We start from the raw sequence: 288,358 nt of genomic DNA, 5'->3' as shown, positions 1-288,358 counted from the left end.
TGGTGGTGGTATTGTGAAAGTCAGTCAAAAATATTTATTGAATAATTAATTAAAATTATTACAATTTACACATGGTAAAATATGAATACGAAATTTGATACATTTTACTAAAATTGTTTCTCCTCCACAGTTAGAACATAGTGTAAAATGATATTTAAAAACTTTCTTCCAGAGATACTCCCCCTATCTACGGTTCTCAGATTGATTTTGCAAGTTTGTGCGATCTTTTACAGTCCCTAGCGTTAAGGTGGTCAAATTTCCCGCCTCTTGACCAACTCCTGTTCAGCTTGACTCAACCGTTTTTTCACCTCTGCCATAAATTTAGTTCCCTGGCACGCCATGATAATAGAACTCTCTCCCAACCAACATGTTACACCTTGTCTGCAGGAATGGATCTTTAGCTCATTAAAGGTGGGTTTCAGAAGTCGTTGCCTTCGTGCCATCAGTGCCGGGCAGACACACAGAAAATGGGCCAAAGATTCAGATTTGTACCCACATAGTCGACATTGCTCAGTCTGGTGGGCTCCTTTCCAGGAAGGTTGTAGGTCCTTCGAGATGTGCATACCCATTCTATAGTCCATAACAGCTTTTTTTAGATGCTCGTTAAAATGGGAAGGTAAGTAAGCATGTGGTTTTCCTGCCATGTAGGAATTTATAATGGACCAGCCATGTCGCCGTTTTATAAATGTACCTTTATCTTCTTGAAAAGATTTCTTTTTTGCTGCCATATTGGCCGATCTACTTAAGCCTGCTTTGTCAATCCTGGCTTCCCAAGCTGCTTCCAACTCCAGCTCTTTCACACATACTTTCAAGTACTTTCCCCAGGTGCACGGGGTTCCGGACTCCCCTTGGTTTTTTATTTCTTCCCAGCTTAGCCAGTCCATGGAATCTGGATCTGCAGATCTAAGTTTGTAGCACAGTTTTACAAAGCTGCTCATGCTCCTGTATTTCTGGTTTTGCAGACCAAATTCAAGCCTGACTTGCGAAGCTGAGGCACATTTTGGGAGATTAAAAACAGCTTTATAGATTTTGGTTTGTAGATCATTTAGTGCGTCGGCTTCCTTGCCACACCAGGTGACCAGACCATAGGACAGGGTGGGCCAAATTTGGGCCGACATGACTTTTAACAGGTGCTTGTAATTTGGACAGTCCATTTTTGCTTTAAGTAAGCGGTAAGCGAAAATTAGGGTATGAGCTTTTGCATGTAATGCTGTTGTGTGCTCCGTTAGTTTTGCTCCCTGAGATATTGTAATTCCGAGGTACTTATAAGACCCTTGTTCTTCCACCTTTGCCCCGTTGCCATCCATGTATACCTGGGTTTTTTAGGGTCTACTAGGCGGACCACTTTTTTTTTTTTTTGTTTTGGTCCAGACCTTCCTGTTTCAAGTATGCTGCTAATTTATTTAGTGCTCTTTGTAATCCTATTGGCGTTTTACTCAGCAGTACTATATCATCTGCGTATTGCAGGCAAGGAATTCGATGATTAGACAATGTTGGTGGGTGAACTTCATCCGACTCCAGCACGGGTGAGAGGTCGGAGAGGAAAAGATTAAAAAGAGTGGGAGCTAAAACACAGCCTTGTTTTAGGCCTTGGTTTGTTGGTATACTCCTTGTTGTATAGGCTCTGTTGCCCAATTTCACTCTTGCCCAGGTATTTTGATATAGAACTTTTATTGCCTTTAAAAGATTGGTCGGCACACCCCAGGTCTTTAGTTTTCCCCATAATCGCTCTCTGTTAACCCGGTCGAATGCCGATTTGATGTCGACAAAGCAGGCATACAGCCGTGTTCCCTTTGCTACCGCTCTGTCCTTTAATAATGAAAGGCAGGTCAAGTTGGTCATTGTCCCCATTTTCCGCCTGAAGCCTGTTTGGGACTGGGGGATTCTGTTTGTTTCTTCAATCCAATCTTGCAGGTTTAAAAGAATGCAAGAGACATAGAGCTTTGCCTCCACATCTATTAAAGATATAAGCCTGTAGTTTGTTGGTTTGCGGTGGTCACCATGTTTAAATATTGGGTGAATGACACTGCCCTTCCAGGATGCATGGACCTGGTCTTCTTTATAAATATGGTTGAAAAGTGATGTTAGTGTTTCTGCTCAGAAGGCTGGGTCATGTTTGAAGATGGCGTTTGGCAGCCCTTTCGGTCCAGCTGCCCCTTCTGCCTTTAGTCTTGATATTATTTTACACAGTTCCCCTCTGTTGGTTAATTCCGGAAATAAGAACGCTTCTTTTAAAACCTCCTCCGTCTCTAAGCCTTTGATATCTATGTTTTTTATTACGATTGATTCTTCCTCATTTGTATTTATTGCCCTTAAATCATTCATGAGTCCTGCAGCTGATGTGCAATATAGGGTTTGTACGTGCAGGGACCAAGAATCAGCTCCCACTCCTGCTTCCTGGTGAAGTTTTGATCCTTTATTTAGATAATTTATAATGCCCCAAAAGTCCCGACTGTTAGAGTGTTTTCCTGCACTTAGGAGTTTATACCACAACATTTCCTTGTAGGAGGACTTTGCAACACTCACTGACTTTCTGTAAGAGCTTCTGGCTTCAATCAGGTTTCCCTTGTTTGTCTGTAACCCCAGTTTTTTTTGGCGGGCTAGTGCTCGGACCTCTTTAGCTACCCTTCTTTTTTTTGTTCTTAATTCCATATTAAACCAAGGCTCCTTCTTGGAGATACACTTGCTCTGTTTCCCTGATGTTACTTGAAACTTGTGAAGCAAGCCCGAAATCAATTGCTCCCAATTTCTTATGAGGTCTTCATCTTTTTGGGACCCCAGGTCGAATATTCGAGCTTTTGCGGCGGACTGAATTTTTTCCAACCTTTCTCCTCGCCATTTTAATTTCTTTAAGTTAAAGTTTGAAGCATGATGTAAAAGACTGGGCATAATCGGAGCCAGGGTGGGCACGGTGTTCAAACTAGTTATTTAGGGGAAATGATCCCTTTCTGGCCGTTGAGTGATTTGAAATACCTCAATATATGGGATTAGCTCATCACTTACTATGGTGTAATCAATTGTGGAGTTGACCGTTCCATTCAGGTATGTAATTCCTGCCGGCCTGTCCCCCCTTGTGTTTCCGTTCAAAATCGTCAGACCTAGTTCTTTTAAGTTGGTTGCTAGCCTTGGACCGCCACTGGACGATGGCACGTTTCCTTTTGCCCTCTTTTTGCCAATTAGATCGCAGTTGAAATCCCCTGAGATGAACATTGGACATCCTGAGTATGTTCTTTGCATCAATTTTATCAGTGAAGTTAAACTTGCATGTTTTTCTTGATGTAACTTCCTGTCTGGGTGGATATAAACATTGATAATTAAGATTTGCCACTGTTCGGGCCCAACTGTCAGGGTTTCAGAGATTGTAATCACTTGTACCCAATTAAATCCCACGTCCAGTACTTCTGCTTCCTAGTTGTATTTTTGGGTTATGTAGGTTGATAAACCCTCCCGCGGGTGCCCGAAGTTTGAGAGTCTTTCTGCCAAGATATGGTGGTCCTTAAATCCTGATATTACTGTGGGTGATAGTTTCCATGACTCCTGAATCAAGATTAAATCTTTTTGATAGAAGAAGGCTTGTGTGTCATGGTCCAGCTCCATTTCTTGGAAGCCATGTACGTTCCATGTACAAAGTGAGAGGCTTGTTGGTTTGTTAACACTCTGCATGTCCTTCCTCGTGCAGGATGTCGTAGAAGATTTTTGCTCCGGGTTAGGTAGCCTTTTTGCCCAGGACCGTGGGTGGTATTGGTTGGAGGTGGTAGTGGTGGTGGTGGTAGTGGTAGTGGTATTGGTGGCGGTGGTATTGATGGTGGTGGTATTTGGGATGGTGATGGTGGTGATGGTGGCGGTGGGAATGGGGTGGTGGTGATGTTTTGGTGGTGGTATTGATGGTATTGGTGATGGTGTTGGTGGTGATATTGGTGGTGGTGGTTGTATTGGTGGTGGTGGTAGTGGTGTTGGGATTGGTGGTGGTGGTGGTGTTGTTGATGGTATTGGTGATGGTGTTGGTGGTGATATTGGTGGTGGTGGTATTGGTGGTGGCGGTTTTTTCGGTGGTGGTGGTGGTGGTGGTATTGGTGTTAGTGGTGGTATTGGTGGTGGTGGTGGTGGTATTGGTGGTAGAGGTGGTGGTATTGATGTTGGTGGTGGAGGTGGTGGTATTGACGGTGGTTGTATTTGTGGTATGGGTGGTGGTGTATTGATGGGGGTGCCGCTAGGGTCGACCTAAAGAGGGACAGGTAGAAAATGGTGGTATTGGTGGTGGTGGTAGTATTGGTGGTGGTGGTGGTGGTAGTATTGGTGGGGGTATTGCTGATGGTGGTGGGGGTGGGGGTGGAGGTGGTGGTGGTGGTGGTATTGATGGTGGCGGTGGTATTGGTGGTACTTGTGGTGGTACTTGTGGTGGTGTTTGTGGTAGTATTTGCATTGGTGGTGATATTTGCAGTGGTGGTGGTATTGGTTGTGGTGGTATTGGTGGTGGTGGTGGTTTCTTAATATGCAAAAGAAACACTTGATGGACGGAATGCTGGACAATACAAACATTCACCCCCCCCAGTCACAAGGATCTGGGTTTAATCCATCATTCTTTTGCTCACCACACCACCTGAGTTTGGACCCAGCCATATGCAAAGCAGTCTTGACCCTGTTCCTTGTGGGAACAGTCCAGCCCGAACTGCCAAGCCAGGTCCTCCCTGGACCGAAAACAAGCATCCTGGGACTGGTTTCTGGGCATCACCCTTCATCAGCCAGCCTAGCTTGAATCCAATGGTGTAGTGAGCATGGGACCCACACCTGTGCAAAATCTTTCCACTTTGGGTGACATATGCAAAAGAAACAATTGATGGTTGGAATGCTGGACAATGCAAACATTCACTCCCAGTCACAAGGATCTGGGTTTAATCCATCATTCTTTTGCTCAACACACCACCCCAGTTTGAACCCAGCCATATGCAAATCAGCCTTGACCCTGTTCCTTGTGGGAACAGCCCGAACTGCCAAGCCTGGTCCTCCCTGGACTCAAAACAAGCATCCTGGGACAGGTTGTTCTTAATAAAGCAGGCATTTGAAAATAATCTGTCAGGTGGCAGATGACCTGTAACACAGATGTGCTTTTGTCAGCTTCAGCCCATTAGCACAGGATTATGTGCTACCTGGAATTCTCATGACTTAATTCGCTAATCATTTCTAAATCCATTTTACTTTGTGGTGGTGGTGGTATTGGTAGTGTTGTGGTGGTATTGATGTTGGTTGTGGGATTGGTGGTAGTGGTGTTTTTGGTGGTGGTGGTATTGGTGGCACTGTTGGAACTAATACTTTTATTCCCCTTTTTTCAAGTTGTGTTTTATTCCTTCTTCTTAGGTCATTTACTGGCACGGGTTGGTGAAGATAATTTCAGTGCGCATGTTTGACTCTCCAGTTTTTGGGGGAAGGAAGGCCACTCCATCAATTTCAGCAGAGGTGAACCTTCCCAGTCCTGGTATGTTGGCACAGAGTTTCACGATGTTCCCCTTGTTGAGAATGTCCCATTTCCCTCTAGAGGCATCTCAGGTATAATATGATTTCAAGGTCGGAGACTTTTTCAGATGCTGGACCATTGCACAACCCCATGTCCTTCCATTCTGCTGGTTCATGGGCAAGCCTGGTGTCTCCCTCGCTACACTTAGCCTTTTGGGTTTCTGGGCTGGTACTTTAGTAAGGCCGCCTTGTGGCGATGACGCCATAGGGTTGCCCATGTTCCTTGATGTAAAGCTAGGGCTTTCTGTTGATCTCCTGTGCTCCGTGTGATGCAGTTTATTTCACCTGCTCCTCTCGGTCCTTCAGGGATTGCCGTTGTTTGTGTCCATACAGAGAAGTTATCGGGAGGTTTTGCTGTATTTTCCCTTAGTATAATAGCGTTTGCAGGTGGCGTATGCATCTGACTACAGGCCACCTGTTTGTGAGTGCGGTCTCAATTATGCGCTGAGCACTTGGTTCGAAGCATGTTTTCTGGAGGCTTCCGCCGGGTAGATTCTTTGTGGCTGCAGGTGGGAGACTTAATAGAATCTGTTTTGAGTGGGTCAGTTGTTTCCATAGGATCTTAGTTATCATGCTGAAGCCAGTCCAAAAGTTTCAAGTTACTGGTTTTCTGCTATTGTTCAGTTTTTTTAGTCTTTTTTTATTTTTCCTTGACCGATGGGTACCAGCAGCAGCCAGTACGTTGGGGTAATTGTTCAGGGGGTTGGATTCAATAGTGGTGGCCTCTTGTTCTTGCTTATGTTCCCTCTGGTACACATTCTGGGCATTGCTGATGGTAGCCGACTTTATTATTTGCTTCATTTGGTCCGGGTCTGCTCGACTTTTGACTATCCCACTAGTTTTGGTAACCCCGGAGATGGGGCTGGTGGTGAAGCCAGCCTGCTCTCTGGTGCACAAGGAGTTTCAAGAGCTTTGTGGCTTTGCTGCAGGGGCGGTGTGCTATCAACAGCTGGGGCCCTGGGTTTGGCACTTTTAACCGCAACGGCAATTCCGCCGCGATTCAGCAGTTTAGCGGAGTGGGTGGGTCCACGTCAGCCAAAGGGCGTGCGCAGCACTACAGAGGTAGTGCTCTCAACTGCCGTTGGCCGACAAACGCATGGAAGGGGTTAAGTGATAGGGTGTGGAGTGCATTTTGTAAGTTCTTAGGTGGTAGGGTGCAGTATACCAGATAATGCTGATGGTTTGGGTCTTGGAGTCTGCACCGCCTCTCCCCTCTCTGAGAAAATTTTCAAATAGCGATTGTGTGGGGTGCACGAGCACACAGTAATGGCTGGTCGCCAAACTGAGGCCCATTGTTTGAGTGCTGTAGGCATGCTATGCTGAAGACTAATATGTGCTGGAATAGAGTTGCTGAACTTAAAAATTGCTGTGAGCAGTGGGCCGCTTCCCATCCACAAGGTGCCGCAACAGCCCCCCCCCCCCCCCCCCCCCTTGCCTGGTTTGGCGCATGAGAGGGGCACAGGCACGTAGTGGCATTGAAATGGCACAGCCTTAAAAGTCCTTAGTGGGCCTTGGGTGCCTTGAGGTGGTTTTGACGAATTTGGCGGCAGTGGGGCTCAGTGGACTCTCCAGATACGGCTGAGGGGGTCACAGGCAAAAAGCCTGGAACGAGGGGGGGGGGGGTGAACTCGCCCATGACACAAGCCGCATCCAATTTTCGTCAGGCTGATTCTGCGAATCTGAAACCCGACCTAATTCAGGGCCTAGGCCTGTATCCCTTGCTCTGTGATGGACCCTATTGCCTTTGACGTTTGGAGGAGGCCTAGAGCAAGGGATATAGAATTGCTGTATTATGCAGGGCCCCACATGAAGTATCCAAGTGGACTCCACACTTTGTCTGGTGCTTAGAGGTTTAGTTGATCTTTGGTTGATCTATAAACTTTAGAGGCTAGAGCATCATTTGATAGCCTTTGACAGTCCGTGATAATCATCGTGCCTGGGTGTAATATTATTAAGGCTTCCAGTTTTACATTTTTACAGATAAATACAGACAGAAAACAATATGTTTCCTGTCTGTATTTCTTTTTAAAGCGGAAACACGCTGAAAATTGTGCTTCTAATGATTGATTTTCCATGCTGTCTGCTGGGAATTCCAGGACAAAAGATGAGCAATGAGACAGGATAGGGAGTTAAAAAACGAGTTAAATTATCTTTAAATACAGGCATATGCTAAAATGTATTTGTAGTAAATTGTGAATATTTACCGGTGGTTGTAGTGTTTTGCTATATTTGCCTGCTGAATTTGCTAAAACACGACGTGCATCACAGCATGAGTGCAAGTTTTATCAGTTAAATAAATGTGGAAAAGTACCATTTTATACTACATTTATTCACAAACTAAATATAAATAAATACCAATAAATTGGCCAAAAAATAGATATGGATAAATACAGACGGAAATGTTAAAAGCATAAATACCATAAAACCGGAAGCCATAAATATGATGCTATTATGCTGCTGGTTACAGTATTTGGTAGAATTTAGACAGAATTTGGCAGAGTTCAGGGTACCACAGGACCTTTACTACTGGGCTTGTGTGTGAAAAAGAGGCTGATTGGGAGACTAGGCAAGTTGGCAGCTGTGTCGGGCTGTATACCCCATTTTCCCTGAATTCCTGCAGGTCTCACGCTTCCAATCGCACGGCCAAGTCAGCCCACCCCAATATATTGGGGTGGGGGGGCAGCAAAGGCAGCAAGAGCAGCAGCAGGCAGTAGTCACAGGAAGCAGTGCAAGAGAGAGACAGCAGTGTCAGCAAGGTGGCGGCTTGAGTGAAGGACACACCCTGCCAGCCTGCTTCTCCCACTGCGCGCTCCCGTAGCAACTACAGCCTGCAACAGCCCAACCTTTATCGGTGTATCCCGCTACCCAGATCCTCTCCTCTCTGCTTTTCTCTGCCCCCTCGCGCCCATTCTACATCGACGATCAGAACTTGCCTGCTTGCTTGTGCTGCTCCGTCTCCTTGCCTTAAACAGCAACGTCAGCAACACAGTCCTTCACCAACCCAGCACCAGCATCTGTAGGTATGGATGAGAAAGGTCATTGTCTAGATGAACTGCACAAAAAATAATGTGTCAGAGATAGTTATAGATAGAAAAATGGGTTTTCTCCTTCTACTCCGCCTACGTAATGTTGGTGGTAAGAGGATTGAGCCTGTGCTTGTGCTATGAGTAGGAGAGTTGGTAATGGTTGAGTTGGTGGTGTTGGAGGTTGAGGTTGTGCAGTTGAAGGTGATGCAGCTGGAGTTGGCATAAGTGTTTTGTCTCTCCCATGTTCAGGGTCTCCTGTAGAATGTCCTCCATGCATTGGCTCTGTTGCCTCTATCATCTTCTTGGCCAAAGCACGGTGTCTTGTGCTGTCTTCTCTAAAAGTCTAAAGATGTTCTTGGTGCATCATTGCCATATCTTAGTAACATTTTGCAATGTTATACAAAATAATAATAAAAATAATAATAAAGAAGACATTTATAGAGCGCATGGAAAATAGTACGCCATCTCGGCGTGTCCCCGCGCTAAAAAGAAGAGGCGAGAAACTCATAAGGGGGAGAAGACAGTACGAGGCAAGGGGCAATTAAATAGGCTATAGGGAGAACAGATGAGTTTCAAGTTGCCGTCGGAAAATGGTTTCTGAAGGCTCCAGGCGGAGATGGCTGGGAAGTTTATTCCATGCTATTGCAGCCGCCACTCTGAAAGACCGACCTCCCATTTTTTCTCTCCTATAGCGGTAGGTCATAAGCGTGCCCATACCGCTAGATCTAAGTGATCTGCGTGGTTCATACCTGGTAACCAGATCTGTCAGATAGCTGGGGGCTTTATTCCAGATGATCTGATGACATATTAGGACTGCTTTGTACTGTATTCTTTTTTTCACTGGAAGCCAGTGGAGGGCATCCAGGGTGGTTTTAGAGTTGGCTCTTCGAGGGAGTCTAAGCACTAGGCGGGCTGCAGCATTTTGCAATATCTGGAGTCTTCCAATGCTTTTACAAGAAGCTCCCAGGAAAAGAACATTTCCATAATAGAAACATGACGTTATCAGTGCCTGGGTCATAGTGCGCCGGGCCTCCAAAGGAAGGAGATCTAGGGTTTTGTTGAGAGTCTTTAGGACTCCAAAGCACTTGCCTACTAGACGGTTGATGTGTGTCTCATAAGAGAGTGTGGGATCCATCCATATCCCTAAATTTTTGGCTTCAGTACATGGTGTAGGCATATCGCCTAAACAGCTTGGCCACCAATCACATGTCCAAAGCCGTTGATCACCACCAACCACCAGGACTTCTGTCTTGGATCCGTTTAGTTTAAGGCAGTGCGAGTCCATCCAAGTGGCCAGTGCTTGCATAGAGGCTCTGAAGTTATTAGCTTCAGCAGCCGGCGTTTGAGTGAGGGTGAGTAAGAGCTGTGTATCGTCGGCGTAGGATACAATCTCTATGCTGAACGATTGAACTAACTCAGCCAGGGGGGCCATATATAGGTTAAAAAGGGTAGGACTTAAGGCAGAGCCCTGTGGCACCCCCTGTTCCAATACCCACTCTTCAGACTGGAAAGAGCCACGTTGAACCTGAAAGCTTCTGCCTGTCAGAAACGATTTAAGCCAAGCGAGTGCTCTATCAGTCACACCTCCTCTGTTCAGACACTGTAGCAAGGTGATATGTGCTACAGTGTCGAACGCTGCGCTAAGGTCTAGCATGACCAGTGCCATGGTCAGGCCTGCGTCAGCTCCTTGACGTAGAGTTTTGGTGGCACTTAATAGGGCCGTCTTAGTAGAGAAGCCTCTTCGGAACCCCGATTGTGAGGGGTGTAGGAGATTGTTCTTCTCCGCAAATGCCATCAATTGCACATTTGCAATTTTCTCTGCAATTTTAGCTGTATAGGGTAGCAGAGAAATAGGTCGTAGGTTCTCCAGGACATTAAGACTAACATTGGGTTTTTTCCTGATAGGTAGTACAATTGCCTTTTTCCAGTTTCTTGGCAGGGTCTGGGAGTCAAAGGATGTTGCAAGGACATGGCGGATGTATGGTTCTACAGTAGCTATACTTGCGCCCAGGACCTTTGGAGGAGCGGGGTCACGTGGAGAGCCCGATTTTATGCTAGTACAGATGGTTGCAAGTTCTTTACTGGGTCGTATGGTAAAGCATTCTAACCTCGGTTTTGAATTTGCCAACTCTAGTTCCTTCAGTTCAGTGAAGGTTTCTCCAGCCACAGGATGTGTGGAGAAAGAGCTGTATATTTTCTTAACCTTGTTGGCAAAGTATTCTGCCACCTTGTTACATTCCATGACAGAATCAGCTTCCTGAGAATTGGAGAGTGAGACGACTGAGATTTCTTTATATATTTTGAAGAGTTCTCTAGATGACTAGTCTGCCTCGCTAATTCTGTTTCCATAGAAGGTTGCTTTAGCAGCTCTGACCTGTTTTTGATAACTTCTCTGGGCTGTTCTGTATTGAAGTTTAGTGCAGTCATTCTTATCCTTGCGCCACAATCTTTCTAGCTTTTTGCACTCTGATCTGACCGACTGCAGATCCATATTGTACCATGGTGCCGATCTCTAAGCACTATTTCCTTTTTTGGCCGTGGTTAAAGGGGCTACCTTATTCAGGGCGTCAAGGATTCGGGTATCTAGGTTTAGATTTGCACTTTCACTATCTGAGCCTCCCGGCATCCCACCTAAGCTTAGCGTCTCGTTAAAAATGTGTTGGGAATTTTTTTTCCATTTGCGGTAAGGGTAGCTATTATTGCCACTCAATTGGGGGGCACGCTTGGTTGCCGTGTTAATTTCAAAAGGGACTAGAAAGTGGTCTGTCCAGGGATGTGGATTAGGAGTATTCGTGGTTATGCCCTCCCAGTTGGCGAACACCGGGTCCAATAGATGGCCATGAATATGAGTGGGTGTTAGGTTTTTTAAAATCAGATTCGTATTTTGTAATTCCTGCTTCATATCGATGACTTCCTTTAACTGGATATCATCAAAGTGAATATTTAGATCGCCCAGGAGGAGGACCTTCCTGTGTCTCAGCGCTAAATGGGCAAGATATTCTTGTAGACTTGGTCTAAAATTTCCCAGGGTCCCAGGAGGTCTATAAAGGAGGACACCTGAGATATGATCCTGCGGGCCAAGTTTCAGTACAAATTTGCCCGCTTCACAGTTTTCTATACCAAGAGGTTCAAGGGAGCAAACCAGGGGGGCCTTGCTGATAATCGCGATGCCACCTCCTCGGCCTAACGGTCGATCTACCCTGGCTATGCTAAAGTCTGGTGGAAGGGATTCGATGATCTCAGGGTCAGAATCAACCCCTAACCATGTCTCCGTCAGAAAGAGTATATCGAGGTCCTCTTCTAGGAGCATGTTCCAAATTTGCAAGGCGTGTCTCGGGAGAGAACGACAGTTTAACAGACCTCCTCTGAGGCACTTGGTCCGTTCTTTGTCGCCTAACTGTATACGCGTTTGAAAAGGGCAGTGTTGGCATTTGATAGAGGAAATGGCCTCCATTTTGTGCCTGCAGCATTCGTTTATTGTCGGGCATAGGTTGCATAGGGCTTGTTTGTTGTAGGTTATGGGGTCATTGGGAGAACGGACAGGGGTTATGGCCCTGGACCGCACCCGGCCGCGGACGGGCGCAGACGGGCTTGCCTTAGGCGCGCCTTCGTCGCGCATTCGTCGCGCCCGCTGCGCTCGCCCGCAGAGCTCGCCCGCTGCACGATCGATATATGCACATCATTTATGCTGCTCTGGGCAGGGAATGGCGGGGGCGTGGCCTAAAAAGGGGGCGTGGCCTCCGCTCGTGGCGGGAGGGCGCGATGGGGAGTATGCGACCAGCGTGCAGCGTCAGCGCTGGCTCCGCTGCGTGCGCTGACAAAGCATGAGACTGCCTGTCAATCCTCCAAGGGAGTCCTTTGAGGGAGGTATATATCTCTCAGAGAGTGCTCGCCTTAAGATGAATAGCCTCTTGCACATTAGACTTTTGGTGAAACCGATCCTCCCATTGAGCAGCATTATTCCATGCCAACCCATACATGGTCATCTGGAATAGCCAGCAAGTAGTCCTGCATGGAGAGGGGTGGCATCTGGGTGGTTGTGGGTGGGAACCATGGATGGAAGATACCTGTTCCTCACCCAAGGTATACTCTTCCTTAGATGCGTGTGAGAAGATCAAAAATGCAGCTCAATGGGAGGAGTGTGCAATAGATTGTACAGGGATACCTATGAGTTGAGGACTGTGTGGAAGTGATTGTTTTATAGGCAGAGCTAGCATCCATGGTTGCTTAGCTAATGGTTGGGGATTGGTAATCCTCAGAATCGATTTAGGAGAAATACTGCTGTCCAGTGGTGAAGTGGCTTTCTCAAAGATGTTGTGTGTGGGGGGGAAATGGCCTCTTCATCCAGGTCCCCCTCCTCCTAATTGAACAGTTCCTGATCCTCCTTTTTCTCTTGTTGAGCAGTGCTGGCCACCAATATTGTAAATTTGAGGAGGATTGTATTCTACCCTCAATTTGCCCGCTGTCGTCCTCTTGTAGATATTGCAGCATCATTGACCTGCTCAATGTTTCTGGTAACTGGAAGAAGACGTTTTCAACAGATGGAATACGTCAAATCCAGTTTTGTGTCTAAATCTCAACACTGTACTTTAAGAAAAATTGTTATGCAAATAAATTATAAAGTAGGTATCATATGAGCACGAGTCAACATATGCAATTAAGTTTTCATCTATAAATTAAATTACTATTATATTTATATATAGATAGATAGATAATTTAATATTTGATAAAGTTACAAACTAGTGATAAATGAGTAAGTAAAAGGACTAATGATGAGAGGCAAAAGCTAAGATCATAGGTTTACAGACTTAACTATTGGACAGATGGTAAAGACCCTAATAGCAGCTGTCAGTACGTCGTCGTTATGGATGATCTTAAGGGGGACACCAGGGGCTGTTGTATGGCAGAAGCTGACAGAGAAGAGAGAGACAGACATAAGAAGTGAATTACATAATTTTCAATCATACAAGAAGATTCTAGGTACAAGGATCAATAGTCATTTTGAAAGCTGCAAAGATTAATATCCTACAAGTTAAAATAAGGTCTCCAACTGATATCTTATAGTACTACCCTTATGTTGCCAAATCTAAGGTCTATTTTTATAAGACAATGTAATGTCTGGAAAAGTAGGATTAAATATTCAGCATGTGCTAACAGGTAAGTGCATCAAAAACATAAACCTACCCTGTCAGTGATAAAGAGGTTAGATCCTTAAGCAAAAGAGCCATTATTTTACTTGCCAGGTGTACCATTCATCTGCTTTGTGGTGCCAGCCGGAGGTGCCTGCCACCAAGTTGAACAAGTTGGTATAGAAAAATATATATTTTTTAAAATGACTTAATTTGCTCCCGGACTGCCGCCTCATCTCACGCCGTCCTCTTCTGTTCCTGCTTAAAGCAGTAAACACAAATAGGCTCCCCCAACCAATCACAATGCTGCAATGAAGCATTGTGATTGGTCTAAGTGCCGTGGTTCGGTGCTCTGAGAGGCAGTGGGAGCCTGTGCTTGTTCCACACCAGGCTGTACAATACGGCCTGGTGAGGAACATGTAAAGTGTGCAGGACTGTTTGGCCGGGCCAAAATGTCCACCATCAAATACCGACCCCTCCTCCCCTTAATGGCAGTGACATAGCCAAGCCCCGCCCCCACCCCCCATAAACCAGGAAAATAAAATGATAAAAACATAGTGTTATTATCATTTCATTTTATTTTCCTGTTATCCATTGCTCAAAATGCAGTTGGACGCCGCCTTGCCGCCTTAGCGGAGGAGCCGCCACTGGTGCCAGCCCAGGTGTTGGTGCACTGCTAGGAGCAGAAGTTGATGTTGTGGTAGTGGTGGATGGGATAACAACACAGGGCCATATAAATAAACATGGTTATATTTGACTACAATTAAAAGACATTGAAAAAGACATAGTGAAATATAATGATAGGGGTTAACAAAACAAGTGATAAATATCCTCTATAATGTGTTAGTGAGATTGTTAGCATATGGCCATACCAGAGTGTATAGGTTGGTTGTGTTGAAAGACTGCCCCGAGTGTTGCTCTGCTGCAGTTTCAATGATTACTTTACCAGCAGAAGGAACCAACCTATTAGAAAGAGATGCTGTATGAAAGAGAATTAAAATCAACATTAACACCACATGTATGAATGTATAGGGCTCATGTTTCAGGGTATTTGGGAGGTTTAGAATATATGGAAGGTGAGACTACATTGTGAAGAGGACAGCCCTCTCAGTAGTAGGTAAGTTGGAGATAGGATGCCGTTGACACTCCAGGAATAACTTCATGCAGCATTTATAGTCTTGCAACTTCTATTTTATACCCCCAAGGAGCGGGCGGGCCTCCTAGCCCCAATGCATTCACAGAGTCTGTGACCTCCTGCCACAAAGCTGCCTTCTGAGTTCCACTGTCGGTTAAAGGAGTCAATCCATGTAGTTGTTTGTAGTATTTTACAGCAGAATTTACTACAAGGGCTGTCCCCCCTCCTCAGTGAAATGTGTCTTCCTCTTGAAATGAGTGGTGGTCTGCATGATTCTTCCTGAAGGTGTGGGCTGCAAGATCCAGACCATGAAGTGGAAAAAATCAGGTCCTATGATGTGGGCAATACTTATATTGTTGCAAGGGAATGTGTGTCAGGTGTGTCTGATTTCTTTTAGGTGTATATATAATTTTGCTATTGTCTTCCATGTGGTTGTCTCCTATTTAATACAATGAAGAGGTATCCGTCCCAATTGCAGAGGTTCCTTCCTGAGTGTGGAAGTCTAGTCAGTACCAAGCACAAATCACTGCCTCACTTGCGCAGGTCCTGACTTACATAAAATACTGTTGTATGCTGCTGGCATACACTACTCATAAGATATACATTCATAAATCATGATTATTCTAGCTCCACCTTCGAAACTGAGGGAGTGGAGGCATGTAAGTCTACACTTTTGAGTAACCTTAGACTCACTTTTGAGTAACTTTTGACTTGGAAATGGTGAGGAGCAAAAAGTACAAAAGTACTAAAGTTACTCAAATTATACGAGTAAACTTAAACAAGGAAATTACTAAAGGGTTAAATATACCTTTAGTAATTTCCACCAGGGTTAAATATACCTTTGTGCATAGCGCCTGGTGAGTCCGATTTATGATAGAAGATGTTTCTTATGCAACTCATAAATGACACATACTCCTTACTGTAACTACACTTAATTGGAGAAATCACAAAACTGTCCTTCTCAAGCAGATTTAACTTAAGCAACTCAAATGAATCATGCTTAAGTGCTTGATGTTCACAGATAAAGCGCATACGTTTGCGTTATGCAGTTTGGAAATTTGCAAAAACAAAATCATTTTCCTTTTGAACTCTTGTTCTCTTTTCGGTTCAATATATTTTCGATTTCATGTTTTTATTTCGGACCCCTTTGGGGTCAGGGTCGAACTGGGAACCAAAGCCGGCACTGGCAAAGTACTCCCCCCTTCACTCCCCCCCCCCCCCCTCCCCCCACCCCGGGGTTGGGGGTGCTGCTGAGCTCTTTGCAAGGGCCGGTTTTCGGCCAATATTGTTACAGGGCCGATTTTGCAACTATGCTGCAAAAACGGCCCTGTGACAAAAACGTCTCCCAGGGGCGCAAAACCAGCCCGCACCCGTGCGGCCCACCGGGGGATTGCCGGGTTCCTGCTAGGGCCAGTCCGGCCCTGTTTGGGGTGAGAAGTGAGGTAATTAGTGCACTTTCCCACGACTTTAGCAGAAATTGTATATGGGGTTTTCAGGTGGAACGTGTGGGAAATAAATGTGCATTTGCTTGTGAATTACAAGATTCTGCTCGACAGTAGCCGGAAGCATCTACAGTAAGCACCTCTTCCCCAGACGGACAGCAAGAGTTTCCATTTGCCCAGTTTACCAGATGTTATTATGAATAAAAGCACTCAGGCCAGTCCGGGTCACTCCTTCTGCTGCTTGTGTAGCTTGGAGTTCATATTTCTCTCTGCTGTTTCCCAAAACTCAAGGAGGGCTGGAAGCTTTCCAAGAACCAGACTCCTCAGGTCTTCGTACGTCATGATAATAAATAGAGCTGTCTTTGAATACTTAGTAAACGTTTTTCCGAGAGGCGGCCTCATTTATCCTGGAAAAATATATGCTGCCTAAACATGGTTCTATTTTTTCATTTTCACTGTCCTAATCTTCATTATTTGGGTTCCATTCGTGAATTAAGTGTTAGATGCTGTCCAGTGCTTAATGTGTAAAATAAGTGCCAGGGCCCTGACCAGGAGGCCACTTCAGCTTGCCCTGTCATCGCTGTCAAAACAGCTACTAACCACCTCTCTCACCTGCTAGTGCGACAGTTCAGATTATTCCAGGTTCCGAAAGGGAAAGTTATGGCTGGGGAGGCAGATATTAGCAATTTTTTATGTATATTGTATTGATAAACAACTGTTGTTCTGCTCACCTCAAAATTAGATAAGCAGCGCCACCATGTGTCAGACTGTCCTAAGTGAGGTGTTGACAGTTATGTGCTGGGCACCAGAAACCACCAGTTCAAAATAAGCACTTGTGTTGGAGATCACAGGCTGTGCCTCATTTAAGGTTGGGTGCAACGTTGTGTGATAAAGTACAACGTACCTGAGATTGCAGCACTTTTACCACCCAGTTTAGGGTATTTTGGGGCTAAAAAGCAGAAACATTTTGAAGTCATTATGCAATGCAGTATGTAATCCGTTTCAGAAGACTAACAGGACCACTTACACTATGAAGGGCATCTTGCCTGATTGGTCTCCATTCTCGAATGGAGGATTGCCTTCTGTAGCGAACGTTTCTGTCATGCGGTAGGGATCTATTATCTGCATCTGCCCTTAAGCAGAGCCTTCTTTTGCCCTGTCACACAAACAGACAATAAAAGCGTCTTTATTAAAGTGCCTCAAGGCCACTTAGTTTTTCTCTTCCCGGGATGTCCATGAAAGTTTTTGGAAGATGTCCGGCATCCATCAACCTCTAAATGACCTAATAACGGACTTAGATTTTGGCTGCCTAGTCACTGAACTAATTTTGGTAGAGGCATTGCCTTAGTGCCAAATATAAATATGTTCACCATAGTTGCTCACATTTTTCCTCCAAAACATCTCCCACATACATGATAGAAGCCATTTTGGGAGAAAAATGATCTGACAGCAAGTCAGCATGTATGACAGAATGATGGACTTGGTGTCACGCATGTGATTCATCAAAATAGACCCGCACAAAGGTGTTGTATGGTTCATACTTTTTCAGTAAAACTGTGCGTTTGTTGAACAACATAAAAATCAAACTGTGTGAGATTGAGTCCGTGCACACCATCAGTATATGTTGGCCTAAGTCCTGCTAGCTCACAGTGCACAATCTGTACACCTAACCTGGTAAGCTAACAGATGCAATGCGCAACCTCAGAACATGTCAAACCTGACTCCCCAAGGAAATTGTGGGAACAGATCGAGAATCCTTTCATTTGGCAACTCATGCATACCCAAAGAGCTCCACAGAAATACACAACATGGTGTTTCAATATTTATTGAAGCAGTATGATTCTTGTGTAAAATATGTGCACTGAAATTATTAATAGAAGGAAACAAAGCAAAGCAATCAGCTTCACGAGGATGGTGAAGAAAATGAACAATTCAACCACTGTGCTGTTACATAGATGGTATGTTTGCACATGCGTACTGTTACATTTTGTGCTCCTAGCTAGCGCTACCTATCCTATTGTGTCTAGGATGGGGGAATGTGCCAGAATTTTTGTTGGTTGATCTAACTCCCCGTTACCTGTGGGTATGTGTCATCAGGGACCCAGTCTTGCTGGAGAACTGTACATCATCCCTCGCAGGAGGTAAACATGAATCGGTTGGGCTGGAATTCTGGCATGCGGCAACCTTGACAGTGTCAGCAAAATGTTCCTCTCTTTAATAAAGGAGTGATGTTGTTTATATAATAAACTTCATTTGTGTAATCATGCGGAAGCCCCAGTCAGGCAGCTTGTATTGATTCATTTGTGATAGCTTTGTCACCGAATGGACAATAACAAACAATAGCATTTTGCGCAGTGAACTTAGCCCTCGTACAGGATGTTCAAGGCACTCAATAATATGCCTATGAAGAAGTGTAAATGTAAGCAAAGCCATTTCAGAGAATATTATCCTGCACAGGCATGCACGCAAATGTATGTCAAATGGCAGCGTTTAAGAAAGAAATGGTGGTGTACCTACTAAGGTGACCACATTACAAAGATGGAGTCTTTCTAAGTGTCTAATGTACCCTCTATGCTAGCAGTTTATTCCAAATGAGTGTGGACACTTCATTGTTGTTTCTCCCCTGCACTACCATGATGCACAAGTGGTCCTGGAAGGAGAAAACGTTGGAAGAAATTGCACCGGAGAGGTTGTCTTAAATTTGGTAAAACCTGTGATTCTACTTTGCCGGCGTTAGATTTACTGTAAAAGACTTACAAACAGCAGAGCTGGCAGCCACTCCATCATTTGCAACTACATCTTACACTACGCTCTAAATAAAAGAAGGAATGAAGAGGAGGATGGAGGGGACATTGGCCTTTTTTTCCAACTAGCCCTCTTACTATTCTACTTGAAACAAAAACATAGATCCAAGAGAAAGAGAGAGAGAGCGCAACCTTCGCTCAACTCATCATGGATGCATAATTAATTAAATGGGCAAAATACTGTAATTCACATGGAATGTATAGTCATTCATTTCTTTTGAGGATGGGTCTCACCTTCTTTTCTCACTTTTAGAATGTCATTTGCAAGCCCTTATGCTTTATATAGTTCATCACTTATGTGTACAGACAGTCTTCCACAAGTGGTTCCATAAGTCATTTGTATTTATTATTTCACTTAATAGTTCCTTTACTTAGATGGTAGTGTCAATCTACATCATTGTTAATCGTTTTTAAGTGCACTCTTGAATTAGTAGTCAATGTTGAAAGTCAGCTCTTAACATATTTCAATCAAATCAGCATCTACATTTTAATAATATGTTATTTAGTATCTTATTTAAATTATTTTAAAACCACTTCAAGTAACTTTCATCTCCAGATTTGCCCTAAAAGTATACCAAAAAATGGTTCAGTATATTATTACACCAGGGCAAAGCAATGGTATATACATATCATGCAGGAGCAAATGCAATGTGAAAGAATAGCAATATAACTTTATTTATTTTGCATACTTCATTTAGAAAATATAGCCCTGAACTTAAAGGTCATAATTCTAAATAAATAATAATAGATATATGTATATACGTTTTTCCTGGACTTTGCTAAAGTTGATAATTATGATAAAAGTTATTGTTTTTATTATGACACATCATGGAGGCCAAGTGCATTTCAGTATATTCCTTGATATATATATATAGTATATGTTTTGTAGTGGGGACATTCTTTCCTACTGTGTATGTTATATTTAATGCTGTACAAAATTATACTCTATTCATTCAATTATAGCAGTATTAGGAAAAATTGTATTTACAATCGTTTGTACCTTTGCAACTGAGTGCGGCATTCACAATTCAAAGAGAATTTAGGTTGAAGTTGGTGCAAAGAGAATTTATGTGCCCATTGCTTACTTTTAACATTGGAATTCAAAGAAAATATTAACCAAATCTTTTGTATAGTTCATGATGCCTATATTTACACATACGTTTCGACATAATTGTTAATCAAAAATGTTTTTCTAATTATTTGAATGCAAAAATCACGGAATATATTTGTTATGTAGAAAATAACTACCTGGAGGTAAACATGGCAAAAACCAAGACAATATTTAATGTATGACTCGAATCAAAATCTGCTCAGCTCAGGTCATGTGTACAACAACAATGACGTTGAGCTCTTTGCTATATGATTCCTCAATAAGGACAATCGTGGACTGTGATCGTTTTGTACATTTATACAGCTTCCTGAGCTTGACCTTTCAGGGGCACATCAATGCCATTTCAACTCAAAGTGTCTTAAATAAGTAGATAATTGATGACATGTTTTCTGGTGGCAGCACAGATGGGAGGAGGGTAGTCAATAACTAACTTGAATTTTTAGGTTTGGTGTTACAATCCATTCATAAGTCAGACCTATTGGCATTGCCAATGCATGTTCGATATTCCTGCCAGGAATGTCATGCTTCCATGATGGCCCCAAGCAGGAATAATTGGTGGTGGATGCCCACCCCAGAGAGGGCAGTGCATTCATCACTCTGACCCAGTGGTCTCATGATTGACGGGCCGGTAGGTTAAGGGTTTTCAATGGTGGAATATGCAAAGGTTTTGAGATCAGAAACCTGCCAATTCCTCCACCTTAAATGGGGCACAGTAACTGCAGATTTGCTGAAGGAAGAGCCCATCAAATTTATAGCAGAACTCTTGCTCTGTCAAATCCTAAATGATTCCGTCAATGCCTTGCAACAAATAATTCCCCAAAAGGCTGCTGCAAACAAAAAACTAAAGGGTGAACTATTGAATTTCATTCAACAATTTTAATCAACAATGGAAGTGTATAGGACTTTCATCCCCAGCATGGCTTCGTGGACATTTAATATGCTAAGAAATGGTAGCAAAGAAGAAAAACTTGGCTAGGGTGAATCAGGAACTTTGGTATTTTTGGGAGAAAAAAAACTGCATACTCTGGCGTTGCCGCAAAACTGTTTGATTGGCATAGATAGATCCAGTTTTGTTTTTGGAGTAAGAAACCTCAACAAATGAAGACATTGTCACTGTAAGACAATGGCCCTTTCTATTACAAACAAGGATGAGAGAAACCTCCTCCTACTGAACACCTAGAAAACAGAATCCCTCCTCCTCTCTACATCCCCAAGAAAAAATTGGGCTTTACACTTGGAATCTTTAAAATTAGAGAGTGTTACAGTCACACTAAGTTTTATCCTGGACTCAAACACCACATTAACCCTTTACTTCAACATTTTGGCCAAATATATCACCTTCCAGCTACAAACTTTGAAACAATTCTGACACCTCATTCCCTCCCTGTGATCATCTTAAAACTGCTGTTCCTTCTCATGTTATTTCAAGTATCCACTTCAGAAATGCCATCTTGGCAAGACTTCCACAAACATTCATCAATCCACTCAAAGGCATTCTAAACTTGTTCGCCAGACTGGTTCTTTGACAAGTAGATATGAACCGATTAATCCCATACTTAGAACCCTTAATTTGCTACCCATCACAGCCAGGATCATCTACAAAATTTGCTCTCACATGCATAAAGTTTTTCAATAAAATACCCCTTGATATTCATCCTTTCCACTCATCATCTCCAAGGGTTCAAGTGACTTTATAAGACAGAAAGCTTATGAACAGCTACAACACAGAAACAATCATTCTGTGGATCAGTCACTGTAGCCTGGAGCTCGCTGCCTTCCAACCTCAGAACACTGACCCTACTGCCAGTCTTCCACAAGACGTAGGATTTCCTTTCTACACTCCTTGTAGAAATCTTCGCTTTGCCTATCTGTTGCTGGCCAATGTCCCCTGTTTTAAAAAGTCCAGGCTGGGAGGTAAGTCTCTCTCTTTCCTGGGGACCTTCCACTGGAACAAAATGCCTCTTCATTTGAGAAGCATTGAATCCACACCTTTGTTCCGGAAAAAGTTGAAAACATAGCTTTTCTCTTGCCGCTAATCTTTTTGCTTCCATGCTACTACTTTTCAGCTTCAGCGCCAGGACACTCTTTGGAGTAACAGTGCATTCTACAAGTATCCCCACATAGACATAGACATAGACAAGAGGCTCAAGGCGCACCTATTCAAATCCCTAAATCTAAACCCACACTATATATTGTGACACTTATCATAACCATAAACTATCACTCGTCTAAGTTCCTCAAAGTTTCTTTGACCTCTTCTCATCTTTAAGTAATCTTAAATTGTTTTAACTTATTTTGCAATGTAAAACACACTCATACCGACCGGTCCAAGTGTTGCTATATAAATGGTCAAATAAATGAAATGGCAAAGTGATTTGTATTTTAAGCTCCTTGAAAGTACACATCTTCTATTAGAGACCAGTAGAAGATATTTTGCCTAGACTTGTAAAATTTGAAGAAAAGTTCGAAGAGTGTTGTTTTCTTTACTGACAAGGAGGCTCAGTGATGGATAAATGAACCAGTATTTGAAACTCGCAGACTTTTTGTGCACCTATGTTCAACTTAGGTGAGAAAAAATCATTTGAGGTTGCATATTCAAAAATCCGATTTGTAATATAATGGGAGGATTTACACTCTCAAATGGAGTTAGCCTATAAATAAAATCGGGCCTATATGGTGGAAAATGTGCATCTGAAATGTAGGGTTTATTGCCTTTCCAGGAAAGTCCTATATGTAAAAACAGTGAAAATCCATAAAACTTGCATGCCTTTCTAAGGTCAATTTCCACTTTAGAAAAACATGCAAATTCACTTGATCAGTGACAGGAGAAAGTGTCTTCCAAGGTGGAAAGGTGAAGAGAAGGCGCCAATATTTAACTAGGGTGAAGAGGAGAGTTTTCTACACAAGGGAAACAAGTTTCCTTGTGGAGAATTATAAAAAGATTTAAATGTGCAAATGCACATTTGCATCACATTCCATGTCAACAATTTTCCACTTAGTGGAAATTATCCATGCTGAAACATTAAGCATACTGATTTTCTTGGAAAACTACCACTGCTGAATTTTTCTAGAAATATCTGGAATATTTAAAAAAGAAAATACTGCTAGTTTAGGGGGCAGGGAAAGTGGGGGAGAAGAGGAGGGAGGAGAGAAAGAGAGAGAGAGAGAGAGAGAGAGAGAGAGAGAGAGAGAAAAAAAACTACACAACATGAGACAGGCAATCACTTGTTTAAATGATTTGTAAAAGGCAAGGGTTAGAAACATAGATCACTGCTGCCATTGCCATGCTCTACCATCAAGGCTTCTTGTAGCATAGACAAAGAAGAGTGCATGCAGTTAAAATACATTTAAAATAAGGGATCCCATGGCAAGGACTCCAGGCTGTTTGTTGTGCTATATGTGAACGTAGTCATGAGTTCTCAGGGAGAACTACCAAGCCCACCCGGGGCAGGCAGAGGCACAGCTTCATCAAGGGTGTTTGGGATGTGACACCCCTCAAAATACATTCTTGACTGGGAAGTTGGGTCTGGGAGGGCTGAGTCGGATCTGCTATGCCTGTGTGGATTTTTCTCTTCATTCTCATTTTACTAAGAGTTTTTAACTTGTTAATTTGTTTAGAACTAGATGCTAAATATATATAGTGATCGGTTTAACAAGAAAGCAGTAAATCTGAACCCCTAGAAATATTCGTTGAATGGGTGCAAATTTACTATTTTTATGGAATTCCCAAACATTGGTAATAGTAGTCTTGGAAAGCTGCGCCACTCCCGTGTTTTCAAACATGCTACTGGCAATCAAACCCTAAAGTTGATCGCATGAATGCTTGCAAGTAGGATAACCTGTGGCAATTGCTTTGAGTAACATTACAACCCATTGTTTCCCACCCACTGTGACCCTCTAGAAAGAGGACCCCACCTAATGCACATAAGTACTGCACTGTTCTTTATGGAAACATTCCATCCCAAACCTTGGTCATTTCACCAGGACATCCTGCAGCCAACAGTTTTTTTTTAATGAGGGTAATTTGAGATTCACACCCCCTGAATCGCTCTAAGTTACACCCAGGGCCGGCTTTAGGGCAGTGTGACTGGTGCGGCCGCACTGTGCGTTGACCTGTGGAGGGGGAGCCAACCTCAGTGGGGGGTGCTGTGTTTAGCAATATCTTATGATTGGAGAGATGAGGGGCACTTATGAAAGATGCTCTATGTTGTTGCAGAAAGACCATACGTGCTAGACACCATGTCAAACACTGTCCTCCTGGCAAGGAATGAAACTTACTTCCAAGAACTGGCTAAACTGCTGTGCTAAAACCACAGCTCTGCAGATTTTTGTTCCTTTCAGCAATTAGCACACCCGAAGGGGTAATTTCTGGGTAGAGGGAACAGTCACTGAAAGCACCCTCCTGCTTTCTGAGCTATTTCCCAAGCAGCCTGCTCGGGAGGTGACCTGCATGTGTACACCATGCATCCTAGGCGATTTTCCAGACTTTTGAGTTATTCTTTGTGCGTCATTCACAATAAAAGCGCCTTATGTTCACCCTCTCCTTAGAAGATGTTTTTGTGTCAGAAGATTTGGTAACAAGTCTTAAACCACACAGCATGAAACACATGGTCCTGAATGCGCTGCCACTTTCACGGACAAAGCACAACGAGATAGAAGTGAGTACCCACTCACTATGGGTCTCCGAGAGTTTCCTGAAAGTGTCATTTTCTTACAGATACAGTATCATCCAAATTGGAGCAAGAGTTTTGTGGCAGTGGGTTTCTTTGCCTTAGTTATTTTGTTTTCTGACCTTGTCAGTCGTCTGCAGGCAGACATTGCTGCTGGGACTCCTCTGTTGGCCTGTCTTGCTCGCTTTAGCATTACATTGTTTTCTGTGGAGAAGCCCGAACTAAGCTGATGCTCCTACCCTCACTTGCTCCGCGTTGGTGACGTAGGTGCTCTTAGTGTGTGGGCCTGAGAACCTGGGGCCTTTTATACGTCACTTTTATGAAAAGTGACGCATCACTGCGTGAAAACAGTGATGCGTCACTTTTCACTGCGACATTCCTGATGCGTCATATTTAATGTATGACGCATCAGGTCGCAAGGAGTTACAGATACGTCAGTATTTCTGACGTATCTGTAAGCGCAAAAGTGACGCATTGCTGGAGTGTGTCACAAAAGTGACGCAACTCCAGCAATGCGTCCTTTCACATGGGGAAAGCCCCATGTGAAAGGGCTTGCGTCAGTCTTACGCCTGCTGTGAGGCAGGCGCAAGATTTTGACGCAACAGCGTCCTAAAAGTGACGCAGTGAAATCTTATAGATTTCACTGCGTCACTATAACGAGGCTTTTTGCGGGGGAACGCCCCCTCTGCATACATTATACCTGACGCAGGTATAATGTGGCGCAGGGGTTTAAAAAGTGACGCATCTACCTAGATGCGTCACTTTTTAAATATGGCGCAACAGGGCGCATTTTTTACACCGCTGGTGCGTCACAAAAAGTGACGCACCGGCGGCGCAAAACTGACGCAAGGCCTTCATAAATAAGGCCCCTGGCTTTTGGACTACTGGTTCTACAGCCTCGTTTTCGGCAGGTCAGCCTTATGAGGCATTTAGCAAGTTGTATTTCCTGCTGCCGAGCGGTTTCTCTTTTGTCCCAGCAGTAGCAGAATGTCCCTTTTGGTGTCCGTCTTGTATCTTCTCTAACCAGTTGGTCTTTGGGGACTTGTCCCTTCATTATGCTAGCATCAACTTATTTTAAAGGGTGATTTGCAAATCACCTTCAATTTCTCACCATGATGGGTCTTAAGGTCTTAAGCCCCTTGGTTATCTTTCCTTCTGCTTCAGTAGTTTGGGATGTCCTGGGAGTCCTCTTGGGGGAAAAGATGGACTGGCAGGACCTTCTGACTGTCTCAGATTTCTCTGTTGTTCGTTGAATGAGTTCCCTTCCGTGATGGCTGTACCTACTCATCTCTTGGTTGGCCCTTGGTTCTTTTCAGAGGTGTTAGGACATGTCTTTTTCTGTCCCCTGCTTTTTCTGGCAAGATGCTCTCCTGCTCAGCAGGGAACACATGCCCCTTCAATGGTGTACTTTCCAGTGGCTCGCTGGGAGTGATGGGGACAGTTGTTAAATCTATGCCAAGGTCGACTGGAGTGTCTGTCCTTCACTAGGACATCTGTTGGCTTATAGGCCCTCTTTTTAAATGTCCCCTTGATGAGCTCACAGTGATGGAGTGTGGCACTATTCTCAATTGGTTAGAATGAGTCTGGGCCACCCTTTGGTGTGGTGTTATGCTCCATCTACTAAGCCCTGCTACCACCTTTGTCTGTTGGCCTGCACCAATTTTTTGTTCTGCAGTCCTCTTGGAGTTCTGTCTTCTGCCGGGGAGGTGGGAGAGTCCTGTGAGTGTGCCTCTTGTCCACATACTTTGAGGGGACTTACTTGATTTACATGAGTAGGGAATTGTTTCCACTCTGGCCTCCTCTGGTGGGATTTGGCATTGCCCTTGGGGTTTTTGGGTTCCTGTCCTCCTCCTTGCCGTCTGCAGTGATTGTTAGTTCTCCTTTGGGCCACACCTGCTGCACCAAGTCTGCTGTCTGGGGCATTCCAGCTGGGGAGATTTTGTTTCCTCCCTTGTAGGTTTTAATTGCCTCTTGGTCGTTAGGGTCTCTGGCGTTTAGGCTGTTGGTTAAGTGTTGAATTTATTCTATTCTACTGCTTCAAGTGGTTTTCCTGTCAGGTTGGTATGAATACATGCCTTTCTGTGGTTGACTTTAGTGCATCATATAATCAGTAGCAGCCACTACTAAGCATGGGTGGTGCGGCCGAGGGGAGGTGGGAATGGGTGAGTAATAAAAATACACTCACTTACCCGAATGCCGTTGAGTGCTGCCACCTCTGCTCTGTCTTCTTGGCGCCAACAGGAAGCACCTAGCCTCCCGGAAGCCCTTGTCCAATCATAACACTGCTTTAAGCAGCGTTGTAATTGATCTGAGCTCCGCGGTACAGCGCTCAGAAAGGGGCTTGCGGGCTTTGCATGTTTCTCACCAGGCTGTGCTATGCAGGCTGGTGGGGAAGTTGTGAAGTGTGCATGAGGGTTTGACCGACGCTTTTGGGCCGGTCAAACCGTCATGCGCACTTTAGAGTGTGCTTTACACTCGTCCCCTGCTCCCTGCACTGGCCAGCCCCTCCCATCCACCCTGCCCTTCACCCAAACAGGAAGGAAAACGAAAACAATAATAACATTAGTTATTATCGTTTTCTTTTTACTTTATACACTGCTTGCAGAGCTGTGGGGCAGCGCTTCTCCTCCTTAACGGAGGAGCCGCCACTGCATGTAATGCCTTTTCTCAGTTTCTTTTGACACTAATCTCTGGTGATCTTGTGACTCCTTGTGTGTCTTTTGATACGTCGCCTATTCTACCGGCTTGGTATTGAAAGGGCTTGGCCCCTAAGTTGTAGACTGTTCTAGAGTCACACTCTGATGGTTCTTTTTCCGCAGCACAAAAGCATAAAGGGGAAAGAAGTTGTCCTGGCTGAAGACGGCTGACAGCCAGAAACAGGTCCTAGGGTGCTTGATTCCATGTCTGAATTGGGGTGGTGTGGAGTGCAAAAAAGCGATGGATTTAGGCCCAGATCTCTGTACTGGGGTGAATGTATGACATTTTTCTGCATTCTGTCCATCAACTGTTGTTTTTGCATTTGTCACCCCTAGTGGGATGGGTATGCTCAGACGTGAGTCCCATGCTCTCCACACCACTGGAGTCAAGCTATCCTGGCTGAAGATGGCTGATAGCCAGAAACCGGTGTTAGGATGCTTGATTCCGGTCCAGGAAAGACATGGCTTGGCAGTTCGGGCTGGACTGTTCCCATGAGGCACAGGGTCAAGGCTGATTTGTATATGGCCATGTCTGAACTGGGGTGGTGTGGAGTGCAAAAAAATGATGGTTTTAGGCCCAGATCTCTGTACTGTGGTGAATGTATGACATTGTTCTGCATTCTGTCCATCAACTGTTGCTTTTGCAACTTTCTAAAAGTGGCATTTTCTGAATTGTAACATGAAATCCAACTTTACCATTAAATAGGATTTAGTATTATAATTCTTTAGACACCAAACTAATTGCTCCTAATGGAAAGTTATTACTTATTATATGTAATATGGTAAGCCAATGTTATCCCATGGACGAGGTAGGCCTTGCAGTTGTGAAAACTAACTTAAGAGGTTTTTACTACCAGGACATGTAAAACTTGAAAGTACATGTCTAACCTTTTAAATACACTGCACCCTGCACTTTGGGCTGCTTACAGCCTACCTTAGGGGTATCATATGTATTAAGAAGGAAAGGTTGGCCCTGGCAAGAGGTTTATTTTGCCAGGTTGAAATGGCAGTTTTAAACTAGAGGAATAAGGCAAAAGGTTTGGCGGTAAATCACCCTGAGGCTGATAGTCTAACAAGGTACATACAGTACTTTGAGGGCAAATTGTATTGTCAGTCTCGTGGATGAGGAGCACCCTCACACAATTTGGACTGTGACTAAAAAGACCTGGAATTTAGATAATGAAGATTATTGGTAATTAATTGAGGCATTTCCTTTCAGATGACAAAGTATGATTTTCTGCAGAAGAAGACAAGACTTGTGTGTGATATACATTTTTCACATAACCTGCTCAAACTGAAAGACTGAGAAACTGACGGTAAGCTGAAACCTTTTATTTTTAACATATACAATGGTTCATGTGGAGACAATTAAGTTTAACAACATACTGGAAGTATGTGTGCATTGACTCAATCTCAGTATTGTACATAAATTTGGCTGTTGAAAACAAGCAGTCATCTTGAGTTAATCAAATGACTAAATGATCTTGGATCAAGACTGTTGAGTGATAGTTTGTATTTTCTCCTACAGATTGAAAACATACGACTTGACAATAATTCATGGCACAATGCTCTTGTGCTGTCAAACATATAATTTAAAGTACATAGAGCTCTATACAAGCTGGCAGTGAGGTGGTGGACTTGTGCAGGAAATCTTTATTCTTTCTATTAGTCATGCTTAAACAGTCAGTTGCTCATATGTCTACTTGGAAAAAGTAAACGTTTCGGCCCCGAGGACTGTGCGTCCATGGGTCACCAGCAGGGCAACAAAAATTCTTAGTAAACACCTGAAATAAGTCAATTAAGTAGTACAAATATATTGTATGTTCTAGAATGGTGTGTCACTGCACAGTCAATCCAATTTCAAAAACGTAACGCTGCAGAAGGGATAAAGAGCTCCAGAAATATTTCTTCTGTGAATAATAAAAAATTAGGGAGAATTTTACATGAGGAACTGATATTTAATGCAAATGTAATTATTATGTCAGTAATGAATTCTTACCAACATAAATAGATGAAGACTGGTGAAAGGAAATAATCTCCAAATGTCCTTTGGCAGAGTCCAAATACCTACTACATCTGAAACATTAATATCAGTGTGTAGTGCGATTTAAACAATTGTTTTTAAAGTAATTAAAGAAACCGCTCAGCTTAATTTTTCAAGTGAACATGTCTCATTTAAGTTTCCGTGGGTTATCTTATCAATTTGTGTGAATGTGAGCAGACAGTATACCTAAAAGAGTCAAGGGCTAGAATTAAATGTGGTGGATACGAAAGGATGCATTCTTTTTTCTGGAAAGTATGAATTGATCAATCAGACCTACAAATAGGAAGTAATTCAGAACATAAGAAAAAGTTTAGATATATTGTGGTTCTCTGGGGATAAAATTGAACAGTGGGGCTGAAGTTAAAAGAACAAACTTGAATAGTACGTGTGGATGCACAAACCACTGGAAACTGATGGCAAAACAGTTCATGTCTTAGTCATGAGTGCACACAGGCAATTGTTGTGAGGCAAATAAAATGGTGTTGCCCATGTGGTGCATGCCAAAATCAACTTGAATCAGGATTGTTTCCAAGTTGAAATGTAAATGAAGGAAATAATTCTGAATGTAGCAATGTCACAATAAGAGAAATGATTGACATTCCTCATCTACACCAACTGTGGTTCAACCTAACAAAATCAAACATGTCACAATATTCATCCATGCTATTAAGTACCACCCTGATAGAAATGTACTTCAGTATACGGCTGATCATCTGTACTGAACATTCATTTTGTGCTTTGCTGCCTTTCGAATACAAAAACAAATAAAAATATAAAAAATAAGGAAGAAGGCTCTTCAGGCATGTGAGGTGTGGGTTGTGGATTGAAATAAACTCTCTAATTCCACTCTTTATTTATATATTTCATAGGATGGGTCCTAAGGAAAAAGAATAGAAAATATTTCCTCTTGTGAAAAAACAACTTCCCAAGTACTTGGCCCATGATATGGATCAAGTATCAGGCTCCCTGAATGGGCTTTCAGGTTGTGGACCCTCTAGTAGTGATCAAGTACTGATTGGCACACAACAGCCATGTCCTGAATCACTGGAGGTCAGATCAGTAATACAATACCAGGACCTCTTACTTTTCTTTTGCATAAGCTACAACTTTGGAATAGCTTTACAATGTGTGCTTTCCAACCCACAGGTGACACAGGTGAACTTGGCTCAATGCACCAACGATGAATGTGAAAGACATATTATTGTAGCCCTGAAAAACTCTACTCAATGCGTTATTGAAGACAGAGGTATTGCTTTTTAGTTACTAGCAATCCCTATGAAGGGATCAGGGGCACATGGTAACAGTACTTAATCTATTTCATCATTCACAGTATCACACACACACATTGCACTAAGAAGAATGAACACTTTTAGGTAAAAGTATTTACTACTACAGGAATAATCTGTTTCTTAGTACATATAAAAAACCAACTCAACAGAATAGTATAAAAACAGCAAAAAGCCAAGTCATAAGTAACAAAAATAAAATGAACATTTCTTTTTTTTGTGTTCAAATCATTTTTATTAAGCAAAAACAAAGATTAAATCAGCAATAAAGCATCATCATTATACAGACATAGTGGAATAGTGCCGAAATCAATCATGGGTAATAGAACATATAAAACAAAATATGAATAAGCAAATAGATGAATAATGAATAAGTGGATAAATGAATAAATAAATGGATAAACGAATAAATGAATAAATAAGACGTAAAACTAAAGTACAACATCATATCAAGTGAGTTAGTAATCACTGCGTCTTTTTCATAGATGAGGTGAACAAGATATAGGAATTTAGAAACAGTAATCAGTCAGTCAGCATCACATTATCATCAATGCATACAATTCCGTAGAAGTTTCTATCTATAGCCAGTCATGAAACTTCCTGTAGTTCCTCGTCGTCCTCCCTGCACATTACGACTCTGGTTATCAAGCTCAATCTGTGTAAGGTTTACCCCATGGAATAACTGAACATAAGCTCTCGGGCAGTACTCTACGGTGGGTCGAAGGTGAAAGAGGAGGAGGCCTGGTCCAGGGAGTACCACAACTTGTTGTTGCTGACCTGCCATGGCGATGTGTGTAGTGCAGGGTTGTCAATGCCCCTAATGCAGGACAGCCACTCTCTCCAAGCATTGAAAGAGACTTCTGTCGCTGATTTCCAATTGCATAGGACCACCTTGCATGCTAGTGTTAGTAAGAGATCTAGAAGCTGGCGGTCATGGTCACCCTTTATTCTCGGATCTATTGCTGCCAGAATAATATAAGAGAATTCCCTTGCGGGTTGTGTCCCAAGTACGTGACCAACATAATCAAAGATCTTGGACCAATATGTGTGGAGTAAGGGGCAGTTAAATAACATATGTGGGAGATCACCAACATCCAAAGAGCAGTTCCAGCACGTTGGTGTATCTCGTAGGCCAACCTTATGCAGTCTCTGTGGGGTCCAGAACGTCCTGTTGAGTATCATATACTTTGTTTGCGACAGTATTGGGGAAACCTTGTGTGTGAGCGCCGATGCATGTATCCTGTTCCAATCTATGTTTATACCAGTGTTGTTCGTTTCAGCTTCCCATTTGAGTTCATTACGCCTCATTGATTTGTTAGGTGAAGGTGCAAGTAGTTTGTATATTTTGGAGACAAAGTGTCCGGAGGATTGGAAGTGCGGAAGCATGGATGTTAGCCACAGTGTTGCTGGCTTGAAGGTACGTGTGGACAGAGCTGATTTTATCTTTAGGAGGGCGTAGAAGTCAATCGGAGATAGGGAGTGTTTAGCTTGTAGGGTAGAGAAGGGCAATGGCATATTGTTGTCATAGAGATCTGCAATTATGTTAATACCGTTATCAGACCAGTGGTCCCATATGGGGGGCGAGCCATTTATCTTAATCGATGGGTTGCGCCATAAGGATGCAGAGGTTGATTTATTGATTTGCAGACAATTCTTATGGAGCTGGTCCAATCTCAAAAGTGCTCTCTTGGTATTGAGCATGATGTATTTAGAGTGTGTGAGGTGTGAGAGGTCCATTGTGAGCACTGCGGAAAGTGGGGCCTTACCTATAATGGATTTCTCGATATTGATCCATAAAGGCGTATATGTAGGATCTGCAGCAAACCAGGAAGCACCTTGTCTGCAGAGGAAAGCGGTTTGGTAATTCCTGAAGTTGGGTAAACCTATACCACCTTTCAGTTTTGAAAGTTGCAATTTTTTCATGGCAATTATCGGTTTCTTCCCTTTCCACAGGAATTCCGTGAACGTCTTCTCTATTTTGTGCAGGAAATCCTCAGTGAAGGACATGGGAAGCATACATGCCATATAGTTAACCAGGGGGCTAATCATCATCTTTAGTGTCTCTGCTCTACCCCACCATGAGAGAAATTTCGGCGACCAACCATCTAACAGTTTTTGTATCTTCTTATATAATATATCTTCATTGATTTTCAAGGTGGTGATCAAATCCCTCTCAAATTCCATACCTAGATACTTAAAACTCTTCTGCTGCCATGTAAGTCCAGAGTCACCCAATATACTTTTGCTACCCAGGTTATTTAGTAATTTCACCTCTGTTTTATCTTTGTTTAGGGAGTATCCGGACACACTTGAGAATTCTTCAATTGTAGTGAGCAAGGCGGGTATAGCTTTATCAGCCTCCTCACTCAGGACCAGTACATCATCGGCGTAGGCCGTGAGTTTGATTGTGCAGTCTGTGAATGGAATCCCTTTAATCTCTGGGTTTTCCCGTATATAAAACAGGAAGGGTTCGATTGCCAGAAGGAACAAGGACGGGGACAGGGGGCATCCTTGCCTAGTACCTTGCTCCAGGTTGAAAGGGGGGGAAAAAGCGCCACCAGCTCTCACTCTAGCGGAGGGACAGGCATAGAGGGACATGACTAATTTAGTAAATAGGGGGCCTAGGTCAAATTTATGTAATACCGCACTCAGGTATGTCCAGTCCACTTTGTCGAATGCTTTCTCAGCGTCCAGTGTAATCGCTACGGTGGGCGTTGATAAAAGCCTCGCCTTTTCAATGACGTGAGCCAGAGTTCTGGTATTATCGCTCGACAACCTGTTTTTCAGGAATCCCGCTTGCGACGGATGTATTAAGGACGGCAAGACCTTCTGGATGCGTTTAGCTAGAATCGAGGCAAGGAGCTTGCAGTCTAAGTTTATCAGTGAAATGGGCCTGTAGTTTTTAGGGAGTTTAGCGTCCTTGCCTTCTTTGGGTATTACGGCAATTACTGCTTCAGCCATGGTGCCTTTAACCTCCCCCGTAGTACTTATTTCCTGGAAGACCTCTAGTAGCGGAGTGGCAAGAACATGAGCAAAAGTCTTCTGGGCCTGGGGCTTTCCCCTTTTTGAGGGATTTAATTGCGGTAACAACCTCATGTTCAGACAGGGGCACGTTTAAGGATTCCTTTTCTACTGGTGAAAGTTTTGGAAGTGTACAATTTGAGAGATACTTCTCCATTTTTTCTTTGTCAACGTGTATGTTTTTGGCGTAAAGCTTCTCATAGAAGCCCTTGAAGATGTTTGCGATTTTATTTGGATCAGAGCTAGGAGTGCCCTTTTCATCTATCAGAGAAGTAATTGCATTCTTTTGGATTTTAAATTTGAGATATGCCGCGAGCCCTTTCCCTGCTTTGTTAGATTCACAAATTTTAAAGCGTTTCCTCCTATCTAGCCAGATGCCTGCTTTCTCGCTTATAAGTTTGTTATAGGTGTATTTTCGGTTGGACAGTTCAGTCAGAGTTTCAGGGTTCCTATCATTCAGGTATCTGCGCTGCAGTTGTGAGATGTCTTTTTCTTATTGTAGTAGGGCTGCGGTGCGATTCTTGTTAATAGCAGAGGAAATTTTTATAATTAATCCCCGTATGGTGGATTTCAGCGCCTCCCACCGTATGGTGTCTGACGTGTCCCCTTTTTTGTTCGTCAATAAGAAATCTGTAATGGCGTTGTCAATGGTTTCTTTGTGTTTTGTGTCGTTGAGAATTGTGTCATTAAATCTCCACATGGACTGACGAGTAGTTGGCTTAACATTAGATAGTGTGAGAGAAATGCAGGAATGATCAGAGACTAATCTGGGAGCAATGTCAGAGTCCTCGACTCTGGCCACCGCGTTTTTAGATATGAGTATGTAGTCAATTCTCGAGAACGAGTCATGAGGCGGGGAATAAAAAGAATAGTCTCTACCATCAGGATGTAATAAGCGCCATGTATCTATCATATGAAACCTATTGCATAGTGTCATGAACGCTTTGTGGGCCTTACCTGGGCGAAAAATACATTTGGAGTCTCTATCTATTATGGGGTCAAACAGGAGATTGAAGTCACCTGCTAGTACATGCACTGCTGTGTCTGGAATGGAGTTGATTTGTTTCGTGAGGCCTAGCCAGAAGGAAGGGTCATGCACATTGGGGGCATGTATTGTTGTGATGAAGAATTCAGTGTCATCTTTAAGTAGTTTCGCCGAAACCCACCTGCCCTTCGTGTCTGATGTAGAGGAGATCACCTCAACATTTGCAGATTTTGCTATAAGCATCACCACCCCATTTTTCTTCGAGATTGCTTCCGAGCCTATTACCTCATTGTAGTATTTGTTGCGTAGAGTGTGAAATTGCTTCATGTCCAACTTAGTCTCCTGTAACAGGGCTATGTCTCCACGTTGCCTACGTAAATAATCAAGTATCTTCTGTCGTTTAACTGGTTGGTTAAGGCCTTTCACATTCAGTGACAGTATTTTCAGGTTGGTTATAGTGGTTGTTCCTATTGGAGTATCTATAGCAGAAGCCATCAATTTGCTGAGGTCTGATATTGTCTCATGACACATCTATATGCATGGGATTCAGACAGTAAAGAGAGCATTGGACATTTGTCAATATCTGCAGTAGCATAGTTTGTATTGATTGCAGGGTTAGAACTATATGCACAAAATGCAGGGATTTGAGCGATAGAGTGCAAACTTCGGAACGCAGTGTGATGCGATGGATGCAAAGTAGGATGCAAGATGTGATGCAAAGTAGAAAAAACAACAAAACAGAGCAAAAAACAAAAAATACAAAAAGTGAAATCAATCCCCCCCCCTCTCCCTACCAACCTCCCTCCACCCTCCTCCCTCTCCCACAGCCCACCCCTCCCTCCCCAGTAGTAGAAAAGAAACATGGCGACTCCGGAAAGACGACCTCGAGACCGCCTCCGTACAGCCTATCTATAATTATTAATCCTTGGGGCTGCAACCCCAGATTACTGAAACAGTGAAACATGAATGAAGGCATCGAGAAACAGCAACGCTTTAACATTGAACTCAGCAGAGAGCTATCACATTAATTGTGTATGCGTGAACAAAGCACACCAGAGTAACAGCAAAAGCCTCACTTACTAAGGCTTTAGCGTAGTACATTATTTAAGGCATTATTTAAGGCATCGGAGTGTTATTGTGGTATCCTAGATAAGAAGGTGCACAAGAACTCACAGAACAGAACAGAACATAGTATGCCATTGACTGGGCACATTCCAAACTATCAGTGAACAAATCTATTCGTGGCCAGCAGCCACGTGTCACATTCGTCCAGATCCAGTCTTACTCAGTTTCAGTCAGAGTAGGTGCATTATGCGGGGCTAGGAGCAGTAGAGTAACAGCACCGTCAGACACAAGAAACTCATCCCAGGCCGGATGATGAGGCCCCTTGTTGAGTTGAGGGGGAGACCTCCATGTTGCCATCTCCGTGGCTGGAGATGTGTTGTCTCAGTTTTCGCGGGTCAGAGAACACATGGGTCATGCCTTGTATTGTTACTTTAAACTTCGTCGGACCTATAAAGCCATACATGTAACCAAGTGTCTTCAGCTGTGGTCTTAATGCAAGGAACGCTTTCCTGATGTCCATAGTCTCTTTGCTAAAATCCTGTGAGATGAAGATTTTGTGGCCCTTCCATAGTACATGGTTATGCTTGCGGACGAAGGTGAGTATTTGCTCTGTGTGTTGGTATCTTAGTGGTTTGCATACAATCGCTCTCGGTCCCTTCTGTTCTTTGGTAATTCGTCCTGGAACTCTATGAGCTCTATCGAACTCCAGTGGCTGAGAGAAGGTTAGATTTGTGGCCTGCGTAAACCACTGTTCAAGGAACGGTATGCAAGAGCCATGGTACTCCTCTGATTTTTCTGGCATACCAAAAATTCTCAGGTTCCCCCTTCTATTTCTATCTTCCAACTCCGCAACCTTCCTTACAAGCTGCTCAGAACACAGGGAGAGATTCTTGATGGCTCCACATGTTTTGTTCTCAGAGTCTTCCAGTTTACTTATCCTGCTCTCTGATTCCGTTAGTCTTGTGTTAATGACTTTGATGTCCTGGCGGATTGCGACAACATCCTCTTTGGTGGATTTGGCTAAGTCTCTGACTTCTTCTAATCTACTCAGTATTGTTTCCATAGCATCTGCCATACCCTTATTTCCTTTGACCGGCGTCGGCGGGTCAGATTTCAGGCGCTTTGAATTTTTACCATTTTCTTTGTCTCCCATTGTTAATTTGTTTACTGCAATTCGGCTTTGTCTAGCTGTCTGCCGTCACTGTACGTCTCCGAGCTCACCTGTGACGCAGTTATCAAACTATTTCAATCTTGGCAATGATCTGGCGCTCACCAACCTCACTAGCCTCACAGTACCAGAACTGGGTTGAGTTATGACAACGCAGGGCAGCACCTTATATCAGCACCTTATATCTTATATCTACTCCTGCTTTTATCCTTCCATCCCTGTGGCTTGTGATTAGCGATTTGCCAATGAGGAACATGTACATATCACCAGCAGTATCACTGTAGCCGATCGCTCCATATGCATTCAATTACAATAGCTGCCATTTTACATCATACATTATATGTGTTTACTCCTTGTAAATATCGAGTTCAAATGGCTTCCACGTTGAATCAGTTAGCATTATTCACAGCATCACAGTGCTCATTACATATGGGTGTTGCAGAGTCATAGTGCCTTAGTTTGATGACACAATAGAGTCTCTTAACTGTCCCAGTAATGCCTCGAATTTTCCCCTGCCGGTTCAATACTAGCCAATGCCATGCAGTTCTGCCGTTCTACCAATGTGTTGTAGCTCAAATACTCAATACAAATACTCAATACATTCCGGTTTCTATGGGCGTTTGTACCATTGCACTCAAGTATAGATTTATACACAGGCAGTGAGCATGGGTACAGTGATCATGGCTTGAAGAGTTCGGACTGGTTCAGGCGCGGTTGAATACGTGCAGGGGAGCCGCCATTTTCGATAGCGTTTCTTCGCGCCTAATTTCAATTAAATGTCTTGCATAAGATCACATTTATCAGTACCTCATCTGCGAGGTCTGTCTACTCACGGCCCCGGTGTCACAGGTCGTCAGTCCGCCTCCGTGGATCCGTGCGTGTGGACAGTCCTGTCGGCTCGTCGCTGCCCAGTCGGAGCTCCGGGAGATCGCGTGGACGTTACCCGGAAACGGGCTCCGCAGTGCAGCTCAGGTTCCTCCGGTCAGGGGTAGAACAGCAAATTATGCTCGTTTCCTTCGGCGGATTTGCCTCAGATTTTCCCCATCTCTGGATACAATGCTCCGACAGGCAGGCCCTCGTTTTTGGTCGCAGGCGGAGTCGGGTTGCAGCTTTTTCGGCTCACTGAGTTACGGCTGCATGGAGGAGGAAAAAGTTACGCCGCCATTTCTCCGGCGTCCAAGCCACGCCCCAAAATGAACATTTCTAACATGGTTAACTCGTTCCATGCTGATGACGGAACTGCTCCGTCATCAGCGCTGTGCTGATGACGGAGCCGTTCCCTCATGGCCCGGCCGCCGCGCCTGCGCGGCGCTGATTTCGCGCCTGCGCGGCGCGTTCTATTGAGCGGGGTGGGCCATGACGGAACCGCTCCGTCATGAGCACAGCTCAACCGCGGCTGGTGACGGAGCGGTTCCATCACCAGCATGCGCCTGCCGCGCGGCCCCCGCCTCCTTAGCGCTGCGGCTGAATAGCCGCCGCAGCGAAGGGGTTAAAATGTAATCTAGAACCTAACACTCTAGTATCTACTTCTATGTGATACACTAAGAGAACATGAAAGCGAGAGCAACTTGCAGTCTAGAGTTTCTAGGGAGAACAGACACACTGCATACATTGTTCACAGCAAAGGCTGTCTTTATCAGTGGAGGTGTGAGGACAGTGTTCCCTGCGAAGGACAAACACAATCTGCAGTCTTTCTCCAGGATTCAACTTTATCGGCTTTAGGTTTCAGTTGAGCTGTGGCATCTGCAAAGCGTGCTGGCTGTAGGTGAAACCATCTCTGGCTGAATCTTGTGTGATAATCTGGGCAAAGAGACCTCTCCTACCAAATGGTCAAGTGGTAGTCCGTATACATTAAATCTTATCAGAATTTGGAATTTCTGACATAAGTTTAGGAATGTCTGACATAGATCATGTGCATAAAGATGTGTGTAACAAATTTTCCTTAGGACCATATAAGGTAAAAGGACATCCCTTCAGACTCCAATATTTTGGTTATACGTCTGTATGTGGTCTTATTTAACCTTGACATGGGGAAAAGTAGACATTTGACCCAGACGAATGTCGTACCAGGTGTTGCATCTTTGTCTTTAGTCAAATGATTTCACGCTTTCACAGTTCTTAGAAAGATATGGTCAGACGACTTCTGAGTCCAATGGCAGCTATGACAATGATTGTTTACAAATCGTGAAAGATGGCGAATTCCATGGTCTAAGACTGAGAAGATGGTGACTTCCATTATCCAAGATGGAGTCGGGCCTCCATAAAGTGAATTGGACCGTAGGGACTTTACATCACTCTATGAAGAGAGCGATAAAGACGCTGAACTGCTACTGTCTGCAAAGGTTATCTAACAAACAAAAAAGGCAACCCTACTCAATAAGAATCAGGGCACTTAACATTAGCAAAGAAATAATGGTTTCTATTGGAAAATATGTGTATATCTTATATATTAAATAGGCACAATGGCATGATGCGACTGTAGTATGACGCTGATAGAGATGACCAACAAAATGACAACACACTTAACGTACATATATCTAGTCTGTATTAATGCAAATAAATGCAGATGGTGTTAGGTGTCCCACATATACGGAACTGAAGAAAAAACAAAAATGACAATACAGTGAAATAAAAAATAATAAAGCAAGAAAGGTCTCCACAAATGATCAATTTACAGTAAATAACGTTTGATCACAAGCCCTCTTTAAAATCAAAGGTTCCGTTCACGTGGGACACCCTGCACCGTCTGCATTTATTTGCTTGAATACAGACTAGACATATATGTATGCTAAAACAAATGTGTTGTCATTTTGTTAGTCTTCTCTATCATTGCCCTACTACAGTTGTATCATGCCATTGTGCCTATTTAATATATGAGCTAGCCGTATGTTTTCTGATAGGAAACTTTATTTCTTTGATACTGACTGTGAAGCAGCAGAAGATTTAAGTGATGGTGATTAGAATAGAGGCAATGAGAAGAGGAACTCAGATGACCAGAGAGCGTATTTGAACTGTTGATGATTAAACAAAAAACTAGGAGCCAGATGTACTAAGGTTCCCGTTTGCATTTCTTAAATAGCAACTATGTAGGAATCGCTGTTTTAGATATGCAAAAGAATATGTACACAATTTGTGATTCCCTAATAGCGATTCATGCAGATTAAGAATCGCACATATGCCCTACGAGCATATGTGTGCTTCATGTCACAATAAAAAAATGCATGTTGCTCATTGTTACCATCGACTTGAAGTTGATCGTAATTGCATTTCCGAAATGGTAAAATCGCATTTAGGAAATGCTTTGTACCTGTGCTTTAGGAATCACAAAGAGGTAATCTCTATTTGCGATTCCTATATTGCGGTCGCAATTTGTGATTTCTACCGTGCAGAAATCACAAACTGAGACCTGTTATGGAACTTTGTACATCTGAAAAGGTTATTTAACATTTCTTAACGGGCCTAAATAGTGATTCAGCTTGTTAAGAAATCCTAAATGGCTTTGTACATCTGGGCCTTCAAGTTCTAAAAGTGGTCCCCTTCACTGTATGATTATTAGTGTATGAGTAGATTGTTTCTTTTTGTTTAAATGTTTTTGTACAATAAACTAGATGTAAATTTTAAATTAATTTGATATTTACAATTTTTGATATTAACTCATATATATATGTTTATATGTGTGAGTATGTAAGTGTATATATATATATATATATATATATATATATATATATATATATATATATATATATATATATATGTATGTATATATATATATATATATATTCACCAGTTATAATTATCTCAAGTAACTGTAACAAGTGCCCTAAATTAACTATAACTCTTGCACTCATCCTGCACTGCTAATTACATCCTATCTTTCCGATGACAACCTTGATAACATCAAGGCAACATTTGAAATTACATCATTGAGGACAACAATATGCATGGCGGGGGAGTATGTTATAGTTAAATTAGGACATGAGAAATAGTTACTTGAAATAACTATAACTGGTGAATTTCAGTGGTTTAGTTTATTCAAAACGGTATGTTTTAACTGACATTTCTACCTGACTATAGCGTCCTTTTAATCTTTAGTTGATTCAGTGAATTTCTAAGGTTTTTTCATGCAAATTAAGATATCATACCCAAATAGAACATCACGTTACAATTTACATTTTTAGGGTATTTTAACGTGAATTAACATTTTGTTACTATAAGGAAGGGTAAGCACACCCAGCCTGTGACCAGGCCCTCCGTCCTTTCCCCTGCAGGACACCAACCCCACGCCGCGCACTGACTTTGTGCGCATGGGGTGACGGGCCTGCATAGTACAGTGTAAGGAGGCACTGGCCTCTCCGCTCAGAACTCCCCCCAGGGACAAGGGTGTGCATATAAGTTTGTGAAAAGGAACTAGCCTCTCCACTGACAGCTCTCTCTCTAGGTTGACAGGCATGCATAGTAGAGTGTGGGAATGGACTGCCCTCCTCATTCAGACCTCTTTCCTAGATAAAGAGTGTGCGTAATAGAGTGCCAGAAGGGAATGAACTCTCTACTGAGACCTCTCCCCAGGGCCACGGGCATGTGTAAATGGGGGTGAAGAGGGCCTGTCCTCCTCACTGAGACATCTCCTCCGGTTGACAAGTGTGCATAGTAAGGTGTGTGGAGTAACTGGACTCTCTGCTGAGACCTCTCTCCAGCTCGATGGGCATGCATAGTAGGGTGTGGGAAGGGACTCTTCTCCTCACTAAGACCTCTCCCCAGGTTGGCAGGTGTGTGTAGTAGAGTGTGGGGAGGCACTGGCCTCTCTCCTGAGACTTTTCCCCACGGTGACAAGTGTTTATAGTAGGGCGTAGGGATGGACAGTCCTCTCCACTGACACCTCTCTAGTAGGCATGTGCTTAATAGGTAGTAGTGTGTAGGGAGGGACTGGTCTCCATTTTTTTCACAATCCTGCAAGAGTCTCGAGAGAGTTTCCCGTGAACTAATGCAGGATTTCAACATTTTTTTTAAAGAATTTACAGCTTGCTTCATCACACTAATGCCTCATAGACCTCCTCCTAGTTACTAGGGCCTTAGAAAGCATTTACCCTGCCCCTTTGTATAGCTTTTCTGATCATTAAAACACCACCAGGATTTTTCTTCAGATTCTGTAATAGCGGTCATTTCATTTCAGTTTCTCCAACAGTCAGCCAATCAGAGCACAAACTCCCATGGGGCTCGCGGTAGCCACTACCACCTGTGAGAGCAGGACAGCTGACGGAGGAAAAAATGCCATTTCGATCAATCAGATGGCTCTATTTCAGATTTTACCCAACCACAGGACTCTTAAACCCCAAAAAATTCTGCAACGGTGCATGCAGATCCTATTGGTGTGCCAATGTTGATCTTTATAAGTACATCTGCTAGATTTGGCTTTTTAGCACTTTATGCCATGGGGTTGTGGTTAGCAGTGAGGTAGTAGGACAACCACAAGCCCTTCACAGACTAATTTTAGAGCTGTACGAGCCACTAGGGAAAATTATGATGAACAAATATGTGAGTCTAGAGAGTCTCATTGGCCCTATGTGAGTCTTGGGAGAGTTTCATCGCATGAGTGTTAAAATACCTGGAGAAGCTTGACGTGAAGAAACTCACCCAAGATGAATCGGCCAAATAATGGTTACACTATCAATTATCCATTTTGTTCAATGAGCCTGGTGTGGTGCTGTAACCTGACAGTGCAACAAGTTCATTTATTTCTTAAAATGTCTTTATTAATGTACAGCACAAAGTAGAGGCAATTGTTTGGCCAGGTGCTCTCCAAGGGTAAAGACTGTCTAGAGATTTGGTGCCTGATTAGTGCAAGGTATCTGCACAGCTCACATTTGGGCACCTTTACCCATTAAAAAGGACTTTAGGTACATTGTCGAATAATTCTGGAGATTTTCATTAAGTGACTGAAAATTCTTTACTTGACATGCTGACTATAATGAAACCCACCAATTTTCCAGTAGATCATCTGCTTTTCAGGTTCCTTTTCGGCATGTTGCATCAGATTGTCAGCCATCACAATAAAGCTCATAAGTAATTTATAGATCTGGCTACACCCAAGGACTACTGTATCTATCTGGACGAACTAACTTTGTCAGTTCCTTAAACAAGTACAATAATAAATAGTTACAGGGAGAAAAGGAGCATTGGCTCAACTCCTTCAGCTATTAGCTCTCAGGTGTTTTTCATTGTTTGGCATTACTTGGATGGTATGTCTATGAAGGTCAGGTCAGCTTTAGAATGGTCACATTGTTTCATTTGTCTTCCTATTAGGTTTGGATGATTGTGAATAAAATTGTGCTATTTGTGTCCTTTGATGAATTTACTTTGCTCACAGAGGAATATTTTAGATACTGATTTATGGTTTTTTAACTTAGGAAGCATGGGGTCGTTGGCCTTTAGTCTGTCAAAAAGGTCCATTGCTGTAATCACCCTTGTATGCTCATTTGCTTTACTTTGTTGTTATGATATGTTGTTGAATTTGTCTTTTTTTCACAAAGTAAAGATATGCATGCTCGCATGCTTTTCTAAAGTTGTTATGACAATACTAGCCTTAGTCAAAAAATATCTACTTGTTGTTTATGCCTTTTACTTTCACCACTTAGAAAGCAAACTTCCTAACTTGGCTAATTTTCCTAACACTCTTCTGTAAAGGTTCAGTTTAACTCTGCTAATGCAGCCTATTGAGCTTCAATATAATATTGTAGCCAAAGATGTTGCTTCATTGTGGTATTTTCATAGTAGGACAGCTGGGAGCGACACACAGTTATGTACCTATTACAAAAGGATTCCCTAAACAAAAAGTAAGAGCTTTTAGCTTTGCCAACGCTTGTTTGAAAATGTAGCCTCTCCATCACACAGGAAGGTTTAGTAGACTCTTTATTTAAAACAAAAACGGTTTTCACTACTGCAAGGCCAACCTCTCCCATAGGATAACATTGGGGTTACCTTATTACCTTTAATGCGCTGTAGTTTTCAAATGGGAACAGTTACACAGTTCATGTTTGGTGTCTTTAGAATTGTAATGAAAAGTCCTAACTCATGGTGAAACCAGATTTTAAATTATAATTTGGAAAATGACACTTAGAAAAATGGTATTTTCCTGTCTTAGACATTCAGTTTCTATAGTCTGTCCTAGGTCACAAGACTGGGGGTAGCTGATAGTTAGGCTTTGAGGAGTCTTCCTAGACTCTCATACACAATAGAATGCTTAGGTGTACTGGGATGGGCAATCACTGGCAGGATGGGAGTGAGGAGCTGGACCCAGCCCTACTTACACTTGAATAGGCTGTGTCCTGCATCTACATAATGGATGGCATACCCCCTGTAGTTAGTTTGGAGCCAGGGCAGTGAAAGCAGGAGGCTGGGGACTTCAAACAGAAGCCTCTAAAAGCTTATTCCCCACTTCAAATGCACAACTGGATATAAATATTGGACCTCAGGCCCCTACTCTTCGGTACACTTAAGAACCTGTGGATACTCTGCCAGGAAAGACTGCTGTGCTGTTGAAAGTACTGTCACTCCACTGGACTGCTGCCCTCTTACCTTGGTGAGAAGGATTGGACCTGCATCTCTTGCACCAAGAACCCCAGAGTGACTCCAAGGGCTAGTTGGCTGTCCTCCTGAATTGAAGCCTCAAGGACACACCAGGCTTCCCAAAGACTTGCATATGCACCTGAACTCTGCCATCTGTGAAACTACCATGCCAAGTGGTGCCACCCCAGTCCTGGACCTTTGGAAGTGGGCTTAAGGTGCTCGGTCAGCCTCTGAGGATCCAGTGACATTGACGCATCTCCTCTGCTGTTAGACGCAACCCCGAGCAGAACTAACACATCGCTGATGCTGCATGACGAAACAGTCGCAGAAGGTTGCCGCATTGGAACCGCTGCTGTGTGATGCAACCGCAGTGCAGACCCTCTCATTCCCTCATCGACGTCAGCCTTTACAACGATGCCGTACCTACACATCACTCCAACTGTGCAATGTATCCTTGATGCCGGACTTTGCATCGCAAGCCATCCTCTTTGGGATCCTTGATGATGCCATAGGACCTCACACCACAGCATTGACACATCTCAGAACCAACACATCGCTTCTGCTGTGCAACGCATCTTTGATGCGGATCCCTGCAACACTCCACAAACCAGAATTCAAGATACTCTATTGTGGTGTCTTTTCACTGTATTACTGTAGGAAGTGCTGTGCAAATATTTACAGACTTCCTCTGAATTAAGCTTGACTGCTCTGTGCCAAGCTACCCGAGGGTTGAGTACAGGTTACTTTAGGGTTGCTCGTGACTTCATCCTGAGAGGAATCGTGGTTGCTGCTTGAGAAGAGCTTCATCCTCCTCAACCAGTAACCCAATTTCTTAAACAATGGCTTCCAAGGAATAGAAGATATGCTCCTTATAAGTCCAATCTAGTACGTTTGGAGTAGTGGTATGCTTGCATTGCAGTATTTTGATAGTGCGATATTGAAGGGGATGGAAAGATGGCCACTTGCTCATGTTGGCGGCAGACATTTAAAGGTGGTTGTGTTACCATTGGTGCCAAAATATTTACTGTTGTGTGACCAGCAGATTGTGCTGGATCAGTGATTAGTTGTGTGATCATAACTGCTTGAATTAAGGAAATTAGTTCTCTCATTGATGTTTGAAGCAATTTTTCAAGCACATGCGTGTCCACAGAATACTTTGAACTGGATGGCTTATACTCATAGAGATTACTGAGTCACATGATGTTGTCCTAATGTAGGTACATTGTGGGCGAGGATGGTAAATTCCTATGAAGGAAATTGTGTCAGACTAGGAGAGCTCTGCATTCTGTTGCTAAAAAGCTGTGCAGGCCCAAGGTGTGCAGTGACTCCTTTTGTATAATTGGAAATCCTCTGGCTTCTCATGATAATTCCATACATTCTGATGCTACTGCTTCATGTAGGATGGTGGATGGATCAGCAGATGGCAAATCCATTATTAGGCCACGTATATGTAGTTGTAAACGTGGTTGAATCTTTGCTCTTTTACCAGCAAAACAGTCAAGCGTCAGAAGTGTCTATTATACATATTTTTTGTTGTTCTAATTATGTGAATTGCAGTAGCATGGTGGCCTGGCCTGGCATGGATCAGGAGGGCAGGTGATAAAGAAAAATAAAACTACACTCACCTCCTCGCCGTGTCTCTCGTCGTCATCCTTCCGCTCAGGTCAGAAAAGGAAGCACCCATGCTCCCCTAAGCAATCACAACACTGCAATGCAATGATTGGTTTGAGCACCATGGTTCGGTGCTCAGATGGGGACTGGGAGCCTGGGCATGTCCTCCACCCAGGCTGTAATGCAGCCTGGGTGGGGAACATGCAAAGTGTGCATGACTCTTTGGCAGGCCCAAGACGGCTGGTCAGACATTCATGCGCACTTACAGAGTGCCCACCACTCCTACCCCTGCTGCTCTAGCAGCAAAGCCGGCCCACCCACAAAGCTGCCACAGCAGGAAAAAATGTAATGATAAAAACATTGAGTTATTATTTTTTTATTTTTCCTTTATTTACACTGCTAAAAGCAGTGGGGTGACGCTCCTCCGGCTAAGCAGAGGAGCACGCCACTGGTGACTTGAAATCTCAGGCTGCAGGGTCTTCAATTAGGAAAGTAGAGTTTGAACCCCCCTCAATGGTATTTTGTATAATCTAACAAATTTATAAAATATGAACGAACACAAGATTTTTAATTTTTATGGATAGGAATATAAAAAATAGGAAATTATTTATTTTGGTATTGTATTCATTTTGTAAGCTTTTCCTTATTTCGTAAATGTTATTTCTATTTGTGTGGGTTATTTTCCTATTCTTCAAACTATAAAACAAAACAAGTTCAGCTGTCCCTTACTACTCCTAATGCTGACGACAATCCTTCCTTCATATTCTTAGAGTTCTGTGCTCTCTTTTTCATCACTTACAACACTTACTTGGCTTTATTTAGTACCAGTTTTAATGCTCTTAGAAGCCGGACCTCCCACCAGTGGTGAGGGTCCGGCTTCTAAGTGCAGTACACAGTTTTTACAGACAAAATCCATCTCTTATAGGAGCAGGTCAAACATTGACAATAGTGAAAACTAAACGATATGAGCATCATTGGGGGGGGGGGATTAAGGAAGAGAGAATAGACAGGGAAGAGGTATACTGGGGCAGTGACTGGAGGAGGCGTCAAGACATGCAGACGTGCTGGAGAAGTGATTGTGAGTTACTCCTGATAAGTGGATGGTTAATAATTTGTCAAACCTACCAAAAAACGTTTGTAAACTTTCGGTGGCCCAGAATGTCATCATGCATGTCACTTTGGAATTCTTAAAACCAATATGCCTCATTAAGCTAGGCTGCACCGAAACAATTATGCAATTATGAATGTGATAAACCAGTCCCCTCTAAGAAACCCAAAGAGATGATCTCTGTGATGGTTACTACATTATAACCCACCCCCCCACTCAACCTATACCCGACTACTGCTCTTGATTTTATCAATAAGGATATCTACCTCCTCAATCTGCCGCATATTAAACATGTGGTTATTCCACATAATTCGGAGCGATGCCGGGAATCTTAGTTGTACCTTAGCCCCCAGTAAATTCAGGATTGTCATTCTTTTACCCAACTCCCACTGTTTAGTTGCAGAAATAAATATTATATCAGACCTGATAGAAAAAGAGAATGGGCTAGAATAGGAATTTCATTTAACCAAGCCTGCTCTCAGGGCCAGGGATAAGATTTTCTCCTTTAAGGAGTATGTAAGGAAGTTCACAAAAATTTTCCTTGGCTTTGATTTTGCAAGATTCCTCTTATATGGATCCCGATGTACTCTCTGAATGTCCTGAGACAGATCAAGTTCCGGGGAGTCTTTAAGGATTGTATCTTTTAGAAGAGAAATCATAACATTTTTAATATCTTCCCCCTCCAGATCCTCAGGAACATTAATTATTTTTAAGTTGTTTTTTCTAGCATGGTTCTCAAGATGCTCTATGTGGTCTTTCAGATCCCTATTTTGATGGGCTAGTTTGTCCATTTCCACTGATACAATGCTTCCTTTATTTTGGGGATTTCGAGTTCCAGAACATCAGTTCTTTGCAATACACGAGGATTGAATTGCGGCTTGGTTAGTTTCAGAAATGGTAAATCTTTTCCCGATATCCTCCCTTAGAGCCAGCAGAATGTCCACCAATGATCCAGCCCCCACGATATTAGAGGGTTCCTTTTTGGACAAATCTGGTGGATCTGGTGGACCAGGTAGATCAAGGACTGAAAACGATAGCATCCCATTCATCTGTTTTGGACCGCTCATATCTGTCATTGAGTAAAAGACAACCCCACATAGGTTAGATAAACCCCATTAACTGACGCCACTCTGAAGAACCACTTACAACTGATAAAGTTTTAAGAGTTTTATATAAAGTTATTTTGAATGCGGTACAATCCACTCAGGATAAAATCTCAAAGTATACAAAATACAAAATCAATTACAATATCAGCCGCTTAAGCTTCGGTGTAAAGTGGTTCCTTCTGCGTCATCTGCAGTAAGATAAAAATCATCAAGTTAATCTGTCCCTACTCTATGCTATGTGACAACCCTACTTCGCAAATTTCTTCCCTAAAAAGGTGTCAGCAGTTTGACTTCCAAAGAAGTTCAAACTCTCTTTAGCCTCTAAAGGAAATCTTAAGTTTCAGAAGCAGTACCCTATCTGCCTACCCATCCGCTCTCTCTAAGGGTCCTCGGCCTACTGCTCCCTTGCGCTTCTGATGTCTCAGCGCATCTGCTCAAGGCATCTACCCTTGCCTTTGCTCTGAGCAATTCGCCCTTCTCTAATTGCCCTCTCCTGATTGCCAATTGCTACCTCCTCCCCGGGGTGCTGTCCCTAAAATACACAATCACCGTGTGGGTGGAACGCCCCTTGACGCCCACCACGGACTTTCCCCGATGATGTCAACTTCCTGCTTCTTCCATTGGTCCACTCCTTGCGTCGTTCGTTAAGTTGACCCTTCTCCTTTGGATGTCATCTTCATCATCTCATCGTCGACTTTTATTGACTCTTTTCAGATCGAGTAACATATGAATTTAGACAAGGCTTTAACTCTATGTCTCTTAACTTGACCCTGCTAGGTCCTGTGAATGATCTTGTCAAAACATAGTCCACATTCAAAGTGTCTCTCCTCACGTTCGAGCAATAAGCTCCGTCCGGCATTGTCACCTTAAATCTAACAAGTGCTAGACTTCTTGGCTCTCACGTCCACATCAAGCTATTTACGACTTTCACAAGCCCTCTAAATTACATACATTTGACTATGCTCCTGCGAACTCTTGACCAGTTAGGTTACAAACACAAATGACCTAAACTCTTCCAGCATTCCTACAAAAGCCCTCTACACAGTATAACCTTTGGCATACATTTATATTCGTACTTCAGCAAAAGCCCTAGTTATACTTAAATACATTCTACATCAAATATGTGTAATACATAGAATACGACTGCATAGAATATAACTTATGCATTTTTCCTTGGTTACATCTTTATGTGAATTCTCTTATACATTTATCCACGTTTCTCCACTTAAAGTTACACATTTTAAAGTTACACACGTACACAAATTCTACTGTGCACGTTCGATATTTCCTAAGCATTTCTACATTACCCATCATGTATACGGGCCTTCTAAATCTAATGCATTTTAACATGTAAATACATTTACATTTCCTATACCATGTTATCACATTAGTTGGCCTTTATGCTATAATCGCCAACTTTACATTACAATATGCGTTTCATTCCTACGTTTATAACATATACGTCTAGATATGGCTACAATATACCTTGCATTCAAATTGCGCTCTCTCAGTTCCCCCCTTTGATGACTTTTAGGAGTCATCACTAAAAGCAATTTGAATACATCTCTTATACCGAACTAGTTACATCAGTTCCTCTTTTTATAGATTCAAGTGTTCTCAGACTTTTATACTGTTGATCTTGTAGAACAGCTAGTCTCCTTTCTTGGTCTCTCATCGATCTTTGTAACTGGTTCGACCTATACCATTTATACAATTTTACTAATCCTAATAATGCAATTATACAAATTAATACTATTAATACAGGCTTTAAAATATACCAAACTATACTTTTGCCTAGATTAGCAAACCAACTTCCAACCTTTCCCACTCCATTTCCTACTTTTTCCCAAACATTTATTTTTGATAAATCTTCAATTTCTTGATGAATCTGTGTAATGTTCTGTATGACTTTCTCAAGTGGTTTTGAATTATCAGGAATATAAGTACAACATTCCTGAACTTTCAAAGCTTTACAAACTCCGCCTTCTTTTGCTAATATCACATCTAAAGCAAGTCTGTTCTGTAAAACCATTGCTCTAATCGACTGCATCTCACCCTCTACTAACATTAATGATCTTGCAGTGCTGGCAGACAATCTATCCACGACTGTCGCTAACCTTCTAATCTTAACATCGTTAAGAATCAAACCTAACAATGGAAACATCGCTCCAAATACATCTCCCACTACTTCTGCATCTCCTACTTCCCTTTTCGTTCTCCTCGAAGCCTTTCCTTCTATGATCGCTAAATCCTTTGCATGATATATTTTGGGGAAGACAATTGCCAAGTAACACGAACCATACCAATTGTCTGGAAGTTTTACATAGGCATTTCTCCCACATACAAAATACACATTCGGAATAGCTTGCATCCCTTTCATAAAATCTTTCGTGTAGTACTCCAGTCTAAAAGAGTGCTCGCAACTAACTTCACCTACAAATTCACTCTCATAATACGTTTTGCTTCGAGCTAAACATAACTTTCCCTTCTGCGTTCTATCCAATGCTATTGGACCATTGCTACCTTTCTTTTTATGTGCCTTCTCTTCTTCGGTCCAATCAGTTTTCCATTGTCCTGACATTTTTAGAATCTTCTGCCGTCTGCATCGATCATCTACTTGTGCTATAAACCTTTTCTCTACCTCTGAAACTTTACAAGTCAGATTATTTCTACGTGCATACGATGTATCTAATGTATCCCAAGGAAGAAAGAATTTAGCCAGTCTATCTTCCTTTTTGTAGTAGTCCCACTTATTCATTTGCTTATAATTCGGAACTTCGGGCAGTACCGAATCATAATTTGAAAAGTAGTACTCAAATCCTTCTCTACCATAAAATATACTAAGCAGTAAACTACATGTTATCCCATAAGTCAATGGGAGATGGTGATATCTAATGCCTTCGTCTACAGAAGCCGGCAATTGCATACAAACGTAGCAATCTTTGGCCTCCATGGCATCGATATATTCGTACAATAATTTAGCATATGCATTTGACCTAAAGTTTCCCTGTGACTCGTCTATATGTAATCTGCGAGCTTCATCTGCAAGTAACGCCTTTTCACGTGTAACAGTGCTCTCCTCCTTCTTTCCCACAAGAGCAGGTTTCAAGGTCGTTACAATTTTTACATTTGCTATTCTTTTATCATTCTCATGTCCTGTCATGTAAGATATCGTTACTACTATGATTATGAGAAATATCACTATTGCTATCAGTGTACCTACTATACATCTAGCTTTTCGGTTTGGGTTGCCGTTCTCCATGTTATCAAAACAGCGTACCTCGTTCTCTAGCGAAAATTCTCTTTCCAGTCTTTGGTTGCTTGTTTGTTTTCACAGTCTTTAAAGTGCTTTTTTTATCAACAAGTATCTTTTTCACCACAATGTCTTTTTCTCTTCTTAGCAGCAGACAACCCTAGCCCTTCTCCGTCCTCTAAATGTAAGCCCTAAGTTTATTCTTCTTTCCACTCGGCGCTAGGTTATCTTCTTCTTTATAACATACGTACGAAAGTCTTTATGCATCAACAATTATTTTCGGACCTGCAGCTTTCACAACAATTATTAACAGTTCAAAGCGAATAACTTTTTCTTCTTCTTCTGACATTTGCTGACCAACCGTTGGAAATTGTAATCTTTTTAGCACTAAATCTTGGATTTTACTCAGACGTGGGGGTATGGGAAGTGTGAAAGTCAGTAACCCCTCAGTCTCGAGTCCAGGCGCCAACATCCATATCTCCACTGCCACAAATGGATCGAGATTGATTACTTTCACACTCTTCACTCTCCCAGATTTCTGTCCCCAATACATCTGCTAGATAAGTCCACTCTGGGGTGGCGTACCTTCTGCAGGGCACACGTACCCTTCTCGATCTTCGTGGACTCTCAGTTCCTGAATCTGTCGTCTCTTCCTCCTGATCCGATTCTTCAGCGATCGGGGCAAGAGTTCTTTCCTTTTTCCTTTCCGAACTTGGCCTTTTCCTTCTCTCCGGCCAACTGGCTTCGTTACTTTCCGTCTTTCCGCTCCTTGTTCCAGGACCCGTCTCTTGGTCACTCTCAGCTTGCTCGATATCTGTGTCGGACTCCCAATTACTTTCTTCTCCTGAGGCGACTTCGGTCCCACTAGTGTCCTGACCTTCGTCGTCCTGTTCCAACGCAGTTTCAGTTTCCTCGATCACCTCCACAGCTTGGCTTTCCCCCTCTATGGCTTCTCCGCTTCCCGCCGGATTCTCATCCGAGAGAGGAGCTGTTTCTTCTGGAGGTGTTGGCACTCTTCGGGTGTGTGAGGCATGTATCCAGTTTGGCAGACCTCCACACTTCACTGCGGTATTTGTTACAAGTATGACTTGAAATGGTCCTCTCCAACGCACGTCTAAGCAGTTCTTCCTGACATGCTTCTTCACCAGGACCCAGTCTCCTGGACTCAGGTCATGGCACAAGTCTTGTACTGATGGAACCTCTGCAGCCTGGACCTGGAGGGACACAGAATTAACTGCATCAGATAGTCCCTTGCAGTAGTCCAAGATCAAATCGTCTGTGATGTTCACTAGCGCTGCAGTCGGAACCGATGGCAATCTCATAGCTCTCCCCATTAGCACTTCATGTGGAGAGAGGCCTGTTCTTCTATCAGGTGTGCTACGTATGCTCATAAGAACTACTGGAAGTGCGTCTGGCCAACTCAGGGATGTCGATGAACAAACTTTAGCCAGTCTGGACTTGATAGTACTGTTAATTTGCTCTACGATCCCTGAAGCTTCTGGTCGATAGCTGCAGTGTAACTTCTGATCGATATTCAAAGCTGAACACAGCATCTTCACCACTTCGCTATTAAAATGAGTTCCTCTGTCCGATTCCAAAGAGGATGGCACCCCAAATCTCGGTATCAACTCTCTAAGTAACAATTTTGCTACTGTAAGCGTATCGCACCTACGTGTAGGGTAAGCCTCAACCCATCTAGAAAATATGCAGACAATCACTAACACGTATCTGAGTCTGTTGCATGGAGGCATTTCTATAAAGTCAATCTGCATCCTATTGAAAGGCCCCCCAGACCTTCCTATGTGACTCAAGGTAACTGGTGTTCTCTTTCCCACATTTAGTTGTTGACAGATCGCACATCGCTGACACACTGCTTCTGCCGCTACTCTAAATTTAGGATTGAACCACGTTTGTCTGAATACTCTCACCATAGCATCTCTCCCTATGTGTGCTGATCCATGCAATTTCCTTGCCATTGGACTAACAAGCTCATTTGGTAATACTGCCCTTCCATCGGCAGAAACCCAGAAATTCATCTCACTTTTTTCACACCCTGCTGTTTCCCAACTCTTTTTCTCATCATTTGGTGCATTTTCCTGTACAGCTCTCAATTCATCCCACGTATCCACTGTGTCTAACAACATGGTTAATTCAGTTCTCTCCTGGACTCCCCCCACTTTGGCATCAGTGTGAGAATATCCCTGCTCTGCGCAGTAACGCGCTACTTCATCTGCGTATCTGTTTCCTAGTGATACAAAGTCCGTATTTTTTGTATGTGCTACACATTTGACCACAGCTATGGCCATAGGTTTTTGCAAAGCCTCTAACAGTAGTTTCACGAATTCTCCATTCCTAATAGGAGAACCCGAGGAGGTCATGTAACCTCTTTGAGACCATAACTGCCCGTAATCATGAACTACGCCGAAACCATACTGGCTATCGGTGTATATAGTGACTCGAAGTCTGTCGCCTGCTAGGCAAGCACGAGTCAAAGCCACGATTTCAGCTACCTGTGCGGAGTGTACTCCTTCCAGGCAAGCGGCTTCTATAACTCTAGTAATCGTGCATACTGCATAAGCTGCTCTCAGCTGACCGACATCGTTTCTTACGCATGAACCATCAACGAAGAAAATTTCGTCTGGGTCTGTCAATGGCTCATCTACGATATCAGGTCTCGGTTTGGTACATAGTTCAGTCACATCGAGGCAGTCATGTTCTGTACAATTTTCGTCGTCCACTTCACTCGGAAGTGGCATCAAGGTTGCAGGATTCAAGACAGAGCATCTCTTTAGGGTCACATTCTCGGCAGCCAGTATGACCTGCTCGTAGCGTGTGAGCCTGCTATTCGTCAGATGCTGAGTCTTAGTCCTGGTCATTAACAGTTCTACAGAATGTGGTACATACACTTCTAACTGATGACCCATAACTACGCTTTCAGATCGTTCAATGCTGACACCCGTTGCAGCTACGGATTTGAGACATCCGGGCAACGCTGCGGCTACTGGATCTAATGTAGCCGAAAAGTACGCCACTGGCCTGCGCGCATCTCCATGGACCTGAGCTAATACCGCTAAGGCGCATCCCTCTCTCTCGCAGCAGTAAAGCAAAAAAGGTTTAGTGTAATCTGGCATTCCTAAAGCCGGGGCACGACATAAGTCCTCCCTCAGCTGCAAAAACGCCATCAAACAATCTTTGTCCCATGGTACCGGATCACTTACTCCTTTGTGCGTCAGTTGTAATAACGGTTTAGCCTTCAGTGAAAAGTTTGCTATCCACTGTCGACAATAACCGACCATGCCTAGAAACATCCTGACTTCTCTTTGTGTCGTAGGCGCGTTCATTTTCATAATCGCCTCTATTCTGTCTGGAGACACCTTCCGCTTTCCCTTTTCAATCCTGTGGCCCAAGTATTGCACCTCAGTCTTACAATATTGCAATTTACTTGGAGACACCTTGTGTCCGTTCTCGGCCAAGTGATTTAACAAGGTGATGGTGTCTTCTCTGCAAGCTTCCTCAGTTTCTGACGCAACTAGGAGGTCGTCTATGTACTGGACCAGAACTGAATTCTTGGGCAGTACTAGACTCTCAAGATTTTTCTTCAACAGCTGGTTAAAGATCGATGGGCTCTCTGTATACCCCTGAGGGATACGACACCATGTTAAAACGCGATCTTCCAGCTTGAAAGCGAAAAGATACTGGCTCTCTTCGTCTAACGGTATCGAAAAGAAAGCCTGGCACAAATCTATCACGGTAAACCATTCAGCTTGGAACGGTATCTGAAACAATATGACGGATGGATTCGGTACCACTGGACAACATGAGACAACAATGTTATTAATCTTTCGAAGATCCTGCACTATTCTGTATTTTCCACTAGGTTTCTGCAAACCCATGATCGGGGAGTTACATGGACTACCCACGATCTCCTTCAGTATTCCCTGCTTAATCATGGATTCGATCACAGGCTTTATTCCTGCAATCGTCTCTGTCGTTAGCTTATACTGTGGTGTTCTTGGATACTCAGCATGGGGTCTTACCAAGATTTTTACCGGTTCCACTCCTTTGATCAATCCTATTTCTTCTCCAGTAAAATCCCATACCTCAGCTGAGACTTTCTCTCTCAAGTCTTGCGGAAGCTCCTCCACTGTTAAGGTAGGATAGAGTTCCACACATTCCCTTGAGTTTACAACTTTAAAATCAGCGTCCTCATCATTGGTCTGCACTTCTACTCCCTCAGGTGTGCAATGTATCGTGCAATTCAGTTTGCACAGCAAATCTCTCCCTAATAAAGCACACAGGACTAGAGTCGCAGATCACAAACTGATGTTCGTCACTGTAATTCCCTATCCTTACTGACACTGGTTCGGTCAAGGGATTCGTCATCCTTTTGTTCGCAACTCCTACCACCTGAACCGTTTCTCCTGATATTGGCAGACCCGGGACTACTGCAGATCTTAACGTGGATCGAGTGGCCCCTGTATCCACCAAAAAGGTCGTAGGACATCCCGCTATTTCCGCCTCTACGTATGGTCCTCTCTGATCTACTTCCAAAGCGGCTCCTAGAGTACAATCTTCCTCCCTATTCGCCCGCTGCCCTGTAAGAGGATCAACGTAGTAGCATTCCTCTCCTCCTACAAACAATGGCATCTGTCTGTAGGTCTTCCCTCCGTTTGAGATGCGAGGTGGTTGAGGAAACGGGGCTCGAGGAGTCTGAGTCCCCCCTTTGACAAACCTGCCCTTCGGGACTGTGGCTCCCTTAACCACGTTGTTCTGGACCTCTTCCTCCTCCTGCTCTAATTCCCCTGACTCAACATTGTAAGGACACTCGCGTCGCCAGTGTCCCACCTCATTACACTGATGGCATCTCGTCGTCTTTTTCAGTGTCGCGATATCCATTCTCAGTCTCGGTCTTTCTTCCTCGTCTCTGCTCTGATTATTCTGTTTCTTTGCCTGCGTTCCTGTTCCCTGCTGCCGCGGTTTATCCTTTCCAGCAGCTTGCATTTGCACTAGCATTAACTTTTCTTTAAGCTTCTTTGCCTTAGAGTCTATCTCGTCACTACAGTACCTTGCATACCTCAGAATTTCATCTAAAGGTTTGTTCTGCCAACAGATCAGATGCTGTTGGATCATTAGGCATATTTCTGGTCTCAATCCTAAGACAAACTTTGAAACAAACTGTCCTATATCCTTGGGATCCATCACATCTAACCCGCTGTATTGCTTGAATGCTTTCAGCAATCGCTCGTAAAACTCATGAACTGTCTCTTTCGGCTCTTGGGTAGTCCGATCTATCTTTACCCAGTCTATGTCTTGCACTGGCACTTTCTCCTTTAGCCACGTTATTACTCTCTCATATTTTTCCATGACTCTGAGTGATGGACCATTCGTCCGAATATTTCTCGGTGGCTCGCAAGTAGGCCATTCGACACTAAGCTTGCACGCCGTCCACAAATCTCCGGGTACTACGATATCGAACAGTGTGTTCAAATCGATCCACAGTACCTTCGAGATCTTCACGAATCTCTCTACCTGCTTATACCACTCGACGGGATTATCCCTAAGCTTTGGGAAGGAATTGGTGAATGCCGCCAAATCCCCCCTACTCCAGGGCACATGAACGTAGCTTCCATTCGCGATTTCTCGCAAAGGGAAGGCTTCCATTCGCATCAAGCCTGCGTCCTGGGACTCCTCAAGCACACTCCGTCTGACAGAGCCCTTTCTGGACCATCTTTCCTCTCATCTATCTAGATCTCTCCATATTCTGATACTTACGATCAATTCCCTTATGTGTACTTTCAGCGCGATCGTTCTGCGATCATCCAAATCCTGATCCGTGCAAGTTAGCCTATGGTTACTCTGTAAAGCCTTAGTTCGTGACAGGTCTATCATGTACCTGTTTGCTAAATTAGATAAGTTCTCATGAGCTGACCTCGCCCTCCGAGTAATATCTTTGGATAGGAACAGTATCTCATCTGGTGTATACGAGGCTAATCTCTCTAATGGCACTGTACCATCAATCAATTCATCCAGATCTGCCTTCAAACTCATCACGTCAAGCCGTTTTGCTTTTATTTCAGCTTTCAGCATTTCAGTTCTATGTTCCTCTCTCATATCCCTCTCACCTCCACTATGCGCCCTACGCCTGAGCACAGGTGAGTTATGAGGAGTCTTCCTTCCATCTCTTCGTTCCCACCCTTCTAGATCCCAAGCCTTTCCATCTCCACGTGGGGTATGGTGGAATAATGCTCCGTCCCCCAACCCTATGTTCCGATTTTTAGGCTCGGTTTCTCCAGATGTGAGATAGGATCCACCGTTCGGTTCTAACCCATTATAACTTGCTTGTTGTCTGGTGTCGCTTAATAAAATGAAAGGCCCTCGCCGGTCTTCCGTGTTCCCGTGATCTCTTTCGTGATCACCGGATGCATGGCGAGACGTTTCGCGACTCCCTAAATTCTCATGACTCCTTCCACTATCTCCGGATGCATGTCGAGACGCTTCGCGACTCTCCATGTTTCCGTGACTCCAATGTCTCACATTCTCACCTGGGGCATGGTGTGTGCACCTAAAGGTATTCTGGTACTCCTGTGTCCTACGTTCCCCTTCACTGAAGGTGACGCGAGGCACTTCGCCACACCCTGCACTTCTGTCTTCGCACATTAGCCTGTTGCTGTTATCAGCAGGATAAGTATCCCTTCTGCTCTCTTGGCTTCCTCTCTCCCACTCGGGGCTGCTTTCGCCAGCTCCACAATGAGAGAGAATCCTGTTATCCTGCTCTCTCCACTCGGATCCCGTTTCTAAACTTTTATTCCGAGCCTCTTCGGCAGCGTCCCATTCTCTCAGGTATTCCCTTAATTCCTTATGGGTTTTTGGTTTAGGACCCCTCAAATCCATTGGTCCTCTTCGACCTCCCTGTTCTACCCTGGGACCCGTTGCGGAATCTAATGGGGTACTCCGACTTATTGGTGCTCGTATTTGCCTGTGGGGATTCATTGTGGCATTCCTATTCTCCTCTTCTGCTCTTTCATTGTCCCATCGTGCCTGTTCCTCCTGCTGGACCCCTTCTGGGTTATAGATTGACACAATAGGGCCTATGGTGACCGGGACCTGCAAAGCGTCCGGCATTTGGTATGACCTAGCGCATTGCGTCTCCGGCACCTTCTGGACCACAAATCTTCCCACTACTCTCTGTTCAGAACTGGTTTGGGGTATTTCCTCAGTCTTATTAGCGTCCCACTCTGTTACCGGGATCGACTTATACTCCCCCCACCTAGCTCCGTTCGTTTGCGGTAATATGGGACTCGCAAGTTCACCGCTGTATGGAGGTGGTCTATCTGTTAACAACCTTTCTATTAGATCCTCCTCCGACTCGCTTTCCTCATCATCTTGTTCTAGAGGTTTCCTTTCTCCCGTAGCCTCTATCATGGTGAACAGTTTGTCCGCTTCTATCTTTTGTACCCTCCATTTCTTAGCTTCATCGTCCCATTTAGCATCCTGCACTGCTTTTACCGATCTTCTCACTCTTTCTTGTCGCCTCTTTACGCCCCTCTCGTGTGCTGTTCTAAACCACACACCAAGAGCTTCAAATTGTGTTGGCCTCGGTAGAGGTCTCATTGAAAGCATCGTCGCCTTTAGTTGATTCAACACTTCTAATTTAAACGTTCCAAATCTTGGAAACGCTAGTTCTTTTTGCCCTTCAGTTAGCCTGTGCCACTCGGAAATCCATAATATCGAGTGTAAGCCTACATTTACTGCCATATGATATGCTGGTGTGCCTTCTGGTGGAGCTTCTTCTCCGGCATATAAATTTCTCCTTTTCTTTTTAAAGATTTTTCCTAAACCCTTAAAACACTTCATTTTGATAACGTACGATATTTCTTACTTATTTGCGTCTTGATAACAACCACCAATCCCTGTACGACTCTCGCTAATCAGCCTATCCCAGCACAGTTCTATGCTAACTGACCAATCTCAGCGCGGCTCTATGCTGACGTCACTTCTCTCTCCAGCAGCTTCTCTCGTACCTCAACTCGTCTCACGATTTCACATGCGTTTTCATTCATACATTGAAAAATGACTACTTCCGTCCAAGCGATCACTTTTCTCTGACTGTACGGCCACAGTCTAACTGTAATTGCTACCTCAACTGGCACAGCGTCTTTCCTCTTACGGTCGGACACTTACCTCAACTGATAGGTTACTTACACACAGTAAACGTACGACCAGCGTCCGCTACTCATTCACTCACACATACGCTCCCCCTATCATCGGTCTGTCGGGAAATCAATGGTACCTCATGACCCCCTTTCAATGGTAGTCAAATTACTCTGGGTGTTCGATACACCCGAACCACTTAAGTCCTCTGGACATAAGATTTCATCCGGTTGCGCGCGCTCACAACCTTCCCCCAATCACACTACAGGCATTCAACTCCGCTTGACATTACAACACAGGAACAACATAAAACACCGCAATCTTACAACGCATGACCCTTATACTCACTCTCGACCGACTCTGCTGCTTTTCTCTCGACGCACCGTCAGCACCGTCTCCGGCTGCAATTCTTCTTCTGGTCGACGATGACTAGGGACCTTGGGGTAAACTAACCTGGCCTAGGTCGTCTTCCTCAAGAAGATAACCATCATTTCTCTGCTACCAACTGCGGGGAATGAGATTTTGATATCAATTTAATAAAGAATCCCATTCATCTGTTTTGGACCGCTCATATCTGTCATTGAGTAAAAGACAACCCCACATAGGTTAGATAAACCCCATTAACTGACGCCACTCTGAAGAACCACTTACAACTGATAAAGTTTTAAGAGTTTTATATAAAGTTATTTTGAATGCGGTACAATCCACTCAGGATAAAATCTCAAAGTATACAAAATACAAAATCAATTACAATATCAGCCGCTTAAGCTTCGGTGTAAAGTGGTTCCTTCTGCGTCATCTGCAGTAAGATAAAAATCATCAAGTTAATCTGTCCCTACTCTATGCTATGTGACAACCCTACTTCGCAAATTTCTTCCCTAAAAAGGTGTCAGCAGTTTGACTTCCAAAGAAGTTCAAACTCTCTTTAGCCTCTAAAGGAAATCTTAAGTTTCAGAAGCAGTACCCTATCTGCCTACCCATCCGCTCTCTCTAAGGGTCCTCGGCCTACTGCTCCCTTGCGCTTCTGATGTCTCAGCGCATCTGCTCAAGGCATCTACCCTTGCCTTTGCTCTGAGCAATTCGCCCTTCTCTAATTGCCCTCTCCTGATTGCCAATTGCTACCTCCTCCCCGGGGTGCTGTCCCTAAAATACACAATCACCGTGTGGGTGGAACGCCCCTTGACGCCCACCACGGACTTTCCCCGATGATGTCAACTTCCTGCTTCTTCCATTGGTCCACTCCTTGCGTCGTTCGTTAAGTTGACCCTTCTCCTTTGGATGTCATCTTCATCATCTCATCGTCGACTTTTATTGACTCTTTTCAGATCGAGTAACATATGAATTTAGACAAGGCTTTAACTCTATGTCTCTTAACTTGACCCTGCTAGGTCCTGTGAATGATCTTGTCAAAACATAGTCCACATTCAAAGTGTCTCTCCTCACGTTCGAGCAATAAGCTCCGTCCGGCATTGTCACCTTAAATCTAACAAGTGCTAGACTTCTTGGCTCTCACGTCCACATCAAGCTATTTACGACTTTCACAAGCCCTCTAAATTACATACATTTGACTATGCTCCTGCGAACTCTTGACCAGTTAGGTTACAAACACAAATGACCTAAACTCTTCCAGCATTCCTACAAAAGCCCTCTACACAGTATAACCTTTGGCATACATTTATATTCGTACTTCAGCAAAAGCCCTAGTTATACTTAAATACATTCTACATCAAATATGTGTAATACATAGAATACGACTGCATAGAATATAACTTATGCATTTTTCCTTGGTTACATCTTTATGTGAATTCTCTTATACATTTATCCACGTTTCTCCACTTAAAGTTACACATTTTAAAGTTACACACGTACACGAATTCTACTGTGCACGTTCGATATTTCCTAAGCATTTCTACATTACCCATCATGTATACGGGCCTTCTAAATCTAATGCATTTTAACATGTAAATACATTTACATTTCCTATACCATGTTATCACATTAGTTGGCCTTTATGCTATAATCGCCAACTTTACATTACAATATGCGTTTCATTCCTACGTTTATAACATATACGTCTAGATATGGCTACAATATACCTTGCATTCAAATTGCGCTCTCTCAAGGCGTTTCCTGCCCGTTATCTTGATTCCCTTGATTTTCTAAGGCCGAGTACCTGTTAGATACATCGATGGAAGGGTGGATGGCCACCTGTTGCTCAACCAGTGCACATGCCCATTACCCCAGGTGGGGGCGGCGGCAGAGTGGAACACACAATGTTTTCTTGAGGTGGGGGAAGATTCTGCAGATGGGCTGTCTGTGTACTCAGAGACGCCATTATGATTTTTGTATTTAATCCCTTACCTGAAGGAGTGGATAGTACTTTGTAAAAAGTCTTCAGAGAAGGGGTTACTCTGACTTTAGAGGATAAGACTTTCTTAGCCCTTCCCTTCCCTATACTCCGTGGTGACTTTCCACTTCCCCTTCCTCGCAGGGGCTCTAACTTCTGCAACTGGAGGTGAAATGCGAGTGTAATTGATGGAGTTGATGGAATTAGTGCCTGTATCGAGTTTTGCAGCCCAATTGCGCAAAGTATACCGGCACACAGTTGGTTTGGAGCTCTGTTGAATGCTGGCACTGCAGGGGGCACTACATGGGAGACTGTTCTCCCTGTTATCCATACAGCTTTGAAAGCCCACCACCCGAGTAGTCCAAGCCGCCTTCACCAAACTCGCCTGGGCAGCACAGACTTCACCATAAGCCTTCAGGACAGTCCTAGCAGGTTCTGACAGACCTGACACACTCCCGTTCTGAAGAGGCTCCAAAGTCTTACCTCCACCTCTGTTTGGGGCAGTATCGAAGAGAAAACAGTCTCCTACCTCCCCTCGGCTACTAGTTGTTGCTCACTCTGCCACAGTGAGCCCGGAACTGCAGGAAGAGGATCCGCCGCCTCCACTCCCGCGCTGCACATACAACCCACAGCAGCGAGAGCTCCCGGGGCGGCATACTACCTTGGGCCTCAAACACCATTCTCGACTCCAAAAGACGACACCAAAGCCACCGCACAAAATAGAAGAAAGAGCAAAAAAGAAACGTGAGTAACTCCTTTTCTCGATCCCCGTCCAGGCAACAGTAAGGAGAAGGGGAAATCAATCGATGAGTGGCAGTGAGGCAATGAAAAGAGAAAAAAATAATTCGGGGGGGGGGGGTCCACCACCAATATATATTTTTAAAAATCATCTTCTAAGGCACTCGTAGGGTTCCATGAGGGGTCTGATAGCACGCGTCAGGGGAGCTCGTCCGTGGACGTTTAGCTTCTGGCCACCATGTTCCCCCGTTTTATTTAAAAAAAAGGCCACTGAAAATGCCCAGGATGCAGCAGATTCGCTATTTGGTGAGTTTGGCGTATTCTGCAGCCTTTGGGCAAAGGCTTCAATCTGAGCGCACAGGTACTGCAGTGATGTCTCAGTAACTAGCAGTCACAAGCAAGTCTTTGGTAAACTAAAAGTATGGCGTACAGGTGAAGTTAGTGGCAATTGGTATCCGAATACCCATCCACTCTTCACTCTATTGAGGGCCTGTTGGTCTGTCTGAAGCAAACACACAACAACCATGATTCAGTGGCCTGTGCAGGGAGCGGTAGAGGTCCAAACAGGACAGAAAAATACACCGGAACAGAGAGAGACTGCAACCTCAAGGCCTTTAGGGCCTAACATGGCAGTGCAACCTCTTGGTGATAGGTCTGAGACCCCCTACCTCCCAACCAGATGCACATGCCCCTCTCTTCCTGCATCAGGGAGAATCAAAGTTCCCAGTCACGTCAGACTTCACAAATACTTTTGTCTGTATGATTGATTGTCACATTTGTTGTGTCAGATCAAGAATGAAGGGCATTTGCAGTGACGTTGGGCACATGAAGTTCACTCTTTATTTAATGAGGGGTTTCCCTTTCAGTGGTCAATCAATCAATTTTATATATGATTACGGAACTCTGTGGAGGTCCACATAAACTGAGAAAACCAACAACAAGATAATAAAGATTCTATTTTAATAAGAAAATTCACACAGAAAATGTTCCTACCCGACAAGGCAACAGCGAGTCCTATGCGGAATCCAACAATATAAAAAATCTTCAGATTAAAACTTAGCAATATAATATACGGTACAAAATGATAAAAAACATATCCATTATGCCCTTAGTGCAAAAATGTAGGAGGTAAATGCCATAGGATAAAAAACAAGTATTGCTACCTACATACCTATGAGCATTAGTACATGTTTGGAAAACACTTAATAAAGTTTAAAATTCTATGGCAGAAAATTTCATTTGGAGGCTCATAAAGAGAATCGATTAGTGCTGAAGCCAAAAGAATAGATAGATGTAGACATATTGGTCTCATCCATTTTCGCCGACACAATAATAATGCTGGGCAGATAAATAATTGCAACAAGGGCCCTAGGTGGCTGGACGAGGTCGTATTAAAATAAGAGCAAGAAGTGTCCTAACCGTCACCTTTCTAATGCTGCTACATTAATTTAACAGACTATGAACCAACTATTCAATTGATATTGGCTTGAGGCATTTATTTGCTGCTCATTTCTATGTACTTTACTCTACATTTGAATCATGGGTCAGAGAAGTTAGATACGTTTCTGTCTAGAACAAATTACACTTATTTATGCTACAGATCAAACAAAAACATACAAACTTCGTGGTAAAGTAGTGTGATGTAAAAAACAATACATAAACAAGTGATACAAAACAACAAATTATACAAACATTATGTCACCAGTCTTAATCCACAAACAAAGCAGCAACTTGGAAATCCTTTAACATCCACATTGTATAACTGAGTTAAGTAGCTGCTATCACGGGGAACAAACCAATCAAACCAAGTAGTTAGACAATTCAAGAAGCATTTCCGCTGGGCGGAAAAATTCAATCAAATACAACAGTCCCCGTGTTGTGTAATGCCGACGCGTTTCGATTCTCAGGGTGGCTTATGGGATTCTCTTCAGGGCGTGGACTGGTTTATCTAAAAAACAAAGGGGGCACAATTTGAACCTGTGAAGGGGCTCTGCACTTCCAATTTACTCAAACTACAAAATAATGTTTTATAAGTACCTGATCGATTTGAGTAAGCAATTTGCATGTTGCAGGCTAAAAGATGCAAGTTAAAATGTAAGTATCACAACCTAAAATAAGAAGGGATCTATCATCAGTCAAATGTTGGGTTTTAGTGGTTTTCATTATTTTATGGCTGGAAGGAAAAAAGAAGTGCGATACTTCTACCAATGCAGTTGTTATGCTTGTTGGCGGTAAATGGAAGCATAGTTCAGCTTTCATGGGGCAATATATGAATGGCAATGAGCGCCACGTCATTGAACTGCACATACGGTAATATGGCACATTGTTGCTTTATAAGTTACAGGGGGCACTTACTTTGCATGCCGGTAATCTCGGATATTTTGTTTTGAGGCCGTTCCGCAGCTTGTTTTGTCAGCAGTGGCTCATATTGCTTTAAAGTTCACAAAAAAACTGATCGCATCGCATCTCTGTGTGCACAGCAAAAAACGAGATATCTGTTTGTGTCTTGTTCTATGTGGGAGTTTTTAAATGTCCCTAAGTTAAAAACATTTACATGGACTTATTTGTATTCAGCTAAGCAAGTCTTCTAGTGGTGCCTCACTAAAATCACTAATCACTTCCTGGTCACTACACTTTTTTTTAAATGTATTTTTTTTTTTTTAAAAAGGGCGATGACATACTTACATTGCATTATGGTTAAGTGAGTTTATAATGTATAAGGGAGGTACAATATGTGAACGGAGGGTAGAAACCCTACCAGTCTCTTTCAGAATCTTATGTATGCATTGATTTTAAGATCTATCTTTTGATTTCCTATGAACGTATGGCCAGGCCACCAACACCGATATACTCCTGGCGCTGCAGAAGAATCTGACGGGACACAGTATTGAATGCAGCGCTTAGATCCAGAAGGATCAGTGCTGAGGTACGCCCACATCTAGTGAGCTCCACAGATGTTCTGTCACAGCCAGAAGGGCAGTTTCAGTGCTGTAATGTAGGCGGAAGCCATTTCGAGAGGGGCCCAACAGGTTGTTAGCTGCGAGGAAAGTAGTAAGAATGGAATTAACATAGGCTTCAGTGATCTTAGATGTCAGAGGGAGAAGAGAGAAAGTACAAAAAGTCTCCGGCTTAGAATCATCCCGCGTAGGTTTTTTTTAGTAAAGGATCCACCTTGGTATGTTTCCAAGCGATGGGGACCACAGCAGAGGACATAGACAGATTAATGCGATCACAGAAATCGGAAAGAAGCTGAGGTGAAGTTTCTGAAATTGATCCGGTTTAAGGGGATCAGCAGGGGATCCTGATTTAAGTTTATTGTAAATGGTGCGCATAACTTCTTGGGAAAGTGTCGGGAAGGCAGAGAGTGTGGGAGAGCCACTGGACAAAACTGAAGAGCCTGTTTTAATCGCAGTGTGGGGAAAGGTTTTGTAAATATCCTTGGCCTTCTTAATGAAAAAAGTGGCAAGTACCTAATACTGCTGATTAGAGGAAAGAAGGGATGTTTTAGGTTGCCCTGAAGATTTTAGATCTTTAAGCAAGGCGAAAATACATTTTGTCAGGTTACTGCTGTTTCTGATTTATCTGCAATGTTGGCAGGTCTTTCCTTCTGGATGGACTTATGATCATTCTTGATGGCCACTCGATATTGTACTTTAAGAGTTTATCCACACCCGTTCCAGGGCTTTACAAGTTTTCCTAGCCAGGGCAAGATTGTCATTGCACCAAGGGCTCCAATGGGTTATACGACTCTGGGATCATCTGGCGGGGAGTATCTAAGGAGTACGTAAGCCAATTAGACAGGATGGTATCCGCCCTGTCAGGTGATTGGCTATGAAGAAGGGCACGGAAGTGGTCAGCATCAAGTTGGTTCCAGGGGCGTTTTAGGACAGATTTACTAGGGACATCCTGGAGAGGCACTACTCCCTGCAATCCCATGGATACCAGATAGTGGTCAGACCAACTCACAGGGAGAGGTGGACTGACTGTAAGTGCAGGTAGATTGGAGAAAATAGGGTCCAACAGATGCTCAGCTGAGTGTGTACAGCTTGGGACATGCTGCATGAGTTGGAATGCAGCAAGATCAGCTAGAACATTGCTAATCTCACTGTCTTGGTATGCTGCTAAATGCAGGTTGAGGTACATGGAGTGATCTACTCCCAAATCTTTTATAGCTGCAGGAAAGGTTACCAAGGAAGTTAGGGGTTGCTCATTCCAGGTAGGCTGGAATGATTCAAAGATTAAAAAGAGATGCCCAGGTGCATGGCTGGGCAAAGCCTTGTGAACAAGATATTTCCTTGATTGGAACCTATTTAGTGATTTGGGGTCTGGTGGTGTATGGTTTAGACACTCGTGTTCAATATGAGTTGGGCAACATGGTTCTGTGCTCCTTTGTGTTTGATGGGTCTTTGCTTGGGAGCCCATTGCAGGCTTCATAGCAATAATGTTGATTGGCGGACACCACCATCAGAACCAGCTCTATGTCTTGGAGGAGGATCAGCAGCTTAGGGGGGACACCACATACTTTGCAAAACATGCAATACCTGCATAGTGGCTGCCTTGAATGTTGCTCTCAAACAAAACGTATATGTTACAAGTCTTTACAAGTATGTTACAAGTCTTCTGTGCTGGCATTAGAAGAAGGCTAACTGTGAAGGATCCAATGGACACAGCAAAAGGATTAGGATTTTGGTCTTCTAACCAGTAAGGCAAAATGAGCTGAGCTTCAATGAGTGCGGGGTGCGTTATGGACCATTAGCGCCTCTGGAGAAGACCCTACACACTTCCAGAAATTTGAAGTCGATTTGGGTACAGCATGCATATATAGTGGGGTTGATGTGGTGGGTGTCCTAGAAAGGGGCAGCCAGAATCATGTTGATTTTTAAAAAGCCTCGATGAGGTGGATACTTGAGGTACTCCATAATCAGTAGTAGTGATGTGACAGAGATGCACACATTACTTGATTAGGTCTGATTATTCAAAAAGGATGTGAACCAGGAGTGAGTGGTAGATGTGTGCAGCTAGATGATCAATAATGTTGAAGGTCAAGATGATTGTCAAGAATCAAAGCACAAAACAGAACAAAGAAATGGGCAGTTAGGACTTTGTCTCTAATGTAGAGTATGGTTATTTCTGTACTATGGTGAGGCTATCAACGTTACTGCTGATTGCTGAATAGTTTGAATAGTCGCTAACGCAAGTTAAGTTGTGGACATACCAATGTCTACAAAGCCTTTGAGATACATGGTAAGACTGTGATGAGGCAAATGTTTGATGGGATTAATGGGATAGAAATGTGTGCATTATCAAGTGAACTAATGATTAAATATCTGTGTTTATAAATGACGTGGCAAGAGGATAGAGAGGCATGTATGAAGTTATTAAGGATGGGAGCAAGTGTAGTGACCTCGTGTTGCAGACATAGATAGATAGATGAGCCTTTTTGAAGGATGAGAGAAACTAGATGAGGCCTGGTTCTTGGATGAGGGTCTAGCCACAGAACGAGGGCTGACTAGATTGCTCTCTTGTTTTTCCTGAACTAGGATCATTAATGACTTGTATTGTTAGCTCTTGTAATGCTGACTTTTTTTTCGGAAGAAAGAGTTTTCTGAAGGTAATGTAGATATTTTAAGAAACTAGCTCACTTTCAATTCTAAAGTCTTCTTTCAAGGAATCCTGTGTGCCATGGATGCAGACTTGGTAGAGTACTTGTATTTATGGCTTTATATCCACTGTAGTGCATCTGGTAAAGCATGTGGTCAATTGGTAATCTAAACTTGATCCATCTCTGTTTGTTGTGTAATAAATGTACTAATTTTAGGCATACTGTACTGCCAGTGTGTGGTTTTAGATTAGTCGTATATAGGTGCTTAGATGGTACACCTCATATAAGGATTGCAATAAGAAAGAGAGAATGTCAGGGTAAAGTAAGCATAACAATGGTACTCACCATTACTACTAATCCTTTTCTTACTTATGTTTGACTCCCCTCCCAAGCGGAAAAGTGCCTCAGGCCTTTGGATCTTGTTCATTAGTAAGACAATTATAGGAGAAAGCGTGTGTTTCGGTCACTCTGTGAACTTGGTTGCAACACATCTTTAAATTCTAAGTGTTAGACCTGCCAACTTTAGGGTGCTATTCGTCCAATCTTTCTGCCTGCACATTTTGTGACAGCTTTTTATTGGCCTTCGGTCTCTGAGCACTTTACCACTACTAACCAGTGTTAAAATGCATTTGCTTCTCCAGTAAACATGGTGACATTAGTGTATATCTGATTGGCATATTTCAATGTCTAATAAGCAGTTTTTAAAGTGATATAACATATACCCAGGGCCTGTAAGTCAAATGCTAGCAGCGGGCCTGCAAAACTGATTGTGCCACCAAAATAAGTAGCCTTTCAAACCTGTCTCATGACTGCCATTGCAAGGCCTGCTGTGTGTGATGTTTACTGCAACCTCAACGTGGCATTTAAAATCACTTGTCAAGCCTTAAACTCCCCAATCATTACACCTACTTCACTCCTACGGTAGGCCTTAAGTAGCTCTAAGGGTGGGGTGTTGTGTAACTAAAAGGTAGTACATGTACTTTTAAGTTTTAAATGTCCTGGTAGTGACAAACAGCTAAATTTGCTTTTCACTACTATGAGGCCTACTCCTCTCAATGGCTAGCAGTGGGAATTCCTTAGTAGACTTTTAAGCTGCAGTTCCTAATCAGAGAGGAGTAGCTTTTTCATGCTTCATATCTTTGGAATGATAATGATAAATCCTCCTCATTGGTGAAGTTGGATTTAACATTACTTTTTTAGAAATGCTAGTTTTAGAGAGTGGACATTTCTCTGCACTTACTACTCTGTGTGCCTGACAGTCTGTCTCCAATACATGTCTGGGGTGGGTGACAGCTACACTTTGTGCATTTCCTCTAGACAGCCACAGCACAGGAAGGATAGGTATATCTGATACCCATCTACATACATCTACATTCTGATGGCTTTGCCTGGGCAGGATGGATGGGAGCGGATAACACTTCACTTGATAGGTTGTGTCCTGTCCCCACACAAAGATCTGATTACCCCCCACCCCCCCCCCCCCCCCCACAGACAGCCTGGCAGACAGGAAGGAGTTGAACGAGATCATTGTACACTTCAGCGAGTTGCTTTGAAGTCACTCCTGCATCAAAAACACGTTTGGGCCTCTAACCCCTTAAAATGAGATACTGCTCGACTTGTAACTGAATCTTTGCCAGAACTGCTATGCTGCTTAAAGGACTCAACTAGACTGCTAATCTAGACTGCCTGCTTTTTAGTTTGTTGCTCTGCTGCCTTCTGCTCTCTGATGATGGAGAGCTGGACTGTGCCTTCACTCCAAGTCATCTCCAAAGGCTTGTTGACTTGACTCATGTTGCCTGATACTCAGGGAAATCAAAGTATCTACTCCTACTCCTGTGCAAAGCTCACTGGAAGTGCCCCAGATACTTGCAACACAGATTTTTACCTATCTCCTGTCTGTGTGTAACAGAACCGGCGCATCAACCCAGTTGCGGGAGTAAAAATAGCACATCGCTCAACGCCTCTTGACTCCAGAACCAGTCTTTGGAACTGACGAATCTCCTTCACTGCATGAATAAAATCAATGCATCTCATTGGTTGCAACCAGGAAAGGAACTTTGTTCACAGGGGCCTGTGTGGGTCCTGAAGCCGGCCTGGGCTTCCACAAGGTCAGCCCGAACTTTGACTGTGCACAGGTCCAGTGCGACCTAAAGTAACCTTTTTAGCACTATTTGCTTCTAAGAGCGTTATTGCATTTATTCCTTTCAAATTAAATATCTCAAACTCTATACATTGGATTTTTATTATTTTGTTTTGTTTATAATAAGATATGCTTTTTTATAACGGGTGGAGTATTTTTGCAGTGTATTCTTTGTGTTACTGTGTGTGTGTGTTGCACAAATACTTTACACATTGCCTTTTTAGTTTAGCTTGACTGCTCTGTGCCACGCTACCAGAGGGTGAGCACAGGTAACTTTTAGTGTGGATCTTACTTACCGTGACTAGAGTGGTGGCTCCTGCCTGACCTGGTTGCATACCTCAGCCAACCAGGAATCCAATGTCTAACACTAAGTTAATAACGTTCCAGTTCATATTGTGTATCTACCTTATAGCAAGGTCTGTGACAAGGAATAGTTGAAATAGAAGTGGTTGGGATTACCAGAAAGTAATCTAGGTATTAGATCTCAAACCTCTGGCTCAGCAGTCACCAATTTCAGAACTAGACTACATCTGTTCCACGATATGTAACTAGGTCTTCCTGGTGATCATGGATCTTCTCTGTTATATACTCAATGTACTAAATGAGGAGCCAAGGCAGGCACATTTTAAAATTCTTTTTTTTATTTTTCAAATAATTCAGATGCGAAATAATCAAATATATATATAAATGTGCATAAAAATGTATTACGTAGAAACAACTTACAAAAGGTCCTAAAAAAAGATCATGCAAGGAAAAATATAACATTTACATGAACCATTTGTACACTTTGAAGAATTAAAATACATATTTTTTCATAGAAAAAAAGCCAACACAAACTGCAGGCTGAGGTAGCCAACAGAAGACGACCAGTGTTGGCTTAGCAGGAAGAGCAGAGGGGAGAAGATGCCATTAGCAGTGGGTTGGGAATGAAGAATGCTGAGCCGGCCTTGCTTCACTAAATTGCTGCTCCCATGTACATTGTTTGAGTGAGTAAAATGTCAGGATCTAAACCATTTTAGACATACATGTCATCTGTTCCATGTCACGCAGTTGACTGGCAGTCAGTCAGTCCTGATTCTTCAGTCACCAGCACCAAAAATGCTGGCACTTGTAAGTTCCTTTTTCCCATTCTTGGGATGAGTAAAAAAGTGGTATCCTTCTTACAACTGCTGGCTTACAAAGGCCTGACTGAGATGCACCTTCATGACATGAGGCCCATTCACTTCTATGCTTAATAAGGTTTAAGAAAGAGTTGATGCCAACCAAGTGCACTCCTACTTATAAAGCAAATGGGTGCATAGTTAAGGGGATCAGATACAAGGCAGAGGAGGTTGGGTGGGTTGAGGAAGTACTTTTAAAGATTGACTGCAGAAATGGGTACACATAGGATGGGGAAGAATGCAGGGTACAGGGCAGCAAAATGCAGGAAAGAGAAGCTAATGTTATATGGAGGGGTTCAAATAAACGGCTGGGGGCGAAAGAGGCTGAATGTGTAGAGGGGATGCGTATAATACTTTAAAAATACCTTTATGCAAAGTACCCCCAGATCATTGTTGGTGCTCGTTTCCGTTGATACCGTCTTTAAAAGCGTGCCTTTCTCAAAGAGAGCAGCCAGTGATGAGAGCTGCTCTCCAATGCTTGAAAGTACATCCCATTTAGTCTAACTATGCTTGACTGAGTGCAACCGTGCTACAATCCGTGAGGCTGTATTTTAGTGAGTAAGACTGCACTCCTATGAGAGAGGCCATGCTCCATTTGAGGGAGACCCTTCTCTATCTAGTGCGGCTGTTCTCCAATGCCTGCGCAAGACTGCGCTCTGTATGTGAAACATTTTGGTGCCACCTAAAGGTTAAGAGACCATGCCAAAATGTCAAACGCTGTTAATGTCGAAGACTCCATTTTGGAGGAGTAAGAGCGGGTCTCATTGCTATGCAGGAAGCCATTTTGAGAGCTTTGTGTGTGTATCAATCATGAACTGAAGAGTAGGCCCACCCATCGCTTTCCGAAGAGCTTGAGTTTATGTATCAGATTACAATATAGCAACAGTCAGTCCTTTTTCTCACTGAAATCCAATAAACAGACACTATTGCTAGAAAGTAGATGCATTTCTCTGACCAGTGGGGGTAAATGTTTCTTCATAGATGGCGGCAACGTACACGTGCAGATTTGCATCAAGCTCACAAGGTGCAGACATCTGTTTGGCCCTCTTTCAGCTGTGGAAAATCTAATTAATACCAATCTGTAGCAGATAAACAGACTGTGTGCATACTGTTCCTGCTCATGCACGGCTGCTTTGGATTTGACTTTACGACTCTGGCACAGGACCATGAAAATATTTCCAGAGTAACTAGAGGTGCACATTTTGTGACACTGTGTTGTCTAGGTTGCTCACAGAAAGTTACCATGACAGTGCCTTCTCATAAATGACAACTGGTCACTGAGAGTGTTCTATTGGACAGCATGCAGGCGTGTGTCCTGAAAACAGCTTGAAAGCTTATTGTGCTGGTATGTACCTGATGGTCTGTTTTATAAGATACAAGAGAGATGTTTGCATGTGTAGCATGTCTTGGGTCTGGTTTGAGCGGCCCTCCCTGATAAATAAAAATTTCCCTTGTCGGGGGACACGTTGGAATTGGCCCTTGTCCTGTGACACAACAGCCAGTTCCACTCTCATGCAACTTTTTTTTTACGTTTGAGCATCTTTAAGTAAAGGCTTAAAAATCCCAGTTGGCTTAGTTTTTCAGGCTTAAATGGCAGAATAGGTTGATTAACATGGGGCATTCAGCACCTTTTTTTGTACGCGGTCCTCATTGGACCAATGTACTTCATTGTTATAGAAAACAAATTAGTAGTACTTGGAGCCACTCTTGGCTCAAATTTCAACTTCACTGCCTTCCTCTGCCTCTCTGTCAAAACACCAAATAAACTGCATGCCAGTGGCTCTGAATAATACAACCAAGCCTGCAAAACCTTTCCTGTCACTCATACTGTGGCAGCACTCTACTGACTCAGAGTCAATGCCCACGTGACAATCAACATCCTCACCATCGCGGACTCCTAACAGGACTTAGTTCAAATAGTATTGGCAGCTACACAGACAGAGAATACTCTGATTATTAACAATCATCTATCTAAAGAATTTTACATAAGAAACTTTTTTTCTACAGACTAAGGGCCTGATTTAGATTTCGGCAGACGGGTTAATCCGACACAACGGTGACGGATATACCGTCCACCGAAATATAAATCCCATTAATCCTATTATTTTATTTTCATTTATATTACAGAGTTTTATATAGCACAAACTTGACCCGAATCGGGTATCAGAGCGCTTTACATAGCACCAGTTGCATTACATGAAGACACATTCCTTTTTTTGTTAGGCACGGGGAGATTAAGTGATTTGCCCAGAATCACAGGATGTTCAGTGTCATTGCCGAGACTCGAACCCAGTTCCCCGGATTCGAGGTCGACCGCCCTATCCATTAGGCCAACTCCTCTCCTCTATGATATCCTATGGGATTTATATTTCGGTGGACAGGATACCTATCACCGTTTTGATGCAGGAATCTGTCGACCAATTTAGAGCCTGATTTATATTTCGGCACTCGCTTTCCTAAAGATGGCGACTTTTCTGGGATTCAATCGTACAACTTGCAGATCACACACATATCTTAACAGAGAGTGCTCAGCTCGCTGAGTTGTTTTGCTGGCAGAATATCTCACCCTTCCCGCCCTTTCAAGAGGTTTTTCTCCAGTCGAGATGCAAAATTGTTTTCTTCCATTTTAACATCTGCAGACTTACATGGTTCAGCTGCTTTTCACATTAAGAAAAGCATAATATATAAATCAGCCCAATATTCCATGCTCATAAATTGCAGACTGAAGTAGCTTGGCATGGTGTTTTATGTTTCCAGTGAAGTGTTCTTTTTTAAACATATTGCCAACCAGTTGAGGTTTCAAAGGTAAAATATTGCCCATGGTTGATGGCATGACGAATCAGGAATGTTAAACTTGTTAAAGAAGAAACTAATCGAGCATTTTTAGCATGCCCGCTGGTTGGTTTGCATCTCAGCTGCTGGAGAGGAAATGCTATGCTACATTCTGTATATTAGAATAATAAAAATAGAGTTCACTTAGAAATATTATTACCAAGGAAACAAATCAGGGTTGAATTACATGAATTACACTGGTGCATTTTCAGTTTGGCATAATATTTGTACTCCCCAAAAAACACAAAATCAATATTTTGCACCAACACTTTGGTTAATTGATCCAAACATTGTTGCAAACTTTGCCTTCTAACAGTAATGGTTAGGTCTAAGAAGTCAGTTTTACCATCAATGAGGTGCGTTATTGAGCTTTTACTCCTGGCGCCACCTTTCTACCCTTTCTGAGAGAGACAGGGAGCAAGCGGGGCTCTAAAAACCCAGTTCATGTTCTGCAGTTTGCACACCTTGCACGCCCTCTAGACTCTCGGCATTAAGTAGGATGCCATTGAAGGACTAAGGGAAGAAGGGGGGAGGTCATCCCTGTGAGGTCATCAAGGGGTCCTTCTTTGGTCATTTAGGGTCAAAGGGTGCATGATGGCATTTTTTGCCAATAAAATTGCCACAATTGAAGTCACTTTTCCTGCTCAGCCACCATTATGGTCGCTACCCGCCTATCCATCTCTGATAAGGGCTCCTCTCTGTTCGTCAATACCCACCCCAAATATGATCACTTGTCTCCAGTTAAGTCGGGCCCCCCTCAAGGACCAGTGTCCCAGTCATATCCTTACTCAAGCATCCAATGTTGAGGGTCCTTCCTTAATGAATTTATGCAACTGCTTCCTTGAATCCGCCACCATTCTACTAACATTGAAGCAGGCTGTAGTCTTCACCTTTCTTAAGAAGCCCACTGCTGACCCAACACCCTTAGCAACTGTACTCCCATCTCACCTCTCCAGTACCCTGCCAAAATATTGGAGAAACATGTTAATGTCTAACTTGCACAACTTCCTGAGAAGTCATGATCTTCTGGACCATTCCCGATCTGATTTCCTCCCCACCTACAACACGGCCAACCCATAAGGGTCTCTGAAAACAGACAAAATCAGGGAAGTTGACAGCAGCGCTGCCTTGATCTTACTGGACTTGCCTGACGCTCCTGATAGAATGTACCATTCCACTCTGATTCAAATGCAGGCCTGTCATTTGCGTTTACTCTTTCTCAGTGATAGGCCCCAAATAGTCTCTCCCTCCCATTTTACATCCTCTCTCACAGCAGGGTTCTTGTTAAGCCACCACACTTTTTAACATTTATATATCCCCTCTTACCTCACTTCTTATCTCAATTACCCTATACCGATCATACACTGATCATCCTAAACATCTCGGCCAACCCTATCACCACTGGATCAGCCTTTAGATCTTACATAAATTCAGTGGTAGCCCAAACGGCCACTAACTGCTTTACGTAGAAATGCGAACACACTAAAATCTATCAGTTTCTCAAACAACCTTCTCTATGGTCTTCTACTGGTGGCCCTCGGTACCAGGACTTCCCCTTGCTTCGGTTTTTTGGGCCAGCAATCTATGCTTGGTCTTTGACCATAAATTGGCATTCACCGCCCAAATCAATCAGGTGGCAAGTGGCTGCTTCACACTCATCAGGATGTAAACAAAGAAAACGTTTGTTTTCTTCCTTTGGATGTGTGTAGGGCGGTCACCCACGCTTTAATAATCTCACACTTGGACTATCGCAACTCCTTATACATAGGATGGGGTATATTTTTTGATGCCTTCAAACAGTTTAAAATCCAGCAGTCCATGTCATATTACGACTACCACCTTGAGCCTCTGTATCCATCTCTCTTTACAAATTTCATTGGATCCCTGTGACTAAACGCCCTGTCTTTAACCTCATGCGCGCTAGCGGAATTCCGCTCGCACGCTGAGATTTTCAAAAACGCATGTTACGTGACGAGCTGGGCTCGTCATCAGCGTGCGAGGAGGCTACGCCATGACGAGCCCAGCTCGTCATCAGCGTGGAAGGGGTTAAATCACTCGGCCTAGTCAAAAACATGTGAACACATAACCAGCCTTCACGCTTTCTTTGCTCCTCGTTTTGCAACTTGCTGTTCCTGCCCTAGTGGGATGTGCTTCTCCAACCTGGCAGTCAAATCTTGGAAGTCTCTTCCTCTAGATATAAAAAATGCACCTGACTTGGCTAGCCTAAAAACCTGGCTCTTTGAACAAAACTGAGACCTTTTAGTGTGCACCTTCCTTAGTGTCAAGACGCCTGTCTTACTGGCAACAGCTGCACTTATAAACTTATTAACAACTTTTTCTGCCACTGGCATTTTATTGAATGCAAACTAACACATATTGACCGATATTGCTTAACAGCAAGAGAGTTAGGGAGAGAAATTAATGGGAACGTTTTTCTTATCTTAAAATCATTTGTGAAACACCTTCTGGCATCTCGGAAATAGAACAGTAATTCATCCTGATACTAGGTAAACGCTCGAATTCTGGTTGGTTCTGTTATATTAACTTTCTTTCTCTGCATGTGTCCCTGAATTGAACTGCTGCTTGACAGCAGATTTCTGGTTGATGTGGAGTTTACTGAAATTAATTACAACTGTCAATTTCAATTTTAAGGTCTTTGGAGTACTTTGGATTTTGAGTAGGCAGCATAACATTCATTCAGGTTGCCCTTCAGCAGTTTAAAGCCATGTTCATGAAAGCGGGGAATATAAAAGCACTAGCACAGCACTTACATTTTGAAATGTATAGAGACATACACTATCCTCCTACACATATTGAGCTTGGTCACACATGACTGCGTGGCTGCCAGCATCACTGAGCGTACGCCTTGCCCATCACAACTCATTGGCTAATGGGAAAGCAGCTAAGATAGGTAATGACTTAAAGGCATGTACTTCTGGGCTGACATGTTAAAAGAAAAGATATAACAAATTGTATTAAATATGAGAATTTGGGGTTCAAAGCTAATTATCGGACATGTTCCCTTCATGACATGTTGACATTGCGTCATCACATGCCAGGGTGTTTGCTAAAGCATGACGCTGTACTCTCAGGTTTTTTAGGAAGCTGTGACTTGCAGCAAACTATGGACTAGTGGAGTAGAATTTTACTGCTTATCATTTATGGATATTTGCCTTACATAGTATACCTTTTTTTTACATGGTTTCTGTGCACTGGAGGCATTGGGAATAGGGAAGACCACCTTTTGTGTAATTGCTTGGGGTCACGGGTGGAGGAGAGTGACATGAAAGCACAATCTCTATCCTGCTGGCCAACTGATGGGCAGGCTGTTGATAGTAAATTTCATTCATGGTGGCCAATGTGCAGTTTTTCCCACTGCAGCAGAACATTGCAATATACGGACTCTTCGTTTCTGGAACTAGGTTGTCTTGTGACGCTGGTGCGTGGCATTTCTGCTCATCGTTTGAGGCAGAAGCCATTAAATCTTCGGATGAAGGAAAGTTGAGAGAAAGTTAAGTTTAAAGTTGAGTTAAGTTTGGTTGAGGGTGCAAAGGAAGTTGTGGGATATGGTAGCTGTAATACACTGAACAGTCATACTAGTCAGAGCATCATTAGGCATAAGAGAGGAAGGTCTTTGGCCAAACATGGGTTGCGGAGGTCCAAAGAATAAACAAAACACTCAGTAGTCAGAGAAGTTAGCCAGGGGGTGGAGGTTTTAAGTCTACTTTGTGTGGGTTGATGTGTGTAGCGTGCAGCGAAAGCGTACTGAGATCACTGTGTTGGTCTCGGCTGAGACACTGCTGTACCAAATCTTTTTGCCAATTGCACACATGCATCAAGATGCGTGTGCATTCAGATTGGCAAACTCAACATAGGTTTTGCATTAAATAATACCCATTCCAAGGTGGCCTCCGAGGCACAAACTTTTATTGTGACTCATGTCCACATGTGCTCCATGACACGTGTGTGCGCATGACAGGTAGCCATTTTTAATTTACTGTTGTAACATGACAGATAGCCATGTTAGAGTGGTAAATGTAAAGAAAAAAGTGCAGTGAAGCACAAAAATAGATCAGAACGGCCTGGCATCCCTTTGCAGCTGCTGAGGCTTTGTAACAAAATAATGTATACAGAAATTATGTTCAACATGGGGAGGCACTGAGGAGAAGGTTAGCAGAGAATGAAGACAACACGTTGGAGAGACAGGAAAAATAAGGGGAGATAGCAAGGAAACATGCTTGCTGCCAATGGAGTGCTAGATGTAGAATTAAAAACAGAATCCTGTCAAGTAAGCAGTGGAAGGATACAACACATCCGGTTAGGACACTGTGAGATCGAGATGCTACCTAGTAGGACAAACAAAGCAATAGGGAGTAAAGCCATCGAATCAGAGGCACACAACTGAGATAGGCAACAGAACCCTCCAATCATAAACAAGGGGCGGACCAAAAGTTACTCTAAGTATATTGGATACAATAATGCAATACAATCCTGGGACCTGGGACCTGGGACCCTGGGACCCTAGGTTTCAGTTTGTTTGGTAGCAGGGATGAAATACTTGTTCCTGAAAGTGTCAGGGAGCCCCAGTTCCTCTTCCACCATGTACCCTGCCAAAGTAGGGTCCGAGATGCCACACTGAACCCCGCAACGCCGGACACTGTCACCATGAAGTATGTGATGGCACCAGCTCTGTGGTATAGATGGGCACATTACAGAGAGCATATAGGAGCTGTTCAAGGCCAACATTGGGAGGTCTTTTGGTGGAGAAGAGGTGACAAGCTGATTTCCTATCAATATAGATTTACTTATTAACATTAACCTAAGCACCTAGCCCAGCCCCCCTCCCCCAAACTGTGGTTAAACAGGCAGAGATAGAAATGTCCCACTGAAATGGCAGCACCACAAGGAAGTAACAAAGGAAGTAACAACGGTATATACAAACAATCTCAAACACCCCTGCACATCACATAAAACATTTCAATATACTGTACAAAAAGAACATGATGAATAGGGAACACAGACAAGCTTCAACCAACACTGCAACATATAACAAAATAAGATCTGCTTTTAATCACTGCTTAACTATAGATAAACCAGCACTGCTGTATAGAATAAGTTGTACAAACTGTAATAAAAATAATATAGCAACATAAATGTGAAGAATATAAAGTCGCCCCAGGGCAAGAAAAAGTTGCAGTTGAATTTAGATAAATACCCCTGCTCTGACAGTGGGTGTACAGAGCCAAGAGTCACCAGGCTCCGATCGCGGCTCTTAAGTGACTCTCCGTGTGTTTTTCTACAATCCATTTTTTCTTGCCCTGTTCCAATGGGATTCATTGTATTTGGTTAGCGCTAACAAACCGGCTCTGCCAGCATAAAGCACAACTTATTGGGTTGATCAAGTAATTGATCGGCTGTTTGGCATATTGGGGATGTCGGCAATACACCGAATGCCAAAATCCAAATCTAGGAAACTTGGCCTTGCAAGTGGGTCTCTTTTAGGAAAATACAATGGTAAAAACAGGAACATGTAGACGCTGCTATGTGTTTGCCACATTTGCCGCTGACCGCATACAAGTGGCCATGCGGTAGACCATGACAGTCATACCATCTCATTCAACAGAGGGTTGCCTTCCCTAACATGGTGACTGCAGACCGGCTCAAAGCCGACAAATGTCTAAAGTCATACACACACAGAAAGACTCACTCAACATCTCCACTAAAGAAGGCACTGTGTGGAGAAACAACTTGTTATACATTGCATGATGGCTTCCAAAAAACAAACACACCATTCAAATTGCTGAGGACCACAAGAAACGGCTCAGTGTCTCCAAAATATGAAGACAATCCCATCTCTTCCGCTCTACATGGGCACATCCAGCTTTGCAGAGACCCACCACTCCGCTGTCTTTCATCTCCTGTCTCTATTATATACAGAGTCCATGCATCGATTGTCAAATGCCCAGACACAAAAGCTGCAGCAGAGATCCTCAAGAGATGTGGACAGTTCAGTCCCAACATGGCTTGTTTGGCTGGAAAAAACAATAGTGATGAAACTGATGTTAAGGAGAAGATTAAGGCTGGTTGGCAAAGATGCAGCTCATAAAAAAGTCCTCCTCTCTGCATGTATGGTATGGAGCCCTTCTCTTCTATCTCAGGGTAAGCCGTGTCTTCTCCTGGTCAATCAGCTCTTACTGTTTCACGGCAAAGACTCTGAATGCTTTTCCCTCTGTGACTTTCTTTTTACTGTGGGGAAAAATTAAAGACAATTGAAATATTTGTAAGCAGGTACATCTGAAATGCAGATATTGTTGATTGCCTACAGTTTTTGAACGCATTTGTGACCAACTGATGGAAGTGCTTCCCCCATTTAGTGTTTGCAGCCCCCAATGCACCACCAGATTTCTAGAGCAAACCTTAGATGTAAAACTGCGCATGTCAACAGCAGCCTCCAAACCTCTTTTATTGGGTGATTTCAATGTATGGGCCAACAGCAACTATGACAAACCTGTAAGATTTCCTTCTCAGTCTAGACCAGCTACTTTATACATTTCCACAACCAGCAGGAAATTTAGAACTCTAAACAGACATCAGGTCTCCCCTTAGACGTCAATACACACTCACCATGCTGATAGAAAACATTTATAAGAAAGTTCTTAAAATGGACAAACTCGGCAGAAAATAAATTTAAGAACCTTTATGGGTAACGCTCATTACAAATCCATTAATTTATATGGAACAAAGAGAACCAAGGAAATAATTTACAATGTCTACAAAACTGCAAATTCTAATACAGTAACACAGAATGCCTCAGAAAAAGAGGATTTGGTATTGGCCATGGATTAGGATGAAAACATCAATTTAGAGAGAACACCAACTCTAAATAATAAACGAAATCCTAGACATCATCAAAAGGAGAAAACTCAGCCTGGAAGAAGGCTAACACTGTCTAAAAGATACCATGGAATGGTTAACAAGGGTAGACCTAATTACTGCATCAGCAAGATCATGGAACAAATAAGAAGTCAAACACATTGTTAATCCATTCTGAGAATCTGAGACTTTGATTCACTTGTGGGCGAGTTCCAGCTAGGAATGTGCAAAATATACTTTTGTGTAATTATGCAACGGTTTGGGAAAATTATGCATAATTCTGTGAAAGGCAAAACCAGCATGTGGCACTATATTTTAGCATGAAATACATCCTCACATCTAGTTTGGATACCAGGGCCCATTTCACTGTAAAGCAATAGGACAAAAAACCACAATTGTCGCAAACCGCAAGAAGCCACGTTCTGGTCATCTGAATTGGAACAGCGCATAATTACGAGGCATGGCATAATAGCATAATTTTATGTAACAAGAGTAAAGTGGAAATACCAAAACTATGAGAATTGTGCCCACATGACAGGAATTTCATTCCTGCCTAGTTCTAACTATTTGCAAGGATGTGTATTGGGATGAAACACAGAGGGCCCGATTCACAGAACTAACTTAAGACAAAATCCTAAACTTACTCCTTTCGGTATTCACAGAAGTTAGGATTTTGTCTTACGACAGACTTAAGACAGACTTAAGTTAGGATTCTGTCTTAAGTCTGTCTTGGATAGTAAATTAAACCATTCCCTATCCTACAGCGCCCCCAGCGCAAGTCGTTGTAACGACTTGCGTTGTAAAAGTTGCGTGGTAAAGGTAGTGCGTGGTAAAAGTTGCGTTGTAAACGCTGTTCCCCCACAATAAGTGACATCGCAGGACCTTAGACCAGGATTACAGTTGATAAGTGTATGAATGATTACAAATATTAGTAAAGTGTCAACTACTTCCAACCACTAACTGCACAAATATGTAGATAAAATACAGAAATAATATTGCTATTTACCATTTAACTTAAACACACCACAAGTGAGTTAACTCAGACATCTCAATTGTATGTATTATTATTAAAAAAGTAAATGATCCTCTAGGGCAGATTTATCATAAAGTAACGCAGTGCAACAAGGCAACTCCATGTTCTGTGTGACGGAGAGAGCAAGAATGCGTCAAACCTACTACGATGTGACATTATTGCTCTCTCCAGGCTGATGAAGACTGAAAGCCGGAAACCGGTCCTTGGATGCTTGATTCCGGTCTGGGAAAGACATGGCTTGGTAGTTCGGACTGGACTGTTCCCATGAGGCACAGGGTCAGAGCTGATTTGCATATAGCCAGTGTCTAACCCAGGGTGGTGTGGAGTGCAAAAAAACGATGGATTTAGGCCCAGATCCTTGTACTGGGGTGAATGTATGACATTGTTCTACATTCTGTCCATCAACTGTGTTTTTAGCAACTCTCCTTGCGCTGGCGCACAGAGTGCTGCCTAGTGCTAACGCAGTCAACCATATGTCATGGTGCACTTTTCTGTACAAAAACTGTCCTTTAAGGCATTTTCCCCTATCTATGTTTGCACAAGCAGAAAGTGGAAACAATGAGGAGAAATAAAGATTGTTCTCCTTGTTAAGCCTCTGTTGGGAAGGCATACCACTTAAACGCATTCATGGGTTTACAAGTCTCTGTAAATCTGGGAATTGTGCCAAAATCCATGGTTGGAAGCATGGGAACACCCATGCTTTACCCATGGAACTGCTTCCCAACATAGTAATGTAATGTAAGCCGGTCTTGTATAGCGCACTAGCACCCATCGGGTATCCTGAGGCTGAGATTACCATGCATACCACCGTGCACATAAACAACCACACCAGACGAAAGTAATCGGAGCTACGGCTGGGCTCCACTATACCCTGGGAAATAGCCACGTTTTAAGCATTTTTCCTAAAGTACAACAAATCTGTTATTTGAACCGGGAGTTCATTCCACAGCCGCGCAGCTGCAGAACTAAATGCCCTGCCTCAGATCCTGGTCTTTTTAAATCTGGGTGTGCCTACCAACTTTGCTGATGAAGAGCGGCGGTTTCTGGTTAGGATATACCAGGTAAATTTGCTCTGTAGTGGTCTAGGTCCCATTCCATGTACTGCCTTAAAGACAATGTAAAGTGACTTAAACTGTATTCTTTGCATTATCGGTAGCCAATGGAGATCTTACATGGATAGGGAGGCAGAAGACCTACGTTGTCTCTTTAAAGCTAACTTGGCAGCTATTGTTTGAATTCTCTGGAGCTTCTTTATCAGAGAGTTCGGTGCTCTAAGTAGCAGAGCCTTAATTTAGTCTAGCCGACTCAGGATAACAGCTCTCACCACCTGCGCCCTGGCGGAAGTTAGCAACAACGGAAGTATTTTCCGTAGAGCTCTGATCAAAGATAGACAAGTGCCAACTCTTTTGGTAACTTGGGAGTCTAACTGTAGTCTATCGTCAAACATCACCCCCTGGTTGCGCACTGGCTTGAATGGAATTAGAAGTTTTTCTGTAGGGGTGGGCCAGAAATCGGCTGGGAGTGGACAAGATATTTTCTTCGCTGTACAGTATACAATTTCCATCTTGTCTCCATTAAATTGTAGGGAGTTATCCTGTAGCCATTTTGCAGTTCTTCGCATACTCTCATGGAATCTGTCAAGCGATACTGCTTGATTCCCTTCCATCGAGAAAACAAGTTGTGTGTTATCTACATAGGTCACTAATTTAATTATGTTGGAATTAGGTAGCCTGGCCTAGGGCAAGACTAGCATCTCAGAGGCACAGTGTAAAGGTTGCAGACCACCCAAAAGTAACTTCACGCAATAGCACTCAAAAAGGAAAACACTACACCAAAATTATATGAAAATACGTGCTGCTTTATATAAAAATAATGTGCTCTGTGTTGTCAAGTCAGTAACTCACATATAAATAGTTCAAATCAGTTTAGATCACTTTCAGGGTTAGCGATTACACGTTTTAAATCATTAGCAGATAATCACTTTTTCTACATTACTAGCTGTCACTGTACTTCCGGATTCTGATCACGCTTTTTCCTTGGAATAACTGTACCTTAGAACTAATTAGGCTAGATACACTCCGCTAGAATCTTGGGAGAAAACTACACCTCACTATAAGCAAGAGCAAATATCATTACAGTAATAACATTTAATCTGCTAAGCAATCTAGGCAATCAGGTTCAACAGTACAGTTCATTTGTCATTAAACCAGTTTCAAAGAAAATCACAAGGCAGTTTCTCACAGTTGAACTAAGAAGGTTCAATTAGGTAATTACTGTGCTCAGCCTACTTAAATCAGGCCAGAGCCTCACTCTCAGTCACATGAAACACCTTTCAGTTAATCCATTCACCACAATGGCTAGATCTGGTTTCCTTATGTTACTCTCCAACCTGAGGATAGCAGGGCTTGACTGACCAGTAACTACTTTACTGCTTTGTAGGCACTAGCGCCACTCCCCCTGTGTTTCCACTCCTTACTTGTTTGTTTATGGCTGGGATCGCCTCGCACCAGACTTAGTAGGGGACAGCAGGCAAAGGGGGCGGGGAACCAAGGCAAGCGAGGCTCTCACGCCTCACGACGCTCCGAACAGGCTAACTTCCCTGCTCTTTCCTCCCCCCTCGGGCCAGCTCCTCTGCGTGGCGCTAGAGGGGAAGGGTTGCCAACTTCTCACTTGCCCCCAAGCCTCTAACGGGCCTTTCCGCTTCTCCCTCTGGGCTCGGCCAGCTCCTCTGGCGGTGCCCGAGCGGAGGAAGGACTCTGCCTACTTCTCCCCTCCCGCTCGCGCCGGCTCCTTTCTGAGGCGCTCGAGCGGGGAAAGGGAAAGACGATGCCTGACTCCTCACTCGCTCCTCAGCTCCCGGCGCCTCTCAGATGGATCCCGCCTCCGTCTTCCTGGAGAGGCGTGGCGCGGGCGGGCATGCGCGAGTGAGCAGTGGCTGACTCCGGAGTCTGCTCCACTCGGCTTCCTCCAGCCCCGCCCTCGAATGACCGGCAAACCTGCTCTGATCACCGGAACAGCGCTGGCAGGACACGGCGCTTTCAGCGCAGGGAATCGATCCGCTTCTCGATCAGCGCGGCAGGCGCCCCTGGGGTCCCGTTCACACAGGGAAGCCTCGCAAGGCTTCTCAGGCTCAGTGGAACCTGCGGGGGCGCTGCCACATAGCGCGATAAGTGCCCCAGGGGTCCCGCTATCGATGGCACGCAGGATGCAGGTTCCTCAGCTCTCTCTGCCGACCCACAGGTGAGGGAACTTGCTACACACCAGAGGTTCAGTTTTAGGAAAACGCAAATCTTGAGTTAGTCCAATGAAAGACCCTCTTTTCTTCACTATGACGAGGAGGGGGGTTACAAATGGAGAGGCTCCTTCAGAACAAGTCCACAGAGCACTTCCTCAGCACTAGACCCCTAACCCTCCTTACTGGACAGATTCAGGACACAGGGGAACTCTTAGGTCAATTCCCAGTGCAGGGTACTTCACAGCTCCCAAGGTTACTAAAGTTAACCCCTTAACCTTTCTATCCAGGGTCAGCAGGATGGGCTAACCTGGCTAGGACAACAGGACTAGGAGGTGGGAAAGTCTTGACAGGGGGCTACTCTTGTAGAGGGAACCACCCTTCAGAATCCTACCCCTACTAGACCTCAACCTTCACTCTAGCTGCTCCTCACTGACAGACAAAATGGCTGTCCAGCATTCCGCCTTATATAGGCTGCCCTTCAGTGGTCCAGAATGGACCAGAAGGTTCTGGAATGCCCTATGTTAGGCTATGGCCAGGTTCTGTTGGTGACAGTTGGGGCAGTTGGTGGCCACCATTTTAGGTGGTGCCAACTTTCCTGTCAGAACAGGCCTCTGGGCCTGAGGTAAAAGATTATGAGGGGGGAAGAAAACACCTATCCCCCTGACCAACACCTACAAAAAAGTCAGTAGACACAAAAATTAACAAGGGTATGAGGGGCAAAAAGGGGACAAAATAAATAAAAATTAGGAGGGACTTCGCCAAAAAGCCAGACAGGTCTAACACGCGTCCCCTCCAGCTGAAAGTGGGGAGAACTACCCAACCCCTTGGGAGTCCTCATCACTAAGGCGGAAATACCTGGAGAGACCGTCTGCATTGGCGTGGTCCACTCCAGGCCGATGTTCCACCCGGAAGTCCATTCCCTGTAGGGAGATGGACCACCTCAACAACTTGGGGTTTTCCCCCTTCATTTGCATCAGCCAACGAAGGGGTCGGTGGTCGGTCTGAACCAGGAAGTGCGAGCCAAAGAGGTATGGCCGCAGCTTCTTCAGAGCCCACACCACCGCAAAAGCTTCCCTCTCAATGGCACTCCACTTCTGTTCCCGGGGAAGCAGCCTCCTGGATAAGAAGACTACAGGTTGATCCAGGCCCTCTTCATTGAGTTGCGATAGCACTGCCCCAATGCCATGCTCTGATGCATCCGTTTGGACAATGAACTCCTTGGAGAAGTCTGGGGCCCTCAGGACCGGTGCCGCACACATTGCCTGTTTCAACTTTTCAAAGGCTTGCTGACAAGCCTTTGTCCAAACTACCCGTCGAGGTTGTTTCTTGGAGGTGAGCTCTGTGAGGGGCGCTACAATAGTGCCATACCCCTTCACAAAGCGACGGTAGTAACCTGTGAGGCCCAGGAAAGCTCGGACCTCAGTCTGTGTCTTGGGGGGTTCCCAGGCCATGATTGCCTCAATCTTCGCCTGCAGGGGCTGCACGGTCCCCCTACCCACCAAGTGTCCAAGGTACACAACCGACCCCTGCCCAATCTGGCATTTGCTGGCTTTGATGGTCAATCCAGCTTGTCTCAGGGCCTGGAGAACGGCCTGCAAATGCTGCAGATGGTCCTCCCAACTGCTACTGAAGACAGCAATGTCATCCAAGTAAGCAGCAGAGAAACTCTCCATTCCAGAGAGGACCTGGTTCACCAGCCGCTGAAATGTGGCAGGGGCGTTCTTGAGCCCAAAGGGCATCACACAGAACTGGTAGTGTCCCTCAGGCGTGGAGAAGGCTGACCTTTCCCTTGCTCCATCTGTCAAGGAGATCTGCCAGTACCCTGAAGTGAGGTCAAAGGTACTCAGATATTGGGCAGCTCCTAGCCGGTCAATCAATTCATCCGCCCTAGGGATCGGATGAGCATCAGTCCTTGTCACTGAATTCAGTCCTCGGTAATCCACACAGAACCTCAGTTCAGGTGTGGTGCCTGGTGGTGCGGCTTTTGGCACGAGCACCACCGGACTGGACCAAGGGCTGTTGGAAGGTTCAATTACTCCCAGCTCTAGCATCTTGGCAACTTCTCCATGTATGCTAGCCTTCACCTTGTCAGACAGCCGGTAGGTCTTGGACTTCACTGGTGGGCTGTCTCCTGTGTCCACATCATGGGTACACAGGTGGGTCCTTCCCGGGACAAGGGAGAACAACGAAGAGTACTGCTCCAGTATCTGGCGGCAGTCCTCCCGTTGCTCAGGAGTGAGAGTAGGAGAGAGATTCACTCCCTCCACTGACCCATCCTTCTCTTGGGATGAAAAGAGATCTGGGAGAGGTTCGCTTTCCGCCTCCTCTCCCCCGTCAGTCACCATCATCAGCATGACTTCGGGCCTCTCATGGTGGGGCTTGAGTCTGTTGGCGTGTAGCACCCGTAGGGGCTGTCGAGGGGTCTTAAGGTCCACCAGGTATGTGGCCTTACCCTTCTTTTCCAACACCTCAAAGGGGCCTGTCCAGCGATCCTGGAGGGCGCTAAGCTCTCCAGGTTCCATCATCCACACTTTCTGTCCAGGCTCCAGTTCCACCTGGTGAGCATTGTGGTCGTACCACTCCTTCATGACTGCCTGGCTGGCCTCCAAGTTGTCAGAAGCTTGCTTCCACAACTTCGCCATTTGGCTCCTGAAGGCCAGCATGTAGCTCACCACATCCTGGGGGGGTTTCCTGGGAGATTTCTCCCAACCATCCTTCACCAGGCTGAGAGGACCGCGTACAGGGTGCCCATACAGAAGCTCAAAGGGGCTGAAGCCCACTCCCTTCTGGGGCACTTCCCTGTAGGAAAAGAGTAAACAGGGTAGGAGGACATCCCATTTCCTCCGCAGGCTCTCGGGCAGACTTCTGATCATGCCCTTCAAGGTCTTGTTGAACCTCTCAACCAGTCCATTCGACTGGGGGTGGTAAGGAGTGGTGAACCGGTAGGTCACTCCACACTCCTTCCACATGGCCCGCATATAAGCTGACAGGAAGTTAGTCCCCCTGTCGGACACAACTTCCTTGGGAAATCCCACTCGGGTAAAGATTCCCATTAGGGCTCTTGCCACTACAGGTGCAGTGACTGTCCTCAGAGGTATTGCCTCTGGGTACCGTGTGGCATGATCCACCAGTACCAGGATAAACCTGTGACCAGCTGCTGTCGGTGGATCCAAAGGCCCTACAATGTCGATGCCCACCCTCTCAAAGGGGGTGCTAACGACTGGAAGTGGTTCCAGGGGAGCTTTTAGCTTCACCCCTGTTTTCCCACTGGCCTGGCAGGTTACACAAGTCCTACAGTATGTGTTGGACGCCGCTTTCATCTGAGGCCAGTAAAAGTGGAGAACAAGCCGTGCAAAGGTCTTGTCCTGGCCTAAGTGTCCTGCCAGGGGTATGGCATGAGCCAGTTCCAAAAGAAAGGCTCGGTACTGTTGCGGGACTACCAAGGCCCTCGATGAACCAGGCGAGGGTACCTTGGGTTCACTGTAGAGGAGTCCATCCTCCCAGTAAATATGGTAATGTCCCGTAACATCACCTGCTGCTTGGGCTTCAGCCTGTCGCCTCAGTCCCTCAAGGGAGGGGCACTCCCTCTGCCCCTTACAGAATTCCTCTCTGGTAGGACCTCCCTCCACATGCCACTCCGCCGGGATGGGCAAATCCTCCAGAGAGTCTACTTCCCCCTCCACGGACTCCTGGTCCACCACCGCAGGTGGCCGATCTGTCTCATGGGGTGTGGAAGCCGGAGCAGGCTTTCTCTGTCTCCGGGTCTGTCCCTTCTTAGCAGCGGGTTGGGCCATTGTTCCAGGCTCCAACCCAGGCGAACTCCCTCTCCGGGCAGTCGCAGACCGTGTGCTGACACAGGCCCAGTCAGGTGTACCCAGCATCGCAGAATGCGTCCGGTATTCCACCTCTCTCCAAGTGTTGTGTTCCATGTCATTCCCCAACAGACAATCGACTGGCACGGCAGGGCTTACGGCAACTCGAAGTGAACCTGCAACCCCCTCCCACTCAAAGGGAACCTCAGCCACTGGATAGTGGCCCATTCTGCCGTCAGCCATCGCGGCGGGGTGGAGTACATTTGGAACAACCTGCTCTGGGGACACCAGCTGACTTCTCACCATAGTCATGCTGGCTCCTGTATCCCTCAGAGCCTCCCCTCTCTGGCCATTGATGGTAACCCATTGCCCATACTTTGTAGTATTTGGGGGCACCTGGATCTTTGGCACCATCTCCCGTTCTCCCAGGGACACTAAGGTGACACCCGCCCACTCACCCCCCTTATCTAAGGGCAACTCCTCCCCGAGCGCTACACTAGCTACTCCCGGTGACTTTCCTCCGGTGGGAGGGGGTGGTCTCTTTGGGCATCTGACATCTCCCTTATAATGTCCAACGCCACCGCATTCAAAACAGTGGAGAACCCTGGGCTGCTGGCTCTGGCCAGGATGAGGGTTCCGGGGCGGGTTTGCCCTAGGGGTGAAACCTGCTCCCTTCCCTTGGAAGTTATTTTGGGGACCTTTAGAGAACTCTTTCTTTTTCTCCCCCCCCTCCTTCTTCTGGGGGGCGCCCTGTCCGGCTTTTTGAGATTCCCCTCCAGTCCCCTTGGTGGACACCCGGGTACTTGTCCAGATGTCCGCCTCCTCTGCAAGCTTCCGGGGATTGGTCAGCTTGCTGTCTACCAGGTGTTGGCGCAGCTCGGGATCTCGAGGAGGTGTTCTCTCAAAAACAGATCATACAGCCCCTCATAATCTTTTACCTCACTGCCCTTGACCCAACCCTCTAAAGCCTTTCTGGCGTAATCAAGGAAGTCCACCCAGTTCTGAGTTCCCATCTTGTGGCTCCCCCTAAACCTCTGTCGGTACCTTTCTGGGGTGAGCCCGAATTTCCTCAATAACGCCAGCTTCATGGTGGGGTAGTTTGTCTGTTCCTCTGGCTCCAGGGCCAACAAAGTGTCCCGACCAGCAGGAGGCATGTACTTGTACAAACTACCCCCCCAGTGCTTCTCCTGCACTCCATGAACCTTCAAAGAAACCTCATAAGCGGCCAGCCACTTAGCAACATCATCCCCCTGACTGAAGCTCGCTATCAGGTCCTTTGGGATATAGGGTTTGGTCTCCCTGGCTGACTCTTTCAGTTCGCTGCCACCATTCCTAACAGGAGAGGACCCCCGCTGTAGACTTTGGAGCTCCAGTTCCTTTAGCCTAAACTCGTGGACCATCCTCTTCTCCTCTTTCTCCAATTCCATCTTAGCCAACTCCCACTTTAGCTGTCTTTTCTCCCTCCTATCGGTGAGCTCAGCTTCTGTTAGGCTTCTCCCAGAAATGCTACTGCCCTTTCTGGAATAGGACACTGGTCCGGTGAGCAAGTTTTCCCCCTCATGGTGGAATAACTCCTCCACCCCCCCTTCTGTGCCCCGGTCAACCTCTTCATCCTCCTCCTTTGTCTCTTGGTGTGCCTCCACCCAGGCCCTAAGGCTAGTCTGGAGCTCCCCCTTCCTTGCACCATGTTTGAAGAAGACCCCCATCTGCTGGCAGAACATTCTCAATTGGGGCACGGAATAGACTTCCAGGTTTTCCACCACAAACTCCATTGTGAGTCTGGCAAACCTGGATACACACCAGAGATTTCAGTGGGGTGAGGGTAACCTAAAACCAACTCCACCCACCACCAGGAATAAATTTAGAAAAAACAAAAAGACTAATTGGGAGGGCCGCAAGGAGAAAACTCCTGGTGTAGGTTAGGTGTATTACGCCAAATTACTAGTAAGTAGCTGCAACCAAGTCCGCAATCCCACCGCTAGGCACCAATATGTTGGAATTAGGTAGCCTGGCCTAGGGCAAGACTAGCATCTCAGAGGCACAGTGTAAAGGTTGCAGACCACCCAAAAGTAACTTCACGCAATAGCACTCAAAAAGGAAAACACTACACCAAAATTATATGAAAATACGTGCTGCTTTATATAAAAATAATGTGCTCTGTGTTGTCAAGTCAGTAACTCACATATAAATAGTTCAAATCAGTTTAGATCACTTTCAGGGTTAGCGATTACACGTTTTAAATCATTAGCAGATAATCACTTTTTCTACATTACTAGCTGTCACTGTACTTCCGGATTCTGATCACGCTTTTTCCTTGGAATAACTGTACCTTAGAACTAATTAGGCTAGATACACTCCGCTAGAATCTTGGGAGAAAACTACACCTCACTATAAGCAAGAGCAAATATCATTACAGTAATAACATTTAATCTGCTAAGCAATCTAGGCAATCAGGTTCAACAGTACAGTTCATTTGTCATTAAACCAGTTTCAAAGAAAATCACAAGGCAGTTTCTCACAGTTGAACTAAGAAGGTTCAATTAGGTAATTACTGTGCTCAGCCTACTTAAATCAGGCCAGAGCCTCACTCTCAGTCACATGAAACACCTTTCAGTTAATCCATTCACCACAATGGCTAGATCTGGTTTCCTTATGTTACTCTCCAACCTGAGGATAGCAGGGCTTGACTGACCAGTAACTACTTTACTGCTTTGTAGGCACTAGCGCCACTCCCCCTGTGTTTCCACTCCTTACTTGTTTGTTTATGGCTGGGATCGCCTCGCACCAGACTTAGTAGGGGACAGCAGGCAAAGGGGGCGGGGAACCAAGGCAAGCGAGGCTCTCACGCCTCACGACGCTCCGAACAGGCTAACTTCCCTGCTCTTTCCTCCCCCCTCGGGCCAGCTCCTCTGCGTGGCGCTCGAGGGGAAGGGTTGCCAACTTCTCACTTGCCCCCAAGCCTCTAACGGGCCTTTCCGCTTCTCCCTCTGGGCTCGGCCAGCTCCTCTGGCGGTGCCCGAGCGGAGGAAGGACTCTGCCTACTTCTCCCCTCCCGCTCGCTCCTTTCTGAGGCGCTCGAGCGGGGAAAGGGAAAGACGATGCCTGACTCCTCACTCGCTCCTCAGCTCCCGGCGCCTCTCAGATGGATCCCGCCTCCGTCTTCCTGGAGAGGCGTGGCGCGGGCGGGCATGCGCGAGTGAGCAGTGGCTGACTCCGGAGTCTGCTCCACTCGGCTTCCTCCAGCCCCGCCCTCGAATGACCGGCAAACCTGCTCTGATCACCGGAACAGCGCTGGCAGGACACGGCGCTTTCAGCGCAGGGAATCGATCCGCTTCTCGATCAGCGCGGCAGGCGCCCCTGGGGTCCCGTTCACACAGGGAAGCCTCGCAAGGCTTCTCAGGCTCAGTGGAACCTGCGGGGGCGCTGCCACATAGCGCGATAAGTGCCCCAGGGGTCCCGCTATCGATGGCACGCAGGATGCAGGTTCCTCAGCTCTCTCTGCCGACCCACAGGTGAGGGAACTTGCTACACACCAGAGGTTCAGTTTTAGGAAAACGCAAATCTTGAGTTAGTCCAATGAAAGACCCTCTTTTCTTCACTATGACGAGGAGGGGGGTTACAAATGGAGAGGCTCCTTCAGAACAAGTCCACAGAGCACTTCCTCAGCACTAGACCCCTAACCCTCCTTACTGGACAGATTCAGGACACAGGGGAACTCTTAGGTCAATTCCCAGGGCAGGGTACTTCACAGCTCCCAAGGTTACTAAAGTTAACCCCTTAACCTTTCTATCCAGGGTCAGCAGGATGGGCTAACCTGGCTAGGACAACAGGACTAGGAGGTGGGAAAGTCTTGACAGGGGGCTACTCTTGTAGAGGGAACCACCCTTCAGAATCCTACCCCTACTAGACCTCAACCTTCACTCTAGCTGCTCCTCACTGACAGACAAAATGGCTGTCCAGCATTCCGCCTTATATAGGCTGCCCTTCAGTGGTCCAGAATGGACCAGAAGGTTCTGGAATGCCCTATGTTAGGCTATGGCCAGGTTCTGTTGGTGACAGTTGGGGCAGTTGGTGGCCACCATTTTAGGTGGTGCCAACTTTCCTGTCAGAACAGGCCTCTGGGCCTGAGGTAAAAGATTATGAGGGGGGAAGAAAACACCTATCCCCCTGACCAACACCTACAAAAAAGTCAGTAGACACAAAAATTAACAAGGGTATGAGGGGCAAAAAGGGGACAAAATAAATAAAAATTAGGAGGGACTTCGCCAAAAAGCCAGACAGGTCTAACAAATTCCATAAGATTTAATAATTGGAATGAGTGGGTGCAGGTATATATTGAACAAGATCGGACTGATTGTAGAACCCTGAGGAACACCATGCTGGATGAGACTATATTTAGATAGAAAGGGAGGTATGGCCACTGCCTGTTGTCTGCCTGATAAATATGATGTAAACCAATTCAGTGCCACTCCCTTAATTCCAACATCCATAAGTCTGCTTAGGAGTATGCTGTGGTTGACTGTTTCAAATGCGGCTGACATATCTAGTAGCACTAGTATAACGGATTGACCTGTGTCAGCTCGCATTCAAAGTTCGTCTAGCACTTTCACTAAGGCCGCTTCCGTTCCATGAACTGAACAAAATCTACATTTTTACCTCATCTAGCATGTGATTGTCTTCTAGAAATTGTGAGAGGGTCTTGCTAACTGACCGCTCCAAGATTTTTAACTGGATAGGGCAGCAGGGAAATGGGTCTGTAGTTGGATGGGCATAGGGGATCAAGAGTGGTTTTCTTCAATAAAGGTGTCACCATTGCCTGCTTCCAGCAGCCTGGGACTATTCCACTGCTCAATGATTGACAACAGATTAGGTGGAGCTGAGGAAATAGCTCTTCCTTAAATTCTCTCCATATGCTGTGCGGTAGAGGGTCCACACTGGCGACCCAGAGGAGACACTCAGAGCTAATTTATTAAAATCCTCCTCTGTAGGGATCTGGAAATGATCCAGAGTAGCCAGTTCATCTTTGTCTACTCCCTCTTCTTGCTTACCCGATGTCACAGGTTCAGGTGACCCATTTCCATCCTCCATCCCAGTCTCATTATTTACCTCCATACCACCAATAATTTTAGTGATCTTCTCTTCCAAAAATACTGCTAGGCCGTCACATAGATCTGGGTAGCAAAAATCTTATTTTTAACACAGTCCAGTTTGGCGAGATCGTTCATTAATTTTTATATAGTTCTGGCACTATTAGGCGCTTTCAGGAAAAATTTTGCGTAGTACTCGGCTTTTGCCTTGGCAATTGTACCTTTGTATATGCCCAGTGCTACATTCAAAGCAATTTTATCCTTATCCCCGTAGAGTTTCCTCCACTTTCTTTCTGCCTGTTTACAGCTTTTCTTATGCATCTTTAGAGTAAAGCAAGGCAGCGATTTGTGTTAACTTGCATTAATCTGGAGTTACTTAGCCACACAAGGTAACTCTAAGCTCCTGGAAGCCCAACAATCTATTTTACTACTGACTTGGTAAAAAAAGGTTTTGCAAAAGTTATAAGCCAGGCGTTTCTGTGATGCAAATGGGTCGTTCCTCTAACCGGCAACGATAGAAAAACAACCATTTGAGAGCCACTCAATTTGTTTGTTTTTCTATCAAGTGAACCTGTCTTGCAGTGGAAAAATAGCAAATGATTGTTTTATATAGACAATGCATTTATTAGTATACGAATTGAATGTGACTATCCCCCAGATTCATCATTGTCATGTTTTGCGAGTCCTTAATAGCGATTTTCGCTATTAAAGACTCGCAAAACTGGATTCATGTAGAAATCGCAATATTTATTGCGATTCCTACAGCTTCCTTATTTACGATTCGCTAATTGCGAATCGCAAATAAGGAATGACTCCCCATTCATTCCTAAGGCACATAGGAATGAATGGGGAGTCATTCCTTATTTGCGATTAGCAAATAGCGAGGCGCAAATAAGGATGCGATTTCAAGGGTGCCAGGTTGTCCAAAGGACACCCTGTAGCACCCCTGAAATGGTAATATACACTGGTGTTGCGCACACACATGTCCAAAGGACATGTGTGTGTGTAACATACAACTTAGAAAAATGCACTAAAGTGCATTTTTCTAAGTTTTCGCTATTTACCACGTAGTTAGACTTTGCGGTAAATAGCGGCCCCAGATTGCGAATTCGCAATTTTTAAATGGTTCATGAATTGCATTTAAGGAATCTCAAATTGAGATTCATTAAATGCAATTCATCGCAATTTAGCGATTTCTAGAATTGTGATTTTTGCATTTGCGATGATGAATCCCAAATGCAAAAATAGTGCTCGAGCCGAATTTCCTTTGATGAATCTGGCTGAAAGTGTGATGTCACTGTATATGATTGACTGTACACTGCAAAAGTAGAATAGCCCCTCATACATTTCAATTGAAGAACGTCCTAGGAAACTGAATAGCACACTGAAAATTCAATCGCATAAAGTAAGAGATGCATACTGGCTTGATCCAAGATGTGATTGATAAGGTCTGAAAGCAATAGCTGATGGGAGCTGAACCACATACGCCAATGGCTGTAGGTAACTGAGCTAAAACACTCAACATATACTGTCAAAAAACAAATGTTGCAGACAGATGCTCTGTCAAGCCAGACCTACAAATGGATTTCCAATAAAGCAGGAGCCCCTGAAGTGTCAAAATAATTTCTGTCACTTAATATATGTGAAATATGAATGTTAGCACTGGCCCAAATCAAGCCTTCGCTCACAGTCAAGCCCGGTCATTTCCTCAGGCACTCTACTTTACAATGGGCAACACTTCAAGATGTACCACAAGTTAGGAACATATTACATAGAAATTGAAATAAATGTATTCACCATGTAAATATTTCTACAATCGCGTGAAATGCACACTGTACGGCTGCACAGTGGGCACATGTGGTTTTGGAACTATATATCCGAGTCACGCATTGAATCAATTCCATGTTTTTTATTATGACAAATACATCAGTCAAGATGTAGCCTATTTTTGTAACAAAGGAATGATGAGTTGCCAGGGTTATTGCCCTGTGGGTTGAAGTATCTCTGCCAAGCTATGACTTGGTACTAGTGCATTAAATGTAAATAACCCATACACCTTGCAAAGAACAGAACCACCTCCTGCAGCAGGATTTGAGACATTATTTCCTCCCCATGCTTTCCAGAAGCTTGTCAAACACGAATGCACCTGCAGGTACATAGGATAAAGCATGATCTTTTTTTTAATAAACACTCATTTTTTGTGAAAAAAACGATTGCCCCACTTTGCACAGTTTTTTAAACACACCAGTGGCCCAAATGAGAGCTAGCTGAAGGAAGACTTGAGTGCATTTTTATCACGACACGTTTGAGTTTTTCAGATGGAATTATCTTTTATCATTGAGCCAATTTCCTGTACTTAAAAACGTGTTTTCATTCTTAAGTGCTTGGCCAGTGCTCACCAAATTACAGTAGCACATGTCATTTCCATGAGGCTTCTCGAAGTGTGATGGTCTTTTATCACAGTTTACCAAAGTTGAGGCAAAACACCCTTTTTCAGTTCAACGTAATGTTAAATTCTATCTGCTATGTTGATGTTGCTTAACTTACAACTGTCTGTCTAGTTTTGTAACGCTTGTAAAATGTGTTTCCAATAAAGTTTATTTGAATAGAGAGCAGAGTTGGCGGGAGCAACCTTTGAACAGTAACAAAGAGCAGTGTCCCAAAAAGCTAAGCTTGTTTCTGAGAAAACAAGGTCTCTTTACAAAATGGCCCCCCGTGCGGCAGATACACATTCCACAGACTGACCAATCAAACCATGCATTGTCCAGCACATTACAGATCAAACATTGCCTGGTATTGTTCTTTCGCTCCCTTTGAATTCCGAGGCTAGACTGGGGAGGTTCAGGAGTGTTGGCCAGGGCCTGCCTCGAGAGGCCAAGGCTGGCGAGTCTGCAGACACTTCACCTGACAGCAAGAAAATGAACACAAAACGGAATGCTGGGAGGTCTCTCATGCAGGGTCAGTGGCCTACAGGGCAACCAGGCAGTGCCCGACGGCCTGGGCTGACTGGTCAGTGCGTAGGCTGTTTCTTTAGCTGCCTGCGGACCTGTTTTAGGTTTTATTCAGGCGGTTTTTACTATTGCTGTAATAATAATAATAAATCCTATTTGTGAAGCGTGAACATATCACCCTTAAGGGTTTCACTTTCAAGGTGCTGGGGGTCATCAGGGAGGTTAAGTGAGAATGTGCCCAGAGTCACATAAAGCTGAGCTGGCGCCAGGAGTCAAACTATGAGACCCACGCTTTGGAGTCAGCCGCTCCGGTTGCTGCGCCACACCTCTTCCACCTGTAGTCCCTGATATTGAAACAAACTTTGCCTAAAGCAAGCTCAAATCGAAGCAAACGTCCTGACCCTGCAAATCATTTATACAGCGTTTCTTTACAAGTTTAAAACTGTCCTAATTTGCAAACATGGCCACTCTTTTAGCTTTCTAATTAACTAATGGAGGACCGGTCCAACCCTGCTCTCATTCCGTCTTGTCAGCATCCATGCACATGGTTTGTTGTTAGAAGATGCTGAGTATGTTGGCCCCTGTGAATAATGCCACTTCTAGGTGATCATTTGTATACCCAGCGCTATTACTACAGCCCTAATTATGGGGTGAAATCCCATGTGGAAGGTACCTGGCCAAGGTTGGAAGTGGGAGAAACGAGTTTGAACCCCTCTATTGACAGGAGCAAAGTAACAGCGGGTGCTTAGGACAGAACCCACTCCCCCCAAGCATTACACCTCCAATATGAAATCCATAGGGAGGTGATTTTTAATTTTGTGTGATGGTATTAAATGAAACAGTATGTATATCGGAATACAGTTAGGGCCCGATGTAGGTAAACGGGATTTTCCGATTTCAAAATACCGAGGCGGGCCGAATCGGTATTCTGAAATCGGAAAACGAGATGTAGGAAAAAAATACCGAATGAAAACCGATTCGGTCGGCATCGGTAATGAGATTCGGTACGTTCCGATTCAGCTAGGTCCGAATCGGAAATTACCGAATCGGCCAACAACGAATCGGAATATACCGAATCGGCTACCACCGAATCGGATATTTCCGATTCGGCGAATACCGAATCGGTAAATGCCGATTCGGTAAAAACCGATTCGGCAATCATAGACCCATGGCGAAAAAGCCCATAGGAATGCATTGCATGACCCGATTCGGCTTTTACCGAATCGGATAATACCGAATCGGATTTTACCGATTCGGATTTTACCGAATCGGTAAAAGCAGACTCGGCAATAGGCGATTCAGCCAATGAGGTGGCTCCCCCTCCCCCACCCAAACAGGGAGTGGCAACCCTGGCAGGTGCAGCCAATTAAGAAGTTTCTAGAAGTATCTGGAAAGCCTGCCTGAGCCCAACACACAGTTAGCAGCAGTGGGAGAAGGAGGTTGCAGACTGAGCAGGAGCAAGAGAACATGGCAGATCAGGCAGGAAGCCAGAAGTCCTCCCAAAAGAGGAAGCCAAAATTCACCACCACAGAACTACAGGTGCTGGTTGAGGAGGTGGTGAGGGTGCACCGCCAGCTCTTTGGCAAGCTGTCCCTCAACGTGCCAGACAGCACCAAGAGGCGATTGTGGGCAGACATCGCCCAGAAGGTCAATGCTGCTGGAGTCACCCCCAGGTCCATTGAGGAACTTAAGAAAAGGTTCTATGACCTCCGCAGCCTCACCAAGAGGAAGCTGGCCGACCTCCAAAGGCAGGCAGGACACACCGGAGGAGGCAAGAACCCGGCGCCACCCCTCACCGAGCTGGAGGAAATTGTCTCCAGCACCATCGAGAGGGAGAGCATTGTAGGGATCGGGACCCTGGACAGCACTGCGATGGCCACAGCTACAGGTAAGAAGCATGCGCATCATGACACACCCTACCAGACACCTCCCCATTAGACACAATGCATAGGCAAACACCAGCACTGTACTGTCACCAACATACAAGAGACAAGCATCATGGTACATGTAGTCAGCAGAAGTTAGCCAAATATGTCAGTGCAGAATCACAAGACAGGAAACAGTGTGACACGGTGTAAGGAGATGCAAGGACATGTGGAATGCCATAATTGTACTGACTGTAATACATCGGCACTCAGTTTACAAATGCTTCTTTGTACCTAGGGGCACCATCAGGCGGCACCACTGTGGCAGCAGAGGGAGCTTCCACATCACATACTGCAGTGGCAGGGCCGAGCACCAGCCAGCCTGGCCAGGAGGAGGAGGAAGAGGATGAGGAAGGAGACACCCCAGGGCTTGGAATGGAGGGAGTCCTGGTGATTGATTTCCAGGCAGTGCACTCCCCAGTACTGCCCAGCTCACCCCCCTTGCAATTTTCACCATGCAACTCCCCACCAAGGCAGACCATTCCGCCGACAACAGCTCCTGCCACAACCGTGGCCTTGCCACCCGTCCTACCTGTCCTGGGAGCAGGGGCTCCGGGACCGGCCAGCACCACACCACCACCAGTGGCACCCCAGCCCACTCAGCAGGCCGGAGGCAGCAGTGCCAGACGCCGTGCCACCACCACCACCACCACCACCACCACTGCTGCACCAGCACGGGAGGGCAGTGTGTTCCTGGGCCTGGAGGGCCAGATGGTCAAAATCCAGCGCCAACAGGCCAGATCCACCATGGCCTGCCAACGCCAGCTCCTGCAGCACAACCTGCAGATGGGGGAGTTGGTGAAGGGGTTCCAGGCTGTTGTGGACAGCAACAAGGAGGTGGCAGCAGGGTTGGGCAGGCTGACCACTGCCATCACCCACTCCTCTGCCAGGCAGGAGGACCATGAGGTTGCGCGCAGGAGGGATGCCCGGGTGCTCAACCGGGCCATGGCCCGCCTTGCAGCGGCGACTGCACAGCTGTGCCAGCGTAGCGCAAATCAGGAGTCGGTGCAGAGTCAGCATACTGCTGAGCTGACCAGGGGGATGGCCAGGATCACCACGGCCATGGAGGCCATGTTAATATCGAACGCCGCCTCCAATCCTGCCCTGGACCTGGGTGATGCTGGTGACAGCAGCAGCCGCAGCAGCCCGGCCAGCGCTGCATCAGAGCCAAGGAGGAGCACCAGGCGCTCCGCTGATGCTGCTGGCCATTCGGAGGGGGCCGAGGGACACCCCAGTGGATCTGGAAAGCGGGCCAAAAAATAGGCTGGCAAGGGGGGATGATCATACCAGAACCCTGGACTTTATTTGTTTTGACAGACTCCATTTTTTTATGCACTTCAGTGATGTAACTGTGGTGCATCACTATTAAAAAGTTTATTTTCCAAGCAACATTTAGCTGTCTTTGCATCTGTACTCAGTCAGAAATAGTTCTCAGTGATCTCCTCACGTCTGTATCTGCCATCACATGGCGTACACACCCCAGCTGGCTGTGTCAGTGGCACAGCTTCGTCGTCGTCATAGTCCTCGTAGTCAGACAACTCCACCTCAGTGCCCTTCTTCACCGCAAGGTTGTGTAACATTGCACATACAGCTATGATCTTGCAGCAGGTGATGGGGGTATACTGCCTTGCACCTCCACTCTTGTGCAGGCATCTGAATCTACTTTTCCAGATGCCAAAGGTCCGTTCGACAACATTCCTTGTGCGTATGTGGGCCCGGTTATACCTCCTTTGGCTGGGTGTGGAGGGGTTGAGGTAGGGGGTGAGTATGAATGAGCGGAGGGCATATGCACTGTCGCCTGGAAGAGAAAGGGGTCACATTAGACACATGCATACATGTATTACACCTACCTACTATGTGTTATGGGGGTCTGATGATGTGGCTCACCTAGGAGGTATCCTTCTCCAAAATCGCCAGCCATCAGCCGTGCATATATGCCGCTCTGTTGGAATATATATGAGTCATGGGTACTCCCTGGAAATTTTGCTACCAGGTCTGTGATGGTGTACTTGGCATTGCAGATCACCTGCACGTTGATGGTGTGTGTCGATTTCCGATTGCGGTATATGTATTCGGTGTCCGCTGGTGGGCAAATCGGAATATGCGTGCCATCTATGCAACCGATGACTTGGGGAAAGTGTGCCATCTGGTAGAAGTCCGCTTTGGTTTGTAGCAGTTCTGCGTGGGTTGCAGGGAATGAGATGTATTGGTCCATCCTGTCTATCATGGCGTCAAGGAATATGTGGAAGAACCTTGACAGGCTGCTCTGGCTCACCCCTCCTGCTGCTGCTACTCCACTTTGATAGCTGCCAGACGCTACCAGGTGTAGGCTGCATAGCACCTGGACGTGGGCAGGGATGGCGTGTGCCCTTGGGGTGTGGTGGTCCAAGTATGGCTTAAGGTCCCTGATGAGCTCAAGTATGGTGTCAGAGTCCAGCCTGTATCTCTGTAGGATCTCAGCCTCAGTGAGCATGAACAGGGTTATCCTCTGTCTGTAGACCTGTTCATTTCTTAGCCATTCCCTCAGTCCTTCCTGCTGTAGCCGTAGCCGCCTCGCAATGACATAGAAAGCTGCCATCCTGCAAGTTGCAATGCATTTTGGGACTGTTTATGTGGGTTGGAGTTGGTTACCACCTGATTGCAATCCATGGTAAATACCGAGTGAATTCTACCGATTTTGAGCCGATTTCGGTGTTTCTGTGCCTCCCTACATCTCCCCAACTGTCGGAATCGGGGAATTTCCCGATCGGAGAATCATACGAATCGGCATGTTTTCCGATTCGGAGCATGTCCGAATCGGTATTTTTTCCGATTCGGTAGTGGGACCGAATCGGTGATTTTCCGAATCGGTGTCACTAACGATTCGGTAGTGGGACCGAATCGGTGATTTTCCGAATCGGTGTCACTAACGAATCGGTACATGGACCGATTCGGTGATTTTCCGAATCGGTGTCACTAACGATTCGGTAGTGGGACCGAATCGGTGATTTTCCGAATCGGTGTCACTAACGAATCGGTACATGGACCGATTCGGTCTTTGTAACCGAATCGGTGTTTTTCCGATTCGTTACATATCCGATTTTCGGTATGTACGTATCGGATTCTTTCCCATTCGGTACACATTCCGATTCGGTTTTCTATCCGATTCGTTCTGTTTTTGCTTCCCTACATCTCGATGGCTGTTTACCGATCGGTAAGGGCCAAAAATCGGTATTTTCGGCCGATACCGATCGGTAAAGCCCTACCTACATCGGGCCCTTAATTTGTTAGAATCTGCCAGTGGATGCTACCGGGACACTTAACTTATTCCTGCAGGTGGCGGTCCCACTCGCCATTTTAAAAAAGTCCCTAGACTCGCTGCGCATTCAGGCCCGCTACTTTGGGCCACCAAGGCCCAGAGATGCATTTTCGTGTTAGTGGCTGCCTTTATGCTTTGCCATCTGGACGTATGGAGTGTGTCACTGCACCTCAGCCTCATCAGTCTGACTCTCGCACAATTGTTGCTAGGATATGGGTAAGGTAGGCTGATAATGCATTGAGTGCATGAGCCAGTTTGCAGAGTGAGTCCTGCCTACCTTGGCGGTGGGTATCGCTGCATCGCCTATGATAGTCACCTTGAGGTCACCACGCCAGGCTGCGGTTGCTGCCCACCCATCTTGCTAACTTTCAGAGCCCACCACTGGACCCCAGTGGCCTGAGTCTGGACTGGTCACTATCTGAAGCAAGTACTCCACAGACTCCTGTGACCAGGGCTGGCTTTAGCACTGGTGGCGCCTAGTGCAACAATAACCATAGCCACCTCCTCAGATTCACTCACTACCACCAGGCAAAAGGGATCCTCATCTCTCCAATCATAAGTTATTGCTAAACACAGCACCCCCCTGAGGTAATCGCCCCCCTCCACAGGTCAGCGCCCAGTGTGGCCACACCAGTCGCACTGCCATAAAGCAGGCCCAACCTGTGATGTTTGTAACCACTGACTGCTAGTGTCCCCCGCCAGCCAGCGAGGGATATCATCATTGAGGGGAGGAGGAATGACCTCCAAAGAAATATTTTTGACATCATCACATATCTATTTATTTTGTTTAAAAATTAAACCCTGCTATCAGGCAAGACCAGTTCCTCAAATGTGACTGCATCTTCAGCTGAGTGTCTTTATGGTTTGACATTCTGCATACTTGTTAACAAGAAATCACTTAGGTAAGATATGTTCCCTTGAGCAATACCTAGAAGGGACCCAGATCTAGAAATGACAACAACACTGAGCTTGGGGGAGCCAAGTCTCCAGAGGAAGTAGAAGGAGGATTTGTAATACGCAGATCTGGCAAATGGATATCTTCTTACAGTGGATTGTTCTGGCCTGTCAGCTCATATTAATATTATATTCTTAATGCCTGATGACATCCTATAAGGACGCGGGTGGGATGGTTAGGTTCGATTAGATAGGGAGATTAAATGATCAATATGGAAGATACAGACGGGATCGCGAGCAGATGGACGGACTGACAGAAAAACAAAGCCATAAATTTCAGACACAGACAGACTCTTAGACATATGGCGATTGACAGTAATCAAGACAGAAAGTCCGGATAGTGGTCTCTGGCATATGAGAGGCAGGAATGGAGCAGCTGAGGTGACAAGGAACTCCGCTCCCTCGCCCTGGCTCAGTGCTCCTGTGAAATGGCGCCAATCCTATGTATTCTGTCCCAGACAGCTCTCCACCACACCTACTCCCATCCCTCCCTGAAGTGAGGGGTTCCATCCAACTGCGTCAGCAATTTATCATAAAATAGGCAAAGCGACATGAACTTGGCAAGAATTTGTTCGAAGGCATTTCAGTCCTGACTTCATAACACAGTAAGAGACAGACAATCAGTGTAAAGTGATACTCTGTAGACAGGATTGGATGGCCATGTGGTACCATGAGAACTAAATCTCGGCTAGACAGGGAAGCAGAGGGCTGCTGTCAGGGCTGGAGTGATGTACTTATTTCTTCCAGCCTGTAAAGAGTCTGAGAGAAAGCAGTGCACAATCCTTCTAAGCAAACACATATGCTGTCGCTGAGTAACAGTGCTCCTGAATATTATGACAGATCTTGAATTATTCATGGTTGGCCTACAGCAGGTTGAGCACTGGGTGCTGCCTTGGGCCAGGTCAAATGGTCAACCTTGGCTTCCCACAGACAATGGCTCAGCCTAACAGTGGATGGTCACCCATGGCAGTTGAAGCTCACAGTGTTTTTGCAAAGCACAGCGGAGGTTGACTAACCAAGGCAGGTGGAGCACACAACCTTGACACATGGTAGACCCTACTGCCAACCACCACTGTGCAGGGCAAAAGGTCATATGCAGCAGGGTTCGGAATATATCATAAACAAACCCCTAGAAATTCAATGACAAAACTATATCTAAAACCTGGGTTATGGTTCTGGCTCAAATAAGCAAAATCTCAGTATTTGAAATTGGGTCTCTATTTGGCAGAGGCGTGCAGCCTGTCCAAGAGGGGACCACAATCCTACTAAGGATAAGTCAGATATACAACCTAAATTAACCTGTGCTCACCCTCTGGTATTTTGGCACAGAACAGACCGGCTTAACTTAAGAGGCAATGTGCAAAGTATTTGTGCAACACTTAAATTACAGTGAGAGAGTGCAAACACCACAAAAAGACTCCACACAGAGTAGAACAAAAGAGAATATGTATCTGAGTGAAACAAAACCAAAACAACAAAAATCCAATACATAGAAGTCGCAATACTAATTATTAAATATTATATCCAAAAATAGGGCTTAGAAGTCATAGCACTAATAGGTTACTTGAGGTCACGCTAGAGTGGGGTGAAAGTTCAGGCTGAACGCAATGGAGGGCAAGATGGCTACAGGACCCATGCAGGGCCTGCTGAAAAGTACCTTTATAAGGAACAAGTGTCGATATCTAGATGAGTCGGTTACAATTCACACAGTCAGGTCAAGCCTTGCAGCACTGCATTGAAGTCAATACTTGCAGCGGCGTCTTCAGATCGGTGCTGCAGTGTCGTTGAACCTCGCAGTCGGGACACACGTTGTCGCCATCGATTTGGCACTGTGTCGGAGGACACCGCATTGGTACAGATTGCCACAAAGGGGTCACTGCATCAATTTTTGCTGAAAACAGCTGAAGAACCCAGCTCTGAGGCCCAAAACTGAAAGGGGGCACCACAGGGAAGGGTAAGACACACAGATGGCGGAGTCCAGCAGCACCAGCATAGTTACAAGAAGTCTTTTATGGGCCTGTGACTTCAGCGAACAGGAGGCAAGCCAACAAGCCCTTGGAGAAACTTCAGTTCAAGGACATAGAGAACAGGTCCAGTCCTTCTCACTCCCAGGCAAGAAGCACCAGGCCAACACAGGAGAGCAGAAAGTAAAGTGGCAGCCCTTCCTACAGCACAGCAGCTCTTCTTCCAGGCAAAATGTCCTTGGTTTCAGAAAATGTATAATTTGGTGGGGTCATGGATCCAATACTTATACCCAAATGTTTCTTTGCAGTGGAGGAGACTTCAGAGAGAAGATCCAAAAGGTCCCTGCCTTTGCTGCCCTGGTTCCAGACTCACTACAAGGGGGTATGCAGGTCTTTGTGTGGGGACAGGCACAGCCCTATTCTGGTGCAAGTGTCAGCTCCTTCCTTCCAATCTACCTCAGGGTGGCCCATCAGCATGATGATGGGGCATCAGGATGCAAATGTCACCCCGAGCTCCCTTTGTATAACTGTCTAGAGGGAATGCACAAAGCCCAGCTGTGACTCAACTGAGACTGTTATTCAGAGACAGGCAGAAGCATGGAATGATTAAAGTATGAAAATGCCAACTTTCTCTAAGTGAACACAAGAAGATGATGGATGGAGTGCTGAAACTTTTCAGACACTCACCCCCAATCACAGATCTGGGTTGAGTCCATCATTGTTCTATAGCTCACTTCGCCACCTTAGTTCAGACCCAACCATATGCAAATCAGTCTTGACCCTGTTCCTCATTGGAATAGTCCAGCCCGAACTGCCAAGCCAGATCTTCCCTGGGCCGGAAACAAGCATCCTGGACTGGTTTCAGGGCAACACCCCTCAATAGCCAGGCTAGCTTGAATCCAATGACAAAGTGAGCAAGGACCCACGTCTGGGCATACCCCGCCAATTTAGAGTGAACAAAGCAAACAGAAGGAGATGATGGACGGAGTTCTGGAACTTTTCAGACACTCACCCTGAGTCACAGAACTGGGTTGAATCCATCATTGTTCTTAAGCTCGCTTCGCAACCATCATCTGTTCTTTTTGCAACTTTCTAAAAGTAGCATTTCCAGCCTTACAATTTAAAATCTAACTTCACCATAAGTTGTGATTTTAAATTGTGAGTCCAGAGACACCAAATTCCAAATCTCTATCTTTTAACAATTGGAAATTATACGTATAGGATGTTTTAAGACAACCCCAATGTTAACCTATGGGAGAGATAGGCCTTTCAGATGTGAAAAACGAATTAAGCAGTTTTTCACTAGCAGGACATGTAAAACTCAAAAGCACATATTCTACCATTTAAATACATTGCATCCTGCCAACAGGGCTGCCTCTGGCCTACCTTAGGAGTGACTTATTTATATATATTAAAAGGGTAGGCCTGGGTCTGGCTGCAAGGTCAACTTGTCAGGTTGAAATGGCAGTTTAAAATTTCACACATGGGCTCTGCAGTAACAGGTCTGAGACATGTTTTTTATAGAGTTAATGAGTGGGTGGCAGAATCAGTGCTGCAGGCCTACTAGTAGCATGTCATTTACAGGCCCTAGGCATACATAGTGCACTTTACTAGGGAATTACAAGTAAATTAAATTTGCCAATCTTGGATAAGCCAATGATACCATGTTCTGAGTACAGAGCATATGCACTTTAGCGCTGGTTAACAGTGGTAAAGTTACCAGAATCCTAAAGCCAGCAAAAATTAAGTAAGCAAAACAGGAAGTCAGAAGGCAAAAAGTCAGTGGAAACCACGCCAAGGATGCCAGGTCTAACACTTAGAAACTTGCCGCTGCTAATGGTATGCAGTGCACACAAATCCCATAACTCGCGTCCCCACCATGTTTTCTCTTGCTAGAGTACTTTTTCGATCTGGCTTGACAGTGCAGCTGTCACCAGACCTTATGAGACCAACTCAAAAGAGAGCTTTTAGGAGTAATAAAGAGAGAAGCTTTGAATTCACCCACATGTTGGCGAACAGGGGTACAATATTTTGATTGGGGCAAAAGTTGTGAACTTACACTGAAAGTGTGCTTCTCCTCCAAGCAGCTTTGATTATTTTGTTTGTTTATCCATCTCCATGACCCAGAAGCTTTCAGGAGCACCCACATGGCAACAATAAAAGTGTTTGAGATGCATATTTTATGGAGTATTTTTTTTCTGCTTCAGAAAACAAATACTCCATAAAATATGTATCTCAGACACTTTTATCGTTGCCATGTGGGTGCTTTACCTTTTGACTTCAGAGTGCAGTTGTGTGTTTGAGAGCAGTATGGGATGCCCAGGGCTACAGTCAATAATTCTAATGCATTTTTACGTTTTTCTTGACAGCGCAACTGTCACTGAACTGTATGTGATCCACAAAAAAGAGCTTTCGAGCGGACTAGAGACGGCGGACTTAAGGCCCCACTTACATGTTGGTTTCCCTGAGTAGAGGACTTGATTGGACCGAAGTTGTGTGCTTTCACCCCAAAAAAAAATGTTTGGATTGCACTTTTTGATCAGTGGCAAATCTTATACTCAATGCAGGGGGACAGATTTGGTTATGGTGGCAAGACAATGATCACATCTTTAGGCCTGATCTGTTATGAAAAAGGCATTAGGCCTGCTGTAAATATTGTGGAAAGCATACGTTAAAGTCAATATGTAATTACGGGTAGATTGTTCTTAATATGTTTTAAAACCTACAGATAGTTATTTTGTTCTAGGGAATTTTACAGATTAATGTAGTAGCCAAGGGCTTTCGTGTTGGTTACCCCGCTAACAAAAAGTAGGTTTAGAAGATTTCAGCTGAGTCAACTTGTTAAGCCCTCTTAGGAAAGATATTATTTTGCTTGCACAAAACTGCAATGTTGTATACAATTGTAATTTTATGAGTGTATGCCTCACGGCTGGCTGCCTTGTGGGTAGGCATATGCTCAGTACAGTAGGCCTTAGTTGGTTATGGTGACAAGCCAATGATAACATCTGCAGACTTGATTCAAGCCCATGAAAACGTCATGCCAGATGTCATGTCTGTTTATTGTGAAAAGTTATGACAAAGGCAATAGACCTGTGAACAGCATTTGTTAAAGCCAATAGTACTCAAACAGAGCATTGATATCTCGCAATGGTTTGCATGGTAGACAGGAATTGGGTTACATGTAATCACATATTATTATAGTAGGCAAGTATTTTTGATTTGATCACCCACTTTAATAAACCCTGGGAGTAGTAACTTTGCTGATTCTTATTAAGCCCTATTGGGAGGGCTTGTATATTGTTTCGGCAACTCAAATTCAGCATATATTTGTAATTTTTCTAACTGTATGCATGATGGTCACCAGCTTATGCGCTCTTCAGTAAGACTCTGTTGGATATAGTGTCATGTCAATGGTAAAGGCTATAAGCCTTACCGGTTCTCTGTGAAGCGTTATGGCAGATTCCTTAGGAGTGATTTTGTTATACTGAAGAAAAATAAAAAAGCATGCAGGCCTAACTTAATTGTTACTGCACAATGCTGAAGCCTGCAGGCTGGTATTTTTGTTATACTGAATATCAATGACCATGGTAGGCAAGGGTTTTGGTGACTACCAGAACAAACCATGAGGATTTAAGACTTGCACTATGGTGATAATCAATAGGCTCTATTAGTATGGATTTTATATTGCATTCACAACTGTAATTTTATACACTTTTCTAATGTTGTTAAGGTATAGCTCATAGTTGCCTTGTGGAAAGCCTATGCCTAACACAGTAGGTCAGAGTTGGTTACGGTGGCAGGCCAATGATAAAGATTATAGGCTAAATTGTTTATAATGAAAAGTTAGGGGAAAGGTAGTTATTTTTTTTCTAATGAAAAGTTAGGGGGAAAGAAGGTAAAACTTTTCATATTGATTGTGAAAAGTAATTGTTAACGTCATTTGAGGGCGGATTGTTAGAGGCTACAGATGGGTATTGTGTTTGATTTTGATTTGATTTGATTGGGGGGTTTTATATAGCGCTCTATCGCTCCGAGGAGCATCTTGGCGCTGGATGTAAATTGTGTGGATCAAAGGAGGGGAAAAAGGTGTATTAACCTCATAAGATGTTTCAAAATTAGACCAGGGCTTTGCAAGTAATGGCTGTTTGATTGTAGATCCAGGTTTTGATGGCTTTCCTGAATTTACTTTCGCATGAGATTTCCCGGATATGAGGAGGGAGTTTATTCCATGCTCTTGGTCCTTTGACCGTCAGAGACTTTCCTCCTCTAGTTAAATGAACTCTCACAGATTGCCTTTGTAGGGAAGGATTGTGACATTTGTGATTTACCCTGACAAACCCTATGAGGCGAAGAGATCCACTATAATAACTTTTGCTAGAATCTCTTTGGAAGATCCAACAGGCTCTGTTGTCTACTAGTACTTTCTGATTAAAACAATCATAAAATTATACATATATCCAAATATATGAATCTATATAAGCCATATACACAGGTAGAGCGACTTTGGGTCAGCCTTCAACTACCATTACTCTGCCAAAGTTTAATTTACACTCTGCTGCCACCCATGACAGCATACTTCCTGGGGTAATGGTTCTGTCCACATCAGACATTGGGTCTCTTGCCCTGTGAATGATGTCTGTTTCCGATCACATGTGTACTTTTACCTGAAAATGGGGCTCTTCAGTTTCAGGACTAGTTGGCAAGTCCTTTAGTTTTCAATTTTCTTCTTTTATAGATCTCTTTAATTTCTTTGCTTCTCTTTTTATTAAATTGTTTGCTAAGAGTATGCTAAAGCTGTCTCTGCAGTGCTAATGATTTGCTTGCCTGCCACTCATTTTATCTGAAGTGTGATTCATCCCGAGTGGCCACTTCCTCTAAACAAGGAGCCATTATGGAATCCTGCTGTCCATAGTGTATCATTGTTTCACCATTCTAAAATAGCCAACATGGTCTAAATGTGGCGCCATGTTGGAACTTTAAAACAACTATAGACTATGTTTCATACCTCTGCAAGATGGGCTTCCACTGCTATATTTAGTTTCATTATTACAAGCATATGTCCACCATGTTTAGACAGCAGCATATTTTATTTCTTCTAGTATTTTTTAAAATAGCTTACATTTGATGTTAAATGTGTGTTGTACTGCAATTGTGCAAGAGTGTAAATGCAAGAATGAGTCAATGAAGCCAGACTACTGGCTTTGCCAGGGTATATTTTTTCCACGCCATTTGCAAATGTGTCTTTTGAGCATGGTAGGCAATTTGAGTTAAGTCATATGTGGTGTGCATAAAACTGGCAATTTTTTTGGGCTGTGTGTTTAAACTCGAAACAAAACTTATTGTAGGTCAGTATTTGACAGATAAAGAATGAGTAGGTAAACATTGGCATCTAAACAAGAAATTATAGCAGAGCCTACAAGTAAGGAAAGAGTAATGCTCAAACCCTTGCAATAATAACCTGTTTGGGTGAGCACTATCGGCACTGTGCAGGAAGCCCTATTGGAGGCACTATAGATTGATGACATCCTTCGTAACAACAAGAAAGGATTTCTGATGAGAGAAAAGTTCAGCATGACTTGAGAGAAGATACATGCAAGATGAGGGACCAGGTCACACAGGCATGTAAGCCGCTGGGTAAAGAGAGAAAAGAGGTCCAAATACAGAGTCTAACAGAAGAGGAAGGTTGAGAATGCAAGAAATCCACATGCAGTTGAAGTGGACTCCCAGAATTACCTCGATTCATCTTTGAGGGTGGCTATGATCTTACCGTGGCTCAACGGTGAGCTAGTCCAAACGCTTGTGAGCACAAAAGACTGTTTCAAATGAAAATGGCTGGCTACCAGCCTGCAGCACAACCTCAAGGCAATCTTGGTGCAGACAGAGAAACCTTCTTAAACTAGTGAACTTGCGAAAAGTTCAAGGATAATGTCCTTCTATGTGAATTTTCTTCACTGACTCATGCATCCTACGGAAACCTTCCATCTGATGAGGGTCTCAGGATAAGGGAGCCTTTTCTACCTCTTTTACTTTTACCATTGAGTATGCTGCCATTAGCCATGGGAACCCCACAGTATCAATGGGTGTTTAGAATAACCCCAATACCCCACCGCTTTTAAGAGTGGCTGTTGCATATAGCTAAGCATAAACAAAGTGAAAGCATGGACAGATAACTGACAATTTCCATTTTTCTTTTTATTGTTTGGCCCCAAAGTGCATCTTGTTTCTAGGAGGCCTCTAATCCCAAGTACCTCTGCAAGTCATGTCTCCTCCATTCCCGCAAAACAGTTTGGATTATGATTTCTTGGGTATTTTGTTTTAGATTATTTTTTTTTTTTTAAGATTATGGGAATCTTGGTTGTGGGGTAGCGATTTTTACATTGTGCCATGTGGAAAGGCCTGTCTTCCCCTAGTGTCTGTGTGCATTTACCTTTTCTCTTGTTCCAAACACTCTGATGCCGCTTGTGGTGGTGTCCACCAAAAATGGTATTAAGATGCTGTCACACGTAGATTAGTTGTAGTTATAGAAATTAAGGGGCAGATGTATCAAGATTCCATTTAGCGAATCCTAAATAGCGATTTTTTGCGAATCGCTATTTAGAATTCGCTAAATGGAATATATGTACAAATTAGCTATTTTTTAGCGATTTCATAATATTCCATATCTGCGAATTCGCATTTTGCGAATTCGCAAATAAGGAATAATTTCCAATGCATTCCTATGGGCCAGGAGGCCCATAGGTATGATTGTGAAGTAATTCTCAAATTGCTAATTCGCAATTTGCTAATCGCAATTTGAGAATTATTTCAAGGGTGCAGGGGTGTCTCAAAGACACCCTGCTGCACCCCTGAAATGTACATGTGTGTGCATATGGCGCACATACATGCCCTATGGGCATTTGTGCGTCACATGCCACCTTAACAAATGACAATTTGTGCTTTTTTAAAGGAATTCGCAAATTACCATCAACAACAAGTTGGTGGTAATTTGCGATTTCTTAACCAAAATTCGCAAATTGAAATTGCTACATACATAGCATTTAAAGAATCGCAAAAATTGTGATTCCTTAAATGCTATGGCAAAATAAGGAATCGCAATTTTTTGCGATTCCTTAAATTGCGATTTTTTTATATATACCAAAACATGCTAAAATGCCTTTTGCGAGTCGCAAAGGCCGAAATTCTGCGAATTTCGGCCTTTGCGAGTCGCAAAAGGCTTGATACATCTGCCGCTAAATTTGCAGCTAGGATAGGCTTGTTGTTGGGTTAATGTAGAGTCTAGCATATGACTCACTCCCCATAAGCCCATCTGCTTTCATAAAACCCATAATACTTTCCGTAAAATCCTAATTTCACATTGAGCAATTCTACATCTGCTCTCTCCCACGTTAGTCTTCGATATCATTTCCTGGACATGAGAATTCCAGTTTGTCCAGATATCCTGGGTGAGTCCCTTAGTTTTAGAGATAAAAGACTTGAGCAACCATTATTAAGTGATTCACCCAGAATAACACAAGCTGGCCCATGAAAGACTATAGGAAGGGTGTAAAAGTATATGCATCTTGGGATGCAAATCATAACTCTGTCATACAGTATCGAAAACCACGAATCCGCCGGGTGGATCTTAGTACGTCACTTTGTGCGTACATAGAGCTTCAGTTTCACAAACCAATAAATTCTGGAAGCTGTAAGACAGCTACTTTAAAAGCTTTTTCTTCACAGCTCTTTATAGTCATAAATAATATTTCAGTATTATGCACAATCAATCCTTTGTGACTAATGTATGATTCATTTCTATGTTCCCAACACTTGGAGTTGAAGGCCGGCTATGCAATAAGAGATCTTTCTCGAAAATTTGAAGCAATAGTTTGGGACATACTCTAAGATTTACAGCGTTCAAATTCTTAAAAAGAAAATATTTTCTCTGCTTTGAAATGAGAAAGCAACACAGATTCCCAGAGGGTAGAGAGCGGGACAGAAATGGCTGCTGTGCCACACAGCTGGTGCCAGGACCCCTCGATTCTCAGAAGAGCATGATGTGAACCAGTTTGGAAGCCTTTTCTCAGTGAAATGCTCCAGGGTTTCAGTAGGCTTGGAAAAGAAGGTTCAATAGGTCGAAGCCAGACAGACAGCACAGCTGTATGGTGGGAAAGACCTAATAGGGACATGTCTATAGCTGACCTGGAAAGCAACACCATTGGCTTTTCTGCTTTGTCAATCTTATTTTGTTGCTCTCTATTTGATGGTTTTATTTGTTTTAGCCCATCCAACCTGTAGCGCATAGGCTGTTTACCAGCTCTCCGACTAGCTCCTTTTATCGTTACAAAAATGTCTGTTTTCAGGGAAATTTTTCCTATTTTTTTAAAAGCACTTCAAAAAGTGCATGTGTTTCTCCACTTCTCCCACCACATTACTTTTTAACATTATAAAAATTTAATTTTCCACAACTTTGTCCTTTGAGCCGTGCAAACGTTCGGTTTCGCTTTGCTGTTCGAGCCGCTCTACAGTGCGCCTTAACTCAATGTTGCGCTTTCTCTTATACATTCACTTCCACCCACTCCACAATGCGGTCTCCATTTGCTTCTGTTCCGTTGCCCTCTGTGTTGCTTACCCGCCCTCCATGATTCCGCCCTCCATGCTGCTTCCCCTACCTGCGTTTTCCCCCCTCCACCTGTGTTTCTGCCTACCGCCCGCTCAAGTTTTTTTTTCCCAACTGCTTGTATCATTTTGTAGAATTGTGCAAGCTCGGTCTGTGCAAAATAAAATAGCACAGCCAGCAGCATAGGCTTTCTTCCTGTTTATTAGCCATGCTACACAGTATCATGGATGCTGTGCAGGAAAACTAATACGATTAGCAAAGCCAACAGGGTCAAAATCTGAGACCTATTGGTTTTACCAGTGTTTGTTTTCCACTACCGTTAATTAAGAACAACTGTGTTACTGCTGTGCACCCAAATGAAGCATACGTGTGTTTTCGGAGTGGTTTTTGTACATGTGAGTGCATCTGTGGATGTGACTGTATGGTGCATGTTTCTGTATCTTTCTGTTTGTGGTGGTGTATGTGCACATACACATGTGTGTATCTGTGCATGTGAATGCCTGTTTGTCTGCATATGGTGCACTGAACTTTCTGTTCGAGTGTCTGTGTAGGTGAGACAATGTGTATGTGTTTGGAAGGTGGTGGGTATTTGGTCTACTAGTATGAGGGTGGTATGTGTGTGTATTCTGCATCTGAGAAAGTGCTCATAATTTAAATTGAGTGGTGGAAACTGGTTGCCGGCCCTTGTATTTCATATATTCCGCATCTTCATTGAGTCTACAATTTACTTCTTATGCTGTACAAAATACTTTTAGCTGCATTATGCATCCTTGCAACACAACCATGCATTTGTGGAGTCTAACTCTGATTCATGTGTGTATTCTCTTCTGAGATTGTTGCTTCCTCTTGTTTGTGGAACCTGATTCCACCATACATGGCAGATGTGGTCTTTCCAGGAACACCACAACATGTCATACACTCTGCACTGGTGCCGGCTTACTCTACCAATGTACAACTGTACACTTGAAGAGAAGCCGGCAGAATCCATGACCGCAGTCTACTGGGTGGCATTACCAAAGGTAAGACTCTAAAACCTAAATAAAGCTAGACTGAGACCTCAAACAGCACAGTGTGTTCAATTAGGAAACTGGAAAAGTTTCTGAAGTACCTAATAAAATGAATTCAAGGGGTGAAGATCTTGTATTGTCATCACAAGCTGTAATTGATTGCGGAGGCTTTGAAATATATAATGTAGGTAACACACCTATACCGTTCTTGGGTAAGATCAAGGAATAGGCAGCCAACAATCAGCTCAATCTCATAAACAATGGCCTTCTTCAGGAATACCAGTCCGGATTCATGCCACACTCTGACCCCTATGCTGCACCAACACAGCCAACATCAAAGTGGATGGCAATGCACAACAGTACACAACTTTAATAAATAAAGCTATCTGATTGGCTGAGGGAGCTTTTTTCCGTCAGCCATCCCGCTTGTGCAGGAGCAAGGAGCTCCCATGATTCCCACGGAAGCTCATGCTGTGATTGGCTTACTGCAGTATGAGAAAAAAAATGTTGCAGCCACCATTTCAGGATATGGGGACTCAGTGCATGTGTCCTGAAATAAAAAAAGAAGGTATGAGGGTTAGGAAAGGAGTACCCTTATTTATTTAATTAGCTTATATAGCGCCTGAATCACCCCCGAAGGGGTATCTCTGCGCTTGCAGGCAAGTAGAGGGAAGATGTCGTTGCTGAGGAAGACCACTAGAATAAAAATGTGTTCAAAGACCTTCTAAAGTGAAGGTAATCCGTGCACTGCCTAAGTGCCAATGGGAGCGAATTCCAATTCCGAGGGGCAAGGTAGGAAAAAGCCTTGCCCCCAGTCCTAGCTTTGTAAATGCGCGGGACGCTGGATCGTAGGTCTCTAAGGGGAGTGTAGTGACTCAGTTTCTCCATCAAGTATTTTGGCCCGTTGCCATATACTGCCTTATGATTAATGCAGCAGATCTTAAAAATGATTCGCTTGCGCACCGGTAGCCAGTGCAGTTTCTGCAACAGCAGATTTGATGGAGATCTATAGGGGGTGTTCAATACCAGACGCGCTGCTGTATTCTGCACTACTTGCAAACGATCCAGTGCAGCTTCATTGGCTGAGATCAATAATGCATTGCAATAGTCCAGTCGACTTATTACAAGAGACCAGACAAAGGACTTCTGAGTGTGGTCAGGAAGAAATGTAAACACACGCCTCAGAAGGCCTAATAAATGGAAGCATGAGCTAACCATTAGAGACGCCTGCTCCTACATATTTAGGCTCTGATCGATAAGTACCCCAAGATTCTTTATTGATGGCTTCGAAGAGGTTGGACACCCAGCTACCTGGGCCACCATTCTGGTGTCCATAACAAGGTGGCTTCTCCAAAAAACATAATCTCTGTTTTCTCTGCATTTAGTTGGAGATAGGTGGTACTCACCCACTGAGATATTGCTAACATGCTGTCAGAGAAGTTGTTTAGGGCTGTGGTAGAATGTTTGTGAAAGGAGAAGGTGAGCTGGGTGTCATCCGCATAGTATATTGGAACAAATCCAAATGTCCTCATAAAGTTGGCCAAGCGAGCAATATAGATGTTAAATAAGGTGCGGCTTAAGCAAGATCCCTGTGGTACTCCCTTGGACAACTTCTTAGACTTGGACATATATGGGCCCATGCAGACTGTCTGGGAACGGTCGGAAAGGAAGCTGGTCATCCACTGCAGTGCCTTATCTTTTAGCCCGGACTCCTATAATCTTCTGAGCAGAATTTGATGGTTTATAGTGTTGAATGCTGCCGAGAGGTTCAAAAGCACCAATAAGGTGGATTGACCTCTGTCAAGTGATGTCCTAATATTGTCCGTGACTGCCACTAGGGCTGACTCTGTACTATATTTTGCCCTGAAGCCCAATTGTGACACATCCAGGCAATTTCATGCTTCGACATGGGCTGATAGGTGTATGTTGATGTGTTTTTCCAGCATTTTGCTCAGGAGCGGGAGGAGAGATATAGGTCGCAGGTTAGAAAGATCTTTCATGGAGGCCTTGGTGTTTTTGCGTAGTGGAATGACCTGTGCTGCCTTCCATTCTGCAGGTAGATAACCTTCCTTTAGTGACACATTCAAAAGGGAACAAATAGGGGCGGACTGTTGTTTAGAAAGGCTCGCCGATATTTTGGCCGGTACAACATCAAGGGGGGAGCCTGATCTGATGGTATATAATAGAGCATCCCCCCGAGCCAAATTCATTTACAATATGGCATTTTTGGGTTGCTGTGAAACTGGGACTCCCCTGTTCCCATGAGAGTCCCACATGATACGGGTCCCGTGCTGACTCCTGCGAGATTCCTGTTGGAACAGAAAACCATTAAGAAAAAGGGGGGGAGGGAGGGGAGTGTTTGTGCTGAGGTTGGCCACGTATGGGTGGTTAGCCCTGTTCTTAACCCACTTCATGCACCGCTGAAGGCCGTGATTGGTTGGCTGCCGGCAGGAGGTTGGGTGCAGGATTGGCTGCGCACTGGGGTGAGAGAGAGGGTTGGGCACATGGCCTGGCTCCATTGTTTATGGCCTCACATATTACATAACACATAACATTATTATCACATTATTGATAACATCAATACGACATCTGAAATGACATTATTGATGGCAACTCTGTGCATCGTGGGGCAGCGAGTTATAGTTACTTGAAATAACTATAGCTGGTAAGTTTCAGTGCTTTCTTTTTAATTTAAAATGTTACACTTTATCTGACATTTTCACCCAACTATAGCTTCCACCTTTGGTTTTGTCAGTGAATTTCTGAGGTATTTTTAATGCAAAGTTATATATTATTACCATACTTAACTCTAACATCACTTAAACTTTGTTTTTTTCAGTGAATATAGATAGATAGATAGATAGATAGATAGATAGATAGATAGATAGATAGATAGATAGATAGATAGATAGATAGATAGATAGATAGATAGATAGATCCTGAATGATTTGCAAATGTGAGCAGAATCTGGAGATTACAATATAAGGCCAAATAGTACCACATAGTATCAGTTATGTGTTCTCTATATTACACGTTTATTTTGGGTAGGTAGCTTGAAAAAGCTGCTTCCTTCAAGTGTAGCTAAAAATAGACAACTTTCTTGAACACATTGCTGATAATAAATGGGCAATTGTGAGGTCAGTTGATTTAAGCAGTTATTGGGCTTCAAGTTTACCTCATATTTATGAATTTACAGCATTTGCCACATAATGTGTAACAAATTAAATATTTCACCCAAAAAATAGTTTCTAACTCAAACTGATAAAGATAAGATTGCCAACATTTACATTTTTAGTTAAGTTAGATAACCTTACTGCTTAATTTCCTTCTCCATGCCACATAATCCTAATAGCCCAGACAATATTAAGGCTGCAGAGTAGTTTAGGTGCTGTCATGATGATGAGATATATATAACAAAAAATTTACCATACAAACAAATCAACCGAGGACTCACCTGTTCTCCTAAAACCAATCCTACTACCCATCAGAAAACAGCCTAAGGCTGATCAGTTCCTACCAACCCATCCTACAAGAATTCACAAAAACAAAAATATTATTATCGGATGAAGTCCAACCCATAAGACTTCAGAAACCAATACAGCACAAGCTGTTCACACATAATCCAACCTACTAGTATTTCAAAAGAAACTCAGCCCTCATCTGTAGCCCTAAAGTCACAAAGTCTATGCGGAGTCCAGCAGTCGCTTCTCACTATGTTTTTTCTTTGCCCTTGTGGTAGTTATTGAAATAACAAATATATTGTACAACCATCATGCAATATATCATAAAATTACTCTACCTCTCCGACCGCACTCCATTCTTGTTTGAGCCCACGTAGTTGTTCTTCTTTTCCACAGGCATTACGTCTACATAACCTCCAGTTGCATCATTGACGACGCCAGCATGCACCGCTGTCCTACAGATGCTGGAGCTCTGAAAAGCAGCAGAAAAAGAGAATTGGACCATGGTGCTCTGATGAAGGCAGGACAATTCCAAGAAGAAGGCAAATGACCAAAACGTCAATGTCAGGGAGTCACCTACTCAAGCACTGGTATCTGAACTGGAGAATTTCCCATCATGCACTATTTATATTTTCATAAGCACTGGCAAGGAAATGGCTCAGATCAAATAATATATTGATCAGAGATTACAATATATTGCAAGCAGCATTTCATGGAATAATTTAGCACATTTAAACAGTTCCTATTGACAAACATCAACTGTGTTTATGGGCTCCCCTGTGGTTTATACTATGTGAGATATAATATAGCATGACATGTCGCCAATAACTGGTTCAGAGGACCACAGTAAAGAAAGCGTAGGCTAGAAGAAACATAAAGACAGCAGAGATTGTGCATTCATTTACAACCATATTAACAGTGTTTACCCAGGGAACTTGTTGATTTATTTTTTAAAGTGCTTTACTTCCATTTGCATTGTCCCAAAGAACCTTCAGAAACGGCGGGTTCTAGAACGTTTTGGGGTAATCATGACAGGGGTTGACGTGGTCTTTTGGCATTGTGTTTGGGTTGATTTGATTTATTGTAGGAGTGAGTTATATTCGATGTTGGCCAGGGAGATTACAATAGTCTATTGTATTTTTAGTAATGTGTTTTACTGAATGGTGGATGGTTCAATTCCTACATGGATCCATGTGGATCATTGGATCCATCAATGCCAGTGCCGAAAGAGATTGCCGTGCTGTCGCTGATTCTCCTGGGATGTACAATTTCCATTGATCCTTTTCAGGTGGATGTTATGTCCTGAGACATTTTTGACAATTATGTGGGCATGATGCACAGCAATGTGGGTGTGGGGAATGTGATTTAATTTCACTGAATGGTTGATTTGTTGAATGGTGAAAAGATATGTGTGTGTGTGTTGTTGTGGTGGCAAATACTGAGCTGACTATATGACATGGACTCTAAGGCTTTCCTGAATATTGTAGATTATGCTGCAGAGAGGTTTGCTAAAAATATGGAGCATGTCCATTTTGTACCAACTTTTCTCCTGGAGTTATGAGGGATTGAGTAAACAGGTGCTACTCCATAGCATATATTATCAAATTGTCCACATTATCAAGAAACCAGGCACCTTAAAGTTACTTGTGCCTGATTGGGTGATCGAGTGAAACTCAAGTTGCTGTAGTGAATCAGTCAATATCTGAAGCACAGAACTCATTCAGTGTTGCCCTCCATGCACTGACTAGCAAAGTAGTCCCTTGTGTCTGTCCACTGTGGTTGGAAAAAGGGACTTTAAGGAATGGTGTAGTAACTCTCTAGCTCGCTTCTTCCTTCGAATCATAAGAAAGGAGTCATCTCGAATATGAGCTAGCTGATAGAGAATTATTTCGATATTCCCAAATAAGACATGCTCTCAGGGGGGCAATAGTAGAGGAGGAGGTTGTGCCGGAGGCATCTCCTTTGGAGGACAAGCTCATTTCGGAGTATATGCCGAGCAAAGCCATCTCATTGACGTACAAAAAAATCATTAAAACCCAACCAGACCCGTTGCTAAATCTCCACGAAAAGTGCCAAGCAGACGTTGGGGAGCTGGAGGAAGAAGGCTGGCTTGAGGCACTTGCGTCGCCCCGAGAGGTGGCGATTTCATCGAGATTACGACTTGTCCAATTAAAAATACTCCACAGGTCATAAATCACATGCACTGCAATGGTTAAAATGGGCAGACTTGAAGATGCGGGTGTAGAAGAGCAGGTGGTGATATTGGCACCTTTTTCCACATCATTTGGGAGTGCACACCCATCGAAAGATACTGGAATGCTATAATTACATGTATGAAAGAAGCATATGGAGAAACAGTTGCCCTGACTCCCACAGTGCACCTCCTGAATGTGTGGGAGCCTACTGATCCTGACCGTACTGGGCAGCTGTGGACTACCATGGGATTGATGATCACGAAATGCGATATAAGTCGGAGGTGGGGGGGAGGCGGGAGTGCCTACGCTGGATGAATGGAAGCGGGATATGGACTGGTGTATGATAGCAGAAGTGGAAGTATATAAAAATAGAGTTTGTCCCCGGAAATGGGACCTAGTCTGGGGAAAGTGGAATGCATTCTGGGGAACTATATGTAATCCTCCACAAGCTCGTGGAGGGGCGGCGGGGAGAACGATGAACGGAGGGGAAGATCTAATCACTGTTCAAAGAGTGATATAACGGGCCATTGATGTCTTGTCTATGGGGTGCAATGTAAACCTGTGCCCGAGAGGGCTAAAAGTGAGGTACTGCTGTGTAACTGTATTACTTTAATGTTTAATAAAAAGATTAATAAAAAATAAAAAGAAAGGAGTCAGCTCTGAATGAAGAAGGATTTTTTCTGGGATTTTATTTAATTCTTCTCTGTTATTTTTTCTATTGTAGTCTTATACTTAGTCATGCATTGTTCACCCAAAAGACCCCAAAGTGGGACACACATCTTCAAACGTTTATTGACTCGATTAAAATCAAATAAGATGTTAGTTTAAAAATAAAATAGTTTAAGGACATTCATGTTGTATAAATAGATAACAAATTACGTCACGTTGTACATGAGCTACACATGTTTTTTAGCTAACAATCAGCAGCCAGAGTAAGATAATCAATAGCACTGTAAAAAACACAAGCATAAGTGCAATTAATCCCTTTTAGAGCTACTTAGGTGTCCTATGCCAAAATTAAGGTGCCGCCACAGATGACATTGAAACGCATCAAGCGTATAATATTTACAGTTGGAAAAAAATTCCCAATCCAAAATGGGACATGCAGATTTTGAAGTGGAAATCACCAAATCGGTATGTTATGCCCTGTTTTCTATACAATAATTGTAACTGGTCGCTGTACTGATACAGTACAATCGATGAGCTTCTCAATATATGGGGCACAAAAATTATGGTGCCCTTTTCCAGACCGGCCATAATCAGAGCTTGAGTCGCAACATCTGAAACTCCTTCACATCCACCATCAAAATATCACTGGCCTCTAATCTGGCCGACTCAGGACTTGGACCATGCAGAAACTCCTGCACCACTTCAAGACTTCCACGAAAAGACTAGGCAAAGACTTCAGAGAACCTCAACTGGTGTGAAAGACAGCGACAGCAAGACTCATGGCTGGCATGAGGAGACAGCATGACAAGGCACCCATGCTTCTCAGGTCTGCGCCAACCAAAAACACCAGTTTGAAAGCCTAGATCAACAATGGTCATACCTTTAAAAACGTCAACATGGAAACGACCCACTGCAGTAATCACTACTTAAAACTGGCAGCTGGCATTTAATATTCGCCTCCCGAGACCTCCACCCCACCCTACTGCATACTACCAGCACATAGTAGAAACACTACAAGCAATTCATAATGCATAATTCCTAAATAACTGTGTTTGAACAGATCTATAATAACTCCCAAGCACGTAAAACAGCTGCACTGCCCCCCTCACGAGTCGCCCACCTGCCTCGCCCCCTGAAACACCTCCTCACCTCTCGCCCCGTCTGTTCCCCATGTACATGGCGTGTGCCCAGGTTTTCACTGGTTCCTGTAGGACGTGTATTGCCCTGTTAACTGTCTTCGCTGTAGAACTAGCAGCTGTGTACAACCTCACCCACTGCTCATAGCATTCCATAAAGTCCACATCAATGACGTCAAATAGTTCACAGCACAATGGAGGCCAAAGCAGGTGGACTTGGGCACAATAGCTGCAAGGGAGAGACTGGCATCAGACCTACTGAAATGCAGAACTGGGGCAGGTGCCAATCGACTCTGAAGTGAGGCAGGGTTGGTGCTGGGCGTGCGAACTGCCTAGTGAGGCAACAAACTGGTGCAACCTCAACCCAACGAGGTCCCTTTCTGTGGACAAGATCTTCCCTGGCTTAGATCTCCCGTGGCCTGGCACCAGTCGCGGTGTGGGGCACGGGTATCAAAGCCATGGCCTGTGATCGAAGCCTGACAAAGCTTCTCTAATCAAATGTGTCCTCTAAGTCCCGCCCTGCCTTTGGTCTGGGCCCGTGGAGGCATATTTCTGAGCCCGGCCTCAGCCCACTTCCCACACAGTGCTCGCTTTGCATGGCCTATCTCTTGGCAGCCTTCATAGTTGCAGTTTGCAGTTGGACTTTGTTTCTTTATATGGTCATGGTAACAGGGGAGTGCTATATTTGGAACTACACATCAATAAGCTTTTTCCTAAAGAGTAATCTGTACCTCTACAATTGGCTTCTCTGGTCAGCATCTCTGGAAAAGACGTCATTATTCTAAGTACTTCGCGTCCAGTGAGAGCTGCGGGAGTGGCACGCTGTATTCTTGATGCTCTTCTGCATGCTCCCTCTGTTACCCATGTGCAGAGTGAAGACACTGGAGTATACCCACACTTAACTGATAATAGGACTGGAGTAGCTGCACATTCCATGGTAAGATGCATTGTGATGCCCCGGGGGTATATTTCCCTGCATCCATCAGCAGGGCAGTGGAGGAGTGATCAATGCATTCGACAGCATGGTGCAAACTGATGCCACTGGAATGCCACTCCATGCATCCAATAGAAGAGTGCAGTGTGATGTCACTGCGTGCATCCAATAGCATAATGCAGTCTGTTTCCACTGGTATGTCACTCCATGAAGCCAATAGTAGAGTGCAGTGTGATGTCACTGCATGCATCCAATAGCATAGTGCAATTTGTTGCCACTGGAATGTCATTCCATGCATCCAATAGTAGAGTGCAGTGTGATGTCCCTGCGTGCATCCAATAGCATAGTGCAGTCTGTTGCCACTGGTATGTCACTCCATGAAGCCAATAGTAGAGTGCAGTGTGATGTCACTGCATGCATCCAATAGCATAGTGCAATTTGTTGCCACTGGAATGTCATTCCATGCATCCAATAGTAGAGTGCAGTGTGATGTCCCTGCGTGCATCCAATAGCATAGTGCAGTCTGTTGCCACTGGAATGTCATTCCATGCAGCCAAGAGCAGAGTGCAGCGTTATGTCATTGCAATGTCACTCCTTGTGTCTAATAGCAGTGTGCAATGTGATGCCACTGCAATGTCACTCCATGCATCCAATAGCAGCAGTCAGTGTCATGTCACTGGAATGCCAGTGCATGCATCCAAAAGCATGGTGAAATCTGATGCCACTGGTATGTCACTGCATGCATCCAACAGCATGGTGCAATCGTATGCCACTGGAATTTCACTGCATGCATCCAACAGTGTGGTGTAATATGATGCCACTGAAATGTCACTACATGCATTCAATATCAGGGTGCAATGCGATGCAGCTTGAATGTCACTCCAGGCATCCAATAGCAGGATGCAGTGTCATGTCACTGTAATGCCAGTGCATGCATCCAACAGCAGGGTGCCATCTGATGCCACGGGGGTACTGCTCATACGTCTGATAGCGTGACGCATTCCAATGCCACTAGAGTATCACAACATGCATCTGACAGAAGCCGCATTTTTATACCACTGGAGTATCGCCACATGCATCCAATAGGGGGGTGCAACATGATGCATGGGTCTATCATTCCACGCATATGATATTTACGCATATTTTGATGGAGTGTCGCCGCATGCATCCAATAGCGGGAGCAACATGATGCATGGGTCTATCATTCCACGCATGGGATATTTACCTATATTTTGATGGAGGGTCGCCACATGCATCCAATAGTGGGGTGCAACACAATGCAATGGGAATATGATTCCATGCCTGTGACAGTTGTGCACATTTTGATGCCATAGGAGTATTAATACATGCATTCAATAACTGGGTGCAATAGGAATGTTGCTCCATGCCTGTGATAGTTGGGCACATCTTAATTCCATTGGAGTATCAATACATGCATCTAATAACAGGGTGCAACATGATGCAGTGGGTGCATGGCTCCACACATACAATAGTTGGGCACATCATAATTCCACTGGAGTATCAATACTTGCATCCAATAACAGGGTGCAACGTGACACAATGGGATTAAGGCTCCATACATTCAACAGGTGGGCACATTTTGACGCCGTAGGAGTTATCAATACATTCATCTAATAACAGGGTGCAACGTGACACAATGGGATTATCGCCCCAGTCATGTGGTATTTTGCCACATTTTGTTGCCACTGGAGTATCACTACACATATCTGATGCCAGGGTGCAGTGTGATGCAACTAGATGGCGGCTCCATGGATCCCATATTTGCGTGAACTGTGACGTCACTACAGCATCCCTCCATGCATCCAATAGCAGGGGACATTGGAATGACACTGGAGTATAGCTTCATGCATACGACAGTGGGGCACATTTTGAAATTAAAGCAGGTGCAGCCTTTCAGAGCACTTTGCCAACTTACATTAAAAATCCGTCTGAACAACCGTTCAGCAGAATAAACCAGCTGTTCCAGTGACAAACATCTGCACAAGTCAAGAAATAGCACTTAGTTCACACTTTCAGTGGAAGGAAGGGTTGGCTCCAAGTATTTATAGAGTGAAGTAACTGATGATTCTAACAAACTACCCAGTGTCATTACAACCAACTCTCTGGACCTTTGGGGCAAAATAGGACCCACTCTAGGGATGGACCAGATGAATGAGCGGCCTGCATGGATGAATTTATGGCCGGAATGTACATGAATAATGAGTGAATGAATTGGAAGGATACATTAGGGGAACTGATTAGAGAACTGCATTGAGTGGCTTCTTGGAACTGAGTAGAGAAATGGATTGGAGGACTTTATGGAGTGAAGGAACGCGTTGCCGGTGGTTACAGGAAAAGACTGAGAAGAGGAATGTGCTGGAAAATGGATGGATTCCAGGAACTAACTGTGAAAACAGAGTGAAGGAATGGATTCTTGAAAGGAGAAGATGGATTTCAGGAATGTATGACTAGTATGGATAGCCGGGATGGAGGAGAGGTTCCAGCGTGGTGGCATTAACAGCTGGATCGATGGCACGTATCGCAGAGCACTGTGAAGTACTTCTCGTTTGGAGCAGTGGGCTTGCAGCGGGATCAGAAGTGGTAGGCCTTCAGGTTTTTCTAATATAAGGTGAATATTCTGAGTGTGGGTCGAAATAGGGAACATGGTCCACCATCAAAGTCCTTGTATTTATCTTTTCCATTCGAGGTCAGTGCATTTGTGAGACCTGGAGTAGGACTTCGTTGGATGAGCGCGGGATGGCTCATGAGGCAAGGCACTGCACCTCACTGGATTCTGTGGACGTGTTTATGGGTTGGGCAGAGATCCTGGGTAGTGACTCGGGCATGGATGGGGAGCCAGTGGAGGGATTTCAGGGTCCGCTTTCGTAATCGGGGAGATTTTAATACCAACAAGTCCACTGCAGAGTGCACTTCCGAGGGAGATGCATGTTTCCATCCCCCAGTTTGTGGGACAAGCATTGTGGCATGACTTATTGAAACGTTATTGACACTACCCCAGCCCAAACAGTTTTTATATGCATCACCTTAAGGGGAACAGCCCAAGTTTCCAGCTGCCCAGTCTGGCTCGGTGCAGGACACCATTTTGATGCAGCTCTCCGGGTACAGGGTGTAAGCACAGATCACCCCATGCTTCGAATAATCATGAACTTTCACCCCTGACAGTATCTACAAGCCTCTGCTTGGTGCTTTAGTCCAGTTTCAGGATCCATTATCCAGGATCCAACAATTCTTCATCCAGGACAGTTTCGCCTTACATGAGAAGCAACTCTTCGATGCATGAGGTGACATCCCTCCTCGACAAACCCACAGGAGACATCTGGGCCCAGTGTCAAGCTTCCCAAACAATCTGAAGGCTAACTGCTCGACAGCGGAGATGCTGCCGCGTCCGTGTTCTCTGTACCTAGTAAGATGTGTTGACTCACATGAAAAGTCAACTTATCGTTGGGCAATGTGCCAAACTCTCCCTCTTGGAAAGAAAACATTGGTGATCCGGGGCCCAGATGTTCCTCCCCCTGCAGCTTGAATATCAAGGCCCTACAACTTCAAGTTTTAATACATTTTTATTGAACTAAAGAAAATTGCTCCTAAAGTGGTACCTGCAGAGTAGCGGTTCCAGTGACCCGCAGAGAGCAGGCGAGATGGACTTCGAATGCTTCTGCACTTTAATGGAAGCATTTTTATGAACATATGGTTCTCTGCGCCCAATAAAGACAGTAACATCACAAATGACTCCCTCCGCTCACTGGAGCATGTAATATGGAGGCAGATCAGGTTAAAGATGTTGTGAAACTTCAGTCTGCAAATGCATCCCGCTGTGTATTGGATGCAAATAACTCGTGTTGTTTAGCTTGCTTGTTAATGGTCAAACTTTTGGCAGAAATAGGCATGGAAACATTGGACGAAAAAGTGTTTTGTCTAAGATAACACATGTTGACCACATGAGGAAGCTGGGATGCAAACTCGTGCTCGCTAATTCCAGAGTCAACAATGTAGTTTATAGACCACATCCTCATCCCCAGGGGATCCCTATGCATGGCTGGGGACTGGAAACGAAGCACGACTGACAGCTCAGTGAATCCCCTTGAACTGCCTAGGCACAAATGTCGAGTCTAGTGTGTACTATCACTAGTGCAGCAGGTGAAGTGGCACCGGGGCTCAGGGGCACACGTCATCCCAATTAGAACACTTTTTTCTTCCATATCTGGCAGTAGCAGCAAGTGGAACTCATTTTCCTTTCTTGCATCAGAGCCCACAGCCCCCTTGCTACACCGCTGCTAGAGAGACTGCCTGGAAATACCAGGGCTGGACCAATAATCAAGATACTAACACAGGTGGAAAAAAGACAATGTTCTCTCGAAAAGAATAGCAGATCAGTAAACTTACAGAGCTTGCAGGAATGGTATGTAAGGATGTATAATCATAATAATACTTGGATTTGTATAGCGCTGCTAATCACCCATGAGGGTCTCAAGGCGCTGTCCTATCTGTTTCTATAGTGCAGCCCTAGCCAACAGGCCGTGAAGTACAGTACAGGGTCAAAGACAAGCAGAGTCAACGAGAGATTGGACAAGTTGTATTGTGATGCAGTGATCTCAAATGGAGCGAGAATATCCTCTGGGGGATACAAAAATGGACAGAAGCAGCCTTTGAAACAAAAAGTCTCACAATATTAGCGCACGTTTCATGACGTGATGTTTAATGTCATAACGGGGAATAGAAGAGATTGCCCACCTAGAAGTAAGCATGAGCGAATTTTGCGGATCTCGCGTTCGCGAATTTTGCGGATTTGCGGATTCGCAATCCGCAAAATCCGCGAATTCCCGCGAATTTGCGGATTTTTTTTTTTTGTGTGTTCGCCCGTGTTTCTGCCAGTTCGCGAGGGTTTTGTACACTTTCGCAAATTGCGAACTTTCCTGTCGGGTCGCAAGTTTCGCGAACTTGTTGTTTCTACGTGTCCAGCCTGTTTGGGACACTCTTCTTCATCACTGCCACTCTCTGTCACCACTGCCACTCTCTGACTACTCATGCCACCCTCTGGCCCACCCATGCCACCCTCTGTTTCATCACCACACCCTCTGGTTGTCCAGTGTACATTATTTTCGGCAAAGCAAAGCACACCTTCCCTGCCTCAAGTGACCTGAATTAATTTGGGGCTGATTCATGTGTCACAGAATATTTTTTTAGCTGGCACCTGCTTCCTTAGTGCGCCCTGATTAGTGATCTTTTGCACTTGCTAAGTGCTTTCATTGTTGCAAAATTAGTTACAACACCTGCCCTGCCCCAACTGACAATAATGAATTAGGGGCTGATTAATGGATTTTAACTTCCAGCCTGGCTCCTGCTTGTCTCCCTTAGCTGTAATTCAGGACCTTTGTGGCATATGTGTAACTATTCTGAGGTTCAGAGCAGGGTCACATACTAGTTTCAACTGGCAACTGAACTCTGGAGGGGCCCCTCAGGAAGCACTCCAGGAAATGGCTACTAATGATGAGCCTGAACTTTTGAACCTGGTAAGTAGTTACTTTCAGTTTTGCTAAGATCGTATTTCTGCAATTTTGCACTTATTCGCGGGGCGCGAACTCACGCGAACAGTGCGAGCAGTGCGAGCAAAATCCGCTGCTCGCGGATTTGCGGATTTTGCGGGAAATTCGCAAATCTCGCGGATTGCGGATTTCCCGAAAATCCGCAAAATCCGCGAGCGGAACGGATTTTCCGCCCACGCCTACCTAGAAGCAATGTATTTAAGATTAAACTCCACCCATCGCGTCAAATGAACCTCTCGCCGCCCCTAGGAATGGCGTGGTAAGCTATTCCATTCCCCAGACAATACGGCAGTGGTGCCAATCCAGAATGAGGAATAACTCTTGTAATTGCGAATAGGTTGTATTGCTCTAGCCCAATAAACTGGTGGTGTACATTGCCGCAAAAGAACAACTCAATAGTCTGAATCAATATTGCCCAGGCACCTGTCCCAACTGGTATATAAGTATTACAGTTTGCAGACCAACATGGCGGTGATGCTGTTCCCAATTAATGAACAGCATCTATAATCCCCAAACCTATATGATGTTGGGGCATACTGCAACCGAGGAATTGTTCTAACAGTGCCCAAAAACATTATGGTGCTGGCGCCTAGTCCGCTGGGGAGTAGCGTGTACAGTCCCAAACTAATATGGTGCTTTTTCAGTCAGGTGAATAGTTCATATTATCTCTAGACAAATAAGGTGGTACATAATCTGTCCGGTGAACAGTTCCTACAATCTCTGCAAAAATATAGTGGTGTGAATAGAATACATTCTGGAGCAATATGACAGTGAGAATCGGCTCGTCTGTCTATGGTCACAGCAGAGGACCACTGAACATTCACCAAGTAAATCACTAGTAGCGTGAGGATATTGTAGTGTAAAGCCAACAACACAGTGCACGCCAAACAATGTAATGGTCATGCAGGAAAGGAGTAGCTTTAATAAGAATAAGAAAAAGTTGGTCCTATCAGCATTAGCATAAGACCCACTGCATGTAAACCTTGGGGTTAGCCTTCTCTGCTTGCTATCGTTATCTTGAGAGACTCAAGCGTCAAAAAGAAGAAACTTGATTATTATTTAGAATGAAATAAAATTGCACATGCGAAATCAGAAAAACTAGAATCAATTCCGGCCTCCCTACTTGACCCAGGGCTAGATGTAGGTAATTTAAATTTACCGATTCGAAAATACCGAATTTTACCGATTCTGTATTTTCGAATCGGTAAATGCTATGTGGGTAATTAATCGGTAAAAAATACAGAATCGTTAGGATTCGGTATTTACTGAATCGGTAAAATTGGGAAAAAGTAAAGGGTGGCAGGGTGTCACTTTGACACCCTGTTGCACCCCTGATTAGTGCTTGTGTGCACATGTGGCACACATACATGCCCTAAGGGCATGTATGTCTGTCACATGGCACAGGTGTAAATGCACATATTTGGATTTACATAGGAATTCGTTATTTACCACCAACTAATAGTTGGTGGTAAATAACGAATCCTTTAAGCCCAGAAGCACTGTTTGAAGTGCTTCCTACATTTCATTTACAGATTCGGTAAATACCGAATCAGTAAAAGATGATTCGGTAAATACCGAATCTGTAAATACCGATTTGTTATTTACCGAATCGGTAAATATGCCCCCTACATAGGAAAAGTCTATTACCGGTCGGTAACGGCCGAGTTCGTCCGTTACTAACCGGTAATAGGCCACCTACATCTGGCCCTAAATTGTGTGACTCTAGGCAATTGTCTAATTTCATTTTAACTCTTTTTTTTCTTCATTGTGACATATAAGGGCACCTTGAAATACATGATATACACTTTAGAAAACCTCCTCTTGTGTTTGCGCTAATAACCTATAATGTTGTCCATGTGTAATAACAACCAAGCCCACCCAGAGGTTTCCATGTGACAAATTACCTGCCTCTTAGTTCACTTTGTTGTACAAGTGGGAGGAGGCATGAATGTTGCTTCATTTATTAGTTTAAAACTATCAGTTTTAAAAAATACTTCTGAATGCACTGATATAATCTGATGTACTAAGGTGAAACGCGTCTACATATTCATTAAATAAATTTTTGGGAATTCTGAAGAAACTATATTGTGTTTTTTTGTTTCAAGATGTCTTTAAAAATGAATGTGTTCCTAAACTGAAGTGGTGAAGGGCACCTTATTTGCTTCTTCTCTTTTACCTTGGTTAACATTTAAATAATCGCTTGCCCCTTTATTTCATATCTTTCTGAATGTTAGTGCTGTCTCAAATAAACAGCGGTCCAGTGCTGTCAATCAGCTGTATGTGTGAAGGTCCTGGAGGGCCGCGTGCGGCCCCCGGGTCGCGCTTTGACTATCACTGCGGGGTAAGAGTTTCCACAAGATATTGAAGCCCACCTTTGCCAGCCTCGCTGTCGCGCGTGCTCCATTGAACGCAGAGCCGTAGAAGGCGCGCGTGTTACGCGCACACACTTGTGAAGTTATCACAGTCAAGTGCTATAATAACGTTACGAGTAAGAGCTTCAAACGGCTTGGAGGATTCTTAGCAACCGGACGACAAATTGTATCCCAGAAGTGCTGTTCCAAGAAACATCCGATAAGTACGCTGAACTGGGCACCACAGTTTGTGCCAGCACAAAGCTGGCATGGCTTTGAAATTCCTCTGCGCGTTCCAGAGCGCCCCTCAGACTCAACATGGAGGGCACAAAATCACTTTCCACTCGGTGAAAATAACTACATAGATTGCACCAGTGGCGATGGGAGTTTGCAAAGGCATTTGAGGATGGCACAGACTGCAAGGGTGCAATGCCTGCACCATCTGACAAAGTGTTAAAACAATTGTACGGATGAGAACAAAAATAACTTGTCTCACCAGTCGGTCCAAATGTTTGTGCATATTTTGGTGAAGAAGTATGGATGCTAGTGACCCATCAAAATCTGCACCCCTACCGTCCCAATAAGGACAATCTAGGTAACCAACCAGTGTGACACGAAGGGGGCTGTTTTGTGCGGTGATTAGTGTGACGCAGAGCATTGCCTTGGTTTATGCACCATTAGAAAGGCGTGGGAAATTGTGCAGCACAGTGCAAGCAGGACGCAATCCTTAGTGAACCCAGGCCAAAGTGTGTGTGCAACATGCACCAGTTCAATGTATGCAACTCACAACCTCAGTGCAAAAGTTCACCAATGTAGTCTATATAATCTGACATTTGTCAAATTTCACCAATTGACTGACGCTGTTTTACTGAACTACTTTGGTTTTCACAAGCGCAAATATGATGCAAAGTCATTTTTCACACACTGTTAAGCTTTTGGGCCAGCCAACAAGTTTGCTAATGTTAGACAGACAGCTCTCATTGAAGTTTTACACAGGGCTTTAAGTGGGATTAAAACACTGGGGGGGCTCTCAAAGGGCTTGGCCGATATAATTAAGGTTGTGGCTTAGAACATTTATGCTAAAATATGTGCTCAGCATAATGTCCCCCCCCGACTGGTGTTTTGCTCCTTCTGTTATTGCCTCAACATAAGTAACATTACACCTACAACAAGCCAGGACTATTGGCTTTGTCAATGGTTGTTAGTTGGATAAGATATATGTACTACATGCATACATACAACTATGGCTTAGTTGTATATAATATTGAAAATGCTTTAGTTCTTGCGCAAGAGGTTGTGGCGTAATGGCTAGAGCTCCCAAGTTTGGAGCTGAGGAAGCAGGTTTGAGCCTCAGCATTGGCTAAACCTCCTGTGTTTCTGGGCCAATCACTTAATCGCCCGTGCCTACCAAAAAATACATTAATATGTCCTTGTTGCTGCTCAAGCATAGCACTACGAGTTTTGTAACATAGAACTGCAAAAAAATAAAAGTTACACGAAAAACAATGAACTGCTGCAGAGTTAAGATTTTCTTCCATTCTGCGAGTGAAGGCGAAAATGGAGAGCCCAATAGGGACCCGTCTTGGCACCTGCTTTTAAGAACTGCCGGTGCTGAGCCCCGGCAGGACCCAGCCCACTTAAAGCCCTGGTTTTACACATTAGGTATTTGAAGGGATTCATCACAGAAAAAAATGAATTAAATATTAGCACAGCTGGAAGGGACATGTGCAGCAGCAGCTCCTCCAACAAGCATTTACAATGCAATGGTTTTGCCTTTGTTAAAGTTAGAGCTATTGGCATTGCTCTTGACATTATTTTTATTTATGTTTTTTTAACATAAATAAATGGCATTGTCATTTACAATGCCACTAGCTTTATCTATCGCAAATGACACACACAAACACACACAGAGCCCCGCACACACAGCCCCCCACACACACAGCCACACAGAGCCCCCCACACACACAGCCACACAGAGCCCTCCACACACACAGCCACACAAAGCTTCCTACACACACAGCCACACAGAGCCCTCCACACACACCAACACAGCACAAGCAGGCAACAGGGGCAGACGGAGGCACAAGCAGGCAACAGGGGCAGACGGAGGCACAAGCAGGCAACAGGGGCACAAGCAGGCAACAGGGGCCCACAGAGGCACAAGCACGGCAACAGGGGCCCACAGAGGCACAAGCAGACAACAGGGGCACACAGAGGCACAAGCGGGCAACAGGGGCACAAGGAGGCACAAGCGGGCAACAGGGGCACAAGGAGGCACAAGCGGGCAACAGGGGCACAAGCAGGCAACAGGGGCACGAAAACGGAGGCACAAGCAGGCAACAGGGGCAGGTGTAGAAAACACAATTTTCAACAGCCCACTTGGCTCTGCAACAGTTGCCTTTGAAAAGCAATACGGCGTAATGGGCATGATCAAATCCCGTCCCCTGCATAAAAAAAAACAACAGCCTGAGGCGACTGCTAACACAGATGTAGTACAAGGCATTACACGGCAAGGGTGCTGCTGCTGGCAATTATCCTGGTATTTAAACAAATCTCTCTCTCTCACACACAGAGCCGCCCCACACACACCCCCACACAGAGCCCCGCACACACAGCCACACAGAGCCCCCCACACACACAGCCACACAGAGCCCTCCACACACACAGCCACACAAAGCTTCCTACACACACAGCCACACAGAGCCCTCCACACACACCAACACAGCACAAGCAGGCAACAGGGGCAGACGGAGGCACAAGCAGGCAACAGGGGCAGACGGAGGCACAAGCAGGCAACAGGGGCAGACGGAGGCACAAGCAGGCAACAGGGGCACACAGAGGCACAAGCAGGCAACAGGGGCACACAGAGGCACAAGCAGGCAACAGGGGCACACAGAGGCACAAGCAGGCAACAGGGGCACACAGAGGCACAAGCAGGCAACAGGGGCACACAGAGGCACAAGCAGGCAACAGGGGCACACAGACGCACAAGCAGAGCACAAGCAGGCAATAGGGGCACACAGAGGCACAAGCAGGCAACAGGGGCACACAGAGGCACAAGCAGACAACAGGGGCACACAGAGGCACAAGCAGACAACAGGAGCACACAGAGGCACAAGCAGGGGCACACAGAGGCACAAGCAGGCAACAGGGGCACACAGAGGCACAAGCAGGCAACAGGGGCACACAGAGGCACAAGCAGACAACAGGGGCACACAGAGGCACAAGCAGACAACAGGGGCACAAGGAGGCACAAGCGGGCAACAGGGACACAAGCAGGCAACAGGGGCATGAAAACGGAGGCACGAAAACGGAGGCACAAGCAGGCAACAGGGGCAGGTGGAGAAAACACAATTTTCAACAGCCCACTTGGCTCTGCAACAGTTGCCTTTGAGAAGCAATACGGCGTAATGGGCATGATCAAATCCCGTCCCCTGCATAAAAAAAAACAGCCTGAGGCGACTGCTAACACAGATGTAGTACAAGGCATTACACGGCAAGGGTGCTGAGCACCCAGCCTCTCATACAGGCAGAACTACAACAGACCTCCCCCATCCGCTGTGCACCCATCTTGCCCTACACTAGACACCTGTCAAACAAGACTGCTCTACACCAGTCACCCAACCACGAACCACTGTATCTTTGCACCCAACCTCTCTTCCAAACTGTTCTACGCCAGACATCCTCCCCAACTGTGCACCCAGCCTTTGTTACAACCCGCTCTACCCCAGACACCCACCCACCCTAGGTGTGCACCCAACCTCTCCTTCAAACTGTTCCACACCAGACATCCACCCCAACTGTGCACCCAGCCTTTCTTACAACCCGCTCTACACCAGACACCCACCCACCCTAGGTGTGCACCCAACCTCTCCTTCAAACTGTTCCACACCAGACATCCACCCCAACTGTGCACCCAGCCTTTCTTACAACCCGCTCTACACCAGACACCCACCCACCCTAGGAGTGCACCCAACCTCTCCTTCAAACTGTTCTACACTAGAGACCCACCCTTCCCAGCTGTTCGTCCGGCTTCTCTTTCAAACTGCTCTAAGCTAGACACACACGACCCCAGCTGTGGACCCGGCTTCTCGCTGGCTCTACACCGGGGTCACACCCACCCCAGGGTTAGCTGTGAGTCAAACAGCCTGATGTACACCACACCAGACACCTACCCACTCACTCCAGCTGTTCACCCCGCGTGCCAGACTGTTCTATGTCAGACACCCACCCTTCCATCCATCCATCCCAGCTGTGCACCAGCGTGGCAGGCACTCATTTGAAATTTAGCTGTGTGTCCTGGTAATCAAACATTGATCTATTACCATTAAGTTACACATTAGGACTCGGTGAGAAAAACTGCCAGATACACAGTATCAAGTCTTCTTTAGTTATGCATATAATATGCACTATCAATACTATATAAAAAAAAATCAGTACAGTAGTTGTATTACCACTTTAATTGTACAAAATACAGTAAACAGTTTGCACCTGCAAAAAGCTGGTGTAACCAAAGCCTCAACAAACGTGAGAAACGTGCAGGAACATGGTGCTCTGTGCTATTCACCCTTTATCTGACCAAGGTGGACGCCTGAGCAGAAACATTAAGTCAACAGGGTATTATCTGGAGATTTTGACAAAGCTCTAAATGAGCTAGTCAGGGGAGCGCACTGCCTGAAGGGTTGAGTGGCTCGATTGCTGGACGACAATTAACGTTAGGAGTTGAGTGGGCATCATAAAAAAATGAAGTGGCGTTGAAAAGTTTCCTCTGCGATGGGAAGGAAGGTAACAGACTTTACTGACATAACGAAAAAAGTCATTCTCGTTGTGACTGGGAGCAACCCCGATACACGTCCGTGCACATTCCTAGAGGAGTCGTCACAGAGATCCTGTGACCCCAAAGACTTCTTTAAAGAAAAATAAGTTGCAACATTTCGAGCCAAATACTAGATGGCGAGTATGCAAAAAAGTTTACCTACTGCCACACATGCTATGATACACACACACACATACATATACACACACATACATACACACACACACACACACACACACACACATACAAATATATATTATACACGAACAAAGACCGATAAAGCATATCGGGTAACTGTTATATGACCCAATATTCACATCAAGGGGTTAAACTACAAGTGCGAAGGCAGAGAGGTTTGTAAATTTAACCAGAACCAGGAGATGGCAACAAAGAACCATATTACAACATAACCAGTTATTTATGTTTATTTCTGGGTAGTTAGCTGCACTTTCAAGAGGACAGCATTTTCACGACAACATCTAAACACTTCAATCAGCGCCCATTTTCAGCTGCATCTTGCAGAGAACTTCAACAACCGTTCACTTCTGCAACAAGACTGCGATTATTAAAGCAAGATTTTTTTTCCTGAAATTATACAATCTTAAGAATGTAGTTCAGCGCAATTCTCCTTTTATTAGATAACTAAACTAGTTCAGTGTTTCACTTACTGTTCAATAAACATTTCCTTACTTTAAGGAGAAAAAAAATCTGCATGATAACTTTCCAAAAATAAATATGTAATATAAAAAAAGTGCACAACACTCAACTTTTGCGATTTAAGTTTCTGGTGAAACTTACAACCCTTTATATTTGGCCTAGTGGTTAGGATGCTACCATAATCTTTTTTTTGCAATTTACGGCCATACTACAATCTTAAACATAGTAACAAAATGAAACTCCAGTCCTTAAAACTCGGCTAAATAAAGTCACAATATCTCCAATTCTTTACCCTCAATAAATGCTGTTAAAATCCCTCCATTGTAAAATATTGGTAACAATATGCAAATCTCCACCGTTTCCACTGGAACACAAGATATGCAGTACTTTTTAAAGTTCAAACTTTATGGGAAAAAAGCAAAAGTTCCTTACCACCAAAATTATTGTCGGTAGTGTCACTCTGCAGCTTAGAACATGCACACAGTGGGTTGCTTTACCGGGTATATCCGTTAACCCAAGGTATGCACCACTGCTGTATAGATATTAGAGTTCTGAAACCGTGAAATAGGAGCTTACTCGAACCTCAATTTTACAAATTCACATTACGCCACGCCGTAATGAAGATATGTTGCTTCGGTAAACGTCCCACCACAGGAGCATGGGAACAATGCGAACAACTCAAACACGAACAGCTGGTATTCGCATCATGTGCAATGTTGTGCTTTATTTCAGCTCGCAATGCTTACTCTTGTCCAAAATTGATGCAGGGGCCGGACCCACTCGATTCAAATGCCGCATTGGCATTTCATGCACTTATTTCTGGATTTTTTGCCCCACCCCCCCAAAAAAAAGACACAAATTTCACACAGAACTACTTCAGATCTTGCTTCCAAGATGGAGATTGACCGGCGATAGCGGTGACTGACCAGTTTCCCCACCCCACAGTGTCACTCACTCAGAGCCTCTCTGCAGGTTCCGACCGCCAAACGCTTGGCATCATTCGCAGTGTGAGACTATCAGGGCAGCAAGGGATGGCCGTCGGTAGAAATACTGGATCAGCTGCGGCTCGGGAGGCGGTAAATGCACCTCGGCTCACCCTTACAGCAGGAAGGCGGGTGCCGGCAATGCCGGCTGTTCATCAAGGGGGAGGGGGGCGGGAGAGGACACGGACGGCGGCAGACACCGCACTCGATTCAAATGCCGCATTGGCATTTCATGGACTTATTTCTGGATTTTTTGCCCCACCCCCAAAAAAAAAAAGACACAAATTTCACACAGAACTACTTCAGATCTTGCTTGACCGGCGATAGCGGTGACTGACCAGCTTCCCCACCCCACAGTGTCACTCACTCAGAGCCTCTCTGCAGGTTCCGACCGCCAAACCCTTGGCATCATTCGCAGTGTGAGACTATCAGGGCAGCAAGGGATGGCCGTCGGTAGAAATACTGGATCAGCTGCGGCTCGGGAGGCGGGGATCTGCAGTGGGAGGGGAGAGGGAGGCGGGGAGAGCGGATCGACATGGAACGTGTTGTGAGGCAGACGCCGACCAGCAAACATGCGCGAGAGACCAGGAAATGGTGAGACTATCAGGGCAGCAAGGGATGGCCGTCGGTAGAAATACTGGATCAGCTGCGGCTCGGGAGGCGGTAAATGCACCTCGGCTCACCCTTACAGCAGGAAGGCGGGTGCCGGCAATGCCGGCTGTTCATCAAGGGGGAGGGGGGCGGGAGAGGACACGGACGGCGGCAGACACCGGATACTGGATCAGCTGCGGCTCGGGAGGCGGTAAATGCACCTCGGCTCACCCTTACAGCAGGAAGGCGGGTGCCGGCAATGCCGGCTGTTCATCAAGGGGGAGGGGGGCGGGAGAGGACACGGACGGCGGCAGACACCGGAGCAGGAAGGCGGGTGCCGGCAATGCCGGAACAGAATCGGGGGCGTTCCCGGCGTCGCGTGACGTCGGCAAAAGCCAAAGAATGTCGGGAACGCCCCCGTGTCTGGTCCGGCATTGACGGACAGGCCCCTCGTCCAATGGCAAGGCTCCGTTTACGGAGCCAGCCAATCAAGGACGAGGGCCGACCCAAAGCCACACACACAACTCAAGAGGTTTTTTTGGCACATGCGCAAAGCGCATGGCCAGTCAAAACCTAAAAAGGCAGAGGTGTCTGCTTTTCAGCAGCGCAAAAAAATAAAAATAAAATGATAATAAAGCAAAGTTAGTATCATTTTATTTTTACGTATTGGCTCAGTTCTAGGTGCGGGCGCAGGGCTGGGTTGTCCAGAGCAGGGGGAAGAGTGGTAGGCACTCTCCAAGTGTGCATGATGGTTTGACTGTCCATCTTGGGCAAACAGTCATGCGCACTTAGCACGTTCTCCACCCGGCTGTATTGCACAACCTGGGTGGAGAACATGCACAGGCTCTCCGTTCCTGTCTGACCACAAAACCACGGCGCTCAGACCAATCACGACGCTGCTGTCATGCTGGTGACAGCAGCGTCGTGATTGGCTTAGGGGAGCCTGTGTGCTTCCTGCTTCTGGTATTCGTCCGGATGGAATAGAAGCAGAAGGGGGACGACAGAGGAGAGACAGCGGCCGTGAAGAGGTAAGTGTAATATATCTTTTTTTTTCCACCCGCCTCGCCACCCCAGGTCTGTGCCAGCCGCCACTGGCATATGTCATATATGGTGTATGCAGTACTTGGTGCAGCGAATATGCTAAGCATGTGCACACTGCCCTTGCCACGGTTCAGACAGTACACTACGTGCCTTGAAACCTATCTCGAATTACAGCTAAACACTGCGTTTTAATGCCCTGGAGAGGGGAAAGCTACTTAGACGTGCAATCTTCCCTGTACGGATTTGCCAAGAGAATTCTTTAGCAAATGCAGTGAGTCCTTCTAAGGTATTTGTCTGTGAAGCACTCCTGAAAGAGTGCCAGGAAATCCTTGTATTATTATAAATAGAAATCCAAGAAACGACCTGATAGTTTATAGTAAAAATTCTAATCGCTCCATATCATATGACTCTAGTTCAGGATCAGTATTTAAATGGCTTAGAAACATGAGACGGTCTTTCACGAGGTGTTTTAAGAGAGATATTGTTTATGTAATAAAGCAATGCATCCTGGGTGTTGTAGTCTTGGCTAGTTCCACATAATGTTAGATTACAGTAACAAATTGCAATGATTTGTCAAAAACGACAGGAATGGAAACACCGTGTGCCCCTGTTCCATCAGTATTACTTTAATCTGCCGGCCTTATAGAAGCCACTTTCAGCTTACGTGTTGACTCACTTTAGCGCCTGTGCAGTGATGGGTGGTCCCATGGTAGGCAATGGAATGAAGGCAAAGATTATTTGGAGCACGAGAAAGGTTTGCGTTGCTTGTGGCCCCTCTGTTTGCACGAGAACCATATAGCATGCTGGTGGAGTGGAAAAGATTCCAACACCAGTGACACTCTCCAAATGACGGCGGAGGAGAGATATGCGCAATTCTTTGTATTCTGAGCTGAGAGGCCAAGGACTGAATGGGGCTGCAGCAGTAAGCTCTCATACACTAGTTATGACCACAAGTGAGCTTAATGAAGGAATGCTGTGCACAGTTAGGTAAGAACCAATCTGGTCATTGTTACAGGCTCAATGCAGCATTTATGAAGTCAGGCTCATGTTATATTATTTTATATAATCAGCATTTGTAGATCACCTGCTTCTATTAATATTGCAACTGAGCACTTTCCTAATCTGTGCACTGCCTGTTTTAGGCAGGAACCATACTTAAGAAAATATTACAACCAGTAGCTAAGGTTGCAGATGGCACCACATCCAGAACCCTTGAGGTTGCGTAGCCCTATAAGAAGGATCGAACGGTTTCCTCTTCGGATAGCGCTACAGGGCCATGCTAACATTTTCTAGCAGCAAACTCCGCAGTCGGAGAGCACATTTGCAAATGGCATGGTTTGCAGTTTTGTCTTTTATTCACTTTTGGAATTTTCTGATTTGAGAGAATGTCACTTGTGTTTTGTATGCCCCTTCTCACGCAGTTACTTGGTCATGCACGTACATTAGTTGTAAGAGGGATGACGTTGTCCTTTTGTCTTGGCAGACAGTAGAGGGATCAGAATAGGTGTGATATAGTCCATCCTTTTGGTTAAAACTACCAATATGGCCAGATGAAGGCCATCTTTTAATGGAGCACTGAAGGTTTGGGCTGGACCGCTCAGAATGGATTTTCATTTACCAAGGTGAGATACAAGAATGGCTTGTACCTTTTGCTTGCCGTCTTCACCCAGAATTGTAGGTTTATATTTAGTTAGCGCAGTTTTGTCGCATGGTTTTGAATAATTTCAAACTGTGGTTCTGCATGCTCAAGTGGCAAAGTAGGGTGAATCCGAGGGATTTTGCTATGGCTTAATTATTTATGTTCATCCTCTAGGGTTTTGTCCTTTTTATGAGAGTAGGATGTTGGGAAATGTCTGAATTTTTCAGCATCAGTGACCCATTGATACAGTGGAAAATCAGGAGAAAAGCCTCACAGAGAACGTTCAGAAATAGGTGACCAAAATGATATATGGTTTAAACCAAAAGTCGGGTGAGGAGATGCATCAATCTAATTTGCACACAGAGGAGGAAATGCCAGACAAAGAGGAAATGATGGAGATACCTGTGCCCTTACAAGGAAATAAACAAAGAATGAGAGGCTGCCTTTGTCAGAAGACTGAAGATAATAAAATAAGACTGCAGGTAGGGAAAAGGGAGCAGCAAATGTGTGAGAGGAGATCAACACAATAAATTAGTTTGAAACAATCTAATACATTCAGAGACATTAATAATAAAACCAGGGTATATGTGGACAATGGTGGGTCACCAAGAAAAGAGCAGGCAGACCTTCTGCAGACTAACTGGAGCCAGTTTGGGATTTATAAGCATGGTCTGTGGCTATGTGGGTGACTTCATACCATGGAGTTGGGATCTCACACTCACAAACATCAATAACCAGTGGCAATACTTTCAGACCGCTTTAGCAGTCGCAAGTGACAGATGGGTAACTCTACTTTGTTGCTGGGGCGCCAGTGGTATGGAATTCCCATTCGACATAAGTACACACTGTCCACTCCTATAGACAGGCTCTACTATGCTAGCAAATACCCCAGGCCCAAGGTGTACAAAGACTACAGAGTACTCACGTCTGAATAGATATTGGTGCCGATGACAGGGGCCCAGTGCGCTGGTTCACTTTTACAGTGGGCAGGACAGTAAATTCTGAAAACAGACAAAGCATTGACTTACTCTTTATGAAAGTCATCATGACATTTGTGAAGGAAGTTAACCAAGTGGATTTCTTCTAGCACAGACAGATAATGGAAAAAATGATCAGGTGGAGTACAAGAGTGGATCTCTAAGTCCATGATAAACTGAACATTACCAACTCATATTGCAGGCGCAAGCCTGAAGCACAAGGTGTAGCCAAGAGGTTGTTCCATGTTAATTCCATTTTTAGCACAGTGAAATAGCTTTAGTTTAACTCTTCTAATTGTATTACTCTGAAAATTAAATGTTTTCTACAAAAATCAATTAACTGTGTTGTTACTGTCGAAATTAACACTTTGTATTACGCAGATAAAAATAACGGCAATACTTAACACATGTTTCCTACTGTGACACCAAACAGATGCAATCACAGTGATTAGTACTGTACCTTTAACTTTTAACCTCCCAATTCCTAGTAAATATACCACAACTCTTAACCGTATAATATTGACGCTATAGTTAAAAAACCTAAAATGTATATGCCCAATCCCATAGAATGTACCCTTCACTTCTAACCCTTAAATTCAGAACTCTTAACCCACTCCCCTCATCCCTACACTCTTAAGCTTATTACCCAAAACATCAACCTTTAACTCTATACCTACGCCTTTAACCATGGACGCTTAACCCCAACACCAGAACTTCAATACCCTTTCCCCTGCACCACTAATCCTTAACCCTTATTCCAAACCCTAAACCTGACACAAGCCCCTTTACCATATTTCCATAACCTTTCACCCAAACCCTTAATTCTAAACCCCAGATCCTGAGACCTTTCTTCCTTATCTCCTACCTTCATACTCTTGATACCTGTAACCCTATAACGTAAACATGATACTCTTAATACGTAACCCTATACCCTGAATTCCTAATGCATAACCATTTAACCCCTACCTATAACCACTATACCCAAAGCACTCAATTCATTATTTTGGTCCCTTTCATGCTGCCCTTACTTCAGTACATTTAGGGAACACACATTTGGTGGATTGCTCCTTTTCAAAGAAGTTAGATTGAGAACTATTAAGTAAGACATGTTATTTTTAGAAGTGTTGCTTTTGAAGTTTTGTGGCAAAGTCACCCACTGACATTAAATGTGTGTGATGGGTGGAAAATAGAAAGCGAAGCGGGGAAAGAAAAAAGAAAAGGTAGATTGTAGAACTGCAAGAAGTAAAGAGAAAGGGAGCAAGAAAGACAGAGAAAGAAAAAGTAAAAAGTGAGAACATGAACGAAGGAGAAAACTAAAGAATGATAAAATAAGTATAACAAAGAATGGAAAAAAGAAAATAAACAAAGGAAAGAGGGAAAAGGGAAGCAGCAAAAGGAGGAAGAAAGAAAGGGAAGAAGGCAACAATTCTTACCTTGGGCAATGGGATGCTGGTTTTTTGAATTGGCACAGTTCAGCTACAGTGGTGTAACAATCCAACGACTGCACTGTAAGGAAATGGAGATAGGAGTGAATGTAGAGGGACAAACCCCTCTCGAGTATGAAGAAGCAGTTGTTGAAATGCAGGGTTCATTCCATGCCTCATACCTCAGGTCTAGCAGGCCCTATACTCATGTACAAGTAGGTAACAATATAAGAGGGGACAGTAAATGTGGCCATGCTCTGGTCTACAAGGACACCCCTTTCAGGCTGATTCACTGCTGGTGTCAACAGTTTTGTCATGCAAATGAGTTTTGAGATTAATCCAACCAATGGTTCCAACACATGGGTCCATCTGATTGAACTGGCTCGTAGGGGCCTATATTGAATAGGAGACGAAAACAAAAGCCCGGCTTGGCTGAAAGTGGAATAATCATTGTTTACTTCTATCAATATGTTTCTAATCTAAACTTTAGAATTAAGAAAAAAAGTTCAGCTTTGGCGAGTGATATTCAAATTCATTATTGGGTCAAAATATCATTGGTTTATGTCCCCTTGTGATAGGAGATCCGCCCCATTTAACTTCTGGTAGATCCTGCATCAGCATGAAGTGCATAATATGAAATGGAAGATGGCGAAAGAAGAACTCAGTCAAGAGCAATAAAGTTGCAATATCAAATTCTTCATTTAGAAAATATTGATATAATAATGTAAACTTAAAAAAAGACAGTAAACATGTTTTGGGCCTGTTAATGGGGTTAGGCTAAATGTTATAATTAAGGTAAGGGCTAGGGAGTGATTCGGGGTAAAGTTTAGCGTAAGAGATGGCGCCTGGGTTATTGTCAGGCATTTTCCTTATTTTCTTCTGCGTACTTCGTGATTGGTTTCTTTTACTGTATTTACTGTATTTCTTCATTGTTGTATTGTTTGTTTTTATATATATCATCAAGAAGCTGACTGCTATCATGTAATAGTTGGTACACATAGGTTTCACCGTCTCCTTGGACGTTGATGCTTATCCCCTCCCTTCTCTAACCCACCTTTGGAAACAAGAAGTACATTGTCACTGAGAAGTGTTAGGCTGCATAAAAACCTTTAGCAGCACCCAACCTTTCATGTAGGTAAAGCAGTGCACCTTTAGGAACTTCTTTAGAGTTTGGAGAAATTGCCAAGTTCTCCTCTTTCTAGAGTAAACTCTAAATACCGTAGGGATAGTGTTGTGGAGGAAATACAGCTGGTGAATTCAGCTGGCTATTTAGAAATTGGTGTTTATTTTAATTTCCCTCCAAAACTCTAGCTGGTGCACTCAGTCCACAAGTCTTTTTTGATTCTTTATCTATCATTTGATGTGTGTGGTTTATATTGGAATGACCCAAATCTTTAAAGAAAAAAACTAAAATAAAGAAGAGACTACTAGGCAATTGATTTTGATGAGATTAAACTCCTGGTGCACAACCTCTCCGGAGTAACTCAGAAACATTCTTCAATTAGTGTAAAAAATGCATAGAGCTGCCTTCTGGTGGAAGTGTCTATTGGTGGTCTGGGTGTAGTAAATTCAAACAGATAGAAGACCGAGACTGGGTAGAAATCGCAGTACAAATTCAAGAGAGAGAGGTGGTGAGCACCAACTTTGCTCTGCCCTGAGCACTTTGGTATTGCAGAAGGGGCCGTAGACGCTTGTGTGGCCTCATCTTTAATACAGATAGAACTGGTGCACATATAGCGCCAGCACTATAATCATAGGGTGTTCCTTCATTTGCTTGGGGGCGTGTCCCCATGCAAATCAGGATATCCCTTTGTCTCTGTGATGTATTACAGACATGGGCCCAGAGGCAAAGAAGCTGTCAGGAGGCGTGTTGACAGTGTGCCACCGTCAATGCACTCCCTTGTAGCAGCCCTCTGGAGAGGGAAAGGGGGATTCTATGGGTCTCCCAGACCTCCCCCTGCAGACAGGTGCAGTCACTCAATGCACCCACCTTTAAGGGGATCTCAAATCCTCCTATAAAGTGCAGGAGGGTTGACGCCTGCACAGGAAACATGGAGTGGCTTTGAAGCAGCCGCTCTGTATTTCACTTGAACCCGCTGCCCCAGGGCAGCACAAGTTCGCAGCTGTCCTATGGGTAGCGAATGTAATGTAATATGGCGCATTCTCCGTGTTAGCGTCAAGCACACCTTTTGAAAGGTGCGCCTGACGACAACAAGGAAAATGTGCTGCATTACATAATATGGACCCAGGGCGGATAAGTCAATCCAGGACCTGTGTTGGATACTCTTGAACTATGGAGTTCATTATAGCAGGGAGTAAAGTGGCAAGGCTAGGTGTGCCTGGTGGTCAATGTCTGCCTGTGACAAATGCAGGGAGTAAGATTACATCGAGAATGCGATCACTTTTGTCGTTCTCAGTGAGACACACTAAGTGACACGAGCGTCCCTATACAAGGGTCCTATTGCTGGCGGTGCCATAGGAAGCCAAGCTGCTCCTCGCCAGCAATGTGTAATTAGGATGAAATGCACTAAGGGCCCTTTGATTACTGATTAGTGGAGCCCCGGCCTAGTAGATTGGGCTGGACTTCGCCTTTCAAAAAGGGCCAAACTTTATTTGTACGTAAGCTTTACCACATCGGTCTAATCACAGACAAGAACAAGCTGTTCTTGTCTGTGATTAGACAGATGTGGTAAAGGTGATGGGACAGCATGCACACTGAGTGATTATCAAAGCTAAGATTGTTAGGATTAATTTGAGCACTTCATGCATCACTTTTCATTTTCTCTGACCGCTGATACCTTTAATACCTGTACCTCTGGGTACAGAATCTTTGACAATGAAACTATGTTTGGAGCACAGACTGATGCTTCTCTGAAGCATGTGATACAATTTCCACTGATTAAGTTACACATTAAAGAGGAGGACATTTGCTGCCGAGAAGGTGAACCATTATGGAAAGGGTAGGGGCAGACTGCCAGCTTTCCATCAATAGGAACAATGGAGCCTCAGAGACTGGGATAATGAACGAGAAACCAACATATGAAAAGTATAGGGTGATGCATGTAATTCCCATGCATTTTTAAGCAATATCGTTTAACCTTGCAATAACCATCTTACCTGTCACCTTGGAAACCATGAACGAATTGGAAGCTTTGTACTTGCTGAAAAAAGACAAAATAATTAAATTAGAATTGAGAACTTTTAAACCTGGAGATATTATGGTGAACTGTCTTTATCGTGATTATAGGGTGATCTTCTTCAAAGCAAATTAGATGTTTAAAGTATTACTTAGTGAGAACATGCTCAAATAACCACTGGCAAACCCTTAATGTAAATACTGCTTCCCAAACTGTATTTATATGTTTGGCAGTTGTAATGACAGAAACAAGGCATATGTGTGGCAAGATGCTCCTAAATCATTACATCAGGGGAGAATAGAAGAATAGAGATAAAGCCATTCGCCAAAAGAATATTCAATTTTCCAGAAATTGCACAAATCTGCAGTAATGTGCTACAAAAATCATGTTTATTTATTTGATTTAAAGAGTTTTATATAGCGCTGGCTAGACCCGAAGGTATCAGAGCGCTTTACAAGAGAATCAACAATGTAACAGAAAAAGATCAGCAATTTACACAATACATCAAAAATAGGCAATACAATTAGGAGAGGTGGGAAAGGAGAGATAAAAGTGGTGGAGGGGGCAGGGGAGGTGATAGAGGAAGGATAAGGGCAGAGACAACACGGAGAGACGAAAGGAAGTCTGGCTAAAGCCCGACTGGGTAGGTGACGGCCAAGGAGAGAATCCACGGCCCATCTCCCCTATAGCTAAACCAGGTATTGTCTGAAGGCAGGGAATACAGAGATCTAGAGATAGGAGAATACATACAAGTCCCAATGTTTACGTATTTTATCGGTATGGCAAATATGGGCCTGATAATTAGCGTTTGCCGAACAGGGTGTTCTCTCACAAATGCGACAGAGTACTCTGCTCGCCAAACTCTTGGTTTGCCTGCCTTATTTAGCGACAGGTGGACCATAAGGTTTCCGTCGATGGAACCATTGCTGGATCAATCAACAGAAAGCTTCCTCCGAAATCCTGATAGAATAGGGACGGTTGGTGGAAAAGCATTATACTGCCTGCAATAGGTGGAGTGTGTAGTTTCATGACTAAGCCTGAGTGAAAAATTATGCAGGAGTAAATTGGAGTCATTTTAATTTCACATTATTCTTTTGACAAGAAATGACAAAATCAATGATGCCTGTTTGCATAATTATGAGTAATTTGGCACAAAAATCCTACAGGAAGAACAGAAGAACAATGAACTTAGCAGCTTTTTGAGTTCTATTACATTTTGCACCAATTTCTTAGTGCAAAATGCCTTCTCAGGTTCAATAACACTAAATGATCGGTTACATAATTTTTCTGTACTTTTGCATTATTAAGATACAGAACACTAGTAATGACCTTGTGGCGAGGGAGTGAAAAAGTAATAATGACCCACGGAGAGTGGGGGGGTAGGGGGGTCATTCGCTTGTTTGCGTTTTAAAAACAAACTCCCAAATGCTCCTTTTGAAGGATAATTTCCATGAGAACTTCGATAGTAGTTTTGGCACTTCCTAACATGGGCAAAAACCAACAAATCTAAGAGAAGGTACTGAAGCAAAAGTATAAGGTTCCCACCAACAGTATAATGGTACACATGCACTCAGAGTATAGCAGTACCTGAGGGATTCTATGCTGTTCCGCGTGGACTTGACGAAGAACGGTAGCCTTCCCTTCCGGGTGATGTCCACTAGGCCGCCATTGTTGTCAAGGATGCCGTAGTGGATAGCAGCACGGCACAAACTTGAGGTCTGCGAAGAAGATGTACATGATTCATGGTTACAGATCCTGTCACTGCAGCTTCCCGGCTACCTTCAACAAAGCGAAGTCTTATCCTGAAAGTAGCCGCCATTTTGAATGAGAAGTTTGTTTTTTTGTTTGTTTTTTAATACTTATTTTATCTATGCGTCTGTAACCATCCGATATGAAAATGTTATTGTAGAAAGTACATGTGTGAAACTTTTATGGTCTCTAGAACAGAATAAAGTTATTTTGACTTGACTTGAGAAGTCTAATAGAAAGGCATCCAAAATTAAATATTTCAAATCGAAAACTAACTGTAAAACAAAACCACTTGAGTCAAAGACCTGGCAACGAGGCCGCGAGGGTCAAAGACCGGACAATATCAAGGTCATCTATTGCAATTTTGGGGGTTAAAAGCATCTGCCTGGCAATATCAGCAACTCTCCCTTAAATATTTAATGCAAGTGAGGGCTATCTTTCCTTTTCATGTTCCATTCTGCTTTGGCTTTCTAAATCATTGCAGCAGAGATCTCTGGACAGGAAAGCAGGCATCTTTTTGTTCCTATAAACATATTTAAACTAGCAGCATGGCTTTGCAAGTAACCTACACTGATCTTCCCTTTCCACAGTATACATTTCTAATTGTTTCATCATTTCTGCGGCTAAATGATTCTTGCAACAGAGAGAGCATGGAACTCTTTTAGGCCGTCCTAGTAATATTTTAATGCAAAAATATTCTTTGCACCGGGTGATTGGAGTTCTGGTGAAGGGCTGAGCGTTTGTCACTAAAAATGGCGAATAACAAGCACAAATCTGCTTGGACTCGTTCTCCCCTTGTAATTAATTTATTTTCAAAGTTTTGCGCCCAAATGGTAGCCAGAGTCAAAACCAAGTGCAAAACTAGAGACAGAAGACTTGGAGCCCAACACATGAATTGTGCTCACCAATAACACAGGCCAAAAAAATGTATGTTCATTTTTACCCCTGTGAGGATCTCTATATGAGAATAAAAGGGTGGAAGGCCGCTTCTGACAGAAAGGTGGCCATGTATTATAAGAAATAAAGTATCCCCTACCTTAAAAATTCATGCAGCGGACAATGTGAGCAGTACTGACTCAGGGTTGACTGCTCTCACTAGGCGCCAAGAAGCTATTTTGTACACGCGTGCTCTAAAGGTAGCAAATAACATACCAAATAACATAACTTTGTGTACTTACAGTGTCATAAAAGAGCGTGCCGAAGATCTTCGCCTTTTTGTTCATGCAGCCAGCAGGGCACTGGTACCTGGAAATGGAATTATAGTGTTATATTATTAAAGAATATCTTCACAGCATTCATCTGTAATTCTAACTGGAGGACCGTTTTGACTGACTCCCTGTGCCCACTTTGGACAGACAGACAAACTGGAAGAGAGGTAGGCAAGTAAGCAGAAAAAAACAGAATGGATGGATGGATAAATACAGGCATATGTTCAAACAGACGAACAGACCAGTGGACTAACAGATGGACAGTTGGAGTCACAGAGCCAGAAATGGCCCATGCCTAGGAGCCACAGACTGGAGTGTGGCAACCTTCCAAGTCTGGTGTCATAGAGAACTGGACATCTGGTTTGCATCCTCATATGGAGCCTCTGCAATAGAATCTGAAACATCTGGCATGTGTTGCTTGTTCCAGACTAAGATGTGGTGTCTGCTCTTCCCTCAGTGCTGGAGAACCCCTGTATTGTGGGGAGTTCTTCATGGGCCCTTCCTACCACTGCATGGGTCACTGTTGAAGTCTTTGTGAGTCAGGCTGCAGATCCAGCCTCAATCACAGAAGAGTCAAGGGTTGTTAGCCACAGGAATGTTTGTATGAACATCACCATGGAAACAGGCTGTCAACACAACACTCCAAGGAACCATCATGTTCATAGACAGTGAACACAACACCACAAGGCATCACCAAAGACACAGACAGTCATCCCAACTCCGCTCTGCGATGTGTACACCACAAGGAACCATAATGGACGCAGAAGGTCAACACAAAACTCTTTTGCAGGATGTCGACTGAGATGAACCATCATGGACACAGTCAGCCAACGTAAAACCATTCTGCTGTATGTGCACCAGCAGGCAACGTTAATGGGCATCGACGGTCAACACACCACTGCTCAGTGGTGTGTGCACCTTAAGGAACCATAATGGACACAGGCGGTCAACACACCACCACACTGCGGTGTGTGTGCACAATGTGAGGAATTATGATCTACAGTCATAAGGAGTAGAGAAAGCATGCTTGAAGCCTTAGGCAGCTGTGTCAGAATGGGTATCGATTGAAGGGCACCTTCGTTACCAGCCCATCACGTACTCCCTGCCAGCAGAAAGGCTGTGCTGGTATTACACGATTTAGTGTTGTGTTGAGAGCCTTTCACTCCAACAAGCATGGCTTGACCTTGAAAGATAATTGCTGTATTTATCATGTGCAATGAGTTTAAAGGACCCATCCCAGTTCCTGGCTGATGTGTTAAGCCAACATTATTCTACCACCAGCATCTGGCTTGTCTCATACAGTGGTGTTACTAAGGAACCTAGTTTCAAGGATCTCTTGTGGATCCACTTGTTGCAATCGAAGATGGTAACAGATCACATAACATTTCCAGGGTTAAGTCTAAATATCTCATCTTGTTGCATTTTCTGTTGCCTACTGGTATCTGTACTGTTCATCCCCCGGCTCATATCCGGAACTGTGGGAACCACAAATCCAAGAAATAGACAGAACTAGATGTAGTATTCACTTCCTTGGGGAAGGTTACATTATATAGCCCACTGGCAACTGCCATAGGAATGAGAGAATAAATAAACTAAGAGACAGTGAGGAGTGAGGGTTAACATACTTTCGAATTTCCCACTCCGATTGTCCATAATAACCTGTAGGTAAAAATATTAAACCTTAAATGCTAATTTACTGTGCCTACTGAGAACATGTAGGCCAAAAGGCTCGAATCCTTTCACAGGACCGACTCATTTATTCCATCAGTGGTAGGTAATATGAAAATATTCAATAGGATAATAGTAACAACTTCTTTCAACCTTTTGAGACTTTGGCTTTATATTGCTATGAGTAAGGTAAATGTTATTACTATTCAAAAACATGATGTTGTATTTTTTTGTTTTACAGTACAAGGGAAACCCAAAGGAGCGATAGGTGAGGGACCTTGGGTGCATATATTGTTTCAAGGAACATTGGTCCCCAACAAATAGTTGATAACTTGAAATAAATATAAATCAGCAAATAAAGTCTATATAAACTGTCCAGCCGGACAGAGTTTAATACCACAATTGTAGAATTTGTCAATCAATTTAAATACAATATCAAAAAGTGGGACACAGCCTGTGTCCTACTACTGTATAAGAGACAACTGTGACACAAATGAACATGAATGAGGCAAGAGCGAGCAGTCTGCATACATTCCAAAATTTTGGCAGACATATATTTGCACAGGTACACTGTTGTGATTTAAATAGTAATCAAATCCAATTATCCAGTGTCAAGTGTCGACGACGTTTCGATCCCCTTAGGGCATTACGGGATCATCATCAGGACAATCAAAATTCATGCCTTATCATACTAAAACCAAAATCATGCCCAATCATTTAAGTTAAAACATAGACAATAATTAAACAATAGGAAAAGTAACCACATGAAAGAACGGGGAGGGTAGGGGGGGAAAAAAAGGATACAAGGGTTAGACACAATCTTATTTAAGAACCACACAACATAAAGGGTCTTCACAACATAAAAAAAAACAAAATTGTATTTTTTTGGGCATGAAGGGTGGCCGCTCACTCAAATGCTGCCTATGAACAAGCGCCGGTTTGCTTCACAGCAAATCAGTACCCACAACCTCTCCTGTTCTGGTACCCAGTGATAAACAATAAACCTAAGTACCAAAATTGAAGATTAGTCTCGCCAAGATACCTAGTTAAACTGCAGTAATAGGGAAAGGGCTCTTGCTTAGCAGGCATGAATGTTCTCTTCAAGAGATGTGCCTCTTCGTTGTATGACACAACCATGCATGTCTAAACCATGCATGCCTTAACAACACGGTTTGGACTATGACCGCATCTTTACCAGGCATGCCTTTACCAAGCATGCCTTTCCAACAAATTTCATTGCAAAGGCATGATTGCTAAAGAAATATGCGTGGTAAATTGCATATTCCAGTCCACCTGCCCTGCCCCTTAACACCCAATGCCCCAGCCCTTGAAACTACCCTGACCCCTCACCCTAAGCCCTAACACTACGAACCAAAACGATCCCTTCAGAACCCCCCTCACCCCCCCCCCCCCCCCGAGTCTTAAAACCCTCCCTCCTACCCCAGCCACCCAGATGCGGGGCTCAGGCAAGTACTGCTCTGCTTGCGGGGAAACAGCACGTGTGGCTCTGCCCGCGTTGTAGAGACCATTTCCCGTGCCTCTTCAATAACAACATGGCATTATATGGAACCCAACATTAGAGCTGCCATGTTTCTTTTCAATGGAGGACACAGTTCCTTTTTTATTCCTAAAAATCAGGTAGACCTGAGCTCCTCAGTAAGTTCTAACCGGCCTGGTTCAGTGCCTAATTTGTAAATTCATTAAGTAAATGCATACATTATTTAATTAATCAATTAATTAATCAGTGCAGTCCTCCAAAAAAAAATGTTCTTCTCCGGAGCCTGCAAGAGAAGAGAGTATGGGCCAGGACGTCAGGTCTTACCTTCGAGTTGATAACATGTACCAAGCACCACTCCGTCTTGAGCCCAAATCCACCTTGGATAAGCTGCTCACCCATAGCTTTAACAATCAGCCTGGCCGAGCATACATGTGGACAGTGCTTTATTGTGAGCAAGCGCTCAGTTTTTCCAATTACGGTTTTGGAAATAGAAGAAGGGTTGTTGATACTCTAAATGGATCAGTGTATTCGCTGTCCTCTGTTTCCATGAACCTTAGTGGATACAAAAGGGGCACTAAATTGCAGACTTCACTACAGTCCTGGAGGTTGCAAAGAGGCCTTGACCCTTCAAATAAGGCATGGTGGTGCCCACCAGTACAAATTAAGTGATGGCCTCGATGTTAGACCAGACACTCGGATAGCCACCTCAAACATCGAGTGTGGATGTAGATTCCATAACTTCATCATCATGGCAAAAGCATTTGGATAACAACATACAAAGAAATAGCACCAGCCCCCATTTGGTAACATCAACCACCCTAAAGTTCACTTGCATCCAAAGATCTGGTGATTCCCCCAGATGATATCCCATCCTCAACCACTTGCTGGATGCTGGGCAGTTCTGTGAGGACTTTAACAAGTTTTAAGGGGTGGTAAGACCAACAGCCAATAGAGGGAAGAGAGGTCCACAAATATGAGGGTGGAGGGATACGTCCTGCCAGTATTATACTATTAAAGAAAAAGAATCCCATCCAGACCGAGACCAGCTCCTTTGAAAAATTAAGGTGGGGGACCACTGGAATGCCACACGATGGCACATCCACAATTATGGGTGGGCAGGGAAAGTGGCCATTTTCTTTATATAACACTCACTCACTCTAGTAGTGGCATGCTTCATCATGGGGTTCACATTGACTGCAACAGGTCAGGGTGGGCTCCACCATATTCCACGGAGCACTTATGAAGATAGGGTGTATGGAGGGGTAACTTTAAAGATAAAATTCCTCATCCACTCGAAAGGTATCCTTTTTTAGTAGAGTGGGAGGGAGAGTAAAAATATATATATATCTAGAAGGGAGTGAGGATGTGATCGTCCTATTACTCTAAAACACCAACATGTTTCAGTCCTGTTCTACCAGCCTATATGAGGTCCGGGGTCAGGGTGGGTAGCGAAGAGGCCACTCCCCCAATTAAGTGACTAACGTGTGGCAGCCGCGGTCGGCAGTAGGAGTTCGTGCAGAGCTGTGAGGTGGGGGGGGCAGTGTGGGGGGTAGTAAATGTGTGGATTACGGAGTTTAACAGGTAAGTAAACATATAAATAAACAAAATGAATTTCGTTGCGTGCACTGCATCGCATTTGGTGATGCAGTGCGCGCAACGAAATTCGTTTTGTTTATTTATATTATTACTTACCTGTTAAACTCCGTAATCCATACATTACTACCCCCCACCCTGCCCCTGCCCCTCCCCCTCCCCCCGTCCCTGCCCTGCAGGAACTCCTACTGCCGACCGCGGCTGACGTGTGGTTATTAGTAATAGCATGCAATTAGCATGCAAAATATATAAAGATGTACTTGTCTCTGTTAGGAATTACCCAAATCAAATGGTGCATGTGTTCCCACAGGAGCCTTGTAGTGACACTTTCATCAAAGGTCCCGTCCCTTCTGAGAACCTACATTCAGTTTAGCTCCGTTGGGAGCCATTGCGCGGTGTACCAGCGGTCCCCCACCTTAATTTGCCAAAAGAGCTGTTCTCGCTCCGGATGGGACACATATCTGTGATGAAACAGTTCAAGCATCTCATGCAGACGGCAGTCAGTGCCCCCAAACTACACCGCTTGGCTTATCTGAGAAGACAGGACCATGATGCTGCTGCACTCCAACATTCGATGCTGTCCCCAGACAGACCCACAACCCCTTGCAGGAGTCTTATCTTGGGTATGAATATACCATTTCTACATTCATATTATATCTGGTCTGTCCCCATTTCACACCCTAACTTCTTAGGAGATGCAGATGTGACTACATGAAAACACCTGGAGTCAATAAATCTAACTAACCTTACAAACTTGGCAGATGTTTGATGTATCAACAATAGGGTGACAACATCCTCTTGAGTCGGCGACACCGACCTTTTCGTCTTGGCTGAAGCCTGATGTCACACCGCCATGGTTGAACTCAAGCGTCTGGGTGCTTCCTGCTCCCACTCCCCCCAAGAGGTTGACTGAAGCTGGACATACCAATGACGCGGTGGCATTCAAGCTTCAAGTGATGTCCCCTTGTGGTACCCCTATCTTTACCACCTTGGTGTATGTGGGACAAAATGTCCTGGATGCATTCGTACAGACGTCGCCGGCTTGTGTTGTTCACCCAAACCATCCACCTGGATTCAGAACGCAAGAGATAAATCCACTGAACATGGGTTTGTCAAGACTGCATATGAAACACCACACCCTATGGAGATACCCCCCTCACACGGGAAGAATGCCTATGTTTCCATCGGTGAGGGGTGCTTGTCAACAACAGCACATGGATTTCTTAGGGTTGGGCGAACATTCCTCAGCGTGGCTTATTGCCAGCACTCTCTTGGAGAGGAAAGGATATAAAGAAATTGAAGGCACGTGGAGGGCTCAGCGGGTTATCGCTGTTGTGTCTCATTCCTACCAGAGCAGGAGTAATGAGCCAGCCTGCCGTGCAAGCGCTTAAATCATTGCTGATATGACATGTTAATGCAGTTCAGAAATGCAGCCAACCACAGTGAGGCTGGAGGGAACATTCCACGTCGTCTGAGCTGTCACTCAGCCTGTGGGAGGTGCAGACACAGGCATGCACTGCTCTACCGAGGGGGTTGGGAAAGTTCCCAGAGGGTCGGTGTCTCAGGACTGACATGGGACTGGCTTTCCCCCAGGCCAGGAAATCTCACGGTTTCTTTATCAGCCAGGATACTGACATCGGCAGATTCCTTTGGTTGGCTGAGCAATGCTAAACATTTGTGATGCCAGAGTCTCATTGAGCACTGAACTGACCTGATGGTATTGTCCCCCTTGGTCAATGTTCAGTTATTGAAAGCCTGTTTCTGGGCGCTTTATGCGTCATCAGGAAAGGGACTCGCGGTCCAATGAGATGAACGGCTCATTCACAGATCTCCACTCCAGTCTGCCTGTGCACGTTGCATGCTCACTTTTGCACATGGGATCAAGGTGAGCATGGTCTGAGTCATGTGCCATCAGGGCATGCACGGTTGGTGGTGCAGATGGGCCACCCTGTGAATAGTGTCATTACACATCTCAAACCCCAAGAGACATCTTGAAACAAAGCAACATTCTAAGCACCTGGTTGTGGGGAATGTTGGAGATGAAGGAGTGGGCAAAGAGACACTGGATGACCCCTTTAAAGGTCATGATCAGGGATGCTCTCAGTCCATAAGCACTGCATCCCTGATTCAGGAAGCAATGCACATACAGATACCTGAGCCTCAGCCTTTACATGTCCCTCACAGGACACACATTTGAATGCACTCCAACAGGTACACACCGCTTTACTTAGCTCTGCCGGTTTATTGCGAAATAAGTTTAGTAATGCACCCGTACACTATGTAGAAAGGTTGGTCTTTTAGACAGTAGATTCTGTGGTACACACTCTTGCAGCGTGGGTGGGGGGAGGAGGAATAGGGGTGTTTTTAAAGCAGGCGCATGTACCTTCCCACCAAACCCATGTCGCACAGGTAGCAAAACCCTAGGCATGTGCGATTATCGAACACGCACCATGCATGAAGCATAAAATTGAATATCACCCTGGTGTACTCAGGATCACACAATTTGCCTGAGTGACAAACTCATGATTCAAAGTCATGTCACATACTTCTAACGTTGACAACTTAATATATCATTTATCCACAAGAAAATCCTTACTTATAAGCATTAAAGAATTAATTTCTTTACATACGCTGTGCATACCAAAAAAGAAAACATTCCTACATACAAGAGTAGCAGCCCAGGGACACAAAGGGCATTGCAGAATAACTGAAAGTTTGTGCTTAAAAAAAAACCCTGAAAGGTGTGTAGATTCGCACAGTGCCTCAGACAGGGCACAAAATTCAACATTTTACTATCATTCCCTCATACTAATAAGTCTCAAGGAGGAACTAACAGCAGATCTGGAGAGTCTACAAGCTTTGGTGCACTTCATGGTTTAAGTGAAGGGTCTCCTTGTAATAAGGTCTTTCACCGAAACTATGCATTAAATTTGTATGATTAACAGCTCTGTACGTTTATTTTAATTGCCCATAATTGGCTCCAAAATTACAGTTGGCTGCAATCATATTTTCCTTTCCCTGCCACAAAGTTTTTTAAATCAATTCCGCCATATCCGGGCGGTGAATGACAGCGAGGTATGGTGGTCTTTCAAGGGGCACTAACATTGAGCACACTACCCTCTCTCCACCACAAATCTAGCTCTACTACAAACAAGATGTATTTGGGAACACGTCGTGATCTAATTAGGTCAAGGCCTGCAACTTCTCAGCCCTGACAAAGCAGAGAAAATGTTACATTGAACCAAGACCTCATGGGTGTCTGCATTTCTGCCCTTCCCAAGCTGAAGGTAAATATATGCACCAGTCTTTCTGTTATATGTAGACACAAGAACAGAACACCACTTATTGACACTGAGATGTCCACTCTTGTTTACCATGAGAGTGCCATGACTCAGCAAATGATTTCATTCCAAATAACTAAGTTATCTCCGAGGTACACCTGATTCTTCAAGGGTAGTGATAGCAAGCTGCCAGGGCACCATGTGTATCAAGTGGAAAAGTACAAGAGAAATAATACTGGGATGACAGACATCAACTAAAAACCAGCATATTTCCATGCATGCTAAAGAAAACAAGTATAATCATCAAGAACCAGAATCTGCTTTCAAAATCTAAAACAGATTAACAAATTGAAGGTTTACTACTGAGGAATGGTTGTACAATGAAGGACGTTCATCTTTCTAAAGGCAGCAAACCACAAATATCCAAAAACCCATTCGATGGACACGCACAAATCCGTTTATACTTGCTCAGCTAAAATTTCCAGCAGGGTAAACTCTCACTGAAAGACAAATATCTAACCTGTATGTCATGGGTTCAAACCCTATTGGTTTGCCATCTTTCTGGGGTAGATAATGTGAGAAACAAGGTAATGGGGAATAGTCGAACCTACTGTAACCTCCAGGAGAGATTTAAGCTTGTGACATGCACATTAGCAATGGGTTATTTCTTTCTAGAGTTCCTCTCACCTGTTGCACGTGGATCCTTTGCATTTGTCTCGCATTTTAGTTTCACACTTGATGACTTGAGCTGGAAAAAACAAAAAATGAGAAGTTCATGAAAGTATAAAAAAAAGTTTACGAGCACTCAGTGCCTAACGAGCAAATTGGGTTTTCTTCCGTTTCTGGTCGCAGTTGGGGTATTTAATTCGTGTTTTATTATGAACAAACATCACTATAAAGGATGTATCAAAAGAGGCATCAGAAGTGACAGTTGTTTTTAACAAAACAGGTGAGGGCTTTTTTTTTTAGCAAGCATGACTGGACTGAATTAAACTTTGAATGTAAAATCAAATTGCAAATCTCTGCTACATTTCCTATTTTTGAGTTATGGCCTTGTTGGAGAGGAAAAGCAGGAGTGTGTGTCTTTGAGTCCTTCCTTCTTTGCTATTAATTTATCATTACCTCATTGCATACTTACAGTCCGATTAATATCTTTTCGGGCGGAGGTAGGTCCATCATGGTGATGGAGTAAATTGCCCCTTAACCCTGACGGAGTCCACGCCTTCCCCCTCCCCCCACCCCCACCCCCACTGGCCAAAATTTAAAATTACCACCAAGCAGATTGTCATTTTTGAAGCATTGGCAGGAATCCCCACCACAGAGGTTCCTGCCAATGCTTTTTTTTTCTTCATTTTAACAAATGGCTCTTACATGACCGAGCCATCCACAAATTAATTTTTTTATGTTATAAAAAATGGAAGCAGGATTTTCTTGTTGTAAATAAAAGAAACAATGCCCACTTCGCCTGAGAGTTATCTCCCATTGCGAGGACGGCATTAGACGGTTTTCACTGCCCCTTGCTACCGGGGCTTTCCTGGCGGTCACAACAGTGAACACTGACCTGTATGCCCGCCCATCTAAATTAGGTGGATAGACATAGAGGTCAACCTCTGATGGCCCTCACTCCGTTGAGCCGTCGGATGGGTGTAACCACGGCAGAGATGGATAGTTTCCACTGTGGGTGCACCAAAATGTGTTGGTGGTAAGGATACTTTTTCACAGACTAGCCCCAGCATAGTATACAGTTGAGTGCCCACCTGCTAGTATCTGGTCATGCTAATCTAGCATGTGTGTGAGGGCCTAGTACTTTCCTTTGATGGGAGTCTGGTTCTTGACCTGCCAGGACCCTGGAGGGGTGCACCAAATGTGCTCTCCATAGTGATAGAGTTGTCTGTCAGGTTCAAGTGTGTAGCACAGAGGTTACAGTATACAGTGATTTTAGTGACCCGATTGTGATCTTTTAATTTGTGCCAGAAAAGTGGTGGCCTACTCGCCCACTAGTGTAAAGTTCTGCTGCTACAGGTGGATACGAATTCCTGTCCTGATATCCCAAGCACATGTGTTTATGTATGTATATGTATGGTCCGCCTGTTACACATATTGGGCATATTTGAGTAAACCAAAGTGAAGGAGGCCTGTGGATTCCATTTTGTAAGCCTTTCCCAGACAGTGGAAATATATTGCTGACATTCCTGAGTCTAGAGCGAGGTGATGTAGACACTGTATTCGAGAAAGCGGACCCTTTACTGTAGAGAGCTTTTGAGAAGTGTTCTTAAATACTGCCATTTGGTGGTTGGGAAGGGTGAGGGGTGTGACTGAAACTCCTATTGACAGACTGTGAAGCGTCATTTGGAAAGGGGTCCGCCTTTTGTCTTTTTGTCTGTTGTGTGCTCAGCAAGCTGGAGATGATACAGCTTTGAGGATCATTATTCTAGATCTAAACCAACCCAAACCAGTTCTGAACATGCAGAAAGAGAATACACATTCCCTCTCTGCAGTACCTGTTTAAGAGTGCGAGCTGTTGACTAATGCGTTGCTCCAATTCGAAGTTCTCTTTGATCAAGGAGGGAGTGCTACGCAAAGTACCCAGAGGACCACTTCACAACCAGGGCTGGTGTCTCCATGACAGTCAGCATCCCCAGAAGTGAGGGGACACCACTTGAAGATGTACTTGAAAGATGCTCTGTTACTTGTCCTGGAATACCTGGAGGATCCTGCCTATAGGACGAGGAAAACAGTGAGCCAACCCTGTAGGAGGACTATTGGTATGGGAGGGAGCAGTTGTCCCTGGTGATGTGCGTTCGTATCACAGACAAATGTGGAAGCATGGCAGGCATGGTCAAAACTCAAAGTCAGTCACTATCATTGAAGAGGAGCATTAGCAGCACTGCCATAGCTTGCCGGTGCAGATCACCCTGTCAACTATGCTGTCACAGTGGTGGCACATGCCCCAAGTATGCCCGAACGGTCTGTGCCACTAAAGAGACTATTTATAAATGGTGCCATTCCCCACATGTGCCTGAATTTGTTTTGCTATTGCAGCCAGGGCAATTGTCCTAAGTATATCTGAGCAGTCAGCATCACTGAAGAAGAGGCCTGTGTAAGTTGGTGGCACTTGGACCATGGCACTTGCCCACATGCCCCATGGAGATGCCACTAGACATGAAACCGCTGCCTCAAGACACATGCCACAGTGTGCCAGAATGAATGTGCAGGAGCCAGGGGGCTGTCTGGATGTGCATCTAACTGGACCAAGCTGCCAGGGCTGCACTAAAGTGCCTTGAAGCTGCTCAGGTGCCGTCCTCCTGAGGGCTCATCTGCCGCCAATGCTGTATGCCCGAAAAAAAGCCGCTGAATGAAGACACTGCTGTCAGAAGGATTGAAGCAGCCGCTTGATGCACCTGTGCCCGGTGCATCTTCCCCCACCACACGAGGGCCATGACTGAAAACAGAAATGCCAGAGAAAGGCCTACCATGTATTTGAAGTGTGGGTGAAACAAAAGCTTAGAGACAGAGGGGCTGATTCAACAAGGTAAATTACACTTTGGAGTAAGTATACACTTTGCAGTAAGTTTACTACTTTTGGTATTCACAGACTCAGAGTGTTAATTTACTAAAATATTGTACAGACAGGTCTCCACCCCCAGAATAAAGGGATTGCCTTGCTCTTGTTGAGTGGGCAACTTCTCTCCCTAAACCACTTCCTGACCCTCCCTAAACCACTCTTACTCCTCTCTAATCCCATCCCCTTTAGTAGTAAATCTGACCCTTTTCCCACCCACTCCCTTGTGTCCCTTCCATATTTACTTCTAAAATGTATGCTTCCATGTGCGGAGACTTCGCTGTCCAGACAGAGAACTGCACACATTTTAAATGTAGGCAAAACTTGTACTTTGTAATACTTTTGCAGAGCTACAAAATGTACTACAAAGTACAGTGTGAGAATCAGGCCCTCAGTGCCTACCAGACCAAAGGCAGGGAGCGCTGCACCTGTGCTGAAATCCACAACGTAGTATCTTAGACTAAGGGAGGTGGAAGTGTGCAGAGGGGCATGTAGTAATCCCGCAGCAGAGAGGATGAGTATAACGGCTAGAGTGGTCGACCTCGAAGCTGGGAAACCGGGGTTTGAGTCTTGACAGGTCTCTCAAACTTCTGTGACGCTGGGCATATCACTTCAAATCTCCCTGTGCCTACCAAAATGAATGTCAGTCTGCAACATAACTGGTGCTCATGTAAAGTGCTCTGATACCTTCGAGTCGATTTTGTGCTATATAGAACTCCACAATAAAAAGACTCAGAGTACCTGATACTTTTTGGGTAGTGTGTTGCATTGAGTTTTACTTTGTATTAACGTACTTCTCTTGTTACAAAGATCAGCACTAGGATGGACAACCACATTATCCCCTCCGCTGCTGGGTGTTTTTCCCCCGCTGTGCACCGGGGGGGGGGGGGGGGGGGGGGGGGGCGCGCGCAGCGTCCCCATGCTGGAGACGAGCTGAGCTCGTCCCGGCCGCACCCGTTTTTAGAACGTTCAGCACAGCGGGGTAATTACCCCCACGTGCGAACGTTCCAACCGCCGTGACGAGCTCAGCTCGTCATAAGTACAGCTCAACTGTACTCCATGATGAGCTGAGCTCGTCACCTGCATGGATGAGGTTATTACACTGCTGGGTGTCTATTGAGTGGTGAGACTGTTGTACCCCCACATTAACCCCTGAGTAGCCTGTGACTGCTTACCATCACTACCAATGAGTCAAGCGCTGAGGTAGTTGTAGTTAGCCCAGTTTGCAGAGCCATTGTAGGACAGACCCCGCAATATGAGAGGCAAAAAGCCCCAGCCCACACAACTGCGGCCCGTGGCCTGTTTGCCCCGTAGCTTCCCCATACGGTGTCCTCTAAGCAATGTTTTTACTAACATATCTATTAAGATCCGAGAAACATTTCTATGTATCTCCTATTAGTACTGGCCCTCCAATAGTTATGATTAAGGCCCATACTAAAGTAGTGAGGTGTAGAAAATACTTTTCCCGCCTCGCAACTTTTGCTGGAGAGTAAAACATTTTGTATGTTCTACATCCTTATCAAAATATTTATGACTCATTACCAACAGATCACATCTCATATTAAATGCAATCCAGCCGCAAAGATATGACGATCGCAGAATGAAATGGGTGAAGCATACACGGTATCTACAGTATAAACATTCCTTTGCCTGTGGAAGCCACACAGCCACCTCCACATCCCTGTACGGTGAGATCACAGGCCTGGATCAAGGCACCAAAAGAGGCTGTGCATATGCAGATACTTACAGAGAAGACTGACTTATAGCATCAGAAATTCCAGCCAAATGCACAGAATAATGTTCTTTCCATATCTTGCAAACAACATCCTAGATTCTCCTGCTGAATGTTTATTTTCAACAGCACAGTGCATGTTTTTTCACATTTTAATTCTTCTTTCTTCTGCATAACTTTGAGCTGAAGTTCAAACTGTTTTATCCTTGGAGCATGTCCATTAATGCTCAATATGAACTATAAGGACAGTGGCTAAAACTTCTTCTTAGGCGCCAACCACCGGTGCTGCCAAATGCCAGAGTTGAAAACCACAATGCTTCCTGGTTCTGATTCCACTGTATGACTCCTTTGTCCAATCCCCTACACTACCTGTCTCCTTATCAAACTTGTTGGTTCTTTTCAGCCCTACTTTTTAGGTCTCACCTACAAACAACTTTAGAACTCTATTGTCGAAAAATCTATGGTTATATACTTCAAGTGTGCTCGGGACAGAACATTTCAACCACTGTCTTATTCAGTTCCTCCTCTTTCAGTGATTGACATGAGATAGTGCTAATGACATATTAGATTAGCCCACAGGCTACTGGCTATTGCACCAAATGGTATTGGCTGTTTTTATGAGTCCTTCCATGTCTCATCGAATGCTTGCACTGCAGTGCATAAGGGACAATTGAATTTCCCTCTCTCTTTGATTGCTGTACCACACTTTCTCTTGTTTTTGTGACTCTAGGCTGTACAAAAGTGCACTCCCATCTCACCCCTTACCGCCTCTGTGCTTGGTATACTTTATGGCAAAAATCATTTGGCAGAAATGCAAGATTGTTTCTTTTTTTTGCCATAAAGTATGTCAAAGCAAACAAGCTTTGGCAAAGTTATAGCCCTGCTGGCATATATTAAAGCGGTACAAAAGGGGGTGGTGATGGACGGAGCATCTGAACCAATCAAACACTCACACCCAGTCAACAGATCTGGGTTTAATCCCTCACTATTCTTTAGCCCACTCTGCCACCCCAGTTCAGACATGGCCATACGCAAATCAGTCTGACCGTGTGCCTCATGGGAACAGTCCAGCCCGAAATGCCAAGCCATGCCTTCCCTGGACTGGATTCAAGCTCCTTATGACCGGTTTCTGGCATTACAGCCATCTTCAGCCAGGCTTGCTTGAATCCAGTGACAAAGTGAGCAAGGGACTCACGTCTGAGCATACCCTGCCAACTTATGGTGAACAAAGCGGTACAAAAGGGGGTGGTGATGGACGGAGCATCTGAACCAATCAAACACTCACACCCAGTCAACAGATCTGGGTTTAATCCATCACTGTTCTTTAGCCCACTCTGCCACCCCAGTTCAGACCGAGTGGGCTAAAGAACGGTGATGGATCCGGTCCAGGGAAGGCATGGCTTGGCATGGCTTGGCAGTTCGGGCTGGACTGTTCCCATGAGGCACAGGGTCAGACTGATTTGCATATGGCCATGTCTGAACTGGGGCGGCAGAGTGGGCTGAAGAACGGTGATGGATTAAACCCAGATCTGTTGACTAGGTGTGAGTGTTTGATTGGTTCAGATACTCCCTTTTATACGCCATATATTAAAGGTAAGACCGATTGGCTTTGCCAATGCTTCTTCCCGTTGTCACTGTTTTCCCACCTTTCTCTGTCTCCTTTCTCAAGTGTCCGCCTTTCTCCCTCTCCTTCTGGGTAAAAATTACCACCAGCACAAAATTAAGCACCGATGCCCGCTATATCATATTGAGGAGTTTAGACTAGGTTGGTTAAATCGATTTGAGAAATGTTTTTACTTCTTATTAAAATTGAGGTAGATTCAGGCATGGTGCTGGCCTCTTCCTTTGACTCGTGTTATTTCAGCACACTTTCTCATCGGGAATATAAATTAGTATTAATTTACATGCTTCGTATAATCTTTACTATTTATGTCGGATGAGATTTGCTGTCTTTCTGCTAAGGCATCATTCCAAGTGGTGTGTAAAGTGTACAAACGGTTCTGTGTCTGGTTTCACACTTTGCACCAATTATGAGATTAGTGTATATTGCACTCACTGTCCCTTATGTTCGTGTGCAATTCCCCCCATGCGACACCCAGGGCAAATAGTGCGGGCAAAACAATGCGGCGGGGATACAGCATCGTGCACAAAAAATGGTCGCAAAGACGGGCTTTGCACTGTTTTCCCCTTTTGAAATCACAAGACCGGATACCGTGTGCAAACAGCATGTCATCACCCGGTGGTTTTGCGCCCAGGACCCTCACAGCTCTCCTGGTGAAGCCGCCGGTGGGTTTGCATCGCCTCAGAGCAGCAGAAGTAACTATATTCAGAAATTTAGGGACATGCATCAAACCGGGACAGTCCAGCTCATTGATTTTCTGCGTTTTTCTCACCTTTCTCCTCCCCCCCCCCCCCTCCTCCTCCCCCCTCCTCCCTCGGCCCCAGTTTGCCATCAATCTCTGCTCCCCTCCCCTGGTGGTATTTAGACCGACAGCTTCCGCAAGAGGCTTCAAAAGCCATATATTCCGGCTGTGACAGGAGGCAGCTCAGAGGCCAAAGGAGTCTGTTCTTTGAGTGTTTCCCCATCTGGGTCCACTGTCGAGCTCAGTCGGAATCTCGCTATTTTTTTCTCTTGCTCAATGAACCGCTTCTGCTTCCGACTCTCGCTTCCTGTGGCTGACCATTCACAGAAATCGTCACTTGTCTACAGTGTAAGCAACAAGTGGCTTCAAGAGCTTCCCAGCGACTGATTGACGTCGGCCGTTCCAGGCCAGCGCCGTCTCCCTCCATATAACCTGCCCCTTGACCTATGGCCTTCTGCTCGGTGTGTATTGTAATGTGACAATTTCCGGAAACCCCGGAAGAGGCCACAGGCCAGGACTGTAGCCTACACTCTGCACCTCATCTCTATGATCCAGGCCGTGACAAATGCCCTCCCTCCTGAGAGGAAGCCGAAGGCCCCTAGACCCGCAAAACCCGCGCCCCTTTGACCCCGAGTAAGCACATTACTTCCAAGTTCGTTTGTGGCAAAGAATTTGACCTTCACTTTTCTCGGTGGAATGAGTAAAAAACACAAGAGGTTCCCAGTTTTATGTTCCCTAATATCGGTGTCAATTAGGGCAGTGGGTAGCAGTCACTACCCCTAGTTTGGCACTAGGCTCCTCTTACTGTTAGCCCAGGGGTCCTGAAGTCAGGGGCAGGAAGAGAGGAACAGAAAATAAACAGGACACCAGGCTACTCATTGCAGCGTGTGTGTAATTGTCAGAAGGTAAAATCATTGGGGGGGGGGGAGTACAGTATTGTAACTTTAGGTTTTTCACTGAGAAGGTGAAAAACTACCTTGGTGAACGCCTGATTCTGAGTTTTTTAGGTCAAAATGAAAGTTTAATGTGTAGGATCAATTTCACCACATGGACAGACATGTCTTCTATCTTAACAGCTAAATTCCTTTGCAATTTCCTATAAGTGTAGGAGTTCGCGCAGGAGAAAAAAAATACAGGCTTAAGTGAACATTTCTTTCAACTTAGCATCAGAAATAGGAGTTTGACATTCCGATTTTAAATTAACCATGAAACTCGGAATGAAGGTGTAAAAGTCCAATATTTTTGCAGTATTCATTCATTCCTTGCTATTACCTTAATCCCTCACAAGGAAATAGGAGGATGCTGACGGACAAGAGAGATAGACAAGAGGTAAAGTCTGTGATGCCACTGGGTGTCAAAGGGTGTATGATGTCACTTTTGGTACCCATCACATTTCTGGGACCCTGCCCCCATGCTCCTCAGAAATCCATACTCATTGTCTATGGACCATTATCCCGCCACAAACGTGTGTTTTTTGGGGGGGCATTTGTGACATTCATGACAGATGCCTTGATAAGTTGGACCCAAAGAACAAGATCACCTGAATGTGAGTAGAAAGGCCCCAGGCTCTCACCAGACCCTCCTCAGTCAAGGCATGAGGTGCATGGCTTCCAACATGAATGGTGCTCTGATGCCTTTTGGATTGGTCTGCGCTAAACAAATTCTACATATAGTCTCAGAAAATGTAACTGCAAGCAATCTTCAATGGAATCCCTCATTACTCATAATTGGGGCCTAGATCTTTGGAGCTAAGTTCACAAAAGTGGTGATGGGGAGGAGAGGGCAGGTGTAGAATGTTCTTGGAACCCTCCTCAAGGACAGACAGGAGATTTTCAAGGCAGGATAGGGTCATGAGGTGTAGGTAGGGAAGTGCCAATGTCGATTTCCTTCCTAATCAGAAGTAGAGGGGCCTACAAAACAGAGCGGGGGGCAGGGGCATTGCCATTTCAGGTCTAGAATAACAGTAGGGGATCTTTTTCCAGCCCCACTGGTCCGTCAGATGCTTGGATCTGCCAATCTCTTCCCAAACCTAACCAGCCCTTCTATTCCACTGGTCTGTAGAGCAACATTATTAATTTCTCCAATGACCAGTCAGCCTCTGATATTCATAATTCCAATAAAGTAGGATCAGTGGTTCAAACTCTTTGCTTGTAGACACTTTCTCTTTCAGAGTTGGGTTAGTTATTAGTGTGCACCATACATGGTCGACGATTATTACTCAACAGCAATACCCCCCGTGGCGATCCATACAATTTCGGTGTGCTTACTCATGTAGCTGGTGGTAGTGGTTTTCTTGGGCTTCGTCACTTTGTCCTCCACCCAGACATGTGTCTCCTCTGGCTGTTGTGGTGTTTGTGGGACTTGCGGCACTTCCACCTCATTGTTCTCATCTCTCTCGGTCTTTGCAATGTGCCTGTCATCTTAAAGACAAAACAGAGGCATTTACTGATTTAACCAACATGCTATCAAAGGGTACAGAAACCCTTCTGCTTATTCTATAGTATTTCTCCAGGGCATAGCGCCTTTTTGAATAACTAAAAATAAAATGCGGAAATGGTACAATGGATATATTTTTCAAGAGCAGCAGACTTATTTTTCAGATAGAATTTAGCACAGATTAAATAGCATCCCAGGATAGCCTTCTTTAGACAACACTAGCGCGCATGAACACGCCTTATACACATGACCACTGGAATTATGCGGCGGGGGGGGGGGGGCAAATGATGCCGCAGAGTTGACTACATTATGTGGCAAGAAAAGGCAAATTATGCAGGGAAATGTGGCACTTTTTGTGACCGTATTATTTCATTAATGTTTCATAACACTTGTTAGCATTGTCTGGACACGGGTTGCATCTCATTGGTACCAGATTAACACCAATTTATAGCAATAAGCAACGGAAAGGTGACACGGTCAACCTTTGCAAAAGGGCTTCCACTGTGCAGCAATGTGTTGTGTTTTAAGTAACTTTTGAAACGTTTCAACTAGAAACAATTTTTCTTGGTTAAAATCTGCTGAATACGCAGCAGATAATGGATTACCTGGCAAATGCGGTAAATTCATAACTATGTGAAAAAGGCTGCTGCACAATCGCATAATTCCAGTGGCCCTGCTTATACGCTTTTTCATTGATGTAATTGAAACAGAAAGGCATACAAATAAGTGCTTCCGCTGTGCATGCATGCTCTCGCGAGAGGTCCACTCCAACTTCACAAACCTTGAATAATTATCTAGCTTGGAGCCTCATGCTTGCAGAGAAATACAGTTTTGAAAAAGTAGAATTTCAGCTCAAGATCCAGCTGTTTCGAGAAGTGGAAAAAGCTGTAAAAGGCCTCCGGCCACCTCAAGGGTTCCACAATGAACAGATTAGACAACAGACCAGGAACACGTCATTCCCTGCAGAACATCACACCCCTAAATAGAAGGGTATTAAACCAAACACTAATCATAACAACAGACAGGCTTAATAACTATGAGATCAGTGTGGCTCGAACATACCAGACTTCCTGTATTTACATATTCACCTGCTAACAGTGTTGAAACTCTTATTCTTTATAAATAGGTCTTCTAATATATTTCCTAAATGTCAACAGATCCTGAGTATTTCAGAGTATTGAAGAAATGAAATTTGTATAACAGAAGCCAAGGCCAGAAATGCATTGCTTGGACATTATTTTTTTTTTTTTTTTTTTTTTTTTACAGGCTTGTATAGCGCTGGCGTCGACTCCCATAGGAGTATCTCCGCGCTTTTGACATCTGCCACATTGCATTCAGGAGAACGTTAGCTGTCTAGAAACTGAAAAGGAGTGTTTTTAGCATTTTCCTGAAAGGAAGGTATTCAGTACATAGCCTCAGGGTGTTAGGAAGACTGTTCCAGAGGGACAGGCCTGCTATTGAGAGGGCTTTGCTGCCCTGTCTTGCCTTCTTTGCTCTGGGCACTTCTAGAAGGCCCTGTTCGCTCGAACGAAGTGAGCGGGAGGGTTTGTAGGGGACAAATTTGGTTGCCAGATATGCAGGTCTCATACCATTAAGACTTTTATGTATGGTACAGCATACCTTAAATTTAGCCCTCTGTCTGATAGGTAGCCAGTGGAGTTTTTCCAGTAGGGGCTTTGAAGGTGAACGGGGGGGCGCATTCAGGACCAGACGGGCAGCCGTGTTCTGGACCACCTGCAGTCTTGTCATGACTCCCTCATTGGCAGATAGCAGCAGGCCGTTACAATAGTCTAGACGACTCATGACTAGAGCTTGTACCAGTGTCCTTCTACTGGCATCTGGCAGGAGGGGGAAGATTTTACGTAGCATGCCGATTATGTGGAAGCAGGATCCCACCACCTGGTTGGCATGTTGCTTGAGGGTAAGTTTCTGGTCCAGCCGGACCCCCAGATTCTTAACAGTTGGTTTCGGCTCCGGTACTGGGCCAAGGTCTTGTGGCCACCAGTCCGGAGTCCAGAGTCGTCTTACCTCCCCAAACAACATGACTTCCGTCTTTCCAACATTGCATTGTAAAAAGTTGGAGGACATCCAGTGTGCCACTGCTTTCATTCCCAGGGAGAAGGAGTTCTTAACCTCGGGAGTCAAGGTTTTAAAGGGAAAGAGGAGTTGAGTATCATCCGCATAGGATATTGGAACAAATCCGTATGCTCTCAAGATGTTAGCCAGGGGTGCCACATATATGTTGAAAAGAGTTGGGCTCAGGCATGAGCCCTGTGGCACCCCCTTGGAGATCTCAACTTCCTCTGACCGGAAACTGCCCACGGTTACTTGTTGGGTCCGTTTGGTTAGAAAACTTCTTAACCATTCAAGAGCTTCATTTTTCAGGCCAATGTTCTCTAGCCTGGCCATGAGGATGGAGTGAGATACAGTGTCAAACGCCGCAGACAGATCTAGTAGTACCAGGATAACGGAAAAGCCCCTGTCCTGGTACATATGCAGATCGTCTGCGACTGACATTAGGGCGGTCTCCGTACTATGTTTGGGCCTGAAGCCGGATTGTGATAAGTCCAGTACTCCTGCAGATTCAATGTATCTCGACAGGTGTTTGTTCACGTGTTTTTCTGTGATTTTGCCCAGGAAGGGGAGTAAGGATATTGGTCTGAGATTGTTAAGCTCATTCCAGGGAATGGTGGTATTTTTCCTGAGCGGTTTGACCAATGCCTTTTTCCATCCACGTGGGACTTGCCCCGTACTTAGTGAGAGATTTATTAGTCTCTGGATGGTAGGTCCTAGATCTTTAGCTAGAGTGGGCATAATACGTGCAGGGATAATGTCTGTGGGGGAGCCACTCTTTATTTGGGACGTGAGTGCCAATAATTCCTCAATCTGAATAGGGGGAAATACAGAGAGGGAGTTCTCAGGAGAGAGTGGTCTGTCCGAGTTTATCGTGAGGTCATTTGCAGTTCTGTACGTCGAGTTGGAGAGTAGGATTTTATCGTATATGGCATCGATTTTTTGGGTAAAGAAGTGGGAGATGTCGTCACATAATTGTTGTGAGGCCACTTCCAGACTTTCACAGGCTGTTGGCTTAGTAAAGGTCAGTAGAATCTGATATAGTGTCTTGGAGTTGTTACCAGCCGCCAAAAGCTGTGAAGCTATATGGTTTTTCCGTGCTGAGCGAATGTCTTTGTGGTATGCTCTCAGAGACTCTTTATAAGTATGTTTATCGCTATCTAGGCGAGAGGCCCTCCATTTCTTTTCTAGCTTCCGTGTGGCCTGTTTGGATAGTCTGAGATTTTCTGAAAACCATATCTCCTGTTTAGGAGCGGGTTTAAGTTTGAAGGTTCTTAATGGAATGGTCTTATCTATAATATTAAGCAGCATCTCTTCATATTCATGTAGGGCTTTGTCTATATTCTTGCTTCCACTCAATTTGGGCTTTCCGAGTGCTTTACAAAAATGTTCTTGGGTTAATCTGTGCCAGGGTCTTCTTTTACTGGGTAAGATGAGATGTTTTTGGGCATGCGAGGTAGGAGGGGGGGTAAAAAATTCTAAAACATAGTGATCTGTCCAGTCTACTTGGTAAGGGAGGGAGCATTCAATTTGTAGAGAGTTTGTAAAGATTAGGTCCAACGTGTGTCCTGCCATATGGGTGGGCCCGTTGTTGACCTGCCTTAAGCCCAGTGAGCTAAGATCAATGATGAAAGTCTTAGTTTCAGAATTATTTTCTGCCTCACTGTGAATATTGAAGTCCCCTAAGAGGAGGTAGTCTGAATTGTCATATACATGGGGTGCCAAAGCTTCTATTAGTGTTACAGAAGTGTTTTTACATGGACCAGGGGGGCGATATATTAGCGCTCCCTTCCTGCTTGAATTAGTGGAAAATTGGAGATTAAAAATCATAAATTCTAGTTCAGGGGTGCACATTTCGTCCAGTATTTTAACATTGATTTCCTCCTTATGTACTACCGCTATCCCTCCTCCGATTTTCAAGGGGCGATCCACCCTGGCGATTTTGTAGCCTATTGGGATTCCCAGTGTTATAACGGGAATTAGGTGGGGTTTAAGCCAAGTTTCCGTTAGGAAGCATAGGTCCGGTTCCTTACTAGAGATCAGATCCCATACTTCGACGGCATGTTTTGACAGTGACCTGATGTTACAAAGCAGGTTTTTATTGTTAAGGGCGTTTTTACTAGTAGTCTTAATCGTGGTGGTGGTAGATTCATCAGATAGAGACCTTATTTCCGGTAGGTAGCTTTGAGGGCAAGGTTTGGTGGTATGTGTCATACTCGTGAGGTTGTTTGCTGCAATAGAGTGTTTATTTCAAAATGGGAGCTATTTACAACATTTGTCATATCTAAGTGCCATCTTTCCGAAAATTCTGTGGCACGCTTGTCGTTTAAGATTGATCAGCAGTAGGCAGGACTATTATAGAGAGGTAAATGAGCAAGTCTTTGTCTTTCAGAGGCAAGTTGGGCTTCAAGAGAGTCTGGTGCATGCATTAAAGCATCACTTCCTAAATACTATATAATCACTTCCTGAATTCTATATAATCACTTCCTGAATTCTATATAATCTCCTCCTGAATACTATATAATCTCTTCATAAATTCTATATAATCTCTTCCTGAATACTATATAATCACTTCCTGAAGTCTATATGATCTCTTCCTGAATACTATATAATCACTTCCTGAATTCTATATAATCACTTCCTGAATTCTATATAATCTCCTCCTGAATACTATATAATCTCTTCATGAATTCTATATAATCTCTTCCTGAATACTATATAATCACTTCCTGAAGTCTACATGATCTCTTCCTGAATACTATATAATCACTTCCTGAATTCTATATAATATCGTCTGTACCAATATAAAACTAAATACTCCATCAAGAGTGCGTAGGAGTTTCATAAAGCTAGTATCAGATCTAACGCGACAACATGAATTAGATATGAATTTTATTTTAATATAAGCTGGAAGCATTTACAGCAGTCAACCGAAATTGCATTAAAAATTAACTAGAAGGAGAAATAACAGGAAAGATCAGATAACTTTTTAGGGGAAAAATATCCTATATGATAAACCTATTTGGCTGATGAAGATACAAAGTGCGTAACTTATTTACACCTGTTACTGTTAGAAAACAATATTGTGAGCATGCAAGAAGAAATGAATTATTTAATAATGTTGCAGGACATAGATACTGCTTGGCTCGGAAGGTACATTTGCAGAAGGTATGCATAATAGCGATGTTTGTAAATTATGTGTATACAATACTCAGGCTATATCTGAAGTTTTATGAATGTATGGTCTAATATGCCTTTAATGTTAGGAACAACACTCATTTTATCAATCTCAATGGCTGGGCTGTCTGAACTCTGGGGGCCTGTACAGGTAAGGACAGCAAGCAAATCAATGCATATTACCAAATTAGGAATAATCTCTACTACCTAAAATACACATGAAATTAGAATATATTACAAGTAAAATGTCAGTATAATTCCTAGGACCAGTTGGCTGTCTAGAAAGTCTTTCAAACCTAAAATAAGAAGTACAGTGACTGACTGAGTTTGTCTCTTCTTGCTGCCTAATTCTGTCAGCTGTACCACATAATTTGGACCTGCATTGCTTTATTGTCCAGTGCCTCTCGCCATAGGACATGGTAATCTACATTTGCTTTCCACCTGTTTTCTCCTGCCTGTGGTTTTCATAAACTTGGCTGTTCTGAAGCAGCGTTTAATACTCATATCTGACCCTGACAGCAGCTGTCAGAAGTATGTAGCCAGTGCGACAAGCTGCCATTTTAAGTGATTAAAGTCAAAATGCTCTATTGAGGTGATTGGGTCCTGCTTTCATTAGGCATTTGGGGGCAGATGTATCATTTTTGCAGCTTGCGAGTCCTTAAAAGCGAATTTTAGCGATTCGCTATTAAGGACTCACAAAATGCAATGTATGTAGGTTTCGCAATAACAATTGCGATTCCTACATATTACTTAATTGTGAATTGCAAATTGCGATTCGCAGTTAAGGAATACCTTACCATTCATTCCTATGGGCCTAGAGGCCCATAGGAATGAATGGGAAGACATTTGCAATTTGCGAGTACCCAATAGGTACTCGCAAATTGCAAATGCAATTTCAAGGGTGCCAAAAGGACACCCTGTTGCACCCCTAAAATATGCATGTGTACACATGCATGTTTGTGCGCCACATTTCACTTTGAAAGATGCAAAAAAGAGCATTTTTCAAGGAAATCACAAATTACCACCAACTTGAAGTTAGTGGTAATTTGCGATTTCTTAATGCAAAATTTGCACAACTTGGGCGCTTCCAGAATTGCATTTCAGGAAACGCAATTTGCGATTCCTTAAATGGATTTGCAAAAAAGGGAATCGCAAATTTTGGGATTCCCTATTTTGCGTGGGCCTTGGGATGATACTTCCCAAAAGGCTTTTTCTCGTTCGCAAACGGTGTTAGCTAACGAGAAAAAGGCTTCATACATCTGACCCTTGATCTCTGGATTTGCGCGGGAGGCATGACAAACTATTCGTGCAGGATCGACTTTAATCCCTTCCACGTTGGCTGATTAGGTAGTAAGGGTAAATATGCAGATCCTGTTACAGCTTACCTTTGTAGCAAAGGTTGTCCTTGCAGTTCCCACCATAACTGGGTGGACATTCAGAGCATGGGCGGCCATTCTTGTAAGGAGCTTCTCCAATCCAGTTTCCTCTGTAAAAATGAAATCACAAAAACATTGCTCAGATGCATAGATTTTTACAGAAGGCACGGATTTACAACTCAGTCCAGCGTGCCTATTTCCCAGAGGCCTACAAAAATATTATTATTGTTCTGTTTAATCTACAGTTCTCTGACTGTATTCAGATCTTGCTTTACAGTGCAAGAGGAATTACTTTCTCCCTACCTTTATGTCACTTCCTGACACCCCCCTCATGCTCAGGCCGTTGCAGTTCCCAGTGGAAAGCCATCTTTACATGGTTACTAAACCATTCCAAGATGGCTACCTGTGCTTTCCCAGGTTCATGTGCAAGTTGGCTTTCTAGGAAAGGATTGTCTTTTGTTTCAAGAAATATAATTCTAGGATTGCATACATATGTGCTTCAGCCATCTTGGAATTCTTTTTCTTAAAGAAAAAACAGCCAGGGATGGTTGTTATTCATGTGTGCGCACACACATAGGCCAACATGGAATATTTTGAATTGAAACAAAATACAAACCATTGCAAGATAGCTGCTGCACATGCGTGTCCATGCAGGTTAGCCATCTTTGACTGAATTTTCTTTTCCTTTAAGAAATATTATTTCAAGATGGCTGCCATGTATGAATGTCCACACAAGGGGGCTATCTGGGAAAAAAGGAAGCATGGGCAGAGCCTATAGACCTGCAGTGCTGTGTCACAGGCAAGCCCCGTTTGCTCTGTTAATTTTAATAAACTTTGTTAGTGTTTTTCTTTGCTTGAGGATGATTGTTTGTGTGTACCATGCTTTCTATTAAGGAAAACGTCCTTGTGTTACTCCTGAGCCTCTTTTCGACAAGTCTTCTTGTTAATATCTCAAGATTAACTTCTATGCAGAAATAGACTCATTTTATGTACCCTAATAATACCTAAGATGTACTTAAATGTGATATATGCATCCTCAATTCTGACCAAACTTTCGTTCCTCCTAATGAAATAGTTTTGCTATGTGCTACCCCTTCCTACATAATTCTTATAAAAATGTATAGATTAGTGCCCTTACTTAACAGTAGTTTTTCTACAAATTCCCCCAGAACATTTTCAGTGTAAGTTAGGCTCTTAATCAAGAGTAGCACAAACATGCCCAATCTTTTGGAACTATCTACAAATGTACCATTGTTTTGACAATCCCTTGGGTTTGCCATCTTTTGAGCACCTGTCAGGACATGGCATGGTCATGATGTACCAAGAGTTAGTGTACATTACACACATAGAATATATAGTGGAGCACATAGATTTTACCTTTGTGAATTGCAGGCACTCTTGTATTCATTCGATACAGCATTTTCATGCATGAGTATAATTGACGTAAACTTGAAAAGGGTCAGTGCATCGACCCCTAAATGTGTCATGTCCTAATGTCAACAGGGAATGTAAATGTGAGCATGGATGTTTGTAAAGCAGTTTACATGGGGAGTCCCGTTGTGTGTTTTTGGATTTCTATGATGGGAAATAGCATTCATGTGTGGCAAGACTTTTTGCCACAGCTTAATTTGAGCCTGTGGTTCCAGGTGGGGCCTACAACACTCATTTTTAGGTCTCGCCTGACGTTAGCAGCACACATGCGCTGCTCTTGCCATGCAAGGGCCTTTTGGAATCGATACAGATTCCAAGACGTGCACGCGGAAGGACAGAAGGTGTGCACGCAGGGACTGGATGCTTCATTGGCGGCGTGATACACTGGGGACTTTTTTTTTTGGCTCGCCATGGGGTGACGGTATTTTGAGGATGAAGGATGTGATATGTAGTTTGCACTACATAAAACTGTGAAGTTCTTTTTAAGCAAACCAAAAAATGTAAGCTTGTTCGCGCGACAACAAATTGTAGGTTCGATGAGCGCAGAATGTTAACGCAGGGACCACTACACTACGATGCAAAAATAAGAAATGCGTATGTCTAAATACGGAAACACTGTGGTGACACTAGGTCAGTCAGTGTCTATCTCTCCATTACGACGCATCTCTTGGCCCCTTGGTATCGTCTCAATGTGTGACAGGCTGTGTATCCTGAGCACTCTCTGCAGCAGGAGGATATGCTGCCTACTTGTTTACCTCTCATGGCCTCGAGCACAGCCTCGCCAAGCGCTCCCCTTTGATCACTTCCAGATAGCACGACATGCCGCAAGTCGTCTCGTTAAGTCCAAGAGTTGGTGGGTGCCCGTCACCCAGCAGACGAGCCTCCTTGATTAGTTTTGGTGCCACCCACAGCCTTGTTCAGCACCTTGTTATGCATTTTCGACAGCACGATTACTGCGACTAGCATGTTATAATCGCCCCTAGCAGTCCAGTGTTGCCAATTTGTAGTAGGCATGATTTCCTGTGAGGCCACACCTCTGAGAACCCTTGTACTATATCACAATATTGGGTCTCCAACCCACCTGTCTCTTTTGCTTGAACTTATTCAAACATGGCTATTATGTTGTCTACTTCACTGCGTCGCCACAGGAAAAGACAAAACAAAGAATGCAGAATGTTACCTGCGCATGCAGTAGACCGTTCGTCATTGTTGCAGATCAGCATGTGCATGTGACCTTTATGGCAGGTTATGCTCGTGCCCGTTGACTCGCTAGATAATTATCAGAGAGGCTGTGAATGTGTGACCCTTTCATGTCATCTCCTGGAATCACTCATGTGAATCACAAGGGTCTGGTGCCCGTGCACATCACACTTCACTCACTGCATCTCGGTCTAGCCTTTCACAGTAGGAATGGATCATGCAGTGTGGATTTCTGTTTCTCCTGCGGTGATCGGGTTTGGTCGAGATATATGCATTTTAAACCTTTGACAGTCAGAGACTGCACGCTCGCAACCACCATGGTGCCCGGCCATGCAACCTCATGTTGACACCATGGGTTCCAAGCGCAGCGAGCCATCCATTAGTGACGCATTTTTAAAGATGAATGGTGTCCGCGTAGCTCCCAGACTCTTAGTTTTCGTTAACGCTATCAGCAGGGGTAGGAAGTGCTATATAAATGCAATTACAATACAATAAAATATTGTTTGTGCCACAGCATGTGCTATTGTGCAATACGTGAAATGCAGGCAGCAAAACAAGCATTAAAAATGCAATTGGTCTCACCTTTCATTAAGTTAAACCATTTGCTTTGCTATACAATACCATTAGCAAAGCAAATAGCTGTAACTTAATCAAAGGTGATACCTATTGCATTTTCAATGCTTGTTGAGACTTATTTTTTATTAAAAAAACTTTGACTCAGAGGAAATGAGAGAAAAACATAAAAAAGGAAAAGAGAAAGACGGAATAGCGCTGACAAAGAGAGAAAGCAGGGATGAAAAATAGTCTGCTAGAGTGAAATAAAGAGACAGGCAGTGTCTGGTGGTTGATTAAAGAGACACGAGATGGAATCAAGTCTATGCAGCATTGGTATCTGGTACCTCGACCTTTGATAGAGCCGGGAGCAGACTTCTGAACAAAACTTTGAGCCACTGCACTTATTCTTTTACAAATTAAGCACCCCATGATGTTGTGTTCTCTGAAGAGGTCAGATACTTTCTTACTATCTGAAGGGTTGGGGCAGTTCTATTATTAACAGGGTTTTTGTTCCCGAGGACAGGCAGAGATGGAGAAGGCCTGTCTCCTATAAGTCTGGTGCAGTTTTTTGTCTGCAGTCTGGTGATGTCCTGGCTTCTGGTGTGCCGCTGTGCTACTACGATGGGTAGTATCTAAACGGGGTATGTTCATGGGCTCTTCCTGAGAACCTTGGCGGTGGTGGTCTGTCTTGGAGATGGCAATTGCACGAAAATAAAGAACGGGTAAGTCAAGCAGACATTATTTTAGCACCCTGGCATACATCGCTTTTGCTACAATCTCAAGAAGTGAACTGAAAGTTAGCACGAAACCAGACACGCCTTGCTGAGTTTAAAATTAAGTTTCCCCTGTACATCCAAACTGGCACACATTTGACTAAGGAATTACAGACATAGGGCTATGTTTTCCATGAGCATACCCTCCGCAAGGGAAAAAAAGTTCACCAAACTAAGTCAACTTTGCAAAATACAGTGAATGCCATTAAGCGTCGAGATTTGCATTTTATTTTGGCTGCTGCGGCCTCATCGCAGCAAGTCTCTCTCTCAGAGTATCCGAACTGTTCTCACTGACTAACAGCGACCATTCTCAGACAGACGTCCTCCAAAGACTCAAAACAGAAACAAGCTGTTCCGTTTTCCGCTGGGAGCAGAAAAGTGGGGATGGATTCCGTAAACTTTCCTTGGCATTACTCAGCTTTTCTCCAGAAGCGCGTCCAGTTTCCCGGACCTGATAGAAAGTCGCCTCGCGGCATGGAAGGCGAGCGCCATTGGCTGAACACAGAGCTTTTTAAAGGCTTTTTCCATTTTCCATTGGCCCCCCTGCGTCTGCTCACATGAGACTGGATAATAGAAGGACCATTCACTACGGAGTCTCAGAAGGACATTTTCAGTTTGTCACGGTTGCTGTCTAGGTAATGTCTCCACGAAAAGCCGTTTTGCTAATTTGAGTTATGTATTATGCTATGTTTTTGCTACTTGTTATGTTTTGTGCAGCAGCCTCTTAGCACAAGCTACCACTGTACAAGACTAATATGCTATGGTTCGTTATGTTATGCCTTAAGTGAAATTATTTGTTATGTGATGGTTTATGCTATAGTTTGTGTTATGCTTTATGGTATGTTTCAGTGTTTTATGTTATGTGGCATTACTGTTTTTTGCTGTTGCATCACAGAAGCCCAAACCCCGAATACTGCACATGCGGAGTGTAAATTGTCAGAAATTGACTGCTTGCACTTTGCAAATCGTAGCTGCCTGCTCGTGGCATCTGGTACCCATCATTCACTACTGTGCACCAGTGGGAGTGGGTCTCAGAGCATTTGTACATTACATGCAAGTATCAAGGAGATGTTTTTAAGCCCAACAACTCCTGAGACTTTGCACTGTGGACACTGCAATTTGCAACGACCTGTGTGAATTAATTTATAATACACGCTTATGCATTTGGAATTGGCCTTATCCATTCATATATCTTTTTAATTTTATCAATCCACAGTTATTATGTGAATTAGACCCATTGGGGTCCTGAATTATATGGATTTCACCATTGGGATGGCGAATTGTTGCTTTTCTGGTTGGTTTATTTCCGTGAACCTGAACCATTGCCTACTATTTTGTGGGTTGTATCAGTGGAGGCCTCCATAGGTTTTGCAGCCAACCAACTGATGCATGCCAAAACGTGTCACTTGTGTGGTTTGTTGATGCGGATGACAGAGTTGTTCGCTTCCTTCCATGGGTGGATGTGAGTGGTTAAAACATGTTCTTAGATAAGAGTAGTATGCTAGGCGTTCTGTCTCTGTGCTGTCAGTATAGGCTACTTATTGGCATAAAGAAAAAACAAACAACAAAAACTGTAGCTGTAGCAAGGAAATCAAAAACTTGTAAATATAGCACTAAAATGTATCTCCTGTGGATGAAACTTCTTATGAGGTTGGTTGTTGTTTTATTAGAAGACTGGGAGCATTTATATGTGAATTGTATATATTTTTGACCAAACATTTTTTTGATGTTGGTATATGTGTTAGTTGCTCATAGGGATCAAAGGAAGGAGAAGGGTGATTTTTTTAAGGGTCGCGGTGCACAGGTATTCACTCATTTTAGTATGAAAAGAATATGGCTTGCATTAAAACAAATTCAAAGTGTTGGCATATGTGTGATACAAAAAACAAACGTGGCATGATGGACCATAGACAAGATTACCATGATATACCATGATATACATTAGCACAGCATACCGTGATCTAACATAGCATGCAAAAGCATAAACATAAAAGAATTCAACCCATGTCTAGGTCATGTATTCTTACTTTGGGGAGTAGTTGCACACCAAGTAGACAGCATTTTCCCATATTTCACCCCAAACGCTCATTTGCTTGCAGATATTCACAGCGCAGCCTACCTTGGTGGTTGTTGACCAGACAATCTGTAAATGAAATGCGTACAGTCACCATCAAGGAAATGTAAATAGCGGTGAAATAAATTAGGCAATCCAAAAATCAATACCCGACAAACGTCAATCGTTAGAAGATGTTTGAGGTTTTGGAATAAATGGCAGAGTTAGGATACACATAACCATTCCACACAGATCCCTAGATAGGAGATGTCAGTTGTAACAGTCTCTGTTACAGATATTTCTTGGTAGAGATCTCCATAGCTCAAGAAATAGTTTATTGGAAAGCATTATTATTTTGTTTTTTACCCTACAAATCAGATGTTGCTATATCCTCACTAACACGAAACCGTGTTACTATTGATATATTAAACAGGGAGGATCCTGTGCATAATACGTCAAGGGACACCTAAGATTCTCGCCACCCATGGTATAACTGCTCAACCATAAGAGTGCCAAATTTAGCAAAACAATCCTCATTTTTAAGTGGGATTGCAGCATGTTTGTTAGAGTTTGGGTCCTTGGAGGGACTTCTGAGCTGGGGGCTGTCCCAGCACTACTAGGGGTAGAAGGGCATGTAATACCCTTCTGTTTCGAACATGAAAAAAACATGTTCCAAGGGCATCTGGCAATTATTGCCCATTTCACACAGAGAATTTGGAAGAAAATGAGTTAAGTGGAAAAAGGGAGGAAGAGGACAGAAGGAGAGAGGTAAACAAATGGATTTGGAGAGAGGAAACTATGAAGGAGAAATAAAAAATGGACTGGGATGGGGGAGAAGGAATGTAATTTCCCGGGCATTACAGAGGAACAAGATGAAATGACGGACCAAATGAAAATAAAATTGATTAAGACTGCTAACAACAGAGGAAGGGGGATCAAGGAGATGAGGGGGTAACAGGAGGAAAGAGTTAAGTGGTATTAACTAAGAGTGGAGAAAATAATGGAATACTGAAACTGGGAGGAGGAAATCGAAAGGGACAAAAATGTGAAAGGAATCTCCTGGCAAAGGAGTCAAAATATGAAATAAGGGGCCAGCAAAGGAAGGAAAGGGTAATGGATTATTGCAGATGGTATAAGAGTAAACGAACTAAGATGGAAACTACACAAGGGTGAAAGAGAGGAAGAGTTGGGAGATAACTGGGGCAGCAAAGGAGGAACAAACTTGAAGAATGGACCAAGAGAGGATGAACTAGGAGACACTGAACAGGAGAGGAGGAGAAAACAAAGAGGTAAAGGGAAAGAAGGGGAGAACAAAGAGAACAAGGGACATAAGAAATTGGATATGTTGGAGGAACCATGAATAGAGAAAGAAATATAGTAATGGACAAGAGGAGAAGGGAGAGGAGAGGAGGGAGAGGAGAGGAGGAGGAAGGAGATGAGGGGAAATGTAGGGAGGAAGGAAATGTATTAATATATGGGAAAAGAGGACAATATGAATCAAAGGGGACATCAGTGAAGGGGAGAGGTGTTAAATAATTGCACGCAACATAAGTGCAAAGAGATGAAGAAAGAGACTAGCAGATAATGAGAGAGATGAAAAGGAGGAAGAGAGAGAGAGAGATAACTGGGGCAGCAAGGGAGGGGCATTTCGAAGGATGGAGCAATGTAATTTGAATTGGATTAAGAAAATGAACAGGAGAAGAGGGTAGAGCCAAGAGATCAAGAGAGCAGAAGAGAAGTAAAAGAATGAAGGATGAGGGAAGAGTGAAGAAAAATAGATGAACGGATGGACCAGAGAAGGAGGAAACAGGGAAACTGTGACTGGGCAACAGGAACGAGTTAAAAGGTAAAGAAAAGAAGACATAGACCAGGTGAAAAGAAAAAATGAAGGGAGGGACAGGAGAAGATAATGAGGTAAAGGAATGGCTGGGGTCGAGGCAGAAGACGAAGGAAGGGCCACAAAAGGAGAAATAGATAACTAGAGTGGCAGAGAACTGCAGGGAGAGCTAAATGAAAAGGGGGGGGAGGGATGTGCAGAGAAAGGTTAATACCACATCATGTACTCCGCTGTGGATGTAACACACACAGGAGGACAATCTAGGGGCAGATGATTAGCCAATCTTACCTGTGTGTAGTGAGTGCACATGGGTCCAGAGCACCTTTCCGGGCACCATGGGTTACATTCATGAGGATAGGGATAAGTATAGTCTTTCACCTCATCGTACCAGGACTGGACGTGGAAGGCAGGAGAGCGATACCTGGAATTATGGAAACACAAGAGGTCACAAAGCCAGCAATGGTGGTAGCATGAGAGTAATGGTCAGTGTGACTGTTCAAGTACAGAACATGCCCATCATTTCACACTAGACACTCAAAATATGTTTTGCTGTTCCATTCATTCATAGAAAATGCTAATCCCTAGGTTGACTTTTTTGCTCCATACCAAAGGTATATCAAGCTTTCAATCATGGGTGTTCTTTTCACAAACCAATGCAATCTCCTTTTCTAGACTTTTTATCTCACTTGACGTTCAATGAGACTGCTTAGAAATCCAAGAATGCAGAAGATTGAGAAATGAAATGCCGGTACTGATGGCACGTGGTAAGAAGCTATAGGATCCCTCTGATAGTATTCAGCTGATCAAACTCATTCAATTATAAAATGAGGATTAAGCAAACTTTATATTTAAAAAGAACCAATCCGATTGGCCAGGCTGGTGAAAGCACACTAGGATAGTGCGGTTGGAGGTCCTTGACCAAATGAAGCTATTATGGAACCAATGCACCTGGCACTACCTCTGATTTCATATTTCACATTGTGCATTCCTTGATTTCAACTGTTAGTATTTTATGATCATTTGTTTATCTGCCCAATGGACTGCAAAATGGCTGTGTACCAATATTCTAAGATTCTGTCATTTCCATGCTTTTTTTTCTATGCCCACGTCTGTTTTTTCAATATCCTAATTTTCATTCATTTGCATTACAGCATTCCTTGCAATCGCAACATCATATGTTTTTTTTAAAAGGATGCCACTTTTCTATTCAATTCTACTGTATTCTATTCAAAGGAAGTCTTTAGAGGTAGGTGAAGACCTCAATGAACGCATGCTTGCCCCATCAACAAATGACAAGCCCAACTCTGCAACAACCAAGCGTAAACATCCCCACACAAAGAACAGCCTGAATCCTTCTCAAAAGTATGACCTGGCATTGGGGGCAATTGGAAATTTGGGGAATGAGCAAGCAAAGGGAGAGTTTGGACACAAAGGAAACACCAACAGTGGCAACAATAATATATTTAGCCAATAGCGCAAGCCATGTCTTACATATACAAATGGGATTCCCTGGAAAAATTACAAAAATGTGTTTTGAAGCAACATTTTGATGAAGATGCTTTCATCCAGAGAGGCAACTCTTCAGATGGTGGACTTCAACTAAGGATGAAACTCTAAGATGCAACTGGATATCAACAACAAGCTAATGAATGGAGACACTGTCTCCAGACAAAATCCCCTCACCAATCAGCTCCCAAAAGGGTCAAAGCAACCTGTGACTCTTTATATTGTAGAAAATCCCGAGATTGGTTCAGTGCTTGGCCATTTAATTTGAAAATCTGAAAGGCATGCTCACTGTCCGCACGCCCACATCAGTGAACATAGGCAACACACTAAAACCAAGCACTGTTTTGTATTATATGGTAGCATTTGTATGTCGCCTCATAAATCTACCAAGGCCATGAAGCACTCCCATCTGCATTTGATTCCTGAGTGCCCTTTTGGGGTGCTTGGTTGGAAAAGTGTTGGATGTAGTATGTCTCATACGGGAGGTGATGGTGAGGTTCAAAAACATGATTCAAACTTGGTGTGGCATATATCACTGTTATGAATCACGAAGTGTAAACAGAGTGTGAGACTGGACGCAGTTGTGTACACATATATACGTATGGTCATAATGTTGGCTTGTATCATCCAGTTAATTAAACAAACCATTCATGAGTATCAGTGAGATCAACACATGATATAGTAAATGCATAGGATGTTTTGCATTCAGTTCCTAGGTGGAATCCAATTTCCATTTTAAACACCTTAACCTCATGCGCGCTAGCAGAATTCCGCTCGCACGCTGAGATTTTTAAAAACGCACTTTACGTGACGAGCTGGGCTCGTCATCAGCGTGCGAGGAGGCTACGCCATGACGAGCCCAGCTCGTCATCAGCGTGGAAGGGGTTAAGTAAAGCCTTTAACATCCAGACTACTATACTAGCGGATTCCGCTTTCATCCTTTAATTTACTCTTCCACATGATTTGCTTTGTGTTTCAGTGAAAGTCCTTATTAAAGGTTTAAAGTCTTACCTGCCCCAATGGACTGCGAGGTTTTGGCCAATGGACATGAGGAGGCCGGCTGGTCCATGCTCCCATTTGCACTCCTGAGCCCAGGCTTCGGAAGAACGCTCCAGCTCATCATCCCAGGTCTGTGTCAGAAATGACATGAGCATCGTTACACCGCATACTTCAACTCATTAACAAGTTACATATACACAAACTTACTGCTCGCATTAAATTTGAAGAGTTTAATTTCATCATAAAAGCAGACAAATAAAACCATGAATCTAAGCTAAAATAATAATTCTAAACAACAACTTCTAAAAAATTAAATCAACATTTCATATTAATTATGTTAATGATTGAAAAGAAAATGGAAGCGGAAAAGAAAAAGTATAGGCAGAGGAGTAACGTTGTTTAAGGAAAGTAACATCTTTACCCATGAAAAATAAAAATGATAAAAACTTTTAACTGATTTGCCACTATCTGAAACAAAATATGTATAGTTTGATATAAACCTCATACGAAATGTAAGTAAAGCTCTTACAGAGTGGAGTGGTGTGGCTCACTGGTTAGAGGCGGCAGACCCGAGAGCAGAGAACGGCCCGGGACAAGGGTTCAATTCCCGACGCGGCAGGGTTGTGGACCAGGGTCAGCGGACTCGATAATTCTCGCCTCGTGCCTACTCTAACCAGGGATCACACTTGGCAACTCTGGGCATTAGCTTGCCTCATCTTCACAACGGCCCCCCCACATACGCCGGGGATGCCTGGTTTCACCTTGGAGATACCCAGTAGGGACCATCTCACAGGGAAAGCCAGGACGGGTTCCCCAGCGGTCTACTGCGCAGAGATACTCCTTCGGGAGTTGATTCTAGCGCATTACAAACCCACAATTAATTAATTAATTAAAGACTTCAAGGAGGTGTCAGAACCTCGTCAAATAAAGACTTAGTAAAATCCTTTGTGCCATGTAAAGATTTAGATGAAAAGTTAATCTAGGGTGACCACAGAATATCATGTTACTGCCTGATTGTAAAGATGCCTAATCAACAGTTGTGACACACCCAATTTCACCAATCTTAAAAATAATTTTTGTCTGCATTTTTTTCCAATTAGAAGTATTTATTTGCCAGTTAACAGCCAACAATAAGTCCACTAATGTGTCCTTCATTTGAGAGTCAGGATCCATGCTGTTATAATTCCTGATGCTAATGGGTGAAATGAGGCGCAGGGAGATAAAGAAATTTGCCAAGAATCAATAAATGGTTCGATTGACTAGCTTTTCATCCTGCCATGTCTAAATTAAAGTTGGATAATCACAAAATTAATGTAAATGTTGGGAGCTCGACTTAAGAGGATCAAGAGTCAGACCATAAAGATCAGATATTTTCATGTGTAACTTATAGAACTGCAGATATCTGCAGCATATCCTACTCACAATATCAGCATTTCCCCTCATCTTCTTTTAATTAATTAGGCCATTCTGCCCATAGTTGGTAGAATGTTCTAATATTCATATAATAGGATAACTCAGAAAGAGGTTTTTTTCCTATTTTTCCACGGCTTCCATAATTATCAACTATAAAACACACACAAAATACAATGGTGTATCCTATTGTCCCTACTGATGACACAAGCGTCCAAGGGAACCAGTTGTGGTTATAATGGAAGAGAAAGCCTCCTCACACTTTTGTGGCATGCTTCACCATAGGCTGACTCATCCCACCCTGAATTGATGAGCAGCTGTGTATTCATTTAAGCATGCTTTGTACATATGACTACATACATACTCATTTTTGGTCACTGTGAAACATGTTCTCGTTTATATCCTTATAGGTATTAAGACATACCAACTAATTTTGAAGGTAAGACTTACTCTTACCTCCGTATAAATGGACAAACAGAAGTTAGAGGCGCAATCTCCGTCGCCCTGATGAAGGTCCGAAACCCATTGAAGGCTAACTTAGGGCCTGAAACATGTTGGTACTTAAAAGAATGACTGAGTATAACTCTCAGATTCATCCTTTCTTTGATTTTTAGTCCTGCCCAATGTACCATTGAATAAAAGAAATTTCTTTAGGTATACATATATAGCGCCAGGATGCCTCCGGGTAGCAGTGCTCTTTACAAGACAAGACAAGACACACACATGTATACGTAGAAGCAGTTTTAGCAGCAGTCTGGACCCCCCATTTATTCAGTTTCATTTATCTAATATTTAAATAGCCTAAAAGAAGTGGAATTCCTGTTTGAAATTCCATTTCACTCAACCATATGTGGGCCAGTGTCCCTGTGCCTGGAGCTCCCAGTGTGGGAACACTGGGCCCAATGCTCCTGCCAGAAAATCTGGACAGTAAAATCATATTGGGAACAGGCTGTATTACAGCCCAGAACCATTCTTCAAACAAAACACCCAACCCTCACCCAAGCAACTTTCCTCTGACAGTCAACATTGTCCTCCACTCTCCACCCCCCTTACAAGCCTCCACTTCACAAACTCTGCTTGAAGGACGTTGTAAATGTCTGAGATAAATCCAGTGGAGTTAGGAATATCATATGGAATTCTGACCAGTTAATCTGACTCTGCACAGTTATTCCCCATTCTGAGGGGGTCTACTCTAGCTCTTATTAGCAGGAATTGTATTTGGAGATTCTGTCTGGTATTGGTAATTCTGACCATCTGGGGTCACCACAAACCATGATCCTCACAAGAATTCCTAACAAGTCCAGATCTGCTCCCTGGTGTGCAATGGAGACTCATTAGACTTTCTGCTGGTCGTTTATTGGGGAATTCTCTCCTGCTTACTGTTTGATGAGATATTGAGGACTTTGAGGTGAATTAAGATTGAGCTTCTGGCGTGCTATGGAAGCTGAGGGGTTCCTCAGGCCCTCCTTGTGCTCAGACAGGGCATCTAGTGTGAGTCTATTTAACATCTCTAAGGATGCATTGTGCATTCCATGCATAAAAGGGGAAAAACTAATAAAAATAAATAAAAAAAATAAAAATAGGACGCATTTACACAGTATAAACGTATTCTAAAACCTCTTTATTGATTGCCTTACAAAGGTGTATAAGATGGCGTTGCAAGTCCCTTTATGGCTATTTCAAAGCACTGAACTATACTGCAAAACCATATGCACTACAATGGAGATGAAACCCCATTATTGCCATACAGGAGACACGACCAGTACCAGACCACCCTTGAGTCCCAGAGAATGTAGGATGAAGTTCTGAACCTATGAAAAAGGTGCACCCTTCCATTATAGGGAGTAACACCATTGCTTGAAAAACACACAGATAGTGGCATAGAAATGTATGCATCATCCGAAAGGAGCATCAAACAAAAACTGCAAACACAGGGACCTATGGAAGAAACAAACAACTGAAGCAGAAGATCACAGGCAGCTAGTGCAGATTGTACAGGCTGCAGCTCATATGCCTGAAGTGAACGATTCATTAAGCAGTTGTTGCATTTTGGATTAGTTGGGCTTTCATCAACAAGCACACACAGCCTCTTGGCACACAGGGCATTACCGTAGTCCAGTGGCCTTGGAAGAGCTCTCAACTTTCCCAGGTCCATGCAGGAGTAGCTCTTTCTGTCAAGGTTTTTGTATTGCATCATGGGACTTGTATTCTTGTTTATACCATTTATAGGTCAGAGCTTCAAGACTCAACATGCAGAGCAAAAAAACAGTACTGGATGAGCTGATCACACATGGACCCGGAAACTTGAGAGTTGTGCATAGATTCCAACGGAAGGACCCGAGCTCTTAGGCCCAAAGGCAATCTGGAGGTGCTGCTCATTCCTAAGTGTTTTTATTTTATTACTTTAATTTTTTGATTGACCTGGAAAGTGTCAGAATGAGGGCCTCCGGCCATCTCTCATTAATGCAATACCACTAAGATGTTTCGAAGCGGGGCCGCCTCTCCCACGGTTGGGAAGGTGGCCGGAGGTCTGAGTCGTGCTGGTAAGCAGGGCAGTCCCAAAAGAAAGTTCAAGATGGCAGAAGACAGCCTCATGGTAAGAGAAGAAGGACTAGATTCATTGAGGCGGCTTCCCTGAAGAGCGACACCTACATTTTATTGTTGATGAGTCCACCCTGGGAGAAGATCTGGTGTGCCCATCAAATAAGTTTCAAACTATGATGTTGTCTACCTTGATGGACTTCATCGAACCTGCAATAGAAGCCGTCCTGGAGCTGCTACAGCCTGAACACTGCGACTGTGACTACGTGTGAGGGGATAACACAAACCTTAGATGCACGGAACCAATGTCTGCGGGCTCGAAAAATCTCGCCTCGGTGCCTCTCTAACCATGGGTCCCACGCTGCAACTCTGGTCAATAGTTTGCTTAATCTCCACAACGGCCCCCTCGCTGCCGGGGATGCCTGGCTTCACCTTGGGGATGCCCAATAGGGACCATCTCGCAGGGAAAGCCAGGACGGGTTCCCCAGTGGCACACAGCGCCAAGAAACCCTGGGGTGAACGTGCGCTCTACAAATTCATACTAACATAACATAACAACATAACACGGCATAGAGCTTACACCACATGCTAGCACATGGGGGGCTGAAGAGAAAGGAATAAATCAAGCTGTTAATAATTGAGGGAGAATACGAGCTCCTTCTTTTGCACAGTCCACACTGTGAATTTTACTGTGATGACCAAGCTGAAGTCATGTCTTTGCTTTAGGGCCCTCAATGGGCATCCGGCGTTGGGGGCTGGCAGGGCTGTAACCAGAGCAAACCCTCCCATTGTTGCAGCACAATAAAACCCTCTGCTGGGGGTAGCAGGGACTGTTTTATAACTAAAGAGTGATCTGAGAAAATAGCCCCAATATATGTGGTCTTGGGTTTGAGCCAGTCGCCAAACAAGAGCAGGTGGCGAGAAGAGCCCTGGCTGCCATTTTTACGAGCATTTGCCTCGATTTTAATACATTCCATTGCATTTTCCTTAGCTATTTATTTTTCTTTATCCCTACGATAATAGGACCCGTTTTGTGAGTTCTGGGTAACACTGCCTGACACCTCTGCAATGGTTTATTTACATTTTGGATGCTTTGTGTGTGCCTGTCAGGGCCATTCTAAAGCCCTTTGAGCAGCCAGAGATACAGGAGCAGCCGTGGGATTCTGGGAACAGAGACAGGCTCAGCAAACAGGTGACCTCACTGACAGTTTAGCAGAAGGAAATTCCCTCTGTTGTTTTGGGCAGTTACTGCGGCTAAGGAAACTCCTACCCTGTCTGTCTGTGGAGATTTTTCCAGCAAAGTATATGTATTCGCTGTGGAAGAAACCATTTTGGGAGAGGAGGCAACCGCTGACAGTGCATTTTACACACACAATGTGGGCACCGGAAATGTACACCCCAGGGATAGTTACACTAACAGTGCACATATACCTCCTCTCCTTAAAGTGCTGGGGTGCTCGTGCTTAATTTGTAAACCATTAAGTGACAGGGCTCTGACCAGGAGGCCAATGCAGCCTGCACCACTCATCGCCCTTGTCATCGCTTCCAAAACAACTACTAACCATCTCTCTCGGATGTAAATGCGACAGTTCAGATTATTCCAGGTCCCCAAAGCAAAAGGAATGGCTAGGGAGGCAGGTATTAGCAATTTTAATGTATATTGTATTCCTAAACTACCCTTGTTCTGCTCATCTCTAACTTAGATGAGCAGCGCCACCATGTGGTGGACTGTTCTAAGTATTGTGTTGACAATTAGGTGCCAGGGTGGAGCACCGGAAACCAATTAAGTGCTGGTGCTTAGCACCGGAAAACCCCGGCCTAAAATTAAGCACTTGTGTTTCCAAGGCTGTTAGGGATGCTATCACATCTTATACAAGTTAGCCAGCCTTTTTACTGAGCTAATTCCACCAGACTTGGTGGTGGGTCAGCCAGTTTAAATGGAGAAGTTGAACTGTGACCATTTCTGGAACAGTTTCCCGTGCCCACTGGTAAAATGGATGCCAAGGAGTTTCTGCAGCTAGCATCTAACACCAAATGGGAAGGCGTGGATACAGAATCTGCCAGTTTCATGGCAGATTATCCATTACCAGGCATATGTAAATCAGGCCTGGTGAGATTATAGTGCTACCAGGGAGGTGAAGCTGTGAGTCAGCATTTTGGGAGAAAACAAATCAGTGAGGTCTGCCCAGGAGCCACCTTCCAGAGATTACATAGTTTACATCAGTGCGATTTTGCCCCCACATTTTCAAATTATACAAACTGTACTTGTGCCACTAGAATTATGCGCGGATTTGTCCAAAATATCATATTTTTTCAATGGTCAGTTGGTGTAGATGTAACGTCTGCAACTATTGCCATCTTTCTAATACCCTTTCACATCTAGAATCTTAAATACTCTTCTAACCCAGTCACTAGAACTCGTGTAAATACTGGTCACAAAAACGTCCCAGTGCAAATATGTCAGATTTTCATCAATTTAAACATTAGTGCAAATAAATGGGGAATAACCTTGCCCGAGTTTTGCATTTCTTCTGCTCGCGTTATCACCACTTGCACATAGTTTTGCACGGAAAACTATGAATAGATGAAGCTGACACACGAGCAAGCGGTTCACATGTAGGAGTGTTAAAACCGAAAACATCACTTTCGCTAAGGCACTGGCCTAAATCACACTGGTCACTTTGCGGCCTTATCCTGGCTGTCCACAACAAGTTTTATTTCACCTTCGAGTAGTGGTGTCTGGACCTGGTCTTCCTTTTACACAAGTACTTCGCATTCTGCTTGAAACGGCAAAATTATGCCCATGATCTATGCTCAGGTGAAATGTAATTTATACTGGCGTAATCCTAAATAAATTTCGGAATATTGTATTACGCTTGTTACACGAAACTAAATGCCCCAGATAACTCCACTATGTCACATCGCATCATTGCGATTTTTGGGGGGTAAAAACCCTGTCGCAAGAGGCATGAAACATGCGCACAAACCGAACGTTGAGCTTCTGTTGGCATAAAATACAATTTTGCGCTATTTATTTAGAGCTACATTTTAACTTAGATCCGTGTGAGGATACATTTTTGCACTAATAAATTGTGTAAAAGGCCAGACCAACATTTCCTGTAATACAGGGGTGTAACACTGGTCCCTGCAGCCCCTGTGGTACTGGGGCGCCCCAATTCTTCCGGGGGCACCCCTAATCAGCCAATGAATATCTCTAAAATATAAGAGACCCATAGGACCCTAATATTCCTCAGGGACGAAATCATTTTGTGTTATATCACTGGTATAATAATGTATAAACTTGCATACTTTTTTTACCATTTCGCATAATTTCTGCAAAGGCAGTTACACAGATTTGGCGAGGGATTGCAATGGAGGGGTGAGGGTGGGGGACGACGGGGGGGAGGGGGGCGTGCTTCTATGCTCTTCCCTTGCTGATTCAGAACAGAAATACATGCAAGGGGCGGATTCACAAACTACAAAAGAAAAAGAATGTTCCCAGAAAAAACACAATATTACAGTGCGCTGTAGGCCGTGTTCAACAATACCGTAGAAGTGAAAATAATTACAGGCTGCATTCCTGCGGCCTTTTAAATGCTTATAGAAATGGGCACTGGTACAATCCAAACACCTCCCAGAATTCAGCCCGGCAGCGGGCCTACACAATGAATTGCATATAGGCGACGAGACTCCATTTTGTAAGCCCAAATAACTGGTGTAAAATGGAAGAGCTACAGATGTTTTTGGTATAAATCTTTTTATTAAATTTTCAATAACATACACATTTCAGTTAGAAAACGAGCACATTAAACAGTCTTGGCCACAGCAGCCATGTGCTGCGAGATCTCATGAATGGAGAGTGTGTTGGGTGTCGCCGAGCTGGCGTGCGCTGCTTCTGGAACAACGCAGTATAAACAGTAATAACAATAACTGGAAAGTACAGAAAGAGGAAGAAAGCCAGGGAAAGAAATGGGAAAGATGGGGAAAGAAATGGGAGGAGGGAAGAGGAGTTTTATTATATGCATAGTATTGCCCATGCGTTGGGGGACAGCTGGATTGCGCCTCTTATTAGGCGTGGGTGGGGAAGGTCTGAGGAGTTCTCCTAGAGGTAAAATGGGAGAATGCAGGGGCGGGCCAAGGAGAGGCATGCGCTTCTCTCCTGGCCGCCGTCAATGACAAAGTGGAGGGGACCGCGCTGGGACCTGTCCGACAGTGTCGAGCAGCGGGAGAGACCATGGGGAGGCCAGGGAGGTTCAGGTATGCTATTGTGTCGCTTCACAAAAAAGCTGAAAGGCCTGGAGCCGCTGAGGTTGAATGCTGCGGAATTCCAATCTCGCCATGCAATTTATTAGTGGTTCCCACACTTTGGTAAATTGATTGTGTGAATGAGTGAGTGTGTATGTAATTCTTTCCATGGCAAGCACCTGACATTTTATAAAACCAGTGCACCTCTGATGGGGGCTCTTTCTAATTCCAGTTGGGTGCGATGAGTCGCTTAGCTCCCCCTCTCATGTGGTAGATGAGTGTCTTATCCTCTTTCGTCACTCCCTTCATGGTGGAGGGTAGAATGCCTAGGAGTGTGGTGCGTGATGGAGTATCCCAAAGTGCCTCTGATGTGTCCTAGGATTTCCTTCCAACACATCTGTTAGAGCATGCTTTCCCACAAAATGTGTAGGAAAAGTCCCTTTTCGCCGGCAAAACGCTGGGGTGTTAGGATACATGTTGGGGAAACGGCTGGTCTCATGACACATTATTTTATAGAGCTGCAGTATTTTAAGTTTTAAATTTACTTGACTTCACAGCATATCTTACATGTTTCTTATAGATTTATTTGATTTTAAAGTGTTTATGTTATGTATTTAATTACATTTATTGCAATGGCTATTTAAAAAAGTATCATTAATCTTTTATTAAAAACACTTACAAAAAGGCCATAGGAGGAATGGGTGGTTCAGTGTATAATTTAAATGCTATAGCACTAGGAGAACTAGGGGGCATATTATCAAGGGATTTATCTCCGCTTTTTTGGATTTAAAAGCCAAGAAAGTGGAGATAAAATTATCTCCCTATCAGCAACAGGGTGCTAACACGCAAATTTGCATGTTAGCACCCTTTTTCTCTACGCTTCCCCTTGCATCTCTAATGAGATGCAAAGGGGGCGTACCAGAGAAAAATAATAGGAGAAATGTTGTTAAGCGACATTTCTCCTATTATCAAGGATTTCGCTAACACTGTTAGTGATAAAAAATAGCAGCGCTAACCCCGGTTAGCACTGCTTTTTTTACACCTGATATTTTCCTGACTTAGCCATGATATCCTATGGAAGGTGGATATCATGGCTAAGTTTGTGAGCCCCTATCATCAAGCTAACGCCAAACTTTGAGAGATTATCGTTGGTTTTCCAGCGATAATCTCTCAATTGGCAGTTAGCGTGAGGATTTTTATCACTTCTGAGATAAACCTTGCTAATAGCAAGTTATCTCTGCGATAATTTCCGGCGATACTTAGCGTTAAAAAATTCGTTGCTAAGCATCGTTAGCGAGAAATATCGCTTAACGTTGGTAATATGGCCCTAGGTTCTAATATACAACTACTTCGGTTGAACTAAATGTGCGACCCTGGGTAAATTCAATGTTCTCTCTGCGCCTCTGTTCACAAATCTGCCAAAATACACAGCCACTAGAGGAGATTCACTATGCAATGTGCTCTACACAAAACTCCTCTTTTAATTCAGGTAATCAATCCATAAACTTACAAAGCAGAATCAAATGTTAGAGATAAATCTTTAACATGTGGTGAGTGTCTGAAGAATCTCAAAGGTTACATTTTAAAAACAATCTTATGACTGTCTTCTCGCTGAGTGTGGAGAGCTGTTTACTTCACAAATTTAAGTACAATGTAAGAAAATCTGCAAACCATTAACCCCTTCGATGCTGATGACGAGCTCAGCTCGTCATCAGCCACAGGAGGGCGTGTGCGGATGACGAGCTGAGCTCGTCATCTAACGCGGCTCTTTGAAAAAAGCCGCGTAGCCAAAAATATGCGCCGCAACGATGAGGTTAAAACATTATTATACGGAGTGAAGATGAATACTAGGGAGTGGCGGATGGTGACATTTGAAAGCGGTGGGCCTAAAAGTTCAGGACAAGTGCTCTGTGGCGAGCATAGCTGCCGTAAAGAGGTTTCCGGGGTTCTGTCCCCTGACATAATTTTGAAAAAAAAGTGTCTAAAAGGTGCATTTTCAGGCAAACCTGAGAAAGCAAGATGGTTAATAAAGCAGCAGTTGTGAAAGTTTAGTTCTGACATCAGTAAAGAGATTTCATATGATACTGACGTAGGTAGCTGCTTATTCAGTATAACCAGAGAACTTCATAACAGAATTCGAAATAATGCAGTGAGCACCTCACAGATCTATTTATTGGTATACCTTAACAAATGAAATCTACTGAGGAAATACAAGGTATTGTGATTTGCCAGACTGGACACGAGACAGCAAGGAATAAACATTAAAATGCAATAGGAAACCCTGCAAGGTACTTTACATCTCACTCAGGTGATGAAGAAATATGACCAAATCACCCCATCCTGATCCTGCTGGGACTCCATTCACTACCCATATAGGCAAGTGCTTCAGCACCCCTGTTGTGGTTAGTGAGTGCTATCTAAATGTTACAGTGCAGTACAATACATATAACGCAATCAAGACTGCCTACATTGACTGCTGGTTGAGAAGTACAATCTAACACTATATTTCTGAAGTGCAGTGTGGCATTTTCCAAGTACCTGAACATACTATTGCTACCATCCGAAGTAATGTGTTGGCTCATTCTATCATCTGAGAAAGTAATTTTTAGTTGTTTCAATAAAAGCTATTACAGTCTGGTGAGTTCTCTGTGTTCAATCACTGATAACATTTCATTATTATCACCAAACTGAATGGTATGTGTTTTTTTTATCGGCAAATGAAGCATGAATGGCTATGACTGCCGAAACGTTAAACTGTGCCCGGCGTTCACACACAGGTCTCTGCAAGAGGTCACTCTAGCCGTTCTGAATCGTGTGGAGTGGATCACGTGTGCTTCAGGCCCAAGTGCATTAGTTTCTGCTACTGACATCTTGGGAGAAGAGTTTGGAGACGTGAACGAGTGTATGTTGTACCTATAGTCACTGTAGGCCTTTGGGGCCCTCCTATTCACAAGGACACGTACTACTGACAACCGAAAATGAGTACAATTATTTCAGACAAATACTGTACTTACAATTTTTAAAAGTTTTCAAAAGTATATATGGTTGCTTAAAATGATATGCAAATGGTAATAACGATAACATTTACTGAACGCACTTATAATACTGTGTATTTTCTACTGTCACAAGCTCACTAATTATTAAACATAAGTGTGGAAGCTCCTTTCAAATGCACGAAGCAGCAACCAATGCCTGTCTCTCTTCGTGCCACATGAAAAAGAGAGAGAGGGGGACACAGAGAGAGAGCCTCCTCCCACCCTCGTGTTGCTTCACGTGAACACACTGCACCAGAGGCCTCTAATTACTAATGTGACTCTAAACTAATCCAGATGCTGCTCCTGCTGTTACAGCTGCGGCTGGATTGGTCGAGGCAGGCAACCTCACCGCTCATTACTGAGACAGGAGGCTGCAGCTTAGTCACCCGGACTCACTAATGCACAAGTGGAGAGACTCTGAGAGAGGTCGCTAGTGCGCATGTCGGGCTGGCCAGAGAAAGGCAGCAGTCTACCCTGACATGCGCACTTGGGCCCAGGTGCACTGACTACTAACTCCAACGACAAGTACTATGGTTTCGGTCAATAACATTGTTAAGCCCCACCCCTCAGGGCCGCACGGACTTCTCCAGTGCCCGCCCCCAGGCAGTCGATACTGCAGGCGGCCCGTGGCTGAAGGCTGAATACAAAACACTTTAAAATGTTTGGTAGTTTGCTCACATTTAATTGAGGGTCATGAGGGCCAAAATATGAGGTGGAGCAATGCCCCAACACCATATGGGAGGCACTGCCCCTAGAACTACATCAAAATACAACCGTTAAGCATCTATTGCTCTTCCCTGCACAGGAATATGACTTCCATGTTCAGCCTGGCCATGTCAGTGTAATAGTGGAGCTAGGGGTGTATGGAGGGCTGCAGAGTGCAGTGATAATAAGTGGGGGGGAAGTGAGGCATTGTACACTGAACCTGAATCAGGAGCATGTCCTCTTCTTCCTACATCAAACCATGGATCAGTTCAATGGACAATTTACCTCATCCACTGTTCTCACAGGATACGAATCAAAGGACATGGCTCCTTCTAACCGGTTCACATAATGCTGATGGTGGACAGGCTCATTCCTCACTCATTCACACAATATACAAGTAGTTGCAGGCCCCACTCTCTAGTGCATCACACCATGTACCACTATGCTGTGTACGCCGCCTTCTTCGTGGATCACATCAGGGACCAATAAGATGGTGGTTTAACACCTTCGCTGTGGCGGCTATTCCGCCGCAGCGCTAAGGGGGTGGGAGGGGCGCGCGGCACTCACATGCTGGTGACAAAACCGCTCCGTCACCAGCCGCGGTTGAGCTGTGCTCATGACGGAGCAGTTCCGTCATGGCCCCGCCCGCTCAATGGAACACCCAGCGCAGGCGCGGAATCCGCGCAGGCGCGGCAAGCGGGCCATGATGGAACCGCTTCATCATCAGCACAGCGCCACCGCGGCTGATGACGGAGCGGTTCCGTCATCAGCACGGAAAGAGTTAAAACAGACAAAAGTAGGGCGAGTATGCATTTACTTTCTGTGCTCACAAAAAGTACCAGAATGAATCATACACCCCCTTATCAGGTGTAAAAGTACAGCGCTAATGCGCATGCCCCCAATTCTCATCGTCGACATTTCATCCATAAGATGGGCATTCTCCGAGCTTGTAAAGTGGCATGTCCAGTTGAAAAGGCAGAGGTGTAATAAGAATCCCACGTTTGTCTGGGTGCACACTTTGTCCCACTACAGGAGCATGACAAATAGTCACAAAATCTGCTTCAGCAATAGGTTTTCTAAATCTTGATTGGCTGAATTTCACTGAGCTGCCAATGGTTTTAGGGAAAGGTAAGAAGTGAAAAGTTTAAGGCATAAACTAATTTTATAACCCATGATAGCAGAGGGGATATTAGTAATGCACAAAAGGTGTCATGTTTTTGCTCCATTATTGTGCTTGCTAATTGCATTATTTAGGCTGTAGCAGTGTGTAGAGACCCCCCAGCGCTCAGCAGCGCTTGAAAAATCATCTTTCCCCCCTCCCTGCAGCTCCGGTCCCACCCTCGGCTGAGTGTTGACGCCGAGGGCTGGGCGCCGGTTTTGGCGGCCATCTTGGGTCGGGCTGGGTTGGGGAGGCCATAGACAAACGCTATAAAAACAGGCATTAATGGCTCTGCGCAGCGGGCGCGAGCAGCGGACGCGCCGGACCTGCGCCGGAGTCGTGCCAGAGTCCTGCCCGTCTGCGCCCGTCCGTGCCCAGGCGTGCCTAGGGCCTGCCACCATGCCCCACTCACTGACGCCTTTCACCACCAGGTTCCAATATGGGAGAGACGCCCTTATCGCCTTACGTCCGCCCCACCCTACTAGTTGTAGATTTGCACAGATGGGGACCATTCCATTTTTACCGTGTAGAGCTTGTTCCTCCGGCCACAATTCAGTGGCTGTGAAATCCGTTCTTTCCATGGCTTTACTAAACTGCCGGTCCTTGCCGAGCCATGCCATTGAAATCAATTCACTTATCCTAAACCACGAGCTCGATGTGTTGTTTCTCACTGAGACCTGGCTCTCCCCCAGCTCTGGCCCTGACATGGTCAGAGCACTCCCCCCAGGCTTTCACATACTCCATCTTGATAGACCTAAAGGGAGGGGAGGAGGAACTGCAGTTCTCTACAGAGACACGCTCGCTTGTAAGATTCAGAATGGAGGGGTGACTGATTGCGAGAGCTTACAGTTCTCCCTTCGGTTGTCACCTACAGTGTCTTGGTAGGCTTGTTGATCTATCGCCCTCCCGGACCCTTGGGTAGTTTCCCTAACTCTCTCTTGGAAATTACTGCACTTCTTGCCTCTTCAACTGCCAACTTTGTTGTTCTCGGAGATTTTAATATCCATCTTGAGGACCCCGCTAATGCCACAGGAGTCGATTTGCTCGATGATCTCAAATCTTTTGGAATCAATTTGGCCAACTCGGGCGCGACCCATGAGAAGGGCCACCTGCTTGATCCCTTACTTTCTAATCTGGACCATCTTACTCCATCTCCGGCTCTTGCCCTACCTTGGACAGACCATTATTTGGTGTCCGCGTCATGGCAATTCGACAGCCGAGCTGCGGTGGTCCCACGGGTTCACACCCTGGAGAGAGCCTGGTCGAGGCTCCCAGTTGACACCTGGGCGGCACACTTGGAGGCCACGAAGCCCCCTCAGGGAGCTAACCCGATAGTCGCTGACGCGAACTTCCATACCTGGCTCGTGGATTCTCTGGACACTCTCCTACCCAAAAAGAAACAACTTACGAGGGGGAAGAGAGTGGGCTCGGCACCTTGGTATTCATCAGAATTAAGAACCCTGAGGAAAGGATGCAAGAGGCTAGAGCGGTCCTGGAGGAGAGACTGGAGTGAGGCGAGTCGTAAAGAATATCGTGCGGCCCTGAGCAGGTATAAATCCGCTATTCGGGTGGCAAAATCAGGATTCTTTGAAGAGCGCATTGGCTCTGCGGCCAACTCTTCCAAAGAGTCATTCAGGGTCATTAAGGAGCTACTCAATGCCCCCGATCCTCAGGTTTTCCACGAGGACCCTCGCAAAAAATGCACAGAACTGGCCTCGTTTTTTAAAAGCAAAATCGACAACATATTGGCTTCCCTTCCCCGGCTAGGTGAGGTCTCCTCTTTGGAGGACAATCCCAGCTCTCAACCTGAGTTACAATTGGTGGAGCTGGCCTCCCTCGGTCCAGTCACGAAGGAGGAAGTCTTGTCGGTGCTGAGATCTATGAAGAGCGGCTCCCCGAAAGACCCAGCACCTATTAAATATCTTAAACAGGTGTCATCCACTATCGTCGGCCCTGTGACGGACTTGATAAACCTGTCTCTCGCCCATGGGGTGGTCCCCCCCAGTTGGAAAGGGGCGGTGGTTAAGGCTCTTTTGAAAAAGCCTAACCTCGATCCCGCCGATCTCGCCAACTTTCGGCCTATCTCTTTGCTGCCGGGTATCAGTAAGGTGGCTGAGAAGCTGGTGAATAGCCGCCTTTCCAACTTCTTGGAAGCCAATTCCCTCCTGGGCGACTCCCAAACGGGTTTTCGCCCCGGTCAGGGGACCGACACCGCCCTGCTGGGCGGTCGTGGAGAATGCGAGGAGCATGCTGGATTCGGGGGGATCAGTGGCAGTGATCCTCCTGGACCTCAGCGCTGCTTTTGACACCGTGGACCATCAGGTGCTTCTCCAACGGCTGTCAGGGGTGGGGGTCATGGGTTTGGCCCTCAAATGGTTCGCCTCCTTCCTGGAAGGTCGTACATTTGAGGTGTGGGAAGGCCAGGAGAAATCATCCTCTACCCCTCTCCAATGTGGTGTGCCACAGGGCTCTTCATTGAGCCCTACCTTATTCAATGTTTACATGGCCCCCCTGGAGAGTGTGGTACGGCCGCTGGGTATTAAAATCATCAGTTACGCTGATGATACTCAGCTGGTGGTAGGCCTTTCCCAGTCGGCGTACCATCCCGACCGGCTGCACACGTGTCTTGAAAAGATCTACACGTGGATGTGCAGCTCAGCCCTAAAGTTAAATGGCTCCAAAACGGAGCTGATGCTGCTGGGGAACTCCTCTCCATCTTTGTCCCCCAGCAGCTGGCCAGACTGTCTGGGACCGATGCCCCCCCCCAAGCAGGAGATCAAGAGCTTGGGGGTATGGCTGGAGCAGGACCTATCGTTTAAAACCCACGCCAAAAAGACTGCTGGCGTGTGCTTTGGCCTGCTCCGTTCAGCCCAGAAGATTCTGCCCTTGCTCCCAGTGGCCACTCGAAGGCTTCTCATCCAGGGACTTATCATCTCGCGGCTGGATTTCAGCAATGCGTTATTCCTGGGCGCACCCGAATCTACCCTGAATAGACTGCAGCAAGTGCAGAACGCGGCTGCCAGGCTTTTGACGGGTCTCCCTAGGCGTCAATCTGCCCGCCCGGCGTTGAGGGCACTGCACTGGCTCCCTGTGAGGGACAGGGTGAAATTCAAGTCACTCTGCATCGCCCACAAAGTTCTGCACGGGGTAGGTCCACCTATTCTGGAGGTGATGGTCCAGCCCTACAAGGCCTCTCGCTCTCTTCGCTCTGACCACCAACATCTCCTTCAGGTTGGCAGGGTGAAAAAGGCAAGAACTGGTGGCAGAAGGTTTTCAATAAATGTGGCCTCCTTGTGGAACTCATTGCCCCTACAACTGCGCTCGGAAGCCAGTCTTCTCAGGTTCCGTAAACTTTTAAAAACCTTTTTGTTCTCCGCTTAATCCCTGTATTCTTTTAGTAGTGTTATGTTCTGATAAGCGCTGGGATGCCTATTGGTAACCAGGCGCTATACAAAACTCAGAATAATAATAATAATAAACATCTCCTCTTTTACTGTGTATCCCAAGGGATGGGGCCATTCCGTTTTCGTAATCAAGAACAGTGCTTCATTTGTGCCAGTGGGCACAGGAGGTGCCACTGGGACTTATTTTTCATCTCCAGACTGTGAGAGAGGTGTGGCGCAGCGGCCAGAGTGACTGACTCCGGAGCATGGGGATCAAGGCTTGTTATAATAGGTACTTATTGAGGACTAAGGGCCTTGTTGCGGGTTGTGAGAAAATCACGCTTGAGTTTGTCAGCCTGTCAACTGCATAGGTACACTTCTCTCAAAGGAACATCATCTATGCGATATTTACTCGCTCTGCTCGTTAAATATCAAAGGCGTTAAATCTATCCTTGGAGAAAAAATATGTTTTCTCAAGCCGTTTTATTCTGAAATACAGCACCTCCACATCCTCCATCATAAATACTAATTACACATCACCCATCAATAGAACACTGATAGCCCAACACACCCCATCACTCAAAAAGCACATCTCTAGTACACAGTGATTGTACATCATTCTGCCATTGCACATTTAATGCACACCCCATTAATCACACACTGTACCAAAAACATTAATTCAGGCATGCATGCATCCGGATATGAATGTATACTGATTCACCCATCCAGCTAATAACTCCTACCATCCTTGCATGCATCCACCCAGCCATCCATGAATGAATCCATCTATCCACCTGAGTGCATTTGTAAAATGCATATGCATTCTGTCCTACTCGGTGCGAGTTCCTATGTCATTTGTACGTGTGTACATTACTACATGCATATGTTTAATTTGTGGAAGCATCCATGCAAATATATCATACAGCAACATTACAGGCATTACAACAAAACCGCACACCCTTCGAATACACCAATCCTTTTGGCTTTGTCAGTCCCTGTTAGGTTGTGGGGTACAGCCAGCACCAATGCCCCCAAAGCGTCTAGATCGCCAGGTCTTCCACAAAACTGGCAAGGAATGTCCAAACCCGTTTAGATGCCTTTCAGCTCACCCAGCAAGGTCAGCCACGCCCCTTTGTCCTTTTAAAATGAATGTACCCAAAGTGCATGGAAGTCGAGAGTTCAAGTGCTGGCAGTTGGGTTCTGCACTGCCCTCACACACAACCTATCAGGGTCCTGCTTGTTAAAAAAAATAAGAAAACATGATTACCAGGTACTTCCCATGGTGCACTGAGCCAGCAGGGAGGCTACATGTACTGCACTCACCAGACAGTAGATTCACAAACACAGCATACTGTCCTTACCAGATGGTGCACTGATGAGAAACCCAACCCAGCCACCAGCATCACTCAGTGATTCCGCCTTCATTCATCACCCTCACAAAAAAACGCATCGCGCCAACACCAACCAAACAGTCCACAGCTGCCTATGTTCTCTCTAACAAAACAGGATACCAAGCACTCTACTATCACAGAAGCTCAGATGCACCCCCAGACAGTCCTTACTCATCCAACTCATGAGTACACAAAGATTTTCGATGATTAGCCTCATAATTTGGGCGACGGAACTGCAAAAATATTAAGACAGGGCACAGCCCGACAACCCTCGAATCGAAGAGGCTGGGAAATTGGAAGATGTTTCATTTTACAAATACGAACATAACATATCATAGCGTCGCAGGGCGTGGTCTGTAGTGCAAGCACAGAATTCTAGGTCTCTAGGCGCTGAAGAGGTCACCATGAGCCAATAGAGAATTGTGACAGGGGAAGTCAGGAAACATCCTTTACAACGCAACTTTTACCACGCAGTGCTATTACAACGAAGGTGTTACAACGAAAACCATTACAACGCAGTGCGCTGGGGGGCGCTCTAGGATATGGAATAGATTTAAATTTACTATCCAACACCTTCCCTAGTGTCCACGGGGACTGGAGTTGGAATAGTAAATTAAACTATTCACTATCCAGCACCGCAAAGCGGTATGCGTTGTAATGGTATGCGTAGTAAAACCTGCGTTGTAACAGCATGCACGGTAAAAGCATGCATTGTAACGTCATACAACCGGGAAGTCATGCATTCTTGGTCACAGTGTCGAGGTCATGATCAACTACAAGATCGGCATAGGAAAGTAACCTGTATCCTGGGAGGAAGGCTTCCATTGACAGGTTTTTCATCTCCTGCTGAGAACCATCCCTTTACGCATAATTTTCCTTTGCCAGCCTACCTTCAAATTTGCCTTCATTAACCCTTCTCCCAATGACCCACCTGTAGCCTGGATGGGCGCCCGACTATGAGTGGTCGTGGTAAGATACATAAAAGCACAGAGTTCAAAGTGTTCCTCAGAGATGTCCAGGTCAGGCTCACTTCCATCACAGCACTCAGCCTATCAGGTTGAAGATGGAAGCAGAGAATGTTAACCCTGCAATCTAGAGCTTTACAGCTAGATTCATCAAAGAGCCGTTTTGCGAGTCCTTAATAGCGATTATTAAGGACTTTCAAAATGGGATTCATGTAGGAATCGCTAAATAAATTGCGATTCCTACACATTCCTTATTTGCGATTAGCAAATTGCTAATCGCAAATAAGGAATAACTCCCCATTCATTCCTATGGGCCATAGGAATGAATGTGGAGTATTCCTTATTTGCGATTAACAAATTGCTAATCGCAAATAAGATACCGATTTCAAGGGTGCCAGGGGTGTCCAAAGGACACCCTGTAGCACCCCTGAAATGCAATTTTACACAGGTGTTGCGCACACACATGTCCAAAGGACATGTGTGTGTGTAACATTCAACAGAGAAAAATGCACTAAAGTGCATTTATCTATTTATGCGCTATTTACCACGAAGTCAGACTTCGTGGTAAATAGCGGCCAAATATTGCGAATTCGCAATTTAAAATTGGTTAATGAATTGCATTAAGAAATCTCTAATAGAGATTCCTTAAATGCGATTCCTCGCAAATATGCGATTTCGCAAATAGCGATTTTTGCATTTGGGATGATGAATCCCAAATGCAATAATTGCGCTTGCAAAGGGCCAGATTCTCAGAATCTGGCCCTTTGCGAGCGCAATTTCCTTTCATGAATCTAGCTGTAAGTTTCCTAATTGTCCTTCACATTCTCCAAATAGTATAGCGCCTGTATCTAAGTCCTAGCGTTGACCTTTTTTTTTAATCTGTGTGTATTTTTGACTCTGTCTCCTACAGGAATGCACACTGGCTAATTCGGTGCAAGAGGACTTGGAATCTGCCCTTCTTTCCAGCCCCAGATGTCCTTTCTTTCAGCTGCAGGGGTGGGAGGTAAGAAACAGTATATGTGGAAGCAGGCAACACCTCCGTGAACAAACGTGCCAAGCCAGCATCCTTTTACAGTGCTTGGAACAAGGACCTAAAGTGTCATTTCTACACCTATAAGAAGTCAGGAAATCCATAAAATGTTAGACATTTCCAGCACTTCTTGTATAAGGTGCTGGACGGGCACCAGCAGCCATGGTTCACTGAAGGATCACTGTGCTCTAGGATCCCCTCGGACCCCCCCCCCCCAGCAGGGGCACCGCAGACCAGGCCAGCCCTAGCAGCAGCGCGCAGCCCTTCAGGACCATATGCCATACCCTGCTAGTGATTTTCCACCAGTGCGCGGCTGAGGGTTGGCCCCTGTCCACCGACCTACTACTGTTCCCTGTACAGTATGTATACAATAAAACTGCAACCCGCGGAGCGACACTCCTCCTTTCGGATGATTTACTTTTGGCTGGCCTTCTCTGCGAGAATGTACACGGATCACATCTGGCTCATAACAAGGCTTGCCAAACCCCGCCGCCCGCTCAGTTTCCATTCGCGCCAAATACCACTGTAGGTCTATACAGTCCTTAAATAGTAATGGAGACCGGCCCTGATGCTCAGGTCACCTACTGTGCTCAACTTTCCCCTCTGCTCCCTGATCTCTTCTCTCTCCTTTTGCTGAAAACATTCCTTTTACCATCAATAGAGTGTGTGGTCAGAGACAAACAAGCACACACATCCACAGCGCCTCCTATGAGAGACAAATAGAAACGCACCCATTCTATCTCTCTCTGTTATAGTTGCTACCACCACACAAACATTCATTTGATGCACAGCCACACTAACACCCTTTTATAGGGGTACAACCCCAGACACAAACTCTCTCAAGGATGTATCACCGTACAGCAGCACTCTCTCTAGTAGCAGGTACAATTATATATACACACTCTGTCTCTCTGGTTTAGGAGTTAGAACCACACAAACTCTTATAGGAGGTACAGCCACTCACTCATAGAGAATAAGGAAGTACAACCATAGAAACACACACAAACTTCTCTCTGATAGAAGTTTAAAAAAAACTACTCTCTCTCTCTCTCTCTCTCTCTCTCTCTCTCTCTCTCTCTCTCTCCCTCTCCCTCTCTCCCTCTCTCCCTCTTCCTCTCCCTCTTCCTCTCCCTCTTAGTAAAACAAACTCTCATAGGAGGTATAACCATACAAATACCCAGTGTCACAGGTGGAACAACCACACACAGAGGCAAACTCAGTCAAGCATCGACCACTCGAAAACTCTCTTGTATGGGTTACAACCACACACACAGACTCTCTCTTTCTCTTCCTTAGAGCAGTTACAGTCACCCACACAAGACCCCCTCACTCCTTTTCAGGGTACAACACACACACATAGGATTTACAAGCATGCACACATCAACAATGTCTGTGATATGTGTTAAAAACACATGCACACTCTTATGAGAGGCACAACCACACAAACACCCTCTCCTTGGTGGTACAGCCCACACTCTCATAGATTGTACAACCACATGCAAACACTCTCTCAAAAATGTACTACCATACACACATGCAAAACTCTCTCATATGAGTAACAGTCACACACACTCTGTCTCTCTCTTACAAGAGTTACAACCAACCACACAACCATGTTCTCTTATATGAGTTGCAACCAAACACACACTCATAGGGTTTACAACCACTTACAACTGTGCTGTGTTTCCCCGTTATAGGTGTTACAACCACACACACACACAACCACACACACACACACACACACACACAAATATACTCTCATACGAGATGCAACCACACATCCAGACACACACACAACTCTCGCTGGATGTACAACTGTGTCTTTGGGCTCAGGGTGCATAAGTGGCATCAAACCTTTTCAAACTGTAATTTCAGTGAGGTTGGAGATTTTCATTTACCTGGAGTCACCTCAGGCCTCCTCAGGCCATTCATGAAATAAGGCATCCTGGCCAGTCACCTTGCATGGCAAACATTTATCTCCGAATTGCCAAGACCTCGGCTCTCCTGTATTTTTCCATGCAGTAATGCAGCTTTATGGAAGCTGGCTGCTGCAGAAAATAAGTGATCCAGCCGTATTGACACAGGAGTTCCTAAATAGACGCTAAACCCCCTCGCGGGAACATAGGTATCTCTGTACTCAGGCAGGACACCGGGCAAAGTGTGGGAGGTGACTTACCTTCGCGTAACTTTTCAGAGATGAAAAAAATGAATGGCATAAAATGGCGCCATCATTTTATCGCGTCTGCTTTTTATTGGAACGATCGTATACTACTGCTAAAAGTTCAGAATTGACTTCTTAGCTAAGGGTTTGCAAAGCTGCTTAGAGAGTTTACTGTAATGTTTGAGAGCACTGCAATTACTTATGGGTGAGTAGTCGCGCTTTATAAGATTACTGATTGGTTGATTTACTACCTGTGGTTCGCAGAGTGTTGTGCATGTTAAGTTACAACCAGGACTTTCATTCCCTTTTTGATAGAATCTTTTCCAAAGTTTATAAATATGTACATTAGAAAAAGAAACAAAATGGCACATTAGCAGCTGGCACTTTTGAGGGGCTCTATACTCCTGCTGAGATAGATAGATAGATAGATAGATAGATAGATAGATAGATAGATAGATAGATAGATAGATAGCAGAAGTATAGAGCCCCTCAAAAAGCCCCAGGACTGGGAAAGAATTACTCTTCTGCTCCATTGCCTGCAAAATATCCCCTTTCTGGTAGGCCTAGACCTTAGTGATCTTGGACAGAAAACTATCCTGTATGTACGGCTTTAGTTATATTTGGAACCGTAGAATGTTTGTAAAGTGCAAACCACATCTAAGAAAACATAACCCGGTGCCACTGACGGCATGTATTTAGCAAGAGGTAGCAGAAGATGGATTTCGGGGTCAGGCATAACTACAAAGGTAATTTGGATGAAAATTGAGATTTATTTTGTCTGGTTGGGATAAAGAATGGGATCTCAAAGCAATATAACCAATGCACCCTAAAAGGCTATTTTTATTATTTCAGAGTTACTAACCCAAGGGTCTGGCCACCCGTTCGGAATGTTATGTTATGTTGTTATGTTAGTATGAATTTGTAGAGCGCACGTTCACCCCGGGGTTTCTTGGCGCTGTGTACCGCTGGGGAACCCGTCCTGGCTTTCCCTGTGAGATGGTCCCTATTGGGCATCCCCAAGGTGAAGCCAGGCATCCCCGGCAGCGAGGGGGCCGTTGTGGAGATTAAGCAAGCTATTGCCCAGAGTTGCAGCGTGGGACCCATGGTTTAGAGAGGCACCGAGCGAGATTTATCGAGCCCGCTGACATTGGTTCCGTACCCTGCCGCGTCAGGAATTGAACCCTGGTCCCGGGCCGACCTCTGCTTCTGGGTCTGCCGCCTCTAACCGGTGAGCCACACTTCTCCGGAATGAGTGGCCATAGATTATTCGAAAGAGAACATTGTGGCCTATATGGACGTCTCCTACAGCCTTGAAGGCCCGGGAAGGGGTGGGGGGGGATACCAGCATGCAAACAAAAAACAATGCAGGGTAAGCTGCCATTGCCAAACTTGATCTCTCTATAAGTGCCCCTCTGTAAGGCCCAAAAGCACACTAGCAACTAAAAAAGGCTTGCAAGAGTGGCTTGTAATGAGATAACAATAAATTTTAATGAAACACTTCATCCTGCACCATATTTTTATGAAATTCTTCCTCTGCAGTATTTTCAGTAAAACATAATAATTGAAACAAGTTTGAACTCAGGGCATAAGTGCCTTTCTTTTGTTTGTAAATATTGTGGATAACAGATGTTATCATGAGATAATTTTATGGTACTCACATTTTCAGCCTTGCAAGGCGTGGTTAGGTTTTACCATGATTACAACTCTTGACCTACAGTTCACAGCAGATTGCTCAGTCAGTTAAACACTTGATGCTGATCTCTTGTCAGACAATACCAGATGTTTCAGCTCTTAGCTCCAATTCGGGGTCAGAGAACTTTAAAAGATGGCTGAGCAGTTCTGGCATGAGATGCCATCTTTAGTGGCCAAAGAACTAGCTAGGGATTTCCCACATGCAGGCATAAGGTAATTATTCATTGAGAGGGAATGCCAGTCATTTTTGTAAGAAAGATCACATTTTCTTCTCCTGGTCCCGAGAGTATTATTACATTTGTCAACAGACCCCTTAACAAGAGTCATAACTTTGTAAACTTGCGGTCAAGAAGCTGGCATCGTTCTGCATCAGACGCATCTAGGTCTGCGGTGGATATTGCGGACATGTGTCATGGCAAATTAGCAAAGAATCACTCTGCTAACATGATCAATGTTATGGAAGAATGACAAGAGGGCGTGGACTCATCATTTCCTGACCTCTACTCCTTCCCTCCTCTGCCCCAATGATCTGAGCTTCCTCAAACATATTTGTCCTCACCCTAGTGCTGGAAAAGAAAAGGGTCATGGAGAGGTTGGAAGGAAAGGGAGTCTCCCCTCCATTTAAAAAAAATGCCTAGTGTTCCTCTTCAGTACCTCAAGTGACAAATCACATGCTTTATTACCAAAATACATTGCAGCCTGGTGTCCAGATGCGAAATCATAAATTTACACAGACAATAATGACATCTGGCTCCCAAAGTTGTGTTCCCGACCAGAGAACATACTGTCTCACCGCTAATATCAATTTTTATTTCCCCTCTATTTACTCGAATGTAAGAAAATAAACTGTGACATCATTGCTTTGAGACAGGGTGTTCTTGGTTGCAGAGGTCGGGGGTCCTGTTTTCTTTTTTTAAATCGCCCTGTGGACTCTGTGGCCAGTTTTTGAACCTGCATGACTTATCCCAAAGTCAATTTGTAACAGATCAGACATTCTCAGCAGCTGAATTTCTTTGGGATGGAGTTCAGAGGGCTCTGGAGGCCAATTGGAATGTTTTATCTGGGTAAAAGGATTGGTAATTTCCCACAAGTGGGTTGCGGTGAATCCCTTTGGAAAAAGTCTTGGGCTTTAACTTCGAGACCCCTTTCTCCACAATGCAGCATATTCAACAGGCAGCAGGTGTCAGTTCAGCATCAATGCCACCCTGCATCTCCACACTTGATCTTTCACTGCATGGTCCCTTTGAACCTTGACTAGGTCTATGCACCACCACGTGTCCAGAAATGGATGCATCTGGTCATCAGCTGTTTCTCTCAAGCCAGTGGCACTGGAATTATTTTCGAGGGAGAGTGATAAAATCATAATTTTAATGTTATAATAATAAACTATCAGGCCTCAAGGATTGTAAGGTTGAAGGTGCTGAACTCATACTTTCTTCTCCTCTAGCTCCTCCCTTACTCTTGTTAGAGCCCCATACCATGGTCTTCAAGTATCCTGCTTCACTGCGCATCAGTGGCCGACTCTCTAGCACAGCTTCACACTACTAGCCGCATGTCACTGTCCCGACCATGCGCTGCCACTGCCGTTAATCCAACACAAGCGCAGGACTGTCACCCACCCAAGACTCTATCTGCAACCTCAGTAGTGGAGAAGTATGGATCTAAGATTCCATTGCATAATTCTGGGTCATTGTCCCAGGCCCATTTCTTATCATCAATAGAAAACACAATCACTAGACTTCCCTTTTGCAGCTCATTGTTAGACAAGCATCATGGAAAATGTGTATCTCAGTAGAATTTCTTTTTATAGAAAAGCAACTATGTGCATAATGAAGTATTTGCCCTTATAGCAGTGTCATTTTAAGCATAGGAAGTAGGCAGTAGGACACAATTTGTAACATCTTATTCATATTAAAAAACGAATTCAACAATCATGTTTTTTAGCACAATTTGCTGTGTTCTAGTAATTACATTTATAATATTCTTTTTACTAAAACAAATAAGGGACTGCTAGAGATCATTATTGACTTAGGGGTTGCACATTTCATAAATGCAACAAGATTAGAAGGATCAGAAAAGAATAAATAGAACAGTTGTTATGTATGTGATTAGAAATCTGCTTCTAAAATGTTCAAATTACTGGCTTTGGGAAACTTTCATTTCTTCATCTTCCAATTTAGGAATTGCAAATTGCAGCTCCTCAACTTGTATGTCTTAAAGTGTACACACAATACAACACTTCTTACTGAATCAGGCCTTCAGCCCAACCAAACTACAACTTTATTTTAAATCCCTTATATGTAAGACACCTGGATATCTGGTGGATAAGCTTCAGAAGATTACCCCAAATAGCCATCCCTGTAATAAGCAATGTGTGTTTGATAAATTATATATTTATTTTAAATTACTGTTTTGCATCTCTGGTGCCTTACACGATATGTAGTTATGTCCTTATTCAATGGATAGAAAATTGTGTATAAAAGTCACAAAGCAGAAATATCCATCCTTAACCCTGGGGTGGCCATACAGTGAAAGGAGTTGTAATAACCCTTTTAGCAGCCTTAATATACACAACAATTCCCATGGAATTGCTTAGAGACTTTAACATTGCCAGGACAAAATCAATAAAGCTGCCACACAATTTAACATATTACATGGGGAATACCTTTTTCAACAAGGTAGGAAGCACGTAGAACGTGTTGTGTTACATTTTCTTTCAAAACCCGTTGCCTTGCACTCTACCAAGAAACTTTCTTCCATCATCTCAAGGTTGTTTTGGTAAATACTTTTCCGTTGGCGACAAGTAGTGACATTAATGAAAAAGATTTTGGATCCATGTTTTTTCTCTTTATAAATGTTCAGTCCTGTGCCATACCAAAGGGATCATATTTACCTGCATAACTCCATCATTTTTATAGTATTAAAGTTCATTAATAAAGCTTGCCTTTCACAATTTTTGGAGGAAGTGGGTATGGGGTTATCAACACAAGTGAAAAGAACTTTTTTGCCAAAACTTACAAAATTGTCATGGGTCTTATCCACCGCTGTGGTTTTATTATTTCACAGCAGACAACTGAAATGATCAGTCCCTTTGGTTGTAAATATACAAATTATTTGTGATTTAGAAATTGTCTTTTAGAACCACCTTTCTTTCATCTTAACAATTTCTATCTTATTAATTCATGTAAAGAAGGCAAGTGGACATCTTATATTTGAAATGCCCCAGTCCACCTGCTAATTCCTAATGTGAGTCCAAGTTCAATTTTGCATTTTCATATTTTCATCATCACGGTTAAGGAAAGTATAAATGAATTACCCCCTAACATGTTTCACAGGTTTTACTGATCACCAGAGGGCCTGCAATGTGTCTTTTTAAGGTGCAGTTCCATGCTGCCTAAATGAAGTAGCACAGTGGTGCATCTTGAAAAAGGTACATTTCATCTCTTTTTTAAGTTCGGTAAATAATATAAAAAATATGTCTAAAGATTATTCATATATTTTGTTCACAATTACTATAATTTTTTTTAAAATTGAGTTTGAAGACTATATGGGCTTGAATCTACTCACGAGGTCACATAACGGTCCTCGTCAAGCGTTGGGTATTTCATCTGGTGCAAAATAACTGGTGCATACCTGCTGATATGCAGGGAGTGCCAGTTATTGTTAATCTGGCCCCCATAATATAAGTTCCTGAGAGAAGCTATGGCATTCACGCGCACCCATATTCTTGTTCTATGAGGTGCTCCTCGCTGTCTGAAATAATGTTGGTGTGTGTATAGGGCCTATATGCAAATGAGTAGCTTTGGGTATTCTTCGGACTCTGACCATTTGTCCAGTGTGTAGACCCCGTTCTACTCCTTTTTGCCCTATCATGCAGCTTCAACATGGTGTCAATTTTGGGTGTGCAGGATGTGGTTTCTCTTCATTTCCTGAGGCACTCTAGAGACTACCCTGTTGTCTCGAAGATTAGTTTTGCCGAATCCCCAATTAATGAGCACAAGCCACACCAAAATGTCAGAATAATCACTCTATCAATGATAACCATTTAGGTTATCTCAGAACACCAAGGCACAATAGCCAGTCCATCAAAAACCTGAGACGTCTGGCTAAACTGACATGCGCACTTAGAAGTGTACATACTACGATTGTGTGATGGAACTACGCCTGGATTCAACCACGCGTGCCGGTTCCACGGAGTCTCAACAACGTAAGTCTTACCCACGAATATGCCTTTACCACGCATGCCTTTGCAACTAATTATGCGTTGTTAAGGCATGTAGGGTAAAGACATTTCCATGGTTAAGACTTGACAGGTAAGTCTTAAGCCCCCGACCACGGCCCCTGCCCTGAGCCCTAAAACTACCCCTTCCCTCCTGAAAACCAATTTTCAGTCCTAAAAACGAACCCGCCTTCCCCTAAGCCTAAAAAACTACCCAACCCCCCCCCCCCCCCCGAGCCCTAAAAACGACCCCTCCCTCCCTCTAAGCCCTAAAAACTACCCAACCCCTAAAAACGACCTTGCTTCCCTAAGCTGTTAAATGTATTATGATCCCTGCCCCGAGCCCCAAAATAGCCCCCATATCCCCGCTTTGACATCGAAACCTACTCCCTCCCTCCTAAAATAACAACCCCCTCCCCTCAGCCCTCAAAACTACCCCAACCCTCCAGCCCTCAAAACTACCCCGAAGCCCCCAGCCCTGAAAATTACCCTGAGCCCCCCAAAACCATGCAAGCTAACCTCTAAAACGCGGCCCCAGCTCCACTTACCTCACTGCGTCGCGTCCTCTCCCAATCCTTCCTGCTTCCGCCAGTCAGCAACTAGAACGCGCACTGCCTTAACCACGCATATGCGTGATTAAGGCATATGCGTGATTAAGGCAAGCGTGGTAGCGCTTGCGAAGTTGGAACGCGAGTGGCCCTGCCCGCGTTGTTCGCAATGTTTCCCACATACCACTCCTCCTTCAGCTCCCATGGCCCTGTCCCTCCCCGCACATGTTGGCTCAGCCAGCAGTGGAAAATAGAACAGTAATAAAGTATTGCTTTATTTTTCAGTTGCTGGCTCTGAGCCAGTGGGGCGATGCTCCTTCGCCATTGCAGAGGAGCCGCCACTATTTACAACTTGTTTTGAGAGAGGAGCCGTAGCAGAGAATGTCATAGATCTACACCCGCAGAACTACGACTCACATAGATTCAGATTTACAACTTTCGGAAATTCACAAAGGTTGCCAGAAGTATTCCTGGGCATTCATCTGACAAACTTTATGATTTCCTGTTTCCAAATGTGGAAGCAGTACTACATGCATGATTGCACGTTGTTTAATCAAACATGGTGAAATGCCATCGCCTTTGTGCAGTGGCACCATAGATGTTTTCTCTTTTTCTCCTCAAAGGGAAATGTTTTTCTTCATGCAGGAACTCTTTCTTTTACACCCCGTCTTTTAGGGGGCATTTCCTTTCACTTCTCAACCTGGAATAGGATTTGCTCTTGTCCCTGATAGAGGCAAACCTTCAACCATTTTCAGGGTGGGAATGGGTTGGGGAAGTGATGGTTAACACCCACAAATTCAAAATTTGTATTCACAAAATTTCCAGGGAATTCCAGCAACGTAAGGCCCACCACCCACCTTAGAGCAGGATTTATCCATGCACAAAATGACCCCTATCGAGAGGTAATGTTGCAGATGAGTTAAAAAGGTCTACAAGTGTAAGGTCAACTTTTGTGACTTCCTTGTCCTCCTAAAACAAGCCATTTGTTATGAGTAAGCCTGATTCACAGGCACAAATAGCTCTGTAAATCGGGCCCACAGCGTGTTGGTAAATATTGGACCAGGCTCCGTGCCCGCCCATTCGCAAATGTAGGAAGGACAACACAGACAAAGGACTCAGTAAGCCAGACTTTATGTACGCTTCCTCAGCAGCGCCCATATTATACATCATTGCTCATTGCACAGAATATAAGGCCCTTTCATTTGCTGCAAGTCTCTCGTGGAACCTCTAGAAAGGGACATTCAGCCAAGCCGAGGACGGAGCCTGAACCATCCCTCCAAGTAAACACAAGGCAGGCAGGGAACACTGGGTAATTTCAGCAGTTGCATGTCCCTAGCCAGTGAAAACAGACTTCGCTTTCCTACACCAGTCAGTGTTTGCTTTCAGCCAGCTCCTTATTTCCAGGTAGAGGCTCTCTAACTTATAGAGGTTCAGGGGAACGTCTTAATAGTATAGAACGTGTGAATGTGGTGGGGAGGGCTGGACAGGGTCAGTCGCAGATCAGTACCTCTGAAAGTTAGAGCTTAGGATAAATCAGTCGCATTACCTTCTTTATAGGTTTTTGTTTATAACACTTAAAATTCAATACAATAAACTAGCAATGTCCAGTGCGTACCCCTGAGAGCACGAGCCACACCTAATGTCAGAATAGTCACTCTATCAATGATAACTATTCCCATTTAGGTTTTTTACATGTAGGCTCTATCATGGGTGGTTATCTGGAAAATTCCACTAGATACAGAAGCTTGGGAAGGAATGGGGAGAAGTATCTGAGTAACTCTTATCTGGCCCTTAGGCCGCTTCGAAATGGTGCACAGGGGCGGCCTTAGGCATGTGCAAGCTGTGCACCTGCACAGGGCGACCAAACCCCTGGGGCCACCACGCCAATATATATCCTAATATAATAATCCTCTGAGGATGGATACATATTTGTGTGGCAGCCCCTGGCAGGGATTTGGTGGCCTCCGGCTCTGTTCCACTTCCAAACACCCTGACCCTCCTCTCTTCACTGGCCTCACGCTCCGCCCCGCCCGGACATCCTCTTCCGGGGCCCCCTACCTATGCTCCCTGCCCAGGGCCGCTATGAGCCTAGAGCTGCCCCTGTGGTGCATTTTCATTATTTTTTCCCTGCACTGCTCCCCCTACATACCCCCCCCCCCCCTCCATGTTGGACTGGCCGCAGCCGCTGACAATGCGTCTTCTTTGAAGAGCAGACAGAGCTGCAATAAGAAGTAAATGTGCAGAGAAGAAATAGCCGGAGATGGAGTGAGATAGAGATGCTGCATGAGATGGAAAGTTAAGCCTGAGGAAGGAGGACTTATCTGAAGACATATGAGGCAGTTGGAGAGGGACGAGCAATAAAGCAGATACCTCTATATAAAGGTACTGAAAGATGGAGGCAGCTGAAGAGAGAGGAGGAAAGAGAAGGAGAATGTGGGGGGGGGGAATGAGGGAAATGGAGAAAGATACGGAATGGGGAGAGAACGCCACCACCTGGATATCCTCGCGAGTGACGAGAAGTGATTTATAAATCTACTGAGTGATTGATTGAGTGAACGTTGGGGAGAGGTATAGACAGCTGGAGCCAGCCAATAACCAGCACTAAGAAGCAATCAGTCATGATGAGGCACTATACAAATATTTCCCTTCTTTTTTCTTCCTTCCTTGAATCCCTCACTGGGAGGAAGTAGTGTATGAGGGGGAACCTCCACAGGACTGAGGGACAGGCTGAGGATGGTGCAGCTGAAAGGCAGTCTAAGGATATAAGGAATGAGGAGGGGGAAGTAAAAAACATGCAAAGAATGAGGAAGAAACAGCTTGAGAGAGTTGACAAATGAGGTGGAAACAGCAGAAGAGAGGTGAAGTGAGAGGTGGGCACCGCATGAGAGGAGGGTGAAAGGATAACAGAGGTATGGCAATGTGGGTATCTAAGAAGTATTGGATGTATTGTAATTTGGGCGTGGGAACGATGTTACAGGTATGGTAGTTTAGACAAGGAAGGAAATTACAGGTAAGGCAATTTGAAATTGGGGAGGATATTGGCTGCATTAATCATTCAGACAAGCATGCTGAATGCCAAAGCAGTCTTGTTCTTAAGTTTAGGGTTGACATTCAAAGTCAACTTCCCTTCGCTGGCCGCTGTATTTTCTGAGAATGTAATTCTGTAAGTTAAAGTTTATATGTTTGATTGCACTTGTCATTCATTATGGATTTTTTTTTAGAGTTTTATATAGCGCAAACTAGACCCGAGAGATCGGGTATCGGAGCGCTTTACATGAGCACCAGTTTCGTTACAGAAGAACACATTCATTTTTGGTAGGCACGGGGAGATTACGTGATTTGCTCAGAATCACAGGATGTTTTTGCGTTGTTCCCGAGACTCGAACCCGGTTCCCCAGCTTCGTGGTAGACCACTCTAGCCGTAAGGCTACATCCTCTCCCCTTATGCATCGATTACATGGACATTTCCCTATTTGTATATTTCACTTACTGCACTGCATATCAACTTTAAACACAGTGCATGTTTTTCAGCTCACTGTGAAGAAATGCAATTCAACAGGTAACTGTTATTAAACTAAAAAGTAATAACCTATTAGCAGTATATTGCTTTTTGAGTATACAGAAATACAGGCGCGGCCGGTATAGGTAAGAGCGTTGGGGAGTCGCTATACGACCTATCCCATCGTATGTCGACTCACCCCTACCCCACCCCACCCTCTCACCTACACAGGCTGTGCCTGCCGAAATATTGAACGATAAATGTACTTGGATGGAAATTGCATCTCTAGAACAACATATGATGATGTGGTGGTAGGACCTGGCCAGCCTTCGGGAGGTCCCTCTTCGCGTCACATTTGGAGGAACAGACTCACCATGTATTCCATGTTGGAGGCGGAGGGGTGGACCTGACCGCGCAGTTTATTGTGCAGCAGCAGGATCTCCTCTCGGTCAGACCTGGAGATGGCCCGCTTGCCCCTGGAATGGGGCTCTTGTTCTTGGTATTTGCTCAACAGGTTTTCCAAGATGGTGTTGTTGGCCATAATGAAGGCATGGGATGCATGCATCAGCAGCACGAGTCCGAGAGGAAGAAGCCAATACGGTGAGGGGCTCATGGCCAAGCTTGTCCTACCAGGGTCCAGGTGATATGAGATCTGGCGGCTGAAGCAATGTTCTAGGAAGACCTAAAAATCTGAGGAAAGAGAAGAAAGAGTTCAGAGCATTGCAGAATATTCACATGTAAGATAATTCAAGAGAGGTTAATGTACCCTCTGCAGAGATTCCTATGTAGCCTGAAGGTTAGCATGGGCTGGTTGCATCTTTCACTCTTCTCAAGCAGTTATTACAAATGCCATTGACTTCACAATTTAGAAATTTATAAAACAACACAAATCCACATTAATTAAGACTAAATAACACATACAAAAATATTATGTTGACAAAAGTGGCTGGTGCTTGTGCATTCTGCTTGCTGAAGGCAATGTTTGTGGTAATATCAGGAAAGTAAATGGTAACAAAAATTGGTAATGCGTCAGTTTCGCCTATATAATTAATAAAGAGCTGTTTTCATCAATCATCATCGGGAAGAAGGAAAGAGCTCCCTGACAGATAACACAGGATTAGAGGATGTGGCGCAGCGGGCAGAGTTGCTCACTCGAGAGCTGGGGATCCCGCTTCGAGTCGTGGCAGTCCAGCACAACATCCTGTGATTCTATGCACATCACTTAACCTCTCTGGGTGATAAATTGTTGTAGAAATATACTGCAATAATAAAAGGCAAAACTTTATGAAAATATAGTTCCAGCAAAGCGGATGTTAACAGTATTTCTGTGGCGGGAAACTGATAAGAGAAGCAGACAAGGAACAAACATTGGTAAATGCAGGAAAATATGTTACACCTAATAGAAATGGAGGGAAGGTAAGTGGCACACACAGGAACCAATGAGAGCCCAGGATAGTAAGTCGCTTTTAAGTTTATATTAAAAATAATAGATTTCTCAAGCACTGCGCAAGCGCTGTGCAGGCGGAGCCTAGTAGTTGGTGCACTAGACCATAAAATAGGCAGAAGAAACCAGATACCTGGATCACACACTGACCTCTCAGACCAGCTCTTGGGGCACTGCAAGATTGCCCAGTTCGCCCGTAGGGCAAACTGCTTCCCCTTCCAAGGCATACAAACTGTCTTTCATGCTCCAGAACACGTGAGTCTTATATATGTCTGAACCCAGCTACGTTTATGATTCACCCTTGTGTTGTCCCTGATTACTGGAAGTACTAAGCGTGTAAGGAATGGGAAGAAATGTACGGCCACATGCATCATTGCACCCGTTTGCGATTCCTAAATTGCGAAAATTAAGGAATCGCAATTTAGAAATCGCAAACGGCAATGCATGAATAATTTGCAAATATTTTTGCGATTTCTTAATTTTCCTTAATTGCGATTCACATTTTGCGAATCGCAATCAAGGAAAACCTTCCCATTGATTCCTATGGGCCAAAAGGCCCATAGGAATCAATGGGAAGGCATTAACATTTTGCGATTTTCATTTTGCGAATCGCAATTTGTTAATGCATTTCAATGGTGCTGCACCCTTGAAATGTTTTTTTTAAGTGCAAGTTTCACACACACGTGTCCAAAGGACATATGTGTGTGTAACATGACACTTTCAAAAATGCTTTTTTGAGCATTTTTGAAAGATTTCGCAAATTAACACGAGGTTCAACCTCGTGTTAATTTGCTCCCCCTATTTGCGAATTCGCATTTTTTTAAACATTTATGCATTGCATTTAAGGAATCACAAAAATGCGATTCCTTAAATGCAATCGCATTTTTTGAAATCGCAAAAAATTGCGATTTCTAAATAATTGTTTAATGCATCCAAAAAAGTGATTTTGAAATCGCAAACGGCCGAATTTTGCGATTCGCACCGTTTGCGACTCCAAAATTGCTTGATGCATGTCCACTGAGGTTTTAGTAACAAGTGCTCCTTGTAAATGGCCTTAAATAAATACAAGCATAAATGCCTCACTAAAAGCTCAGCAAGTGGATAACCCTCCCAATGCACCGATAAAACGGAGCTGATGGTCAAGGATAAACCAGTGTCACCAAACTATGCACTTATCATGGAATTAGTGATGTCATTGATGATGTCAACTGTCTCGTTCTTGTAAATAAATGCTAATTGGTAGTTGTATATCATACAATCTGGCACTAGTCACGTGTGATGTCACTGATGCTGTCCTTTTGGATGTCCTATCTAATGATACAGGTGAACGTGCGTGACGTCACTGATGATGTCATCTATGATGTCATATTGCCGTTGATGTCACTGGTGCCGTCATTTGTGAGGCCATTGTTGATTCCATGACGGACATCATCAATGTGAAGTGCATTATCAGTGGTGACGTCATTGGTAAGGCCGTTTACGAGTTCTTCTGTAACTTCATGTGATTTCCTCAATGGTGCAATGCTGAGTTGCACAACCCCAGGAGCCAGGGCCGGACTGGCCATAGCGGGCACCGGGCGTTTCCCCGGTAGGCCGCTAGGGTGGGGGCCGGTTTTGGGCCTCTGGGGGGCCGTTTTTGTTACCGGGGGTCGGCAATGTCGGCCCCGGTAACAAAATCGGCCGAAACCAGCCGTCACAAACTGCTCACCTGCACTCGCCCTGACCCCAGGGGGGGCCAGCTGAGCAGTTTGCCAGGGCCGGTTTCTGTTCTCAGTCCGGCCCTGCCAGGAGCCTCCTAACTCACAGAGAGAGCCACTCTTGGTCCTGGGTTTGGGCAGACAGAAATGTGGCCCCTTGCTGATGGTAGTAAATTAAATGAGACACCAGGGGGCCCCTTTTGTGTTCACTGGTCAGTACTGGACGAGCAGGAACTGGGCCCTGAACACAAACATCCCCGGACTCCCCCAACGCACCTAAATCTCTGCCAGCTCAGCTTCCTCATGCACACAGATGATGGTTTTGTTGATGTGTGGCCAGCAGGGATCCGAGGGGGAAGGGAGGGAAAGGAAGGGGGCTAAAGGGGTGTTAAAACAAAAAACATTGCCGCAGTATAATAATGAAGGACTGTAAATCAATTGAAACTGGCTAAGCACACAGAAACGAACAGGCAGGAACAAGGGGAAGGCTGGAGCAAGAGGAGAAGGGCGCTGTGTGGACATAATCTCAATACACACAGGTGCAAGCGCCCCCTCTGGGCCCAGCTGGCCCATGCTAAAGGCCGACCCGGTTATGTTGAGTGGGTTTTATTTAGCTACTCGATTGTGTGTCCCAGTGCTAGGCGTGCTGATAAATATCGCTAAGCCTCAGTGACCACCGATCAGGGCGTTAAAGCTGAAACACCCTACTGGGTAGATCCCATTGCAAAATGTGCGTAGGGGTCGGGACCTACGGTCTCGAGGTAGGGAGTTTATAGTTTTGACACGGTTTAGACAAACGTGTTACCCTTGCAGCACACCAACTAAACAGATAGAAAAACCAAATTAAATCATCATAAGCATATCAGCATCAAGCTTAACAGAAGGTAGTGCATCTCTAACTCTTCTAAAAAGTTGAAGCTGAAACAACCACGTTTTCAGTGATTTCCTAAATGCCAGGAGATCTGGTATCATCCTTAGTTCCAACTGCAATTTTTTCCACAATTTTACCGGCAGAATTACTAAAAAAAACAATACAACAATAGCATTCGCTCAAGAACCTATCTTCGCACATCTGTGGAAGTGTAAAGACACGCCTCTGAAGTAAGGGGCCACCTTCTGTGAAAAATGCAACACCCGTCGGTGTATCTGTGAGCGTTTAACCCACCGTGAAGCTGTAACGCGCAGTTGCAAAGGAGGGTAAACATACCGACTCTTGGCACAAGGTCATGGTTTGACTGTGTATGCCTGGTAGTTGGTCTGAGGTGTGCATGTTGTTTCCCAGCGCATGGATGAGTTAAGTAAGTGCTTGTTCTTGGTCTGAGGTGTACACGTTGTTTTGTGGCGCATGAATGAGTTTTGTGAGTGGTTGTTCTTCGTCTGAGGTGGGCATTTTGTTTCCTGATATGTGTGTTGTTAAGGTTTGTTCCTCTGTGTCTGCAGTAGGTCTGCCTAGGTTCCAGTAACATCCTGTGTATGACTGTATTACTCTCTCGGGCACCACCTTGTGGTTGCTGCATGGCTTTGCAGACAGCCCTGTGCCATGAGAGTGCAGTGCATGCAGATTGGCTGGAGCGGTGGTTGATCCACCCGTCCCCTGAATGGCTGAAGTGCATGTGAGTGCCAGTGGTGATTAACGTCTGAGTGGTGTGATTGCCTGTCACTCGCCTGCAGGCAAATGTGTTGAGTAAGTGGTTCAGATAGACTGACTTTGATATCCCTGACAAACGAGCTTGGATAAAATCCCCCGTGTTTCTGTCCTGTTACTAAGCCTCGTGCAGACGTGATTGTGCTTTATAGCTGCACATTGTTGTTTGTTTCAGTCTTACAGGCATTCACGTCGGTACATGCATTGTACTTTTTTTGTCTTATTCTTGCACAGTGGAAAACCCCATATTGTTTTTGTTCTGCATGCCTGTACAACTCACCCTGAGACCTGAGTGGTGGCGCTATATGAAGAAGGTAATTACCCCAGGGTCGCTCTAGGATCATGGCGGCCCTGGGCAGGGAGCGTAGGTAGGGGGCCCCGGAAGAAGGGGTCCGGGTGGGGCGGAGCACGGATGCCAGTGAAAAGGGGGGGGGTCAGGGTGTTTGGAAGTGGAATAGAGCCAGAGGCCACCAAATCCCTGCCAGGGGCCGCCACACAAATATGTATCTCCATCCTCAAAGGATTATTATATTAAGGATATATATTGGCGCGCCGCCCCTGGGGTTTGGTGGCCCTGTGCAGGTGCACAGCTTGCACATGCCTACGGCCGCCCCTGATTACCCCTCCTCATCTACTAGGAGGGTAGGCTAGACTGGGGCCCAGGTAGGTCTAAATGTGAGGCAGTGATTTCTAGCTCACTGGGTTAACGCGCTAAAGCCTGATGATGTTCGTGTTACCCTTCAGACAAGTCAAACTAGCGTCAAGCACGTATTGCCACTGTCCAGGATCTATACAGAGGGTGTTTTGCATTCTAACTGGAACTGGTTAAGGTCAGGGCTCGAGTCGGGGTACCAAGTGGATGGACGGCCTCCCCCCACTTATTTTACCGGGTTTTTACTGGGTGGACGCCACCCCCCCTGCCCAAAAGATGGAGCCGGTACCCGAGTCTGCACCTGGGCGCGAATGATAGCCATTCAAATGCACCTAAGGCTCAGACTAAATCTCCCCTTCTACCTCGCGCCCTTCCCTTGCCAGACTTTCTCAGAGCACAGCCGAGGTGCCAAAGCTTCAAGGAGCTGCGCTGTCTACACGCCAAGCATGTCACTTCCAGGGACCCCGACAGATGCCCGTAGTGCCTACGGCCCGAGTCTGTAATAACCCGTGGATTCCGAGGAATGGGTCCTGTGTATAGTGTGTTCTTGTGTTTTGAGTGACTGCGACTTTTTGCAGTACTATACCTCTACTTGTATCTTGTATGTATTCACGCATTTCAGACGGAGACCGGCACATTTTGTGATGTCACTTCCTGTCGTGACGTCACTTCCGGTGACACCACTTAACTTGGAGCATCCCCCCACTTCTTTTTTTAGGACTTGTGCCCTGGTTCAGGTACAAAGAGTCACACATGCCCATATGGCAGCTAACACTGGTTGGTCATCTTCGCGGTCGTGTTTTTTTTAATTATACTGTTTTGGGTCTGGCTTGACCTCAAGGCTGTCTCTGCAAGACCTACTGTAACCAATTCCTTAAAATATACATAGTGTGAGCTTAGGTTATACCCAAAAGAGTACTTCTCGCTCACTGCATGCTGTTTGTTGTATCATTCAACTCTCTAGGAAGTACAGGCCAGATGTAGGACAATTTTTTGCAGTCGCAAACTGAAAAATGGGCCATTTGCGACCACTAAAAAGGCCCGTAGCAAGTACAAACCCTGTCTTGCAAGTTGGTAACCTATAACCGAATTGCAAAGTAGGGTTTGTGAGCCGCTATTAGAAAGGGGCGTGCCTCCCTTCCTAATAGCGAGTCGCAGGGGGGTGTATGGTTGTTTTGCAACCGCAAATGGGGTTGCAAAACAATTGCATTTACCACCAATTTAAAATTGGTTGTAAGCCAGTCGCAAACAGGAAGGGGTCCCCTAGGGACCCCTTCCTCTTTGTGTTTGGCAGCGAAAATATTTTTTCCGCGAATGCAGTGGTCCCACGGATCGCTGCCTGACCTTAAAAAATGAAAAGAAAACCTTTCTTTTTTTTCTTTTAAATGCATCCCATTTTCCTTTAAGGGAAACGGGCTGTATATGGGGGAAAAACGTTGCTTTATTTAAAAAGCAAACGCAGACATGGTGGTCTGCAGTCCCCGGTAGGCCACCATCACTGTGATAGTAGCCCATTCCCAACGGGTTGCAAATTGCGACCTGCCTCATGAATATTGATGACGCAGGCTTTTTGCAACCCCATTGGGAATCGCTAAATGTGTCTCAGACACATTAGCACATTCCCTTTTGCGAGTCTCGAAAAATCGCAATATGCGACCAGCAAAGCGGAATAGTTGTGCATCTGGCCCTTCTTCCATATGGATGCATGCAGGATTGTTTACACCTGAAAAGCACATTGAATCGTCACAGTTTTTTGCATTCTGTTCTAGTTCTTTATCTCATATTTGCATTCCGTAAACAAAGCAAGCAATTTTTGCTGCCTCCCGAACCAGTGCCCCCCCACCCCCACACACACCCAAGGTTCTGCTAAAGCTGTAGGTCTGGCTTTAATGTTGAAAACAACATTCATGCATGCAGCATATGCAACCAATATTTGTGGATGCCTGTATAGGCACTTTAATACCAGAGCTATTGGCTTCGCCAATGCTTGCTAATTAATATATTTTAAATCATATATTTATTTATATTCATATTTTGTTGTACTTACCTTTTTCAGTACAGTATGATTTTGTACTAAAAATGCAATGCAGATCTTTGCTGTACAGCTGAGAGCTGGAGGGTTATTTTCCCTTTTCACTTTCTTTTAATAAACAATGTCTTTTGTGATCACGATTATAGTGTATATTTATTGATTTTACTCAAAGTAGTAATTAATGTTTTTTAGGGTCAGTTACGTGATTTGAAATCAAAGTATGGATAGTTAACAAATGAACAAAAAAGGTGGGGCTGTATTTGTCATTCTGATCAAGAAATAGGTAAACACATTATCAAAACAAGCACTGACAAAGCCAATAGATCTGGTGTTGACCCCCAGCCTTTTCGATAAATCATGGATTATTTTTTCATGTTTTTTATAAAACGTTATTCTACTGGCTAAAAAAAAAATATGTTTTGCTCTCAAAAAGCACACATAGAAGTCCCAGACTCTTAGTGGAACAACTTTCTATGTGGATGTACTCGTTGTGAAAGAACAGAATGCTGTCACTCACAATGAAGTTAGCAAATGGCTGAAGTGGGCTGACCCACTGCCCCATGCTGTATGCAGGAGTTGACAGAAGATGAAAAATAGGAACGACATAATAACCAATGGATGAAAAGGGCGACTGAAAGCCCCTGTATATATGTATTCTATACATATAATTTTAGAAAAGCCAAAAGATGTTGGCTAGCGCCAGACACAAAAACACCCCTTTCTCCCCTCCACCGACCAGAATTATTTTTTTTAAGTAAGAGGATTGTTTTCTAAAATAAGGGGAAGGGAAATAAAATTACAACCTCTTCCCAGTAACATTTGGCAGGGCCTGCCTGGCTACAGCTGAAGACACGGGTAACCCTAAAAGGACTGTGGGAGTGGACAAGGGTCATTTTTCGTGGCCTGGTCAGCTGAGGGGCCTCATTCGATTCAGCCTTGAAGGCAGCACTTAGGATATAGAATACATTTTTCTTATATCCACATACATGATTTACTGCTGCTGTGATTTAATGCTCTTTGTTACTATGCTAGACCCTTAAGTCTCTACAAAACTGCATAGGAAACACACGTTTTTGGCTACTGTATTTAGGAAATTGAAGTATAAAATAAATAATGCACAGCCATCGTTTAAATTATGGGAAAAGAGACCCCATTTTTCATGGAGAGGTTCAGGCTTGCTCGGTACACCCAGACTGCGCCATGTAAGGGTGGTTTCACCTCTGTGTGAAAAAAGGCATGATTAGGGGCGGCCCGTGCAGGTACGAGCAGTGGGGCCTGGTGGGGTGGACTCGACAGATGATGACGAGGGAAAATTAAATAAATAACTATTTTTTCCCTCATCGTCATCTGTTGAGACCCCCCCACTCCACCCACCGCTTTTACCTCCATGGGCCGCTCCTGCGCGTGATGCAGGACTTAACACCATGCGCGCTAGCGGAATTCCGCTCGCACACTGGGATTTGCGAAAAACGCACTTTACGTGACGAGCTGGGCTCGTCATCAGCGCGCGAGGAGGCTACGCCATGACGAGCCCAGCTCGTCATCAGCGTGGAAGGGGTTAAGGAGAAGCACATAAGTATTAAAACTAGAAATTATATTAAAAAAATCTCTGGATCATCTAAAGCTGCCTCAGGCCAGATGTAAAAAGGCTGTGGTGGGAGGGTCAGGCGTGACGGATATGTTTTGAAAAGGTTTACCCCTGGCTGCCAGCAAGCAACAATGTCCACCATCAGTCTTCTAGAACCTGGAGAGGCAAATTTTGACGTAACACATAAGGATGTGTTCACATAAAATGCCATTTCCCATGCCGAAAACGACAAATGACACACTACAGTGTTCTCTCCAATGATTTCACACTGACTATTTGGATGAGCCAGCTGTTGGAAATATAGCTCCTCCCATGTCTGATAACAAAATGTCTGTTTCACACATGCACTCGCGATTCTACCTCACATATAGAGCATCACTAGAGCTGATATTTACTGCCCACCCCCCCCCCCCCATGTCCAACTTCCCTTCATCCCTCCCGGTGCCTAATTTGTGAAAATGTAAGCAACAAGGGCTTCCTAAGGAGGCCTCCACATGTTGCACCATCCATTACCGCTGCCAATGACAGTATCTACACAACTAACCCTCACACTGCTACAAGTGTGACAATTCAGACTATTCGAGGCCCACCAGGCTAGAAGAAAGGTTTGGGCAGCAGGTATTACTTGTTTTAAATGTATATTGAATTAATACATAACTTGTTCTGCTCATCTTTAAATTCACAAATAGCGCCACCATGTGGCAGCTTTCATAAGTGCCACTGTTGACATTTAAATTGCGGTGGCTTAAATTAAGCAGAAGGGAAATGGGAGCACACTTACTCACAACCCAGCAGAGTTCACGGCTTTGAATTACGGGAAATGCAGTTCACAATTAGCACTTAGTTGAATATTAGGGTTAGTATTTCACCAAAGTTGGTGCAGATAGTGCTGTTCATTTCTAGACATGTGTTTCTGGATTTTATCCTTCCTCAGTAGAGATCAAAAATACATTTTATCAGGGGTTGCTGAGAATGCTGCCACCATCCTGTCAGGTCTCAGTACCTCTCACAAGTGCACAGGTGCATGTCCAAACATTCATTCGCTCACTGGCTCTAGGGAGCTTCATGGTGAATGCAGTTCACAATTAGTGCTTACTTGAATATTAGTAGTGTTTCTGGATCTTATCCTTCATCAGTAAAGTTGAAAAACTAATTGTGCTAGGAAGTGTAGCAGGGTGCTCCCACCCACCCTTTTGTTTCAAGGGCTCCCTTGAGCCATCAAGCTGATGAGCTTTGGAGTTGCATATGTGTGACGGAGAGTGGTACTGTAACCTGTGAAGACTTTGGCAACATTTCCAGCAAACGAAGATGACATTTGAATGCTCTCTACTGATGGAGGACGAAACCCAGACACACATACATGTCTAGAGGTATACAGCACTATCTGCACCAACTTTTGTGACAAACTACAGTCAAATTTGACATAAGAGCACATTTCATACTTCATTTATCATAATGCAAAGGGGCTAACTGTGCTGGGATGTGAAGCAGTGTGCTCCCAAACCCCATACGTCTTACATTAAGCACTGATCCCTCCAAAAGGCAAGTGGGAGCAGAAATGTCAGAAGATATGTGTTGGGGATTGGGGCAATATGAGTCGCAGGGAGCATTTTGGGGGGTTCACCTTCTTCCTAAATCAGACCATTTTAATAAGCAAAACTCTGCCTGATATTGAGCCTGAAGGTAATTACTTGGCATCCCATCTTTGAGTTTCAATCCCTTTACCGCCTTCTAAAATTAGCCTTGACTGCTCGCCATCGCTACTTTAGAAAGGCAAGTTTAGAAAAACAATCACTGTTCTCTAAATGTCATTACACACCAGTGATATACAAGAGTGTTCACAATGGATGTTGCCCAGTAAGAACCTACTGAGCCCCAGACACAAAGGAAAGTTCTCACAGTGCACATCTCTCCTTTTCCCATGACATCAAAATAGTGGGGGATCTTAGAAAGAGGGGAAATACAATAGTAAGAGTTACTTGAGAACACACTTATGTCAGGGCCCCAAAGTGGGCAATTCACTTGGAAAGACAGACATCACCTCCAGATGTGGGCCTGTGGGTGAATTTTAACCACAAAACTAGGAGACTTAACATATAATCCTGGCAATACTACTTTTCTGAAATGTAATGGAAATAAATGTATTTATAAATCTGAGCAGGCCCCACAACAGAGTGACACCTCCCTGGGAAGGGTAGTCCTTTCGTCCCACCATCAGATTTGCTGCCACTTCAAATTTGTTCTAGCAGGCTAATTTGAAACAAACCAAGAGATGGTGGGGGCCTGATTCACAAACTGCACGTTGTAGTATGTTTTGTAGTACAACACTTTGGAGTAAGGTTACCTTTTTTCCATATTCACAAACATACACTTTTGTAGTAACTAACACTTTTAAATAGGTCACTTCCCGTATTATTTTCTACGGCTCGGTGTTGCAGTACCAGTGGTTGGCCATATATGTAGTGCTGGACTTACTACAAGAGTGTAAGTTAGTGTAAAAATGCAGTCAGTCTGTGAATACCGGAAAGTAGTCAACTTACTCAAAAGTGTCAAATTACTCTAAAACGTAAGTTACCTTTGTGAATCAGGCCCTTTGTTTTTGATCTTAACTTTCATATTTTGCCAAATTGTTTTTCTCTTGGCCAAACACTCTTTGTTTCCTCTGCTATCATTTTTTCACCAAGATTAGAAATATGTGTAATCAATGTAAAAACTGCTATATGTGAATGGTAAAAAAAAGAAGAACATTGGCAAATCCAGTAGGTCTCTAGTTTGCATCTTATTGGCTTTGCCAACGGTTTTTATTGAAACCACACAGCATCGCCGATGCTGTGCAACATAGCTGAAGAATAAAAAAAGCCTTGATGTCGATGGCCACATAATTTTGTAGGCATGTGTACCACACGTGTGCCTAAAAAATGACGAGACTGCATTTTGTGCAGTTGGATTGGTAAGTATAAATAACAAAGCATACAAAAGTGTTTCTTTTTTTACAAAGTAGGTGGTGGAAACAAAACAGGGGTGGATGTAATGGGGTTACTGTTAGGGGATAGAGTAAAACGGAGAGTGCAGATGAAGGCAGCATCATGGGGAAGGTGGACATAGCACAAATGATGTGAGTGGGGGGAAACAAGATGTACGGTGGTGGGGCAGAAGTTAGACAGGTTGTGGGTGGGAGGTGGAAGCAACATGGAGGGTGCAGGTGTGAGAAAAGCTAACAGGTGAGAGACAGTAATGTGGAGCTGGCCCGAAGAAGCACAAAGGCGAAAGAGCGGAACAAAAAGCGTGGCGAAGGGAGATGAGAATTACACAAAGGAGACAGCTGGAAAACACATGAACTCTCACGGAGTGCTTAAATAAAAGAATCAGCACTCAAACTGAATGGGTCCAAAACGGAGATTATGCTTATGGGACCAAAAAAACCCTCTCTCCCCTGCTTGGCCTGGCCCAGTTGCCTAGGTCCTCTTCCTGAACCAAAGGCTGAGATCAAGAGCCTGGGCATTTGGTTGGAACAAGATCTCTCTCTCAGAACCCAGGCTTCCAAATTAGCGGGTGTCTGTTTTGGTCTCCTCCGATCGGTACGTAAGGTACTACCCCTCATTCCATTTCTATCCAGGAAGCTCTTAATCCAGGGCCTAATTATGTCTAGATTAGACTTCAGTAATGCGATCTACCTCGGTGCCCCTGAGAGCACTCTGAACAGACTCCAACAAGTTCAGAATGCGGCAGCACGAATGCTTTACAACATCCCTATGTCTCGTTCTGCAAAACCAGCACTGAGGGCGTTACACTGGCTGCCAATACGGGAAAGAGTGAAATTTAAATCCCTTTGCCTTGCACACAAAATCTTGCAAGGCAAAGGCCCCCCCGTCCTTTCAAAGATGGTGATCCCGTATAAAGCCAGTAGAACTTTACGCTCAGACCAGCAACACCTGACTGTTGTCCCTAGGGTAAAAAAGGCCCGATCAGGAGGAAGGAGATTCTCTGTTAACGTCGCCACCCTCTGGAATGCCCTCCCTCTAGGTCTACGTGCTGAACCTTGTCTTTTGCGCTTTCGAAAACAACTCAAAACTTTCCTCTTCTGTTAACCGGTTCTGTCTTTGCTACTTCTGATACTCTCTGTTGGCAAAGCGCTGGGATGCTCCAGGGTAACCGTGCGCTGTACAAAACCGATTTAATAATAATAATAATAATAATGCAGTGGTGCTTGGAAAGCGAGCAGTGGAAGGGCCCAAGGAATACATCTATGCTCCAGGTGTAGGACAAACTCAAGAGGAGGAAGGAAAGCTACACAAAGTGACGAATCAGAAGCAAGCAAATGAGAGTGACAAAAAAGAGCAGATCAATGATAAGCGATGGACAGATTCTAAGCCCACTGTAAGTTAAGTGCACGCGCCATCAAGTAAGCAAGATGTAAAAAAAAATACAGTATTGGATCTTTTTAACTCAGGTGGGAGAGGGAGTGAGACAGTTCCTATATCCTTGGTCTATACACCATATTGTAATGTGGTGGTAACATTATAGCCTTAGGAGCAAGCAGAACTGCTTTGCTGTCATGGACCACTGACTGTGCCAAACTGTTTGATATTTTGAAAATCCTACTCCCCTGTGCTTCCATTTTCTAATCTGACAACGGTGAGCTCTTTGAAACTTGCTTAACAAAGAGAATACTCACCAAGGATATATTCCCATTAAGGGCCCAGGTTTTATCCAGGCTGTTGCTTATAAGGTATGAACCTTCCTAATAGCATCCTAAAAGCCAAATGAGTTCTAGAGTGCATGGTCATGACTAAGCATGGGCGAATTTTGCGAATCTGACGTTCGCGAATTTGCGAACTCGCAATCCGCAAAATCCGCGAATTCTCGCGAATTTGCAGATTTTTTTTTGTGTTCGCAAGGGTTTCTGCCAGTTCATGAGGGTTTTGTACCAGTTCGCAATTGCGAACTTACTTGTCGGCTCGCAACGGTCGCGACTATGTTGTTTCTACATCTGGTTCATCATCACAGGTTCCCAGCACCCTCTGTTTCACCACTGGCACCCTCTGTTTCACCCATTCCACCCTCTGGTACATCAATGCCACCCTCTGGTTCATCATCACTGTAGATTATGTGGGGGGAAAGCAAGCACACCTTCCCTGCTTCAACGGACATTAATTAATTTGGGGTTGATTTATTAATGTGTCACTATTTTAAAATTCCAGTCTGGCACCTGCTTCCTTATCTGTAATTTGCTTTCTGTTGCAGTGCAATTTTTTTTCCCAGGACCTTTGTGGCCTACTTGTAGCTATTCTATGAGCCTGCTGTGAGGGTCAGAGCAGGGTCATAGAATTGTTGCAACTAGCAACTGAACTCTGGAGGGGCCCCAGTCAAGAAGCACTACAGGGAATGGTTACTATTACTAATGATGAGTTTCAACTTTTGCACCTGCTGAGTGCTTTCAGTTTTGCAAAACTCGTTTTTCTGCAGAACAGCAACTGTAATGCCCCAAACAAACATAGGCAGCTGAACTCTGGAGGGGCCCCTCAGGAAGTACTACAGGGAATGGTTACTAATGATGAGTGAACATTTGCACCTGCTGAGTGCTTTCAGTTTTGCAAAACTCGTTTTTCTGCAGAACAGCAACTGTAATGCCCCAAACAAACTTACTTGTGAAAGTTGATTTCTAATCCAAAAGTGATCCAAAGAAAGTCAAAAGGCCTCAAATCCAAAAAAGTTCAGGCAAATGTCAACCTGAGGAGTTATTCTGATAAAAATCATCATTTTCAGAAGGTCTATGCTGCTTGCTAGTGGATTTCTTGTGCAGAATTGCAAATTTTGTAATTTCGCGAGTGCGAGATTGCTGCTGCCCGCCGCACCTACAAGTTCGCAATTGCGAACTCTCGTGATGCGTCGCCAAACTCCTGCAGGATCCCGCAGCAAGATCCAAAATGGCGCAGCACTCGCAAAATATCGAGAAAAACAACTCGGCAAATGCTGAAGGACGGTAAGTGAACGCTGCATGCCGCAAAATTGTATCACCAAGAAAAAAAAATCCGCTGTGTGCGAATTTGCGGATTTACGGTAAATTCGCGAGCGTTCGCGGATTGCGAATTTACCGAAAATCGGCAAAATCCGCGAGCGGAACAGATTTTCTGCCCATGCTTAGTCATGACCCCTCCTACAGTGCAGCTTGTCCCTCTCAGCCATACAGTAAACAGATGTTCACCACTGGCTCATACCGCTTTACAGCTCTTGGGGTCTGATAGACAGAGTGTGGCACCTTGCCAGCCCACTCCCAGTGTGCATTCGGGCCCTTCAAATAATCTTGATGCGCTTTTTGTAAAAATTGTAAAAAGTTCGACATTTGGAGCCCCTGCCAGCCCAGTGTTGGCAACAGGACAGTGCATCCAAATGTGGGACAACCCCACAGGATCCTGGACCTGATCCTCTCCAGTGGATTAAAGGGGAATATTTCCAAAAGGAGATTTTCTGAAAAACATGGGTCTTAACATTGTATATTACTACACAATTTGTATGTCTTGCCTACCAGACAGCTCAAGACCTATTGTGACCTTACCAAGAACTTACTAGAGAAAATAATACATTGGTTGCGTTTATTGTCACTCAGTTGCTTACTTCTTATTCAAGGGTGTGCCTTTCCTTTGTTGTGTTTGACCCTAGCCTGGAGCAATCCCTTTTTACCATCCTTTTGACTGACTGACTTGGATCCTTCAATTGTGCATGTTTTTCTGTTTAGGTAAGCACTCCATTAGAGTGTATGTGTTTTCCATGCCTGTCTCTTTTGTGCTTTTCAATCTCATCAAATATCCCTCCTCGCAGGTCATGTTGCTCTCTCGTGTGTGCAATGCTTCCACTACCAAACTCCCCACCCCCCCTCATCACACCCCTTGCTGCTCTCTCCCTTATGTACTGCTTTTCCTATCCTCCTCTTACCCAGCTTTTTTTAGGTCAAGCATTCGAGACCTCTTGTATATACTTTAGTATATACTTATTATATGCTTTTATGTGTATGTACTATGTGGGCTCTGGAGATCAGCCCTAGGACTTGTCTGCTGCAGCGTAGAGTCTGTTTTTCTGTTCAACTTCCTCGATTTAACTGTCTTGATAGAAAACGACCAGCAGAGGTCAGTAAAATACCAGAATTGCTGCCTGCTGAGAGACTTTCTTTTTTTTTTTAACTTTTCTGGCAACTGCCTCTATTTAACTTTCTTGATAGAAAATGACCAGCAGAGGTCCGTAAAATACCAAAATTACTTTAGCATTCTCTGGATTCCAGTCCACCGAAATTGTCTTCCACAAGCACCAGTAGACAATAATCATTTTTCAAATCTTGTATTTTCAGTGATATGACCACCGAAAGCCCTGATTTTTTATTAAAAACAGAACTTTGGACTATACAATTTTCCATTAAAAGGCAATATTTCTCTCCATGTGTTTCCATACCTGGTGTGTCACGCAGTTTGGTGCTTACTTTCCCTCCATGTTAAAGAACATTAGATGTTTCAGCACCCAGGCGAATGTGCTACATAGCTAAATACATATAAAGTCCCAAAGGCGAGATCGATTGCATTGCAAATGCTTGTTTTATTTTATAACGTGAGTCCACTTCCCATGGCATCCCTCCACATGATTCTCCATTGCACCTCACAGTATTTTTTTTCTTTTTTTTTTAAATATTTATATATTTTCATTTTTTCCAGGCATGACAATGCGAAAAACTGTGGCCCTCTCCTCTGCCTTAACAAAGCTCTAAATGTATAAAAATAGTAATTGGTAAATAAAAAATGTCAGTATTTCATAAGTGGACACATGCGTGGTGATGCATGTGTGCACGTACGTCATCTCGCATACACATGCCCACTAAATGGCGTGGCACCCGTGTCATCACACCTTGTTTTATAATTTCATCTGATGCTGCACAGCATCAGAAAAGACAAACTATCCAACAGTCGAGACCTATTGGCTTTGCCAATGCTTGTTCAAATATATAGGCAAAGTACACTCAAGTCTAGGTCTTGGTAGCCCATTCAGCTAAAAGAACAGTCCTTAGCAGGCAGCCCACTGGGAAAATGCCACAATGTCCATATGACTGTCAGGCCATGTTCAGACTTCAGCAAACACATACATAGAGAAGGTGAAAGGCAATTCATTGAGTAAGCACTGGCACACAACCTCAAAATACTCTGAGTGACACCTTTGGCTTTCATCACCATTGTAACTGTACTGGCCGAATACTTCGTCAAGCATTCTCAGATGTAAAGAAAAGCTCGAGCAGCCCCTTTAGCGTATTGCTACCCCAGAAAGGACTTATAAAACATCAATACCCCGAAAAGGTCCTTATTTTATGTTATTTGGAGAATTTGCAATGCTTTACTAGCCACCAAGTGGAACCCTCTGACCACTCAATTTCATCAGTACTACAAAATAGTCCTGTCATTTTTTGATGCCACAAAAAGACAAATATTGATTAGATACATTGAAAAAATCCCATAGTTCATTGATGCCACAAAAACGTCCAATAACAGATTGACATCATTAAAACGTCCTAGAAATAATTGATACACCGAAGAAGGTTCTATAATTCCTCAATAGCCCGAAAAAGTCCTATATTTCATTGTTATGTCGTAATCTGCCAGTCATTCGATTATTGATACAGTGAAATTGACTTTTTATTCATTGATAGCCCAAAAGGTCCTAAAAGTGATTGATACCGAAATAGGGTCGTATAATGAATCATTATCCAAAAAAAGACCTGGGATGACTATTACCACAGAAGGGTCCTATTATTCATTGAAAACCCAAAATAAGGCCTGGAATCGATTAATACCATGAAAAGGGCCTATAATGTATAGACACCTAAAAAAAAGTCCCAGAAGTCAGTGATAGCAGGAAAGGTTCTAAAAATGCATCGATGTCACAAAAGGAACTCCTAGTCGTGAATGTTTGTTGGTCTCTCCAAACGCGGTACCCAGGTATTGCTGGCACCAGCCCGTCTTGAAATCTCACCGTGTCGCCCTGCTGCATCCACCAGCCTGGACGGGCCCGCTGGTCTGTTTCTGCCCTCCTTTTCTATGTATCTTTGTCAACAAGTGTCAGGGATGATGTACACTGTGGCTTGGAGGGCCGGCTGCGAGGCCGGCCAGTTGTCGGTATAAAGATGCTCTGTGCTTCCAGGCTGTGAGCGGGCAGTCAGGCCTGTCAGGCGCGGCGAGCGCCGAAACGGGCCCCTGCGCCTCTCCCGCCTTTTTCCCGCCGCCCAGGATTGTGCAACAGACGGTGCATTCTCCTTCCCCGTATTCCTCTCGCGTGGTTATTAATATGTAAACAACACTTTTCCCTCGGCTGAGATGACGAAAGCGAGGATGATAGCGCTGGCCCGAGCCCCCTCCCCCCTCCTCCCCCCCTTCTCACTCGTCTGCCTCCTCCTCACAAGGCCGACATTTTCCCAAACTCTGAAAAGGCCACCTCGGTGGAGGGGGCGCTTTAAAATCTTCAAAATAAAAAATAATAATAAATGAGGGCTTTAAATGGGCACGTAGCGTCGAAGCATTTTAAATGGAGAGTGCTAGTCGTTCTCAGCAGTAGGGCTGTGATACTTTTTGGGAGAGTACCAGCACTTCTCAGTAGGGGTGGGATATGTTTAATGGGAGAGTACCAGCACTTCTCGGTAGGGGTGTGATAATTTTAATAAGAGAGTACCAGCACTTCTCAGTAGGGGTGTGACTGTGATATGTTTAATAAGAGAGTACCAGCACTTCTCAGTAGGGGTGTGACTGTGATATGTTTAATAAGAGAGTACCAGCACTTCTCAGTAGGGGTGTGACTGTGATATGTTTAATAAGAGAGTACCAGCACTTCTCAGTAGGGGTGTGACTGTGATATGTTGAATAAGAGAGTACCAGCACTTCTCAGTAGGGGTGGGATATGTTTAATGAGAGAGTACCAGCACTTCTCAGTAGGGGTGGGATATGTTTAATGGGAGAGTGCCAGCACTTCTCAGTATGGGTGTGATATGTTTCATAAGAGAGTACCAGCACTTCTCAGTAGGGGTGGGATATGTTTAATGAGAGAGTACCAGCACTTCTCAGTAGGGGTGGGATATGTTTAATGAGAGAGTACCAGCACTTCTCAGTAGGGGTGGGATATGTTTAATGGGAGAGTGCCAGCACTTCTCAGTAGGGGTGTGATATGTTGAATAAGAGAGTACCAGCACTTCTCAGTAGGGGTGGGATATGTTTAATGGAAGAGTACCAGCACTTCTCAGTAGGGGTGTGATATGTTTAATGGGAGAGTACCAGCACTTCTCAGTAGGGGTGTGATATGTTTAATGGGATAGTGCCAGCACTTCTCAGTATGGGTGTGATATGTTTCATAAGAGAGTACCAGCACTTCTCAGTAGGGGTGGGATATGTTTAATGAGAGAGTACCAGCACTTCTCAGTAGGGGTGGGATATGTTTAATGAGAGAGTACCAGCACTTCTCAGTAGGGGTGGGATATGTTTAATGGGAGAGTGCCAGCACTTCTCAGTAGGGGTGGGATATGTTTAATGGGAGAGTACCAGCACTTCTCAGTAGGGGTGGGATATGTTTAATGGGAAAGTACCAGCACTTCTCAGTAGGGGTGTGATATGTTTAATAGGAGAGTACCAGCACTTCTCAGTAGGGGTGTGATATTTTTAATGGAAGCATACCAGCACTTTTCGGCAGTGACGTGATTGTTTTATATCAGAGACCATTAGCACTTCTCAGTAGGGGTTCGAGGGTTTTAATGGGAGAGGGCCAGCACTTTCCAGCAGGAGTCTGATGCCTTTGATGGGCGCATACCGGAAATTTTCATTAAGGGTGTGCTACGTTTAATGTGAAATGAGCAGCACTTCTCGGGATGGGCGCCATGCTTCTCAGTAGTAAACAGGTACTCTGGGATAGTGAGTAACTAACTGCACGTCTACATTTCTGTTTCAAGCACTGATAAAAAAAAAATAGATTCAATTGGAACCAGATGTGCAATAAATCATGTTGAATCAATATCTCACTCCCTTGAAAGAGATGTGAATTGAAGAAGTGGATAGGGCTGATGTGTTTTGAGAGGAAGTGGGCTCGGAGGGTAAGTCACAGGGGTCAGGTCATTCTTAGCCCCAGCTGCCTTATAGCCGGAACTAGTTCAGTAAACTGGTAGACATATGATCCTTGTGGACACACTATCCTTTCTTAGGCACGAGCGCCACAGTAGCCCGCGCCCAATCATAATACCACACCTCCTCCACAGACCACACCTCCTCCACAGACCACACCTCCTCCACAGACCACACCTCCTCCATAGACCACACGTCTTTTATAGCTCTTGCCGCCATGAAAGACCACATCTCTTGCTTACATAACACCTCCTCCTCAGTAGGCTGCATCTCCTCCCGCATCCACATCCTCGAAAGCCCAACACAACCTTTACAGACCACACCTCCTCCATGGACCACACCTTGCCCATAAGTCCCCCTCCCTCAAAAGGTGCTGCTTCCTTCATAGCCTGCACACTTTCAATGGACCACACTTCCCCAAAGAACCCACTACACTTAAAATAGAACTCCTGCATAGATAATATCTTTTACTGATACCACATAGCCCAGAGCCCTCCAAAACTTCTTCCAACCACATAGTCTGCACAGGTTTCACAGACCATTGCTTCTCCACAGCACACAAGCCATCCTCACATGCCGCCTTTTGAAAAGACAAAACGTACTCCGCAAACCCAGCCTCCACCAACATATCATACCACATCCAGAGGAACATGTCTCAATTGGTCCACCTCGCTGACGCTCCCTTCGCAGACCACACAACCTCTTTAGAATACACCCACCTCCCCAAAGGCCAATCCCACCCTGGTTGATACCTTCTCCATAACCCTAGTCTCCTCCTTGAACCACACTCACTCCTTAGGAACCATCTCCTGGTTAGACCCCAGCTCTTCCAGAGCTCCCACACACACTACCACTCTTGCTCTGCCATACGCTGTTCTCCTTGTCCACCCACTGCCATGCACACATCTCAAAGTAGACCTGAGAAGAAGAGAGTCTCAAACAAAAGAGGACTGGGCAGAAAGTAGGGAATGCTTGAAAGCAACAAGCGACAGCACTGGTGACGTGTGGGTGGGTGGATGAAGCAGTGGCAGCACCTGTCAGCGGGGCTGCCTTGAATTACTGAAGCAGTACCTGGCTCTTCTCAGCAGGGCTGCAATACTTTTATTGGGACAGTATCAATACTTCTAAGCAGAGCAGCCATACTTTTACTGGGGCAGTATCAATACTTCTAAGCAGAGCAGCCATACTTTTACTGGAGCAGTATCAATACTTCTCAGCAGGGCTGCCATGCTTTAACTGGGACAGTACCAATACTGCTAAGCAGAACTTCTAAGCAGAGCGGCCAAACTTTTACTGGGACAGTATCAATACTTCTAAGCAGAGCAGCCTTACTTTTACTGGGGCAGTATCAATACTTCTAAGCAGAGCGGCCATACTTTTACTGGGACAGTATCAATACTTCTCAGCAGGGCTGCTATACTTTTACAGGGACAGTATCAATACTTCTAAGCAGAGCGGCCATACTTTTACAGGGACGGTATCAATACTTCTCAGCAGGGCTGCCATACTTTTACAGGGACAGTATCAATACTTCTAAGCAGAGCGGCCATACTGTTACTGGGACAGTATCAATACTTCTCAGCAGGGCTGCCATACTTTTACAGGGACAGTATCAATACTTCTAAGCAGAGCGGCCATACTGTTACTGGGACAGTATCAATACTTCTCAGCAGGGCTGCCATACTTTTACAGGGACAGTATCAATACTTCTAAGCAGAGCGGCCATACTGTTACTGGGACAGTATCAATACTTCTCAGCAGGGCTGCCATACTTTTACAGGGACAGTATCAATACTTCTAAGCAGAGCGGCCATACTTTTACTGGGACAGTATCCATACTTCTAAGCAGAGCAGCCATACTTTTACTGGCAGTACTGATGGGTATAATTTCACAAAACCACTAACCACCAGAAATCTGCACCAAAAATCAGAAATGGGGATATACTATTCAATAGTGTTTTTATTCAAAAAGATTTTTTCAACATATATATCAATTTTACATTCTTTTGATACACAAGGGAACTTTATAAGAACACATGGGGCATAGGGATATTGGTCAAACATTCAACCATTCATTCTAAATTCAAGCATATCACAGGCATTCAGCATATATACATACTTAGGAAAGGATAGGGGGGGAGTTAAAGAAAAGGGAAAGTTAAGAACAAATACCAGTGTCTACAATTATTTACAAAACAAATTTTGTCCGTTTTATCAGTACATTCTTATGTTTCTGTGAAACCATTTTAAGTTTGAAAATAATTGTATAAAGTAATGTACAACACTATGCTCGGGGTTCAAAAAATTGTGGCCGAGAGCATTTGTAGACAGGTGGGATGGAGCCTACGCGTTTCGAATCCCGACTGGGTCAATTGTCCACGTGTTGCTCCTGTTGTGGAATGGGTCTACCCATGCGCGAAGGGAATAGTGCTGACCGAGACGCCACCTCGACGTGCGACCATCGTGATTCTTTATCACCTTCCACCGCGGTTGAAAAAAACTTTTGGCAGTGGCTTGAACCATACCAATCGAGCCATTTATGCAATTCCACAACAGGAGCATCTATGACTTTAATCTTCACTTCACTTTGGGCATTCCCATTTCTGCCGCTTCGCCGAGAAAATTAGAAATATAGAGACGAACACGGCAGTGAAATACAGCGCATCTAATAGAAAAAGACAACACACCCTCTGTGGCAACTTGACAAAAAATGCTTCAGCCCATTCTTTTGAATATGTGACTACGAGTTTTTCGCACAATCCTCTCTATATCTACAGTCAGCACCCGTATAAGTCTATAATCTAAGGACATATATCTCAAGGGTAGTTTCTTTTGTACGCTAAACCACAGTGGCTTAACACGTGGACAACTGACCCAGTCCTTCAATTCGAGTAAAGGACTTGTCAAAGCCCTGATGAGAATCCCCCACGACCTCAGCGGGATTCGAAACGCGTAGGCTCCATCCCACCTGTCTACAAATGCTCTCGGACACCATTTTTTGAACCCCGAGCATAGTGTTGTACATTACTTTATACAATTATTTTCAAACTTAAAATGGTTTCACAGAAACATAAGAATGTACTGATAAAAGGACAACATTTGTTTTGTAAAAAATTGTAGACACTGGTATTTGTTCTTAACTTTCCCTTTTCTTTAACTCCCCCCTATCCTTTCCTAAGTATGTATATATGCTGAATGCCTGTGATATGCTTGAATTTAGAATGAATGATTGAATGTTTGACCAATATCCCTATGCCCCATGTGTTCTTATAAAGTTCCCTTGTGTATCGAAAGAATTTAAAATTGATATATATGTTGAAAAAATCTTTTTGAATAAAAACACTATTGAATAGTATATCCCCATTTCTGATTTTTGGTGCAGATTTCTGGTGGTTAGTGGTTTTGTGAAATTATACCCATCAGTACTGGCATTTCGATTTTATTTGATAAGTATTAGGCTCAGCCTTACTGATTAGAGCCAGCCCCCTTTTGTTCTATGATACTTTTACTGGGGCAGTATCAATACTTCTCAGCAGGGCTGCCATACTTTTACAGGGACAGTATCAATACTTCTAAGCAGAGCGGCCATACTGTTACTGGGACAGTATCAATACTTCTCAGCAGGGCTGCCATACTTTTACTGGGACAGTATCAATACTTCTAAGCAGAGCGGCCATACTTTTACTGGGCCAGTATCAATACTTCTAAGCAGAGCGGCCATACTTTTACTGGGGCAGTATCAATACTTCTAAGCAGAGCGGCCATACTTTTACTGGGGCAGTATCAATACTTCTCAGCAGGGCTGCCATGCTTTTACTGGGACAGTACCAATACTGCTAAGCAGAACTTCTAAGCAGAGCGGCCAAACCTTTACTGGGACAGTATCAATACTTCTAAGCAGAGCAGCCATACTTTTACTGGGGCAGTATCAATACTTCTAAGCAGAGCGGCCATACTTTTACTGGGGCAGTATCAATACTTCTAAGTAGAGCGGCCATACTTTTACTGGGGCAGTATCAATACTTCTCAGCAGGGCTGCCATACTTTTACAGGGACAGTATCAATACTTCTAAGCAGAGCGGCCATACTTTTACTGGGACAGTATCAATACTTCTAAGCAGAGTGGCCATACTTTTACTTGGGCAGAATCAATACTTTTCAGCAGGGCTGCCATACTTTTACTGGGACAGTATCAATACTTCTAAGCAGAGCGGCCATACTTTTACTGGGGCAGTATCCATACTTCTAAGCAGAGCGGCCATACTTTTACTGGGACAGTATCAATACTTCTAAGCAGGGCTGCCATACTTTTACTGGGACAGTATCAATACTTCTAAGCAGAGCGGCCATACTTTTCCTGGGACAGTATCAATACTTCTCAGCAGGGCTGCCATACTTTTACTGGGACAGTATCAATACTTCTAAGCAGAGCGGCCATACTTTTACTGGGACAGTATCAATACTTCTAAGCAGAGCGGCCATACTTTTACTGGGACAGTATCAATACTTCTAAGCAGAGTGGCCCTACTTTTACTGGGGCAGTATCAATACTTCTAAGCAGAGCGGCCATACTTTTACTGGGGCAGTATCAATACTTCTAAGCAGAGCGGCCATACTTTTCCTGGGGCAGTATCAATACTTCTAAGCAGGGCTGCCATACTTTTATTGGGACAGTATCAATACTTCTCAGCAGGGCTGCCATACTTGTACTGGGACAGTATCAATACTTCTAAGCAGAGTGGCCATACTTTTACTGGGGCAGTATCAATACTTCTCAGCAGGGATGCCATACATTTACTGTGTTAGTACCAATATCTCTAAGCAGGGCTACTATACCTTTACTGGGACAGTGCCAATACTTCTCAGTAGGACTGCTATATTTTAGTGGGACAGTACCAATAATTCTCATGATGGCTGCAATACGTTTACTTTGACAGTACCAGTTCTCAGCGGGATTTCTACACACACACTGGTACAGTGCCAATACCTCTCTGTGGGGTTGCTACACTTGTATTGGCACGTCATCAGCACATGTCTGCTGGGCCTCTGTAAATTTACTGGAACAGTAAAAACACTTCTCACCAAGGCTGCTATATTTTTACTGCAACAGTACCAGCACCTTTCAGCACGGCTGCTGTACACTTTACGGGACAGTATTAGCACCTCAGCAGGGCTGCTGGACCCTTTATGAGACAGTAGTACCTCCTCTCAGTAGGGATGCTTAACTCTTTATGGGACAGTACCAGCATCTCTCAGCAGGGGTGCTGTACGCATTATGGGGCAGTATCAGCACCTCTCAGCAGGGGTGCTTTACTCTTTACGGGATTGTATCAGCACCTCTCAGCAGGGGTGCTTTACAGGTCAGTATCAGCACCTCTCAGCAGGGGTGCTTTACAGGACAGTATCAGCACCTCTCAGCAGGGGTGCTTTACGCAGAGGTGCTTTATGGGGCAGTATCAGCCCCTATCAGTCAGCAGGGGTGCTTTATGCTTTATTGGACAGTATCAGGACCTCTCAGCAGGGGTGCTTTACGCTAATGGGACAGTATCAGCCCCTCTCAGCAGGGATGCTTTAGGCTTTATGGGACAGTATCAGGACCTCTCAGCAGGGGTGCTTTATGGGACAGTACCAGCACCTCTCAAGAGGGATGCTTTATGGGACAGTATCAGCCCCTCTCAGCAGGGGTGCTTTAAGCCTTATGGGACAGTATCAGCCCCTCTCAGCAGGGGTGCTTTACGCTTTATGGGACAGTCCCAGCTCTTTTCAGCAGGGGTGATTTACGCCTTATGGGACAGTATCAGCCCCTCTCAGCAGGGGTGCTTTATGCCTTATGGGACAGTATCAGCCCCGCTCAGCAGGGGTGCTTTATGCCTTATGGGACAGTATAAACCCCTCTCAGCAGGGGTGCTTTACGCCTTATGGGATAGTATCAGCCCCTCTCAGCAGGGGTGCTTTACGCTTTATGGGACAGTATCCGCCCCTCTCAGCAGGGGTGCTTTACGCCTTATGGGACAGTATCAGCCCCTCTCAGCAGGGGTGCTTTACGCCTTATGGGACAGTCCCAGCCCCTCTCAGCAGGGGTGCTTTACGCCTTATGGGACAGTATCAGCCCCTCTCAGCAGGGGTGCTTTACGCCTTATGGGACAGTATCAGCCCCTCTCAGCAGGGGTGCTTTACGCTTTATGAGACAGTATCAGCACCTCTCAGCAGGGACGCTTTATGGGACAGTATCAGCCCCTCTCAGCAGGGGTGCTTTACGCTTTATGGGACAGTATCAGCCCCTCTCAAAATAGATGTTTTATGGGACAGTATCAGCCCCTCTCAGCAGGGGTGCTTTACGCCTTACGGGACAGTATCAGCCCCTCTCAGCAGGGGTGCTTTACGCTTTATGGGACAGTATCATCCCCTCTCAGCAGGGGTGCTTCACGCCTTATGGGACAGTTTCAGCCCCTCTCAGCAGGGGTGCTTTACGCTTTATGAGACAGTATCAGCACCTCTCAGCAGGGACGCTTTATGGGACAGTATCAGCCCCTCTCAGCAGGGGTGCTTTACGCTTTATGGGACAGTATCAGCCCCTCTCAGCAGGGGTGCTTTACGCTTTATGGGACAGTATCAGCCCCTCTCAGCAGGGGTGCTTTACGCTTTATGGGACAGTATCAGCCCCTCTCAGCAGGGGTGCTTTACGCCTTATGGGACAGTATCAGCCCCTCTCAGCAGGGGTGCTTTACGCCTTATGGGACAGTATCAGCCCCTCTCAGCAGGGGTGCTTTACGCTTTATGAGACAGTATCAGCACCTCTCAGCAGGGACGCTTTATGGGACAGTATCAGCCCCTCTCAGCAGGGGTGCTTTACGCTTTATGGGACAGTATCAGCCCCTCTCAGCAGGGGTGTTTTATGCTTTATGGGACAGTATCAGCCCCTCTCAGCAGGGGTGCTTTACGCTTTATGAGACAGTATCAGCACCTCTCAGCAGGGACGCTTTATGGGACAGTATCAGCCCCTCTCAGCAGGGGTGCTTTACGCTTTATGGGACAGTATCAGCCCCTCTCAAAATAGATGTTTTATGGGACAGTATCAGCCCCTCTCAGCAGGGGTGCTTTACGCCTTACGGGACAGTATCAGCCCCTCTCAGCAGGGGTGCTTTACGCTTTATGGGACAGTATCAGCCCCTCTCAGCAGGGGTGCTTTACGCCTTATGGGACAGTATCAGCCCCTCTCAACAGGGGTGCTTTACGCCTTATGGGACAGTATCAGCCCCTCTCCGCAGGGGTGCTTTACGCTTTATGAGACAGTATCAGCACCTCTCAGCAGGGACGCTTTATGGGACAGTATCAGCCCCTCTCAGCAGGGGTGCTTTACGCTTTATGGGACAGTATCAGCCCCTCTCAGCAGGGGTGCTTTACGCTTTATGGGACAGTATCAGCCCCTCTCAGCAGGGGTGCTTTACGCTTTATGGGACAGTATCAGCACCTCTCAGCAGGGGTGCTTTACGCTAATGGGACAGTATCAGCCCCTCTCAGCAGGGATGCTTTACGCTCTATGGGACAGTATCAGGACCTCTCAGCAGGGGTGCTTTATGGGACAGTACCAGCACCTCTCAAGAGGGATGCTTTATGGGACAGTATCAGCCCCTCTCAGCAGGGGTGCTTTAAGCCTTATGGGACAGTATCAGCCCCTCTCAGCAGGGGTGCTTTACGCTTTATGGGACAGTCGCAGCTCTTTTCAGCAGGGGTGATTTACGCCTTATGGGACAGTATCAGCCCCTCTCAGCAGGGGTGCTTTATGCCTTATGGGACAGTATCAGCCCCGCTCAGCAGGGGTGCTTTATGCCTATAGGACAGTATAAACCCCTCTCAGCAGGGGTGCTTTACGCCTTATGGGATAGTATCAGCCCCTCTCAGCAGGGGTGCTTTACGCTTTATGGGACAGTATCCGCCCCTCTCAGCAGGGGTGCTTTACGCCTTATGGGACAGTATCAGCCCCTCTCAGCAGGGGTGCTTTACGCCTTATGGGACAGTCCCAGCCCCTCTCAGCAGGGGTGCTTTACGCCTTATGGGACAGTATCAGCCCCTCTCAGCAGGGGTGCTTTACGCCTTATGGGACAGTATCAGCCCCTCTCAGCAGGGGTGCTTTACGCTTTATGAGACAGTATCAGCACCTCTCAGCAGGGACGCTTTATGGGACAGTATCAGCCCCTCTCAGCAAGGGTGCTTTACGCTTTATGGGACAGTATCAGCCCCTCTCAAAATAGATGTTTTATGGGACAGTATCAGCCCCTCTCAGCAGGGGTGCTTTACGCCTTACGGGACAGTATCAGCCCCTCTCAGCAGGGGTGCTTTACGCTTTATGGGACAGTATCATCCCCTCTCAGCAGGGGTGCTTCACGCCTTATGGGACAGTATCAGCCCCTCTCAGCAGGGGTGCTTTACGCTTTATGAGACAGTATCAGCACCTCTCAGCAGGGACGCTTTATGGGACAGTATCAGCCCCTCTCAGCAGGGGTGCTTTACGCTTTATGGGACAGTATCAGCCCCTCTCAGCAGGGGTGCTTTACGCTTTATGGGACAGTATCAGCCCCTCTCAGCAGGGGTGCTTTACGCCTTATGGGACAGTATCAGCCCCTCTCAGCAGGGGTGCTTTACGCCTTATGGGACAGTATCAGCCCCTCTCAGCAGGGGTGCTTTACGCTTTATGAGACAGTATCAGCACCTCTCAGCAGGGACGCTTTATGGGACAGTATCAGCCCCTCTCAGCAGGGGTGCTTTACGCTTTATGGGACAGTATCAGCCCCTCTCAGCAGGGGTGCTTTATGCTTTATGGGACAGTATCAGCCCCTCTCAGCAGGGGTGCTTTACGCTTTATGAGACAGTATCAGCACCTCTCAGCAGGGACGCTTTATGGGACAGTATCAGCCCCTCTCAGCAGGGGTGCTTTACGCTTTATGGGACAGTATCAGCCCCTCTCAAAATAGATGTTTTATGGGACAGTATCAGCCCCTCTCAGCAGGGGTGCTTTACGCCTTACGGGACAGTATCAGCCCCTCTCAGCAGGGGTGCTTTACGCTTTATGGGACAGTATCAGCCCCTCTCAGCAGGGGTGCTTTACGCCTTATGGGACAGTATCAGCCCCTCTCAGCAGGGGTGCTTTACGCCTTATGGGACAGTATCAGCCCCTCTCAGCAGGGGTGCTTTACGCTTTATGAGACAGTATCAGCACCTCTCAGCAGGGACGCTTTATGGGACAGTATCAGCCCCTCTCAGCAGGGGTGCTTTACGCTTTATGGGACAGTATCAGCCCCTCTCAGCAGGGGTGCTTTACGCTTTATGGGACAGTATCAGCCCCTCTCAGCAGGGGTGCTTTACGCTTTATGGGACAGTATCAGCCCCTCTCAGCAGGGGTGCTTTACGCCTTATGGGACAGTATCAGCCCCTCTCAGCAGGGGTGCTTTACGCCTTATGGGACAGTATCAGCCCCTCTCAGCAGGGGTGCTTTACGCTTTATGAGACAGTATCAGCACCTCTCAGCAGGGACGCTTTATGGGACAGTATCAGCCCCTCTCAACAGGGGTGCTTTACGCTTTATGGGACAGTATCAGCCCCTCTCAGCAGGGGTGCTTTACGCTTTATGGGACAGTATCAGCCCCTCTCAGCAGGGGTGCTTTACGCTTTATGAGACAGTATCAGCACCTCTCAGCAGGGACGCTTTATGGGACAGTATCAGCCCCTCTTAGCAGTGGTGCTTTACGCCTTATGGGACAGTATCAGCCCCTCTCAGCAGGGGTGCTTTACGCTTTATGGGACAGTATCAGCCCCTCTCAGCAGGGGTGCTTTACGCTTTATGGGACAGTATCAGCCCCTCTCAGCAGGGGTGCTTTACGCTTTATGAGACAGTATCAGCACCTCTCAGCAGGGACGCTTTATGGGACAGTATCAGCCCCTCTTAGCAGTGGTGCTTTACGCCTTATGGGACAGTATCAGCCCCTCTCAGCAGGGGTGCTTTACGCTTTATGGGACAGTATCAGCCCCTCTCAGCAGGGGTGCTTTACGCTTTATGGGACAGTACCAGCCCCTCTCAGCAGGGGTGCTTTACGCTTTATGGGACAGTATCAGCCCCTCTCAGCAGGGGTGCTTTACGCTTTATGGGACAGTACCAGCCCCTCTCAGCAGGGGTGCTTTACGCTTTATGGGACAGTATCAGCCCCTCTCAGCAGGGGTGCTTTACGCCTTATGGGACAGTATCAGCCCCTCTCAGCAGGGGTGCTTTACGCCTTATGGGACAGTAGCAGCTCTTTTCAGCGAGGTTGCTATGCTACTGATGGAGCAGCAGGGCTGCTGAACATTGATTAGGACAGCCCAGAGCCGGTGGCCTCTGCTGCAATACAACAGTACTGTCCCCTGTCGGAGAGGTTTAGATCCTCGCATTGGGACAGTGACCCCATTTCAGTGCTCTGCTCTGCTGTACCCTTTACTGAGGAGCAGGGCTGCTGCAGTGCAGTGGGACAGTACTGCAACGTCAACATGTTCCATGCACCTTCTTGGCTCGGTACCAGTGCTTCGCGTTAAGCATACATGTGAAACATGTCTAGGGGCAGAGCTGACACCTCCCAGCAGGGCTTTTAAAGGGACAGGGCGGAAACTTCTCAACAAGGCTGATTTATTCCATAGGAAAGCTCTGCCCAGCTGATAGACTTGAGCCTTAATGAAACCCACAGTAAAATCACTTCTAACCCACAATGCATTTTTCCTTGAGAGCGCCCCCTCCACCCCAGGGCCCCAACCCCCACCTTCTAAAAGGCTTTCATGTGGGCTTTTTTTTCTTTCTTCAAAAACAAAGCTTTCTTCAATACACTTCTCGTTGGTTAATTCGCTCACATGCCAACCTTGGCCTGGCAACATCTGGGACTGATAAGCAGCTAGTAATTCTTGGAAAAAAACGGCAAAGGTGCAGACAGCGCGGCTCCCCGCAAACCAGAGCGAGTTACAGCAGAGGTGAGGGCCGGCTGGGATTCCAGGGGTCCCGGGCTGCAGCGGCTTTCAGGCAGGCTTGGAAAGGGAGCCCTGTCAAAGCCAGTAGCCCTCACTTGTACACGCGGAGCCACGCTTGAACGCAAAGTACAAACTCTGGCATGGTACAAGGGCCAGGAGAGCTACTGCATGCGGCGAGCTTGGCTGGGTGACTTACACGCTCGCCGCTCACACGTGCAGTGATCTGCGGGTCACTCTTTGAATCCCGGCACGAATGACTCAGCCTTTCAACCTTAGATAACAACAGCTGTTGTTTACAGTGCTTAGTAGCAGCTATATTTACCAAACAATGCATCGGATCCATTCCAGATATCTCAATACATCAAGCAGCGAAACATCCAATGCAAATACAATTCAGATGACAACCAGCTGAAACAGTCAGGGAAATGTTCTTATTAAATTAACGCAAGGTTTGTAAACATCATAGAGATACGGTCGTCTTCGAAAGACCTAAAAAGAGCCTTCTATGTAACGAGTACCAATGTCACGTATAAGTGAGTAACTTCCACCGAAGGAAAGTACATGCATTCAATAGTGGTGGTGGGGGGGGGGGGGGTCAGGGGCACTGTAGCTAATTACTTCTCCACGTTTAAATTTGCTTCCAGGGCACCCGGCCTCATAAAATTTGTAAATATTAACTCTCCCGATTGCTGTACTCGGTGGTACTCTTTTTGCGTACTGGGGGCTGAAAGGCTGAGCAGGCGCCCGTCACTGACTCGAATGTCAGGTTTGCACGCGCATCTCTTCAGCAGCTGCATTGACCTGCTGAGCTATCTCTAGAGGCCCCGGGCCATGTGATGTCGCGGATAAGGGTGCCTGGAGGGTTTGTACTTCGCTGCGCAGGATAAATCACAGGAACTCATCAACTCAGGAGTTGGAGGGAGGATTTACAGACCAACAGAACTCATCAGCTCGGGAGATGGACGGAGAACTTGGAGACCAACAGAACGTATCAGCTCAAGTGAGGGGCGGGACTTACAGACCGGGAGACTGTATCAGCTGAAGAGAGTGAAGAAGAACTTTACAGACTAACAGACCCCGTCTGATTAGGAGAGAGGAGGAGGTCTTACAAGCAAACAGAACTCATCAGCCGAGGAAATTAGTATTTACAGACCACCAGGAATCATCAGCTTTTAGGAGTTGTACAGAGTGATCAACACAACAGCGCCATCTGCAGGAGAGGGAATTTGGAATTTATAGAGCAACAGCACTGATCAGCTCAGGTGGTACTTAACAGAACTCACCAGCGCAGGGCAAGGGAGGAGGAATTCTCCGAGCAGGAGGACTCATCAGCTCCACTTGAGAGAAGGAAACGACTTACAGCCAGCAAACCTCGCAAGTTCAGCTTGGGGGGGGGGGGGGGGGAGTTTAGACTGACCAATGACGCTCGTCAGCACAGCTGGGGTGGGCAGCACGGCGCCGATCAGATGTCGTCCGCACAGCTGGGCTGGCTCAGTCTAGGGAGTGAAGAGCGGCACAGCTCCGGGGAGGAGACAGAAGGCGGTGCGAGGCCGCAGGGTTCCACACCGAGGCGCTATTGGGGCTTCCGAAGATAGGTTCCTGACCAAGCTGAGCTCTTGGGGAAGTATGGGTAAGGTGGCTGAGGCCCCGCCCCCTGGATGGAAGGGTACCCATCCAAGTTCATCTTGGCAAGAGTGTGGGGTTACTGTGCAGGGCATCTGTGGAGGGCAGGGCACCAAACACAGCATGTACTGGGAAGGGGGTGGGGGTACGAAACAGGACACCCCCGTAGTGCGAGGCACCAAAGAGGCACCTGTGGGGGGCAGGCATGCATTGGAAATGGGGCGAGGGCACCAAACGGAGCATTAACACTGCGCAGGGTACCACCGGGGCAGCGCCACTCGAGGAACGGAAGCGGGGGCACCAGCGCGAGCCTCTGAGTGGGGACAGAATACCGAGTCTGTGGGGTACCAGAGTCGCTGTTGGGGGGGGGGCAAGGGGGGGCGCTTCTCCATGGGGGCAGAGTGCCTCGCTGCCTCCGCTGTGGGCACAGTGCCTGCCTCAGTTCTGTAAGGACATCTCGTCATTTCGTGGGCAGTTAAAAGGAGGAGACACCTTGAGGGAGTGAAGAACCCCAGGGTGCGAGAACACGCAGTCCAGAGCAGGCTCGTGTCACGATGATCACGTACACGGCTACCGCACACACCCCACGCACAGCACACACTAGGTAGGGTTCACAACGTGGTAAAGCAGCGATTTGACTGGCGTCCAATCAAAGGAAACTCCACGAATAGATGACGGGCGGACGGTGTTGGGCGCTTATTCGACTCCTGCCCCAGACAAGTGCTCCCCCATTTCAGACACAACAATCTTTAAACTACTCTCCTTACAAGACCGATGACACCAAGCTAAAGCAGCGTGAACCAGCACAACACACAATAGCATACCATGCTATTCCCTAACTCCGTAGAGCGCTACGAAGCCATCCAGCTAGTAGCAAGGCACTAGGCAAACGCTGGCAACATACCATTCGTATAGCACATGGACGCACATCATAACATAAAATATTATGGCTGAACACTTCGTAGGATAGTATCACAACAATGCAGAATAAAACAAAGCATAGACTAAGATGTTTTATCTGAAAATAACACAGCCAAGAATAAACAACACAACAGCATTACTCAGCATTTTGTAATATAATGTTGCATACCGGAGCATATACAATGGCACAGCCCTCTATAGCATAGCACAACACAACAGTATACACCGTGCTACAACAAAGCAAAACATGTAAACGAATAACATGCCATAGTACAGCATGGCTTGGCAGTGCATAGCAAACATACTACAGCACAGCCTCCCATACTGTGTATCATTTATCATAACATAGCATAAAAGCATGATGACGTGAAATTGGAGTGCAAACCATAGTATGACATCACATCATACCATAACCCAGCATATAACACAACACAACGAATAACATGCCTGACTGAGTATAACATAAGATTGCAGAGCATCGCTAAACATATCATAACAGCATCGCACAGCGCCTCTTAACAGCATCGCACAGCGCCTCTTACTGTAGCATAAAACATCACATCGTAACACACCAAGCATAGCATAACACAGACGAGCAGCAGCCTCTAGGCGCTTCCCTTACTTGCAAGCCCGGGTAAGGTGCTCCTGGGTCACTGCTTGGATGGATGAAATGAGGTATGTGGGTGTGAGTTATCTACAGAGTGCAGTGCAGGCAGGGCACGGAGCGTCTTCTTGGCGCTGGAGCAGGAGGCGTTTGGAGCTCACAGGCAGCACACGCTCTGACTGCCTCCGGGCCCGAGGCGGTATTTATAGGTTTGGGGGGACGAGGGCTCGCGCAGCTCCTGGAATCCGGCGCACTTGGCAAGTGTTCTCGACTCCTCTGACGAAAGCAGAGGCAGTGTCCTCGAGGTCCGAGGAGAGGGAGATACGCTCGCATCCGAGGGGGGCCGGCCCGCGGGGCGTAAGAGGAGCCGGAGGGGGGCTGGACGGGTGGGAGGGCCGACGAGGATGGATGTGGGACCGGCAAGCGTGTGGGAACCAAACCAAACCCTCCTCCCCCTCAAGCCACCCCGAGAGGGGGCAGGAAACCACATACTGTGGCAGGAGGGCGGGCCACGGTGAGAACGGCCCAGGACGTTTCAGAGTCAGGTTAGCAAACAATGTAAGCGGTGCGAGCCGTCAAACAATAAGAAAGCGCCGAGAAGCAGCCATTGAAATGTAAACCAGAGCATGTTTGCACCGGCGTATAGCGCCTGCTGGCGCCTCGAGGGCACTTGTGTTCCCCGATGCAGGTTAAAACACTTCATGAACGAGGATAACACAGCACAGCGTCACACAAAACACTTTAAAACCGAACACCTTAACGTAGTAGTGATATGTAAATGGCTTAAAGTGACTTGAGGCTAGCTTCTGAGCGCTAACCTACGTGGCCAATTTAACCAACGCAGAAAACTTCTTATGTATTGTTTTCTATAGCGCTAATTGAGCCCGTCAGCGCTTCAAAGCGTTATACAATTCACTGTGGTACAATACTGAGAGATGGAATTGATTGTACCCATCTGATGAGTGACATTACCATACAGAGTACCCACTGATGGATTAAGACAATAATGCCCCACATAGACAAGAAGTTGGGAAAATAAGGGAATTATATAACAGTTGCAAGGCAAGTGAGGCTTAACATCAAATGCTGAAATATGTAGGTTAACACAATGAGAACACAGTGCAAGTAAATAAATTGTGAACAGACACGATTAAAACATGTTATAGGTTATTTAACAATGACCACGAGTTCAAAATGAACATAAACAAATCAATTTAATAGCATAAAGAGAGAGTAGTTAAAGTTGGATGTTGTGTGTATGGTATTTTTAGAGCGCACAATCTCCGAAGTTTACTGGCGCTAAGTAAACCCACACGCAACTAAAAGGGTTTACTGTAATTTGAAAGCAGTTTTAAACAATACGTTTTTAATTCCTTTTTACACCGAACGGGGGGGGGGGGGGGGGTGAGATAAAAGCTCTGTTGGCAGTTAATTCCATCCTTTGGCTGCTGCATGTGAAACACCTTTTGTCATACGAAGCAGAGCGAAGTTTGGACACATTTAGCAGAAACGTGCCCCGAGAATGCGAATTGCGAAACAGGGAATGGTTGTTAAATGTATTGAACATAGTGCTTTAAATAGACCGGTGCTGTCCAGTACTGAGTACCAGCACCTTTTTATTTTGAGAGGGAGAGTAACTGCACCTCTCAAGCGTGACGTAATACTTTTAATTGGAAAGTACCGGCACTTCGTAGCAACAAACAGGCACTCTGGTACAGGGTACCTGCACTTCTATTTTTCCTTTTCAAGCACTAGACACTACTAAGGGAGTAGCACCTGTTATGACCCTGGAAGCAATGACAAGTGATTTAAATAAAAACCCCTGGGCTCATGGAAACCAATAAATCTGCATTAACACAGGAGTAATATTCTCCATAGAGGTATTCCTAGCAATGATGGGTGTGCACCCTGAATGTCGACTCCAGAATAACGATGGGAAACAATATTGAGGACAAAATAGTTTAAAAAATACACCGACAGGTACGTCAGTCTTGATTTTCTATGCCTAAATCCATATATATGTACCTTTGTGCTACATATATCCTCAAGGTACACAGATGAGCAGTTAGGATTAGTACGTCTATACTTCCCTTTCTGCACTTACCTTTCGATATTTTCTCCCTAAATATTCTGCCTCTGGCATTTTTGTACCAGAATATTCTGGGTCTCAGTCGGTATTCAGAAGAACAGTCCAATGGTGCAGGCGGTCGCATTTGGAATGAACTGGCTGTGGTTAACTTCTCAGGCAAAGCACATAGCAAGAATTATCATAGTCAAACCATGGACAGGGTTGGACTAGCCTACAGGGCAATCAAGCCGTGCCCGAGGGGCTCGTCCTGACAAGTCCATGTGTGTCAGCCATTTATTTGGCTCTTTGTAGGCCTGTTTTATGGTCTGCTGGGTCAGTTTTTACTGTGGAATTCTTGTATAGTAAAACAAACAATACCTGCAACAAGCTCAAATCTACACATTCTTCCCACCCGTGCAAAACACTGACATAGCGCGTTTTTACAAGTTTAAAACTAGCCCAATTTGCAAACAGGGAGCACTTGTTTTACCTTTCTAATTCATTAATGGTGGCCACTTTTATTTTGGTGCATGCGCCTATTTTCTGTCCATGTCCGACCCTGACTGTGGAGGAAAGTGAGGGCTCCTTGCTTATGAAACTCAGCAGGAACAAAGGGTGTGATTTTTTCATAAACTTCAGGTGCCTCAATTATGAAAAGTGACACATCGCTGCGTGAAAACAGCGTTGCGTCACTTTTCATTGCGCCCTCTTTGCGACATGCTGGATGCGTCATATTAACAGTATGACGCATCATGTCGCAAGGAGTTACAGATACGTCAGTATTTCTGACGTATCTGTATGGCGCAAAAGTGACGCATTGCTGGAGTTTGTCACGATAGTGATGCAACTCCAGCAATGTGTCCTTTCTCATGGGGCAAGACCCATGTGAAAGGGCCTGCGTCAGTCTTACGCCTGCTGTGAGGCAGGCATAAGATGTTGATGCATTTGTGTCCTAGAAGTGGCGCTACATTATATCTGGTGCACGTATAATGTGGCGCAGGGGTTTACAAAGTGACGCATCTACCTAGATGCGTCACTTTGTAAATATGGTGCAACAAGACACATTTTTTACGCTGCTGGTGCGTCACAAAAAGTGACACACCAGTGGCGTAAAAGGGACGCACAGCCTCATAAATGAGGCCCCAGGAGTCAAAAACAGGAGTTGGAAATGGCATGACAATGTATATGTGAAAGAGAACTGGCAGACCATATTAAACTAATGATGGGGTCCTACAAAGAGTGTAATGAGGCTACCTAGAGGAGATGATTTCTCTGAGTGTCTCTTTACTAACAGAAGAAGAACAACAATCTAGATTTGCATCAACAAGTCAGAACTTAGTGCAGATAAAGAGTATCGGATAGGTTAAATTTAAGAAATAGCTTTGAATGTTAGGACCCAGATTTACTTAGATTTTAGGCAACGCCCCATCCAAATTTGCTGCACTGTGTGAAGGGGAAAACACAACACAGATTAAAATTTATTAAAATAGACTTCTGCTGGTACCATCCCCTGCACCGGTGCACAAACAGGATGCCTTGTCGCCATATCAGGTTACAATATATATATGAAATAAAAAGTTCAGAAGTGGGAACTACCAAACCGATGCAGTCAAAGTCCAGGTCTTGGCCCACGTCGGATGGAGTATGTCCCAGAGGGAACAGATAAACGGAGTATGAGCGAGTGTACACAGACTTAACCCGTTAAGTGCTGCCGTCGGCTGTTGAACGTTCGGAGCACTACCTGGCTGGTGCTGCGCACGTTCAACGGCCGACGCAGCCCCGCCCGTTCATTTAAAACGGCCGCACTGCCATGAAAAAACGGCCGCGGGTAACGGGTTAAAGTAACCATTAACGGACTGCGTGGTAGATGTATACAGACTCAAGTGAGATAGTGGGGGAATGTGTGCTAATCCCGGAAATAAAAGGTGTGTTGGGAATATGGGGGCTCTACTTATTCAGTTAGCTCCACAGAATGTCCTCATTCAATCCCATCTACACTCCACGGCCCTACACTTGCACTTCACATTACAGCTCGGGAGCAAAAGATCTCCAATAAAGAGCCCCTTATAGGGTGCCCATTGGGCAATCCAGTGCCGGCCGATGAGGAGCAAGCCTTATGATGAAGCATGACACACAACTGGGTGTGTGTGGGCCCTAGTTCCAAAAGGAGGAGACTCCGGCTCCAACCTTTGGACAGATATAGACACACCGATCAATCCTTAGAATTTTCTTGTCGTTAGGAACTGCATTCTCTTTTTGATAGAATTGATATGTTCTAGGGGCTTGTATGCTGTATCTATCAGAGCCACAGCCCCCTCGTTGTTAATATATGCACAGCCTTCAGCCATGGAGCTGAGATGATTTTTTGAGCTGCCTAGCATAGGATGCATACTAGAAGTATACCATTATAGTCCTATTTCATGTGCATGGACAACTATAGAAGTGTCAAACTCACTGAATGTGTAGTGTGCACTACAGCACACATGCACTACATCTGTTTAGGAGGGAAATCAATTAATTCTCCCCTATTTACTCCTGCTTTCACTAAGTTTAGTTATTGATACAAAGTATGGTGAGGCTACCTTAGTCGATTGAACTTCACATCTAACCCTATGGTGTTTGCAGTGATCCATTCCCAGGAATTCCCCTTGATGGAAAGAGCCACAAATCGCATTTGTTGCTGTGAAAAGCCCCCCTTTTAGGATCAAAACACCCTTTTACACTGGAAAGAAAATACATTCTGCCATGTTGCCTTAGCATCAGTACATAGCATTAGTAAGTATGGGTCTACACCGTAAGACGTTGATTGCAGAGTGTTTCTTGCCCCAAACTGCACCCTCGGTGCAGCAGTGAGAGTGGCGGGCACTGGAATGTTATATTCACTATTCTAACTCCTGTCCTAGAATAATTGGAGAACGTAAAAAAAACAGGCCTTTTTGCAGATTTCCCCCACTTTTTCCCCCCCATTTGGACTACTAGATGCTGGTTTATGACTCTAACAGTGCACTGAAGCCTGCTAACCAGGGCCCAGTGCTAGTGCTCTCTCCTTAAAACTGTTATGTGCAAATTGGCAACCCCATTTGATAAGGACTTTACTCCCCTGATAAGTCTCTAGCATATGGTACCAGTGATACTCAGGGCATAGGTGGTAAAGGGGTCCCCAGGGCTTGAAGCACTGGTCATGCCGCCCTAAGTGACCCAAGTAAACTACTGACAGCAGGCTTGCCAAAGCAGGCGGTAGGGACAGTGTAAACTGCTCCATTTTGACTTTGCCCTCATCATATGTGGCAAAGCCAATGCACTGCTTTTGCTATATGTCAGTCACCCCTAAGGAAGGCCTCCTGAGCCCAGGAGTCAGAGTGCCTTATATTAAAGGTGTGGGCATGTAAGTGCAAGCTTATACGTCCCTATTTTGGCCTTTACCATTAAAGTACACTATAAGTGATGATTGGTCCATAGGATAACATGGACTGGCATCCAGACAAACCCGGGGTCGCTAACTCCAATATGGTACCACCTAAATATGTAATGTTTGACATCAAACAATGTGTCTTCTCACCCTTTACACCAATCTTGATTTGGCATGCACCCAGGTGGCTACCTTAGAGGTTACACACCTGGTTGCCCCAGCTTTTCTGTGCGCTGGCTGTCAGTCCACGCTTGCTGCCACCAAAAGAGGACTCTGACCTCCTGCCAGGCAGTATAAACACTCCCAGGAATCAGGAACAAAGGCCTGCACAGGAAGGAGGTCACACCTCCTCCCTCTCAGGATGCCCAGTAAAGAATTACATCAAATCAGTGAGCTTCAAAGACTGCACCGCCTCTGATATGCATCTAGGCTGTCTCCCAAAGGAGTAAACAACCACTCCTTGCCTCAAGCACATTTGCACCTGGGCAGGTTGGAAATTGGATATGCAGGAGGGTTTCACCCCTAGAAGACTAGCAACACTTCTAGGGTAAGCTGCCTGGTCTGTACACCTGAGGAAGTCTTCTGTCATTTTAAAAAGTGGCAGAAATAGTGGATTCTGGGCCGAAAAGAAAACCTACACACCCCGATGTAGTCATCTAAGGGGAAGACTAGCTGCCCATTGACTACTTGCTCCCACACCCCTAAATCTAGGATTTAAGGGACCACCCTTCCCCCAGAACCTCATTTCTGAATCAACTTGCATCAAAGAAGACAAAGAGACCTGAGTTTGCGACAACAGGACTTGAACGAACCAAACGAGGGCTACTGTCTACCTGTAGCAATGCTCCTGGAACGCCTGATTGAGATTCATCCTAGGCTAAGTCTCAGTTCCCCCAGATAGAGAGAGCCCTGTAAGAGGCTGAAGTTCCCTCACACTCCACTGAACTAGTTGCACTAGTCCCCTGCACTCTGCAGGTGTAACAATGCACCAGATCTGAAGAATTGCTGTCCTTTGGGCCATTCAAGGGATCGCCCAAATCCAAATGATGTGGTGTATTTTGGGAACTGTCATCCTACCTTCCCCAAAGTTTCAGGCAACTACCTTGTTCCCCGGAACCTGAGAACATCGAAGTAACCATCCGCTGTGCTTGCCGCTGCCAAAACTTGTTGGTTGCCAGTCTGGCAACTGACCCCTACACTCGAAGCTGCACATAGAGAGTACTCCATCGAACTTTCATCCAACGTAAGTAGTGTCCGCGTTGTGTTTTTGCATTTTGTTCCCCGCAGCACTGTGTAAGCAGTAGAAAGCAGCTTCCCAGTGGCTTCCGTTCAGCACCAAGGACAGTCAAGACAACTCTGCTCCTAGACTCCACAGGCTAGGTAAAATTGATTTGACTGTTGTGGCTTGGTCCTTTGACCCGCATCACCTTAACCCTCCTTTAGTTCCATGGAAGTCGACCTGCAAATGACCGATTGACACTACTTTTTCCCACTGCCCACAATGCAAAAGTTCTACAGCATTGAATTGCTTTGATTTATGTTTTCTTCTAAAATCCATAACTCTGGCTATATGCATCTGATTACATTCATTTTGGTGTCTAACTTACAGTACAAATGCACTTTCTTTTTATAAATTGATGTCAGGTTTCTATCGAGTTGTGTCAATTACTTATCGTCTATGTTGGTACTCTGAAATGTTTAACACATGTTCCTCTAGTAAAGCCTGACTGCTCTTTGCCTCTCTATCAGTTCTGAGCCATGGATTTATTATTGTGAATCCAACGACCATCTTTGGGGTCTGTGAGAGTACTGCATGGTGAAGCATAACAAGAATTATCACAAAATACACCACCTTCCTAAACGGAAAGAGGAACTTTCCCCAAATATTCAGGGAGGCACATTTACTGTTTCAGCTCAAGTCCTGAATATTTTGGAAAGTTATAAATACCCCAAGTATTTTAGGAAGGGTTGGAAAGTAGTAATTTTGAAATTCTAGAAAGTGATGCCCTGAGGGTACAGCTCAGGGCAAAGAACTAAGAATACCGAATTGGTTTGTCAGGATATTGAGAAGGGACCCCAGGGTAGTTCACAGGTTTCAGGTGGAGAGTAGCTCCATTATAAGGAACACTCTACTACACAACCGACACCTGTCATCTGCTAACTTCAAGTGTGTTTTCCTAGTGGAGTTTTTATGCATAGGATTAGCACAGTGTCATCCACATGAGCTCATTTTATCCATGCTGAGCTGAAAAATGACAAACACCTTTACTACTCCAGGCAAAGTATTACAGGTTTTGGTTAGTAAAACACCTTCCAAGCCAAGTTGGAATGAAAAAAAGCAACTCTTGACATGCGTTTTGCTCTAATTAGAGCTCCTCAGAGAATATAGATTTGTCCAGACACAAGGGAGCGACCAAATAATTCAAAATAATGCCCTTTAAGGCTTAGAGTCCCACATGGATTATGCAAAAAAGAGCATGGAACACTGGGTAATTCCACATTTTTAGTCAGGTGGAGGGCTGCTCCTTTACATGAAACACTCTGCAACACCCAGTACATTCCAACTCTGCTCACCTCTAAAGTCTGTTTTTTAGCAGAGTTTTTAAGAATGGGATTGGCAAAGTGCCATCCATGATGAGCTAGAAAGTGGCAAAGCTTTTGGCCATTTTTAAAGCAGTCTTTAAGCATAGGATTTGCAAGTGGCATGCCTAGCTGAAAAATAAAAAACATATTTTATCATTGCAGGCAGTTTTACAGCTTTGTAATCATAAAATAAGATTTGTACATATGTGTCTTCAACGTACATAATCCAGTTAACCACATCGCTGCGGCGGCTATTCCGCCGCAGCGCTAAGTGGGCGCGGCGGCCGCATGCTGGTGACAGAACCGTCCGTCACCAGCCGCGGTTGCGCTGTGCTTGTGACGGAGCGGTTCCGTCATGGCCCCGCCCGCTCAATAGAACGCTCAGCGCAGGCGCGGAATTCGCGCCGTGCATGAGCGGCGGGCGGGCCATGACGGAACTGCTCCGTCATCAGCACAGCGCCACCGCAGCTGATGACGGAGCGGTTCCGTCATCAGCGTCGAAAGGGTTAAGAGCAGTAAATATATACTTACCATTGTCATATTTTTGACATCAATATTCTAACTAAGATAGTCTGATATTTTTGTAGCATGATATTTAGGACTCAATATTCTGATAGTATACAAAGCATAATAAGTGAACAAAAGCATCAAAATCAATTTCCTTTTGGAACACAGGTGAAAATTTGTTCGATCCGGTAGAGACAAAGGTCTTCTGAAGTGAGCAGAGGAAGAGAATAGTGTGATCAGCAGCAATATGCAAATAGGAGATATAGGAACATAAGTAAAGTATAGAATGTAAAAGTGGTTTGAAGCCTCAAGTATTGATAAATAAATAAATGTCATGAGCAGAAAAAGGAAGTATGATTTTGATAAGAGATTTGAAAATAGGAAAACACAGCTCCTCATGTATACCAGAAGTTAATTCAGGTTCAGCTCAAAGTATACTTCTTGAAGCATGGAGTTCAGAAATGGCTTTTGTTGTTAAATCACAGGCATAATGCATTTACAGAAAGATCTAAACTGGACATCTCATTGGAGCATGAAGGACAGCACTTAACAAGTCTGTTTTTGAGAGCCAGGTAAGATGGGTCAAACATAGTCAAAGTAAGAAATTGTGAGAGCCCGGACTGCTAACTTTAGGTCTTGTACATCGTCGCCTTTGAACATTTATGAACTTTAGAATTGTAATCCATCAGTTTTGTCCATTGTTTAAATGAGTTGCTTATGGTGAAGGGTTTCTTCCAAGAGGAACCCTAGGGATTTAGAAGTGGTGACAAGTCTGAGAACAATACTTGCATTCTTGATGAAATAGAGCCAAGTGATGTTGAAATCTAGCAGATTTATCCATGTTTTGAATGTTTTGCTTACGTGAAAGGCTTTCTTCCAAGAGGAACCCCAAGGATTTAGAAGTGGTGGCAAGTCTCTGAGTAATACTTCCATTCTTGATGAATTTGTGCCAAATGCAGCTGCTATTAGGATTAGATATGGGGAAGCATAACATGAATACAGTCTTTAGAGATTTAAATTATTAGTATTTTTACTCAATCTTTTTTTTTAATGCTTTGCAGGGCAGAGTTCATTGTGGAAATAGTTTAAGGGGAGTCTCATTTTTGATTAACTTGAGTTTTTTCAGCGTGATCAAACCATTGAGAAAAGTTACAGAAAAAAAACATCATGTTTTTGAGCATATCTAAAGTTGATGATCTAGAATGTCAAATGCTGCTTTAACTTACAGTAGTGGAGTAAGATGTGGGTAGCCTTTATCGAAGGTATCGAGGATGTCACCTAATACTCCTTGTGTTGAGTGAGTGTTATGAATCCAGATTGTGGAGTGTGTGGCAACACATTTCTCAATGATTCTAGCGATGACAGAGGCCAGCAATAGTCTGGACATTCTCAACAATTTGAGGTTCTAGGGTTTGATCTGATGGAGTGGTTTGATAGATAAGAGTAAGCATAATTTTTGAATAAGGAGGTTGTTGGGCCTGATACTCTTCAGGTAGCATTTCCTGTAATTGTTTTGCTTTTTCTGCCTGGGTTTTGCTGATTCTCTTATGTGGCCTCCAGACTCTGGGCACTTTCCCACTGTAAATATGGTGTGAAAGTGTGCACGCCCTTCCTATCTGTGTTGGGAAGTGGCGTTTACTCAGTGTTCTGAAACACAGGCCAATCAGTCATTGCAGACCGGTGGGTGCACACTGGCATCTATTGTGAGTAACCTCATGACCAGCTTGGCACTGTAAGTGCACACCCGCACCTATGGTGCCCGGGATTGCATTTGTCTCCTGCCAATGCAAAATTGTATGTGCGCACAGACACACATATTAGTGAAAACAGTGCCTAGTCTGCTGTGCACGTGCACCCCTTGTGCTGGGAACTATGTGTCCCATCTGCCATTGCAGGCTGGTAAGCGCACTAGCACACATGCGCCTAGGTAGTGAGGGATACCTATGTGTGTTTTCATGACCTCTGAGGCCTGCTCTTCTTATAGGGTAACATGGGGAAGTGGTTGATATTACTTTGGACTGCAAAAGTTGATTGCAGTGGAGCAGCCTCATGATGTTTCATATCAATGGATTCACAGTGCCAAACCCTTTCCATTGGTAAAGGGGGTTTGGGAATCACTTGCTTAGAAATGCCACTTCTAGAATATGGACATTTCTATGCTCTAAGAGACTTATGAACCATGGGGCCAGGCTCTATGGACACCAGGGGACAGAGGACCACATCTGTGCACTTCCCATATGGCAGCGATAAACCATGGGCATCCCACGAGAATGACAGACCTCTGCCATTTGAGGACCGAAGGGGATAGATTGTTGAGAGAGGTTTTGACACTTAGCCTCTACGGGCTGGATCTTGGCGCCACTAAAGATTAAGATATGCATTCCATGGCCTCAAGGCAGATAGGCCTAAAATTTAGGGGAGATATCTGTGGTTCAAAGAGAGACCCCTTGAACCACCCCGAACTTCAAAGAAACACAACGGTATAACTAATGTGTGCCATCCATCAGCAAAGGATGAGATATACTTGTGGGGACGTGGTACCGGAGAACCCGGACTGCGTGATGCACATGGCCAGAGGACCAAGCACCAGACTGTGGGCTTCCTGATCTCTCGGAAAACTCAGGGATATCAAAAATCTCCCACAAGCGACACAAGCTACCTGTGACATCTGGAGAGTGGTGCCCTCTCAAATGCCCACCTCCCATCTGGTAGCGTGGTGTGAACATGGAACTAAGACTTGTATCTGGAGACAGTATTGTCTAGTGCAGAGCACCAGAAATTTTGCCCGCATCTAGGTGTGTGGTTGTTGTACTGCGGAGACCCCAACACTAATAAGCGTCTAGTTGGTGGTGAACAGATTCACCAGTTACGGGACCCCATGTGGCCTTTTTTGTCAATTGTGCCACATCTCTTTTGTGTGACACACCAACTGTATGCTCATTGCGTGTGGTGTCCAATTCCCAGGGTGCGACCCTCGGAGGTGGGGGTGTACCCATAGTGGTGCCTCATTTTATCACATGTGACTCTGCTGAACTTGCACATATGTGTGTCTGTGACAAGACTGGTCTGGTTCAACCTGTATTATCTCTGCACCTAACGTAGTGCCATATTTCCAGAGAGGTTCATAATTGCATTTCTACGCGACAGGAAATACCTAGTGCAACTCATTTCAATGTGCACTGGTCATTGTGCCTTCTTTTCAGGGAGTTGTGGAATTTGCAACTCATCGTGTTTGAAATCCGAAGGGCCAAGTGTAACTCATACCAGCACACACCAGGTGCTGTGCCTAGATTGCCTGAGCACGACCAAGATCATCGTGTACTGATCGGGGCGCCACCCCTGCATTACTCCCCATTTTTTGGTTGTTCCCTTTTTGACCATCATCACAGCAGATTAACTGCCCTTTCCTCACCTGACCCCTTTTGAAGACATCTTGGTGTCAGGAAGTAGCAAGACAGATTGACAGAATTGAATGAATGCTTCAGAGAGAGTTCGGAAATGGGTCAAGAGACTGCATGACTCCTTTGTGTTTTGGGACCCTTGGGTGAACCTCCATTGTGGATGTTAAACTCTCCCTCGTTTACATCTATCTCCTTATTAAAACGGTTATATATTCCCACCTGCTTCCTGAGGACCCAGACTAAGTGTTACTTTGGCTGCATGTGGCCCAGTGTCCAGAAGGCGGGGTTGGTAATCTTCCACCAGGGTGTATAGGATAATTGGGGTGAATTTGAGGGTGGAGGGAGGCTAGGGCCACGGAGACTGCAGAGTGTGCACATTGACTTGCGAAACACCAGGGGCAATGCATTAGGGTGCCAAGTGCATATGTGTGGATAAGAGCAATCTGGAATAAACTGCCACTGGAACTGCGGAAAGAAACCAAGCTGATACCCTTCAGAAAGAAATTAAAAACTGTGCTCTTTCAGCAAGCGTGGGGTTGCTTCTAATTTTTGACCAGCTGTATCCCTCCTAATCGCTTAAGCGGACCCTGACAAAGCGCTTAGAGACCCCTGGGTTATAATGCGCTATACAAATCAAATAAATAAATCTGTACAGTCTGGCTGATACCTGCCGCATAGGTAGCGGCGTGGGTAAGTGGGAGTGATTGTGTGTTATTGGTACCCTACTCCTTTGGTTCATTGGGTCCCTCTCTTTTATTAGTGATTGTTTGTGGACAGCCTGTGATTCATGACACTGGGGGCGGTGGCACTTCATACGTTGTTTACCAAAAGCACAATACATTTGACATTCGGTTCTCCATGCTGCTAAAAGGTTTTCTATTTTTGTGTAATTTTGATATCACATAAGGGTGCTCTCTCTCAATTGTGGCTGAGGGGGTTAGATTAGGAACTGTCCACAGGGTGAATACTTTTGAGATCATAACAATGAGTGGACCTAGTACTGCTAGTAATATTTCTGAATGTGCTTTATGTCGAAAAGTATATGATATTCATGTTATAAAGGCTGATTTACATACATTCTGTGTGAAGTCTCTTTTGTGACACTCACTGTATTTATCACGTGTGGCTGCTGAGCCTTTGCTTCACACGTTACCTCTGTAGTAAACCTGACTGCTTAGAGCCAAGCTACCCAAAGTTGAGCACGGATTATACAGCGAGTGTAATCACCCGCCCTTGACGGGAGCAGTAGTTCTTCCTGGTTGGGGGCCTCCCTCATGCCAACCAGACACTTCCGGTTCCAACAGAGGTTGATAGAGAAAGAGAGTGCAGAGCAATGGCCGGGGTAGGCAATTTACAAGAGCAAGAAGAATAGGGTCCATCAGAGTATGAGACGGGTTTGGTGTCAGAAACAGCAGTGAGGTCTTCTTCAGAAAATAGACAACATAATTATAGGCTGAGACCAATTTAGAGTGAGTTTAAGGTGCAGTTACCATTACAGATGTATACAAGAGTTCTTACCTGATTTTGATAATTTTATCTGAGCAGGAGAGTTTGTCTCTGATTTTGATATTTGCATCTCAATTCTTCTGGTCCAGCTAGAGTAGAGTTGTAAGTTTGTGATTGGGTCGGTTTTCAGCTGTGCTGGCTCAGGATTTTGTTTAGGAAGCTTTGGTGAAGCGAATGGCTGATTTGCAACATTTTCTTTCAATTTTGAGTTAATGCTCACATAAGTATACTTCTTTGTAATAACTATGGAAAGGACGAGGTGCATGGTAGGAAATGGGGAATAATTCTTAAAAACTGATTGGGTTTAAACACACAGCTAATGGATCCGACTGGGGAGGATGAAGCACTAGTGTGCCAACATATGAATACTGTCAAGATATGTGAATGCTGTCAGGACACATGAATACTGTCAAGACGTGAATGCTGTCAGGACATGTGAATACTGTCAGGTGGTGCTGACATAAGGATACTGACGTGGAAACACTGCACTGGAAGCTCTTAGACTGGGACACATCTACTGGTACAAGAACACTAGAACACTGACCTGAGAATGCTGACATGGGGACAGTGAAACTGGAACATTGACATGGGTCACAATCATTGACTCTGACACTAGGCACCAACACAAGGATACTGACACAGCAGCACCAGCAAACACATTGCATCACTGAGGCTGGCGCACTAACTCTGAGACACCAACATTTACAAGGGTATATTTACATGGGAACAGTGGCCCCATAATGCTGACAAGACAAAGCATCGATGCTGTGACAATGGCATGGGGCAGTGAAAGTAGGAGATTGAAATAGGTACACTAGGATGCTGGCACTAAAATACTGATGCTTGGACGCAACCAACGAAGCAACACAACACAGGAACAATAAAACAAAGGAGCTGACTGTGGGACACAAAACTGGGGTACTGACCTGTGGTTATTGGCATGAGTCACTGGCACTGGGACCCAAACACAACCCCGTAGACAGTGATATAGACACACAGGCATTGATATTGGCATGGAGAGACTAACCTGGACATTGGGCACTGCACTATTGTCGAGGGTCACTGCCACCGTGATACAGCTTGGGTGTACTATACAGGCAGACACCAAGAGATAAGGAGACAGAAACACTAAAAGTGACATGCCGATATTAACCTCTTCTATGCTCATGAGGCACAGTGCAGATGCACTCATGACGAGCTGAGCTCGTCACGGCCATTGGAACGTTGCATGCGGGGATAATTACCCCGCTGTGCTGCACCTTCGAAAAACGGGTGTGGTTGCGACGAGCTCCACTCGTCATGAGTGCAGCTGCACTGTGCCTCATGACGAGCCGAGCTCGTCACAAGCACAGCGGCGTCGTGCGCGGCCCCCGCTCTGCGGGGGGAAAACACTCTGCAGCAAATGGGTTAACATTGGGATGATGACATTGACACATGGACAGTGACAGAAGTAATGGCACAGGGGCACTGGAACTGCAGAACTGACATCGGGAAACAGGAAAATAAGGAAATAGGCGCACTGGCATTGCAATGGAACACTGATAGGGAAAAACAAGCAGAGGGACACTGACATATACACTGACACCGACATGGGAACAGTAACTCAGAAACACTGGAAAGTCCACAAATACTGATGCTGAGACACTGAAACAGAATGTAAATACTGGAAATGACAAAGGCATCAGCATGGAGGCACTGACACTGGGTCACTGTCAGTAGAGCATCAACACTGATAGGAAAACTGCTGGGGAGCAACACACTACACAGTAGGGTAAGGACACTTGAGGTGGCCTCCCTGCAAAGTACATGCAGGGGCCCCCACGCTCCAGAGCCAGTCCAGAGCTCTCAGACCTGGGACCTTCCAGTGCCAGAGGGGGCTCCTGGAGCTCAGGGCTCCCCGCACCGCAGGGGCCGTGGGGGCTTTTGGGCCCTCCGCACCGCAGGGGCAGTGGGGGCTTTTGTTACGCCATCAACACTACGGCACTAATACTTTCACATGAATACTGACGGCGGACCCGGACACCGGAGCTCTGATATGGATACCCATAGACACAGGAACAAAGGGCCATTAATAAGGAAACTGGAAACAACATGGACATTGTTAAGTTCATCGCAGACACCCGGACACCACCATAGATTATGTGAGACGCTGATAATGGGACATTTAAACTTACATTATTATTATTATTATTATTATTATTATTATTATTATTATTATTATTATTATTATTATTATTATTATTACACTGATAGTTAATTTATGCAATGTGTTTAATTTATGCAATGTGTTTGTTGTCAAACAGGGGGTGATCAAGTGTGAATAAGGACTGTAGAACTGAGAAGCACAGGAGTTCTAACCCCACAAGCACTATAATAAGGTACTGAGAGAAATAAAAGGGAACACCAGGTGGTACTCGGGGAGGAGAATTCTTAGGGTACACTGACTGATGAATGTGTTTATCTTAAAGGAAGAGCCCAAGAATTTGATATTTCCCAAACCACACAATCAAACAAGACAGGCATAACATGACATAACATAACAACAGCCTAGTCCAGAAAAGCATTGACGCAGAGAGGAAAAAGACACAAGAACACATTCTCTCTTGCACTCACTCCCTCTCTCTCTCTTCAACCCCTGGGGACTCTTCCACTTCACATACCGAAGTCACATTGCATGGGGACGTTGGACGCTAATCTTTGCGTCTGCAGATTCCTGGATTTCAGGTGAGTGAAATTGACCTGACAACATGGTGACATTGACATTGGAATGGTGACAGACATTGAGATGAAGGTATTTTGGGAATATTCCTTTACCACACAGTCAAAGTCATGCAGTCTGAACAACAACTGTGTCTTTACCACGCATTCCTTTAGCACGCACGTCGTTATTGCTTTATGTAACGCGGAGTTGGACTGGTGTTGGATTTTAAGTCCAACGCCTTCCCTACTGATACACCGACTGCAGTTGAAATAGTTATTTATACTATTTCAGGTATTTCTTAGGAGCTGGCCGCTGGTAATACTGAATGTCTGGGCTGTCAAATACCACAGCTGCCTAGCCTTAGGCCTCTTTCTTGCAACCCCACACTTCCCCTCTTTTCTTACTGTTATAATTTGTGATTTGTAGAGCGCCCGAATCATCGCAATCTTGCACTTTGTCCTTCATCTTTGCTATACCTTCTTACCACATTTGCCTATCTACTGTTCTTTCTGTCTCCATTTTGTGCTTTTATCTGTTTTGGTGTGGCCAACATCTGATGATGAAAAAGAAATCTGGAGACCCAAAAAGGAGTGCTAGAGCCCACCACCTGCAAAAATTAAGCCTTGGGTCCAAGGCTCTGCAAGAATGGCTGGGCAGCTGCCAGGCTAGTTTTTCCAGCTATGACTTGCGGAAGTGGGTGCGTCACCTCGCTCACTCCCTCCCTCAGCTGCATCCATCTCTGCCCAATAGCCTATTCCTACTTGTCCTGTTGACCTTTCCTATAAGCTCTCATGCTGGACCCAGAGATGGTCAGCCATTGCTAGCTGAATGTGAGACCATAGCTTCTTGTGCTCCATCTCAGGGTACTCATAACTATGAGCCAATGTATTCAGAATTGCCCTTAAGTAAAAGTAAATCTTTATTGTATGATTACCTAAACTCATTTTCAAAGAATGATCTCTATTGTGACATAAAAGCAGGAATCAAACATAAAACTATGTAATTAAATATATTCGAAAGTCATTTATAAAACCTTATTAAAACTATATTAAAAACATAATTTTTCGGGCCCAAATGAAATTGGCAGCTTATGTGTATGCAACATAAAACCAAGATCATGATTCTAAAATCAATGTAGAAAAATATAAAAAGTACAACATTTGAAGCCCAAACAAGATTAGCAGCATTAGAATGTGCAGGGGACAAGTATTGTGGGTGCAACAGATAGCTCCAAAAGTGTGTTATATGGCCAGGCGATTTAAGGCATAACCATGCATGCATAAAGCGGTAAGGTGCATGGGTGTGCAATTTCGCGCCATAGACATAGAACTACCTTTAAAACCCATTCAAATTTTATAAATGGTTGTTAGTTAATATGCCTAGACAGTCAGCATTCACCACGCGTATTCCCAAATGTTGATTGAGGGAGGATTTAAAAACACATGTATAAATGCTTTTGTGTTCTATTCAGTTTTCATCAGTTTTATTGTTCTGAATTTCTTTCAAAATACCATTTGACACATATTTGTTGAAATTTTCAAAATGTTCCTGTATCACTGTGTATTGAATGGCACCCTATTTTCTACCAATCATCACAAAATGTATACCAAGGTAGAATAAAACCAATACTTTAAATAATACCTCAAAACATATGTGTTCTTTTAAAATCTCACTATAGTGTGCAATTTTGTATAAGATATTTGTGGGTGGGGGAGCCACACCTCTGCAAACCGAAACCCCTTTAAATAGGTAATTGCCTCACGTTTCCAGGTCCCCAAAATACATACTCTTGTTTAAGGGCCTTCTGCATACTGGTACACTGTGGGCAGTGCAGGACATGTATGTTTATGTCTTAAAGGAGCTTTTTCTCCTGGAAACAGAGGGCAAGCAACCAAATGTGAGTTTAAAATGTAGGCTGATCTGTGCTTACTCGCACTATGGATTTTATTTTTCAGTATTCCATCTTCTCTCGGTTACAAATGAAATCCTCTATAAAAGAACCCGATTATTTTTTGCTAGACCACCAGAGGGCGCCACATGCGTTTATGTACAATGAGCCCACGGCCAAAAGCTATGGAGTTACCTCGTTATAGTAATACTGGGTAAAAAAGTATAAAAGTGATCTGTGAATTTTCTCGTGCTTGACGAGCATATATGTGTGATTCTGAAGAAGCCAACTGGCGTCTCTACTATCGAATTTTAAAGAGGGGGGCACATATAAAGCCACAGGTGTGTGTGCTGGGGTCTCCTAGAAGTTTACAAGTTTACTTATATCATACATGCCAACATTTTAGAACACTAAAGTGGGAGATTGTGAGAGAAAAACATCGGGGGAATGTATTTCACTTCTTCCCTGGTAATTATACCAAAGCGAAAATCTTTCTGGATGTTTCTACACATTCCAAGCTGCTGCACCTGTTCTTTTTGTTGTTGATAAAACTGACTTGTATTAAACTAATTCTATCTTTTTGCAACCTTATGGCACTACACTCCAACCTATGCATCCTTGGTGACCTATACATACGGTTTGACTAACCCAATATGTCCCATCCAAGGACTATAATCACTTGCTTAAACACAATCAACCTACATTCGATCATCCACAAACCCACACACGTTGCTGGACACATCCTAGATGTAATTTTTTGCAAATCCAGAACTAGTTAGTTCTCAAAGGATTACTCCAGTCACATGGTCAGACCACCATCTGGTAGCTTTCCAACACAAAACAACACAAAGGACCACACCCAAGGTCAACTTACATGCAACCACATACAGAGAGTGGAGCAAACGCAATTGTTAATACTTAGAAATACAACTAACATCCAACACACATCTTGACACAATAAATTCAGTTCCAAAACTTTATGAACAGCTCCATGGGGGCGGTGCCTAGGAAGATGGCTAATCAGATGCAGTAACCTGAGCCTGGTTGCCACGGTTAATAATCTTGTAGCATCCTCCCGTAGGGGTGCAGATTTAATTAAATGAAAGCAAGCATACACTTCTAAACCAAAGCTTGGAATGCCATGCCCAAAGATCTCAGATTCCTTGATCGGGAGAATGTCTTTAGGAAGCAATTAAAAACCTGGATTTTTAATCTGTCGGATGTCTATGTAATGGCCGCCATCTAGATCCCATAAAGGTACTGCACACTTTCCTCAGCACCAGGATGCTTCTTTGAGGATCTCATAACTCTCCTCCACACTACCTCCCAAGGAGAAGCCTTCTGTAAGCAGAATTGGCAGGCTCAACTGTTTCAGGAGCCTTGACCATTGCCTAATAATGGAGCGACAGTCTGCGCTTTACAAATACTGAATACGAATACGAGGCCGGTGACTCCGGTGACTCCAGCTTGCGAAGATCTTGAGACAAAGGCAGCACTGTAAAGTACCCCCCTTAGTGCATGGCCGGTTGGGGCTTGCCATGAAGATAGTACTTACTTCTAAAATTTGAAGGCAGTGTGAGTGCAGAGACCGCTGCGGGCCGGAGCGGTCTTTGCTGGGAGTCTAGAGCTGAGGAGCTGGTAAAGGTGGCCTGCTTGTCGGTGGGCCCCCTTGGCAAGGGAAATAATTTCAGTGGATGACTAAGGGATCTATTGAAGGGGCCCGACCCTACATGTGTTGCTGTGGTCCCGGACTGAACAAGGGCTTTGGAATGCATTTAACATGCCTGGCTGGTAATTTATGAAGGAGAAGAACCCTGGGGCATACAGTGACATGAGGGAGCCCTGGAAGTTGCAGCCACATCGTGCCCAGCAGTAAAGGACCTGAGCCTGAAGTGAGGGAATGTAAGGTGGTGGCAAAGGTGTGGTGGCCTGCCTCCTGAGAATAATAGTGCTGCAGAGGTATATTTTTTGGTGATGAGAGGGTGCCTGGACATTGCTTGTGGCTCACCTTGCTGAACACCTGGATGGGTAGGGTGCAGGCTTGTTTCTGGTCATCTTGGAGAGGAGCACACACTGGGGGTCCTTTATTGGCTGCTCTGACCCAGAGGTGGGTCCTGCTGTGATTCTACACACAGTAGGGGCTGGAATTACACTTGTCGCCTGCTCGCTTTCCTCCCTGGGTGCTGTATGTGGAGCAAAAGACTAGCACTTACAAGGTGTGTGCAGCACAGCTCAACTGTCTTGGCAGACTATGCCTTGATGCGGACAGCCTGCTTGAGGAGTTGAGCATGCAAAGGTGAGCGGAGGTTGCCTGAAGGTGACAGCTGTGTGCTTGTTTGCTGGGACTGTGTAGGTCCGTCACTTGAGCGCCGGTCAATAGTAAAGGTCAGCGTGGACCAGGGATGGTCATAGTGGATTATGAGAAAAGACAAGGCACCCAAGGGATAGCAGAGCAACACAATTACGCAGTATGTGTAGCTGCATGGTCTCCTACAGTGAAGTACATGCCAGTCAGGCACCTCGGTGCCGGAGGAGGAGCCCTTAAGGGTGGCATTAATTAAAGTGATTCAGAGCTCCTGCACTATACTGGAGGGTAAGATCGACACTGATGTCATTGAGTTAGGTCTGCTCTGTGCAGACCTCAGGAAGGTGTTGGAAAGAGTGACTGTCACAGAACAAATGATTGATGAGATTGGTGAGCTAGACCGGGATGTGGTTACTCTTAAGGAACAAGTCGCAAGACTCACAACTACCTGGAAGATGCTTGAAGAGCAGAGGACGTTGAGGGCTGCTCCCACCACAACAACTTACGACTGCTTGGGTTCCTGGAGGGATTGCAAAAACAACAGGTGATGGACCGAATGAGGATCAATGTCACACATTCAACCCAGTCAAAAGATCTGGGTCCTAATCCATAGTTTTTTTGCACTCCACACCACCCTGGGTTAGACAATGGCGATATGCAAATCAGCTCTGACCCTGTGCCCCATGGGAACAGTCCAGTCCGAACTACAAAAGCCATGTCATTCCCAGAACGGAATCAAGCATCCGAGGACCGGACCGGTTTCGAGGTAACACCTCTCATCAGCCCGGCTAGCTTGACTCCAGTGGTGTGGAGCGCCTGGGACCCACGGCTGATGAGAGGTGTTACCTCGAAACCGGTCCGGTCCTCGGATGCTTGATTCCGGTCTGGGAAAGATATGGCTGTTGTAGTTCGGACTGGACTGTTCCCATCATGGGGCACAGGGTCAGAACTGATTTGCATAATGCCATTATCTGACCCAGGGTGGTGTGGAGTGCAGAAAACGATGGATTTAGGCCCAGATCCTTGTACTGGGGTGAATGTAAGACATTGATCTACATTCTGTCCATCAAATTGTTTTTTGTAATTTTCTCCCTGAGTGTACTGGGGTAGCTCAGACGTGGGTCCCAGAGCCTCCACACCACTGGAGTCAAGCTAGCCGGGCTGATGAGAGGTGTTACCTCGAAACCGGTCCGGTCCTCGGATGCTTGATTCCGGTCTGGGAAAGATATGGCTGTTGTAGTTCGGACTGGACTGTTCCCATGGGGCACAGGGTCAGAGCTGATTTGCATAATGCCATTACCTGACCCAGGGTGGCGTGGAGTGCAAAAAACGATGGATTTAGGCCCAGATCCTTGTACTGGGGTGAATGTAAGACATTGATCTACATTCTGTCCATCAAATTGTTTTTTGTAATTTTCTCCCTGGGTTCCTGGAGGGGGCGGAGGGCTCATCTATGGAGTCCTTCCTGGAGAAATGGATCCTTGATATTCTTTAGCCGACAGGCCTATCCCATATGTTTGTGGTAGAGATAGCACACAGGGCATTGGCGATACGCCCTCAGCCTGAAGCTCATCCCAAGGCCATCATTGCAAGGATATTCAATTATCGGGCAGGTATTGCATGCCTAAAAAGGACTGGGAGGCAGAGGCACTGAAGTTCAAAAACCTCAACATTGTTGTCTTCTCAGACTATTCCCAAAAGTGTGGTCACAGAGGAAGTCATTTGTGGAAGTTAAACAATGGCTCCAATCCATGGGATTATCATATATGCTGCTGTTCCCAGCAAGTCTCAGAGTGGTGGCACATAGAAAAACGAATTTCTTTGAGCGACGGTGAAGGCCTGGCCCTGGCTATAGCAATGGGACTGGGTTCCCCGAGGAGAGCGTGATACACAGAGAACTGGTTGGAGTGGGCTCACGGGACGGCAGAGGATGACACACTGGACTATTTCCCCAGAACAATCCCCGGCATAGAACACTACTGAAGAGAGAATTGAGATGCAGGAGGACGGCACACCAGTAAAGTTTCAGATGGAAGGTGATGGGTTGGCCAGGTTTCTGCACAGAACGGTGGAGAGGAGGACTTGGAGCAGACTCAGTCGGGGTCTGGTGGAAATCCAGGTTAAATGACATTGCTGCATTGATCCTGAACTAATGGTTAGGCCCTGGTCCTGGTTTGTGAGTATGCGAAGGGACGGGAAGGGGGGAGAAACATGCAGTGGGGTAGCCACGTAGGTCTCTATTTTGGCATGTACTGGGACTATAAAACTATAATGACTGTTGAGTGTAATGGCGTGATGATGTTTTCTTTTTCATGATGCCACCTATGGGAAGATTATGGCAGGGTATAGCTGGGTTGCTAGGTTGAGGGGAAGTGCTGGTTGGACTCGCTCCTTCACTACGAGAGGTTTAGTTTAGTTCACTGTGCAAAGGTTGAGGTCTGAAATTGAGGATGACATACTAGCCAGTTAATACACAGTGGGGTGAGGATTGAGGGTATCTGGGCTAATATAGCTCCTAATGATGGGCGAACTAGACAAGTATGTTCATTGTTGTCATGTGATTGTCTGGGGTGGGGAGAGGGATGTTGTTACTGTATTTGTTCATGTTATGGTACAAGTCATGCTATGAGAAGATTGCAGCAAGCATACAGACAGGGTCACAGATGAACATGGACACATAGGACCCTGCACATGGAAGGAGAAGAAGGGGGTGGAATATTTTTTGTCGCCATAGTACAGAATTATAAGATAGTCACATGGAATATCAGGGACCTGAGCAGTTATGTGAAGAGGTATATGGTGCATTCCTACCTTAGATGAATTTGGATGAGCATTGCGTGCTTGCAGGAAACGCACCTCCCAGGTCCTGAGACAGATAAAATGAAGAGGCGATGGAGAGGGCAGCTGTTCGCAAACAATTTTTCATCATACGCCTGAGGAGTGGCGATCTGGGTGGCACTTGGGGTTCCCTTTCACATGCTCTACATGGAGGCAGATACACAAGGTTGATATATACTGGTGCCGGGGGTGTTAGATGGGGTGGATATCACTATTGTGAGCAATTGCCCCCAATGTATATGATAGGGGCTTTTTCCTGACCATACAGTCCTTGGTAATGCATAATATGTTGATGCATTTGCTATGGGTAGGTGACTTCAACTGTGTTTTGGATGCAAGTCTGGACAGATGACCCCGAAGGGTGTTGACTAAATCAGGATTGGCGAGTGCATTGGCCAAAGTCATAAATAGTTTGGGTTGTGAGGATTTGTGGCGGGAGTATTATCCCACGGGGATTGAGTATTCCTGTTTCTCAGCCTCTCATGTCGCATATAACAGACTAGACTAAGCTTTTGAGGGGAGATGTGAGGTCAATCTAATATCTAGGCAGGTTCCTGTCATAAGTCTGTTTTTTACGTAGACAATTGCAGCAAGAACTAAGGCAATTGCAGAATGATTTGATGATTGCTCAGAGAGGAGATGCTGAGGTATTAGAAGAGTGGGAAATGGTCCTTACACTTCGGTGCAGTATCGGGGAAACATGGGACAGATCGGAAAGGTTCACATGACGGGAATATAGACAATGACAGCATAGAGAAAGTGATAAACTGGCAAATTACTAACATAGCTACTTTGGAAGGAGACAGAAAAGGTCCCGATAGTGGCGTTGCAGCGAAGTGAGAGGACGGGATGTTGGTTACTACTCAACAGAATTTCAATGACGCCTTGAGATCTCACCGGTTAGACCCTTTATGGGGGGAAGGCTGATGCTGTACAGGTGGCTGAGTATTGGAGAGGGGTAGAGCTGCTAGTGCTGATGTCCATGATGAGAGACGCATTGGAGGAGGATATTACTGTGAGAAGTTGGCCTGGCATATGCTGTCCACTATTCTAGTGGGCACCTTGCACCAGTCCAAATGACCCTTATTGATGGTAGGTTTAAAAACAACCTATATAGAAAGCTATCCTAGTGGTAGTTGTGGGGAGCAGCCTTCAGGCTAAGTCTTGAAGGAATGTAAAGCAGCTTGTTTTACTAGTCTATAATCTCATGAATGACCAAATGAAAGGAGAACAATAGGTTTATATATAAAATATATGTATTTATTCTAAACACATCCCTCTAGTCTCTTTATGAGGCTAGAGTCAAAAGTACATTCAGTAAACTTATTTAGCACACAGTAAATCAGCACAATATATGTTGAGCCCTAGGGGCATACCAACCCATATAGTAAGAAAGTGGTATAAGAACCAGGACTGACATAGATACAAGGCCTAGAACCTTTAGAAACGCTGGGGCCACCTGGAACCACCCAAGATAGTGACACAGGGGACCCACGGCGGACGCGAGCAGCGCGAATCACGATTAAATTCTATGGGGAAGTCGCAATTGGAAAATTACAGATTAAGGACACTTAGATGAGGACTTTAGAACTAGGAGGTTCTCAAGTCAACACCCACGGGAGCACCAGAGTACTTGAGTTACCTAACCAGGGAAGCCTGGTGCATAGGTGTTATTTTGTGACGGGTTTTGTCGTCGATTTCAATGGCGAGCTGCTGAAAAGTGCTGTAGGCGACCAAGTGGAAAGTGTCCGGGTGGATCCAAATGTGGATCGGAGATCTGTATAACCTGAAAGCAGAGGGGACAGAGTCTGGGTCACTAGCCAGTGACCAGGAAGGCGAGGAGAAGATGCCAACCGATGTCGGGTGATTTCAGGTGAAGAAGGTGAAGCTTGACTTCTCAGCAACGAGGACCAGCAGGTGTCAACGACAACCAGGGGCTGGGCTCGAGCTGTCCCATAAAGGATGTCAAGTGCTGTGGTGTCGGTTTCCAGATTGGACCCAACAAGCCTTGGCAACAGCAACCCACGCAGAAAGCAAAGATTGGCTTTGGTGCAGACCAGCAAGGTCTGAGGGACTCACCTTTTGAAGGAGAGTCAGGGCACATCTGGAGCAGCCAGGAAAGCCCAAGAAGCAGAAGAGTTGCCTTCATGGGGACCCTCCAGTTGACGAACCAGGGATTGCAAAGGAGCCTCAAGTGGAAATGCTAGAAGTGGGCCCACGGGACACTTGTGGAGTGTAAGCCCACAATCTTCAGAGCAAATGGTGCTCAGGGCTTACACTACAAGTAGCCCAATGCACAACTTCGGGAAAGCTCGGGAAGTTGATGCACTTGTAAATGTTCACGGTGTCTAGGAGTTCCAGTGCCACGTCACTCGTGAGGGCAGCGGGTCTCAGCTTTGCTGGAATCTCCTGTCGGCTACTGAGAAGTCTGGAGGTCTGTGTCTTGAGTTGCAAATCCGTTGGGATCCGGTTGGAGCCTTGGAAATGCAGACCGGCAAGATGCTTCTTTTGTGCCTGTTTGAACAGGGGAGTCACTCCTTGACCCCAAGGGAGATTCTTCCGTCTTCTAGTCGAAATAGAATGTCGAAGTTCCAGGATATATGTTGCAGAAATTCGTCCAGGTGTTATCTGAAGTCCAAAGGACAGGGTTCCTATACTTATACTAAGATAGGAAGTTGGACATACTCTGGGGACCCACCTATGGGAGGATCCAGGGAGGGGTGGCTATTCCCCTTTCCCTTTGTCCAGTTTCGCACCAGAGCAGGGGCCCCTGCAACCGGTTTGAAATGGGATATGCACAGGGACACCAAGTGTGCCCCCAGCACTGTTATGTTATGTGTTATGTTAATCTTTATTTGTTAAGCGCACGTACACCAGGTTGGTTTCTTGGCGCTGTTCTAAGGTAAATTAGGCTGAGATGAAAAAGTAGATCTTCTTTAATAGACTGATATGTTCACAGTAAGCCTGCCTGAATAGCCACGTTTTTAGTAGTTTGCGGAACTGCATGAGGTCTGTGCACGCTCTGGCTTCCACAGGTAAGGAGTTCCACAGTTTGGGGCCTAGGGTGGAGAATCTTGACCCTCCAGCGCGTTTTAGCCTGAAGGGGGGTATGACCAGAAGGTGTAGGTGGGTAGATCGCAAATTGCGAGTGGGGGTATATCTGTTTATCAAGTTATCGATAAATTTAGGGTTTTTATTGTTCAGGGATTTGAAAATGATACATCCCACTTTAAAAGCGCATCTCTGGGTTATAGGGAGGCAGTTTAGCTTCTTCCACAAAGGGGTGGTATGTTGGCACTTATTTGTTTGGCAGACCATCCTAGCCGCCTGATTTTGGATCATTTGAAGGCGGTTAGTGAGGTAGGCCGGGATTCTAAGGTAGAGGGAGTTGGCATAGTCGATGTGGGATATTACCATCACCAGTACTGCCTGGATCTTCGCTTCCTGGCTGAGGAATCTGCTAATTTTCCTTATTTTTCTTAACTGGAAGCAGCAGGTGGAGACCAAGGCTCCGATTTGTTTATTCATGGTAAGTTCACTGTTTATTATTACCACAAGGGTTTTGGCAGAGGTAGAAGGAGTGGGGTATTGTCCCAGCTCTTTAGGCCAGAAGAGAGGGCTCCAGGGGTTCGTTAGGCCACCTGTGAGGATGACCTCCGTTTTATCTGGGTTCAGTTTAAGGTGGTTACTGTTCATCCAGTCACGGATGAACAGCATAGTTGTCTGGAATTCAAGAACATTTGTGGGGGAGTTGGTGATTGGGAAGATTCTCTGAATGCACCCACCCAGCCCCAATACACTTAAACCTGTCTGGGAGGTGGTTACACCTCCCTGTAACAGGAAACCTATTGTCCAGGCCTCCCCTGCCAGAGTTTCGTCCAGCAGCAGAAGGTCAGACCTGTGTCTGTGGCTGCAGCATCCATTTTGTGATGCTGGGGCTCTTTTAAACTATTACCGGTTAGGTCAGTGTGTACATGTCTCTCCCTCTAGAAGAGTGGAATTCTAGCCCCGCCCGGGGTAGGATTCCAAAGTGTTTGACACCAAACACGACATGTTTCCATGCAGCCATTCCAAAGTTAGCATTTACCGCAAGGTTATAATGCACTTAAGAGTATATTGTCTGGCTGCATCACAGAACAGCCACAGAGAATAGATTCTGAAAGCTGCAGAGGGGTCCTGCTCAGGCATGGGCACCCTCTCACACAAAACTAAGCACTCTCAGGATTGATAAGGCCTGCCATATGTGTGACTTATAGGTTTATATGGGTCAGTGATTAAGGTAGATATAAGTAACCTATATCTCAGTAAGGGGTGCATGCACCACCTTACCCAGGCTGCAGTAGCAGACCTGTGGTGCCATTTTGGAAGGCTTCCCAGGGGTGGCATAATACATGCTTCAGCCCTTGGTAGGCCTCTGGGGTACCTATGCCCTTAGTACCTAAGCTACCATATACTAGGGACTCACAAGGGTAACCCAGTAACCAATCTGGGGTGTACCTAACCAATGTAGAGAGGAAGCAGCTAGGCTGGGGTCCTGGTTAGCAGGGCCCCAGCCAGACTAAAGTCGAAAAACAGTGAAACACCAGCAAAAAGTGGGGGTAACCATAGTTAGCAGATCCTACTCTCCTACAATTACTCTAGAGGAGATTCGAGAAGCAATGAGTTCCTTGAACAGAGGGAAAATGCTGGGAAGCAATGGTTTCCTGGCGGAATTTTATCATGCATATGCGGCACAGCTGGCGGGACCCATGCTCAATGTGTATCAGGATGCACTGCAGAGTGGTACACTCTGCCCGACCCTCAGGGAGGGTGTAGTGTGTATGGTTCCCAAGCCCAGAGGGGAAGCAACAAACCTTTCAGCATATAGGCCTCTTATCATGCTTAATGTGGATACCAAAGTATTGTGTAAGGTTTTGGCTGAGGGGGAGCATAGACAAGTTGACACATGAAGATCAGTGCAGGTGTATGCATACGGCATTTAACCTGTGGAGACTTGTGCATGTGATGCACTCAGTGCGAGGCAGTGAGGAAGAGTTGGTGCTAGCTTAAATCGATATAGCTAGGGCTTTTGATACGGTGGAGTGGCACTATATTCAGCTTGCACTTCAGAAAATGGGATTTGGACCGGTCTTCTGTAAGTGGGTGAAAGTCCTGTACACAATGCCTACTGCATGGGTGCGTAGAGGGAGGTTGGTGTCCAAAAGTTGCAATATGCATGAGACAGCACTGCCCATTCTCACAGCTCCTTTTTTATTCACTGGAGCCACTAGTGGCGAAGCTATGGGTTGAGATGGGAGACTTTGGAAATGAGATTGGGGCCACCACACATTTAATATCCCTATATGCGGATGATGTATTGTTTTACTTGCAGTGCCCTGCGGAGTCTGTACAGTTGTTATTGTCAGGACTAGATGCATTTGAGGAGCTGACGGGCCTATGCATTAACAGGGAGAAGTCGCCGCTGTTCCTTTTGGAGGTGCTAGATGCACTACCGAAAGCGAGCTTAGCCCCATTGTGATTGAGATGGGAATTTACTTCCTTCCACTTTCTGGGTGTGGTGGTGGAACCCACAGTGGAGGATCAACAGTGCTACTTTGCGGAGCCGTTGGTAGGTAGCCTGGAATGGTCTGTTCGTTTTCGGAATACATTACCCCTTTCAATGGCAGGAAGAGTCGCACTGGTGAAAATGGTGTTCTTCCTTAGATGTCTATATGTGTTAAGGAATGCTTTATATACGTTGCCTTGTAGCATTTTTAGGACCTTGGACAGTTTATTATTCTCATTGGTATGGGCCAGTAAGCCGAGCAAAGTTGCATTGCTGCATCCCAAGCGAGACATGCTGGAGGGGGGTTTGGGACTCCCGGACCTGGAGCTCTATTATTATGCATCTAAGCTGCAGCATGCTTCAGATTGGGCGGCTGAGGAATACAACTGGGAGATGAGACTCCTGAAGGGCACTTGAGGTGCGCACTGTCTGAAGGCATTACTTATGCATTAAAGGGTTGGATGCTGCTTCCCTTTAGTCGTATCCGGGAGGACATGTCGGTAGCAAGCTGGAGGGAAGGGGGATGGGAGACGTTGAGTGACCTCTACCTGGGAGAGAAACATCCAACTTTCGATGAGGCGAGGGAGGCATTTACGGTCGGGGGATCCAGTTTCTACAATACACTAAACTGGCAAATATGGCACAGGAGTTCCCTGACGCCCCTGAACAGACAGTTGCTCTACAATTATTTTTGACAATGGGCCCGACTTCCTGGTTTCGGGTGACGCGAGCATTCACGGCCTCGAGACTCCGCAGCGCGACACTCGTTGCTCTAAACAAGCTAGATAGATACGGACACCCGAAATCATTAACTTTTTCGGACAACGATCCCCGAACCACGAGATCAATACGAGGTCGGTTAGATCAGACCACGCGGTCTCTGGCACGCCCGTCAACATGTTCTACTTTAAAGGAGGTCAGCCCACCGACCCCCAGTCCTGAAGAAGACCCGCGCTGTAAGGGCAACTATCCCTACATGTTAAAGGGTCGAAACGTAGACTACTTCCACCTACCTTACCAACTCCTATCGCCAGCAGGATTTGTACAGCTTTTTTTTAGGAGTTTGGTTTATATAAAAATTGCAGTGACATGTGCTGATCTTTTACGTGGCCCCGATTCAGGGGGACCATTTCAGGATTGTATACATGAATATTGAACATTGGATTTTTATGTCTTATAAATGAATACTGTGTTAATCTTCACTTATTTTCACTGAACTCCCTCACAGCACTTCCCCCTCCTTTTTTCTCATGTGGGCACAAAATATTTTGAAAAGGTACAAAAATTTGTCTTTGATACATATCATATAACCTATGATAAGGTTGATATAAGTGCTTTGTGAATTAAAACATCACTCTTTGGATTTGTTTCTTCCTTCTTTTCTCACCTATGCAAAGTTTTCTCCTTTTATTGTACATAATCTGTTCTTGTAAGTCCGGGACTCCTTTGTCCATAACAATGGGCTTGGCACAGCACTTGGTGACACATGTATATAAAGCGCTCAAAGACAATAGGTCTTGGCCTGAACCTGGGGCACGACAATCATGGGGAGTGGATTTGGGTATGCCCTTGATGGACTCAGAATGGAAAGTGACTTGTGAATTAGTATGGAGAGTGTCATGCAATGCAAGATTTAATTTGGCTCATTTTAATTATGTACATTGTACACGTAACGGGCAGCGATTAAGCTCTGCAGAATGTATGTGACACAGGGTGTAATGCCCTCGGTGAGGAAGAGAGGGGGCCTTGTATCTGCATATGGCATTAGAGTGACCTTGGGTGCATGCTTATTGGACCCAGGTGGTTGAATGCCTGAATGGAGTGACTGTGCTTGTGATTGAAAAAACGCCTAGGGTGCTCCTGCTTGGGATTGTTCCACAACGTAGGAGGGGAAAAATGCACAGGACATTCCTCCAATGGGCTCTGGTGCTAGCTAGACATCAGGTGGCCATAGAATGGTTGGTTAGTAGTGTATTGGTGCAGGGAGGTGGAGGAGGCACACATGAAGCTTTGTCGTACGGATGATAAGCTACAGGAGGAATTAGAGACCTGGGCAACCTTGAGGGAGATCTTACAGGAGGACCAAGAGGGGGAGCAGCAACAGGAGGCCGGGAACTGAGCCCATGTTGACTGGAAATATACAAGGGTAAATGGGGAAGGAAATCAGAAGAGAGGCAACACTCAGGATTTGGGAGATTAGGTGGCAACAGGGGCCGTGGAGGAGCGGGAGGGAAGTGAAAGAAGGAGAAATAAATATATCACCTGCTGAGGGTTCTGAATGTATGTTTCCATGAACACATTTGTACTGTTCCTGAGATATGGGAGGGAGTGAGAGAATTGCTACTAAAGAAAATGAAGTGGGAAATAGTTTAGAGACTGTGATCCTTGCCATGCATTGGGGATATAGATGTTGGGAACGAGCAGCATGATGAGCGTACCATAGAAGTTTATTGTTATTGTTTTGATTTTTGTTCGCATTCTTTTTTGATATTTGGTGATGATTACTGTATCACTTAGTGCATTTGATGTGGTCATAATTGAGCCCTGATGTAGGGCACAATGTTAACTGAAACTTAATAAAAAGAATGTTAAACAAAAATGCGTGGCTTTAGGAAACTTTTGATATCCTAATACTACTATGTACAAAACAGGACAAAAGAAAACAAGCACCATGGATGACTGCAGAACTAAAAAAGATAAAACAACAAATTGCAAAGCTGTAACGCACCTGGATTGAAACAAATAACAATCAAAACAAACTCCACGTACAGAAACTTAATAAAATATAAAAGTCAACTATCAAAAAAGCCAAAAAAGGAACTATTCAAACAGAATTCAAAATGCTAAATGTGCAAATAAAGTACTTATAAAATTCTCCCTGAAGTTCGTAAACCTAAATGCACAGAAGGTACTCATTTCATTTCTCAAGAATTCACTGACAAACTGGCAAATCTTTAAACAACCACAGCAGACATTTTGGGCTCCTATTTAAATCAAAGGAAAACGAACAGCACCAACTCATTTACAACAATCCCCCCCAAGGGTAGACTAACCCAGAGTCAGCATGCCTTTAAACATGTACCAGAAATTGAGTTTATGGATCTTGTCAAAGCAAACACGCCAGTCGACTGCCCTTCTGACCATTGTCTACCACATATCTTCAAGAACATTCTTTTAACTTCCTCTGCTTCCACACCAGTCAGAACAATCAACAATAATTATTTAAACTGAGGAATCTTTCCAGAAGACTTATATAAGTCAGACATACCTAGACCCAGATGACCGAAACAACCACAGACCGATCACAATTAGATCTTTCCCGAGCAAACTGATAGAAAGAGCAGCATTCACCCAAATGTCACAATTTATTTAAGATAACTCCATACTTTTAAACTTCGAAACAAGATTCCATTGAGGAAGAGGCAAAGAATCTGCCCTCATCACCATTTGGGATGACCTTGAAAACACAGTAGACCAGAACGGGGTCACTGCACTACTTCTCTTGGACCTTTCAGCTGCCTTTGACACAGTTCATCATGACACTCTAATCCACAGACTCTACGAAGCTGGCATAGAGGGGACTGCTCTCAACTGCATCACATCCTACCTTTAAAACAGAGCAAATGTCAACCATACTTCCACTTTCTCATCCAAACCATACTTCACAAAAGCAGGGGTTCCTCAAGGTTCTATCATCTCATCAATGCTTTTCAACATCTACATGAAGTCATTACCAGTAATGTTCAATGAATTTCAGCTCACAGGCTATACCTACGCAGATAACACACATACTTCTTAAACTGAAAGGCCCCAAAGACATCGCAAACTCAAAAATCTTCCGTTGCCTCAGAGCCATTGGTCAGTGGATAACATGGAAACATCTCAAATTGAATGTGTCCAAAACTGAAATACTCATGTGGCAATTGGAAAAATTATGACCCATTCAGCACCTGGCCTGACAAGCTGGGAAGACCTCCCCAAGAATCCAAGGAAGCAAGAAACTTTAAAATTACCATGGACTCCAAGCTTTTGATTAATGCCCAAGTGGATAAGTTAGCAAGATCAAGGTTCATTACTATGAAAATTCTGCGATGCGTTTTCTCCCACCTAAGATCTCAACACAAGGTCAAAGCTACTATCTCTCTTGTAAAACTTGATTATACCAAAGGCCTCTACCATGGATTATCTATATCAACTATAAAAAGACTACAACAAATTCAGAACTCTGCTGCCAGACTAGTCCTACACGTAAAGCCACAAGCCCACTTCTCCCCTGCCTTGCAGGCCCTACATTTGTTACCCGTTGCCAGAAGATCCATCTTTAATCTGCTTTCTATCACCCAGAATTCAATACATGCAACTGGGCCACTTTTCATCAGATATAAAATCACCAATTACATGCAACAAAGGAACATGTGCTCTAGATCGGCCCGCACCTCAAAACCCCAGTATACAAGAAAACAACAGGAGTGCTACAGCTTTCTCTGTTCAAGCAGCCAAACTATGGAATTGATTACCCCAAACATAAGATCCACAGTTAACTGTCTTATCTACAGAAGACTACTCAAAAGTTGGCCCTCTCCTACATGACTAACATACTCAAAACACAAATGTACAGCATATGCTGTGTTGGTAAACATGTATAAATTGATTATGTATGTGTGTATTTAGATATGTGCATTTCTTTGTACAAATGTATATAATACTTATGGTTTAAAAAGATAAAGATATTCTTACAGTTCTGCTTAACAAACATATATATTACTTATGGATAAAATATTTATTATTTTATGCTTAACATGTATATAGGTCACTGCATAGTTTACATATAAGATGTTTGGTTATATGCTTATGGGTCTCTGTTTTATTTTATTTGATCACAATTTGTAAATATAATCTTAAGAATTTGTATGTATAGTGATTCACTATTGAAATATTGGAGAAAATATAACATAAATAAATATAAATCAATATCCCAAAAACATGCATAAAATGTCCACCCTCCCCAAAAAAGCACTACATATACTCAAATAAATTACTTGTATGTACAGCAAAACTTGAAAGTATGAGTTTCTAAATATTTATCCATACATGCGCATATGGGACTTTAAGTATTACTATGTTATATCTCTTTACTGTACATGTATACCTTTCTATCTAGTTATGTATCTATATATTTATAACTTTCTGTAGAAATAAAAAACACAAAGCACTACTGTATTTCTCATCCTATACCGCCATCAATATATCCTCTACCTCCGCTCCGACTCATCCCAAACATAGTCATACTACTAAATTCTCCCCAATAACCCTTTTGAGGCTCTTCCCTCTTCTATTCCTCCTTTGATTCATCCCATACCTCCAATGACTACTATGATCTCCCAAATTACCACTTTCTAGACTCTTCGATCATCTATCCCTTCTTTGGCTAATTCCAAACCTCATTTTACTACTAGCTCCTTAATAATCCTTTCTAGACTCTTGCCTCCTCTATCTCTCCTTTGTTCTATTAAATCCAACTAACATACTTGCATGCCCACCACTCAAATTAACAATTTATATTTCTCTGCACAAATCCAACACTAATCCATTTGGTGTTTCGGAGCACCGTGCTATGCGTCGAAAAGCTCTTCAATGCCTCATAAGGCATAGTAAGTGATATATAATTAAAATTACATATATTTAACAGCTTTTCAGATGTTTAATTTTGTACTACGCATCATATTTTTATTTTTCATGTTTGCAAACATGCTTTCTTTCATATGAAAGACCCACACACAAAGGATTTAAGTGCTTTGCGCGAAAAGATATGTGACCATGTATTATAAGGAATAAAGTGTCCCCAGTTGTACATAATAAGGATAATGCAAGTCGCTTTGGAGTTTTATAACCTATATGATCATGGAACTCCTTTGTGACTTGCAATATCCTTATATTTGTACGGTAGGGGATACTTTAGCTCATAAATAATATACATATGTTTACTGAAATTGCTTAAATCTGACTTTATGTGTATATATCCATACCTTAGCATACAAAGTCAGATATACACATTTTAAAGAAACATCACTGCTTAGTAGTGAAATGTATTTGGGCAAATAAATGAATAAGCGTGGCAAGGTGTGGTGCCAGTTTTTCTGGCACATTCAACAGCAGTGGAGGTAATGCCCATGGGGTTGGGAGGCAGACACACAATGCCCATTGGGCTGGATGGGCTTTAGCCCCCGTCAGTTTCTGTGGGCTGGGCTGGCTGTGCTGGGGCAGGGGGACTGCCAGTCTGGCTGCAGGTGGAACACTACAATGGTTCCTTTTGGCTCTAAGCATGTTTGAGGTGCAACAAGCCAGTCACCCTTAGCTGCCCTGGCAATAAAGACTAAGAGGTGTCAAGAGGGCAGCACAGACAAAAGCTGCTGTAATTAAAGCCCACCTTATCAACAAATACGCAGCAGGGGTACCCTGCAAGATGTCCTCTCAGTGGCAGCCACCACAAACAAACAGTGATGGGTGGGTGGAGAGGGATGGGGGGGGATTTTTTTATTAATAATAAAAAAGAGAGACTTACTTGAAGCTGTCAGCCGCTTACCGCGTCACGCCTCGGTCTTCCTAGTCCCAGCAGTCTTTGGGACAGCATCACAGACTCCCTTTGCAATCCCCGCACTGCCCTCATTCTGTGAAAGCAGCACAGGGATTGGCTGAGTGGGCTGGTTTGATGCTCCACTCAGGACAGGGATTCTTTGCTATTTAGGCCAGCCAAACGCACATGCACACTTTTAGGTGCACCAAACACTCCTCCCAAACACTCCTCCTTACATACCATTTTCCATCTTTGCCTAGGTGAGAATATGTGCATACAATATGTTTTTTTAGAATGTACATGGCTTCTTTTATGCTGTATTTATTCTGTATATGTTTATTTGCCATCACTCTGACGAAGGTACCAGCTGCCAGATTTTGGAATTACCGCCAAGTTGCAGGTCATTTTTAAAGCTTGCCAGAACTGCCGTCACAGTGGTTTCACTCAATGCTTTTTGGAATTTGGTGCAGGGCTCTCTCAACATGACAGAGCCTTGCATCAAACTGTTTTTTTAATCTTCAAATAGAAAATCCAAAAGCAGGACTTTCTTTTTCAAAATAAAAAGGAAAATGCCCCCTTTGCCATGGGAGTCATCGCCCATGGCAAGGGTGGCATGATTAGTTTTTTTACTGTCCTTTACCACCAGGGTTTGCCTAGCAGTGACTGACAGTAAAAAAACATGGGTATGTGTCTGCACATCCTAATTGGGCATACAAACATATAGTCAGTTCATTTGGCTGTTTGGAGAAGTTTGGCTACGGCGGTGATGGAGTAGTCACCGATGTAGCCAAACCTAAGGTCTGCTCGCATTTAAATAGGGTGGGGGTGGACAACTATTTTGGCAGGGAGGAAACCCCATTTGCACTGCGACAGAGTTCCATCTCCACAACATAATAATCGGGCCCACTGCCAGTGGACTATAAACATTGTCAAATGTATTATAATGTTTGTTCTAATTGTATTAGATATGACAAGTATGTTTAAAATGCACAATGTATCACTCAGTATTAGCCCTACCTCAATTGGTTGACATGAAATAGAGCTCAGGCAGCATGCACACACCTAATACACCAGTGAAGAAGCTCATGGGATTATTTGGCTCTTTAAACTTGTCGTACGTGTTGCCGGTATGATGGGTTAGCTTGCATATCATTGAGGAGTGCACGTGTAGTTTAGATGGTTTTGCCAAATGAGGGCATAGTTGAAGCAGCCCAGCCAGTTCCTGTCTCAGGATTTGGTTAGGCTACAGGAGGGTGGGTAAGAGTGATCCCCATCTGGAAGTGTTCTTTCTTCCGCAGAAGGCTTAGGGTACATTTCTTTTTTGGGTTTCCTGGTTTTTTTAGGCCTCTGTGTCAATCAAAATAAAGGTATCCACTAAAACAGCAGTAGAAGGCATCACCACTCTGTTAGTGCAACCGGTTGTGCTTTGCATCTATCATCATTTCCTCTAGATAAGGCAGGAGGACTTTAAACAGGGGCTGAATGAAGGTGACATGTTGAAGAACCCCACCTTAAGAACATGGACAGGCCTATGACCTGTTGTCACTACATGGGTGTAGGAAGCTGGCTCTCTATATCCTATACCAAAGTGAGGTATAGTGTGCACAGAGCCCAGTGGAACCCCAAAGGTAGGCAGAGGTGA

General features: G+C 44.7%; 1 protein-coding gene across 1 annotated transcript; it reads right to left on the bottom strand.

Annotated features, from left to right (window-relative positions):
• Nucleotides 1–78,609: 78,609 nt before the first annotated feature.
• Nucleotides 78,610–251,687, bottom strand: CRISPLD2 (cysteine rich secretory protein LCCL domain containing 2). Its single transcript, XM_086945849.1, has 15 exons — nucleotides 251,410–251,687; nucleotides 217,441–217,757; nucleotides 185,097–185,215; nucleotides 182,868–183,000; nucleotides 180,717–180,832; nucleotides 174,740–174,840; nucleotides 167,936–168,088; nucleotides 158,699–158,759; nucleotides 149,942–150,008; nucleotides 148,602–148,732; nucleotides 146,995–147,038; nucleotides 143,887–143,959; nucleotides 142,402–142,477; nucleotides 119,239–119,372; nucleotides 78,610–80,950 (listed from the first exon to the last, which is right to left on the bottom strand). Exons 2-15 carry the CDS (start codon nucleotides 217,678–217,680, stop codon nucleotides 80,896–80,898), a joined length of 1,503 nt encoding a protein of 500 aa, XP_086801975.1. The 5' UTR covers nucleotides 217,681–217,757; nucleotides 251,410–251,687; the 3' UTR covers nucleotides 78,610–80,895.
• Between the last annotated feature and the right edge of the window lie 36,671 nt (nucleotides 251,688–288,358).

Source organism: Lissotriton vulgaris, chromosome 12, assembly GCF_964263255.1.
Source record: "Lissotriton vulgaris chromosome 12, aLisVul1.2, whole genome shotgun sequence".
Classification (NCBI taxonomy): domain Eukaryota; kingdom Metazoa; phylum Chordata; class Amphibia; order Caudata; family Salamandridae; genus Lissotriton; species Lissotriton vulgaris.
The sequence above is the reverse complement of the archived record's forward strand: the minus strand, read 5'-3'. Positions and strand labels throughout refer to the sequence as shown.

Excerpts from the sequence above, each read along its gene's own strand:
- CRISPLD2 (XM_086945849.1), bottom strand. The coding sequence starts at position 217,680 with ATGAGCCCCTCACCGTATTGGCTTCTTCCTCTCGGACTCGTGCTGCTG. Across the intron at positions 150,009-158,698 it reads AAAGGATCCACGTGCAACAG|GTACCAGTGCCCTGCTGGCT; the intron begins GTGAGAGGAACT and ends TTCCATTTCCAG. Across the intron at positions 80,951-119,238 it reads AATGGAGTGCGGTCGGAGAG|TAAAAAGAAAGTCACAGAGG; the intron begins GTAGAGTAATTT and ends TTTTCCCCACAG.